Source organism: Candoia aspera, chromosome 5 (genome assembly GCF_035149785.1).
Source record: "Candoia aspera isolate rCanAsp1 chromosome 5, rCanAsp1.hap2, whole genome shotgun sequence".
In the NCBI taxonomy this organism is placed as follows: Eukaryota; Metazoa; Chordata; class Lepidosauria; order Squamata; family Boidae; genus Candoia; species Candoia aspera.
The window spans coordinates 56,776,502-57,064,859 of NC_086157.1; the positions used below are offsets into that span (position 1 = coordinate 56,776,502).

Here is a 288,358-nt window from a genome sequence, read left to right on the forward strand (position 1 = left end):
TTTTGATGCATAGGTAAAATACTTTTAATGCTTTTAATTATTTGTTTAAAATCTGAAATCATTTATACAGAGATATAGATATGTCTTGAAAATTAACCCAGCTCATGAAATATGGCAAGCTAGGAATAAGGAACCAATTTAGCAATCAAAAAACTATCTTTCCACTACAGAAATATATTTTTAAAAGGTTTACAAGTTCAAGTTTCAGTAGGAGTATCCAGTTCTTTGGCTGATCACTTCTAAACCCCTAAGCAGGGTCAATTTTGAATGTGAGACCACCAAGACATCCCAGGACTGCAGGTTACATTGTTGTAAATAATATTGGCCAGAAAACATGTGCAAGAAAATGGGAACAGAACTCAAAGGAAAAACACACTATTTATGTAAGAAGTTCTATGTTCATTTACTAGTATTCTCCAGTTAAAAAATTTCAGAAGTTAGGGTGGGAAATGTGATTCAAGTCCAAGTGGGAAAAGTTAACATAGGCAGATCAGTTAATGCTTTGAAAATACACTGCTTTACAAATTCAGTGGAGTTTATAGGAGAAGCCAGCTCTTATTTTCTGCCACCCATGCATATTAGAAATCTCCTCTTGTCCCATGTCTTCTGTAATCAGCATCAGAATGGAGCAGTATTTGCAGGGTAGTATATAGAGGCACATGAGAATGTGAAAGCTAGAAAATTCCTGCGTGTCATTTTGATATGATAAAATTATTGTCTAACTATGAATGTATGACTTTTCATAAAGCACAATTATGTTTTTTTAGTGTGCTTTCACTATCCTATAAAACTCTTACACACACACACACATTTTCCCTCAAATTTTGGTTCCAAAACTGATTGCATTGGAAATATACCAAGAGCAGAATAAGGGACCAAGTGGATATATTCTTTATAGGAGGAGATTTTATGAAAAACACACTTAAGTTTAAAAGAGGTATATTGGATCAAATCAGCATGTGCTCAGAAAAGATTAAGGAACAGGAGTTGTTTGAAGTGTATCTTTCAACTGAATAGATTGCAAAACTGATCAAAAGGGAAGGTTTCTATAGATCATACAGTATATACAGTTGAATAATTTTCTCTGGAAATACATCAATGCAAAAATGGAAAACAAGAGAGAAAACAGTTCAGGGAGGAAAAAAAAATGTCTTCCAACATACTTGTAAGCATTTATACTTCAGCAATAGCATTCATTTCTACTCAGTTTTGATATAAACAAATATAGATGCTACATAAATTTCTATTATAGCCATATTCAAGTAAAATTGTTCTGTGTGGTTAAGAAATAAATTGTGATATGAATTACCTCATGCAAATGTTGCTATACTATGGAGAAGCAGAGAGGTCTCCTAATAAGCATTGTAACCAGCAGAATCTGTTATTTAATGTTAGAGTATGTTCTGTAAAGTATCACTCAATACTGAATACCCTTCTATAAGCTACAGATTAAATTATTCTCCTTAATCAATTATTGCACATGGAAATATAGATCCTCAAACCCATGTATTGCACTTTGATTTCTACAATTAAGATGGTTAACTAGGGTAATCTGACATATTTCTAAGAAATTATGCTGGACTGGGCAAATGTTGAAGATAAAATGTGCTTGCCTGTTCCTGGAAATCACTAGAGCACTTTCCATCCAATTGTAAATTCAGAACCTACATTTGCAGTTTGAAATGTTCCAGAAATAATATAATTTTTTGATGTTAACTTGTGATACTTGCTGGCTACCAAACTTTTCTATGCCCTGACTGCTAAAATCACCTAATACAGCATTCTTATGGGTCAGTCAAATGGTTACTACCCCTTAAATACAAACCATAATATTGACATCTTTTAGAGTTTCTTGTATCCCTGACATTCTTTTGGAAATTTTAAAAGAGAAATTCAAAATCTGTGACTTTTATGGGGTTGTAGCTTAACAAGCTGTTGTTTTTCATAACATTGAGATTCAGATGTTTGGATGTACTTGGCCTTAAGATACAACAGAAATTTGAATCTAGCTAATCAACAAAAGAAAAGTATAGGAAAAAAATGCTGAAACTGACAAAAAAAAATGCTTTAAGGAATACTAACCTGCTGCTCATCCAGGATTCAGTCCTCAGAATGGTTTACCAGCAATTATACTGAAATTTACACCTATCTGTAGCTTATTTCTATTTTTTGAGTCTATATTTTTGAATTTTCAAGTGTCATTTTATAGACCTAATTGACCAATCTGAGTTGCGATCAAATGTACATTTATGTCTGAGTAAACCCTACTAGAAGCACTGAGTTTTATTAATAACTAACCTGACAAAAGACTGCTCTAATAACCACTTAAAGTTCTATTACATTTGAAGACAATCCAAATGATGATCAAGTTTAATAGCACAATCCTATATATGCCTATTCAGATGTGAATGAATTTACTCTCAGGTTAATGAGTAACATGAGAGGAAAAAATGGTCTACATATTTTTGTTATAATGCAGTGGTCACTAATAGCTTTAAATTCTAAAAAAGTATACATTTTAAAATAAAAGCACAGATAATCTGTAAATGACTTTCTTATTTGAGAATAGAATTAATGTTTCCTAGGTTAACCAAGCTCCATTAATTCAACATACTTTTCAATAATTTCACTAATCAGATGAGCAATTTGGACAGAAAATTTCTGCCCAACTAAAATATATGAAATACTAGAAAACTATTACATAACTTTTAACTAAAAGAAGATTGTTAGCCCTATTTATGGTAAATAATACACAGATATTTAATCTATATTAATTATGCATATCCACTATATGCTATGGGTGCATTAAATGGATGTTTGAGAAAATATGCTATAAAACTTGCAAGCTTTGCTTTTTTCCTGAGAAAGCTGATTTTTTAAAATTGTTTCCTACTTTGCTTGCTGGAAGTGAAGAAGACTTGAAGTACTTGCTGATGAAGATCAAAGATTGTTGTCAGCAATACGGACGAGTGAATGTGAAGAAGACGAAGATATTCACAAATGGACCAATAAACAATGTCACAATAAATGGAGAAGAAATTGAAGTCATCAACAATTTCAGTCTACTCCGATCAACAATCAATGCCAAGGGAAGTAGTAATCAAGAAATCAAATGACATATCGCGCTGGGAAAATCTGCCATCAAAGACCTATCTAAAGTTTTCAGAAGTAAAGATGTCAGTTTAAAAACAAAGGTGCATCTGACTCACGCCATGGTCTTCTCAATTGACACATATGCCTGTGAAAGTTGGACATTAAAAAAGGAAGATAGAACAACTGATGCATTTGAATTGTGGTGTTGGCAAAGATTATTGAAAATGCCATGGACTGCCAGAAGACCAAACAAATCAGTTTTAGAAGACATACAACCAGAATGTTCCCTAGAGGCGAAGATAACTAGGCTTAGACTCTCATACTTTAGGCACATTGTCAGGAAAGACCGATCGCTTGAAAAGGACATCATGTTTGGTAAAGTCGAGGGCCAGTGGAAAAGAGGAAGACCTTCAATGTGATGGATTGATACAATTACCGCAACAATGGATGCAAATAATGGAACAGTCAGGCATATGGCGCAAGACCGAACAGCATTTTGTTCTGTTATACATAGGGTCGCCATGAGTCGTAAATGACTCGACAGCAACTAACAACAACAACTGCCTGTGTATTAAGCAGTTCTGATAGGGTGATAAAGTGGCCCTTAGTCTACCAAGCCCTGGAAGCAGTGCACTGTATATAGATATTCTAAATGTCAGTTAAGAGATCAGGAAGACAGCCTTCAACTGACAGGCAGATGATAAAGTCACTGCCTGGCAACCAGCCCTCAGGAGAATGTTCAAAAAGCATAGAACAATCACAGAAGGACCCAGATTCTATGCATATAACTTCTAAAGTTAGGGCAACAGGAGCAAGGCCTCTAAGATTTGATGGAATGGGTAAGTTGCTATGGGAACAAGTAGTTCTTAGATATTCTGGTCCTTGGCAGTTTTTGAGCTGTATAAGCAGACAAAACTAGAAGCCAGTGTAACAATTTCAGCACAAAACTATAGATATTATGGAGGATAGTAATTAACAACTTGGTTGTTATCTTCTTATTGAACAATGGTTCTCAAATGTTTTTTAAAAGCAGTCCGGTGTATAACCCCATCCCGAGCTTTTGGAAAAAAAGGTGGATTTGTAATAAATAAAACCTAACATAGATTTATATTAGAATGGATGACTATGGTAACCCCATCACTTTTAAGGAGAAATGAAGCTGACAGAGTAGCAAGAATTGATGGAAACTATTTCATATCACAAAACAATTTCATTTATTGAATCAGATACAGATGTACTCATAATCCAGCAACCAGTTGCATAAGAGATATCACAAGCCTACTAATTCAGTGAAACTTTTGAGAGCCAGCAGTCAACATCCATATCAGCACTGCAGTCGTATTTGAATTAAGATTCATCTTACTAGTAGGTGTAGCTTAACTCCTGATTTTATTTATTTGAGTTAAAAGTTAATGCAGTTTTCTTGGTTTACCATTGCTTTCTTCAAGGAGCCAATATCCCCTGGTAACCTCTCTCTCATCCAAAACCTAACCAGATCTAACCTTGTGTAGATTCTGAGCCCAGACATGAACAGTCATGTACTGCCAGCTGTTGAAGTTGCAGATGTTAAAACTATCCACATAAACTGCCTTAAGGAAATTTAGATTTTAAGGAAGAATTTGCTTGGCACAACCCTACCTGCTAAGAGACTTGTACTTTCCCGTATAGCTCTTGATAAAAGTGAACAAATCAACTTCAGTCCCACAGATAGACTGGAACTCAAATGGAAATAAAATATTTGGCTCATTCAGACATATGTGAAGTTAAACAACTTTTACCCTCTTCAGAATCTTACCCAAAATACCCACTGTTATGATTTGATACTTCTTTTCCCAATGACTGCCACTTTCAAGGAAACCAGAATAACTTTCTTAATCAATGAGGCATTTTATAACTACTTGGGCCAACACAACCACTCAACTGCTTATAAGCCAACAAAACATGCAGGTAGAATACCATATTGTCTCCAGCATCTTGTCTACATCCTTATTCTTAAATTATGCCTTCACTATGAATAAAACTGAAGGGTGCTTTCTCTTAAAACCACAAGGATTCTAATGGGAAAAAGCAAACCACATAAGGCTGAAGACATTGTATCCTTATAGAATAAAACTGTTTTCATATGAGTAAGAGCTTATGGGAAAAGCTGTTCATATCCCAGTTCTGATTTAAATTGCACCTTTAGGTTTGCATCAAATATGGAAAGCCAAAACTAAGAACTTGAGCCTTGTAGCACTGAAGGAGCTCTTGTTCCTTTTATGTCCTCCAAAAAGCTTGTGCCCACCAGTGAATTTCATGCACCAATTACTTCTGCTTATTTTGGCAGTCTCATGCTTTTTTCCCGCCAAATGGGTTAGGTTTTATGTTATTGATCAATGGTTGACATTACCTTTGTGAATTTATGTCCGATACAGTAATCTCAACAAGGATATTGCACCAATCAATTACATCTGCAGCAGGTAAAAACTTTTTGGATTCTAGATTTTAACACTAGTGGTGGGCAAAAAAAGGATCAAGAAAAGCCACGTCTCTTACCCTCTCCTGAGAAGTTCCACATTCAACAACCCATTGATTAGGAACAAGTTATAACTGATAGCCTGCATATTACAAATTAACAACAGTCTTTGCAAATCAACTTGGTTTAAGCTTACCAAGAGCAAGCTAATTAAAAAAAAATTGTTTACAGAAGCAGAACTTATTTTTTCCAAAGTCAACTAAACCTGAGAACAAAATACAATGTTCAATGTCAAACATAAGAAAAAAAATCACAATTGTTTCAGAGACTACTGCTTTAAAATATTAATATTTTTTTCAGTTTGCTTTCTGCAGTTATGACTGGGAAAGAATACAGCTGAAGTTTGAAAATGGAACACTGTGCTAAAGTTTGTTATCTTTAGGTAAATCAAACTGGCATTTTCTGGCATGCTGTTAATATGTATAAATAGACTTCCATCTGGTAAATAGGTAGGATGGGATTCTATGTACCTTAAGAACAATCACACTAGAAAATTCCAGTTCATTTCAGACTCAAAGATTACTATTTACAAAACTGGGTCCATACAGCAAGAACATGTCACACCTCAGCGCTAGCCTTTGTCCGTTCATTAAGTAAAGTCTTGGGGTTTCAGAGAGCTTATTACACATGGTAATTATGTAGCCCTTTATTACTTTAAAGCAGATGTGAAGTTTGGAAACCATGATAAAGAGCCCATAGCAGCATTTATAAATATAGTATATTCTGAATTGTGATACACTAGAATACAAAATTAGGAATATGGAAAACAACTAATACAGTGCACTAGAAAGTATTTCTTTTACATATTTTCTTTTATTGCTCCCTTCCAGCCATGCTCGTGGGAGAAACTGGAAAATCCGAAGACGTCTGTCTGTTTCATCTCTCGTTGAAGCCAAGAAACATTCAACTCCCGCTGTACTGTTTTTCAAGTCATTCGTACCGCTCTCCTCCCTAACACGTCCCGCATGTCTATTCGTAAGAATGGTAATCCGCACAGAAAGAGGGGACTCTCCAAAGAGGCCCTTGAGCCGTTACTCTTCTGGGATCAAAGGCATGAGCTCTAGGCCTTGCATTAAAAACGGACTTCTTGCACGGAATTAAGAAATGCCTTCAATTATTTCACAGTTATCTGCGGGGGAAGGGGGGGGAGGAAGAAAACCTTTTTTTCTAGCTCAAGCTCCTTGGAAAACGAAAAGGCCCCAACACGTTTACATTTAAGTTCGGCCCAGGCAGAGGATCGCTCGCCTCTCGCGAAGAACCAAGTCACAGCAGCCAGGAGCACCCCCTCCCCCCGCGACTGCCATTGCTGCAAGGCGGCAACTTCTCCGTTCAGACGCGCGGAGCTTAGCGAAGAGCGGCGAAATACCGCCCAGTTACTCCAGATCTGTTAACGGGAACAGGCGCCTCTCAGGCAGCCGCCCACTCCTTCGTAGCGTCCCGCTAGGCTCGGCTCCACGCCCGGACGGATTCCTCTCATCACGCGCACAGACGGCGCTCAAGGGAAGCCATTATTATTCGTTGGTGCCAGAAGAACCACGCCCCAGGCCCGTCCCAAGGGGGAGCAAGAAGGGCACACGCGTTGGCAAAGAGTAAAGCCCCCACCCTTCCTGGACACGGTGACAATATCAGCTGCGTACCCCCACGCGAGGGAGCCGCAGACAGATCGCCCTGGCATAACTACCATCCACACTCAACACCCTAAGCTCTTTCACAGAGAAGCAGCCACTCCACAACTAATTTAAAGGGCGCGTACGAACCTGCTGCCCATGGGTAACTGACAAAGCCGTTTGATTGACTCATTAACAGCCGAATGATAACCCAGAATATAATGAAATCCCGCCCTCTCTGCTAATATTGTGCATCCAGTGATGAGGATGGAAACCTAAGAAACTGAATACGGTTGAATGTTTCCGGTTTCTGATTGACCTTTTAAAGTATGTACCACATGCCGGAAAAGAGTGATGAAAATACATAGGAATAAATATTGTGGTAATAAATAATATAATAGAGGTCCCATTTCATCGTTATACTTAGCATTAATCATCCCTTCACTCCAAAATGGCTTTTGATTTCTAAGAAAGCCTGCGTCTTCATTTGCTTGTTGGAATAGACCCCTCCTCCATGTTTTTTAATTAAGGGGAAATAGTTTGGAATTCTAGTGCCCCTGCCTTTTCGCAGGTCAAATACTTCAATTCAACTGGCAAAATTTGAAAATACGTTTTGCCAGTTTGTAAGTGGCCGATTTAAAATTGTAAACTGCAAAGAGTGGATTTGTCTAGCGAGTGAAAAACATTATGAACTTTTCTTAACAAGATCAAAACACATGTTTGATACCCATCTTTTCAGAACTGAAAAAAACATTTTGGGTTGGGGAATGCATTCGTTAATTTCTGACTGTGATGGTACCTTTTCAAAGCATCAATATCCAAGCCATTTTAAATTCACGTACTGCAGCTTGTTAAGTACTAGATAAAATTCCCAGGCTGCGGGGTAGCTATTTTTCCTTTTTAGACTTAAAAACTGAAGACTACATGCCAACTTGGAAATTCTTTAAGAGATGCGAACCTCTGAAATTGCCCTGTTTAATTCCTCTTGCCCGGCCGCATATGAAGGTCTCCACGTACTGCAACTGGGATATCTGAAATACAGCCTCAAGTACATAATGGCTTTAGCCCCTTGGTCGAAGCAGCGCCGCTACCAGGCTCGAGCGTAGCGCTAGAAGAGCGCTATGACTGACGTAAGTCAACAAAGGTCACGTGGCACCGCCTAGGTGCGGTGATTGGCTGCGTGGGCACAGGGAAGCGGGGTGGGGAGGGGGGTCACGGTGGCGGCGTGGGGTTCGCTGTGTGACACAATTACAACAACTTTGTTCAGCTGCTGGGGAAGTTTGTACAGGCAACAAATACACCCCACGCGGGCGGGTGCGGGTCCCTGTCACCTCGACTCCACTAACTTTTCGCTGCTGGGGCTGGCGGCTCAGCATCGATGTAAACACTGCTCCGTCACCGCCAGCAGCAGCCGCAGCAGCAGCCTCCTCCTCCTTCTCCTCCCACTCCCCCCCCCCCCCCAGTCTTCAGCGCTGGGGCTCCCTTCCTGCTCCCTCCTCCTCCGATCAGCGGGGCTTCCCCCCGCCTTTCTCTCCCTCCCCCTCCCTGCCGGCTGTTGTTGTTGTAATAAAAGTTGTGGTGGTGCGTGTGTGTGTCGGGCACCCCGCCCCGCCCGGCACTGGGGGGGTGTTGGGGCGCGCGGGGAGGGGGGCTTGCGATCGTGAGTTAATTACGTTGCGTTTCCATGAAATCGTGTGGAGTGTCGCTCGCCGCTGCCGCCGCCGCCGCTGCCTCTACTGCTTTCGGTGATGAGGAAAAGAAAATGGCGGCGGGGAAAGCGAGCGGCCAGAGCGAGGAGGACTTCGCCAGCCTGACAGCGGAGGAAAGAGAAGTCCTCTCTGGCCTCGACAGGTACTCAGACGGCAGCCTCCCTGTTCCGGCTCGTCCGGTGATTTCTCTTGCCCGCCCGCCCGAGGTGTACGAGTGAGCGAGCGAGTGTGTGTGCGCGTGAGAGGAAGAAAAAGCGAGTGTGAGTGTGGCGGTGCTCTTGGGCCGGAGTGAGGGCTCTGCCCCTGCCAGGGAGTGTGAGGGAGCGCACGGAGCGATCTGTTTGGGGCGGGGTGGGCCGGGGGACTCCACGAACGTGTCTGTTTTGCTCAATCTCTCTCTGTCGCTTGATTCTCCCCTTCTGCAGCCGACTCTTCGGATTTCTGAGGCTTCATGAAGATGGCGCCAGAACGAAGGCCTTGCTGTTAAAGGTAAGGGGACTGGGGTGGGGGAGGAGGCAACCGACCAGGGAGCCACCCTCCCGGGTTTGTGTGTGTGTATTTGTGTAGGAGCCTGTGTGAGTGTGCTGGAGAGCAGCGGAATTAAACAGACACCTCGCGACCGTGAGGTTCGGCAACGTGCTGACTACCCCCTCTCGCCTGGCTCTCGGGCGAGAACCGTTCGGCTCTTCCCTTCTCCGGCCCGCTGTAGTAGAAAGCTCCCCTTGCCCACTTTCTGGGTTTTATCCAAAAGTAGGGTAGAAGGTGCCGGTCCGATTCTCTCCAATTAGGAGTAATCTATCTGAATAATCAGAAGATCGGGGGTTATTTAATAAGGACTGGTTCTCGTTTTTGTTGTTGAAGGGAAAAAAACTGGATCGAGTTGAATCGCTTAAAATGAATTGATATAAATAGGAAGAAGGGGGTATTGAAGAAACGTGGCGCCTCTTCCATGGTGTGTCACTCTCAGGAGTCTGTCGCAAACTGATTTGTTTACTCGTGCTGTATCCATCTTCCTTGAAACGTGCACCTTCATTGAACGAATTTGCTTTTTCTTAAGCTTTTCACTTCATAGGACGTTTTTGAAGAATGGGTGGTAGGTTGCTGCTGTTTTTTGTATACCTGACTAAGAGATAGCTTCTTTCAGTAAAAAAGTTCTTGGTCCTGTCATTTAGTTAAGTAATGGCTGCTCCTCTTGGCCCAAGATGGCCGGACAGGGAGGAGAAAGAGCTGGGTGGGAGGAGGTAAACAGAAATAAATAGTAGGAATGTATATGCAAATAATCTGAAATGTGTGACTTTTTTAGGAGCTGCATAGGCTAATGTGTCAAAAGAGTTTTTTCTACTTGAATTTCCTAAAAGGAGAATATTGTGTTTACAGAGCTGTTGATAAATGTTATCAACCTGTGGCATATCTATCTAAAATGCAGTTACATAGAGCTTGATATAACAGATTAATTTATGGGACAATCCTAATCATTATTATACAAGAAGAAATGGTTTATATTGCATGACTTGAGACCTTTATTTTCTTTTCAGTGCTAGTATCTCACAGCTTAATGTTTAGACTAGATGTAATGATTTCCTTATTTTAAGAACGTGATTGTACATTGAATTTATTGGTCTACTTTGGATGTAATGTAAGCTTCTCTGTGTTTCTTCATATAACCTTGTAACTTAGCTTTATAGATTCATGATTTGGGGAATTTTTTGACATAGTGAAGTTCTTGTTTCTGGTGACTTTAATTGTTTTTAAAAAGGCAAGCTTACAAACATTGAAACCCTTATTTTCTAGATATTTATTTACATATGTCAAATAGATATGTGGGGAACTATCTGAATTTGAAATCTTAAAGTATTTCACTTTATGGCACAAGGTGAAAATATTACAGTAAACCGAAACAATTGTTTTTGATTTTTGAAATGCTAGGCCACAGTATTAATGTTTGGTGTTACATGATTTTAAAGAGAAATGTGCTAATGAGTAATATGCTATTATTCATTCCACTATATGTAGTTTAGTTTATGTATTTATCTACTGGGTATAAATATAGGGTTGATTTTATTTTGTTTCATTGTTGTAAGTTTAATGCTTAGTATGTACTATGCAAATAGATAGTATGTTATCTTCTACTCAACATTTTAAAACGGGTTGTGGTTTCTTGTACATAAAACCTAGTATAAAAATATAATTGTAGGAATATCAGAAGGTACCTTCTGCTGAGTCAGATTATGGGTCCTACTCACACAGAATTGCCAAAACTGAATGGCAGGATTTCAGCCATAATTTTTCTCAATCCTATCTGGAAATTAAATTGGGATCTTCTGCATATAATTGTGTGCTTTGCTTTAGTACTTCAGCTCCTTCTGTACATATATTTCTACTCAGGAATAGGTCTTATGAAATTGGCAGGGGTTACTCCAGATAAGTGGATATAGTCTAAATGATATCAGAAATTACAGATCAGAAGAAAACATTTTAAACTGCCTGTGGGTCTGCAGAAAGAGTGAAGTGAAACAGTTCTCCTCAGCCTGGTGTCCCTTGAAAGTATTAGGACAGTAACTTCCAGAATTCCCAGCTATCATTTCCAAAACTGGTAGTTTCCAACATATCTTAGAGATGCCAGAAGGCTATCCTAAACATTAAAGTTTATTTTCCAGAATAAATCAACATCAGGCAAACAAAATAGTTGAATTACATGGGAAGTAAATTATAGGTTGGTTGCAGACAAATGTATAAATGTGAGGTTTCAGATTTGTAAGCATTGTGGGTAAAGTAGCCCAAATCAAAGAAAGTTGATCATAAGTACCTAATGCTTGGTGGTGGTAAAATTAGACTACGGATGGTTCAGCAAGAGAGCACTCAAGTCAGGCCTCCTTGTGCTGGTACACTCCAGGAGTTTTAGTCTACAACTCAGTTTGTTGTAGACGTACAGTGTAAGACATAACAGTAATTCAGAACATCTGTAAGCACTAGTTTGGGAAAGTTTGCTTTAAGAAATAATGAGAACAGTAGGAAACTGGGGTGATGAATTCTTCATTTTTGAATGCTAATACTGATGCTCACGATCAGCAAAAGAAACCAATCTAATATATTCTCCAAAGTATTTTTCCTTTTTAAAGACAAAATTTAAACTGCAAGTTAAGTGTTTCAAAGTCTATGTGGGTTTCAGCCTGAGGTCAACATTGTTCACCAATAGTTACGTGGAAGGTTGTGTGGTGTCTTCAGATGCTTAAAACAAGAGCTTTCATATTGTAGGAAAAGTTGTGAAAACTATCGCTTATATGCAGAGTCAGGATTCTGAATCAACAGATAGGGGTATTTCTAAAGATGTGGATGCTAAATGAGGTACCTGTGTGAGATCAGGGAAATGTCAAGTATTTTCCTTTTGAGTAGTGATTAAATCAATGATGGCCATGAAACTTGTCTCTCAAGCTTGGCATTTCTGTCCCTTTTCATAGGTGCTGCTTCAGTTGAGTTTGTGATTGACTTATCAGTAGAAAAAATGAGTTTAATGTTCTCAAAAGTAATAGCCATGTTATAAATCAGCTCCCATCAGTACATAGCTATCACTTTTGAGAACATTAAACTCAATTTTTCTACTGATGTTAATTTATATTATTATTATTATTATTATTATTATTATTATTATTATTATTATTATTATTTTGTAAATACAGTATTGCTTTTAGTTTTATTCCAGGAGATTCATGGCTTTGGTTTACAGTATTGTACTGATATGGATATGATAATCTCATCTAACTGCCTTTTAAGTCTTTGGGATAAGTTGCACTGTTTTAATTGAAATTGGAAATAATGTATTTTTGATCTGAGGAGTAGAGACCAATACTCAATTTATGATGTCAGTGCCTGTTTTCTATGTATATGCTGCTTTTAGGCTCTGTCAGAGCAAAAAGCCACAGAATTTGCTAATGATTTCTGTAATTCTGTCAAGTAAAATGCTAGTGCGAATGTGCCCATACAGTCTGCTCTAATATTTACATAAACATCTTCATTTGAAGCATGGAATTGAGAAGAAAATTGGAATGGTGGCAAACACTGTTTCCTGATTCCAAGTTTAGGATTAAAATAGAGTATTTTTTGGTGGTTAAAATAGGGATGATATAGTAAAGTCACTTCATGATTCTTGAAGCAGGCCAGTAAACAGCAATTAGTAATTATGAATTGGTAGCTGATTACAAGCAGATAAATGGTAGAACAGCAGCTTTGAGTGTACAGTATTCTCAGCCAGTGATTTTGCTATTTGCGTATTTGCTATATACATTTTTCTGAAAAGTGCAAGGTATTGGGACTTGGAATGTGAAGGCTTAAGAAAATGAAAAGCATGCACAGAGACCTCCTTTCCCTCCCTTTTCTCATGTTTTTCTGGCATTTCATTTTCTAATTAGAAAAAAGCCTAAAAGGTATAGTTGAGTGATGTGGATATTATATAGGTCCAACATGTCTCATACGTAGTTCACTACAGTATAGGAACTACTAATATAAAATCATTTACACTGCTTATTAATATATCAACTTAAGTAATGTGTCAAAAAGCTATGATAGAATATGTCTTTAAAATGACAGAATGATAGAATATTTCTTTAATAGTACAGTTGAAATTAATGATCAGTTAACACTAAAATGGAATTGGACAGACATGATCAAACCTTCAGTTTGTGGTGTTTTTTTGTGGAAGAAGGGCAACTTCTTCCTCAATAGCATCCAGTGGTTTATATGGAGATCCACATGTTAATGATGCTGTATCAGTAAAGAAGCGTTTAATGAAGTTTTATTGCTCTGCAGTTAAATGAATACCTGCATACCTAGAAATCACCACCCGTAGACACATTAAGAACACTTTAAATCCACCCTTAATCATTATTATCTGTCCTCTTTGTCATTGTTATGGTATATTATGGTCTGTTTAAATGGGATGTCTTATTTAATATTAGAGCATTCTGTTTTCAAAGAAAGTGTGAAAGGTTCGGTATGATTGATGTCTTCGTTTTCTGTTTTCTATGCAACTCCGTGTTAATACATTTACCTAGCAGATAATATAATACTGATGAAGTTGATTTGCATGATAAATCCACAGCTAATAGGTGTGTTAAAGGTTTGATTTTATTTTTAAGAACACTATAACTTATGTAATAACATACTGAGTTGCATTCTTTATTTTTGTACTGCTTCAACATAATTGTTCTGTAATCTTGAAAACATATATGTCAGTTGGATCATAGAGGCTGTGCACCTTGTGTTCTAGTATAACCATTTTTGCATTGAAATATCAAATGGATTTCAGTGAAATTTTAGAGCAGTTGAACCATAATTGGAGTTATGCACCTTATCAAGATAATTTTGAAGTTATGCACCTTATCAAGATAATTTTGAAGTTTCCCAATGAAAGATAAAATGATTATTTCCAAATTGGGATATATTGTTTGGAATGAATAAATAGTTCAGTTTTAAATAATATAGCAATTCCTGAAAGAGTTAAATATAATTAATGAGCATTTGTAGATATTACACTTCTTTTTTTTTTAAATACATTTTTGCAGAAATAGCCTGGTAAGGAAGTATACCGTTACACTGTTATATATTAGGTATACTGTATAGACATTTTGGAAGAGGATGGCACTTCAAATTTATTTAAATAATGTTTTGTCTTGTTCTTTAATGAATCAAGGCTTACCACTTTTGATATGTATTCTCTGATTTACCAGACATATATGGAATAGCCCAGAGTTGTTCTCTGAGTGAGATGGGTAGTGAATAAATTATATATATATGTATGTATGTATGTGTGTATGTATTTAAATTTTGTGGTATAATGATAAAGCAATAACATGTTGAAATATATTTTACTAATTTATGAATACGTTTTATTGCAATGTTGGTAATATGGTGAGTTGAGATTTTTATATAGTGAGTCACAATAATATTTTTTTTGAAATTATCTATTCTAATCTCTAGATATATTGAATTGCAGCCTTACAAATATATGAAGTTTGCATACATCTTGATTTTTCTCAGCATCACAGAGCCATATCTGATATTTTTAATGTTTTTTATGTGTGCGTTGCTATTTATTAGATTTATATCCTGCCTTTTATTCAGGAGCTCAAGGCTGTGCATGTAGTGTTCCCCCCTCCTATTTTCCATCATGACAATAACTGTATGACATAGGTTGAACTTTATATCATTGTTACCCAACCAGGACTTGTTCCTGATGCATAGACTTCAACTCCCCAGATTCCTCAGCCAGCAGAAAAACTCTGAGGTTCAAGTCCACATATCTGGAAGTTGTGAAGGTTGGGAGTGTGGAGTGTACTATGTATGAATGTTTATTGAGTTTTGTTAAAAGTATATTGTATAGGCCCATATTTTTGGAATCTGGACTATTTGAGAAGAGTTCATTTTGTTAAATTTAACTAGTGAAATTATCAGCTTCCATCGCCTTGTGTGGTGCAGAGTGGTAGGTGGCAGTACTGCAACCGAAACTCTCCCCACGACTTGAGTTCGACTCAGGTCGACTCAGCCGGCTCAGGTCGACTCAGCCTTCCATCCTTCTGAGGTCAGTAAAATGAGTACCCAGCTTGCTGGGGAAGGTGACGACTGGGGAAGGCAATGGCAAACCACCCTGCTATAGTCTGCCAAGAAAACGTCATGAAAGCGGCGTCCCCCCAAAGGGTCAGACATGACTTGGTGCTTGCACAGGGGACCTTTCACCTTCACTGAGCTACCATATATTGCTTCAGATATGCACTAAAGCATGGATGTCCAACCTTTTAGTTCCCCTGGGCCACATGGAGTGAAGAAGAATTGTCTTGGGCCAAACACAAAATATATAATATAGTTAATATATGTAAGTAATAAAACTTCATTTATTTTTTTATATTTTTATTATAAATTAAAAAAGAGGGCAACATAAAACTAATGGGATATTTGACCTTGTTTTTGTGAAACTAGTGCATCAGTATCTGGTTTGATGAAAGTGGTTGCAATTCTCAGTGTGTTCTCAAGGTGCTTGTCAGAAATTTTAATTCTAATTTTACTCTTTGTGTGCTTTTTTGGGGCCGCATTACTAGCTGTTCAGGGCCACATGCGGCCCATGGGCCGCAGCTTGGACACGCCTGCACTAAAGCATAGCTCTTGGAAGATATTAATAAAGTAGTGGCATTATCTGGTACATGGCCATAAGATATCAATATACTGTAGTTAGTAGGCAACTTGAAATTGCTTTTTTCTGTAGATAGTTTGAATGTATGTTTGATATGTAGTCTACCTACTTAAATATTATGAACATAATTAGTGTTCTTGTTGCCTAGGAAATACTAAGAATCAGTTTCTTAATTTGTATTTGCATGCAATTCATAGATAATTGTTTATATTACCTGCTTACTAACAGTTTAGCAAAATTCTGATTGGCTGTTTTATTAAAAATGAAAGTGGAATTGCAGAGCACTTAAGCCTTATATCATACTGTAAGTATATTTTTATAGCAGATGTTAAGTGAGGTACTGAATCTTGGTAGATTAAAAAGATAACGTAATATATTGTTCAATGAACATATTGGTTTAGTTGCATAATCCTTAATAATACAGGATTGTTCATAGATCTCTTTTTAAAAAATAAAAATGAAGGGAACCCTTGAACTTTTTACTGTTTGTCCATTCATTGTGTTCCTGTGTGGCCTAAGGGTGTCCTTATACTTTCATGAATTTTGTGGCTTTCATTTTCCAAGATGGCTAATTAATGGTTATGTATGCATGCGTGAGTTGATATATGAAGAAAGGTATTTGTGGCAAAATAATTCTTCCCCAACCAAGGTAGTTAAAAGTACATTTATTAACTGCTATTAACCCTAGCATAATCTAGTAAATGTGCTGGCAACCTGTCGGCCACATAATCTCCAAGCTCCTTTCTTAACAACCTGCTCTGCTTTCTTGCTTTAGTTGGTAGACTGCTGAATGGTAATAAAAAATAGAAGGTCAGTTTCTGCTCAGCCCTCAGCTATAGAACTCATCAGATACCTTTTTGCATAATTGTCATTTCTTGGGTTAATATACTTAAATGAGATATACACCATCCCTTTTTGGAAGAAGGGTAAGGAAAAATGAATTAATTGTGTGTGTGTGTATCAGAAACTTGCAAGTAGCATACATTTGCAGTGATAAATGCAAGCACTTACTCATCCTTAGGTTTGTTTCAAGGTGCATTAATATAGTCTTTCATGATTATAAAAATATAGTGAATAATTGAGAACTTTTTCTATTTCACATTGTTATGTAGCACTTTTTGTACTCTCTGGACATCAGTTCTGAAGAGGCACCTAAGTGGTCACAAAGCACCATCTACTTCCATACAGTATATTCAACATTATATGATTATGACAGATTGGCCACAACATACCCCTAATTTGAAACTCCAGAGGTAACTTGATCTAGTTCAGATTGATCCAAGGTGGTATAACAAGACTCTGTGCATGAATCTAAAATGACATTTAGGAACATGGAGTTCCATTCTTTCTTTAGTCTAGCATGAGAAAATGTCAGATTCCAAAATGTAGATGAGGCCAAGAACGCAACTCCACATTAAGACTAACGTTACTTTTATTAAGATTGACCGTAGTAACAGAACCTTGCAAGTGTGATTATGGTTTACCTCCTCCCCCTCTTATACTAATGTGAATTAGGGAGCTATATGTCTGAGATGTTTTTGCATTCATCATTTATTGTTTGGGCTCAAGCAGTGTTTCCCTCCTTGTTGCTTTGGTAATGGATCTCCCCTCTCTCTGTCAAGGGCATTCTCTTTACTCCCTTCAGAAAACCAAATAGTATGAGAGCACTGTGGTATACTATTAATATGCTGGACTTGGCGTGGGGTTTGTTTTATTTGCTTATTTATTTATGAAACTTATCTGATCACCTGAAACCAACTGGACTTTAGTCAGCTCACAGAATTTACATAATAAAAAGAAGTGCCTTTGAGTCTTGACCCCTGGGGCAATTGCCTGGATAAGTCCATGCAGTTTCTTCGCAGCAGTTTCAGAAGTGGTTTGCCATTGCCTTCTTCCTAGGGCTGAGAAGAAGTGACTGACCCAAAATCACCCAGCTGGTTTCATGCCCAAGGCAGGACTAGAACTCACAGTTTCCTGGTTTCTAGCCTGGTGCCTTTAATTACTATACCAAGCTAGCTCTCAAATATTAATTAAAAAGCTAAAATTATAGAAAATAATAGAATTATAGAAAATGGTGCTGCTGTATAAGTAAATGCCCAAAGACCCTCTGAAAGAACCCTTATTTCTTTTGCTTTCAGAATGCCATAAGGCTGGGGGCCATCCATGCTTCACAGGGCAAACTATTGTAATGCACAGGAGGAGAGTTGCTACAGAAAACACCCATTGTTGGGCCACCTCATGCCATGCCTCCTAGTAGATGGAGACTGTTAGCAAATGATCCCTAGTTGTCTGGGTAGGAAGATACCTAGGCCCCAAACCATGTAGGGCTTTATACATAGTGACCTGCACCTTGAATTTCACCCAAAACATACTTGAAATCAGTACAGTTTGAACAGCAGAGGTATGACATGGCAGCACTGTCACTGGCCACTGAACACATGCACCACTGTGTTCTGGACCAGTTGAAGTTTCTGGGTATCTTCAAGGCCACCCTTGTGAACACCAAATTACAGTAAACTAATTGAAATATAACAAGGGCTTGAGTGTCTTCAGTGCATCCTGTTTTAGGTAAGGTTGCAGTTGGCATGCCAGCTGAAGCTATGCAAAAGCTTGCATTTCCATGGTTTCCACTTATTCTTTGAGCAGGAGCTGTGAGTCCAGGAGAACCCCCAGATTACAAGTCTGTTCTTTCTGGGGGAGCACAGCCCCATTAGGAGCCAGAGATGATACAATCCTGGAATCAGGCAGCTTTTGAATCAACAGCTACTCCATCTTGTTTGAGTTGAGCCTGAGCCTGTTTTTCCCCATTCAGATCCTGACAGTTTCCATGTACCAGGTCATGACTTCCATTGCATCTCCCAAGAAGTCCTGGTTGGAGACTTATAGTTGGTATCATCTCATATAGGCGATACTTCACCTTGAACTGATGGGTGACCCAGCAGTTTCATGTAGATGTTGAATAAGATAGAGGAAAGGACTCTAACCCTGAGGTCTGTGGGTATGACCTTTTCTCTCCATAGCCACCCGTTGGACCCACCTAATCAGGTAGATGGTAGGGCTAAGATTACAGACTGTGATGACTGGAACACTTGAGCATTCACTCAATTATGACTCATAAGCTTTTGCTTATAAATCTATTTAATGAAGTGAAGCATTCAGTACAGAGAAAAGTTGCAAATGGAATTTCCCATGTGTTTCTACATTTTAAAATCACAGTAACTTCAAATTCCCCCCCACTGCCCTCCTAGGTATGTGCCCCTCCTCGTGCCAGCATCTGGCTGTAACGATCCTTCCTAGATGACCTTGGTGCAAGGAGCAGCTAGCCCAAAAAGGTGATTCCCACTCCAACCATGCTCCCTTTCCCTGCTAGTTGACTCGCAAGTTGCCATGGGTTGCTGGAAGATGGATGCGAGTCCAATAAGATGTTCAGTGAACATTTAATTGGGGAGGCTGACACAGAGGTCTCTGCCTACTTCCTTGGGATCCACAGGTTCAAAAGTCTTCCACATAATACTATGAGACATCACCTCAATCATCTCAGTAGATTCTGTCCATCTGGCTTCCAAACTGGAGTAGTTGAGCCTGATTTTATGCACAAAATGCTTGGCTAAGTGTACAGTTTATACAGACTGGATCTTCTGCCCCATCCTTCCTTAAAAGGATCTGGGACTCTTTAAACAGTGTTGTTGGCCAGCATTCTGCAGACACACTAAGGCGGAGAAGTAGTTCTGTTTCACCATTTTTTTGCCACAGAGTAGGCACACACCTGGGCTCTTAATTGTGTCTGGATGCATTCGCTTCTTTTTTCCTCCCAATGTTGCTCCAGATATCTCTTAGTCTGCTGCATTTCATGGAGCTCCTCAGTAAACGGAGGAGATGCATAGGATTGGCAGGCATGGAGAGTCTGCTCAAGGGTGAACCCTAATTGCCTCTGTATTTCAGGGGTCAATGAAGTGCCGAACACAAATGCTGGGAAACTTCCCAAGTGCCATCAGGAAACCTGTTGGATCTGCCAGACCTCTGGGGTGGATTATCTTACTAGACCCCTCCTCTCTGCAGAGGCGTTAAACAGTAGGTTTAACTGGAGCCAGTAATCTCTCCTGAGCTGACCTCAAACTAACTCACCCTCAACCATGAAAACTCACTGGGTGACTTTGGATCACTCACTATCTCTCAGCCCAACCTTTCTCACAGGATGTTTGTTGTGGGGAAAAGGAGGAGGAAACACTTACCAAAGGTGGAATCTATGTAATAAATTAGAAATGTTTGTGACTGAGATGGGATGATTTGGAATGCCAGAATTCTGTGAGGGAATGTATCAACAGTGCAGGTTTTTTGTACTCTTTTAAAATATTTTTAATGACTGTTAAATATGTGATGAAAGTTGCAATGATCACTAGATCTGGGTTGGAGAATATCTTGGTTAAATATCAAGCAGATTGAGAAGATATGTGCAAGGAGGAGGTGTATTTGTCAGAGTGATGCTTATTCCTGATGAAGCTCCTTGTCAAGAATTAAAAATTAAGGCATTTCTTATAAGAATATGTTGGTAGGCTAGGTCAGCTAGCTAATGCAGGCCATAGAACGTTCTATCATACAATTGCTTAGAAGGAAAGAGCAGGCATCCAGGGAGATAAGAGACTGGTAAAACTAGGAAGCTCTCCTGATTCACCAAAATATACTACGATTGGGGTAACCAGTGGATGGACTAATTTTAGGATTACTTTGACTAAAGGGCGAACCTGGCCATAATTGAAAATGATATTTTCTATCCTTTCCTACCATGGTTTTATACATAAACAAACAAAAGACTGGTTGTTTCTCCTTTTGGCACAGTTGTCAGATTGCTGACTTGTAGCATGATGGCGTTTTGGAGAATTATCAGGACTGGAGCTTTCAGGAAGCCCAGGAATAGAAAAGGTGACAATTATTATCTTGTGTCTCTTAAAAGAAAGTTTGATTTACCCTGCTGCATTTTAAAATCTGAGATTTGGCCAAATGTGGTGCATTACCTTAATAATCTAAGGTTAATATTTCTTATAGCAAAAAATATAGTTTGGTTGTGTACTGTGATGCATCTGAAGGTTGGTAGCAATTTAACAACAGATGTATTCAGCTTTCTGAACTATCAATTTGCAGCTCACCCAAGTTTGTTTGTTTGTTTATTTCTAAATCGAATGTGTAAGGTTGCCGGTATACAAGTTAAAAATGCATCTAGTACAGTAAAAACAAAAAGGAAATGATAATCCAGGGACTAATCTACGCAGCATATTAATTTATTTTCCACCAAAGCCCATACTTCCTAAGCCGGTGCCTGGGGAAAGAGTCAAGTCTTCAAGGCCCACTTAAAGGATGGCAAAATTGAGCCTACTTGAACGTCAAGTCAGGGGGAGGGGAGTGTACTATTCCAGAGGGCAGGTGCTGCAACTGAGAAGTCACGTTGCCTGGATCCCATCAGATGACACTGATTCAAGGATGAGACCTAGAACATGCTTTTGTTTGCTTTTCTAGATATAGCTATACTTTTATCACATAGTTTCAGTGTTTTACCTTTTAATACTTTAATCATGGTTTTGATAATGTATCTGCAAATGGTGGAATCTATGTAATAAATTAGAAATAAATGTTTGTGACTGAGATGGGATGTTTTGGAAGGCTAGAATGTATCAATAGTGCAGGTGTGATGCCATGAAGTTTTCAAGCAGTATTTTAGTTTTTAAAAATTTTATCCCACCTTTATTATTTTTATAAATAACTCAAGGTGGCAAACATACCTAATACTCCTTCCTCCTCCTATGTTCCCCACAACAGCAACCCTGTGAGGTGAGTTGGACTGAGAGAGAGTGACTGGCCTAAAGTCACCCAGCCGGCTTTCATGCCTAAGGCGGAACTAGAACTCACAGACTCCTGGTTTCTAGCCCAGCATCTTAACCACTAGACCAAACTGGCTCTCAGTATGTTAGTATATATATATTAGCAAAATATTGTCTTTGGTCAAAATAAAGTGTTTGTTGAAATGCTGTACTAGGGTATGGAGCTAAATGTTATATGCATGTTACTCCTTTGCATTCCTGGCAGTGGGGTAGATTGGTGGCTGTTGGAATTCAACCACATCTTGAAGATCATAGGTTGCTTATTCATATACTCAGTTTAGGTGTATGCTTGATCAGTATGTGATACAAAAGAATGAAACATTTAAAAAAAAATTCTTACCAAACCTATAGCTCAATTAAATTATTCCTTTATTAAGCATTGTTTTGCAGCAGTGCAACAATAATAGATCTCTACAATTTGAAAGCATGTAGTATAGTGATTACCTCACTGAGAATTCCAGGTCTGATAGGGATAATTTCTTGATCAGCCTCCTCAATGTTGTTACTGAGTTCTCAATATTTTTATACAGACAACTTCATTATTGATGACCTTACCATGGCAAATCAATCAAAAGTGTTCTCAAGCTTAATTGGCTATAGTAGTTATTGAAAGTTCACTTTGTTCTTTTTTCCAGTGTTATATTGCTTTAAACAAGTCTGAGTGCGACAAACTTACAGGACATGAATTAGAATTATCCACATGAGCTTCAAGAACAAATCCTTTTAGTAAAGAAGGTAACTTCAATGATCACCTAAACAGAGGCACATATTCTTTGAAAGAACTTTCAATCAAGGAGTAAAAAAAACTTCATAGAACAGATGGCTTTGTTGAGTTAAGTTACATTGAACAGCATCTTGAAAAATATTAGCTACAACAGTCTTTCTCAAACTGGATGCCCTTGAGATGTGTGACCTTCCGTTTCCGCAGTTCCCAGCCAGTATTGCTTTAAGAATTCTGGGAATTAAAGTCCGTATACCTGGACAGGGCTGCTATATCTAAGCTGCAAAAATCTGGATGACCACTAGATGACAGCTAAGAGGTACAGAAGAGAGGAATCGTATATCAGAAGGTATACTTATTTCCATTAAATATGTTCCTTCAAAGCAGTGAACTTAACCTACAAATGTAAAGATTCTCTGTTCATGTATTCTCTACATAAATCTTGGACTTACAGAGGTTTTGGAATGTTTCTAATAGGATTGGGCCAGATAAATGCTATCACTTGGAAGAGACTTTTATGTGGTTGTAAGGATGAATGGAGTTTTTTCTGTTCTTGCAATTGCAGTTCCATAGGTCTTATTTTTAAGGATAATGTTTGTCCTTGTTTATGGCATAAGCTGCAGTTAGTTAAAGAGAATTTCAGTGTAACCCTTCATAAATATTTTATTTGCATTTTATGCATCACTAGCTGACAGCTACCAAAAATGACAAGCCATTTAGAATTAGAATGGGGACCAAGCTTCACTCTTATATTTCTGACCAATTTAGTTCTTTCTTAGTAAGTGAAATGAAAAGAGTAAGAAAGCACAATTTCTAGAAAACGAGATTAAGAAAACATTCTGCTTCTTGCTTTTTCTTTTGACTACCCTTTGTTGCCCTTTCTCTGTATTATATCTATACATGGAGGATGTATAGATAAGATTATTAATATGTTCGCCTCTATCAATGAAGAAAGGAAAGGGAGGTAGAAAGATTCTAATACCTCTTTTTTTTTAAACCAATCAGTGACATGGTTTGAAAAGACATTTATTTTAAAGCAGGAGTAGGCGGATCCTTTTATATGGAGGGTAGAATTCTCCTGGATTACTCTGTTGGGGGCTAGATGTCAGTTGGCATGCAGGGCTTGTTAAACAGTTTTGTTTATTATTTTGTTTAATAGTATTTTTACTATTAATAGTATTTGTTTTACTATTAATAGTATAGTATTTATTAGTATTTTTAGAACTAATTATATCAGTACATATAATTCAAAACCATTTAGTTACATAATTCTGAGACATAAAATAGTTGGACATTTTGTTCAGGTTCTGTAAAGGCTTGTATATGCTTATCAGAAAAGATGAGGAGCTTTAAACGTATTAAGATAAAGCACTCTCATTTCAACTTTATTGGGTTATATATGACATCAGCTTCTTTGGGGTATGTGGCAATTTTTGAGGTACTATATAATATACATAGAAATGGGGGAACTTCTGTAATTCAGCTGAGACTAGTCCATCAGTTCTGAATTCTATATACAAGTAGTCCCTTGTTTAGTGACTGCCAGGGCTGCAGTGGGGGGGGGGAGGAAAGCAGGGTGTGTGCCCCGGGCGCTGCGTTGCGGGGGGCGCAGAATCCATGTTTGACCTGGGTGACACAGACCCTAGTTGCGGGCCTGGTGACTGCCTTGGACAGCAGCTGTTCGCAGTTCAGTGATGAACAAGTAACTTTGCAACTAATGCCCGCATTTAAAAGCTTTGCAGTCTCTCTCTCTCTCTCTCTCTCTCTCTCTCTGTCACTTGTTCACCATTACAGTCAGTATGCATTCTCCTGTGCCTGGCCTGGTTGTTCCCTTTTTTTCCCTCTTGCAGAGTGGAGAGATTGCCTAAACAAGCTGGCTCTTCCTGAGCTGCCTTTCTCCCCAGCTCAGCAGGTTTCTAAAAAGTACTAACACAAGTTAACAAGCTCAGCCCTGTGACCTTAATTAGTTGATTAGAACCTGGGGCTGGCTGGCTTCTGCTGCCTGAAATTGACAAGACCCTAAACAGTTTCACACTAAAGTCTTTTGTTTGCCTCCTAAGCAGCTCTTGACTTGCAGCCACAAGGGCACTGGGCAAACAGCCTGAACTAGTGCGTTCCTTTCGATGTGTATTCCCCATTGTGTGCCTACTTACTCTCTTGTAATCCCTTCCTCTCCAGTGAATGAAGATACGAACATAATTCTTTTCCTGCTAATTATCCCAGCACTGGGGTGAGTGTTCCAAAGGGTGGAGAAGTGGAGAAAAGGGCTACGTGATTTGCCCTTTTGCCTGGCTTCCAGTTCTGGAAACCTGTCCCGCCATTTGGGCTCACCCGGCTGTTTAGGGTCATATCATTGTGATGCTATAAAGCAAAGGAAAGCTGAAATAAAATCATAAGTACAGTCATGGTCTTTTGTAGTTTCTTTGAATAAGTAGTTATGTATAACTCTTAAATGAAAATTATGTAGAACAGTAGTTTAAGGGTTTGTGAAAAAGTATATAGATGCTGTTCTGTATAATACGTTGTACATAACAAAGCTTACATGCATGGTGATGAATGTATCCATTAAACTAGATAACTTCTGGTTAAATACTGTATGTACCAGTACACATTTCTCTTTCTCTTTCAGTCATTTAAGTGATTTTAGATAGCACCTTAATTAAATTAAATATGATTGCGGTTCCTAAACAAATGGTTGCAGATCTATTTTTGAATATTAGGTAGTTATTTCCTCCACTTTTTCAGTGTTCAGCTGTCTGAGGATAAAATTTACTTGGGGAAGGGTGCAAAGTATTTTACAGATAGATTGGTTGGCTAGTTTGGGAGATTTGTGGCTCTTAACAAAACATACTGATTACATTTAATCTATTATATTATGATCTTTAAGAATATATATAATTTGATTATATGTGTGCAAATTTAAATAGTATGGATCAATATTTTTCTCTGGCTGAAGCGAAACTTTGCCTAAAATGAATTTTAAAGTGGTTATGTGATGCTTCTCATTAGGAGAAACTTCAGAAATTGTAAATGAAACAAAGATAAGGTTTTACCAATAAAAATTTTGGGGGATATCACACAGTCTTTTTGAAATCTTAATGGAAATGTTGCACTCTGAGGAGGAGTTGTATCATTGTGATTCTTGGCTACTTTATTTGCATAACTTTGGAGTGGGGAGGGCAAATTTTTTTGTTTCCCTGTATTTTTCAGAATTTTAACAGTTTTTTGTGTATATTTATGCAGTAGTAAATAAATGCATTTAATGCTAATTGTTTCTGTTTGTAATTCATATCTTAAAATCTTTTTCATCTCTTAGAAGTATTCCATAGGTCAATGGAGAATTTGAAAGAATAATTAAAAAAATAATTGCAGCATTATTATCAGCATGAGCTAGAAATTGGGAACAAAGCTTACTTTATTAGACTAATTTGGGTTGATTATATATACTTATTCAGAAATTTAATTATTTTCATTGGAAAGAGTGGGGTATGTATGTATACAGACATTCACAGAGAAAGGGTTTTTTGTTTTTTTTTGGCTTTTCTGGAATAAATCCTAATTTGACTTGTGTCAAATGTAGTTGTGACTTGTTCATCTCGTTCATGTAATACATTCAGTAGTGTAATTAGAATATTATCCAAATTAAGGTCAGTATAGATTTATCTTCTGATACTTCCTGTCAGACAGTATAGTCACATCTAAGAGACTTTATAGATCAGTTCTCTCCATTCTTTCTGATGTTTTATAACTTTGTTTGATGTTCCTTTGTTTAAATCATTATCTTGCTTGATGTTTTCAATACAGTGGATTCTTTACTGGCCTCATTTTCTAGCACCTCCAACTATTCCTAGTGTAATTGATTTTTCTATGGAATTTAAATGCATGACATCACCAAAATAAGACAACTTTAGCATGGTAATCTTAACTTCCATTGAGATTTCTGATTTGAAACAGTCTACAATCTCTTTGTTATTTTTGCTGTCTAAGGTATGTGGCGCTGCGGGTTAAACCGCTGAGCTGTCGATCGGAAGGTCGGCGGTTCGAAACCGCGCGGCGGGGTGAGCTCCCGTTGCTCGTCCCAGCTTCTGCACACCAAGCAGTTCGAAAACATGCAAATGTGAGTAGATTAATTGGTACCGCTTCGGCGGGAAGGTAACGGCGTTCCGTGAGTCATACTGGCCACATGACCCGGAAGTGTCTATGACAACGCCGGCTCCAAGGCTTTGAAACGGAGATGAGCACCGCCCCCTAGAGTCGGACACGACTGGACTTTACGTCAAGGGAAACCTTTACCTTTACTAAGGTATGTGTAGTAGTTAACTCCAAATTTGTAACTTGAAGTAGTCTAGTTTTCTTCTATGTGCTTTTTTATTATCTAGTTTTCACAAGTGTGGGTAGGTACAGGGAAAACAGTAGCATTCACTCTTCTGCACTTGGTATTAAGACTTGGTATGTCCTTGTTTTTCCAGACCTTTTCCATGCTAGTCATTGCAGCACACCCAAATGATATTGTGCATTTAATGGAGGGCAAGTGTTTTTTGTTTGCTCAGTTTTGGAGCTGAGAAAAATAAAGTTATGGATTTATTTAATTTTTTAGTTGTTGTTTTATTTTGATGTTGCCACTTCCAGCTGTTCTTGATGATAGGTGCAGTCCAGCCTTTTTATTTTCTGTCTTGACTTTTAGGATATGGTGTCTCATATCTTCATTTTCTGCCAAGAGTGGTATTGTCTGCATATCTTAGATCAGGCCTGCACAACTCATAGAGGGGAAAAGGCCACATTGATACCTTAAAAATAATCACTAGCACATCAGTCAGTGAGGCCTGGAAGTGTAAGAGGCACTTAGTAACATGTCTTTTGTAGCAGAAGTGGCTACAAAAAACTAAGGGGCAGATCCTTCCGGGCAGTGGATTCCAGAAAACACCAGCAGGCTGCACAAGACTGCTTGACGGGCCACATGTTGTGCAGGCCTGTCATAGTTTGTTAATGTCTTTGCCACAATTTTTTAAATTCTAATTTCCAATTAGTCTAAGTTGAGGTTCCTCAAACTTGCCTCTGAATATAAATTGAATGGAAGTGGCAATGGAATACAACCCTATTGTACACCTTTTGAACGAGTTTGTGTCTCTATAAATTGTTCTGATGGTGGTTTCTGATTGTATAGTGATTTTATTAATTGAATCAAGACTTCTGAAACACCGATTTCTTTCAGGTATTTCCGTAGTTTTTCATGTTCAATGCAATCAAAGGCTTTGCTTTAGTCAATGAAGCATAAGTGTACATCTTTTTGAAATTCTCATGCCTGTTTTATGATTCATCAGACATTTGCAGTGTGGTCTTTAATGCTTCTTTCTCAAGCCAATCTGCACCTAGGGCAGCTCTCTTTCCATGTTTGGTCTCAATGGTTGTATGATTCTCAACAAAATTTTGCTAGCATGTAATATCAGAGTTATAGTGTGCTAGTTGAGCAGACCTGTATGTCACCCTTCTTTGAGATTTGGATGAATACTGACTTCTCCAGTCTTTAAGTCATTCATTAGTGACCTATATTTTTGACATAGTTTTGTCATTCCCACTGTTGGCTCTAATTTAATCAGTTCTGATGGAATGCCATTGATTCCAGGGACTTTTCATTTGGGCAGCTGATGCCCATGTTCTTTGTCTTCCAATATAACTGTCCTGCACAGATTTCTATTCGTTGCATGCTTGAAAAACATTACCAGTCATATATAATACTTAAATGTATTTCTTCCATATATTTTTGATTTGCTTAAGATCATTCAGTTCTTTCCCATCTCTGCCCCTTGTGGTTCCTTTGAATGCAGTGAATGATGTCTGAGTTTTCTTTATTAAGGCAAAAAAGCTCAAGTGTGACCTTTTCAGTTTCTTTCCTCCATTGCTTTGCAGTGTTCATTCCAATAATTTGCATTGGCTTTTTTAGTTTTACATTTACATAAAATTCCACATTTAGCTGCCTTGCTTCATCTTTGTTACCCATGATTTTAGCTTCTTTTCTGCTTAGTAATTTCCTTGTCTTCACTGTTTTTTGTATGGGACATGTTTCTGAGTTGTTTCACTGATAATGTTTTTCATTTTTTCCCATAGTTCATGTGGTTGTTTTTCCATGAAGTTAAGTAAGATAAGTCTGTTCCTTAGTTCAACTGCATTTAGAGATGAAATTATGTGATATATTTCCTTTTGATGTTGCAGTACTTAAAATTGGAATGAACTTTGGCAGCAAATAGTTGATGATCTGAGCCACTGTCTGTACCAGCTACAGAAATTTGTTTTTCCATAAGTTGTGTAAGATGTAATTGGTTTGTTTTCAGTACAGTCCATCTGAAAATGTCCATGTGTACAAGCAGCATTTGGATTGAATAAACTATGTAGTGTTGATCCTGTTTTCTTGATAGAATTGCTACCAAACAATCAATTGCTTCATTTTTTTCTCCTAAGTCAAATCTACTAACAATTTTTAATTCGTTTTGTCACCAATTTTGGCAATGAAATCTTCCATGAAATATACTATATCTCTTTTCAGCATTTGTTTTAGTGCTTCTTGAATGTTAGTATAGAACTGTTCCTTTTCTTCTTCAGATGCATCGTTGGTGCATAAATTTGGAAAATTATGAGATTCAGAGGTTTAGCTTAGATTCAGATATTCTGTCACTTTCAGCTCGGAAGCTTTCAACTGACTGGTGATTTTCTTGTTTGTTTTCAGTGCTATTCCATTCTTTCTGATGTTGTCATTTCCAGAATTAATATACTGTAAACTCTTGATTGAAAGTAGCCATTTCCAGTCCAGTTGATCCTATTAATGCCTATTTGGGTCCTTCTCATTTCTTTCTTGAAGATAACTGGCTTCCCATGATTCATACTTTGTACAGTCTTGTTCATTTTTTTCTTTTGTCATAGCTTCATCAGCATTTTGGCACTCCAAGGAGGTCTCCCATTATATATTACAAGTTCTTAGACTACTTGTAGCATGGTTATTCTTTCCCGGTAGCATGTTTGATCCTTTCTAGCTTAGTGTCCCACTTCCTAGTACCATCCTTGAGCTTTTCTTTGTGAACGTTTTCATTAAATTTTGGTGATAATACTGGAGTAGGTCATCAGATCTTTGACCAGTCCTCTCCATTTACCCATTTATCTCAGTTTGGGACTGGCATCTATCTATCTACCTCCCTCGATCCCTCTATATGGCTGGATTATTCTGAAGCATTACTCTGGCTCAGAAGTCCTTGCCTAGGCCTGTGCAAACTGAAGATTCAAAACTCAAATAGGGTATATTTGCTTTAAAGTTAGAGGGCAAACTGAATTGATTTGAGCTGCTTTGAGATCTGAAAAAAAATCTATATATTATAAGGAGGAATAACCAAAATATCTTCAATGTCTTCATTTTTGGTACATAGCCTCTTCTTTTCTAGATAAATTTACTAGATATGTGTGAGTCAGATTTAATTTGAAGTAGAGATTTAGGTTTCAAAGAGGATTTGCTTTGATAGAAGTTGGAGATTTGAAATTTAAAGACGAACTTATTTGATTTGAGCTATTTCACATTCAGATTTTTAACAAAAATTTCCATAGGCTAAAATAAGGAAGAATCAAAATACCTGCAGCTGCTTAATTTTTTGGCAAAGTGAGATGAAAATAATAGGAATGATAGTGAATTTTAAGGTTATTAAACTTACCAGATTTCAGCTGGATACTTTAACAGTTTCATCGAACAATTCCTCCTACAACTACTTTAAGGTAGAAGTAGGAGGAACAAGAATAGAATAGCAAGGCTGCTTCCACAGTGTCTGACAAACAGCCTATACAGAAATTGTGCTAAACAATGCAGAAAGTACCCTATATCAATTCAATTAAAAAAAAAAAATCAGTTGGTTTAAAAAGTACATTCAGTTGAAGTGGCTAAGGAATGACACTAAAGAATCTTATTGACTTGAATTTGAGAGATGGTGAAGCTGTGTTCACTCTGATCATTAGGTTTTGTTGGGTGCCAGAAGGGTTGGCATAACTGGTGGCCCCTCCTAGGAAAGATCTCCTTACCATTGGCAGAATGTTCTAATAGGATACAGAAAGAGCTATGGCTTGCTGGTAGATTTCTGTCAGAGGTAGCAAGAGTGGACTGGCAAATGAGATCCAATGCCACAAAGAGGCTGAAAACAGGAAAGGTAGCAATCATTACCTTATCACTCCCTATTAAAAACAGTAAAACAACAACAACAACAACTTTGACCCAGCAGTTGTATTAACCTTTTAAGTCACTTGCTGGGACTTAAACTGCCTCATCATGCAGAATTTAAAAGGACATTTTGATCCAACAGTGCATAGCAGACTGGTCAGCTTTGAGCCCATAATCAGAATGCCAAGAGTTCAGCTTGAGTTGGCTGGACCAGCATAGAAGCATAATATTCCACTGAGTTAAATGAGAGCAAAGTTAAGTCTTGTAGCTGACTGTATTAAGTAAATTAAGAGCTAAGAAAATGAATGAAATCCAAAGCAAGGTTAACCATACCACTTCAAAAGAGCTTTGATAAAAAAACTTAATGAGAGGATAGAACTCATTGGTTGGCTACTGTTACTTTCAGAGAGACCATTCAGTCCTGGCATTCTCCATACATGGAAGTAAAGTTACAATATTGTATGTTTTCTATAACAACTCTAGAAGCAGCAGGAAAACTCTTGACACTACAGAGCACTTCAAAGATATCTCAGTTGATTTGGTGCTTCAAGGCAGGTCTTAGTTTGATACACAAATCAGGAAGAAATAGAATTCAGCTATTATTACTTGCTTAATTCTAATTAAACAACTAATATGATTTTAGGTTTCAATATAAAATTCATTTATAATGCAGCATATTCATCAGCAGATTATTATAATGCTTTATGATTTTTATTGCATATAACATTACCAAGAATATCAGAGTCATAGATTTGGAAGGGGCCATTTAGGCCATACCTGCTCAGAGCACAAATCAAAATTAAAACATCCCCACCAAATAGCTGTCTAGTAGGTATGTGTGGAATGTTCTACGCACAGGCCAGTCTATGTATGGAACAAGTAGTTTGGACTGGCCTGTGTCCATTATTTACGGTTTTACTTTTTAAAAGTACTCAGATATCCTGTATATATTCGTGTATAAGCCCATCCGTGGATAAGCAGACCCTCAAATTTTTTATCAAAATATCTGAAAAAAGGTGGGTTGGCCTATCCTCGTCTACATGAACAAGAATTTTATGCCAGATTCTTCAGAAGAAACCTAAGAAATCAAATGAAGAAATAGTGCATGCAATTGAAGAAATGCTAATTTAAATATAAAAAAGTGTTCTTTTCCTGAAGCATCTCTATACTGAGATTAATTTTGTCCAGTTTTCATTTGACAGTTTCATTTCATTTACTAGTAGTATTTGACTTGAATAGGTTATGTTCAGTGAAACTTACAAGCAAACACCTTTTAGCCAGCTTAAGCCTTTTGGTAGCAGTTAGTTTTTAGGAACTTATTTCTAGATAATACATTTTAGAAGTAGAACAAATTGTGGTCGAAAACAGCCTGTTGAAGTAAAGTGTTGTGCCAACAAATATTAACTAGATTTTTTGTTATAGCTGTATAGTGAAGACACTTTAGAGTCAAAAGCTGTGTTTTTGAAGTAGCCTCACTCACCTTATATCACCCCTGAAAGGTAGTCTGTTCTAACACATTACTGGTTGGAGCAGTAGTTACTGTTGATCTGGAAAAACACAGTTCAAAATTACAACAGTAATTCTACCTTTTAGGGTATGATTTCTCCCTCCTTTCTACCTCTATATTTTGTATGATAATGCAATGTAAGACCTAAAGAAGGCAGACATTGCCTTTGTCTATGATTGTGTAGTGTGTAGACATACTTTTGCAAAGTAAAAAAGAAGTTACTTAATGCATCATTTGGGAAATTAAATAAAACCAATGAATATATTGAAGCTATCCATGAAAATTTATATGTATTTGTATATTGTGAAAGGGAGGCAGTGTAAAAGATTTTAAAAATCATTAATTTGGAAATTAACAGAAGGAAATGAGCTAGATTTGAATGAGGAAAAGAAAAAACAACCAGTTGGTTACAACCATAGTTTTTAAGAGAAAATACTATTACATACAGCAACTCAGGATGAAAGTATGGGTAATAATGATATAGGTAAAGCAATTGCATGTCTATTTCTCCAGTCATCCCTTTCTCCATGACTTGTTACCCATTCAAAAGGCTACAGTTAGGCATCAAATAGTGGTGTGATCACAAGGCTCATTGTGATTTGAGGGACATACCTGTTCATTGAATCCACTGCTTTCTCTTTCCCATTAAAACATTTTACAAGTATATGTGTTGTTGTTTATTCGTTCAGTTGCTTCCGACTCTTCATGACTTCATGGATCAGCCCACCACAGAGCTTTCTGTCAGTTGTTGCCACCCCCCAGCTCCCCCAAGGTTGAATCTGTCACCTCTAGAATGTCATCCGTTCATCTTGTCTTTGGTTGGCCCCTCTTCCTTTTGCCTTCCACTCTCCCTAGCATCATCACCTTCTCCAGGGTATCCTGTCTTCTCATTATGTGGCCAAAGTACTTTAATATTATTCCCTCAAGTGAGCAGTCTGGCTTTATTTCCTGGAGTATAGACTCAAAAGGTTTTCAGTCTCCCCCTTCCTCTCCCTCATCAACAACAACATGGTTGTTGCAGTGCTGCATTTTGTGGCATGATGAAATTCCCAAATTACATATCAGAAGTGGAATTTTGTGGAGAATTTTGAAATGGAACAGGATAGGTTAGAGACATCATGATCCTCCTTTCCTGAGTGACTCCATTCTGCACTGTGTTAGGTTTTATTCTATAGTTGAAAAATTGTCATATTTTATTCCTGATAGATAGTTGGCTCTGTTGTCTATTTCTAGTAACCTTCATGCTTGACTACTGAAGTTTCTTTTAGTTAAGCAGTATTAAACATCAAGGTGTGCACCTTCTTTAAATAACTTGTATATGCTTCCTGATAGTGGTGCCTGATAGCCATAAAAGAAGGTAGACAACTTTTTCCTTGAGCTATTTAATAATTTATCTAAGGCTTTTTACACAATATTCTGAGGAATATTAAAAACAAATGAGCACTAACTTTATAATCAATATTGTGGCTCCTGTGCATGACAGATATGGGGTTTATGCATACTCTGATGATCATTCCAGAACATTCTAAAATAGCTATTACGCAGGACAACCCCTGTCTCCTTGCAGATAGCCTCATAAAGAGTAGTGTGGAGTACTTCAGCATTGTGAGGAATAGGAATGTCCCAAATGTTTTGAATTCAGTCTGGTTTGAATCTGAAATATCATGCTTTGCTTTCAAAACTGTTATTTTGATTTCAAGAACATCTGTTTTTTCCCCTTCCAATCATTTTAGGAATATTTAAAGAGCATACCTCAAAATATTTCCCAAATGAATGAAAGAACACATCTTGAATATGAAATAGCCTGTGTTGAATGAGAAACAGTTTCTGAACTTTAAATTAGGCTTTTTGAATTTTAAGATGTTCAGATTTAAAATGTTTTGCATGCTCCAAGTGACGTGTATTTTCTCTGCTGGCTTGAATTGAGTTTGAGAACTCAGATATTATTACTTGTTACAACTTATTACTCACTTGTTACTGGCTTTTATTAGCTTTTCTGAACACTATTAGAAATAGTTCACAACACAAAATAACCTTACAATTAACACTTCCAGTTATAAAACTATCTTACTACAGATCATGGAACAAAGTATTGTAAATATTACTGTTTTTAGGTGGGTTTAGTGAATTTCTAGAAAACCTTTTTGCATTTTAATAAGATTTTAATGCTGACAATATGGGATTAAGGTCTTTGTTAATTGATTTTTAATACAGTAGTTATAAGGTTGTGATTATTGCCCCTTGTATCACAAGGACCAAAATACCCAATTAAAAGAACCTGTGGGTAGGGAACATGAATACATGCTATGATACTAGGTCTGAGTATAGAAAGGTTTTAAGCTAGGGTATTCCCTGCACCATTCCCCAAGGTAATATTTTTTGAGACTGTTCTGCTACTCAGAGAACAAGTAAAATGGGACCTGACTAATGCTATTCCTTCCCTAACCTGGTGTTGAACTTCTAATAAGTCTCAGTCAACATGAACAGTAACTAGGACTGATGCAAATTGCAATTCAAAATATCTGGAAGGCACCAAATTGAGAAGTCAGAGCAGTTGAGTTCTAGTTTTCAAACCATAGATTATTTTGTTTAAACCAGGTGTTAACCTTACTCAGTGTGTTTAGAAGATAATAATTGACCTCCTGGGTATCAGAATAATCTTGTCTCTTGTCATTACTAAATACTCTGCAACTATAGATTTGACATTATATGGTACTTGTCTGACTGCCACCATCAGGCATATATTCTATTCAGTATGTTATAACTTCTGGTGAAGATCAAACATCTTTAGGAATGTTATTGAGAGGAGATGCATGTCCTACCCTTCCCAATATACTTTTTTATTTTGGCCTACCTAGTTGTTTCAAGCAAATTTAGAATCTAAAATTCCTGTGTATCAGTATAATCTGTGGTTAAATTGGATATGCAATCTATAAGCCTCAATATTATAAGTAAACTTTATGCAAGACATCTTCAGTGGAAGCTCAGAGATTGGATGGAACATGAAGGACTATTGGCAGAGGAACAAGCTGGTTTTAGAGAAGGTCATTCAACAATTGACTAATGTCTTATACTTCAACATCTTATCGAGAAATGCATCTCTCGGAATACTGCTTCACTTTATGCAGCCTTTGTTGATCTTAAGGCAGCATTTGACTCTATATCTCAGATTAATCTGTGGAATAAGTTGTATAATACCACCATTGATCTCTGACTGTTGTTTTTTATTTGTGTGTTACCTGAAGAAAAAGTGCTTAGAGTAAGATGCACTTCTCAAGGACACCTGACAGCATCCATTCCAACTATCAAGGGCATAAAACAAGGCTGCATACTGGCACCTCTCTTACTTAATTTTTATACAATTGATGTGGTAGTTTGGCTGAAGAATCCAAACTTTGAACCACCCAAATTAGCAGAGAGACATAGTACTATACTATTATATGCAGATTATGCAGTAATCCTCTTGAGGACACCCATTGGAATCAAGAGAGCTTTGAACACCTTTGCACATTATTGTAAAGAGAACCAGCTGGAAATCAACTATCCGAAAACTAAAATAATGGCATTCGCAAATCAGCCCAAAAGGCGCTCCTGGAATATTAACAACCATGCTGTTGAACAAGTGCAATGTTTTTGATACCTGGGGGGTAATCTCTGAGGCCAATAGAAATAAAAGGGCCCATGCTAACTATGCTTCACAAAATGCAGATAGGAGTGCAGCAGCTATTTTAAGTTCATCATTCAAGAGGAGGTCAGTAAAAATCTGCAGCCACTAAGCTCTTTGAGGCCAAGCTCCTAGCTCAATTATTATATGGCCCACAACTTGGACCACCCCCCAACCTCGCACCAATGGAACTTGTTCAATCTAAATTTTTAAGAGCAATTTTCCAAGTTCCTCACTGTATCTCCAATGCTTCACTATGCATGGAGGCTGGAATGGTGAGAGTAGAGACTAGAATATGGCAAGCTGTAGTTACACTACTGGTGGAAGCTGACACTTCTCCTTATGGGCTTAGCTCCACTGACATTAGAAGACAGATTTCAAGGTGGGTGGAAACAAGCAGTTTACAATAAACTCTCTGCTAGGACTTTCTCCCACTTACTTGCTATCTCCGAGCTATGAGCAAGCAAGGGCCACACTTAAGCAACATCTGTTTGACATAGACCGTCAAATGGATGCTGGTAATACCACTCAACTTCCCATGGCAGATAGCCAGAAATACACTCTGGCACCAGCTATGTATCTCACACAGCTTAACATCCCAAATCAGAGAAAGGCCTTTACCTTAGCCAGATGTAATGCTCTCCCTTCAACACTTTTGACTGGAAGATACACATAATGAATATGGTATCTTTTTGTATGTCCCTGCAACTCAAGACAGGTAGAAACTATTGAACATGTTCTTCTGTATTCCCAGTTTTATACAGAAATTCAAAACGCCTTAATTACCCCACTCCTGACCAGCAAAACAGGATACAACAATCAACAGTATAAGTAATTTCTACTTTCGGAGATCAACCCTGAAATAACACACCAGATTGCCAGGTTTTATGTGGCTGCATGAAGAATCAGGCAAAGAATAATTAAGAGCAGTTGAACCTGCCTGAGAATGAATAGCCAGAAATGGCTCAGGCTCAGCATTAACCATTGGCTACTTTTTAACTTTTTTATGCTTTAGTGTGTACATGCCATGTCAGCTATTATGCTATATCCTTCCCAGGTTTGACAGGAGTCTGTAAGAGAAGTTTATAATTTTTAAATCCCTTTTGGATAATTTTATTGTTTTATTTACAAACATGCATGCATGCACACATGCATATAGATGATGGATGGATGGATGGATGTGTTGTATTTGCATTTTATATTGCTGTTTTAAAGTTTATATTACCCAGGTTCCTAATTTCAGTCTCTTTTTTCTTGCTGTATATGTGTAGTGTGACCAATCCCCTTAGCATATTTTGATTTAATATTGTCTTTTAGCCAAAATTATGTATTTTTCCTAATTATCCTGATATTGTCAATTTAGTTTTGGATGTTTTGGATATTTGAATACCAGTTTCCTTGTGCTGGTTAATGTCTGCAATAAAGTTAATTATTTATAAATTGGATATGCATTCATGGAAAATGCTATATTTGGTTTCATGGCAAGTTGTAACTAGTATTGCTATGGTTTTATATTTTCAAACAGCTATAGATACTTTTATCAGTTGTGTGAAACAATTCAAATAAATAACTGTATTTTAATACATTATATAATATGCATTAATGTTAAATGCATTTATGCAGGTAGTTATAGAAGTATCCTGTTTATTTGTATTGTTTTGTATATCCAGTTAAGAAATACAAACTGAAATGAGTTTAATCAAGCAGCCACTCAAAGCTGCCCCATCAAGTCTAAAATAACCAAGATATTTCTAAATTTTAGTAAATTAATGTTCTAGATTAAAAAAAAACAGCTAAAACATAAAGCTGTATTTAATGCTACATTGATTTCAAATGAGTTTAATAAGCATGTATAATCATGAAAGATTTACAGGAGTGTCCAACTGTAGGATTTACAAGATTTGTCATATAATTCCAGTTTTAAGTACAGGTAGTCCTCGGCTTACGACCATTTGTTCAGCTACTGTTCAAAGTTACGATGGCACTGAGCAAGTTGTGGTTATGACTGGTTCTCTGAGTTCCTGCCATCCCAGCACCCCCACAGTCACATAATCACAATTTGGGTGCTTGGCAAGTGGCTCTCACTTAAATTCCATGCAGCACCCTACGATCACATGATCGCCATTGACCAAAGTCAATGGGGAAGCTGGCAGGGAAGGTCTCAAGTTGCTGGGTAAGTCTTCCTCACCCATGTACCCTCCCCCAGCCCCTCTGCACTTGTGCCACACCGGCCACTTGTGCACCCCTGCACACCCTCCCCCAAGAATCATTGTGCCTCCCTGACACTTGTGCACCCCCACACATCCTCCCTGAGCCAGACATGCCTTCCTTGCACCCTTGCCCACCCCCTGAGCCTCACTGCACCTCTCTCTCACCCTCATGCACCCTTATGCACCCTTGCTATGCCTCTCGCACATCCCCTCACACCCTCCCCGCACTTCCCTCATGAACCTTCCCCGGGGCTCCCTGCACACCCTCACACACCCTCCCTGAGCTTCCCTTACATCCTCGTGCATCCTCCACATCCCTCGCCATCCCCCCACACAACCCTGCTCACTCTCCCTGACCCTTGCCACACCTCCCTTTCACACCCTTGCACACCTTCCCCAACCTTTGCTTCACCTCGTTTGTACTTTTGCACACCTCCTTCCCCCCCCGAGCCTTGACATACCTCCTTCACACCCTCAAGCACCCCTTCGTGCCCTCCCCCACCTGGCAGCAGCCACTTGTGTGCAGGCCTGCTTGTAAGCCACCTGAGACTTGCAACTTCCTGCCAGCTTCCCCACTGACTTGGTTGTGAGAAGCTGGCAGGAAGTTGCCTCACTTAATGACCATGGGATTCAGTTAACGGCAGCAACTGGGACTGCAGAGATTGCCATTACTAAGTGATGCATTCATGCTTTACGACCACATCGCTTAGTGATGGTAATTCTGGTCCAATTGCTGTCCTAAGTCAAGGACTACCTGTACATAATCAATTTATGGTTCTCAGAAATTATGGTGTTGATTCAGCTGTATTCAAGAGTGTATTTTTGAACAGTTGCAAAAAAATTGTACTATTCTGGTTAAAATAATGAAATAGAAAGTCTCCAACTCATATTTACATTAGCCAGAAATGAATCCATTTTCTGTCTCTTTAAAATATATTCTGACATAGAGATAAGTTTGGGCAATTCCAGCCAGCAGGTAATTCATTGGGGTTCCTTTCTCTCAGCCCAAGGCATTAATAGGAGGAATTTACTTTGAAGATCTAAATTGTGAGAACAGTTCAGACATTAGCTGTCCAGAGTCACTAGTTTGAGATGGGTGGCAATATAAATAAATAAATAATGAATGAATGAATGAATTAGCCTGTACAGTGAAACTGCCTATGAAGGAAAATATTGAGTTACTGTACATAGTTCTCTCAGAAAAGTCCTCTGTTCCAATTCCTGTGCTCTTTGGCCTATTCAGAGCTGCTTGATTGAAAGACACAGGGGTATGGAAACTAAACAGTTAAGTTATTGTGGTGACAAGGTTCATGTACATGCTTTCTTCGTATGTAGTAGTGACCATATTTCTCCATAATAGTGTAATAGCAGTGAGTAAAATAGAATATCAGTTCAGACATTATCCAAACCATTATTAGAAAGATTAATTACAGTTTAATGTAGCATCTGAAATGACAAATTAATTATTATTAGCCAGCTACTGGAATCAGATATTTAAATGATTTTGCAAATCACAGTTTATGTTTATGTCAACTGTAATGTACTATGATGTACAAATTTGGGAACCATGAAGGTAGGAGAACTAAGAAGGTGGAAGGTAAGATTGCAGATGTACCTGTTGATCGTTCTTTAAATGTACTTTCTCCAGTACCATAATTCATTTACAGTTCAGCTCATGTGCTTGTTCTCTTTAGCAGAGCTCTGAGTGATTCACAGCATAAGATTAAAATGAGTCAATTACAATAATTTAGATATACTTTTAGGAGATTTTTATGATACTGTTCATTAAAGTTTTTTCCCCTTCAAATTCCCATTCATCTAATATGCATTTGTTCCGATTCATAATTTGCTAATGTGTTCTTAAACTATGACATTAAAAAGCAAATGACATTGATGAGAGCTTTCTTGGCTGAATAAATAATGCTATAATTGCTATTTTTTTCCTACAACAATCATAATAGCAAATAATGAAAAATTTCATTCTGTTGTAAATTTGGAGCAACATGTATTGTTCCAAATGTTCACTATGCTTCTCATGATTTGTACCTTATTTATAATTTCTATGAATGGGTTCAAGTGATGATTGAATCTGGTTTTAGTTAGAGGAATTTGATACCTGAGATTTTTTTGGTAAGTCACTTTTAAAATGCTTGCTGATGCTTGCTGCTTCTGGCTTGTTTTAATTAGTCAGAAATGGTTTGCTGTATAAACCAAGGGGCTTTAAATGTCTTCCTTTTAGAAATACCACAAGCTGCTTTTAAGATGTCATATTCTGGCCACTAGCATGAATGAGTTGTTTTAAAGTCAATTTTCAATATTTTTTCTAATTTTTTATTAAATAATTAACAGGCTGATAATAAATAACCTATATATGTATACTAAACTTAAAATTAATTTCTAAAATTAATCAGTGTCTTCTATCATCTAAAAGGTTTTTCTTTGTAGTGTAATATATCTTACACTGAACCTACCAAATGTTGATTTGCATATGATGAAAATTAACTGATACAGTCTGGCCAGTAATTTTATCTACTAGGATTGGGCTTTTCATTTTTTATTTGCTGTTGTTTTCTGAGGATCTGGCTTGGCTGTTGTAAAGTGAAACAAAAAGGATAAACAGTGGAAAGATGATGACAAAAGTGGATAGGCTCCTACAGGCCCATACTGAATCTTACATGCTGTCAAGGCTCTCAGTCATATGAAAAACTGTGGCAATATTTTAATGACATGGTAGTTTTTTTAAAAAGCAGACAAATATATACTACATGAAAAAAATGGGACGCATTGAAAGAATACAGGTGGTCCTTGGTTTATGACGGCAATCGGGATGGGAATTGCTGTGACTAAGTGACGTCATAAAGCATGATGTCATGTGACCACGCCACTTAGTGATGGCAGTTCCGGAAGTGAATCCCACACTGACTATAAGTAAGGATGTCACACGATACCATTTGCCCTCCCTCCAGCTTCCCCATTGACTTTGTTTATAGGAAGCTGGCAAAGAAGGCCATAAATTGGGACCACGTGACTGTGGGATGCTGAAATGTTGTAATTGCAAGCTGGGCACTGAGTGCCTGGATTGCAACCACATGACTGCGGGGACACTGCAACAGTCAGAACTTTGAGGACAGGTTGTAAGTGCCACTTGTTCAGCACTGTTGCAAGTTTGAACAGTCACTGAACAAGTGGTTGTTAGGCAAGGATCACCTGTATTCAGCTATGATTAAAGTGGTTCTTCCTATACATAAGTAACTCTCATCTAACAGGTAGAAGGCACTGATTCAGTTTAGAGGCTATGTCAACACTTGTTGAAATGTTATTTAATACTGACATGAGTTTTTACTTAACATTATTTAAAACAGAGGTGGCCAAGACCTATATGTGAGTTCTTTTTTCGGGCCAAAAATTGCAGAAGCAGTTAGACACAACTGTATGAAATGGGCAAATTAACTAAAAACAAATTTACAGTGCGGCCTGGATTTCGCAGAGGCTTCTCCCTCCAGTGGCCCTGTGTGGACTCTGCCAGGCCCCTGGATATTGTTTGGAGTGGTGCAAGAGCTTGGCCCTATTGTGACTAACTACTTGCCTGGTTCCTGACAGCATTTTCCAGCAGAGGTGAGAGGCTTGGTTGGTGCTGTTTTCACCTCAGAGAGCACCAGACTTGTGTTAGCCCAAGCAGATTATCAGCAGTGGATTCCTGTGATCAGTGTCATTCTGGTTCCATGCCCAAGCCTGAATCCTGACTGCATTCCTGACAGAGCATTCTGTAACAAATCTCACCACGTTCTCAATAATTTTCTCCAATTGGGTGTATGTGTATGTATGTGTGTGACATGGTTGGGTTCATGTGGTGGTGTCAGTTTCTTTGAGGGAGGTAGTGGTTCCTTGAGCCACTGTGTTGTGATGGTTCTCCTTTCTCTCTGGGTGGTACCAGTTGGTGTTGACAAGGGGGAGAGGTCAGTCCCACAGTCCCTCATCTGTGGGGTGCCTCAGGGCTTGACACTCTCACCCCTTCTGTTTAACATCTACATGAAACCACTGGATGAGTCATTTGTCAGTTTGGGGTCTGGTACCATCACTGTGCTGATGATACCCAATTGTATAACTTGACCTCAGGCTGCCCAAGCAATGCTGTCAGTGTTTGGAGGCTGTGAGGGTCTGGATGGGGAGGAGTAGACTTGGGATCAGCCCTGGCAGGACCAGACAGCTGTGGGTATTTGGGCCCACCAGCCTTGAAATTTTACCATCTTCAGTCCTCAATGGGGTGTCACTTCCCCATTTGGTGAGCAAACTAGGGGTTCTCTTGGACTCCTAGCTTCTGCTTGAAGAACAAATAGCAGCTATGGCCAAGAAGGCCTGTTTACTGCTCCATCTGGTGCACCCTTCAGATAATCACTCATGTGCAGTCACCTCACATTAAACTGTTGCAGTGTGCTCTGCGTGAGGCTGCTCTTTACTATTACTCAGAAGTTACAGCTGATTCAGAATGCAGCAGCACAGGCAGTAATACTAACCTCAGTATGCCCATATAACACCACTGGTTTTGCTTACCATTTGGCTTCTGGGTGCAATTCAGGATGCTTGTTGCCATCTATAAAGCCCTTTATGGCATTGGACCTAGTTATCTGAGTGACTGTCTCCAAAGGTTTCTGTCCGTCCTGTACAATAGGACAGAATGGATGCCCTCTGGCTCCTATTAATTAAACAATGCCATATGTTGGGACCCTTTTCCTTCAGTAGGAAAAGTGTTATTTTCCTGTTGCAGCACCTGCCCCCTGGAGCAGTACCCCCCTCTCCTGAGTTGTGTGGCTCCCACCATGACGATGTTTAGCAAATCCTTGAAATTTCTCTTAGGGTTTGGGTAGGTGTTGAGCCCCTTATGGGGTTCTGTTTGTTAACATGAATGGTTTTTTCTGGACATACATTGTTCTTTGTTTTTATTATTCTTACTATTTTTAATGTTGTATGTCACTCAGAAACTTTATGAAGTTGGCAGGCCTTCTAAATTTAATAGATTAATGCATTTCAAAATCTAAATAATTAATTCCTCTGTTACAGTTCATTAAAACCTCAATCAGTTCATCTGTGCTGCAGTATTTCAGCTGCAAGATGAAAAGCAGGTTTCAAAAACTGCTCAAGAATACTTTGGAGGCTGCAAATATCCTCCAGGCCATAGGGTTGTTTTCACCAGATTTAAGAAACAGAATTCACAATAGCAAAAAAAAAAAATCTGGCCAAGGTACACTTTTAACGTTAGGCATTAATAGGGGGACAGATCCCTCTTTTAACAGCTGGACAGAGCTGTAATTATTACAGGTAGTCTTCACTTAATGATGGTAATTGAGCTGGGAATTTCCATCACTAAATCATGTGGTTGTAAAGTAAGACGGCATCGCTTAGTGACAGCAATCCTAGCAATTCCCCTTGCCATCGTTAAGTGAATTTTATCTGTCATTAGCCTGAGCACCCACCTCAATCCAAGCCATTCCGGACTTGGTTCCTCCCAGCCCTGAACACTGCCTTCAACTCCCCCCACCTATCTCCCCCCATCTCTGCCCTTTTGGAAGCCCTGCGCCCTGCCTGGCAGAGCGGCAAGCCCAGCCGCTCGGTGGGAGGCCACCCGTCCTGTCCCAGCTGTGCGGTGGGAGGCTACCATAGCAAGCTCCAGCCTCCCCAGCCTGCAGTCCTTCACCTAGCTGCCTCCTCTCTCAGTTCCCCGCACCTGTCTCTTGCCTTTTTTGCCCAGCCGCCATGGGCAAAAAGCAGTAGCACCTGGCTGCCTTTGCCGAGTCCTTTTCGGACCCAGCTTCTCCGGCAGATGTTTCCGCCACGTGGCTCCCTTCAGAACGCTGTCTTCAGAAGCTTATGCTATCTTCTCAGAGCTTTTAAGCTGGGTCCAAAAAGGACTCGGCTAAGGCAGCCAGGCACTTCTGCTTTGCCTGTGGCGGCTGGGCAAAAAAGGCAAAAGGTAGGTGAGGGGAACTGGGAGAGGAGGCAGCTGTGTGAAGGAACTGCAGGCTGGGGAGGCTGTGGTGACCTCCTGCTGCATGGCTGGGATGGGACTGGTGGCCTCGCACCACACGGCTGGGCTTGCTACCCTGCAAGGCAGGGTGCAGGGCTTCCAAAAGGGCAGAGGTGGGAAATAGGTGGATGGGGGGAGTTGTAGCACCCCCGCAGTCGTAAATGCAGGCAGGCTGCCAAGTGCCTGCATTTTGATCATGTGACTGCAGGGGTGCTGCAACAGTCGTAACTTCGGGCACAGGTCATAAGGTCACTTTTTCAGCGCTGTCGTAATTTCAAAAGGTTGCTGAACAAATGGTCATTAAGTGAAGACTACCTGTATATATAGAGATGCCCTCAAGTCAAGCTTAATAACTGTACATATCAATGCAGCTTTCTTGGCAATCATACAGAAGTGGTTGCCATTACCTTTTAAAATAGAGAGTCAGTTTGGTCTAGTGGTTAAGGTGCTGGGCTGGAAACCAGGAGTCTGTGAGTTCTAGTCCCGCCTTAGGCATGAAAGCCGGCTGGATGACCTTGGGCCAGTCACTCTCAGCCCAACTCACCTCACAGGGTTGTTGTTGTGGGGAAAATAGGAGGAGGAAGGAGTATTAGGCATGTTTGCCGCCTTGAGTTATTTATGTATATATATATATATATAAAAATAATAAAGGCAGGATAAAAATAAAAATGTTTTTTAAGCTTTCCAGTCTAACTAGGTACAACCTGGGATTTTCTGGTGGTATCTCATCCAAATACTACCCAAGTCTGCATCTGTGCGGCTTCAGAACAAAGTTGGTCATATACTACTACCTGTTAAGATATACGCATGCACACAGAGACACATACTTCTTAGAAGAGGGAACTGTCCCCTTATCCATGCTCAATGTAAAAATCAAACAGTTACATCTCTACCTCTCCTTAGCCAAGGCAACAGACTTTGACAGTTTATTTTCAAGGGTGAGGTAATTGGTAATTATTGAATTAAATGTGAACATTTAAACTGTTACCTTCAGCTGTTGTGAGATGATTCAGAATAGCAAGACATAGTTTTGACTATAGTTTAGTGTCATTACAAATGTAAACTGGTAAATTTTTATCTTCATTAATTTAATCTGATGATTATATTAAACATACTTTTTTCAGCATTGAAGTATTTCTTGTTAAATGTGATGTTTGATTTCTCCTTTAAGATAAGCAGCATATTTTTCATATTGCAACTTTTGTCATAAGGCAACCAGTATTCAGTTTAGTGTTCATGAAGGAGCAAGCAGATGGCAGAGCAATACAAGTACTTTTATATATTTTAAACTGTAATGCTTTCTCTTCAGTCATTTGCTTCCTTGCTCTTCTCATCATGCAACTGCTGATTTTGCCAACTTACATTCTTCAAGCCTAGGTCCCCCTTTTTTTAAAAGAAAGGGAAGAAAAGGAGCTGTTATCTATAGCATTTTCCCCATGATTTCCATATGTTTATGGAAAAAGCAGTGTCATACATTTAATTGAATGTATCATATGATGCAGGTAAGAGGGAGGTATTCAGGGCATCATCATCATCATCATCATCATCATCATCATCATCATCTGTTAACAATGACTAGTGCTCAGAATAAATTTGGCCAAACAAGATATTTAGTTCCAACATATATGCATTCAAAACTTTTCTGTGGGAGGAGAGTTTGATACAAGAAAGGACAAAGACTAACAGCGCATTCTAACAAATGTGGGGAAAGACAGAGATAAAAAAACAGTCAAGAGAATGCCATTGTAAATTCTGTCCAATCCTCCATGTCCATTCCATAAAAGCATTTTTTATTCTTTGCAAACATTTTTATTAATTAATTAATACAATACAATATAATGTACCATGTTCTATTAGTAAATAGAAGTAGCAAATTTTAGGATGCAGGCATAGGAAAGCTACTGCACAAAAACATTGATGGATTTTTCCTCACTCCTTGGGTCTTCATTCTTCATCTAAATTCTTGCAAATTTGAGTGGCAAATTAACCTAACTATGGTATTTCACCAAGCTGTTTCTCTTGCAGTGTTACATATGGCTTGTGAAAAGATACTTCTCAGGTAGATGGATCTGAAGCTAATACATTTATAATTCAATTTTTCTAGTTTCATAAAACATGTTATGCCAGGACAGTGTGGTATTTAATACTAAAATACAATTTACTGCTTCATTTATAATTCCTTCTACAGCAAAATTGTTCTTACAGACAAATGACTAATATTTTATTGTATTAATCTAAACTGTTATCTTGATATTTAATAATTGTTGAAGTATATTAGGTCATTTTATTGCCAAGATGGAAAGGATGCATGCAGCAGAGCAGAAAAATAATTAGTTTCAAAATGGAAATTAAATATAATTGTATCATCATCATAGCAGTAAAATTAGGACATGTACATTTCCCTAAAATAAAAACTAATATAAGATTACAAAATACGGGATTGCCTCTTAGCTTTGAAACAAAAGTCAACCTTAAAGTATATGTTATAAGTAGAACATGTTTATAAAGAATGTCCTTTTTTTTCCAGGCTGTTGGCTGCTATGAATCGTTAATATTAAAAGCAGAAGGAAAAGTTGAATCAGATTTCTTTTGCCAGTTAGGTCACTTCAACCTTTTATTGGAGGATTATCCAAAAGGTAAGTCTGTTATAATTTATTTTAGTAATTTTTTCTCAGAAACTCAGTTCAATTCTACATATATACATAGCACTTACATTTTTTCCTTTTTTGGATAGGTAACATTATACAAAGTGCATAAAAAAGCAAAAATAAGAAAAAAATTAAAGACAGGAGATAAATAAAATCCAACTATATCCAGTTTAAACCAATACCATTCACTGTACTTCTCTCTTTCTATCCAGGCAAACCATTCTTGCTTCTGTCATGTCCATTCACTGATTCAAATACTGACTTTTGTTCTTCAAACTTCTCTGATGATCTTAATTCCATCCAACCACAACTTTCTCAGTCTTTCATTTTCTCTAAATCCATTTCTTCTTTCTTCATATATTTTTAGTGCTTAGTTATTCATTATCTCTGTATGATCAAATTACCTTATTTCTTTTATACTGGTCTCCCTCTGTTATTTTCAGTCTCCATTTGTTCATCCCCATTCACTGATATTCTTGACCTTATCTCTTCTTGTGTTACCACATGCACTTCTGAAGTAATCTGTTCCCATTATATTTAACCTTTGTGTTTCTCTTGACATATCCAAGTTCCTCTTAATAAAGTGGGCAGATGCATAATCCATTTTTGCTTCTTTCAACATTCATTCCTTGCCATAGATTATGTAGTATCCACAACATTTCTGCCAGCATTTGCATATCTTACTTTTTTCCATCCATTTTCTCATCTTTGGTAAACAGTCAATCATGGCAGACAAATGTATCTACTTCCTCTAATTTTTTGCCATTTATCTATAACTTGCAATTGTTAAGTCTGTTATCTCTTTCAAACACAGCTGTTTTTGTCTTCAGTACCTTTATTTTCAGATACATATTCCTCACTGTATCATACAATCTGATATTTGCTGCAAATCATATGGGTTCTGAGACAACAACATGTAATTGTCTCCATGCAAAGGTATTCATTCATTCGTTCATGCATGCATGCATGCATTCATTCATTCATTCAATTTTTATAGCTGCCCATCTGAGACCAGTGACTCTAGGCGGCTAACAATAATGAAAAACAGTCAAACAATTAAAACAATACAAAAAATTAAGTATAAATACAACCAAGAGATATTAAAATCCATCATTGTCAGCACAACCATGAAACAGGCCCTTTGCACACTTGGGGCCCTCGGCCTGGGCACAAAGTCAGGTCTTCAAGGCCTTCCAAAAAGCCAGCAGGGTCAGGGCCATCCTAATCTCAGGAGGAAGGATGTTCCAAGGGGCAGGCACCATGGCAGAAAAGGCACGTCTCCTGGTCCCTGCCAGCCAACATTCCTTGGCTGACGAGACCGGGAGCATGACCATCCTGCTGGACTGGATTGGACGAGTAGAAACAACTGGGAAAAGACGGTCCCTCAGGTCACCCGGTCCCAAGCCATGAAGGGCTTTAAAGGTGACAACCAGCACCTTGAATTACACCCAGAAACACACTGGCAACCAATGCAGCTCCCAAAGCAGTGGTGTTACCTGTGTCGAATAGCTGACACTATCTACAACCTGGGCAGCTACATTCTGTACCAGCTGAAGCTTCCAAATTCTCTTCAAGGGCAGCCCCATGTAGAGCATGTTGCAGTAGTCCAAGCGGGAGGTCATGAGGGCATGAGTGACATATACCCTTATGTCTCCAACAAGCACATTTCTAATACCACCATGGGCATTCTTTACACATAAATACATTGACCAGTTAAGGGCACATTGCTACCAGCACTCATTCATTCTCTTTCAGCAGTCAGTTCTCCTCTCATATTGCCTCTTCTCTTGTGTCTGTTTTTCCCCAAGATTTCCTTTTGACATTACCCAAATTTCTGTGTCCCATATTCAGAACCTCTCATCACTGTTTCTTTCACTAATTCTGTCTTTCACAATGAACAATCAGATCAGTCATGCTTATTGGTGTATTCCTTTGCCATGTGTCCGTGTGAGTAGGTTAATGCTTAAACTACATATTTGACACATACCTTTATAGAGCAGATACTCACCAAAGAATCACTATTCTCTTTCAGGCTTGAGTCTCTGAATGACCAATCACTTTTCCTGTACTCTTGCTCCCATCTATCCATTCATATCACTTAAGGAAAACAATCTTTCTTCCAAGATTGCACTCATTTAAAAAGTTCACCCAGTTTTTCTCCAAACCTATCCCAGGTTCTTTCGTTCTTTCTTATTCCTTGGAGAATAGCTAGCAACTATCACCAATATATGAATGTATAGAACAGCAAGCTAGATGGCACCAGTTCATACTTTCTGATGTGTATTTTAGTAGCTTCATACATAATCAAACCTATATCTTTTCCCCCCATGCATGTATTCATCAACTCTACAAGATAAGAGCACCTTCATTCAAATCTATTACATACTTCACCTTTCTCTTAGTTTCACCCATTACACAACATACCTCTTTTTTTCCTATTTTAATCATTAATTCATGCTCTTTTCTATATATTCCTCTTACATTCTAAATCAAAATTTTGCTTATGCCATAGTTGCCAACAGATGAGCCCTTGTATGGTGACATCCATGGCTTATCATAACTTTGCTCAACTCAGGCCCTTCACATAATTCAATTTACTGAGATAATGTGTAGCTTGTGTTATCATTTTAGTCATGCCCATGCCTCACACAGCATTCCTTGCTGACAGTATAAACACAGAAATGGTAATTTTTGGTACAATTTGGCCAGTAGGGTGAGAAATGTAACAACAATAACAGAAAGTTTTACCCAACTATGCTTATGCTATTTTATGTAAATTAGGATCTCTAATCTAAAGACTACCTCTGAAACCTCTCAATCTGCCATCAATTAGGAAATACTGGATTCTCATTTGGATAATGCTACCAATAATTCTGTCTTCTACTTACTGTTTTTAGAATGATATTGACAGGAGGGCCGTGAAAGACCAATTATATCTTCTATTATCTTTTGGATCTCTCTGTTAACTACTTAAAAAAAGATAATTTCTGAAAATACTCAAGTTAGAGAAAGAAGTCTATCTGGAGTATACTTTATAAATCGCTCTTAAGTCTTTGAAGATAGTAATTAAGGGATAGATTAAGGAGATTGATACTAAATACTTGTACTTGAAATAAAAAACAAACTGTGATAAGTAACATTTATTATGAAAAATGTCATCCCGAAGTACAATAGTGTAAGTGCATAAGCAATATTGTTCACAAATGATACTCATTTGGTTAAAGATTCAGAGTATATAGTATATAGAGATACTTGGTATGGTAATATAAATATTTCAGTAACATTTTTGTATACAAGGAAAGAGGAAAATCATGTCCCATTATTAAGAAAATCTGGGAATTATTCCACTGTAGCACAGATAAATGGAGTATGCATTTTTATATATTTACTGAATTACAACAATGTACTTAGCTACAGTAGTTTATTTAGTTTTGAAACCTACTATTGTTACTGTGCTAATATTTTATGGTAATGCAACGATACGTTTAGATCAGTTTTCTTCAATCTCTTATTAGTAGTTTGCTTACACACCTGCAATGCATTCAAATGTATGTATATCCATTACTAATAATAATTTTTTGTGGTGTTGAGCTTGAGTGATTTGATCCTCATTAGTCTGGCAGCAAAGCAACACTATACCCACATGTAGTATTTTTATCATTGGGGAACTCTCAACTATTGGGGAGGGAGTATATTACTAGAAAGCAAAATGTCCACGTAAGGTTTTATTTCCTTTTTAGATTACATGCTGTTTAGTTTCAATATTTAGGTTGTCTGAACACCAGGATTAGCTTACTTGAGTAAAACCTCTTGCTATCCCCTCTCCTATTTATATAGGAAGATTTTAGGGAAAAAAGAAAGATTCTTTTTCCTCCTCCTTCTCCTCCTCCTCCTCCTCCTTCTTCTGTATAGCAATTATTTACTCAGGTTTGGAGTTGGATGGCATCCTTGTTTATGATGTCCCACAATAAGTTTTAAGATTTCAAGGGAATGTCAGCTGGGGAGATGGATTCCTGCTAGAATTTCTAGCTTTTTTACATTACACATAGAAATCAGTGGGACTGTTTAAAATAATTAAGCCTTTTGTTTCAAACTCTTTTCCAGGATTATGTTTTTTATTCACAGTAGTGTTTGATGGCATGTCAGGAAAATCTGAAGAAAAAAATGACTTAAAATAAAAGGAAAATAAAAACAAAAGGAAGCTCGTGATTTTTAATTTTTTTCTACTAATATTTGCTGCTGCTTTTAATTTTTTTATAGGTCATTCTCATGTTTACTGTAAATTAAACAAAATACTGTTTTTATTTTCAGATTGCTTTAAATCTTTTGTTATTTAAAATTACTTTGTTAGAATACATACACATATGTATATGCACAGGCATTGGTTTCATTTTTTTCTTACTGTATTTCATTTTTAAGAAAACTTGATTTTTCTTGGATGTTCATTTTATTAAGTTTGGACATTTATTTTTTCGTCAATTATTGTTTGGAATATGGAACTTCATAATTCAGCCTCTCTTGGTTCTGAAAGTTATATATCCTGTGACAGCAATTACAAATGCAGTAAGTCAGACTTAGGTCAGAGTTCTATAAATCTCACCCCAGTACAGGAATGTGGGGGCCCCGGAAAAACAAGCAAGCTTACTTCAGAAGCTGAGGTTCCATGCAGATAAATCCAGGATCCAGCAATCAAAGCTGAGTGTAATACTTATCAGTCCAAAGGTCAGTCAAGGAATAAGAAGCAACATATGTTGAAGAAATTCTTCCTTGCCCAGAGTCATCGTAATATGAGATAGGTGGGGAAGAAATATGACAGACAGACAGACAGACAGACAGACAGAGTCTGAGGTTGGAAAGTTGATTGTCAACAAAAGTTTGATCCTCAGGTCCCTTTTTTCATAGTTCTGACTTGGCCATGCCTATTTTCCTGAATCATGCCTCTTTCTTTTGAGGAGCTTCCCTGAGCATATCTTTTCTACTTGCTAGATCTTTATGCATATGTGAGGGCTAAGAATCTTCCCTTGCTCAGACTTTAGGTCAAGTGACTCAGTCTAGTGCTGTGCTTCTGCAACAGGTGGCTGGTTACCTCACTGCTCCTGGCTCCCCCTCCAATGGGTCTTGCTCTTTCTAAGCCTTATTTGGAGATACCTAAGAGCCTGATGGCTCCTGAGTTAAAGCTCAGAACCTCTCAAGTTTTGCTCTTCCAATTCAGAGTCTAACTTATCATATAGGCTCATAACACCCAGTGAAAACCTGGCAAGTAATAGGATCCTTGCTTGCTTTGGGATTGGTTTCAGGGGCTGCACGGTTATATATTGAGAATACTGGGTCACAGCCATAAGATCCTTGACACATGAAAAGTTTATATTATGGAATAATTACAATTTTAAAAAATCAGTTAGTTAGTTGCTTATAGGACTTAAATGGCCCCCTATCTCATACAAGGACTCTGGGTGACTCACAGCAACCCATAAAACATAGTTAAAAACAAAGGTACCCTTCTTCCCAGGTACCAGACCAACTATCCTCACAGCTCAACCCCTATCCTAGCCCAGTGCTTAGGGGAAGAGCCAGGTCTTCACAGCCCTCTGGAAGGCTAAAAAGGTAGGGATCCTCCAAGGACCCATCAGGCAACATTTAAGGGAGGGGACCTGGAGCATGCCCACCCTATCTAACCTAGTAGGATGGGCAGATACCCTCAGAGATGGTCCCTCAAGAAACCTGGCCCTGTGCCATATAGGGCTTTAAAGATGATTGCCAGCACCTTGAACTGCACGTGGAAAGCAACTGGAAGCCAGTGTAGCTCACACAGCACTGATGTAATTGAGTGAACCATGGGGCACCCAAACTTCATGTGCAGCTGCATTCTGGATCAGTTGCTACTTCCAGGTGGTCTTCAAGGGCAGCCCCAAGTAGAGTGCATTGCAATAATCCAAAATAGCGGGTGAATTTTTTCAGAAGGGTAAATTGGACTTTGACCAAATAATTATACTGTGAGGCTGATTATATTTTTTCTGTGTTCAGTATATCAGCTTCACTTAAAACACTGTGTATATTTAGAAATACAGACATATGTGATTTTATTTAATGCAACTGCTTTAAAATAAAAATAGACCTGACTTGGTGGGGGTATGTGGGAAGAAATATGACAACAAATAAATAAAATTGCAAATTCTTCAGATTATCTTGTAAAGCAAAAGCTGTAAAACAAACTAGGATTAGATAACTTCATTATAATTTGTTCAGGGGATATCAGATATATCAAATTATAAAAGAGAATATAAAATTTCACAATCTCATAAGAAATTAACATCTAAATATTCTTACATAGTAACAAAATATATAGTAAAGGGTTTTGAACATAACATACAACAAATTCAAATCCTTAGAAGTGTCCTTACCATTATAAGAATATTAGCCAGATGTGCTTCAGTCTCTTTATCAGTTATCCATAGTTAGATAGAATTCCCAGACTTCAAACATACTATTTTCATCTTTGTATCAAATATCACTGCTTACTGAAAGTATTAAAATATCAAAATGAAACAATTCTAACAAAACTGACCATATATTAACTGTATTGCATAAAGCAAATGACAAACATCTCTGGCATGCTGCTGTTGCTGAATTATAATTCCCAGCAGTCCCAGTCAGGATAGCTGGCAGGCTATTTCATGAGAGATTCTCATCATGTAATAGACAATATGTTACTTAATGTTACTCAGTGAAACTGAGGTTGATAAAATGTTAGTTCAGAAGCAATATATCTTTTTAAAATCCTACATAGTAAGTAAACAAATGTATTAAATATAAAAGTACAAAAACTTTCATATGTACTCACATTCACACATACACTCATATAGGTGTATATCCCATTAATAGATAAAAGAGATTCTGGTTAGGCAGAGAACACACAAAATAGATATTTTGTCACGTTTTTATTGAACACGTGAAGCCAACTTTCATTGTACAAAGCATGTGAAGCTTTAGCTTTAGCGACCGGTGATACCTCTTTTAACAGCAGGAAACCAAATGTTTCCTGCACCTTTTGATCAATGCTCTGCATCAACTTTTCTTATTAGGCATAATCTCAGAAAAAAACAACAAGAAATACCATAATTTAATGAGATATATGCTTACAGCAGCAAGAAAAAACTTTGCTCAGCACTGGAAGAAAGACACAATGCCAACATTATCTGACTGGGAACTTAAACTTGGAGCATACACAGCAATAATAAAACTAACAGTATACCTACACAATAGAAATTTAACTAAATTTAAGGAAGAATGGTTCCCATACATGCAACACAGTACACAGCATGGTAAATACAACCATGTACAGTCTTGCTTTTAAGGGAGCCTGAATGTCCACAAATCTCACAAAGTAGCAAATGTATAAAAAGGGGGGAGTCAGAAACCAATTGTTTTGTTTTATTTATTATTACTATTTTCCCCTTCCTTCCTTCCTATTTTAACTTTTGTTAAATTGCTTCATCTATCTTCCCTTTTGCCAGTGGTTGTGTGTGTAGTAGCAATGTGGACTTTAATATTAAGTAATTAGCTTAAGATCGAAACCATTATCATATAACCAATACTTTGATGTGAGTTTCAGCAGTTCTTTTTTTAAAATGTTATATTGAACTTTGGATGAAAAAGCCAAATAATTTTATGCTTATAATATTGAAATCCTAAATGGTAATTAAAATTGATAATTTTTTTTCTTTCCTTTCTGTTTTTAATCCTCTAAGTTATCTAACTAATGAATGTTAATTATCTCTAATCATATCATATAAACATCACTGTATTGAAAAAATACAGTGTATCAAGATTTATAACAATAAAAGTGATAAATAAATAAATACCTGTTAGCATTTATTACTATCTGGGCAAAGCCCATACGTGGCATCCAAGGCAACTATATTATTGACATTTTTAACATGGGATGTTCTCAACTTAATTACTCAGTATTCCTTTAGCATTTGCTTGTGTTTAGGAGTGTATCCTCTCACAAGGGCTTCTGCTAAATTCAGATTTCCAACAATATGAGAAGATGCCATTATTTTCAATATAAAATAATAAAGAGGAATATTTATCAATATGATTATATTTAGGGTCTGACCTAAAGCCTTCCCATAACTCTTAGCTTGTCCCACAACTCTTCCACTCATCAATCCCTTCATGAAGTTTCAGGTTGTTCATTGACCCTCAAACATTTATTATATGAAAGTAATTTAATAAATACTACTTTAACTAGTAGTATTGTGAATAATTAAGATTAATTGACCCCAATCAACCTTCCATCATTTATCAACCATCTAATGACTCCCAGACATTTACTGACCCCCTTTTGACACCCAGCCATTTATCCATTGGATAGTCTAATCGACCCTTGGGGGTTGATAGTGACTGCTTTGGGGAACCCTGATCTTATCTATGCCTATATATACATGTTTTATATATAGGGTTTTATTTTGGATTCAATTTTTTAAAATAAAACGTTATTAATTTTTCAAAATATAATTAAAACACAAAATACAGAATATAGAACAGATAGAATACAAGACTAAAAAGAAACAAGGAAAACTAAAACAGTGCAAGAATAGATAGAAAAACATAAAAGACAAGTGACTTCCAACCTTCTCCAACAAGAGCATATGAAGGTTAATCTCTTGCTATTAATTAAACATTTAGTAACATTATTTCTCTAAAATCAAACCATTTAATCATCAAAACCCAAAATTAGAATTTTGGATTCAATTGTTAATCATCCTAATATATAATAGTACCTTGCAAGATTTTATTGATGGCCTATTTGCTCCAAAAATACACTGAGGACAGTCTAAAATATTTGGAAGTTTGGATTTCATATTTTTTATATTTTTTAAAAGGACATTTTGTAAAGTACTTCTGTTTCTTTTTTAACTTTTTGGGTGTCCTCTCAAAAGATTATGAACTACATGAATCTTAGTTTCTCAGTCCCTTTGTAGCAAATATTTTAATACTAATTAACACTCATGGTTTCTGTCAAAGGATATGGAAACTATAGTTTTGTAAAGAATTCAGCATTTTTTAGCTATATTCATGCTACTATATTTCTTGAATCTATCTTGACAGAGTGTTTCTTTATTACATTTGCTTGCAGTAAAGGTAGGCACTTAAGGTAGGCATTTTATAAATTATATAAGCAATGTGAGCAGTGCTATGAAAAACTTGAGTGAATTTCAGATATGACTTTTCCTAGTATCCTTCTTTAAAATAGTTATGTTGATGCCTTAATCAAAAAGCATTTTAATTTCCACATTATACCTGAGATATGTAAAGAAATATAAACTATATATTGTTCAAATTCTTACATTTCTATTAAGATTTTTGCTCATTTTCTTTATTCTCAAGCAAAAATTCTAAGCTATAGTTTTAGCACATACGATTTTTTAAAAATAAATTTCTATTATCTGATATAACATGTATTTTATATTGTTTTAATACATCAGAGCACTTTAAAGCAGTCATTTGGGCTTAATTTCATTAACTTTTAAAACATACTATGTTTAGATTGTTCTCTTAAATAAATTGTAGGGTTTTGAAAAGTACTCCATAATTTTTAAAAAGAAAAAAAGCAGATGTCTTTCCCATAATATAATTGCTAACTTTAAAAAAAACACACAAATACCCAAATGCCATGATGACCATGTTTTTGAAAAAAACCATCTAGTAGAAATAAAAGTACAGTTTTAATGAACCACCTAATTATCACACTATTATCACACTGATTAAGCAATTACAATTAATTGAGTACAGTATGTCTTTCAAATAGAACTAGTTTCATCAGATTTCTTACAGGGCAGAATACTGCATCCGTTTGATAAAAAAATATAAGTGATGGAAATGTTAGTAATAATTAAAAAAGAAATGTAAATAAAATAATAGCATCATTTACATTAAGCAGGATTTCTTCAGTCGGTATATAATCACCAGGACGCGCATATTATTTAAATCTGTAAATATAAATAAATGCATGCAAATATGAATGTAACTATTAATAAGTGCACATACATTTATATATAATGGTATTTCTGTATTAATGGGTATTAATGATTTTGTTTCTGTTTCTAACACCCATGCTGTGAGCAACTTTATTTATGTAGCCAGAATATTACTGTCCCTAACCCAGTAGATCAACTCTGGGAATTTTAAAGAGCAGAGGCGGGAAAAAAAAAACATTTAAAATAAGGGCAGATGGAATTTGGGAACTTATAACTAAGGGAAGGGGAGAAATAAAATTTATAATTTATTTAAATATATTTACCTTTAAGATGAGATATGGCACTGTACTTCCTATAGCTTGTTTTTTGTTTTCTAATGTTTTTTTTTCTGTTTCAGCATTATCTGCATACCAGAGGTACTACAGTTTACAATCTGACTACTGGAAGGTCTGTATAGATTTAAATTGTCAGCAATTAATACATTTTTCTACTATATACAGAAATATGAATGTAGCAAGATCACTACTGGATGCCAGTTTAGTCTAGCATCCTGTTTCTCATAGTGGCCAACTAGACACTTGAGTGTATTAGTCTTCTCCTGCAGTGTTCCCTAGTAACTGATATCACAGTGATACTGTCTTTGAAGCCAGAAGCAGTTACATGTTCATCGCTAGTTTACTCTTCCATGAATTTGTTGAAAAGTTCTAAGTCTCTTAAGTCAACTAAAGTAGTTGAAAGTATTATGGAAGAGAAAATAAGCAAATATATAGAAGAATAAGCTTTTAGAGAGTATCAGCAAGCATGTATAAAAAGCTGGCCAATAGATGCTGTACACGTGGACTTTCAAAAAGCCTTTGACAAAGTCCCTCACCAAAAAGTTCTGAACCAACTCAGCTGCTGTGAGATAAGAAGACAGGTAATTTTATAGATTAACAACTGGCCAAAATAGCAGGAAACAGTAGAAATAAGTAGGCAGTTCTCACCTTGGCTAAATGTGCAAAGAGATTATGTTGGGACCAGTGGTTTTTTAACTGGTACATAAATGATTGGCATTAGGGGTCGCTGAGCTCGCAGTAATTGTTCAGGAAAGAAATTTTGGGGTCACAGGGCAGTTTGATGAAAATGTCAACCCAGGGTACATCTGCTTTTTTTTTTTTAAGGCAAATTCCACACTCTAGAGTTACTACAAAGGGAATACTATTACACCAACTGTTATGCTAATCTTCTATTCAGGTTTTCTTATAAAATTGAGTATAATGTTGTTATTAAGCTGGCATATGTAGGCATTCATGATAGTTGCGATGAGCCATAGCACAATAGGAATTCTCCGTTTTTAACTATGTCAGTTGTTTAATTAAGTAATAATATATGAATGTTTAGCTTTGTGAGTAGGAATCTGGTTTAATCATTTGTTTAAAAGAAGATTTTTTGAAATATTAGTAGCCTGAAGATGATTGCTTTTTTTGGTTTTGGTGCAGGTTGAAACTCTCCATTCAATACATTATTAATACCTAGAATGTTTTAAGTGATTGCTTTAGTATTTTGGGATTAATTTTAGAATGGCCAAGAGCAATGAATAAGTATATATGCAATCCTAATTGTAGTTCAAAGTATAATGAGAAATCAGTTGATGAGGGTTATAATCATTCGTTAGATAGACATCCCATATCAACAGGCCATGTATGTTTGTGTATATGTTTAAGTTGAGGTGACTGTGACAATGTTCAAAATGAAAATCTGAACATAAGAGTTGCATCAAAACTCTTAAACCAAAAGTCAACTCAGAAAAAATAAACTTAACCCCCCTTACGTTATCCTTAAGGATAAGGCTTAGTGGGGGATGGGTAGGTGGGTGTTGCTTTCAAGTTACACTTGACTCCTGATGACTGTACAGACAAGTCCATGCAGTTTTCTTTGCTACGTTTTTGGAAGTGATTTGCAATTGCCACCTTCCTTTTTTTTTTTAAAAAATATTTTTATTAAACAGTTTTACAGTACTAAAAGATAATACAAACTGAAATCAGAAAGAAGAGAGTGAAAAGAAATACAAAGTGTGAAAGAAAAAAAAAAGGGATAGAAAAAAGAATATTTAAAGAAGTGACTCCCAGTCTTCCTTGCAATAAGTATAGGCAAATTCATCATCACATTTATTACGGCCTTAATGCCAGACACAATAAAACTATACAGTCGTAACAATCTTACATTAATACATATATATATATATATACATACATACATACATACACACACATATATATAAGCAAAAACAATTAATATACTACAATCCAAAATTAATTAAGAATGAAAATACTAAAATGAATTGAAATAAAATACTATGTTAAGTATAGGCAAATTAATATTTCCCCACCCCCATAAGATTACATACATAATTCACTTGTTCTCATAACCCCCCTTTATCCATTCACAAATCCAATAATCATTGTCGTTTCTGTCCAGGTGTCATAAAAAGTCCATAAAGGGTTTGCACAGTTTTACAGAAATCCAGGTTGTCCTCAAGTTATGGTGGTAATTGGGACTGGAATTTCTGTCACTAAGCAATGCAGTTATACAGCACAATGTCATGTGACCGCATTGCTTAGCAACAGCAATCCTGGCAATCCCTGCTGCTGTTGTTAACTGAATCCCACTGGTTGTTAGGCGAGGACCCACCCCAATCTAAGCCATTCCCACCTTGGTCCCTCCCAGCCTCGAGCCTCAGTAAGGTAAGGGGCTGTTGCCTCTTCAAATCCCCCCCCCCATCTCTCCCCTTTTTGCCACCCTGCACAGTGGTTCTTGGTGGTGGTGGTGGCAGCGCTGCTGGGGCTGAAGTAGAGGCCTGGGGCCTTCAGCAGTCTCAGCCAGCCTCTGCTGCCCCTGGGCCACCAGTGTAGCTGAGGTGTGCTGCCTCAAGCCTTGCAGCCAGCCATCCTAGCACCACAGTGCAAAGACCCTGCCACCCTGCACTCCACAGGCCCTTCCATACCCAGCTGACCTTCGACATCTTCCACTGCTGACAAGGCGTGCTCAGCCTGGCCCCATGCAAGGCAGCTGCTGGCTGCACCAGGCCTTCTTCCCAAGGCCACTCGTGCTGTTCTCCAAATAGTATGTGCCATTCTCGTGATGCTTCAGAAGGCTTCTGAGGCTTTCTGAAACCTTGTGGGAAGGCCACACCCACCATTCTTTAAATCGTGCGCGCCATTCTTACAATGCTTCGGAAAGCCATCAGAAAGCTTCTGAGGCCTTCTGAAGCATTGCAAGAAGGCCATGCCTGCTGTTCTCCAAATCACTTAGGACAGGGATCGTTTTAAAATTTAAAATTCTGATGGATTCCAATGGGCACTTTGGGATTTTCCCAGAGACCTGGCAGGCAGTTACATGGAGTACCTGGCTGAATGTTTAAGATGAGTGGGGACCAGGGGACCTGATTGGCCCCAAGTGGCCTTTCTTTGCTTGCCACTCCCAACATGCTGCTCACTTCTTTGTGGTGGTTCAGGAGAGGAAGCAAATGGGGAGATACTTAGACTGCCAGTGGATGAATCAAAAAGTGAAATTTACTGAACAAGGTAGCTACTTACCTTCCAGCCTATATCATGGTAATAAGGGCAGTGAAAATGTCAGGATTTTTTTGCCATTAGTGCACCGATGAGTTGTTATTTAGCAGTATTGTTTAAGGTAGCATCTTCCTGTTAGGGAGGATGGGCAGAATATTCTATCAGTGTGGAACTTTGACATTGCACATTGCACAATATTTTGTTGATTTAAGTCATCTGAGTCTTGAATCTTCACGGGTTGTTTCTGAGGTGGCATAATGTGGTTGGGTTCATTTTGGCCTGTGGACTCTGATGAAGCGGATAGGTGTCAGCTTCACTGGGTAGATCAGACCAAGAAATCAATTCCACGGAAAGGTTAAAACTATTTTTATTGAAATTGGCTATAATAACTGAATCTTGTAATTTTGATTGTGTTATACCTCCTCTTCCTTCTTACAGTTCAGTGAATTAAGGAGGCGTTTCTCAGGTGCTTGAAAAATGTTTTACCCTTTGTCACCTTGGCAATGGAGCTTGCATATCTCCATCAAGGTCATCTTCCTTATTCTGTACAATACAGTGCTATCTAGTGTGAGTTTTGTCGCTTGTGACTTGGATCCATGCATGTCTTCATTTCTTGGGAGGGCTATAAGGGAGAGCAACTGGATCTGGGAAGTAATCAGTGCCTCCTTATTGGAAGATGTTGTGTCTGCCTGAATCTTGCTTATATTAGAAATCACTGCCTCCAATGTTTCCTTCCTTCCTTTCCTCTACTCACCAGTTCTTTGGTCTTTGCTGTGGTTGTCATCTCCACTTGGAGACATGCTAGTTTGCCATGCCTCCCCTGGAAGTCCCAGAATGGGAGGTTTCTACTGCCGTCTTGAATTTCTGTTTCTTTAAATGTTCAGAATCCTGTTACACCTTTAAATGGTACATTAAGCTTTCTCAGTATGATGATCCTTATTAAAAACCTTGTTGACACTTTTTGTAATTATAATTCCTTATGTGAAAAAAATCTAATATAGTATTATTCAGCTTGGTTATTTCACTTCCTCGTACTAAGTCACAAGAAAGTAGAGTATTGATGGAAAAAAACTACAGAGTGCTCCACATTTGACTGATAAAGATTTTGGTCAAGATTATATGTGTTTTTCAACTTTGAAGAGACTCCCAAGTTATCTATAAAGCCTATCATGGCATAGGACCAGGTTATCTAAGGGACCACCTATTTTCCATGGTTTCTGCCCATCTGGTACAGTTGGCAGAGTTTGTATGCTTTGGGCCCTATTGATTACACAGTGCCATCTATCAGGATCTAGGAAGTGTGCTTTCCCTGTCATGGCATTTGCCCTCAACAATATCTGCCCCCCTCTCCCCATGGTTTTGTGTGTTCCCAAAGACTTTAAAAACTTGGCCATGGATTAGGGTGGTTGTGGAGCCCTTGTTTTGTTTTTCATGGTATATGTAGTATGGTTAGTCTTGATATACATGGTCTTCTGTTTGTTTGGTTTTTACCTAAAAGGTAAGCCACCCAGAGATATTTGGGAGTCAGGCAGCTTTTAAGTCTAACAGAATCTAATAAAATAATTTGGAACATAGAATCAAAGCTTTTACCCTGAGCTTCAGGAGGAAATCTATGCACAAGAAATAAAATAAGGAAGCAATACATTGAGAAACTTACTTAATTTTTTAAAAAGCAGCAAGTTTATTTCACATAAGCAAACCAGAAATCATGGGTAAAAGACTCAGTTTATCAAAGAGATAATCTAAGCAGTCTAACCAAAGGGTTCCTAACTCTTTTGAGCCAATAGAGATTTTTTTCTCTATTTTTTTTTTAGTCTGTCTAAGCACTCAGAATGGCTACCACTATGGCCTTCACAAAACAACTATTTATCAGAATGTAAACTGACGGCATTGCTTCCTGTCCCCCACCCCTGCCTTTAGCCTCTAGAAGACTGTAAATGCCCAGATAATCTTTTGTTGCTTTCTTAGGAAGGTAGGCATGCTTACAAATAAAGTAACCATTCGTATGTTCCAAGAATATCTTTGTGGCCTGTGTGCAATCCATAGGATTCCTGGATGTAAAGATAATGTTAAGGTATGATAGATTATTTTTTTAAAGAAACAGGGTCTTGGTGGTTGCCAAAGGAATATTGGTGTATTGATCCCCGTGTCTAACCTAAAAAAAGAAAAGTAATGTTTTTAAGACATCAGATGCTAATGTGGGGTTGCAATGGTTAGAAGAAAAATAAAAGGTATAAATAACAGTTTATAATTAAAAGTTTCAGAGAAGGAATATACAGAAAGACTTAATTTCTAATTTGCTTATGGACAACTGAAAAGAGCTGCTGTACAGAGGCAACACTTTTACAACTGTGTTACAGCCAAATATTATGCAAGACAAAATATCCCAAGCTTCTCTGGGTACTATCCAGAACACAGCTGTCTGGAAATAAACTGCCAAAACAATCTGGCAGTTCAGTGTGGAAGAATGAAATGTACCTAGAGCCCCACATTTGGCAAAAATTGAATGTGAAAATAATAATCAGAATCAGCCAGAGATCTTAGGGAGTAATGTTTCACTGTGGTAGATTCTTTACTGATTATTAAAAGAGTTGGATTCAGAATCAGGAATTAACATGGATTATGTGGCTATTGCTTGGCAACAAAGGAATTTTGAGAAAAACTGGCCAAAGCATAACTGCCCTTACAAACACTACAGGTGGAGCACCTACAGAGAGGGATCATATCATTTTCAACTGTTTCATGCCTTTTCTGAAGCAAGAAGTTGTACGGTAGCCAAAGGCAGAAGATCCTGAAGGGCAGCCACCCCTGGCTTCAGCTTTTCCACAATTTGCTCAAAGGGATGATGTGAGGCAGCTAAAGCAGCTGTTTTTTGCAAACTATCAAGGGTAGCTCTTATTACCAGTAACTGCAGGGGATCTAGCTTTGGAAGGAAGCTTTTCTGGAAGTTTCTTATATGATCTATAAATGATTTTATCATTATTTTTTCCTTGTAAGCTGGTCTTTGTTGGATTTTGTTGGACTTTTCTTGCATTATCTGTCGTCACTTTATCTGTTATTCCTTCTGTACAGAAATGGCATGATTGACATTACCACTTATTTTTCCCAGTAATGTTGAAGTGGTGTGAAAATAGGGAAAGAGAGGCTAGCTAAGTATTGGCAAAAGGAATAATGAAATGAATGCAACTAAAGGTTAGAGGTTGTTCCAAAGTATTTTTCTTATTTTGAAATCCTTTTCTGGAATTCTGACCATGCTTTCAGACATATATTAAATACCATATAAAACTAAATTTTACATGAAATTGCAATATAAATACTCTTGAGTAAAATGGAAAAGATTGAACATGCTCATTGTATTTATTTCATCATTATTAGAAATGGTCAAGACAGGTATGGTAACATTTGAAATTAATTGCTCAAATAGAACTTAGGTTCACAGAAAATATATGTAGTGCCTGTCCATCTTCCTTAACCTTCAAGTTGTGAATCTAACTGTGATTTAAAAGTTATTTTTAGAACATGCATCCTTATAACTCTAAAAACTTAGGAGATGTTTCAAACACCTGGTTTATAATGCTAAAAGGAAGCACATTCTAAAATACTTGTAGGAATTTCTGAAGAACACTCTACATTTGGAAAGCTAAATAATTCTTTTCATTTGTTTATCTGAAGATTATTGAAACCTACCAATACTGAACACTACTTTTCATTAGTCATTTTGCATGTACACAGTTCAGAGTGAAGTACATACAGGGATCTTAATGAAATGTCAATCTCTGATCTATGAAAAATGCAATACCTGTAAAATCATTAGAACAGCACAAAAAAGGTCTTTGCTGTTATTTTGTTCAATTTTATACATTGCTGCCCCGTCCATTCCTTCTGATAATTAGGCTTTTAAAAAACCTCATTACCATCTGAGAGAAATATTTGGAGGAAGAAGATTGTGTGCATTAGCCTATAAGACTGCTGTTGTGAGACAGATTGAAGATGTCTAGGTGCATACTTCCCAAGATTCAATAGGTTTTCCCAAACCTTAGGTAAAGGTAAAGGTTTCCCTTGACGTAAAGTCCAGTCGTGTCCGACTCTAGGGGGCGGTGCTCATCTCCGTTTCAAAGCCTTGGAGCCGGCGTTGTCCATAGGACACTTCCGGGTCATGTGGCCAGCATGACTCACGGAACGCCGTTACCTTCCCGCCGAAGCGGTACCAATTAATCTACTCACATTTGCATGTTTTCGAACTGCTTGGTGTGCAGAAGCTGGGACGAGCAACGGGAGCTCACCCCGCCGCGCGGTTTCGAACCGCCGACCTTCCGATCGACAGCTCAGCGGTTTAACCCGCAGCGCCACCGCGTCCCTAACCTTAAGCACAGTAATATTAGAGCTTTGTTCCAGAGAGACATGAAGATGTCTTTCCTGACATCTTGCCAGTTGTCTACCTTACCAACCATTTAAAAACCATGTCAGACTGTTCAGACATGGCAACACCCCATCTCTCAGATTCTTTTTCCTTGATGATTATGGATAATAATGGCAAACACTTTTATCTCAGATCAATCTACTTATGGGTTGTTGTGAGGAAAAATTGGAAAAGAGAATACAGTGTATGCTACATTGAGGATTATGGAGAAAAGGTGGGGTATAAATCAAATGAACAAGCCCACACCAGCTTTTTTAAAATCGGTAAATTGAGCTATTATCCATAGTTAAAGAGAGAGTTTCTTTGCTGGTAGGAGAAGAGAACAGTCCCACTGTGTTTTCTATTCTGAGGTGATTTATATTCACAAAGTAAAGAAAGTTGCCATAAACCTGAGTGGAAGGGGTTTCTCAAGACATGAAGGGTGGGCTCCAGAAAACTCCATGTTAGACTTCATTCAGACCAGTGCTCAAACTCAGGAGTTAGCAGGCACAGGTTCAAGGACATAGTTCCTTGATAAGCTATACGGATATTAAAAAGCCATGATTAGAGAAGAAAACCAGCAACTACCATCTGTAAATCTTAAATTGTGTTTGTGTGTTCTCACACACACACAGACCTCTCACATCCATTTCCCCAGGTCCAAATGTTAATGTCTCCACCCCACCCCACCCGCCGCCTATGCATCCTAATGGCTGCTTCTATAGGGGTGAGGAGAGGCATTGCTGTTATCTGTGCATTGTTCATATAGTTGACCCTTTTGGCCTTAAGTTCTTTGTGTCTGACCTTGGTCCTTCTATCCTTCACATTCCTCATTGGTAATCATTCAACTGGAACTGTGTGTTGTGACCACAAAAGTTGTTTGTAGTAGGAGCTTCTGACTTTTAGGGAACCTTGCTGAATATTGTTTTTAGGGACCCTGCTGACAGAATTTCATTGAAAAGGAAGGAAAGGTCTACTTTTGAGAAGGAGAAGTTTAAGTCTGAGCAAAGTAAATCCTTTAGAATGCCTGTGTAAGTGATGGATAAAGGGATTTATGCTTCACTGGTTTCCTCTGAAAGATATATCAAGATGATCTTGATCACTGTGGTCATCACTAAATATTTTCTGTTTTTCACAAAGTTCCAAAAGTGCTTCCATCTGATGTTAGGCAGAATCCCAGATAACATGGGAAGCTGTATTCATTCCAGTCAAAGCAGATATACAGTAGCTTTTCTTGAGATCTCCAGCTGAAAGTGTATCCGTCAGGGAAAGGGGCAGGGCCAACATACACACCTTATTCTTTACCCAAATTGAGCCTCACACATGATTTGAATGTGCGTTTTGCACCACTCAGCTTGATGAATTTTAGTTTTTTAAAAGTAGATTCTGTAACTGCCTAGCCCTGGAGTAGAACTCTTACCATTGTCTAATAGAGAATTCACACATCCTGCTGCATCATAATGTGTAAATCCAACCATTATGATTTGTAAAATTATGGCTTATACTGTATGAAGCTAATGGATTATTCAATAAGCCATAACATGATGTACAGCACAGTCAGTCTATTTCTGTTTTGTGGTAGCAGGTTCAAACATGGATCCTTTGCATTTGGAGTTGGATATTGCAAAATCATTTACAGTTGTAACTGAAATTATTCAACTCCCATTTCAAATCAGGTTGATTGTTAAAATGTACAGACTTTCAGCTGTTTGCAATGAACAAATCAAACAAAAGCAATTGAAATAGCGTGACACAATGAATGCTTCAAGTGGTGTCCCCAAAGTCAATTGAAAATGCAACTTATCATGACTTCCCCAATCTCAAAATTATTCAACCCCTTCATGGCAAGCATCTTCAGGACTTAGTAGAGCACCCTTTTGCTGTTATGACCTGCTGCAAATGAGATGCATAGCCAAACACCAGCTTCTGGCAGCGTTCCTGAGGAATCTTAGCCCATTCTTCATGAGCAATGGCCTCCAGTTCAGTAATATTCTTGGGTGTGCGTGCTGCAACCGCCTTCTTCAAATCCCACCAGAGATTTTCTATGGGGTTCAAGTCAGGTGACTTTGCTGGCCACTGTAGAATCTTCCAGGACTACTTCTGCATCAAAGCCTTAGTAGAATTTGAGGTATGCTTGGGATCATTGTCTTGTTGGAAGGTCCAATGACGCCCAAGCTTCAGCTTCCTTACAGACGGCATGACGTTTTCTCCTAGGATGTCCTGATACTTCAATGAATCCATCTTGCCATCCACACGCTGCAGGTTTCCAGTGCCAGAGGATGCAAAGCAGCCCCAGAGTGTCACCGAGCCACCACCATGCTTAACTGTAGGCAGAGTGTTCTCTTCAGTGTATGCTTCATTCTTCTTCCTCCAGACGTACCGCTGATCCATCAGGCCGAAAAGTTCCAGTTTTGTTTCATCGCTCCACAGAACAGAATCCCAAAACTTCTGTGGCTCATTTATATGATTTTGAGCATATTGGAGCCAACTTTTCGTGTGCTTTTGGGTCAGTAATGGTGTACGCCTTGGAGTTCTGGCATGGGAACCTTCTGTGTTTAGTACGCGCCTAACCGTGCTCCCTGAAACCTCAGTGGCTGTTGCCACCAAGTCCTGCTGCAGGTCTTTTGCAGTCACTTGAGGGTTTCTCTCCACCTGCCTTCTCAGAAATCTGGTTGCAGCCATTGACAGCTTCCTTTTTCTGCCCCATCCAGGTAGTGTAACCACTGTTCCTTTAACTTTGAACTTGTGAACTATGCTTCCAGCAGTGTCTCTAGGAACATTCAGTGCCTTTGCCATCTTTCTGTATCCTGTTCCTTGTTTGTGAAGGGCAATGATCTCTTCTCTTACCTTTTTGGACCATTATTTTGACTTAGCCATACTGTATTTGTAACATGCAGTCAACGTGACACTCAACAAACCCCTAGGCACTTCAGTTATTTCATGTGTTCCAGTTCAAGCACACCTGGTGCAACTAATGAAGCCCTTGTTTAGTTGCATCAGGTGTGCTTGAGACAACACCTGTTTCGCATGCTGTATGTGTGCTGTTGTGATGGATTCTATTCAGGGGGTTGAATAATTTTGAGACTGGAGAAGCCATGATAAGTTTCATTTTCAGTTGACTTTGGGGACACCACTTGAAGCATTCGTTGTGTTGAGCTATTTCAATTGTTTTTGTTTGATTTGTTCATTGCAAACAGCTGAAAGTCTGTACATTTTGACAATCAACCTGATTTGCAATGGGGGTTGAATAATTTCAATTACAACTGTATATTAAAGTTGTGTGATCTTTCAACGTCCCTCTTCCCCATTCCTAAAAACAAGCAAATGTAGCTAATGCACACCAGAAGAGAATGGGAGGGAAGAATGTAGAACGTACTACAGCACAGAAAACATTTAGCATGTTCAAGCAGGTAAGAAATCATAGTGTAACAAAGCCATGTACTCAGATTGCTAAATATTTTTTTATCTGGATTGCTTTATTTGTGGTGCCACGAATAAAGGTCCTTGACTCACTGACAGGCCAATAACTGGAAAATTGTTTGATTTCCTATGTAATAAACATTTTGCAGGCAGTATGATAGCCATGTTCAATAAATTTCTGGCATAGTATTATTTGTTGGAATGCTATTGCTACTTACAACATGGAAACTACAATGCTAACATGGTCAAAACTTCCTGAAATTCATAAACCAGTTTGATTTAAAAGTTTAGTCTAAATTTCAGTAAATCTGCTTGTTCCCTACTGTCATATCTGAATCAGTGTAAAATTGTGCTTAATCTTTTCACAAGTTCATTTTACCAAGTCCCCCATATCATTTTTCATGACCTCATCTCATAATTATCTGAGTCCAGGGATAGGAAACACAGAAGCCTTTGAAGGATTTATATCCTAAATATAAATCCTAAGTATATCCTAAATTAATTCCTTTCTATTTTGTTTTGCTTGGCTTGTTGTTGCTATCTTATTTTCATGGAAACAATGGCCAACATTGGCTGTTTCATTGTATTTCAGTTTGTCATTAGGTCCAAAGCCAAGGGCTGACAAAATAATATTGGTAAAGCTTGAGGTTTTTTGTTAGTGAGTGGTTTCAGAGTTTTTTTATGAACATTTCTTATCCAATGGGAAAGGACAGAAAACAGAGCAACTTGTTGCAGCTCATTGGTGCTGACTAAGTTTGAGGTGTGTCTTTGTCAGAGTTATTGGGTACTCTCTTCTGAGAATATTGAGACTTCAGGATTTATTTGGAATTAAGGGTATAGTTTGAAATATAAAGCTTCTTCTACCCCTACTGATTATATCTGATTATATCCTGACATAGCTAGTCCTCCTTTTTTCTTTTTCTCTTTTCATTATAGTCTGATTTCTTAATATTCTGCTGACCTGAATGGAGATTACCTGGAAAGTAAAAAAAAGAAAAAGCTGATCTGGGGAATAATTTTCCCTTATGTCCCAAAATTTAAAATCTGCATTATTGGTCTATTCTCTTATCTGCCTTTTTATTGTAATTAATAGCAATAATAAAAACATTAATAAGTTACGTTGCATTATTTTCACGGATATTCAATTTCAGAATTGTCTGTTTTAGGTTCCCCCCCCCCCCGGTACAATTAAATTTACTTGAGTAATAACATACCCTGAAATTTTTCTAAAAAATTGAGAACTCTAATCAGTTCCTAAAAAGTGTTTCTTTTCTTTTTACAGAATGCTGCCTTTTTGTACGGCCTTGGCTTGGTCTACTTCCATTACAACGCATTTCAATGGTATGTGGCGAAAAAAGCTGGGAGTGTTTTCATTTTGCTAATGTCTACAATTTAGTGAGCACTGAAATGAAATAGGGAAAAAAAGTAATACAGTTTTTAAGAATACTTTTTCAATAACTGTTTTAAACTACAGTGTAGATTGCTTAGCAGTAAGAGTAAGCTTGGCATGTTCTTTATGCCTTGTCCTTTGTAATATTAGTTCCATCATCCTTAGCTGGTACGGCCAGTGATCTGTTCAGCACAAAAAATATGGAATGGTAGTGTTCTCAGCTTTGGCCAAAACAAAATATGAAGGAATGTGAAGTATTCAGTGTTCCTTTTCTTCTTAATTTGCCTTCATTTTCTCAGCACCTTCCCTTCCTTATTCTCACATGCCCTGACATCCTAGTGAGGCATATTTCCCTTGCTCCCCTCTCCCCTCCCCTCCCCTTGTTATATTTTGGTCCATATTCAGAACAAAATGTCCATATTTCATTCCATGTATGGGCCTAAATATTCCTTTCATAAGAAGAATTACTGAGGGTAGTTATGATTCAGCTTCAGGTTTTCTAAATTATTTTTGAACCTATATTAATGCAGTTTTGAACTGCCTTTTGAGGCTTCAAAATTCATAATTATTTGTCCACATTTATGCACAAATGCCATTCTTTTAATTTTTTTTATGACTTGGCAGCAATTTTTCTGGATCACTGATTTTTTACATTTACTGGTCCATAAATATTGTTGGGATTTATTTATAAAGAGATTCCCTCAAGTAGGGAAAGACCTATAATCTTCTGCAGCAGGCCATGTACTGTAACTGTACTTCTCTCTGATAATTGAGATTGAATCATACATTTAGAAGAAAGTATGAAGCTTATTCATGGAAATAATAATCAATAGATTGTGTTTAGGGCTTTCGGTAAACAACTTTTTCTTTCCTGATCAAAATGTTTGTGCCTCTAGGAAGTAAATTTGTTAGCATTATTGCAGTATGAAAATGACTGTTGAATTAAGACTCCTATGTTAAAGCATTAATTTTGTTGTATTTGTCAATGAAATTATCTCAGAACTTGCCTTAATTCTGCATATTTTTCCCTGTTCAATAGTTTGGTCTCTGTCATTCACCCTTACAGGATACGTACCTGCATAGAATCCCATTTGGAACTTCCACATCTTAGGCAGGGCTCCTCTTAAGCACCTTTGGTTTGTTTTTGACTCCCCCCCCCCCCGATTAGCACCTTTGTCCTTGGGTTAAAATTATTTTGCTTTTCATTTTTCCTTTCCTGAAAGCTTTGTCCTCCCATTGCAGGCATCCAGTCTTTGGCCTTTTGGCCTAAGTTTTATAGAAGGGCATAAACTGTTTAAGGATTTTATTTTTGTCTTGATGAAGGTTGTTTAGTATACTCTTGGGTAAACTAAACAGCCTTATTGTATTTGTTCCTATTTGCAAAGCTACTATAGCCCACTTGACATCCTCCAAACTTTCTGTCATCATCTAAAAATTGTTTGGCGACTCTCTCCTCTCTCTGAGAAATTGAGTGAATTTTTACACCCCCCACAGTGGATCTTCAGGTCTTTCTTATGCCATTATTGGCATTGAAGAAATTCCCATTAACAGATGCAAAATCTTTTTTAAAAGTTTTGCCTTGCCTGATTCCAATCAAGATACAAAAGAACTATAAAGGGATCCATTGCCTCCCCATGCTAGCTCTAACAGCCTCAAGTTCTTCTCACCACTTCCTTTTCCAAGTCCCTTATTCTATCTTCATTAATGTCAAAACCCTTTGAGCCTGTGGCTACTGTTCCAACTTATTTCCTCTGCTGGAAGATAGGTTTTTTTGGTAGTTGTCACATTTTTTTATCAAACTGGAAAGTTGTGTGTCTTACAAAGAAATCCTCCCTCATTTTTCATTGGTTTGTTTCATTCCGTAGAATGTCAATCTCAGCTTACCACTAGAATCAAGACATTGTATGGGACTTACCATTTTTCCCAATACATCAACACAATTGGAAACAGCTTTGAGTGTCCATTATGATCTTACTATTTATATGGACCATACAGCACCATTTTGCCAGGACATTTATTATAAAAAAGAAACACTTAATAAACAGTTCTTTTTTTCCAGTCGCTCACATAACCCCAGAGCCAGAACAACTAAAGAAATCCCCCTGGAACTAGCAATAACAATAAAAAACAAAAAACAAATACATAATGAACAACAAATTATATGGTAAGGAGCCACTTCCCAAACAGCCTCTGGAAGAATTCGGCATGCGTTAACTTCTAGAAGGCCATTATTGAAGGGGTAATTGTACTATAAGAGGTATGCTGGATAGCCAAGTGAGTCTAGCCCTCTACCTTCCATATTTAACAAACCAGTTGGAAATGGCGTAACCATTATTCCCAAATGGTCAGTGGTTGCAACTTATGTCATTTGCAACAATTTTCATACTTTTGTAATTGTCTCATTATGTGAATTGTTTGAACCAGTTTATGTCATCTGCATATGTATGTCATTACTCGACATAAATCATTGTGAAGGATGTAGAATTGTCCTAACATCCAGGAACCACGCTGAGACAAGGAATAGGTCTCTAGTGCTTTATTACTGCTACATTAGACAGAAAATCCTAACAAACTGAAGAAGCGTGGGAAAAACCCAGACAGATAAACCTCAAAGGTTAAGGCGGGTCTGATCTGTGTCTCTTTGAATGGCTGCTTAACTCCTCAGTACTACGCATGTGTCTTCCCCCTGGATAGAGGCCCCCTCCTGCTCACCATCAGTACTCATGACATCAATTAATATAAAAGTAGTGTATGTTTAATTGCCCCATCCAGACCATTTAAAATGCAATAGATTTATTTGTTATTTGGGGGGGGATATCAAGACAGAAACTTGATCTGTTGCATTTGAAGTCAACTAAACGGGGTTGTTAAATTGAGATTTTACTGAGCTGTCAGTTATATTAGAGAAAATTACATGACTTTTGTTTTTCTTTTTAAAGAACTAATTATCTTCCAAACTGATTTCTCAACTTAGGGTTTCCAGAAATTATTTAATTAGTTTGCCTTATTTTCAGCCAGCATGACAAATGATCAGGAAAACTGAGAGGTATAATCTAAATAGCATCTGGAGATGGAGGATGGGAGTTGTAGTAGGAAGGCTCTGGCTACAATAAATTGTATAGCTAATGGTGAGAGATTGTAGAAATTGCAGATTTGCTTAGTGTCAAGAATCTTCTAGAAATGGACTACAAATATTATGAAATAAATAACTTCAATACTATTAAACTATATAAGGAGAAAAGCATGTATGATAATTAAAACACTTTCTTAAGGCTTTGGTTACTGAGTCTTTAAGAGTTCTTGTTTAATGTCTGTGCATGAATATAGATCAAATGAAGCAGAAATCTATTTCTAAGTTATCTGTGGTTTGTTGAAATGTCCTGTTGAAGTGAAGCAACTTGATCAGAGTTTACAAATTATGTTTCTGGTACTATAAAGGTTTTAATTTCTAAGTTAGTTGCAAATAAATATGCTTTAACTTTCTATAGTTACCAGTTTGTACATTCTTTGTGGAAATGTAGATGTAGTAAGTATTAATACTTATCTGCTTTTGATGGTGATAGTATATTTAATATGTACCAGACAACTGTCACCCGTTGGGACATCGCTTCAGAGATATTTCCGTACCAGATTCTTCAATGCCTTCAACATGGCAGAGCTTCTAATGTATTGGAAAATTTCTTAAAAATTCAGGGAGAGATGTATCTGCCTTGAAAGTAGCCAATGTTGAACTGTATAGTACAGTCAAACATCAGGAGTTGACCACAGGAAATGTTTTATGACATTCTGTATCATATCATATTTTTAAAAATTTTTATGTCATAAAATGTTTTATAAAATTAGCCAAATTTCTATTCTGTGGGAGTCATGGGCTCTGGATTTTGGATGCATTCTGTAAGTTAGCCCATTTGAGGTACCTTGGTTCAAAAATTGTTGGCCTATGGTGCACCATTTCACCCAGTTAAAGGTTACAAACAGACGTGAGAGCTTTAGTAGTATATGGATAGATTTATTCTGAGATTTAGTTATAAATATTAATGTAAAATGGTTTCAGAACTCAGCAAATTTTAAAACTATTTGAAACTTTACTATTTAGTTGCTTTCCTTATAGCATCTAAATGAAATATTATTTGTTTGTTTGTTTTTGGTGCCTTCGAGTTAGTGTTGATTCCTGGCAACTGCCTGGACTATTCCCTGCAGTTTTCCTGGCAAGGTTTTTCAGAAGTGGTTTGCCACTGCCTCCTTCCTAGGGCTGATAGAGAGTGACTGGCCTGAGGTCACCCAGCTGGCTTCGTGCCTCAGGCGGGACTAAACTCACAGTCTCCCAGTTTCTCTCCTGATGCCTTAACCACTACACTAAACTGGCTCTTTTTCATTTAATACTTGTGCATTTTTCCTGGATAATTTTCTTTTAAGAAATTTTCTGTTGTTCTTCACAGAACATTTCAGTGTGTGTTTTTTCCCCCAGGGCAATTAAAGCATTTCGGGAAGTGCTTTATGTTGATCCCAGTTTTTGTCGCGCCAAGGAAATTCATTTACGACTTGGGCTTATGTTCAAAGTGAAGACAGATTTTGAGTCTAGTTTTAAGGTAAGAGTTTACATTTTTAATAACAGTGGATTTGTTTCTTATTACACTTGCTCCTCAATACAGTATAATAGAAATATGGATTTCTTTTCTTTTGATTGATTAAATGAATGAATGAATGAATTTATAGGCCACCTGTCTCATATACAGTACCTGACTTTTTGGCCCTTAAAATTGTATCACAGATGAGGTTAGAAGCTGTTTATGAGATTATTGGACCATGCAGCTTCATGTAAACTCTGGATTGAAATAATTGAAACTTAAGTTCTTTTTTTTATTATTTCACTGTCCAGAGAGGATTCAGGAGTGTATGCATGAAGTCTAATCTCCATCACATGTAGAATGATAGGGACCAGGTAATGACTGAATTGAGCGAAGTAAATTATTTTGTTTTTGTTCTTTTTAACTTGATAAAAATAGTATAGAATATATTCATACTTAGGAAGATATAAATGGTCTGAATGTATAAAGAAGGATATCTGGAAAAAACATTTTTGATGAGCTAAAGAGAAGCCTTGATTAATTTTCAAGCACACTATCCAAAATTATATAGCATGGAGATAATGTTGAATGTATACAGTTAATGAAATCTTTTAAAAGTAGACGTGATTCTTTCCTACTTATTAAAACACAATCTTGGGATCTGATTGAACTCATCCTATCTGTGATATCTTTGCAGTTTTATATAGAGCAGAGTGCCTTCTCTAAGGGTTGTGAGTGCACTGTTCTGGCCTAGCCATTGTAGAGTAATAATCTTGCTGCTCTCCATGCCTCAACCATAAACATGCATCACAACTCCCCTCCCCTTTTTTTTCTCTCTTACCGTTCATAAATAGTTCAAAGTAAGATTGAGGAAGTCTGTTTATTGCTTAGTGGCACAAAGCTCTTTGGACTTGGTAGAATATTATTGTGGGTTAAAGACTATTTCACAAACTGCTATCAGAGTGAAGGTATAGTTATCCAGTTGGATAGTTACTATTAGCATGCAAACTGAGTGATTTATGACATTCTCAGTGTTCCTTCTATTGACAGCTGTATACAAAGTCAGAAGCCTTTATGCTCCGTAGTGCAGAGTGACATCTAGGGATTTGACTTACCATTAATCAGATTTTAGAAGGAAGGGACATTGTTCATAATGAGTTGGATTATAAAGTAAAAAAGCACTTTTGAAGGGAGGCTGAGAAAGAGAATTATGAAGGCAAGTGTGTGAATAAACAGTTGAAGAAAAGTACAGTCAAAGTTAGAGCAATCTAGGAACTTTTTTTCACCCAGAACCTTGCCCCAATAATTTTTACTGGAGTTTTCTGAAGAACTTTTAACAACCTGTGTTGAAATAAACTGATGTCTCAATGTTTTAATACAATATGATTATTTTAGGCATAGGATGTTGCCATGTGGGAAAAGAATTGGTCTAAGCATCTGACCTTAGACCAGACCTTCTGTATTCATTTTATGCAAATGAAGTGCTTTGTCTTTGTCCTGCTTATACTGTTGATTCCTCTGTTTTGATTGTGCAGCCTACAGCAAAAGAAATTGCTTACATCTTAACCTCCTTTCTTTAAAATAACAGATTCTGATTTTGAAGGGTTCTAGAGAACAAACAAATGAGTTGACTTAGCAGTGCATGTGTACATCCTCATTCTTAACCTTGCTTGTCAGATATATTTCTGCCTGTTTGACAGCACTTTGATTACGCAAGGCTTTCTGTGTCCTACTTATGTGAACAAAAGACAGCTCCCAGGATCAGGCTTCATTCATAGTTTATAAGAGTAATCATCTCAAAGAGTTGAACTCAGGTATGATTTTCTAGCTGTGGTAAACACATGTAAAAAATTAAGTTTTTAATATTGACTTTTTGATTGACCTGTTACATAATCAGTTTAGTAGTGAAGAATATAAACTTCCAATTCCAGAACATCATAGCATTCAATATCTAAAAAAACTGATATTTTCCTTTGATTTTTAAAAAATCTAATTCTAGTGTTAGGTGTTATTTTGACTTGGCAGTTGTGGGGCATCTTGAAATAACATTGTAAAAATATTGACAAAACTAAGAAATAGACAGTTCTACTTTTCAAATGTGTAGTGATGAAAACTATTGTTTGTGTATAATGCAGTTAATAATTTATAGTTACCAAGTATGATACTTTTAATTATTTACAAAGATTACAGCTGTTATTTTTATTGCAAACATTAACAATCTGATTAGTTACTTTTAGACAATCCTCTTACTTATTATTTGGATTTCTATAGATGGATTTCTGCCTTGAGATACTACATGGTATCATACAGCAGCACCCAGCTTCACTACTGCAATATTTGTATGAGATGCAGATATTCACTAGCTTTCATTTGCTGCAGAGATTTAGAGCTGGATATTTAATGTGATGTGTTTGTGGTTCGTAGTGGTGAAGCTAATAAATAGTTTATTTTGGGGTAAAGGAGCTTTGTTCTACATGTTTTTGATTTTTTAAAATACTTCTCAGAACGAACTTTGGTTAATTGTTAGATATACTGGATTGTTCTAAATTCATAGGTTTGTTCATGGATCTACTTTAAAAATTAGAAGTAGCTATATAATATATTGCTTTATTATTTTTGGTTATATATCTGCATGTTCTGGTGTTGGCATGGGGGGGAAGGTACTCTGTTATTTAAGTGCAAGTGAACATAATTCCTATTATAAAAAAATGCCTGGTGGTATTTTCTTTGCAGTAGAGTTTTCAAAAATGCATTTATGCTTCAATAGCTATAAGAGAAACATTTCAGAATATATTGCAGCTTTATGGTTCTTGAATTTTCGAAAAGGGCAAACGAGTAACTTGTGAATAACCAACATTATTTTTGTAAGATTTGTTTGTGTATCTATACACAGTTTGTTTATATATAAACATATATATTCGTTTAGATTGTTGTAACTACAGCATATTTTATGATCCATTTACTATAATACTATTTAGAATACCTACCGTAGTTTGAATTTTTATTTGATTACCTTGATCATTGACTATGTTACATGATTTATTTAAAGATACTTCTGTGATTATGCTTTGTGTGTTTGATGGGAGTGAAGGTTTACAATATTATGTATCATTCTTCTGTTAATATCAGTATCATATCAGTTTTTTGTCTAGAAATTAGAATTATTTGCAACATTGTTTATATTTTTAAAAATTTAATTGACTTTCAGTTCACAATTCTGTTATTAAACGTGTTAATGTTCATGTTATCAATGGATTTTCATTCTTTGAGCTATTAGAATGAAAATATGTTTCAAATATTTGAAAGTATTTTTCAAACTATTAACTTTCATTGGGAGAAATATTAATTATTTTGCTTCCTTTTGTAGCATTTTCAGTTAGCTTTGGTTGACTGCAATCCTTGCACTTTGTCCAATGCTGAAAGTAAGTATTTTAAGCATTTATTATGGTTGTATTTACCTTAATTATTTTATACCCTGTATAATATCCTCATAATTAATTTCCCTGGTTAGTGTAATGATTTATATCTCATTCTTTTACTGATCCATATTTTGTAAGCTTCCTACATTAGGAGTATTCAAGTTATTTTAAATAAACAGAGAAATGTTGTAATTAGCTTCCTGGTAAATGGCGGACCAATACCTTTCAAATACTTATCCTGAAGAATTTCTCATATATGGTTATTGTTAATTTTGCCTAGATAATCCTTCTGTTATAATACCTAATGGAAAGAAATGAGAGATTTGCAATAACTGTTTTTGGATTATATATTTATTTATGCAGGCTAGTATTCAGAGGTTAGGTATGCATTTGTAGGATTCTTAAATGTCATTCATGGAATAGTGTACTTTCAGTGCTACATCACAGACTGGATATTCTGCAGCCAAAAATTTGGCTATTCCTATTTCATAGGAATACATAACTCCTTGCCTCTGTGTATCTTGACTATAGGAAACACTTATCTACTCAACCCACTGCCTTCTTCTCTCCTCACCATACTGAATCCTTCTGCTTAAATGGTTTCTAAAAGATTATGGAGTTTTTCATATGTGATTCACTTTCTCAAGTTATTCTTCTACTGATCCATATTTTGTAAGCTTCTTATGTTAGGAGTCTTCAAGTACGCCCAAAATGGGAAATGCATTTTGTTCAGAGTTTAGAACAGAAGGGCACGCTCAGAACATTCCAGTGGAACAAAGTTGGTTTCATTCCAACAGAACAAAACACAAAACAGTCTGAGTTCTCCATCACAACAAAAATCAAGACATTTTAAGTATTCCAACCATATATACCAATGAAAACTCAAAACAAGTCCCTTGCTGCTTTGTTTTTTACCCTAGAGCAATGGAAGCCCTGACAGTGTAGTAGTCCATCCTGACTGCTTGTAGGAGCTGTAGCTCAGCTAACCAGCCAACTAAAACCAACATAAAGAATTTTTTTTTGTTTTTTGAAAATTGACTTCGTTTTTAAAGACAACCTGAAGCTCAACATCATGGCTAGGGTACATACACCAATATAACAGAACAGCTCAAACCGGCATGTACAAGCAGTCTTTGAATTCACAACTTCATAGCATTAACAGTACTTGTGTGCTTGCCCATACCTTTATGTTTTAGTGTCTAATGTGTTTTATTTTTGCAGACACACACACACACTCATACATACACATATATGCACCCACACAAACTCTAGTGTACTATTAGGGACATGTCAGTGGCACGAAGACCAGGTAGAACAGTCTCTGTTTACTCTATAGACCTCTGGTAACAGCATCACTTCTGTGAGCTGTGCATGGTGTACAGTTCCAGTGCATCCTGTTTGACCCCATTAGATCAATGACTGGGATCCAGCAGTACAGGTAGTCCTCGCTTAATGACCCTAATTGGGACTGCAAATCCACCTCTTAAGTGAAGCAGTCACTAAGTGTGAAATTACGTGACCACGACTGTGCTTTCCAGCTGGAAAGAGACGAGACTACTATACTTTGTTTCACACCTTCGGCTTTTGTTTGCCTCCTAACAACTTCCCTGCCCTTTGGAATGCTTGAATGCCTGCTTACTGTCTTGTACACATTGAAAGCAATGTGATAGCACTGGCAGCCTGGGGCTGGGGGATGTGGGCATGCTACGCAAACAGCTTACTCCCTTCCTCTGCAGAGGAGAGAGATTGGAGAGGAAGGGATTTCAAGAGTACTGTAAGCTGTTTGTGTAGCATGCCTGCGGTTCCCAGCCCCAGGCAGCTGGCGTGATTGCTTTGCTTTCAATATGTAGAAGAGCAAACCACTTAGAAGTAGTCCTCAACTTAAGATCACAATTGGGACCGAAATTTCCATCATAAGTTGTTGAGGTCCTGGGTCACCACGTGACCAGACCCAGTTTTACAATCTTTTTTATGGTGGCTGTTAAGTGAATCACCATGGTCATTAAGCTAATTGTGGGTTGTTAAGCTGTTAAGCGAATCACTGTGGTCATTAATCCAGCTTCCCCAATGGGTGTTTTTTGCCAGAAAATGGAAAAAAAGTTGCAAAAAACAATCACATGACTGCGGGACACTGCAACTGGTCATAAATGCAAGCCAAGCACCCACCCAAAATGCGATCATGTGACTGCGGGAGTGGTGCAACATTTTGCGATGCTTGGACATACTTTACAAGATGTAAAGCACCATTCTGAGGCCGCTGTAACTTCAGACAGTCGTTAAACAAACAGTTGTAAGTCAAGGACTACCTGTACTCTCTTGCCATACTTTCCTCTCCATTCTCTCTGTTCTGCAAGGGGGGAAGAAAAAAACCATAGGTCAGGCTCTGGACTACATATTGACCGTAATGGTGATCACATGAGAAGCGATGCTGCAAAGGTTGTAAATGGCTGTAAATTGACCATCAAGTTATTTTTTCAGCACCATCGTAACTTCAAATGGTTGCTGAACAAGTGGTTGGTAAACAAAGACTACCTGCAACCACATGAGCAGGTGGAGGGGCCATGGGTATAATGGTTAAACCTAAGTCAAAATGAAATGATGTAAAGACTGGTAAGGAAACAACTGGAGGTTTCCATCCAGTTGAATGTTATTCAGAGCTGCATTTGTCAGAGTACACCTTGTGGAGTGCCATCTAATCTGCATCTCTCATGCAACACAAGTCAAGAATTCATATCCCAGAGGAAGGTGATCTGAATGTTGGAGACCTAATGGCCACCCCCATGTCATTGTCATATCATTTCCTGGTGAAGTTTAGACTGTCAGCAGCTTTTCTCCTCTGTAAGTGTGGAGGATCTAATTAAGATGATTTGCCCCTGGAGACTAATGGATGCTTCTAGAATCCAGAGGGCTCTAGGAGAATTTTTTGCTGGTATGACTGGTGCTCCTGTCAGTGCCCTGGTGGAATACAAAGTTGTCCCAGACAGTTTACATGATAGCTCCCAATCTCTCTCTTCCTAGCTGCAAAACCTGTGCAGCACCTTGGTATATGCCTGAGATGCTATGAAGCAGGTAGGGTGACAGCTAGAACCCAAGTGGAAGAGAACTTCTGTTGAATATGTATGATCAAACAGAGCTTTTCCAAGTGGTGAGGGGTCTGTTGCAATCTGGCCCAAAGAAAGAGACTTTTGTACCCTTAGTAGTCCTCTGTGAGAAATTGACAAGACACTTTGACACTTTGAAGATTAAGTTGCTTGCATTTGCCACAATTCAGTGTCCTCAGTTAATGCATCTCCAGAAGTAAAAGTGTCCAGAGTATTGTCCTGTCTTGTTTTGTTGGATGTGTTTCAGTTGTTGAGGTCTAAAACTCAACCTTCTGGGCTTATCAAGTGTAGTAGGGAGGGGCTGTCCAGCTGGGTCCAGGAAGTTGTAAAAACCTTATTGAGAGATGGAGCTGTTCCAGTCTCTTTCAGAGAAGCAGTGCTCAGGCCATTTCTTCAGACACCAAATCTGGACCTAGAGGTTAAAGACAACTAGGTCAGTGACCAATATTCCCTGTCTAGGCAATGTTACTCATGCTCTGACAATTTGCCAATTGGATTATTGCAGTGAGTTCTACATGGGGCTGCTTTTGAAAATGGCCCAGAAACTTTGGTTATTTCAAAATAGAGCAGCTTGACTGCTCACTGGGACTGGCTGTTACAAACATATTATTCCAGTTCTTTGCCACTACGCTGGAGCACCTTCTCCTGTAGGTACCTATCTGGACTTCTAATGAGCCCTTCTTTCATGTCCCTTTATCTCAAAGGTGAGGTGAGTCTCTGCAAGGGGAAAAGCTTTTTCTGTGGTGGCATCCCATTTACTGGATGCCCTCCCCAGAGATGCTTGATTGATGCCTGCATTAGCATCATTTCAGCACCAGATGAAGACCTTCCCCTGCCCAGTTTATATGGCGTTTTTATGTTGTGTTTTTCATTTGATTTAATTGTATATGTTTTTATTTGGCTTGTATTATTTTAGTGTGTTTTATTGTACATTTTCTAGAGAACTTCAGTTATTGGATGGCCTAAAAATTAAAATTAATAAATAAAATTAATAACTCAGATAAAGCAATGACTGTAAGCATGGTGCAGACATTTCTAGATCAAGGCCATGCCACAGAGTCAGGTGCAGTTTGACAAACTGCACCTGACAGGCTGATTTTCATGCCTGATAAATAGTCCTTGATTATAAAGTCAAGGTTTGGCTACCCAGATAGCTAGCTTTCCCCATGCATGTCATGGCCACGATGGTGTTTTCTGTTGGGTGAGCCAAGTCCAGATGTCTCTGTGATACTAAGCCCTGCTACTTCTAGTGGCAGATATCCCCTTGGTTGTGTCCTTTCCTGTCCCTACACTCCAGTGTACAGTAAGGGATGATGCACACAAACTACTCAACTGGACCAAATATTTGAAAAGTTGTGGACATATGGATCAGAGTGTCCTGTTCCAAACCAGTTCTCAATAAAACTCTTTATTAAGAACTATTTACAATCAATAAGTCCTTAGAAAAAGGAGACTGGAATAATCAAGATTAAGTAATATAGCAAGGCCACTCTAGGTATTCATCGGAAAGAAGGGTGGAACCAATTGGAACATGAGTATTGGAGACAGCAGATCTCGAACTGGAATCAATCTGGAACAACATGACACCGGACGGCTGGCTCAAGGGATCTGGAGGCCAGGCTACAATCAACAAACAGGAATACACTGAATCTCAGGCACGAAATTCAAACTCAGAACCAGGTTGGATTCAGCTGGAATCACCAGACTAGACTGGATCTCTGCAGAAGACGAACTGGAGCAAGGCTTGGAACTTGACACTGGGCTGGACTTGGCTGGAAGCCCTGGACTGGACTGGATTCGCTGGACGGGAGACCTGGAACAAGGCTTGGAACTCTGACTTTTGCTTTACTTGGCTGGGAGCCCTGGACTGGACTGGATTTGCTGAGCAAGAGACTGGGAACAAGGCTTGGAACTCGGAATACTCCTTGACTCGGTTGGAGGCACCGTGTGTGGTATGAACTCAGATCCTGAGCAAGGCAAACACCAACCCCCGAAATTTGCAGGGGTTGACGAAGAGCGGTTACAGTAAGCTGCTGATGGGCAGTGGTGCGGAAAACACTTGGCTTGGTTGCGCTGCTGAGAGAAACGGGAGCTCTCAGTGCTGGATGCTAGGCACTGGCTACCGGGCTTGGGCGATGCCGATTCCTTGATTTCAGTGGGTGCGAAGATTCCTCTCTCAGAAGTCAAGCTGGGACACCACTTCTGAGGCTGGTAAGGAGACTTCTTCTGGCGCTGCAGGTCCTGAGGAGCAGTTGTCTCTGGCAGCATGCTTTCTGCACTGCTGCCTTTTATCCTGTTCCTTGGTGCACTTGGAGTCTCCTGCAGCCAAGTGGGCTGCCTTCTCCTTCATGTGCTTTTCAGTGCATCTCTGGCGTGTGCTGATTGGCATATTCAAATCCCCTTCCGGATCTCGCTCAATCAGCTTCGTGGAGTCTTCCCGCTTTGCTAGGTCGTGCTGGAGTTTCATTTCTCCAAATCCAGCCCAATAAGTTTGTAATTCCTCCTCTGACTCGGAAAGTGACACCGAATCCGAGTCAGAGGCAGGCCTGGTCCTGACACAGAGCATGATCCAGTATGTCCTCTCCTGTATCAGTAATAAAGGTGGTTCAATTGGCAGGCCTGCTGAAAGTTTGTTTGTTTGTTTATGTATTATTCAAATTTCTATTACTGCCCATCTCCCCCAAAAGAGTTGTTTGTGAAGAGATCTAGTAGTCAGGGTCAACCAGTTGAAGGAGGAACTAGAATCTACCATCCTCCAGTATACTGAGTTGCTGATCATCCAGAGTTGTTATAGGCACTATAATTCACATAAGATTTTGTGCTTTTGGACCACTATTGTGCTTGTCCTGTAATGGCTTCACTGTTCAAGCACAGTGCTTTTGTGGATAGGTCCCCAGGCAGTAATCAATGGCACTTTCCTCAGTGCTGCTAGTGGGAAGGATATTTGGATCCCAAGTCAAAAAGCATTTCCTCTGAAATCTGTGATCAGAAAGTTGGCAAGTAAAACTTAATTTAAACATGCGCAAAGGCCTATATTCCACTGCACATGTTTCTATTTTTGGACTATAAAAAGTGCTGAAAAAGCCTCATCCCCACCTAGATAAAGTAATGGGAACCCTCCTCTAGGTGAGCAGGAGAAGTGAAATAAAGCTTCCTTGCAACTATAAATAGATACTGAGGAAGAAACCTTAAAGGCACACCTCTGTTTAAAAAGGAGAGAGACAGCAAAAGTTCTTCATGGGTGTTTGCAGGAGGGGAGCAAGCAGGGCAAGAGATTAAAGATATATTGCAATATGTGTTCTGCCTCTTACTTGTGTATGGCATCATGATACAAGTAGAGAAGGGCAGAGCTTGTGCTATGATTTCACAATGCACATTTTGTCACTTTGGTTGAATTGTGGTTAGAAATGGAGTTTTATTTTGTTTGTAGGTGTGTGGCAAGAAGTGGAAAAGTTCTATTACAAAACCTAGTTGAAAAAAATCATCTAGTAAAAAGTTCTTATTTTGGGAGAGAGGTTCATATTCTTTGAAACTTTGAAAAGGCTAAATTGAAAAGTAGGCAAATGTGAGGGGGGAATCTCTCAGTTTTTGCCTGACTCTGCACCCCATAATGCTGGTGAAAAGCAAAGAATAGAACACAAAACCCAAAGAAACAAATGGAACTCACATGAGATACGGGGTTGTGAAAGTTTTAGAAGCAGACAGCCAGATATATATTTACTAGCTCCAACAGAACTACACAGTCAGTAGTTACTACAATCCAGTTTCAAGTTCCTCACAACAATCCTGATCCATTTTTCTCAGTCTTTCATCAGTGGCAGTTAAATCCAGATTGGTTCTTCACTCAGCCATATGCTGCCTGCTCGCTTTGCTCCAGCATTCTACCCACCCCTCACCACTTACCCTATCCAGCTGAAGACAACTGCAGTACAGAAATCTAACTACATACACACAGAGAACCAACTGGTACAACATTTCAGTCTGGTTACCATGATCAGTACTGATCACTCAGAGCGTCCCTCAAAATGGCTGCTCTCAAAATGAACTCTTGAAAGTGGTATTTTGTTCTGAGAATGAATGCTTGAAAAAATTGTTCCAAGCTTACAACTGTTTGCACTCAAATTGTTTTATGCATCACTCTTCTGTTTATAGAATGCAAATAGCTCAGTCAGGGAAATCTAGAGACTTTTATGTCCTATCCATTTAGCCATAACTCACAGAGCACTTAGTATAAGGGGCCATTGCTAGAGTCTTCATCACCAACACTAAATCCTTTCATGCCTTAGTAGCTTAATCCTTTCCATTTTGAAGATAGGGAAATTCCTTTCAGTTTCAGAAGTGAAGAGAAGTTGTTCAAAAGAATTCTCTGGTGTGTTTAAATTAGTGCATTTGCATAACCAATCTGTCTTCCCCTCCCTCTCCCCCACCTCATCCCAATTTAAATCCTACATTTTAGCCATTCTGTATGCATCTGATGAAGTAAGCTGTAGCTCAGGAAAACGTGCACCTTTTAATAGCATTGGTTAGAGGGAAAAGTTGCTCCAGAGTCCACTGGAGTTGGATGCCAAATAAATTTAAATAAATAAAATAAAAGATTCCTTCTGATTTTTGAGATTTCTTGGGATACTTTCCATTATATATTATTTTTAAAAGGAGTGTGCCCATGGCTAATTGTCCTTGTTCACAAATTAAAATTGCATTTAATTTTATACACAGAATAATGTATAAATATTTTGCTGTATTAATACATCTTTTTTCTAATTGTCAGACTCCTGTCACAATAATATATTACAAGCCATTTGGTCAACTAATCATAGAGTCTTGGCTTTGAGTTTTATTTTCTGTATTCACTATATTGCAAAGCATATTATTTCTTGTTATCAAATACTGCAAAATGTGGGTGTGTGGAGGTGTCCATGTCCCAGCTAGAAAGTTATTAATTGCTCTCCTAATCTTACCTTCTTGAGTTCTGAAATATCCTTTTCATGGTCTTACCTCATTTTAGATAATTTCCAAATTGTGTTATCTCTTGCTTATACCATGGAATGTCCTTTCTCAGTGTTTGATACCATTGATCATGGCATCCCTCTGCTCCAACCTGGAGGCACAGTTTTGCAGTGGTTCTCCTCCTTTCTCTGGAGGAGAACCTATTCCAGTTAGTGTTGGTAGTCAGGGAGAGATTTAGCCCAAGGCCCTTGCTGTGTTCAGTCCCATGGAGCTCAATACTCTCCCAACTCCTATTCAATATCTATATGAGGCTGCTGGGTAAGGTCACTGTGGACATGTGGGTCAGGTATCAGCAGTATAAGGATAATACCAAGCTTTATATCTCAGCCTTTGGCTAAGCAAGTGATGCTATGATATCATTTGCCAGGAGACTATAGGGGTCTGCAAAGGGAGGAACAGGCTTAAGTTCAACCTTGGGAAGGCTTCTTAACTTTGGTTTTGAAAGCTTTCTGGTCACATTGATTTACCATCTTTAATTCTTGATGGGTAGTCCTAGTGCATAACTTGAGGGTCCTCTGGGACTCCCAACTCCTGCTCAGTGAAGAGGTGGCAGCCATGGCCAGGAGAGCTTTTGCACAAATCCATTTATGTCCTTTTCTGGATCAGAGGCCCTTCTCACAATCACTCATGTCCTGGTTACTTCCCATTTGGATTACTGCAACACACTGTACACAAGTCTGCCCTTGAAGACCACTCAGAAGCTACAATTTGTTTAGAATTCAACTTTGTAAGTAACCAGTGCAAACTGAACTGGTTACCAGTAGTCTTCTGGGTGCAGTTAATCTATAAAACCCTTCATGGCTAGGCCCTAACCCTGCTGCACTTTTGTAAGGCTGTAAAAACCTGACTGACTCAGCCAGATGTGGAGTAGGGTATAATGTTCAAATTCCTGATGGTGTTTCATTGCTTAGAATGTTTGATTTTGTTCTTAGTTCATTCTTACTGTTTTTTATTTACTGTTCCTTAACCTTAATATTCAAGCCACCTAGAGTTTCTTAGGTGAGGCAGCATATAAACAAATAAATAAATTCATAACTGTGTTTTCATTTCATTCTATTACACTTTTACCTTGCAATTTTGCCAAGGAATTAATGATGGCATACGTTATTCTCTCACTGCTCATTTTATCCTTACAATCACTTGTGTACTGTAGTAGATTAGACTGAGAAAAATCTAAGTTTACTAAGTTAGCTTTGCTGCTGAATTGGGCTGTAAAGCTTTGTCTCATCTGCCCAATTCCGGCACTTAAGTTGCATTTCCCATTTATTTCCTGCATCCAGCACAAGTTCCCTATCTATTAACTTTTCTTTTTATAGCACTGACCCCCTACTATTCTTGTCCTTTTGTATGGTCTTGTATCCTCAGTTGCTCTAAACATTCCTGCTCCCCTAAATAACTCCACTCACCCCTTTTTAAACCTTTCCCAGAATTTTTATAATACAGTATGTAATCTTCTCCGGTCTGTCTTCAAAACTCATTTGTTTTGTCAATGCTTTGGCTTAATTTTGTAATACTGGTAGCCCTACTCTTCTGGGAGGTAAAGCCAGGAGGCACTGCTTTTTTGTGGCCATGTTGGTGCTTTGGAATATTTTCCTGAGGAATATCAGACTCCCTGAGGAATTTTAGAAGGATATTAAAAGCTGGGCTCTTTCAAAGACCATTCCAATTGAATTCACACATTTCTCATCTTTTTTTTCCTGCCTTTTTGTGATGTTGCTCATTTATTGAGTTATTATTTATTATGTGGGTTTAATTTTAAAAACCTGAATTGTATTGTGGATGTTTCAATTAATTTTTCATGTGGTGGAAGCTGCCAAAAGTCTTTTGATTGAGGTGGAATATAAATGTGATAAATAAATATAAATAAATAAATTCTTAGAACTCATCTTTGTTAATATTTTGAAAAATACTGCATGTCCTCACATCCATCCCTTGTTACTATTTTCTTTATCATTTGTTCCACATTTTTAAAATCTAACAATACCATCAGGACAAAAAGAGTTTCTGTCTGTAATGTATTCCCTGTTTTCTCTTCCTTCCCTCCTCTCATTGGTTGTTTTTTGTACTTTCAGAACTTAGACTATATGTCATGCTTTCAGCATAGCTGGATTTATTTATTTGTTCACTGATGCTCTTAAAAGCACCATATATTTGTTTTTGTCAGAAATTTCAAGTTGCAAGACAGATAGTTTGCCCATAAAAGGTTGTGTCTGGTTTTTTTTATTATCCATGCCTTTCTGAGTTTGAGGACTCATCTACAATTTTGAAGATGTTCTGGTATCACCAAAGAATAATTTTCATGGAAGGCATGTCCATTTCACAAAATACTGGAAATTATTTCTCTTTTTTCTTTCTCTGCCTTCTTTAGAGTCCATACTGCATTTTCCTGGTACAGGTAGTCCTCGCTTAACGTCCATTTGTTCAGTGACTGTTTGAAGTTTTGATGGCACTAAATAAAGGGACTTACAACCAGTCCTCAAAGTTCTGGCCGTTGCAATGCCCCCACATGAACAAAAATTGGCCCCTCTTGGGCCTACCCACATTTAGAACTGTCTTTGGCTGCCTGCCTACCTGCTGCCACTAGCTGCCATGCCGCCCAGTCCAGCTTGCTGCCTCCATGTCCACCACACCATGCACCACTACTGTACTGGCCAGGGCCTTCTGTTGTACCACCTTTTGCGGTGGTGCAGCCAGGGCTTTTCTCACTCCTCACGCAGGGCCTTTCATGAAAGAAACCTGGCGCCTGAAAGAAGGCACTGATGAGAAAGAAGGAGGGCCTTATTTCACACTGGCACAGCCAGGGCCTTCTTTCACATGCCAGGCTTCTTTCGCAAATGGAAGCCCAGGGGTGGGGTGTGTTAATGAAAACCCTGGGAGGTGAAGAGAAGCCCCCGCTGCAGTTGCGTGAAAGAAGGCAACACAAAAGAAGGCCCTGGCAGGTACAGTAGTTGCGCATGGTGTGGCAGACAGGGCTGCATGGTGGGGGCAGGTGACCAAAAGGGCAGAGATGGGAGGGAGATAGGCAGGTGGGGGGAGTTCAAGAGGATGTAGCCTTTTACCTTACCAAGGCTCAGGGCTGGGAGGGACCAAGCTGGGTATAGCTTGGATTGGGGTGGGTCTTCGCCTAAAGACTGGTGGGATTAACAATGGCAATGGGGACTGCTGAGATTGCTCTCCATAAGTGATGCAGTCACGTGACATTGCACTTTATGATCGCATCACTTAGCAACAGAAATTCCAACCCCAATTACCATAATTAACCAAGGACTACCTCTATGGGGCTCAGTTAACTGTATCCCCTGCCCACCAATGAATATTCCTTTTCTTTTTTTTACCCCCCCCCCTTATGGGCCTAACAAAGCTGCATCTTAAAATAAACCACTACTGTATGTTCCTTAAAACATTTATGAAAACATCAACTGGAGGATAATGTTTTGTTCTGAAGCAATTTGAACTGCATTCAGAGAATTTAAAAACATTATTGGAAGGGAAATTGTATGTCTTCAAGTGCTTTGGGATATGTTGGCTTATACCAGTGTCATCACATTGGCAACCTCATGCATATTCCATAATCTTTAACCCTAAAGTGCCACAAAACTCTTGCTTAAGATAAAAGTTGTAGTACCACCAGCAGTGTAGCAGGATTAAATTATGGAAGGGAGAAAGAAATTTCCTTCATTAAAAATCTTGAAAAGGTGAGGGATTTTTTAGGAGAAAAAACATTGTGATTTATAAATATGGGTGATACCTGAAATACAGAATATAATGCATATTTATGTTCTAAGTTAGAGATGGGTCCATATAGAAATAATTACATTTTTAGCCCTTTTAAAAATTATTTTGTATTTGAACAGCTTTAATATGTTATTGTTTGGGGAAAAAACTATTATAATGCTGGTTAGTATATGGATTTGTTTAAAGAACCCTTTCCAGACTCACCCTGATAATTTTTTCCAGCTATTATGGTTGTCTGTGGTCCGAATTAAATTAAGAATATTTGGGCCTTACATAATTAGGCAAAATTGTAACATGATTAAAAATGTATGCCAGAAAGCCAAAATGGAGACATTCATTTTACCTTGCTGAGCACCTTATTAAACGCTTCAAATAGCAAAAATATAGCCTCTTCCTACTTTTATAATAAGAGGATGTACAGACAAAAGTTGTTTGACTAATTAATTGTTTTTAGGATGAAGTTTGTGTCAAATTAAGTTTCTGTCAGGAAGAAAGAGTTGTTACTCAAATTAAGGGTCACTTGGGAAAATGATAAAACGGAGAACAAAGTCCCTTAAGGTCTTCCCAAAACTACGTTTAATTTCTTATGTCCCCTGCATATATTAGAACAAATAGCTGCGTTTAGCTGTTATTTATGGTTTATTGTAAATTGCCTTGAATATTCATTGAATGATCAGGCAATTCAAAAATACCTTGTTCCTGAAATCAGTATTTGTCATTCCATAAAATTGGTACTTTGGAGAATGGAAGAAAAGGATGTTTCCTTTGAAGCCCAGCAATTCACCAGTATATTTAAGTTGAATTGAGACAGAAGCAATTTGTAGGCTATTTGCTTTGCCCTAATCAAAACAATATTCTGGAAATCTTACTAAGAAAACTTCAGAGACGAGTCCAGGCAGTTGCCAAGAGGCTCAGTCAATCAATCAAGCCCCCAGATCTCTGTATTTTCTTTATATGCATGTGCAATTCCAATATGCTATGGCTTTTGAGGGTAAAGATGGTTCTTTTGATGTATCTTTGTCTGGAAGGATGGAACTATATTCTCTACTTCTGTACATGTCCTTTTCTTCCCTGATTATACAATATTCACACATAAAATTATACATATGTGCAATAGTTACTTTGAATCTGCTATTCCTAATATTTTTACTTCCATGCTTTTACAGTTCGGTTTCACATTGCCCATTTATATGAAACCCAGGTAAGTGTGTAATACCTTTTGAATATTAAACATAATAATTTGGGATATATCAATGGAGCAATATTTTCTAATCTCTTCCACCTTAATTCAAAAAATTACCTATAGTAGTCATAGGAGGCAACTAGTGAGATGATACAACATTTTTCTTTTTCAAAAATAGTTACAACTTGATTTGTATTTTTAATTGTGAAAGGTCAAACTATTTATTCTTTATATTTCTTTAAATCAGAAACAAATATATTAAAATTAGGTGTTCTTAAGAACTTATAAAAACTTTTGTGAATCATTTTAAGAATTTCTAGTTTTTTATGGTCCTTAATTGTTGTCATTTGTTGCTTGTTTATTGTATGTAGCGTTGTTACTGCTTTGCATTTCCCAAAGGAATTTGGTTATTGAGCAGTTGAAATGTGCTGTGAATATACTACATAACATACCAAGACATGAAATCTAGATCCATAAATTCCAATTTATTCAAATGTCAACATACTCATTTTCGGGGGGTATTCAAGTCACTTATATCTTCATCAATCTCATAAATAGATGAGATTAATATAATTAATATTTTTGAGCTCTAATTAATAGGATGCTAATGATTTATTGCAATGCTGGAAAATATTGTTATGTTAAAAAAAAACCTTGACAATACTACTGAGTTCCATTTCTGTTTTCTGTTAAACATGTATAGTGTCAGCACAGAAAGCACACCTTTTATATACCCTGGTATGTGAAATGATACCAGAAGTTCTAAGAATAATAATACTGTCCCAAATTGCTAATTTAAGAAAAGTGATGTTCTGTTTTTAAACACACAGACTTAGAAACCCTACATTAATTGAGACTTGAGATTATGGTTAAACATAATGATAATTATTCTCTCAAATGTTTGTCCATTTGTTCACTTCTTATTGATTAGTTACATAATATTGTCATACATAGCTGTCCCCGATTGTTTCTGCCCAGTTGGTACGTTCGGGCAGAGTGGGTGTGCTCCAGGTCCCCCCAATTAAGTGTTGCCATCTTGAGGGACTGAGGAAGCATGCCTTCTCTGTTGCTGCCCCTGCCCTCTGGAGCATCCTCCCAGATATATGTATGGCACCTACTCTTCTGGGGTTCTGGAAGGCCCTTAAGACCTGCTTTGTTCCCAGGCCTGGAGCTAGTGTGTTTGTGAAGCCCCCATGTGTTTTTTTAATTGTTACGATTGTTTTTTAGTTTGGGCTGTTCAATTATTTTTGTCCTTTAATTGTTTTAATTGTATACTCCATATTGTAAGCCACCCAGAGTCTTTTGGAATAGGCGGCCATAACAAATCTAAGTAAATAAATAAATACTACAAAATGATATTTCACAGATCCAAATGGCTGCAGTGATTGACCAACTTAGTTGGTCCTAGTATCAGTCACATATTAAATATAAAATTTGTTTATAGAGTTTAATGGGGCAGAACTGAGCAAGTCCCTCAGTTGAGGGGTGAGGGAAAGAAATTATTTTTGCTTATTTTCCCCTCCTTCTTCAGCCTGTATGCTCTCAAAAATCTGTTCCAGATGGTTGGGGGCCACTTGAACAGTGTTTGAGGTGGCAGTGAGGGCTGCAGGGGGAAGGGGAAATCAGTGAAAATTGCTTCCCCCTCTTCCACCTGCAGAAGCATCCAGTTGAGGAGGAGCATCCACTGGATCCAACTCACTTCTGGGAACGGAAGAGGCTCTTCCATTTGTGGAGCAGCAGCCCTGGATCCAACCCAGTATGTTTGAATTGAAAAGGCAGATGTTCTAGTTGCTTGACAGTATTTGCACTACTTTTAAACCCCGCTTTGATTAAGGATCTCCTCACTCGTTCCACGTCTTTTCCATTTATCTTTACATACCCTGTAGGAGATTTAATCCTAATGTGTAGTATAGAAATTGAGAATCAGAAAATGACAGTGCTGAACATTGAGGCATGTTGAATATAATTAGTTTTTGTTTAATTTAATGGATTGCATTAATTCACTTCCATCAATTTATGTTGGTTCTTCAGCAATCTCTCGTCTTCATTTTGGAGTTGCATATGGGCAATCTAAATTTTTTAGATGGACATTGTCATCATCAGCTGAGTAGAGCATCAGTAATATAGCAGAATTAGAATAGGTCCTATTTAATTAATAATAGTAAGTTGATCAGGATTCACTAGATTCAAATATTCATCATTTCTTATATTTGAATTTCCTTTTTTAAATAATTTATTTATCATAAACATAGTATTCTGTTGCAATGTGCTAGTTGCCATTAACATTCATATATATTTTGTTCTTAATTGTAATGTCAATCCAGTGGCCTGTTTTAAAAAGTTATCACTTCAGTAAACATGTCATTCTCCTTTTTAGAGAAAATATCATTTGGCAAAGAAGGAATATGAACAACTTTTGCAGTCTGAAAACCTTCCTGCACAAGTGAAAGCAACTGTGTTACAGCAGTTAGGTATGTATAAATGAAGAAATGCGAGTCATGTTGCATGTTTTTAACACTGTTTTGTTTACAGGACATTGTAATACATCTAGTTCTCCAACAGTTCAGTTTCAAATTTTAATTTTTCATTAGAAAAATACTTGACTCTTTTGCATCAGTCTTCTAAATTTAGAGGTGCAAGCATACAGCCTTAAATCATTTATTATCATCAATTACCTTTTTTTTTCAAATAGTTTATTTTTCAGAGAAACTTTCAGAATGATATTAATATCCAAAATAAGGAAATGGGAAACTTACTCTTTTACTTTCAATTAGTTCTTGCTGCAATTGCAGTTTAGTGTTTTTCCCTATTATTGTCAGGATTTGAGGCAAAGAAACAACACTGAGCCAGGAATTAGGCTCTAGTTCTTTATTGTTTCTATCATACACAGAATCTTGCCAAACTAGGCAAGGCCAAAAGGTGCTAGGGAGAAATACTCCAGGGAATCTAAGGTGGGTCCTGTCTCAGCTTCTTGGTCAGCTGCCCAAGGTCCTCCAAACTGGAAGATCATTTCTCCCCCTGGAATGCACCCCCTCCTTCCTCTCCTGCAACCTCTATAGCATCATCTCCTCCTCAGAGACACATTCCGTCATAATTATACAATTATGGGTTCAGACTGATTATATCAAAAATATAGAGAAAGAATTGGATAGAATTTTATAGAATATACTATTATCTGAAATACATTTTTTATCTAGAAGTAGCAATGAATTTGCATTCTATGGAATCAAGTATCAGTGCTGCTATAGAAACAACTACAGTTTGCTGCCTTGCTAATGGGAACTGAGTCTTAAATGTTTTCTGGGAGGAGCCAAGCCCTTTAAAAAAAAAAGGGTGTTACATAGGAATGGCTCCAGCTGTAGCAACTACCCCCAAAATAAAGCTTATTAGTAACCAAAAGCTCCACACCAGCCTCTTACAGAACTTAGCCTTATGTTAGTTTAATCCTAAATACAATAATGGATTTCCTTTATAGAAGATAAGTAGGCTGTTTTCTCTGTCTGATATAGATCATTGTAATGAATTCAGTGTGTGTGTGTATGCTACCTCTTAGGGGCTGGTTAAATCTTATAGTGATGTACTTGCTCTTTGTTTGAATGTTGTATTTGTTGTTATTAGTATTTCCCTAATTGTATATTGCCTTCCCCCCCCTTACTTATAGTGGTTCATTAGAGGGGAGTTTGTAAGCTGTATAGAATAAATTGTTATCATTTCCTTTTGATCTGATAAAGCAAATGAAAACAAGAGGGAATTGTAAGAAAAAACTGCAGTGGTTCACTGATAGAGATTTTCAGCTTTAAGCAGAATGTAATTTTGTCTGCTAATTAGATATCTTCTATAGTGCTAATTTTCTGTTGGATTGGTTGAAGGAAATAATAAAACAATAATAAATGAATAATACAGTAATCTGGTTCATTCTAAAACATACACAGACATTCTAAAATACATATATACATGTTTCTTTTCTCAGGCTGGATGCATCACACAGTGGATCAATTAGGAGATAAAGCCACCAAGGAAAACTATGCTATTCAATGTCTCCAGAAGTCTCTAGAGGCAGATCCAAACTCTGGCCAATCCTGGTATTTCCTTGGAAGGTAAGAATGAATTGTGATAACAAAGTTTATGGTTCAGCAAATACGTACATAGAAGAAGCAAATACCTGATTTATATGCTAGGGTGATGTCATGAGTAAGGATGGCGAGCAGGGGGCTCCCATCCAGACTGTAAAGCGCATGCGTAGTACTGAGGAATTAGGTAGCCATTCAAAGAGACACAGATCGGGACCGCCTTAGCCTTTGGGGTTTATATGTCTGGGTTTTTCCCACGCTTCTTCAGTTTGTTAGGATTTTCTGTTATGTAGCAGTAATAAAACACTAGAGACCTATTCCTTGTTTCAGCGTGGTTCCTGGCTGTTAGAACAGGTAATATGTATTCTATACAGGTACTCTTTGGTTAATGACAGTAATTGGGACCAGGAACTCTGTTGCAAAGCAATGTGGTTGTAAAGCACAACATCACATGCCTGCGCCAACTTATGATGGCAGTTCCAGTTGTGGTCGTTAGGCAAATCCCATGTGATTGCAGCGTCTTGCAGTCACATGGTCACCATTTGTGACCTCCTGCCAGCTTCCCCACTGACTTTGCTTGTTGGAAGTTGGCAGTGAAGATCACAAATGGTGATCACATCACCGTGGGACACTGTGACCATCATAATTGCAAGCCAGTTGGAAGCACCTGAATCATGATCATGTAGCCGCGGGGACACTGCAACAGCCACAGCTTCAAGGAGCAACTGTAAGTCTCCTCATTCAGGACCGTTGTAACTTAGAACAGTAACTGAGGACTACCTGTACTTTGTTTGAAGGTAATTATTTCTTAGGAAAATGTTCAGCATTGATAAGATTCCTTATAATGCACCTAGGATTGTTCAGGATAAGTATACATATAAAACCATTAGCAAAACTATGTGTGAATATTTAGAAAGAGGATTATGAGATCTTGTTTTTTAATCTGTCCCAAATGCTGTGCTTTTGCTGTTTGATCTACTGTAGTGCTTTAAGTTTGTGAAGCTTTCAAATTTCAAGCCAAATAATGGCAATTATACATGCTTGGCAATTCATACCCAGGACTTACTAAGTCTCTTGTTCTTTAAAGTTGTTAATGCTGCAAAAACAAGAAAGCACATACTATGTTTTTATTTTCTTTTTCCAGCTTGTTTGCCACTTTGAATAGTGTATGGTAAGACAGGTATTCTGGAATCCTCCAGATATTTTGAATTCATCTCCAAAGCATTTAGTATTGTAGCTTTTATGGCCAGTGGCAAGGGATGGTTAAACTATAGCTGAAAATATCTGGATGGTACCAGGATCCCTATTTCTAATATATTATGTCTATAAAATAATTATGTAAAGCTTCTGTCTTTCTCAGCCTTACATTACTAGTTTCTGACTGTCTTCCTGTGCCTATGAACTGCTGTATTAAAGGCAAATAAGTCTGAGATTTTATTAGGAAAGTATGCTGTTTGTAGTAACCATTTATTTAATATAGTGCAGGACCTAAAAAAAAATACTCCTGGTAGTTTACATTCTATTTCAATTTTAATGTTTAAATTTATTCTAAAATATCATCAGTGAACTCTTTATTTTAAATTCATTTTGTGTAGCCTTAGTTATGGGATCTGGAACTAATTCCTTCAATTTAGTTTGGGGGAAGAGAAATATAGTAAGACAGATTTTGCCTAAATTAAATATTGGTTGTTTTCAGTTTAGATTTTGTTCTGTTCATATTGGCTCTTCATTTATTATGTAATATTGGCAACTATTACCTATTTGTAGATGCCTATGAATGAGGCATGTGATTGCCACTTGTATTTCATAATGGTAGAATATATCGATGGTTGCAAGATTCTGCTGAAATTGCTTTTAACATGTAGGACATAAATTGACAGCAGATTGTAAGAATGCATGAATTGTAATTAATCCATGGAATATTAAAAGCAAACAATTGTAAAATCAGCCTCAATATTTGTTTTTATCCATCTTTTCTTTCAGGTGCTATTCAAGTATTGGGAAAGTTCAGGATGCCTTTATTTCTTATAGGCAATCTATTGATAAATCAGAAGCAAGTGCAGACACATGGTGTTCTATAGGGTAAGAGATTATAAGAGAAATAATGCATCAAAATATAATATATTTGAGAAAGATGGTTTTTAATAAATGTTTTATCATATAAGTATTCTTAGAACTGTTTTATAAAATATAAAGTTATTTGAATTTCTAATTGTGCTAGATATACTTCAGATTTAGGACATATATTTTTCTCAAAGTTAATTTTAAGGCTAACTTTTAGGCAAAATTAACTAAGTACTGTATTAAGCTTGTTTAAAAAGGTATTTAAAGCACTTCTAAACATTCCATTATAGTAACTTGAGATTCTATACTTACATTGCTTTGGAGAATTATTCTTATCACATGTTTAGGTACAAATTGAGACAAATGATGAAACTTTGGAGATGATTTTGTTACTTAGAATTGATTATTTGTCTTTTTAGTGTTCTATATCAACAGCAGAATCAGCCTATGGATGCATTACAGGCCTATATCTGTGCTGTACAATTGGACCATGGCCATGCTGCAGCCTGGATGGATCTTGGCACCCTCTATGAGTCCTGCAACCAGTCTCAGGATGCCATTAAATGCTACTTAAATGCAACCAGAAGCAAAAACTGTAGTAATACCTCTGCACTTGCAGCACGAATAAAGTATTTACAGGTAAAAACATGGTCTTAAAATAGGGACCTGTTTAGCAATAATATGGGGTTAGAAAAGAGGAGGAAAATAAGGACACAGACATTTTATATGTGATTGTTTCATGAGCTTCGCAATCTGTTTCCATATGCATTCAGGACATGCCATAGTTTGCAGTTTCATTTGATTTTTCATTTTAAGTGGGTCTCTATTCTTAAGTATTCTTTTTTGTATCTTGATATAATTTATGCATATTTTGTGTTGTCTACATTTTAAGTTATCATAGCATTTAGTAAGAGAATACACACACTATCTTCTGCTCTTGTTAGCAACTTCAGAATCAAAGGATTAATGAGACCACTGAAATCAGAGTTCAGTTTTGTTCCAATTCTCACAAAGGTTTATCTGGTTACCCTCTTTATCCTTAGCATTTCTCTGAAGTCCCAGATTTAAAATTGATCCTTTCTAAGACATAATAGAGTACAGAATTTAGGAAAATTTCATGGACTTGATCTTACTAAATTAGGCTTGTGTTAAATTCACTTTTTACATAATTTTTCCTAGGCTCAGTTGTGTAACCTTCCACAAGGTAGTCTACAGAATAAAACTAAATTACTTCCTAGTATTGAGGAGGCATGGAGCCTACCAATCCCCGCAGAGCTTACCTCCAGGCAGGGTGCCATGAACACAGCACAGCAGGTGAGAAGTTGGGTTATGTTCTGCAGGTGCCCAGCTTTTTAAGGGTTCTTTTCAATCAATCTGTAGTAGTCAAGAGTATTTTGCTGTAGCACAGAGTTAGTTTTCACTGGTAATAAGACTTAACAGCAGAGGGAGATTAAGAAACCTCCCTGTTATGGAAGAAATACGGGGGTACCAATTTAGAACCTTTGTGGATTTCATAATTGTCACAAAGATTTCATCCCACTTAGAATTTGCAGCAGTTTTTTGTCTGTTTGTTTTGAAAACAAACCCAAAACCCATGAAAGGTACACACTGCTCCTTTGAATCTATGAAAATTGATTTTCAGTAAATAAGCTCAGAATAAATTCACAGCCCTTTTAAAAATGTACAACTGGTAAAAGATATATAGTTCAAGGAACAGTTTAAAATGAATAGAACCATATTTTCTCTCCCTCTGATTCCTAGGCTTGTAAACCTCATCAAAATACTGAACCTGTACTAGGCCTCAGTCAAACACCTATTTCACAGCAATTGCCACTACACATGATTCCTTCTAGCCATGTAGATGACCTGTCCAGTCCAGCCAAGAGGAAAAGACCATCTAGTCCAACCAAGGTATATATACTCATGTAAGAGCCCCACTTAGTTTCAAGAATCAGGTCTTCAGAAGAATTAGTCCATTACCAAGATAGCTCTTTATAACAGTTATAATGTACACAACTGTGACATTGGTATAAGAATAGTTGAACATTACAATAGCTATAACAGTACCATAGCAGAGGGTACAAAGAGGGCCATGCCATTTTGTCTATCATCTTTGCTTATATTTAGAATGCTGAATCATCACATGTATAGTATTGCAGAAACTAAAATGAATTTTGGTGAACTTTGAAATATATATCATTTGATTTATTTAATTATTCATCATTGTTGTTTTTTGCATTATCCCACATTATTACTCTATTAACTAATATTTTATTGTATTTAGCAATATTTTTATGTTTTATTTTTTTAAAGAATTTGTCTTGATTTGTAGTGAGCACCATTAATACACTTTGGCTCTTAGATATTCTACTACTACTGTTATTGTTATTGTTTATTTTTAGAACACTTTAGAGGCTTGGAGCAGTGGCCACACAGTGTCACATCCTCCAGTACAGCAACAAATACATTCTTGGTGCTTGACACCACAGAAATTACAGGTAAAGTTTTTTTCTTAATAACATATAATTATAAAACCAAGATGATCACATCTTACCTCATGACTTAACTAAATTTTCTTCTGATGTATTTTTCTTTTAGCATATATTTATATAAACATTTTTGTATTTATATTTTTCCTCTTCTGAGATATTTAAATTAAATCAAAGAAATTGTTACTGTAGCCAAAACAAATTTTCTACATATTAATTCTGCATGTTACTTGAAAGCACTGCATTTGTATAAAAAGACATATTTTTAATGTTTAAATGGGTTGTTATGACATAGTTAAAGATATCACGGAATAATAGTCATTTCATGCAACAGTTTGCTGTGAGAATACTTTTTTATAGGCTATAATTTTGATACCCTACAATATTTGATTAATGACTGAAATATTCAAAAATTACTCTTGATAAACTGAATAAAAAAAGATGCAGCTTTGGTTTCTTAGTAGGCTAAATGCCTTTTTTAAACCAGAAGTAGAGTGTTTTTCTCTCAAAATAAGGGAATTGACAGAGGAAAATGGGTAGAGGAATTGTGCAATAGAGATAGATGTAAAGCCATCCACATTTATTGCTATGTATACTGTACAGTGTGCTATTCTCTACAAAACATCATGAGTTTTGCATGGACTTGTTCCCAGCATCTGTCGTCGTAGTTAATAATGTTTGTCTTGCTATACCACTCCATTTGGAATTATCTTGATTTTGAGTAGGTTTTAGTTTGTTATTAGCATTTTTTTTTTTAAAGATGGTTTTAAAAGGAAAATAAATAGATTATTGAAGGAGAATGATTGGTCATATTGTGATACCAGGACCTTAAGGAATGTGTTTTTATTTCTTTTTCAGCACTTGGAACAGCTGCGTGCAAATAGAAATAGTTTAAATCCAGCACAGAAACTTATGCTGGAACAGCTGGAGAGTCAGTTTGTCTTGATGCAGCAACACCAGCAGGTGCCAGCAAACACTTTTACTTTGCCGATTGTCTTATGAAATGAATTTGGTTGGACATTTAAATTCTAGGATTTTAAATATTTATGAATGTTTCAGTTATTCTTGGTCAGTGTTATAAGTATGGAAAAAAGGGATGGATGAATAAATAGATTAGAAGGAACACATATAGTAAATTAGCATAAGTTATTTCACATAGGCTTATTCTTTCCCAGAGGCAATGAGATAATATACTGCAGTGATTTATCCTTAAATTAGTGATATAGAAGTAGTACACATTTATAATGTGACACAGTAATTTCTGTCATTAATGCAATGTGTGAAATTAACTAGAGATGCTAGAGAATTTGGTGAAGTAAAGCCTCAACAGTGGTACTTCGCCATTCCATCTTTATTAGGTGGCAGGATATCTACTAGAAGCATAGTTTTGTATGTTTGTTGTTAAACGAAGATGCATACTTTTGCATAATATTTTTGTCAGAAAAATACACCTGGCTTTAACCCTGTATTCCTTCAGAAGATATTCCTGATTTCTGCTGGATTTCTATTATTATGTTTTTTATTTGCTGGTGCTGGTGCTGTATTTATTTTATTTTTGCCAGTATAGCATCATTATTTGAAAAGTCCATTGCTGCATGTTACAAGCACACATTGACTTAATAAGGATAAACATGTACGTAAATGCAACTTTTGCCTATAAAATACTCCAAAGGGATAACAGATCTTTTCATCATTATTGCTCAGTATGATCTTGTTCAGACAGAATCATTCATATGTTACACTACAGGGTTATATAATTTTTTGCTGCCTGTTATGTGACAGAGGCATAAACTTTAGAAGAGCATATCTGCACTAAGAGCTTTTATAAATGTATTGGTAGTTTGGGCTCTAATATCTGTTCCACCAAAAATGCTTGAGGAAATTATAACTTGAAATAATTTCCTAACTTTTTAATATTTTATTCCCTTTTTGTTAGATGAGGCAGATGGGAGTTGCACAGGTACGAGCTACTGGAATTGCTAATGGGCCAACAGCTGACTCATCACTGCCTACAAACTCTGTCTCTGGTCAGCAGCCACAGGTTGCTCTAACCAGAGTGCCTAACATCACACAGCACGGAATCCGTCCAACCTGCCCTGGGCAGCCTATGGCAAATGGACCCTTCCCAGCAGGCTCAGTTCCCTGCAGCACAGCAAGAACGCTGAGTAGTACAGACACTATTTTGATAGGCAATAATCACATAACAGGAAGTGGAAGTAATGGAAATGTGCCTTACCTGCAGCGAAACGCACTCTCTCTACCTCATAACCGCACAAACCTGACCAGCAGCGCAGAGGAGCCGTGGAAAAAACAACTATCTAACTCCACTCAGGTAACAGTGTATTGATTTAATTTTTAATAGAAAAATGCTGATGCAAGAGCATAACTTTCTTTGTCCAGATGACAGTTCCCATTCAGTAGAAATATAGTTCAAAAAATATGAACAGAATATCTGAAAATATTAAATACCTTCTGAAAATTAAGTTAATGCATGTTATTAACTACCTCCCAAAATGGAACAATTGTAGTATACATACAAACATGCTTAAAGACAGCATGCATCTGATTGCATCTCCACCAACATGACAGCTTACTCAAGGCCTTTCTATATAAACACAGTGGCATCCAAGAACATAACTTTTAGCATAACGTTTATCGATAATCAGAAAGAACATGAAATATTTCAATCCTTGGGTGGTGATATTTACAGTGCATTCGGAAAGTATTCAGACCCCCTTCTTTCAATTTTGTTATGTTGCAGCCTGATACTACAATCATTCAAATTCATTTTTTTAATCATTAATCTACACTCAGTACCCCATAATGACAAAGTGAAAACAGAATTTTAGAAATGTCTGTAAATTTATTAAAAAGGAAAAACTGAAATATCACATGCACGTAAGTATTCCGACCCTTTACTCAGTACTTTGTTGAAGCACCTTTGGCAGCAATTACAGCCTCGAGTCTTTTTTGGTATGATGCGACAAGCCTTGCACACCTGGATTGGGGGATTTTCTGCCATTCTTCTTTGCAAACCCTCCCAAGCTCAGGTTGGATGGGGATTGTCGGTGGACAGCCATTTTCAGGTCTCTCCAGAGATCTTCAATAGCGTTCAAGTCAGCGCTCTGGCTGGGCCACTCTAGGATGTCTAGGATGGTATTGGGCAGGTGATGAGCAGTGCCTGGTGTCCTCCAGATGTAACGTTTAGAATTGAGGCCAAACAGTTCGATCTTGGTTTCATCAGACCAGAGAATCTTGTTTCTCACAGTCTGAGGGTCCTTCAGGTGCTTTTTTGCAAACTCCAAGCGGGCTTTCATGTGTTTTGCACTGAGGAGAGGCTTCCGTCTAGCCACTCCACCATAAAGCCCAGATCGGTGGAAGGCTGCAGTGATGGTTGTCCTTCTGGAACTTTGTCCCATCTCCACGCAGGATCTCTGGAGCTCAGTCAGAGTGACCATCAGATTCTTGGTCACCTCTCTTACTAAGGCTCTTCTCCCCCGATTGCTCAGTTCGGCCGGGTGACCAGCTCTTGGAAGAGTCCTGGTTGTGCCAGACTTCTTCCATTTGAGAATTATGGAGGCCACTGTGCTCTTGGGAACCTTCAGCGCAGGAGAAATTTTTTTGTAGCCTTCTCCAGATCTGTGCCTCGCAATAATCCTGTCTCTGAGCTCTGCAGGCAGTTCCTCTGACCTCACGGCTTTTGCTCTGATACAGTATGCATTGAGCTGTGAGGCCTTCTATAGAGAGGTGTGTGCCTTTCCAAATCATGTCCAATCAATTTAATTTACCACAGGTGGACTCCAATTAAGGTGTAGAAACAGCTCAACAACTATCAAGAGAAATGGGAGGCACCTGAGCTAAATTTCAAGTGTTGTTGCAAAGGGTCTGAATACTTAGGTACATGTGATATTTCAGTTTTTCCTTTTTAATAAATTTATAGACATTTCTAAAATTCTGTTTTTACTTTGTCATTATGGGGTACTGAGTGTAGATTAATGAGAAAAAATGCATTTGAATGACTGTAGTATCAGGCTGCAACATAACAAAATTGACAAAAGTGAAGGGGGTCTGAATACTTTCCGAATGCACTGTATGTATACTAAGTAAACATAATGAAGTAGATTCATTATTTTAGAAGTTACTCCTCAATATTTTAATTCAAGTATTTATATGTTTTAAATAATAAAATTTTGATTTTGTAAAAGGAAAAAGAAAAACATTCACAAACTTAAGGAACTTTTGCCAAGGAAATACAATATTATTTTTTGAAAACTCGAAACAAGACATCAATATTTTTATTTACTCTATATAACTAATCAAAGAGAAGTATTTCTTACTTTGAAAAGTAATATGATGTTGTTATTCCACCAATACAAAATGGGTTCGCATACAGTATAGTACAAAACAAGTTCAAGCACAAAAGTCATTTATTTGCTTTACCAGTTTTCCTGGTAGCAACATATTAATGAAATTCTAAGCACGATGAAAGATTTAACAAGGAATTTAAGGGATTGATTTGGAAGAATGTCACTTTTAGCGTTGAACTTGACTCATCTATGTACTAAATGCTAAGCTTTGGATTTATTTCTCTTGGGAGAATTCATGACAATTCATCTGGTATTTAAATAACCATATGTCTCTACAGAGATGGTTCCAGTTGGATATCTGTATGTGAGCAACCAAGACATTCCACTTCTTCATTCAGTAGACATATCAGTTGTGTATTGGATATTGGTATAGTTCTGTCCTTGTAATCTTTCCTTTTTCAATTTTAAGGGAAAATAATGGTATGAAGTGAAAGCCATATGCATGCATTTCTACATGTTTCCTATTCAGGTATAATGTAAATTTTTGATATTTTAATGAGTAAATCAGACAGAAAATACAGTGATAGGAAGGTTGGTTCACCATGTATAGGCTTTAATAATAAAATTATTTTTGTCAAGGTTGACTGCTCTATAGTATGATAAAAGCAAGGAAAACGTTTTTGTTTTTAAGCCAATTAAATTGAATGGTAAATTGGAATTTTATTTGGCTCTTACAAGCTGAATGAATAACATTTTAAATGTAGTGAATTCACAAAGAAAAAGATGGATAAAAACTATATTTCCCAATTTTTTCTCTATCAGCTTTTACAGCTTGTGAAGTGCTTCAGTCCAATTCTCCTACTAAGTATACTGTATAAGTAAACTCATTTAACAGGAAGTCTCTGGAGGGAGAGAACATTTGGGCAGGAACCTCTAGGGGCGGGTAAGGAGAAGAAATGGCAAGAAAGTAGAGTAAATTTGAATGCAGATAATTACATTAAAATGAAAAATCTGACTTCTTTTTTAGATAATTGCATCATAATAAGATGTACAATTGAATAATACTGAAAATGGTTTTTCACTGGTACTAATACTTTCTCAAGAAATTCACGAGGATAGTTAAAATATGCTTTTGACCTGAGTAAATCTTTGCATTTCTCTTCTTCATAGATAAGAGTTCTCATCTTTTACTATCCATTTACTCTAGTGTATGGTATCTTATAAAAAGTATAATGAATTTAAAAATATGTTAGAAATCTATCAAATACTGTTGTTACCCATTTTATAATCTAAAAATGTCAGGAACATCATGAGAAAAGCACTTTTGACCTTTTAATTCTTAATAGCATAAGATAAAATGTCCAGAGACAAGTGCTTATTTACCACATTCACAACCAACCTACCACACTCAGTGCAACAGGAATTGGTGCATGATCTTCATTATTAGAGAGCCAGTTTGGTATAGTTGTTAAGATGCTGGCATAGAAACCAGGAAACTGTAAGTTCTAGGCCTCCCTTATACATGAAAGCTGGTTGGGGGACTTTGGGCCAGTCACTCAGTCTCAGCCCAACCCACCTCACAGGATTGTTGTTTGCCACCTTGAGTTGATATATACAGTATGTATGTATGTATGTATGTATGTATGTATGTATATGTACACACACACACAGTGTGTATGGGTGTGTGTGTGTATTTTCTATCCCGCCTTTATTATTTTTATAAATAAATCAAGGCGGCGAACATACCTAATACTCCTTCCTCCTCCTATTTTCCCCACAACAACAACCCTGTGAGGTGAGTTGGGCTGAATGAGAGTGACTGGTCCAAGGTCACCCAGTATTAGGTATGTTTGCTGCCTTGAGTTATTTATAAAAATAATAAAGGTGGGATATATATATGTCTATGTCTATGTGTATATATATATATACGCACACATATCTACACACACACGCAGACACCGACACAGGCAGATAGATCAACTCAAGGTGGCAAACATACTCCTGCCTCCTATTTTCCCCGTAACAACAATCCTGTGAGGTGGGTTTGGCTGAGACTGAGTGACTGGCCCAAAGTCCCCCAACCGGCTTTCATGTATAAGGGAGGCCTAGAATGTATAGTCCTATATATTTAGTGGTGGTAGATGTAGCGGTGCCAAGTGACAGCAACATCAGGAAGAAGGAGTATGAGAAGCTGGAGAAGTACCAGGGCCTGAAGGAGGAACTAGAGAGGATGTGGAAAGTGAAGGCCAAAGTGGTCCCTGTGGTGGTCTCATGGTTGTGATTCCCAAGCTGGGTGAGTGGCTTCAACAGATCCCAGGAACAACATCAGAGCTCTCTGTCCAGAAGAGTGCAGTGCTAGGAACAGCTAAGATACTGCGCAGAACCCTCAAACTCCCAGGTCCCTGGTAGAGGACTTGAGGTTGAGGAAGACACATACCACGCATAGGGGTGAGAAGGGATTTTTTTTTAAAGGAAGGATAAAAATTTCATAATAAAAATATGAACTAGAAAATTTTCCTCCAGACACTTTATACCTGGTTACAATATTTTACCAATAGTAGTCATTCCACAGTTTGTCTGTAGCCTCAAATTGCTAATGAATTAGGTTCCCTCTTATTTGCGGTTATCAGGCTCCCTAGCTCAACCTCAGCAGAAACTGCCTAAATACTCGACTTGCCACAGTTGGATAATCTTTAATGCATACTGGAATAAAGTCATTTTAGGCAGGTGACTGCTTTGTGTCTGTGTGAGCGTACAGTCCCCTCTTTTTACCCACTATAGTTTAAATCCAGTGCTGCTTTTTTCCTCCTTTCCCACTGTCAATGATCACCTTGCTTTGTGCTTCTCAGCCGTGGAGCTAGGTAGAAGTTGGTTGTTCATATAATCGTGTAAGTATTACACCATTGTCCTCTTTATTACACCTCCTCCTCCTCTGGGTGTCTGGAAAAATCAGAAACCACTTTCTGATGCAGAATAGTAGGAAGGACAGTTGTTTCCCCTTCTTCTGTCTCCATAGTGGAAAGTCCCGGGTCCTCCAGGTTCAGAGCAGCAGAAATGGGTGGTATGTACTCTTTCTTTCCCTTGGTCTTCATTGCTGGAAGCTTCTCTTTGGCTGCAGCAACAAAAGTATTGCTTTAACATGGCATTCCCCCATCTGATTGTGGGTAATTGTGCAAAGATAAATGGATTTTAACATCCAATAGTTAAATAGGGTCTGCTAGAAGCTTACCATGAATTGTAGCCTCCATCGCAAATCAGGAGTTTGGGCAACTTGTAGTTTCTGAGAACACATATAAACAGACTGTTTCCTCAGTAGAGGCGATGCCATGGCAAAAAATGAACTAGACCATCTTAGAAAAAAGATCAGCCATTACCAAGATAGCTTTAGAGCCTGGATATGATAGGTCAGTTGTAAAGCCCAAAGCTTTTGTCGGGTGGGTGGGGGCTGCAGTTTGCCAGTCTGAGGCTTGGCATGTTGCCTGGTCTGGCATTGTGGGTCATAATTCTTAGCATCTATTCTGTCATAGACAAGAAAATATATCTTTTAAATGCTCCAAAATGTCCATCTGGCAGCTGACATGACAGAGTTGCAGAACCTTCTCCATCAAGGAAAGAAGAACATATGATCACTGTGGTGCAATTCTCCATCAGGGTATGATGATTACAAGTGGTCCTCTGAAGGTCATCTCTCCTAGTCTGTACATAAACATCCTGGGGTCTTGGCATGGATTTGGTCAACTAAGGAAAAAGTCTTTCTTCCAACAAAAATGCAGGAGAACTGTTGGCGGGGTCCCCTCCATCCTCCCCAAAATTCACAGCATAAGGTGGAAGCTGGATGGATTCATAAGGCACAAGAAACTTGTTACAGGGTCTTCTTTGAGACCTCCTGGAGTACTAGGCACCTTGCTCTTGGTGTGATCTTGGTTGATCAGCCACTCCTGGGGAGGATAACAGTGGTGTTGAACTGTATTTATTTGTACATGATCTGCTTGGCAGTGGATTGGTGCAGTCCAAACTCTTTAGAAATAGTTTTGTGACCTTGTTTGAAATAGTTTTGTAACCTTGTTTTGTAACCTTGTTTGACAAGGTGCCACCATTCTTGTTCTTTGTGCTTGGAGTTCAAGAGATTTGAAAGTCAGAACCAGAAAGAGATTGTGCCTACCCAGCTTGATATTGAAAAAGCTTATAAGAAATCTGGATTCTTGGCCCTTTCCAACAAATGACACCAGCTCTGAAAGGCTTCCATGATGGCTAAAAACTCCTTGTAAGTAACAGTGGTGCTTAAAAGTTTGTGAACTCGTTTGAATTTTCAGTATTTTTACATAAATATGACCTAAAATGTGATCTGTTTTCCACACAGATCCTAAAACTAGATAAAGAGAACCCAATTAAATGAGTCAAAAACATTATACTTGTTCATTGATTTATTGAGGAAAATGATCCAAAGCTACATATTTATTTGCGGCAAAGGTACATGAACCTTTAGGATTATCGGTTCATTTGAAGGGGAAGTTAGAGTCAGGTGTTTCAATCAATGGGATGATAATCAGATGTGAGTGTGGGAGGTCCTGCCTTATTTAAAGAACAGAATTCTGAATATTCACTATCAAAGTCTGATCTTCACAAGACAGGTTTGTGGAAGTGTCCCACGGCTTAAAGAAAGGAGATTTCTGAGGACCTCCGAAAATCAGTTGGTGCTCACCAGACTGGAAAAGGTCACAAAACTATTTCCAAAGAGTTTGAATTCCACCAGTCCACTGCCAGGCAGATCATGTACAAATAAATGCAGTTCAACACCATTGTTACCCTCCTCAGGAGTGGTTGACTGCCAAGATCACACCAAGAGAAAGGTGTGTAATACTCCAGGAGGTCTCAAAGAAGCCCAGGGTAACATCTAAGGAACTAAAGGCCTCTCTTGCATTGACAAATGTCAGTGTTCATGAGACCATAATCAGGAGAACAGTGAACAACAATGGTGTGTATGGCAGGGTAGCAAGAGGAAAATCACTACTCTCCAGAAAGAACATTGTTGCCCAGCTACAGCAAGTTTGCAAAAGACCATGTGGATAAGCCAGAAGGCTGTTGGAATAATGTTTTGGAGACAGAAGAGACCAAAATAGAACTTTTTGGCTTGAATGAAAAGTGTTATGTTGCCTTCCAGCTTAAGACCCATATCCCATTTGTGAAACATGGTAGTGGCAGTATCATGGCTTGGGCCTGCTTTGCTGCCTCTGGACCAGGACAGCTTGTCATCATTCTGAATTGTACCGGCAAATTCTACAGGAAAATGACAGGGTATCTGTCTGTGAACTGAAGCTCAAGAGAAAGTGAGTCATGCAGCAAGACAGTAACCAAAACACACAAGTTGTATGACCAAAGAATGGTGAAAGCAGAAGAAAGTTAATGTTTTGGAATGGCCCAGTCAAAGACCTGACAATCTTACAGAAATGTTGTGGAAGGACCTGAAGCAGGCAGTTCACGTGAAGAAGCTCACCAACATCCCTGAACTGAAGCTGTTCTGTAAAAAGGAATGGGCTAAAATTTCTCCAAGCCAATGTGCAGGACTGATCAACAGTTCCTGGAAATGTTTAGCTGCAATTATTGCTGCCCAAGGGGGGCACACCAGTTACTGAAAGCAAAGGTTCACATACTTTCGCCACACACAGATATGTAGGTTTTGATCATTTCCCCCCATAAATCAATGAACAAGTATAATGTTTTTGACTCATTTGTTTAATTGGGTCCTCTTTATCTAGTTTTAGAACCTGTGTGGAAAATAAATCATGTTTTAGTTCATATCCACAAATGTTTAAGCTCCACTGTATATAATGGTATCACTTGGCTGGCAAATGCTGACAGGAAGAATGCTGCCTAGACCTTTCAGAGTGGATCCAAACTATGGTTCCAAGGTGAAATTGGAAGTACTAGCCTGTACAACAAAGGAGGAGGGAGGGTTGGAATAATGAAGGATTGTCTGAAAAGTGAAGACTTGGCTGATAAAGGCTTGTTGGGCCTTGGAATCCCACTGAAAGGGTACATCCCTTTCAGTAAGCCAAGTCAGTTGGGTGACCAGAGCTACAAAGTCAGGAATAAATTTACAGTGAAAACTAGGAAAGCCCAAGAATTGCTATACATCCCTGACACTGGGAGCCTCCCAAGACAAAATAGATTATTTTAGCTGGAAATATCAGAATTCCTTTGAAGATCAAAAAAGCAGAGGCACAATAGAAATTGTCATGAAGACATTGAAGAAACACACAAACATGATTGCCATAAAGAGCAGGATCCTCTAGGTAAATAAATATATCATCCAAATAAATGATAAAAAAACTTTTATCAGGAAATCATGGAAATGTGGTTCATGAATCTTTGGCAAATCTGTGGTACTGCAGAGCATTACTGTATCTTCAGACTTCTGAAGCAAAGCTTATGCCCTCATACCCATTGGATTGTCAGCCTCTCCAGTGTCCAACTTTTTAAAAACTTCCATCTTATGAGCTCTGGAAAACAAGGAAAATGGTGGTTAAGCTGAGAAGCCAGAAGTTATGTATTAGCTACTGAGTGCTGGCTGTCTTCTTGATAAGAAAATTAGGCGTAGTTCAGGGGCAGATAAATCCCTTTTGTAGATTCTTACTGATGAATTATTTCAGACCGGTCTAACATAGATAAGGGTGATAAGCAGGAGCTGGAATAAAGCTAATTGTGCAGTCACACGATTGGTGGTGGTGGTAGGTGTATTGCTCTGTCTCCAGTCCAGCAAGGTTGGGTCACAGGTTCTTTTGGATTTGGAAGCAGTGACCACAGCAGAATGCGTATTTAAGGCTTTATTTTCTTACTATTTAAGTATAAGAAAATAGTAACGTAATATGAGACAGTAATCAAAGGACTTTCAGGAATACTAAAGAATATAACATAAGACACCAATCACAGAATATTCAAGAATAGAGACCAGGAAAAAAAAAGACCTTATGAAGCTTCTACTAGTCAGGGAACCCCAAAGAGAGGATGGGGGTGGATGTCTTCAAAGCCAGAAAATACGCAGCACCCTCCTGTTTAGATCTATATGGAGGTTCCATTCCATGGGGCTTTCAAATTAGCTTATATAGATTCTGAACCATGATTTCTCACCTATTTTGGGTGGTTTAATCTCACTGGACCTTGCCAAGGACAAGCCTATGTTATTTTGTGCTTGCAATGCTTTGCTCAGTCTTGCCAAGAATGAGACCATTAAGGTTAAGGAGTATTTGTTTATACCAGGTGGCAATGAGACCATCTCAAAGTTAAGGAGTGCCTGTTTTCAAGGTTTTTGGATTGATGATGAAAAAGATCATCCTACCTTGCACATGTGTCCTACCAAGGCAGGGCAAAACAAGTATAGCAATCGAAGCGAATATTTGTAGCTCAGGGTTGAACTGTGGAGTCCTTGGTGCTCTCTGAGCCTTGTTTTCTTGCAGACGTTTCATTGCCAGACTAGGCAACATCTTCAGTGCAAAGAGGGAGTTATCAAGGAACTGTTAACTCAGGCAGTCAACCAAGCAGCAAACAACAGCCCTACCAAAGAACTCCCAAGGAGAGAACAACACCCCACCAACACAAGCAGGGCAAGCCACAGTATATAAACTGAGAGCAAGGCCCACTCCCTCTTTGCACTGAAGATGTTGCCTAGTCTGGCAATGAAACGTCTGCAAGAAAACAACAAGGCTCAGAGAGAACCAAGGACTCCACAAAACAAGTATAACCCATAGTGACTAAAATAAATGCTTGCTTAATTCTGTATTGCATACTCAACCATTACATGGGAATATAAACTTCTGTGTACCTGTCCTGATTACCAGGAAACACACTGAGACAATGACTTGGTCTCTAATATTTATTAGTAGTACTTAACAAGAATCCTAACAAACTGAGGAAGCGTGGGAAAAACCCAGCCATATAAACCCCAAAGGTTAAGGCGGTCCCGATCTGTGTCTCTTTGAATGGCTGAACAGTTCCTCAGTGCTACGCATGCGCTTGACAGTCTGGGTGGGAGCCCCCTGCTCGCCATCCTTACTCATGACAGTACCATACACCTAAGGTTAAGAAGTATGTACCACTATCCAATCCTCCTTGCCAATCTTCTGGTAAAACTGCCAGCACTACAGGGAGCAAAGTTTAAATATTTAAGAGAGCGAAGTTGGAGACCTCCCTCATATGACACGGTGATTGATGGGGTCTGAGCCCTTGCAGGCTATGAGGCTTGTATCTAAAGGAGCTGAAGGAAATGTTACCTTGGTCCCACTAAATATGTTGATAGTCAAGAGTCAATCCATTCCCAGGACTCATGGAAAATTCAAGGAGGCGGCCAAATAGAGTTAAAGAGATTTATGATGTTTGTCAATAGTGAGTTGTAATGGTTCACCGAGCTCAGAGCATAGAATTTGCCCATCCGTTGTTTCAACCTTAATAGGGTAAGCTAAGTGGCTACTAGACCAGAGCATATTTAAACTCACTGGATGGTTGTGTGAACTTGCCAGTAACTCCAGAGTCTGTTACAACTTATAGCTGGATTTTGGTATTAGTTTGGGGTTGCAAGGCAACTGGAATGACTACATGCCTATGCTAATCTGGTAAATAATATTTTCAGTAAAACAAAGTTGTTCTACAAATGAAAGCAGGGAAGTGATATTTGTAAACCCCCCAGAGTTGCTGGGAGTTGAGTGGCATAGAATATAAATAAATAGTGGTGTATGCTAGAGTTTCCTATACTAATACAATAGAAATGTTGCTCTAGGACTTACTTCATAAGCCGTTTAATTTATAATGATTCATAAGCCATTTAATTTTAAAGCTTATGGTTTCTAGCTTCTCATTTTTCTTGTATCTGATTTTTTTTTATTTTCTATGATAAACTACATGTTATATAATTAAAGTATTATACATAAGAGTTTTGATTTAGTTACTTTGTTTTTCCTCTTATATTCTCTTAAATTGGTAGCATTCCTGCTGATTATACAGAGTTGATTGGTAAAGGAGTTGGGAATTATAAGTAATGGTATGAATTGATCTGGGAATTGTACTGAAACTGGTAGTTCCTGGATCTCATTTAAAATAAAGCTGCAACTATATTTTAAAAAGAAAATCAAATACATTGTTACATATCGAGTGGGACTTAGATGAAGTAATAGCCATGTGATTGCAGCTGACAGTTTGTTTAGCAGTGAGCTATCTTGTTATTTGACAGTGCAAGGTAACAGAAGAAAAATCTTCAGTGGCAGAAGTGAACTGCTAATATTCGTATTAAGGTGCTTAATCTCAGAATGAAGTGACATATTTACATTTTTTTTTTGGTGAGATTTCCTTTTTCTATACATTGAAAAGTCTCTCCTTGTCATCTTCTGGTTAAAGAAAGCATTATTCTAGAAATGAAGCCTCTGACTCTTCCTGAATATATTTATTTATACCTTACACCTGTAAATTAACACACAAAATATTTTTGCCTTTGGTCAAGGCTTGGCTTTCTTTTCCATGAATTCCAGAGACACCTGAGAAGAAGTAGAGGAGATGCCTTGCCTTCAGTATATTTGGAGACAACTATGGAAAGATGCTGTATTCAATTTTCAACAAATAATGAGGAAAAGAGTTTGCACTAGAAAGTAATATAAGAGGAATGTTAATTTTTTGCTTACTTCACACCCAGTTGCTGAAACACCTTAACTGCAGTGTGTGTAAGAGCTGTGCTGGATCAAAAGACAAAGAACCTGTTTACTTTACCATTCTGTTCTCATAGTGGCCAACCAGATGTTTATGGGAAGGCCATAACAAGACTTGAACACAATATCATATCCTCTTGCTTATGTTCCCTAGCAGTTACTAGAGACATACTTCATGAATTTTTCTAATCCCACTTTAAATTTGTCCAGCTTTACATCTTGTGGTACTGAATTCCTTAGTTTGTCCAGTGTGAAGTTCTTTTTATTTGTCCTGAACGTCCCTCCTCTACCACTATTCAGCTCATTTGGATGATTCCAGTATTGTAACAAATGGATATAAACTGTTATTCTGCAATATTCATAATTTTATACATGTGTATCATATTACCCCATCCTCTCAAATTCTCTCTTTTTTTTTAAGTTAAAGAGCCTGAAATACAGTTTTGCTGAATATTACTCCATCCCATTTTTGTTCTGGTGCAATGCTTCAATTAATTAAGACATTTTTATTTTCAATTCTTTTCCTAATCATCTCCAATACTGAGATAGTTTTCATAGTAGCAGTACATTGTGTTAATATTCTTATTGAACTATCTTCCCCAACCATGAACTCTCCCTGATCTGCTACCCTGCACATGTCGTCCTATTATGAGATGAAATCACTGAATAGGGAAGGTGGGGGAACTTAACCCCAGTATTTTATGCTTGCTTACCTACTTCCATTAGCTGCATCCTCGTCCCCAACAGTTCGTTTTGGACACTTAACTCTTATTTATTTGTTTTTAATGTCCCTAAATAATCAGGCCATCTCCAATGACTCCTTACTCCACCCCCCGAACTATTTATGAACAAATTAAAGGGACATTGCTATCAATTTCTCTTATATGTTTTAGTAATTTATTTTTGTTCTTTTGTTCTGTAACCATAGATTGAACTATAAAAGGACTTCTCTTAACTGAGACGTGTATGTGAGGACATTCTTAAGGTCTTTTCAGAGGAGAGTCACTATTGCTAAAATAATTGATACTTGTTATAAATTAGAAATTTGCCAGTGGAGTTGTTCTCTTTTGGTTGCCAAGGGTATTTACAGTTATATTTTGCTTTTCTACTGGGAATTGCTTTTGGAGGTGAAATACAAAGCAATAGCTTCCAGCAGAATGTTGAGTACACAGTAGCTAGGAGGAATGAATCATAAAAGCCTATAACCAACTCTCTAGGTATGTTTTATGAATCTTGATACCGTGAAAACTTAAGTTTATTTTTAACTCCTCACCTATAAATTATTTCAGGCATAATTCATTGTGGTTTATGTGCATCATACATATGGGTTTTCTTGGCATCCTCCAAGCATTGTAGAAATAAGCTGCTATTTTTATCAGTATCAGAGAGTACCCTCCCTACTGTACTGTTATTTTCCTTATTTGGGGGGTGGGTGGGGTGGGAACAAGCACAGAACTAGCATCTTTGGAACTGTTCTCTCTCTCCATCAAGATGCCATCTGTGCAAAATGTATATTTCCTCTTTTCTTTTATTATCCTGTTTCATTTTGTTACTGGAATTTGTCCAAAGAAATAAAATGCTCAAATAAATAAATAAATAAATGATGCTCTTATCCAGTGACTTCCATTGCTGCACCTTTGATATACCTCTGTACTTTATGAACCAGAAAGCCCCCTTTTGGAAATGTGTTAAATTTAGGAGTAAGCTTCCCTTCAGATTAACATTTATTGTATCATTTGTGTTTGGAAAAAAGAACATTTGTTGGACTCTTGTCTCCCCTGTCAGAGTTCATTTATTCAATTAGACAATGCCTGACTCCAACTGACTCTGTGTGCCTCACAATATATTACCATAAAAACCCAATACAAACCAAAATAAGATGGGACTTGGTCACCATATACAGACAGAAACAAAAATAACAAAAACACATCTAACAAAACTAGGTCATCGCAGCCATTCCTTCATACTCATTGCTGTGCTGTGAAAACAAACATTTTAAGCATCTCATATTTCAGTATTGATACAGATCTAGACAGCTGTTAAAAAGCTTTCAGCTATAACAAAAGTGTACAGATAGTAAGCAGTGTAGATGTCTCCCATTATACCTGGTTCAGCTACAGTACCATAATAGTCTAGGGCAGCCTTTCTCAACTTTTTGACCCTGGAGGAACCCTTGAAATATTTTTCAGGCCTTGGGGAACCCCTACACATTCAGGCTCAAATATATGTAGGCCAGAATTTACAAAATTATTATATTCTTTTTCTTTTCATAGGTAGGCCTTATTACAGGCATTAACAGTGTTCTTAAACTAAAAGAATGAAACTTACTTCTTTAATGTCAAGTTGCCCAAATTTGAAATAATTTTTAAATAAATTGTGATCTCCCAGGGAACCCCTAGTGACCTCTTGCAGAACCCTAGGGTTCCACAGAACTCTTGAGAAACCCTGGTCTAGGGACACATTGGTTCTGTGCTCAATGTTAGTATCATTGACCTTGATGTCTGGAAATAATTGAGCTACCTTATTAGTAAATGTCACAATGAGGCTCTCACATTGGGGCCAGCTACTGTGTTCCCAATGTGAGAGCCTCATTGTGACATTTACTAATAAGCTACTCTATTCTTTACCTTTTTCCAGATTTTTCAAATAGTTCAGCTTCTGAAGGAGCTGTCAAGGAAAAATAAATCAGTTTCCCTGTCTCTGCCAAGTAAAACCTTTACTGTTTGAATTCTCAATCAGAGCAACTTAGCCTGCCTACCCTTCTTTTGATATGCTGTTTCTCCAAGTTCCTAGTATACGTGATACATTCTTCACACGGGGAGGGGATCATGCTATTTTGGCTGGAATTGTTCAAGAGCATATCATAATATTTCAGTGGCAGGCTCTCTGTTAGCACCTGACAAAGACTTCTTGTTTGAGAGATTATGTGTTCTTAAAAGCCTCAGGTTACATTATATTGGCTGCCTCTCTTCAGGTTTATTTTGTGATTGAGTGGAATACTTAAAGGAATCTTCTTACAGTGAACCAATGGTGCCTTCATCCAAGACACTCAGTGATCTAGCAGCATACTGTACCATGCCTTCAGATGATGTGGCGTCCTCTCATCAACTTTGTTGCCCCTTGTTTAGTTCCGACAGTAGTCCTATGCACCCTTGCCATTTTCCTTACCATTCCTGAGACTGTTCACTCACACTGATTTGACTTCAGATAAAAATTATGAATCTAGCTTAGTGTTGAAAGTATCAATAATTTTATCCCTTTCGTTTTCTTAATGGGATGTTGTTGAAATAAATAGTGGAATGTTTCCACTGGAGGGCACTGGTTACTATACTGAGCAAATCTTGAAGATGATGAGAACATTGTATTTTGAGGTACAATAAGTTCCACACCATGATCTGATTTTTCTGATGGTATAGTCAGTTTTGCCAGTATGTACATCTATGTTCCTTGTATTACTACATGTGCCAAAGAATTATTGCAGAAACCAGCTTCATTATCACCTATTCACAAAGGTTGGATTATTTTTATAGACTCCACAAAGAAGAAAATCTTACCTTCTTCACGCAGCATCACAGACTTAATTATTGTAGAGGCAGGACATCACTGAGAGGTCAATCCCAAATGGTCAGTTCCAGTTGACCAAGATGTGAGAAACCTCATCACATGGGACAAAAGCAATAACTTGCTTTGGATTCTCTCTCTCTGATTACCCAGTTAATATAGGCTCTAATCAGTTATTTTTGTGGGATAAATATGTTCCAAAGTTAAATCATTTATTAAATAATGCTTTTAAAAAAGGCTACTAAGCTTTTCAGGAGGGGAAAAAACTTTCTGCTTATTGCATTAGCAAATCAAGTTCTCCTAAAAATCATACAAACTGTTCTTCCAAAGTAATTGTAGGCTCCATGCCATTATGACAGAATGTCAGACTCTGGCCCTCAAATCTCATTTAGGAGGGGTTCCACAGGATTGAAATTCTTGACTTCGAGGTTGACAGGATGTTTCATATCAAGATCATTAATGAAATGAACTAAGTCCAGAAATAGAGGAAAACTGTCCATCAAATGTTTTTGGAGCTCCGTGCCAGCTTTAGCCCAGTTTCCAATCTTGGAGGCAGGACATTATTTTACTCACAGTTTCAATCTTTTTCCAGCTTGTTTCAGTCTTGAAAGAAGCAAATTTTGACATCAGATACCAGCTTCTTTGGCATTCCCTCTGTAAGTGGGCAACGATACTTCTTTTAGAGCAATAGATAATCAAAAGGAGGGCAAACAACAGTTTACCACACAGCTTTCCTAGTCAGCCTGAAATTAACTTCATTGACGAACCATTCTTTTAGTTTGGATGACTTTATATTATATTGTTTGGTCATAGCTGTCTTCCACAGGGACAATGCATTGAAATTTTGGGCTCCCCCACTTTCAGCGTACTTTTAACAGACACCGCACTCTTCTTCCCTTGCATCTGAAGTCCAGAAATTCTTGAGAAAATGGATGTTCTTCTTCCTCCTACGCAAAATACTACTGGATTTTACTCCTGTTGTTTCACAGTATTGAAGAGGATGGAGGACTATACTCAGTTTTTGCCCTTCAGATGTCAATATAGTTTAAAGTAGCAAACCAATCAGACCACTATCATTTCCTGCATTTTATTATAAGAAACCTTCTGTTTCAAGGATTTCTTTTGGCTGTTCTTACAAGTTGCAGACTTTAAGGGCTGTAGATATTTCCATAACTCATTACAGCATCACAGATCAACTACTCTCCAATGGGCAGCTTACAGTATATTGGCTTTTTTACATCTGTCTTTGTGACTTCAAAAGCCATATTTGATTCCACTATAGTCTCTTCTAAAGATTACTCTGGATTATTTTTGCACTCATGTTTTTGCCTTGCTATGGTAGGCATTGATGAACAGTCATGGTTTCTTGCATGTTCACTGTCCTGTTGCCCTATATTTGTGAGGATCAGGTAGCTAGTGGGCTAGATTATGGTTATATTAGTGGTTGCATATTATGCTTGACTTTTGCATGTGATTATGGCAATATAGATTCCTGGAACATTTTCCACTATTTCTTTACATGAAAGCTGCTTGTACAAGTGTAAAATCATGGGTCCTTCAATTATTTTGATGGTAGAATTTTCTGGACAATCTCAGATTGGAAATCCCATTCCCTTCCCAGTTTTTAATAGAGATGGGGAACCCATTGCCATGTTACGACAGCTTGAAGGAAATGATCTACTTGGAAATTAAACACCTAGGCATATATAAATAGAAAAGAGCTTCTTGCCATCTGGAAAGCTTTAATGATCTTCCAGACTTGCTGAAAGAAACTGTTGCAGACTTTTACTTACTGACAATACCATGATGATTTTTATCTCAACAAAAAGATTGGAATGCAATTTTGACTCTTTGATTCTACTTCATGGACAGGGCATCTTATTAGTAGCTATTCCATTTTGCTGGAACTGAGAATCCACCCATTGATCTGAATATTCCATGCTCTTAATTCTTCACCAGAGCAGGAAAAGGTTATGGTTTACTGGTGAATGAATTCCTGTTCTCTTGGCCATAACTTCCACTTTCCCGTTGCTAAGAACAGCTAAGTAAAGTTCCAGTAGGACTGATTAATATCATGCTCATTATATCATGCTTGCTGTGTTAGCCATAGTCCTCCTTATTTAGAGTCTTTGACTTAATTGGCTTAGTACCAGCTGCTTGATTTCATTTGTGTAAGAGTCATAACAATCTATATCAGCCACACCTTTACCTAGCATTTACTCAAAGCATGGAGATCAACATTGTACAACACTCATAGCCAAGGTTATTTCAGTTTGGAAAGTGACCTCTAGATCGTAACAGGCAAAGTGACACTTTGTCAACCCCTTGATTTGTGATTCTTGTAGATGTTTTCCCCTCCCTCATTTTTATTTTTTGTCTCTCCATGCTCAAGGTTTGAGTCTGTTAAAAGTTTACTTCTAGAAAAGTATACTTTTTGCCTTCACTGTTTTTCATGCTCCTGTGAACCAAAATTCTGTGTATTCACATCACCCTATGAAACATTCTTTAAAAGGACTAAGAATCCCCTCTTGAGTCAAAGGAATACTGTAGGTCTGATGGGCATATGTGACACTAAACGCAAGAGACCAAAAAAAAAATATATTGTGCTGCTGAAACTCAAGAATGTATGTCAGGCCCTTATAAAAGAAACAGGCCATGACTGCTTCCAAAGGAAAAATATTTCAGGAATGAAGATAGTATATTCCTGAAAGGCATAGGAAATGGATTCATTATATTTAATTGTCTAAATACTAATACTCAGAGTATGAGAAATAAGACAAGTTTGAACTTGTAGTGCAAAAAAGCATTTGAGTTAGAATGAGTAGAAAAACAAAAGAATGATATTGTTGATGTTTACTATTGCCTAACAAAGATGTGGATGCAAAAAACAATATGTAGGTGATGCTTTTCAAAAACATCATCTACATCATTTTTGCATCTACATCTTTTTTGTTAGACGGGCAATAGTAAACATCAACATCATTCCTTTGTTTTTGGTTTTCAAAAACAGTTAATGCACATTAGGCCAGTAAAAGATTTTTCAGATTTTTTTAGGGCACATTGATTTTTTTTAAGCAAAAATCAATGTGCCCTAATTTGCAGATTATAAATTGGGAAAGTTAAGCAGAGAAAGTTACCACATGGGCCAATAGTTTTATGTATTTAAACTTAAGGATGGATTAATGAATATCTTTAAGCTTATGGATTTCTTCATAAAGATGACAAAAATTGTGAATTTTAATAACTCAACTGTGGGAGAAAATAAAATGATTTTTTTTCCATCACAGGGCATAGCTCTTTAAAGAATGGTTTAAATCTCATTTAACTTTGTTTCTGAATTATATCATTTTCCAGGTTCACTCAGCATACTGTATCATAAACTAATAAAGTAAACCCAATTCACGGAATATACAGTACAATACACAGAGAAAACAAGCCATGCTTATCTAATATGCATGCAAATGCTAAGTCTTTCAATGTCTTGGTTAAACATGTTGTATGAACAGATGCAATGATTCAGCCATGTTTCTTATGTGCAAGTAGGGATGCCTTTTTTTTTGGTCCTGAGAATTAAGAGTTCTCCAGAAACAGCTATAACAACAATCTCAATAGATTACAGAGAAGTAACAGTGATATAAGGCTTCATAGTACCACCTATTGCAATTTGAGATGGGTGAGAATATCATTCAGTTCATTTTGATAAGAGCCTGCCAAATACTGGAAGGAACTTAAAAGAAGTGAATGAAGAAGTTAAAGGATAGCTTCAAATATTCCCATTTGGTTTTTCCCTAGCAGTTAACACCCATTTCAAACCACAGTAATAGTAGTAATGAAAATAGCAATTGTGTATAACTAAAAGTAATAAATTTAAAATGACAAAAATTTGGGGGAAGATTAATTCAGGTATACATTTGATAGAAAAGTAGATCTCATAAGCTCAGTAAAAATATAACACTTTTAAGCTGCTAGAGATAGTTTTGGGGTCATTACTGAGAAAATTGATGATAGGCTGTTCCCTTTGTGGCAAAGTCCATTGTAGATAGGTGGGGAGCTGACTTGTAAGTAATAGAAAACAAACACTGGACTCTCCAAAGATGTAGAAAACCTGCTGTAGTTTGTTCTCCCCAGACCCTTAAAAATTCAGGGGCAGGAGTTGAAAACAAAAACAGACTAATTGGCTTATCACCAGTCCAAACCAAGAACTCAAGAGTAATTTCTTCAAAAAAAGTGCCAAACCAAGGAAGAAAATAGGTCAGCTGCAGTAGTTTGAAGCTTGTTATCCTCCTTTTGCACCAACAGGCTCAATGGGCATTCCAAACTCAGCCTATAGGCAATTCTCTACTTCAGAAGTCTCCGGCCCCTTCCTTTTTTCTAAGTAAGGTTTTTCAATATGAGGACCAGGCTCTGTTCTACACCTGAAAAATAAGCTGGACCCCATCCACACATCATAGAAGGGTGGGGGAGTCTATTTATACAGGCCTTGACAAAGACAATTCCAACTGGTACTTCCTCCACAGGCTTCTCTTTTTTATCATCTACAACCCTCACACCTGCCCTTTCGACAGAGCAGTCTTTAAGCTTAGCTAGCCCTGAGTCTGCAGACACTTACAGTCAGGAGCTGTGGCTTACTTATGAGGAGGCTGGTGTTCACCACACCCTTTCAAGTGTCCATACAGCCAGCCCTTTCCAGGATGTTCTAGTCTATTTCCATTCTCTCCTTTTCCCTTCTTAATTTTATCTCCTCTTTGAGTGGAGGTATGCCCTCTTAAGAGATGTAAGACAAATCAGTCACTTTCTAGTCACGCGATATCCCAGTTTGGTGGGATCAATGGATTTTCTGAACAATATTCAAATTTAAACCGCTTTGGAGCTGTTGATTTCAAGTTTCTGATGAGTAAATTGTACTAATTCACTTTTGGAGTGTATATATTTCATTATACACAATTGATGACCTCCCTATATTGATGTTGGCGGTGGGGGACAGGAGAGAATTCCAAAGAATTAAAAAGCCAAACTTGGGACTGTAAGGTGTGAATATATTTTAAAGTGATTAATTTTAAAGAATAAGGCTCAATATTGCTAGTTGTTGAGATCCATTGCTTTCAGCTGAAAAGTAAAATGTTGGAGCATTTATCTGTGGGGCTTATAGGCAGCTTCGTGTAAGGAATTATCTCTAAGAGGATATAGCCAACAAATATGTCATAATATCATAACATATAATGTATACTAATAATGTATAAATTATTATAAAGTATAAATTCTAATAAGATAGCACAATCATATATTAATCACAATTAACCATCCCAATATAATCTAATCATTCATGGTGTCAAAATGTAGCATGTACTAGTTATCAACCTTCAAAGGCCTTCCAAATATTTCAGTCTTGACAATTTTTTGGAAGTCATAGGGAAAGGAAACACTCTTCCCTTTGAAGACAAGCTATTCTTAGGAGGAAGCTCCCACAGAAAATACCAACTTCTGCCAAAATCTTGATGTGCTGTATATTTGGGGCAAGCAGATTTTACTCAAAAAAGGCATTCGCAACAATTTCAAGTTATATACGGCTTCTTAGTACCACCCAGCAATTGAATTGCACTTGGACACAAGCCAGTTCAGCTCCCATAGCAGCAATGTAATGTAACAAAAATAGGCCCAACCCATAGGCACATATATAGCTGCATTTTGCATAGCTGAAGTTTCTAGGTGGTCTTCAAGGGCAACCCCATGTAGCATGAATTATAGTTGTCCAAGTAGCAGGTGACAAGGATATGACTATCCTCAGTGTCTCCCATTCCAAGAAAGGCTGCAATTGGCAACCAGCTGAAGCTGGGCAAAGAGCTGGAATGAATCTACAATGTTTCTAGTTCTCTACCTTTAGAACATGTCTGAATTCACTCAACATGCAGAGGGAGACTGGTTTGGTCCTACATTTAGTAGGAATGCGGCTGAAGTTTAGCAGAAATTTTATGCCCTCAGATCAAGGCAAAGGGTGTTTTCTCACTGAGGCTGGCTGCCACACTTGCCCATAGCTAACTCCTGCCCTGTGCTTCATGCTGCTGCATCCTTCATGCTATCTTAGATAAATCCCTCAGTTCTTCCTACGGGCACACAAGTTTGGTGGCGGGGGCACATGACTTATATCAGGTAGCTGGGTGACTGCAACAACTGCAACTGGGAAAATTTGTACCAAATCTATTACATGTCTCTGCCAAAAGAGAAACACAGGTATTCTCCCATCCCCATTCTTTATTGTATGTAAAACAGTTAATAAAGCATTGATGTTTAACCAAGTTTAGTTCCTTATTTATTTTTAGAATTATTTAAACATTCTGTAAATAGACATAGGGTGGGCTATACCTTCTTAAGTTTATTGCAAACTAAGGATACTAATTAGAATAAATTATTAGGACTTAGAGTGCCTGTTAAGTATAGCAGGTTTAGGTACTCCCATTAAGGCTTTCATTATGCTTTCTGGCATTAAATCTTTGTCTTCCCCTTCAGGCAGGAAAGGGAATTAACTGGAAGCATGGTTTGAAGCTTCCCTCACTTTTAAAAAATAACTTTTACAACAAATCAAAGTAAAAGCTGTCAGTAAAAGCCATGAAATTGTGCCATCTCTTATCCAAAGGCCACAAAATAATGGATATAATATCCATAGTTACAAAGCTTTCTAAACCATGAGATCAGTTTGTTTGTTTGTTTGTCAGATTTAAATAGCCACCCATTTCACAAATGTGACTCTGGGCAGTGTACAATAACAGGTAAAAACAGTTAAAACAACAGTTAAAACCAATTAACACAATTACAAATAAAAGAATAAAAATAAAACTGGGAGAACGGTCCAGTGTCCTAAATACAAAATAACCATCCCGCAGGTTCCCCATTTTTCTGGAATCCCCAAGTCTGCTGGAAAAATAAGTTTTCAAGGATTTCCTGAATGCCAGTAGGGTCAGGGCTAATCTCACCTCAGGGGGAATGATGTTCCAAAGGACAGGGGTCATGGCAGAAAAGGCTCGCCTCCTGAGTCACCTCAGATGAAGCTCTTTAGCAGATAGGACCCATAACATGTCCCTGCTCCTGGACCTGATGGGACAGGTAGATGTAACCGGGGAGAGGCTGTCCCTCAGGTAACTTGGTCCCATGCCACATAGGCCTTTAAAGGTAAAAACCAGCACCTTGAATTGGAAGCAAACCGTCAACCAATGCAGTTTGCGGAACAGAGGTGAAACACGTGCTGTTCTAAGAGCGCACACAACTGCTGGCACTCTGGCATTTTGCACCAGTTGAAGCTTCCAGATGCTCTTCAATGGCAGCCCCATGTACTGTATAATGCATTACAGTAGTTCATTCAGGAGGTGACCAGGGCATGAGTAACTCTGAACAGAGCCTCATGATGGGCACAATTTTCACACAACATGAGGCCATGCAAAGGCCCTCTTAGAAATGACTGCCACCTGCTCATCGATCAGGAGTTGTGAGTCCAGAAGGACCCCCAGATTGTGCACCAGGTCTGTTTCGGTCAGTGCAACCCCATCCAGTACCAAAGATGGTAAGGTCCCTGATCAAGAAGGCCCTAAAACCAAAGCTATTCAGTCTTGCCAAGGTTCAGTTGAAGCTTGTTGTTCCCCATCCAGACATCCACAGCCTCCTTAGTATTTAAAGCGTTTTATTATTTGTTTGTCCTTTAGGAGATGAGATATGCTTCTTGTACTCATCCACCTTGGACAGGAAAACATTTGCCTAGTTAATTGCTAATCATTTCTTTTGTATTGTTTTGCAAGTTGCCACTTGTGGCTAATAAATATTGTCTTTAACATAGGTAGATGAATTTCCATTATAAATTCAGATAGCTAAGCCTTCTAATGCTCTTTACGGTTCTCAAATTTGAGCTATAAGCACTAGAATTTGTCACATGTTGTTTCTCAGAGTGGACCTCCTATGTTATAGTTGGGTTTGTGATTCTGACCCAGCTCTTTTGCAGGCATTTGGAAGCTCGAGAGATGAGGAGGCATTTTCTGGTACTTCCTTTTCAAAATTGGCTTTTGTGAATAAATACATTCATGTTTTAAATTATAAGCTAAAACTGTTAAGAAAATATTGCAGTTACATCTGATTCTTAAGCCATAAAATAGACATTTGGGTATTTAAATAAAACCATGTTTCTTCTCTCTAGGGGCTTCAAAAAAGTCAGAGTTCACATTTGGCAGGTCCTAATAGTGAACGACCTCTCTCTTCCACTGGGCCTTCCCAGCATCTCCAGGCAGCTGGCACTGGTATTCAAAATCAAAATGGACATCCTACCATGCCTAGCAATTCAGTAACACAGGGGGCTGCTCTCAATCACCTCCCCTCTCACACTGCTACCTCAGGTGGACAACAAGGCATTACCTTAACCAAAGAGAGCAAGCCTTCAGGAAACACATCAGCAGTGCCTGACATAAACAGGCATTCTGGAGAGACACCTAACAGCACTGCCAGTGTAGAAGGACTTCCTAATCATGTCCATCAGGTGACGGCAGATGCTGTTTCTAGCCCTAGCCATGGAGATTCAAAGTCACCAGGTTTACTTAGTTCAGACAATCCTCAGCTCTCTGCCTTGTTGATGGGAAAAGCCAATAACAATGTGGGTACTGGAACCTGTGACAAAGTCAATAACATCCATCCAACTGTTCATACAAAGACTGAGAATTCTGTTGCCTCCTCACCATCTTCAGCCATTTCCACAGCAACACCTTCTCCAAAGTCAACTGAACAGACTACCACAAACAGTGTTACCAGCCTTAACAGCCCTCACAGTGGACATGCAGTTAATGGAGAGGCATTGGAGGACTCTCAGAGCCCCATAAAAATCAATCCTCCTCTTACTGGACACAAACCTAATCCCCCACTCATACCATCTATGTCGGTATCTATATATCCAAGTTCTGCAGAGGTTCTAAAAGCATGCAGGTAAGTGCTCAAACTCCTTTAATTAAAACAAGCACAATTTTATGTTGTATGTATGTCCCTCAAATATTTTAAATTTTATTTAAAGAAATAAAAAGCATTAAATTCTACAGTAATAAATAAATAATTACTTTTCTTGTTTTTAATTACTCTATATCCCATTAAAAAATGAACATATGTGTTCTGATTTTTGAGCTCTTTTAAAAATGAAACTTATGAAGACATATGCAGCAGTTACTTGTCTGAAGATGTGTTGAAAATGTAGTTAAAAAGCAATCCTACCCAACACTGTAGAATGTTACAGCAAACTCTGTCAGAAGAGATGGAGTAGCCACCATGACTCAGAATGAAATTGGCAGTATATAAATGTGATAAATGTTCATATTCTCCCCATTAATAGTTTTTAAATTATTATTAAGATACTCTATGCCATTGAAATCATTGGGAGAGGATTGATTTATTCAAGCTGAAGTAGTCTCCTCTCCCAACATGCCTTCCCTGCATAGAAGTATAAAGACTTGCAGGCACAGAGAAAAACTTTGGTTGCTGAATGAATGGTCATAACCCAAGGACTACCTGTAGAGAATTGTTTTGGGATTGTGCTCTGATCTTTTATTTTCCCAGGGTTTTTACTTCTGTATTTAAAAAGAACTGTCAGTGTTTTATAGATTCTTCACACTTGGATTTGATTTTATTTCATTTTTCTTCTGTAGCTATTTAAGTTTATTTTAGATTTTACTATACAATTTGTTCTTTATTAAACTTCTGTTGTATAAATGTCAGTCTGTGAAATATAGAAATGTAGCAAATATAGAAATGTTTGATGTTTATATGAATATATCTCTTCGGAAGGGTTACATTTAAGAGCACAGTTCAGTAGGGTACTTAATTCCTTAGTGCTGTACATTAAGAGAATTTACCGTAAACAAATAGTGCAAGTGACAAAACAGTGTAAGAGTGAGAAAGAGGACAGAAAATTAGGGATTGATAAATTATGAAGCATATTAAATATGAAATTGTTGAAACTGGGATCCAGTTCTTGGAGAGTAAATACAAATGTATTACATTGCTGAGTTCTGCAACTATATAGATCAGGGTTTTTCAACCAGGGTTCCACAAAAGGTCACTAGGAGTTCCCTAGGAGATCACAATTTATTTAAAAACTTATTTCAAATTCAGGCAACTTCACATTAAAGAGGTAAGTTTCATTCTTTATTTTTAGTTTAAGAACACTGTTAATGCATATACGTAGGCCTACACATGAAACAACTATAATAATTTTGTAACTTCTGGCCTATATTTGAGCCTGAATGTGCAGGGGTTCCCCGAGGCCTGAAAAATATTTCAAGGTTCCTCCAGGGTCAAAAGGTTGAGAAAGGCTGATACAGATCTCACACACAGACACAAACACACAGTGTAGGAAGTTGTATTTTAAATCTCAGCAAAGAAAGATTTTTCTCCCTGCAGGTAGTCCTTACTTAACAACCTTAATTGGGACCAGGATTTCCATTGCTAAGTGAGTTGTTAGGCGAAACATTACATGACCACACCGTTTAGTGACGTCAGTTCTGATAGTCCCAGTTGCAGTAATTAGGTAAGGACTGCACCATCATTAGGTGAGGACCACATGCTTCTGCCCTGAGCAAACTGCCCACTCCATCCTGCTGCCTTCTCCCTGGCCAAGCCTGGTGAGCTCCCTTCGGCAGATGAAGCTCCGCTGCACTCGCCTCTGCTTCAGCTCCCCGCAGCTGCCTATCTCCCCCATCTCTGCCCTTTGGGCCACCCTGCACTCTGCCACCTACCTGCTGAAGGGCCAGTGGCTGCCTCATCCAGGCACACCTTAGCAGCAGCAGGAGGAAGAAGGCAAAGGCCAGCTGGGGGGCAGCAGGTTTAGGCAGCGGCGGTAGCAGAGTGCAGGGAAGCCGAAAGGGCAGAGATGGGGGGAGATAGGTGGGTGGGGGGAGTTGAAGTGCAGGCTGCAGTCAAAAATGTGGGCGGGCTGCCAAGCTCCCAAATTTTGATCATGTGACTGCGGGGGCACTATAACAGCCATAACTTTGAGGACCAGTTGTTACTACCATTCGTTCAGTACTGTCATAACTTGGAAGTGAGGACTACCTGTAAATGTTTTTTCTTCTATTTTGCCTTAGCCCTTTTTAAAAATAAACTTTTAAAAAATAAAGTCAAGTAAGGATCAACTGGTTGATACATAAACTACATAGACACATCCAAGTTGTTTTCTTGGCAGCAATATGGAAGTAGTTTATTGCTGCCATTTTCCAGGATGGTTTTTCTGACTTACTGATCTAGCCCAAGGATTTCCTAACCATGAGATCAGCCACGATCAGTTACAATATTGATACCTAGCTGTCTTCATTTAGAATATATTCTATTGCATAGTAATGTTTGTTGATGCCATACTATATCCTTAAATTGTTAAGATACCTAGCTCTGCATGTTGCTGCTTTAGTAGTCTATACATAGACAGATTGTTTTACCCTTTTAAAGACTACAAAACAATAAGATGATTTTGAGGCATTCACAGTGACTATGGAATTTTTCTTGAGTAGTAGAGACATAAAGGCCAATGTGTTATATACCTAATATATTAATGAATGTACACCTTTAGCATTTAACAACATCTATTCTTGATCAGTTTATTACGGAATTGTTTCCAAGTAATTTTGCATGTAATCTCAAAAGCGAATAATAGGCTTTTTAGTATATATATGTCTGCTATAATATGTTTTAAATTTATAATGCTTTGGAAGATATACTTCATTTTCATAATTAATGAAATATCAGATTATTGGAAAAGTATCAAAAGTATTATTGGTTCAAAGAAGAAATAACCTAACAAGACAAGATTGCAGATGAAGCTGGTTCTTCCTCTGTACTTTCTTCTAAACATGCTATTGTTCATATTAAAAGATGGTTTCCTTCTTCAGAAGTTAAAGTATCTGTAGAAGAAGAAAAAATAAAAACATTTTAACTGTTACTTGTAATATTACTAATATTTAAATTATTTTTGAACCTTACTATTAAAAATGGTAATATTGCATATCAAGAAGTCTAGAATGGAGCAGGTTTTTTGTTTTAAGAAAATAAACTAGCACTATAAACTTAGGATACTGGTCAGATATTGTTAATCGACTCTGTATTACTAGACTGTGTTAAGCATTCAAGATTAGACAAGAAAGCCCCAATATATTAGACAACTTTTAAAATATTCTACGATGGAAATATAAATGAGCATTACAAAAATCATACTACATTAGCCATCTTGTAACACAGGTGATCACTAGGTTTTCTGTATCTCTTTGCTAGCAGCTCAGGTGTGGTAACCCTACGTTACCCTATATTACAGTATGCTGAATCTCATTTAGGCATCTCCTGCCCTTTGTCTAGAAAAAAATCTGCCTTTTTCACAAATTAATTATATGTGGTTTAGTTATTACTACTGGGTATTGAGAACTTCATATGAGATATGTATGAGATACATAGTATCATACTATGTATGAGACCCAGTTTGGTGTAGCGGTTAAGGCATCAAGCTAGAAACCAGGAGACCGTGAGTTCTAGTCCTGCCTTAGGCAAAGCCAGCTGGGTGACCTTGGGCCAGTCACTTTCTCTCAGAAGGAGGCAATGGCAAACCAATTCTGAAAAGCCTTGTCTAGGCAGCGTCCGAGAATAGGACACAATTGAACAGATTTTTTTTAAAAAACTATTTATTTTATCAAATTTATTATGACCATCACTCCAGAAGACTCTGGGTGGCTAACAATATCAAACAGCTTAAAAATACACGAAAAAGACATGGCAGTCGAGACTAAAAACAACCATACCCACAAAACCACAATAAGAGCTGCACAGCTCACTATCCTGAAACCTGGGAACAGAGCCAGGTCTTGAGGGCTTCCAGAACCCCAGGAGAGTAGGTGTCACATGTGTCTCTGAGGTGAACCTGTATGCCAGAGGGTAGGAGTAGTGACAGGGAAGGCATGCTTCCTCAGTCCAACAAGATGATAAAGTTTAATTGAGGGGACCTGGAGCACACCCAATCTGCCTGAACATGCCAGGTGGACAGAAATGAGTAGAGATAGGTGGTCCCTCAGATAACTAGGCCCTATGCCATGAAGGGCTTTATAGGTAACAACCAGCATGTTGAATTGCACCCAAAAGTGAATTAGCAGCCAGTGCAGCTCATGAAGCAGCGATGACATATGAATATAATGAGAAGTGCCCATTACTGCTTATGCTGCTGCATTTTGAACCAGCTGTAGCTTCCAGATGGTCTTCAAGGCCAGTCCCATGTAGAACACATCGCAGTAGTCGAGATGAACTTGTGGAAAGGCTCTCCTGGTCACTGTTGCCACCTGCTCATCAAGCAGTAGCTGCAAGTCCAGGAGAACCCCCAAGTTGCATACTAGATGCAAATAGGGAAGTGCCATCCCATGAAAGACCAGTGATGGAATCGTCCCCAACCCGGGGTGGGGGATTACATCAGCCATAGCTACTCTGTCTTGTCAGGATTGAGCTAAAGTCTGTTCCACCCCATCCAGACCTGAACAGCCTCCAGATCCTGGGTTAGTATATTGACAGCTTTACTTGCACAGACCAGGGTTGAGATGTAGGACTCTGAACTGATGGACATCCTCACCCAATGGTTTCATGTAGATGTTAAAGAGGAGGGAGGAAAGCATTAGGTCCTGAGGCCTCCCCACAAGTGAGGACCACAGATGCGATTTCTCCTCTCCCATCAACGCCAACTGGAAACAACTACTGAGGAAGGATATGAACCAATCCAGCACAATGCCTCCCACTCCCAGCCCTCACAGTTGGTCCAGAAGGACACACTAGTCAACGTCATCGAAAGCTGCTGACAGATCAAGGAGCACAAGGATAGATGCACCATCCCCACCTCAGCTTGGCCAAAGATAATTCACAAGCATGACCAACGCTGTCTCCTACTCCCAGTCTGAAACCCAACAGAAACGGTTTGGCATAATCCATTTCCTCCAAGATCTTCTGTAACTCCATCCTAGCACCTTCTCCACAGCCTTCCCAACAAAGGGAAGATTTGAAACTGGATGATAGTCCAGAATGGAGAAATATAATTATTCAGCTTCTAGCATCCCATAATGAAACAGTTCAGAGGGAAGTAATTTTGATACTCTGTGTGTGAACAAGCTATGAGGATGGTGTCTACATTTTGTAAAGGAGTGCATATATGCTGTTAAGTTCCTTTAAAAGGGGGGAATAAGCTTAGTATATCCTTTACAGTTTGACTCCCCAACAAGGAAGGTAGGTTTCTTTCAAGGGACATTATAATTAATGCTACAGCCCTCAGCAGCTTAAAATTAAAAAGGAGCTGCCCCTGGCTGGAAAATATTGCCTGTCCCTTTCCTATGCCCTCCTTAATTTTCATTTTCCTCCCAGTTTTTCGCACCTGATTCTCTGTAGCATTTAGAAATTTGAAAAGGATTGCTACCTTCTAAAATGTTCAGTTTTATTGATTCTCAGATACACTTTATATAGTGATTTGTTTTTAAATACTAAATTAAGCTTAGCAGTATTCATCTTGCATTTCCATAAATTTTGCTCATTTATTGCTTTGGCAATGCTTCTTATAGAGAGAATATAAAATATTTCAGATTCACTTTTCAGAGCAAAAGCAAAAGAGAACCAGTTTGGTCTAGTGGTTAAGGCACCAGGCTAGAAACCAGGAGATTATGAGTTCTAGTCCCACTTTAGGCATGAAAGCCGTCTGGGTGACCTTGGGCCAGTCACTCACTCTCAGCCCAACTCACCTCACAGGGTGCTTGTGGGGAAAATAGGAGGAGGAAGGAGTAGTAGGTATGTTCCTTACCTTGAGTTATTTATAAAAATAATAAAGGTGGGATAAAAAATCTAAAAAATAAAAATAAATAAAAGTAGCTATAACATCCTGTCTGATAACACCAAAGTGAACAGAGAGATCATGTTTTATGTTTGTTTATTTATTATGCCACTTTAATCACATGACTGACCAGGATAAAACAAAACATACAATCCATTTCAATAATTCAAAAATTATAAAAATTATCAAATAATAGTACTCTATAAATTATTAGCTGTTTTTATTGTGGCTTTGACTTGACTCCTAGTGACTATGTGGACAAGTCTCTGCAGTTTTCTTGGCAACGTTCTCAGAAGTGGTTTTCTATTGCCTGTTTCCTAGGGCTGAGGGTGACTGACCCAAAGTCACCCAGCTGCCTTCATGTCCAAGGCAGGACCCAGTTTCTAACCTGGTGCCTCACCCACTATAGGTAGTGCTTGTTTAGTGACTGACTCATTTAGTCACTGTTTGCAGTTACAACAATGATAATAAAGTAACTTTACAACCAATCCTTGCATTTACAAACCTTCACGGGTCTGAAAAGCAAAGGAAAACTGAAGTAAGATTGTAAGGAAAGCCGTGGTTTCACTTAGCGACCACTTCAATTAATGACCAAGTTGCCAATCCCAGTTATGGTTGCTAAACGAGGACTACTGTATACCAAACTGGCTCCCAGTAATAAATACAGTCAACATAAACTCAACATAGTAACACTGTCATAAAACCACAGGACTTTACAACACCAAAACAGCTAGATGCATCCAAACTCAGGTACATCTCCTATTCTCGCCTCACTACCCAACCACATATTTTAAAAGTCACGTTTTTAAAAAGCTTCCTAAATTCCAGAGGGTGAAGTTTTAATACCTAGTAGGAAAGAATGCCACAGGAAGGGAGCTTCTGCAGAGAATGCTCCCTTCTGAATCCCTCTCATCACACCTTATTAGGATTTGGGATTCTTCAGCAAGCCCTCTCCACAGTACAGGCAATAAAGTTGTGGACTTTGTTTTGCTTTGGTGTGTTAAGCCTAAAATAATACACTTTTTAAATATATCTACTGTCAAAATATAGTTTCTTAATGGTTTGCCACTAAAGCAATGCTGTTTCTAGAGCTGCTCAAAAAAGGTTTAAACTTGTGTGTACATGTGGTTTGTGGGTCTCTCCCTATGAACTAGGGTAAATAATAATAGTAGTGTTTTTCTATTATACCCGTATTTGCCACAGGTATACAATAAAACTTCAGGCTACTAAAATGGTGGGGGAGGGGTGATGAGCCATTACAATGTGCTGTAATTTTTCTTGTTAGAATATTTTATTGTAAAGGATTAAAAAGAGAAAAATATAGTTGGGGAGTGGTTGGTATACTTGCTAGTCCATTATCCCTTGCCCAGATTTCCACAGCTTAATATAATATTGCATTATTAGCTATGCAGATCTCTAGAGTTGTGCAGGAATAATAGACACAGTACAAAAAATGAGTAATCCCAAATCTTTGACTCCTAATTTTGCTTCTGAAAAACCAATTGGCTATTGATTGCTACACTCCCATAATCCAACTGAATTTGAAGTTGTTGACTTTTTTTTTTAGTAAAAAGTTGAATTTGATTAGTTTATATACTACACAAACTACATCTGTTTCCCTCAGTGGAAGGAGAAACTGAACATTATCCATGAGTTCTTCCAGTGTACTCCAAAGCTAGTTCTATTGGAAAATGTTGGAGTAAAGAAATAAATTGGTTCTGTTAGAGCAGTGTTTCCCAACTTTGGCAATTTTCAGATGTATAGACTAGTAAGTATAAAATGGAGAACCTCTTCCGAAGATAATTCTAAGAAGTAAGTACTTGGTTTTAATACTGAATCTGGTAGGCATTTTTTAAATTATATGTAACATGGAAACTAAATTAACTTGGAATCAAATTACTCACATTGCATATGAGAATAGAATATTCCTTAAAATATTTCAAAATATTCAGAGTATTTTAAAAGTTAAAATTGAATAATTTGTATTTGAGTTTGACAGTTGTTTCTATTTCATTGAGAAAGCCTTATTCATGTGTTCTTGTGTAATCAGTAAAACATTATTTTATTTCTTTAATTATAATAATAGTGCTTCTTAGGATGAGAGTATTGACTTGGGCATGATACCCTTTATTCACGAGTGTAAATTTGTGCCTATCTAAGTACTATGCATGGTGTTTGCACTTTTTCACACATATGGATAAAAAGGATGTTCTCTGTAAACTATCACACAACAGTTTATTTTCTTGGTCTTTTTTCTGCTTTGGAGCTCTCAGCCTGTGTGTGTTAATTATCTCGATGCTGCAAACTGAGGAAAGATAAGGAGTGCCTTTCTAACTAAATAAATATTGAAAATCCTTCATTAAATATATGGATATATTTTTTAAGCTTAATAATGATTTCTTAAATTTGTGTGCAGAGTAATACATGTTTTAACTATTTTGTTCCTTAGGAATTTGGGGAAAAACGGCCTATCAAACAGTAGCATTTTGTTGGATAAATGTCCTCCTCCAAAACCACCACCACCTCCATATCCTCCCTTGCCAAAGGATAAGCTGAATCCACCTACACCTAGTATTTATGTACGTATCGTCTAGCGATGGTTGTAAGAAGTTTGTCAGTCCCTATTAAAAGAAAAGTCTAGTTTGAGGTATTGGACATATTTTCAGTTATCTGTGATCCATACAGCTTCTTATTATATACAGAGAGCTTCAGATAGGCTTTCCAAAGCAGTAAGACTTCCATTGTCATCCCAGTGTTTCATTTCAAAACAGATTTTGAAAGTGGTTTATTCAGTAGCCAGGCTGCTATTAAAAAGGAGAAATGTTCTATACACAGATTACCATGCTTCTTTCAGGAATGCTTAAACATGTCAACTGAGAAAATAGATTTATAGTAACATATGCGTAAAAAGTAATACTATATCTGTAAATATCCTAGCTTATGCATAGATATTTCAGTATAAAAGTTACCATATACTGTAGATATACAGTGTTTATTTTTGTAAGCTTCCAAGTACGATGATGCTTATTATTTCTTAGGCACTTTATAAAATCCAGCTATGTATATTGAATTATTACAGAATTTTTATAGGACCTCTGAGCATCTAATTGAATTATACTTTTCTTTGAAGATTATTGTTGCACTTTTCTTTTATATGCATTAAATGAAGGTTTTATGATGATGAATATTAATATCATGAAGTCATCTTTGTAATATAATCAAAGGACTAATCCAGGTCTATATTTTATAATAACAATGTTTAAATTACAGTGTTGGTTTCTATTTTTGTAGCTGGAAAATAAACGTGATGCTTTCTTCCCACCTTTACACCAATTTTGTACAAATCCGAACAATCCTGTTACTGTAATACGTGGCCTTGCTGGAGCTCTTAAATTAGGTATGTTTGATATATAAAAAACTACATTTGGAGAGGAGAAAGGAAGAATTTGATTTTGCTTTTATTAATATTTGCTAAAAAAAAAATCTGAATGTTATTATATTTTAAAACAGCATTTACTTGAGTAGGAAAAATTAATATTTTTTGTAATCTCTGTCTGTAATGTCTGTAATCTTAGTTTCTTTATTCACTCGTCTTCTGCTATATCAGCAGTGTATTAGGAGAGCTTTTTATTTTTATTAAGTATATTCCTGTTTCCTAGATCTAGGACTCTTCTCTACCAAAACTTTGGTAGAAGCTAATAATGAACACTTAGTTGAAGTAAGGACACAGTTATTACAACCATCAGATGAAAACTGGGATCCTACTGGAACAAAAAAAACATGGCATTGTGAAAGCAGTAAATCTCAGTCTACAATTGCTAAATATGCACAATACCAGGCCGCCTCATTCCAGGAATCCTTAAGGGTAGGTACACCATTATCATTTCTGTATTGACTGAAGCTTATAATTTTTTGTGGTTGAAGATTTTATATAATTTAACCTAAAGGCCTAAAATTTAGAAAAATAATAGGATATAGGATACATCAACCCATCCCACCCAGTCATGCAGAGAGGGCATGCTACAGACCCCGTCTGTAAGAGAATTCTCTCTGGCAGGGTCCTTCTCTGCAACAGCTCCTGCCCTTTGGAATAGCCTTTCCCTGGAAGTGAGGTTGGCCCCCTCCCTCCAGGACTTCAGGAAACAAAGACCTTGTTTTGTCACCATGCCTGGGGTGGGAGAGAGAATAGTCACTTCTGGAGATAGCTATGGCCCTGTTTGGCTTGTGGGTTATAGAGAACCTTTAGCCATTGGATTCCCACCATATTTATATTTTATTATGTATTATATTTATTCTATAGTTTTATATGGTTTTTATCTAGGTTTTATTGTAAACCACCCAGAGTCCCTTCTCTGGGGAAATGGGTGGTGATAAATTTGATATAATTTATTTATTTTCTATCCCACCTTTGATTGATTGATTGTGTGTGTGTGTGTGTATAAAATTTTGAGCTTAAAATAAAAATGAACTTACTCTAAATAATGATAAAATGTACCTATTTTTAAGTAATAAATTTATTGGTACATTTCTTGCTTTTGTGGTTTATTAACATCTAATAAAGAATTTTGAAAATACTTTTTCTGTATTTTCATGCTTTTTTTTTAATTTAAAATACAGATTTACACATTTTGTATTGATATATTTTTTTAAATTTGTAACTGAATTCTATTTGCTTTAATGCATTTACAGTAATACTTGAAACCTTTCAAAAATGTTTAGCATATTTGAAGAAGGTGCCTCATATTTAAAACATTTCCTTTAAAATAATTTGCCAGCAAATTTGATGGCTTATTTGGCTCCAAGGACTTGTAATCTGGATTTTCTTTGGGGGTCTGAAAATGTATTTAAATTTAAAAAAAAACTAGAAAAATAATACCGTATAATATTTTGAAAGAAAGAAGGAATAAGTAACTCCAATATAAATGCAGCTGAAATTGATTTGTGCAAAATATTATTACAAGCAAAAGAACAAATTAATGTTTGTATTAGAAGAAAAGAAAAAGATGTATAAAGCAGGAAAATACAGTCTGTTGCAATGTGAGAACTGATGTCGTGGGTAATGACATTCTTCAAGTACATAGTGGTAATGACTGTTTCAGATGGGGGAATGTGGATTAATGGCTACTGGTTAACTACTAAGTCACATTCAAGCATTTGTTTTTACTATGTGCAGCCCTAAACAGACCTGATAGATCACTGAGATCACCAGAGGAGTGATCTGCTGCATTTGCTGAGGTTGACTGCTGTATTTACTCTTAGGCAAGGCTTCCTGTAATGATATCTGCATTCTGGAAAGCTCGCCTCCCTGAAATAAACTTATTGTTGACAACTTTTGAAGGTCTTTTTCTTCACTTGGGACTTCAGTATATTAATTGTGAATTAGTATTTTGTTTCCTTTTTGTTTTCCTTTCCCCTGTCTTTCTAATGAGTATGTTTTTATATGTTTTAATTTATGCATTTGTTTGGGAAGTGATACAGAAATATAAGAAATAAAATAATAAAGAATGTGAAAAGACCTAGTATGTTGTGGTGTTAAAAAAATAACGGCATTGATAGTTTGTGGAGAGGTATGTCCAGGCGAACCTTCCATTTGTGCTGGGTGTGAGGACCTGGAGCTGGAATTGCAAAGGCCATTGCTAAGGAGGTCTGGAGCAATGCAGCACCCTCAGGATAGCCTTCAAGATGATCAGGGAAGCAGAGCTGTCTGGCAAGTTGGAGGAGATTGGGAGCTGGCTGGATTTGTAGGCTGAGCTGCTGTTTCTGCCTGGAGTCAGTAAAGCAGTAGTAGAGGTCTCAGGTGAGCTGGGTCCACCAGCACTCTGCTTATTAGCTTTTGGCAGTGGCTGTGGCTCTGCTACTCAGCTGTTGATGATTTTTAGAGAATGCTGCAAACTCCAGCTTGCTTCTTCCAGGCAGCAGTGGCAGCAAGGACTGATCTGTGATTGGACTTTGGGCTGTTGGACTATGTTGGCAGCCAGATGAGGCTTGCTTGTGTTTTTTGGTAGTTGCTGATCTCTGGATTTGGCATGGAGCAGGAGCAGGGAGGAGGCTTTTGAGTGGGACTGGTCTATGTTTTGCAGCTGCCATCAGACCGGCCAGATAAAACAGCGGCCATTTTGTTAACTTCATCTTTTCTGCCAGTTGCATGCATCTTGCCAGCTTGTTGCAGCAGTTACATAATTGGAGTCCTATTACATCTAATGTTCGTATCCCTCTCTCCTTTGACATTTGGAGAGTTTGTAACTTTGTTTGACAGTGTTTTAGTTGAGCGTTATGGGGGATGCTGTTCTCTGGGCTACTGTTAATTGTTTTCCCGTGTGAGAGAGTGGTTGCAGAGATGGATCCTGTGGTACCCTTGTCTTGTAGGTTGTGGCTCTTCTATCCTAGGTGAGAGTGGGGCAGATTGTGTGGAATGATTTATTGCTTCATGTGTGGCTGAAGGAAAGAGAGGTATGACTTATTGTTTCATGTGTGGCTGAAGGAAAGAGAGGGGAGATAGCCTAAGCTATGGTATGCTCAGTGCAAGGCAGAAGGCTCCCCAAAGCTGGTGCCAGCCTTTTGAGGATGTGTTTAGTAGTTGGGTTAGAATGTTGGGATCCTCTGCTTGGGGCAGGGGGAAGCAGCTTGGGCTGGGAGAATCTGGCGTGATCAGAGGGGAAGTTGCAGGCAAGGGTGATGACAGGCAGAGGGAGATATGGTAGGAGATGGAGGGCGGGCAAGTATCAGGGAAGGTGGCCTCAGTGTTTAGTATTGATGTACTGTAGGTTGAGTCATGGCAACTGGATTTCTTTATTTTTAGTTGAAATGTTTCGCTGCTTGTCCAAGCAGCTTCTTCAGTCTGAAGACAAGCAGCGAAATGTTTCAACCAAAAAGAAAGAAATCCAGTTGCTGTGACTCAACCTACAGACAATTCCACCTGGATGACTGAGAATCTTCATCGACATTTAGTATTGATGTTGCTTTCCAGTCCACCATGCTCTGCCCCAAAGCCTGGTAATCACCCTGGCTTCCAGTTGCTGATGCTTAATACAGGGTCAGCCTGTAATAAGGCTTGCTTTATTTACATTTAATCCTACCAGTCAGCCACTGGTAGTTTTTCCCAACGTCAGCCACCTCAGCTATCTGTTGATGGTACATCCCATGCAGGGTCTTGTTTTGCCATGGCATTTCCTCTGTTTGATCTTCCTTCCATCTCTGCTGCTGCCTCAGGCATTCTCTCAGCAGCTCATCTTTGGGTACCATCTCACTAATGTACTCCTGGATGCTCTGGGTTTCATCCAGGACAGTGGCTTTGACACTCACCAGACCCCGCCTGCCCTCTTTCCAGCTGGTGTACAGTCTCTGGGTGTTAGACTTGGGGTGGAAAACCCCTGTACATTGTGAGGAGCTTCTGGGTCTTCACATCGGCAGCCTCCATGTCCTCCTTTGGCCAGCTCACTATACCAGCAGGTTATCTGATGACTGGTAGGGTGTACGTGTTGATGGCATGGATCTTGTTCTTCCCATTGAGCTGGCTCGTCAGGACCTGCCTTATCCTTTGGTGGTACTTGGATGTTGCTGTCTTCCTTGCCACCTCATCGTGGTTCCCATGGAACTGTGGGATACCAAGGTACTTGTAGCTGGTCTGTATGTCTGCTATGTGGCCTGTTGCTAGTTCCACCCCATCAGTCTTCCTTTAATAAAGCTTTATTAAGTTTTTCAACAAATACATAAAACTACAAGAAATGAAATAAAGGAATACTACAAGAGAAAAAAGGAACTAAAAAGCATGAAAATACAAAAAAAAGACTACTACATACTACATAATTCATACATACTAACTTCTGACTTTCTACAACAAAGATATAAATAAGTCAATATCAATCTCCACTCTAGTTCAAACTGGAATGAGCATTACTTCTATAAAACATTTCCATCCTCAATATAACATTTTCTCTAAAACACTATTTTCCCTTGAAATGGATATATATTAAGAAAACATTTTTATAACATAAAAAAGCCCCCCCTTAATAGACAGATAAATATCCTTCTTCATTACAATTTTACTCCTAACCAAAGTATTTATATAGTTAAACATTATATCTCCACCATTACGTATTGTAACAAACCTATTAATATCCCTTTACCCAAGGTAAATTCATTATCCCAAAAGCAAAAACATCTGTCTAAATCTTTAAAAGGCCATCCTAATAAACACAATTAAACAGTTAACCCACTTAAACTAAGTGGGGTTAACTAAGGGATTTATAAGTATATAAATGCTTATAAGTAAACTAAGGGATTTATATATCTTACTGTTATACACAAGGCTTTCTCCTTGCAATCCTCGACTTGCCTTGTAAAGTCCAACTCATCTTCAAGGACCTTCTGTCCCTTGAGACTTAAATCTTGTCTTTGATCTCAATATTCCAAGAATGCAGTTATTTCTGTTCCTTTTACACTCAAAGCTTTTCCTTCTTCAAAATTAACATTCCAGAGGTAAATCTTCTTCCCTTCATTTTGTGGCTTTGGGATGTTACTCCTCATTTTTTTTCTTTGAGACTGGGACCTTATTTTCCAAATAACTTTCTAAGAAATCGTCCAAAGCATAAGTAACCTTGAGGTACAGCTCCTTATCTTTAAAATCTTCCATATCCATGTTATGGAACCCTCTAGGGCCTCAGGATATTAGACAAAAGGCTGTCATTCAGAAAGAAAGTGTTAATCAGCGGGGGTGGAATAATAAAGGTAAACAAAGCCGTTTCTCACAGGAAAGCATATAGATCAAAGCTCAGCTCCACAAATTCAGTGAAGTGGGTAATTCTTTTGTAACCCTTCAGACTTTGAAAAAAGTAACAGTAAACAGGTGAACATCTTTAAATCCAGCAATACAATTTATAAAAAGAGAGAAAAAAATACATATTTAGAAAAAAAAGCCAAATTAACCCATTAATAACTTCCAAAAGTAATGAAAACCACCAAGAGATTCTGCATTTCTTTGTTGCAAAGAGCCTCTCGTTAATAATAATTTAAAAAGAAAAAAAATGGTGTTTTTGAAATGGAGTAGGCAACTTTTGAGTCCATTTAAGGCTTCAGTACGGCTTAGGAAATGATGGCAATCCCTGCCTCCCAGCTGCTAGCTTACCAGTCGATTGCGAAATGCTGTTTTGCGGTCTTCTGACCGCTTCCAGCTATCCGGAGGACAAATGGGGTAATTCCTGGGGTTCTCCTTAATCTGGAGAATACTTCTGGGCTCTAAGAAATCCTGCCTGAGCCCAAAAAAGTCTGTATTGCCAGGTCAACCACAGAGCTCGCAGAGACACGTCTCAAGTTGCCAATCCTCCACTGGAAGTGTCCCCATCAGTCTTAACTACCTTCCCTCTCTTTACTACCATCTGGCCACACTTCTCCGAATGGCATCCAAATGTCCTCATTGTAGATCCATATCAGGTGAATCAACAAGTCGTTCACTCTTAGCATACAGCTTGATGTCATCCATGTAGAGGAGGTAGCTGATGGTAGTTCCACTCCCGAACTTGTTTCGATATCCAGTCCTTGTGATAATCTGGCTGAGGGGGTTCAAGCCTATGCAGAACAGCAGTGGGGACAGTGCATCACTTTGGTATATTCTGCACTTGATGGCCACTTGGAGCTGTCTTGAGTTGACTTCCAGTATTGTATTCCACAGTCGCATTGAGTTCTTGAGGAAGGTCCTTAGTGTCCTGTTGATTTTGTATAGTGCCAAGCATTCTCAGATCCATGTGTGTGGCATTGAGTCGTAGGCTTTCCTGTAGTTAATCCAGGCTGGATTCATATGGGTTCTCTACCATACCATTTTTAAATACCTACAGACTATGATCAAGCCAAGCAATTAATTATCCAAAGAATAAGGGATGTAGAATTCTAGACTGAATGTCTGTAGGTTGAGTCTTGGCAACTGGATTTCTTTCTTTTTGGTAGAAACGTTTTGCTCCTTATTCAAGCAGCTTCTTCAGTCTGGGCAAAGGTTGGTAAGGGGACCCCATATATGTCTTTCAGGGTGGCTGCATTGTCCCTCCACCTGAATGGCTGTTAATTGTGCCATGGAGGTGTGGATTGTCTTTGGGACGTCTTACTCCTAAATCCTTTGTTCATCCCCAAATGGGTCATTAAGAGTGGCCTTCCTGATGGTCTTAATCTTCCTGGGGACTGATGAAAGAGCAGCATGAAAAATGGGGGTCAAGTTGTGTCTGAGGCCTCCACCTCTATTCAGGGAAGGATTTTCCGCTTTGCATGAATGGATTCCTTAACCCTCTCTCAAACCACCTGTCTTCTCTGTCCAAAATGTGAACATTGTTGTCCTCAAATGAGTGTCCTTTTTCTTTTAGATGAAGGTAAACTGATTCTGGTCCTGTGGTGTTGCTCCTCCTGTGTTGGGCCATCCTCTTGTGTAAAGGCTGCTTGGTTTCCCCAATGTAGAGCTCAGAACACTCCTCACTGCACTAGATTGCATATACTACATTGCTCCTCTTACGTTTCGGTGTTGGATCTTTAGGGCGTACAAGCCTCTGTCTCAGTGGGTTTGAAATATACCGGTATGTGGTGTTTTCCAAATATCCGTTCTATCCTTTCCAACATGCCGGCCATGTAAGGAATGACCAGGTTCTTCCGTTGACTCTGAGTCTCAGCCCTGTCTGCTGTTGTTTTAGGTCTAGGGGTAGACTTAGATTTAAGGAAGGCCCAATTTGGATACCCACAGGCCTTCAGGGCTGTCCTCAGGTGCTGGTTTTCTTTATTTTTTGGCATCCATGGAGGTGGGGATGGTTTCTGCCCTGTGAAGTAATGTTCTGATGACTCCTAGTTAGTGTGGCAGTGGATGGTGGGAGTCAAACATCAGGTATTGGTCTGTGTGTGCATTTCCTGTAAATCTCTGTTTCTAGCTTGCCCCCGGTCCCAGTAAGAACCTCACAGTCTAGGAATGCCAGCCTGTTGTCCTTGGTGTCTTCCCTGATGATCCTAATGTTTGCGTCTATGGTGTTTATATGGTCTGTGAAAGCCTGTACCTTCTGAGCCTTAATTTTAACCCAGATGTCGTCCACATACCTGAACCAGTGGGTGGGCGCTATTCCCTGGAACATGCTGAGTGCTTTCTTCTCTACTTCTTCCATGTATAGGTTGGCAACAATGGGTGACACGGGGGAACCCATGGCACAGCCATATTTCTGTCTGTAGAAGTCACCTCTGTTAGAGAAGTAAGTGGTGTTGAGACACAGGTCCAGAAGACAGCAGATCTGGTTTGGGTTGAGGTTGTTTCTCCTGTTGAGGGTGCTGTCCTCTTCTAGTCTCTTCCTAACTGCAGTTAGGGCATCAGTGGTGGGGATAATGGTGAAAAGAGAGGAAACATCAAAGGAGACCATGGTTTCATCTGTATCCAGTTTCAGGACCCTAGCTTTAACAAGAAATTCTTCAGTTATGAATGTGTTGGTCAGTGTATCCAACCATAGGTGCTAGTATGGTGACAAGGTGTTTGGCAATCTTATATGTTACTGAATTAATGCTGCTGATAATGGGTCTGAGAGGTCCCCTTTCCTTGTGGATCTTAGGGAGTCTGTAGATGCAGGGGATGGCTTCTCCAGGATACAGACGGTGGTAGGTTATCCTATCGATGGAGCCCTCTTGTTCCAATTGTTTCAAGCTGTCTATCACCTTTTTCTTATAATTGCTGGTGGGGTCTCTTTTCAGCTTTTCGTATGTGTGGTGGTCATCTCACCACAGTGAGGTAATTTTGTCATGGTAGTCTGCAGAGTTTAGGACAACTTTGCATCTTCCTTTGTCTGCAGGCAGGATCATAATGGTTTCATCTTTGCTGAGGGCTGTCAGGCTCTCCTCTCTTGGATGGTGAGGTTGCGGGGGGGGGGGGTGTTGAGCACTGGACAGCACTGCAGAGATTTTTAGCCGGAGTTGTTCTGCTGCTTCAAAGGGTAGGTTGTTGTTACGGATGGCAGATTCTGTGGCCTTAGTGAGCACCTGCTTGGGGGTGATGGCAAATTAAGACCTTTGGCTAGGACATCTCTCTCTGGCTGGGTGAGTTCCCTGTCAGAGGACAAAAAGAACACGTGAGTGAAGAACCTTTCACTCACGTGTTCTTTTTGTCCTCTGTTGTCGTGTCATTGTTGTTCCTCCCAGCGGGTTCTTCAGTTCTTTGTTTCTGCTTAGTGCAGGAGAGAAGGATGTCAAATTTCTTAGTTTGTGTCTCCTTCACCTTGTGGTGTTGGGCCAGTTGTGTTTTGTTACCAAACTGGACTACTCTATCCAGGACTGGGTTAGGAAGGGTGGCTGTGAGTTTCTGGTGAAGGTGTTCAACGTTGTGTTGCAAGGCTTCAATGGTGAAGTGGACCTGTCTTACTCTTTCATTAAGAAGATATCTTTGTGCCTTCTGCAGGATCTTGTCTGCTCTGTGGCCCTTAACCATGGATGTCTGCTCTGTGGCCCTTAACCATGGATCGCAGGCGTAGGCTTGTCGGGATGGGATTCTGTTGTCTGCATCTGAGGTTGAAGCATAGGTGGTTTCTGTAGTCTGCCACTTTTCTCATTACCTTTTCAAATTCCCACACAAACTTCAGGGTGTCTTCCCCAAAGTGTATGGCAATATGTCGATGAAGATTCTCAGTCATCCAGGTGAAATTGTCTGTAGGTTGAGTCATGGCAACTGGATTTCTTTTTGGTAGAAATGTTTCGCTGCTTGTCCAAGCAGCTTCTTCAGTCTGGGCAAAGGTTGGTAAGGGGACCCCAAATATGTCTTTCAGGGTAGTTGCATTGTCCCTCCACCTGAATGGCTGTTAATTGTGCCATGGAGGTGTGGATTGTCTTTGGGATGTCTTCTAAATCCTTTGTTCATCCCCAAGTGGCCTTCCTAGCAGTTTGTAAAGTCAGATACATCATCCTACCATCAACACTACTTCAAGGCAGGTATAATAAAATCCTAATAGCAGAGCACATCTATATCTTTTAGCATACTGCTGTATTAATTTGTTTTACTCAATTTGTAAATAACAATTTGTTATTGTTCTCTTTTTAAATATGCTTGTCATTGATCAAATAAATACTTTACTTACTTACTAGTCAATCCAGGCTGTACTCAGATTGGTCCGTCTAGACCATGAGTCTTGGTTGACTGCTCTGTGTATGAGCAACTGGTGTTTTGAGCCTCCAGTGTTACTCCCAATGCCCTGAGCTGTGCTCATTTACTGGCCCATATGGTCCTGCAGGTTGGTGCTATGATGCTTGATAGGACTTTCCACGTTGTGGAGAGGCAGGTTATTAGCTGGTAGTTGGACAGTAATGCTCCCTTGTTGGGATCTTTCATGATCAGCACTGTCCTTCTTTGTGTTAGCCAGACAGGGTGGAGCCTTCTGCTGGCAGCTGGTTCATCTGTGTTGCTAGGCGTTCATGTACTGCTGTTTAGCCAGTAGGTGTGGATCATGTCCGGGCCAGGTGCTGTCCAGCTCTTCAACTTCTTGACCCACTGTTGGATATCTGCTACTATGATGGTGACTGGTTCCTGTTCTGGGAAATTCCTGTGGTCTGCCATCAGGTCCTGCAGCCACTTTGCACTGGTGTTATGTGTCTTCCCTTTCTCCCATATGTTCTTCCAGTCATCTTCCTAGTGTTATTCCCACACTATGGCAGGGTCCGCTTGTTGGCATATCTGTCTCCATTTGACTCAGTCCAAGGCATCTTCAGGGGTGACGTTCACTCATTCCATGTCCTCCTTAATGTGGTCCATCCACTGTTTCTTGGGTCTACCATGGGGTCTCTGGCCACCAGGGTCCAGATGCATGGCTGTTCTCGCCACCGAGTCTTCTTTGCCGCATACAACATGTCCGTACCATCTAAGCCTTCCTTCCTGCAGTTTTTCCACATTTTCCCATATGTTCTTCCAGTACTGTTCAGTTTCTGCTGTTGGTGGCTCTGCTGTTACTGTGTTGTTGCACTGCAGCTGGGAGTACACCTTGGATGGTTCTTTGGCGAACAGGGCATTTACCTTCTTGGCCTCTACTTCTTTAGTGTATCTCCTTAGCCTGGTAGCTAACTTCTCTCTGAGTTGCTTTGATTTTAGCCAGTGCTGTGAGCCTTTGTTTAGCAGTTTCTAGGGCTTCAGATGGAGTCAGGCCCTTGTATTTTTTCAGTAGCCGGGTCTTGCCTTTAATTTCTACACCAGCTGGATAACTTCTCTCCGAGTTGCCTTGATCTTAGCCTCCAACCTCATATTCCAGGGGGGGTATGTACTGTTGTTTTTCTTGATTGTGTAGCCAAGCATCTCCAGGATTACAGCAGCTGTAGCTTATACCATTTTATTGTACCATTATAGTGGTAGTAGGGATTGTCATGAGGGCTCTGTTGGCATCTTCTAGCATACTATCTGATGGTACTTCTCCACTGAGCCTTGGTAATCTGTCTTGAGGGTTGACTGTAGCGAGTTTAGTAATGGAGGGGATGGCAGTGATGCTCCAGCTTCAGGTGTTGGCTGCACCTCCAGTTGTTCTTCCAGGTCTTCTTGAGAATGGGATGTAATGCGTAGCTGGTCTCTCAAGTTGTGAGAGCAGTGTCCTCTTCACTATGTTGAAGTGCTGGGTAACTAGCTGTTTCTCAGTTAGTGTGGATGCAGGTCTTCTGTCCATCCGTAGTCCTCCATATGTTTCATATATCCCCCCTCATTAGGTCTACTGTTGTAGTAGCATTCCATCAATTCCAGGTTCTCTTGTCTCGTCCATGTATGGTTTGTTCCAGTAGCCCAATTATCGTCAGATTGTCCTGGTTCCCCAACATCTGGCGTGGACCTTGTTAATCCGGGCAACGTCCAAGCTGGCACAACTCTCTTAGTTTGTGTCACTCTCATATTCGAGGTAGGCAGGTGAAGCGTTGGGGGGGTCTTTGCCCAAGGACCCCTACTGGTAAGATAGGTACCAGCTGGGATTCAAAGCCCAGTCTCCCACATCAAAAGGTGGTGCTCTAACCACTACACTATCCAGCAGCTCTGAAAATACAGTATATGCACACACAATTATATATAATTGTAATATATCTCTTTATAACCTTTATAACATCACTGTTGATGTTTTAAAGAACAAACATCAACAGTGAGGTCATAAAGAGGTATAATTTTGTGGAGTCCTTGGTGCTCCCTGAGCCTTGTTGTTTTCTTGCAGACGTTTCATTGCCAGGCTAGGCAACATCTTCAGTGCAAAGAGGGAGTGGGCCTTGCTCTCAGTTTATATACCGTGGTTTGCCCTGCTTGTGTTGGTAGGGGGTTAGAGGGTTTGCACTCCTTCTTTGCACTGAAGATGTTGCCTAGCCTGGCAATGAAATGTCTGCAAGAAAACAAGAAGGCTCAAAGAGCACCAAGGACTCCACAGTTCAACCCTGAGCTACAAATATTCACTTCGATAGGTATAATTTTATTATCTTAAAGGATAATTATAGTGAAAGCTAATCCTTCATGAACAGAGCTAATGGCCAGAAGATAAAGTATTGATTTTGGCACTAGAAGTCAGTTCAATATGTTTATCTTAGAAATATTTGTAGGCATTTCACACTGTACATATACTGTATAATTGTGGTCGGCTATAAAAACTATATTTGACATTTGCAGGAGGAAAATGAGAAAAAGAGTCATCATAAGGACCATTCAGATAGTGAATCAACATCTTCTGATAAGTGAGTATATAGAATGTTTTACTCTGTTTAATACTGTTTCTACTGTCATACTAATTTCCTTCACACATTCTGTTTTCTTCTGTATGTGATTAATGTTGCTAAAACTTATGCAAGTGCATTCAAGCATATAAAATAGTTTTCATGTTGCTGGAGTCATATAGAAGGAAGTTGTGAGTGAAATAGCTTGGACAAGCAGTGCCTCATAAATGTTTTAAAGATGGTTAAAGGGAGGAAAAACCATTTTTGAGCCTTAAAAAATAAACTCTGGAATTTCACAATTAATAAACTTCCAAAGTTAAATTACAGGAGTTGTAATAAATTTATTAAAAAAGAGAATAATTAGATCAGAATTATAAAAATCTTCATCTGTTGTTAATTAATATTCTACAGTCATCTGTTATGAATTAATTTTCCACATTTTTTAACTTGAAGAGTTTAGAGTTCAGCTTCTTGCTCAATGTTGTATGAAGAGAAAGGCAGGATATAAAATAAATACATTTTACATAGCCCTATAATTGCACCCACTATTGTATTAAATATAAAAGATATGTTTATGGTCAAGTTTGAGTTAAACATGTATTTCTGTTTAAATGGTAATTGTATGTATTTTAATATATGATTTATTTATATGTGGAAGAATTTTAGAATTTCATATGCATACTGTTTAAATTCAAAACCAATTACTTGTCAGCTGCATCAATGAACATACTGTACCTGAGCAGTTGGAATTAAATCTCTGAAGATAACTGATTTTAAGGTATTGATTACAGGAAACAGTTAATTGATTACAGGAAACAGTCAATTTTGTTTCAAATTATAACACTAGCATTTTGAAAGAAAGCAAACTTTGTATCCCATACTACAAGCTGTTAAATTTTTTAAAAATCTGTAAAATGTGAAGATCACATGTTGTGGAGGTGCTGTGACAGGTGGAACTTCCAGGACCAGTTGTAAGTACCACTCATTCAGCGCCACTGTAAATTTGAACGGTCGTTGAACGAATGGTCATTACACAAGGACCACCTGTATTGTATCTCCTCTCAAATTTCTCCTTTGTAGGCTAAATATTCCCAATAGCATGAATCTCTCTTGGCCAGATTTAATTTCTATTCTCATTGCCATTTGGGAGATCCTGCCTTATTTAAAGAACAGAATTCTGGGTATTCACTGTCAAAGTCTGATCTTCACAAGACAGGTATGTGGAAGTGTGTCATGGTTCAAAGAAAAGAGATTTCTGAGTACCTCCGAGAAGTAGTTGTTGATGCTCACCAGGCTGGAAAATGTTAGAAAACTATTTCCAAAGAATTTGGACTCTACCAGTCTACTGTCAGGCATATCATGTACAAATGGAGGCTGTTGAACACCACTGTTACCCTCCCTGGAAGTGATTGATCAAGATCACGCCAAGAGCAGGACGTATAATACTCTGGTCTAGGAGGTCTCAAAGAACCCCAGGGTAATTAATGTCTAAGGAGCTAAAGGCCTCACTTGCATTGTTCATGAGATTACCATCAGGAGAACACTGAACAACAATGGTGTGCATGGCAGCATTGGATCATATGTTTTAGGTCATATTTATGTAGAGATACTGAAAATTCAAGAGGGTTCACAAACTTTTAAACGCTACTGTATCTGTTGATACAACCTAAAATTGTTTTTTTAGTTGTCATGTTACACTGTTGACTCATATTCATTTTGTAATCAACTATTATTCCAAAATCTGTTTCCCTAGTACTGTCATGCCAGATATTCCCCGTTCTGTACTCTATTTAATTTCTGTGTAAAGTGAACTTTGCATTTGAATATACTAATCTCATTTTTATTTCCCAGCCATTTCTGTTACACAATTGTTTCACGTTTTAGTTCTGTCTTCCAGGTTAGCTATCCAATCCAGTTTGCATCATCTGCAAATTTGATATTCATCCCTTCCACCTTTTCATCCAGCTCATTATCTGATGTCTGTAGCCCCCTTGGGTCCTCCTTTCTCCCTTTTCCAAAATGTAGAACACCCTTTGCTCTCCATTCTTCAAAGTTTCTCAAGTATAATATGCTTTGGCTAGACTATTAGCAAATTCCTTCTCTATCTGGGATGCAGTTCATCTTGCTTTGGAGATTTAAACTGGAAGTAAATAGATAAACCTTAATTGTTCTTAATCTTAAGTTTCAATCTTTCCTCTTCATGCTGCTATTCACAATTGTCTGATGGAACACATAACCTCCTTTTGGAAAAGACTAAGCCAAAATAGTTAAATATTTCTGCTTTGTCTTTGTTTTCTGTTAGCATTTTGCCATCTTGACTGCTTAGCTGGTATACAGATTCTTTTCCTCTTAGATCTTAAAGAAGCCCTTTTTGTTGTTTTTAGCAGCTCTTGGTAACCTGACCCTCATTCTGAGGTTCAGCCTTACTATTTATAGTGTTCCAGATCTCTCTCTCTCTCTCTCTCTCTTTGTCTCTCTCTCTCTATACACACACACACACTTTCTTTATAGCCTGTCCTTTCCTTTTTTCTTATCTTTACTAAGCTTTTTGTGCAGCTACATTGGAAGACAATGTGTCTTTCAGTTAGTATAGTCCAGTCATAGAACTCCTACCATCAGCTCTCTGTTATACTTATCAAATCTTATTTATTTGATCATTCAAAGAATTCAAGTTTAATCTTGTTTATTTCCCATAACTTGAACATTTACTCCATAAACTTTATGAGCATTTTTTCTGAATTTTCATTGGACATTTTATTTCATAGGATACAAATTTTTAAGTTCTTCAGAGTGATTGTCTAGAATTCCCACACTCTTCAATTTTTTTCAAGCATTGATATATACCTGAACTTTCTGGAAGTGTATGCCAGATTGTGCTTGAACAGGAACTCAAACCAGCCATAAGCATGAAAGATTAGGACTCTCTGTTTAGCTTCATTTTTATTTCTAAAAGCACAACCAGTTAGACTGTTAATAGTTCTTTTTCTCTTAAGCTTTCAAACTAGCCAAGTACACAGTTTATATAAAGGGAGAATTTAAGGACTTTCCTCAGCTACCTCAATGTTCAGACTCCTGTTAGCTCTCTAATTTCCATTGCAAATTGGCTTCCTGGAAATTTTGTGTCTTATATTTTATTTAACATGTCTATGCCACCAAGTCTTTTAGACTCAAAAGTTTACAACAATAGACAGTATTTTTTCTTCAGACTCTCCATACTCAGGAGAAAGCAGACACTGTAACCCAGAATTGGCAGTCTACATCTCTTAACAGACCTCTTGTAAGTAGCAGTTATTTAGGAAAAGCCTGTTTTACACACACACACACACACACACATCTCTTGAGATTCACAGCTTCTTTGGTCACAATCCTCTCTTCCTTATGTTAAATTGTACTGGCAAACTCCTTTTATTTCTCCCAGCTTGCTGATTCAGTTGCTCTGAATATGAAATAATATGTAGGAGGAATCCAGTGGTATTTTTGCATGAGTGATACATGCAGTTTTTAAGCATGCAATTAATTGGAGCATGAATAAATGCTTTATAACAATGTAGCTTCTGATCTGGTAGAGGTATGAGTGTATGTTTATTTCACTTAACAGAACCAGACCTGTTAATTACCAATAGCTAGGTAGACATTTAAGCCAGTTTAAATTTATTTGTGTTTTTGTCAGGTTTTTTGGGGGGTAGAAATATATAATCTGTGCTTTAATTCATTCCCTCATCACATTCTTTGTCTGATTGTATTGAATGCCCTACATAAATCATTGAAAACTGTCTGACTTTTCAAATATATGCATGTCATGAGTTAGTACTAAAAGATTTTAAAATAATTTGTTTAAAATCTTTTTAAATAAAAAAACTGTAATATATATTGTAAAAAATATATTTATTGGTGTCTTGTTATTTTGTCCTTTAATTTACAGTTCTGGGAAGAGGAAAAGGGGACCTTTTAAAACTATCAAATTTGGGACCAACGTTGATTTATCAGATGACAAGAAGTAAGTAAAGCCACATATACAATGTCAAACTTTTTCCTTTTCCAACAATTTTTTCTTAGATTATATTGTCAAGTATATTTGGCTATATTATTTCAGGTAGTATGATTACAGTGGTGGCTATTAGCATACTTTAAAAAAAGTAAAAAGACATTTAATTAAACCACAGCCTGTTTAGTTCATCATCTTGTTTCTAACACTGTGTTGCAAATTCTGCTACAATTACAGTTATTCAGTATCAGACTAAGACAGTTAAGTTACAAAAAGTTAGATGCTTTTGCTTGTACATCCATGGAATATAGAACAAAAGAGATCTTTTCTTCAGAGAAATTCAATTCAAATATTTTTTCTCCATCAATGTGTAGATGATATTATTTATTTTCCTTTAAAATAATGCCTTAATTCAGTTCAAATCATTTTTCTCAATAGATGAAAATTATTTTATTTATTTAAAATTATATTCCATCTAAAATAACTGGAGTAAGGTCTCCAAAGGCATTCAGGAAGCAAATTCTTCAGAGCACACCAAGGTACCAGCCAGATTCATTAGTATCACAAAAAAACACTATTCTCATCTGATTATGTCTGAAGAAATTCTGTATCAATCCGTGAGTCTAAAGGGCCCTAGAATGGCCCTTTAGACTCATGGATTGATACAGAATTTCTCAGTCCACCTGGATTTTATCATATTTTATATTTTTATTGTTTATTTATATTTATTGTTTTTATAATAGTATTGAATTTTAACTTTGTTTTATTGTAAACCACCCAGAGTCCCTCCTTTGGGGGGAAATGGGCAGTGATAAAAATTTAATAAATAAATAATCTATTGTGGGTAATACTTATTAAATACATCAGATAGTTTACATAACCCCATCAGTACCCTGACCAGTCTGAAGAATAAATATTTCACCTATGGAATAGCCTATGGTTATTATGGAAGTCATGCATTTTTGCAATTTAACTATTAAAAGGTGGAAGGTGGAAGTTCTAAATATTTATACCGCAATTGACAGGCCTGGAGGGATATTTATGGTCATATTTGTAGGGCTGATATGGGTGGCTGGTAATATGTCATAACTCTATGGTTTTTGCTCATTTTGAACACCTGCTCTGGACAAGTTGCTTTGATACATTGTGACAACAATTTTCTCTTTTACTCACCTATGTCATTCTTTCTTCCAAATGTCATTATTCCACTTGGTTGTCATTAGTCTCCTCATGGGCTGCAACTGGTATACTCAAGAATGTCCACTTTGATTTTTACTGTGATTATATACTGTTATTAAAAGCTTTTGGGGGAATGAAAATGCTTTATGCTTCCCAAAATATTGTATAATCAATTCATTTGCTGCTTTGTAACAGATGGAAGCTACAGCTACATGAACTTACAAAGCTTCCTGCTTTTGTGCGAGTGGTATCAGCAGGAAACCTTCTTAGTCATGTTGGTCATACAGTCTTGGGAATGAATACAGTTCAATTGTACATGAAAGTCCCAGGCAGCAGAACCCCAGGTAGGTAATACGAAATACATGCTGACCAAACTTGATTAAATTCCTTAATTCTGTTTTTTTTCTTCTTTGAATTATATATCTTACTAGCTTATTTGAGAGATTTTATGCTTATAGTTTTTAGACTGCAAACATTATTCATAAATCAACAGCAGAAAATCATTTTGGGTTTTGAGATATTTGGAATTATGAGGCTTTGTTGAAACTATGACCAATTAATGACTTCCATGGGAGCATAGTCGTTCATATGTTTCTTTGGCATCTCCACTGAATTTCTTATTCTGACAACAATAATAGTAGTAATAAATTGATAGTCTCCTCCTGTTATGTAAAGTAAATTTATTTCCATTTCCTCTCCTATAAACCAAGTTGTTTTCCCACATCTGTAATAAATGAAATTAATAGAAACATTAACATACACATTTATTTTCCCAATCTCTCTGGGAGGGCTAGAAAGACCAAGGTCATATGCAAAAGCCTGAACCTTCTAGCTCAGCAGGTGAACCAGAACAGGTCCCACCTGTCATGCAGTTCCTCTTCTTGTTCAAGACCCTAATGATGTAGCAAGAACAATGGCAGCAGCATCTGCTGTGCTCTGATCTTCTGGCTTCTTGCCTTATGAATATGATGGAAACACAGGGATATCTATGATCTTTATCATTCAACATGAATTGTACATCTGCTCCTGGGTAGGATTTATAATTGCCTTTTGACTGGAGGAACTGCAAAATGGGTAACCAAGTGCAACAGAACAGCATAGATATCAACAACTATACTAATTTTATAACCACACTGGCTGCCTTTGATAATTCTGTCAAAAAGGTGCAGCCCACCATGAGATGCAACTCTTACAGTAGGTAAGCAGTGCGTGTGTGCTGATTTTCAACTATTTACTCTGGATGTGGGCTGAAAAGAGCATTCCTTAGTTAAAATGAGTTTCATGAAATCTGGAATGAACTAATTCAACAGGATGCAAGAGATATTAGAAGCATTAATCCAGCTCTGCATGCATATAGATGGAAGATTTGAGGAACTGTGACAAAGTATGGATTTAAAGGAGAGGCGTCATTATTCTCTTTCATTTCCTCCTCTTACCCCTGCTTATCAAAATACTTTGGATGTCAAACTGATGCAATTGGATTCAACTGAACTCCACTGTTGGCTAAAGACAAGCAGTACCAAAACATAAATTCCGTTTACATTGTGAAGGGTTGGGCCATTTTGAACCAGTTTGCCATGCTAAAATCCCCATCTGATTCTGTATTATGCAAGCCTGAATATTTCCTCTCCTATAATTCTCCTCCCAATCTCTATCCTATGACCCAAAAATTCCCCTGTCCCCCTTACCAGCCTCATGTTGTATAGGAAAGGAGCTGGAAGGAGGAACTTCCTCCCTTACTGAACAAGTTTGCACACAGCAAGAATTACCAACATGTACAAGCTCAAGAGATGACCTTGAAGAAAACTAATTTTGCTCTTCCCCCTTTTCTTGGGATGCAGAAAACTGCATTACGCAGCTAATTATATATTCTTCTTTTCCTGAGGATGGACTTCTAGCAGGCTTTTTATGATATTTATATATGGGCATTATTTTCTTGGTATCTCTATTTTCAGTACCATTTCGTATCCTTAACATGCTTTTGGCCTTTTCCACAGCAGATGCACACTGTGTCGGCACCTTCGTTGAACAATTCACTATTACTCCACGATCTCTTTCCTCATCAATCACTGCTAGCTCTGATCCCATTAGTTTGTATGAGCAGTTTTGGCACCAAACAGAGGGGTACTGTTTCCTATCCACCACCACCCAAAAAAAAAAAGCTGTGGGGGAGAGTTCAAGGTTTGTGGGGGGGGGGGACTTATTGATAAAAAGATGTGGGATAGAAACTTTTCCCCCTCTGGCTGGCTGTTCTTGAGAAGACATGGACATTAGAAACTACCTTACCCAACATGATTCTCCTTGTTTTCTGAGAATGCATACAGAGGGCCAACTTAAGATTTTGCCTCCATAAAAAGTGAGGAGGCGTGGACCAAATGGCTGGCCTTCTCTGTGATTCCCCTACACTATAGAATACATGTCCCACCTCCCCACTTCCTTTGTGGCATCCTGGAAGGCATTAAAAGCTTTCTTTTTAAGCAGCTTTTTGACAGTTTATTATTGGATAACCAGTTATTCAGTTTTTGTTGCTAGTTTTTGTTTGGAAGCATGGTCACCTTACGTAAATTTTTTGTGTTGGTGTTTTATTACACACTGTCAAGAATCTTTTAAGTATTTGTATTTTTATTACTGGCAGGATGTATCTTTATTGGAGCTTCTCCATCTCCTGCGTACTGTCTGGAGATTTCTTTTCCTCCAATTCCATTGGGCTGGAGGAGGGAAGGGGTGAGACTTCATTGACTCTAGGCTCTTTCCATTTGCCAAACCCAGGGAAGGGAGGAACTAGTGCCTCCACACCCAGGGAAAAAAGGAGAAAAGCAGTGGAGAAGGAGGTAGCATGATGGTTAGAAGGACGGTGATCAGAGGTGAAGAGCCAGAATCCATGTAGGTCAATTGAATAGCACAGATGTCAGCCACCCATCCCACAGACAGACAACCATCTCTCAGTTGGGGTGCACAGATGGGAAACCAGATGCAAGATCTGAACCCAAGGATATAAGGCTTGAAGCTGATAGTTAGCAGTTGCTCATTTTCTGCTCTAATTACAGCTTTTGTAGTATCTCTGATAAAACTAGCTTACCAAAGAACTGTGTTCTTGAATATCTGCTGCTAGCCTTAAAATGGAAATAATGATCAGGATGAATTCCTTCCTTCCCACTCATGCCAGTGCACAAGCCAAGAATCTACCACCTCAACAAAAGCAGGAAGCTGCCATAAAAGGGTTTGAGTAGTGGTGAAGTGATTGGCTAAAGGAGGGAAGATGCCTTCAGACGGCAGGAGCCTGTTAGAGCTAGTAGTGGAGTGGAAAGTAGCAAATTCCTTGAATGGTGGAATGGACACACTCTGCCTGCTACATGAAAGGTCAGGAAGGGAAGGTCGAAATGCTTAGACTTTAGCACAAGAACGTATAGCCAGATGGATTGTGAGAAATTAGAAAAGTTGCCAAAATGCATATGGAAGTCTGCTTTTTTCCTTGCCTATTTTTAATTCATGAAACTGCCTTCAAAGATACTATTCGATGCCACTTTTCTCACTTTTTCTAATCCCACCTCAAAGCCTAATATTGTAGAAAAATCTGGTTCAATCCCTAGATCCCCCAATCTGCTATAGCAGCCAAAGTATGGCTAATACAGTATAATACTTGTATAAACTTACATTTTTTACCCCATCTTTGTTTCTCTTCTTGTTTCATTTGGGAAGGGCTTTGCTTCTGCCTCATTCTTTATAAAGTGCTTTGGATAAACAAGTTTATCATCTCAAAAAAGAAGTCTGCTGCTATGAAATCTTATGCTGTAATATATTTCTTAATTTTTAAGATTCTGTTGTTGTTTTTGTACAGTGTGTGTGAGTGTGTGTGTTGCTCCAAATTGTTACAGTATATTGTAAACATAATTAATCACTTATTTTGTTTTAATTTTAGGTCATCAGGAAAATAACAACTTTTGCTCAGTCAATATCAATATAGGTCCAGGTGATTGTGAATGGTTTGTTGTTCCAGAAAATTACTGGGGTGTCATGAATGATTTCTGTGAAAAGTAAGTGTTTCTCTCTCTCTTTCCAAACCAGAGATGGGAAAGTGGTAGTACTCCAGGTGCAGCTAGGCTATAATTCTCAGCAACCCCAAATAGCATGGCTATGTGAGATATTTTGAATTGAAAAGCTATAGATTCCTCTCCTCTAAAACAATCCTAAAAGCCTTGCAATTTGTTAATTCTTAGAAAGGAGCTTGTCATACCATACTGCAAGCATTTAGATTAGAGGGGTCACATGTGATGAAAGAACGTGATCTGCTGTTCATAGTTTTTTAGAAAAAGACAAGTATTTATTGAGCATAAGCAAGCACTTGTGTGTAACTAAGCTTTTCCATTGGAATCCTTAGCTGCAGTAGTAAATGGCTTGAACTATCCTGAAAAGCAGTTGGTAGCAAGCAGCAAACAAGTTACATCCCAGAACTACAGTATAGCAGTATAACACTACATGGCAGTCTCTTACACCAGAAAATATAAGTAATGAAACCAGTGCATTACCCAGACATACTTGATTCTAACATTTATGTAACAGTAGCTGCTGTTCTTCCATCTAGTTGAACCGCTTGCAACTGCCCCTTAACAGGTAATAGTGTTTCATGAGTCTGTGACAGTTTGTAAATGATTGTTTCAATTTCTCCCTATCAGTGATACAGCTGTGCACAGGATTATAAGCCTAGATAGACCTGGGATTTTCTGAGGATAAGTGGTTTTAGAAAACATCAGCACAATTACTTGCAGCACTACAGCATACAACAGAGCTATGGATAACCAAAGTAATACCACAAGTTATGGCTATTTCTGAAACCATGCTCCTGGCAAACATAATTTGTTTTCAAAAATATTCTTGCCTTCTAATTTTTTGTGCAAGTATTGGGATATAGCTATTTGTTTTTAGAGTAAAGTTTACTAAAAAAACATTTATTGTCTTGGGAAACAAGCATATTATGTGTATGTATATTGTAGTATTCATTTTGTCAGTTGTGTAGAATATTTAGATTATTAAGATTTTGAACTATAGAATATTTCTACTGACAAATGTTTAAACCTTGTTCTTTTACAGAAACAATATGAATTTTCTAATGGGTTCTTGGTGGCCTAATCTGGAAGATTTGTATGAAGCCAATGTTCCAGTTTATAGATTTATTCAACGACCTGGAGATCTAGTGTGGATAAATGCTGGGACTGTTCATTGGGTTCAGGCTGTTGGCTGGTGTAATAATATTGCCTGGAATGTTGGCCCTCTTACAGGTATGAGATTGATAAATCTTACAATTGGAAAATAATTCAGAAATATTTTTGAAATTTCAACTTCTAATAGATTAGGTATATAACATATTTACAAGACACAAAACTAGATTCATCTGAAGCAGTGGAAATTATGGTAATAGATAAGATAATTTGATACTTTAGCAGCCATTTTGAAAAATGTCCACGATGAGACACAACTTGTTTTAAGACAGTCATAAAAATGGTTTTAAAATGTTTTCAAAATAATACGTTGCAATAGGGCAGATCTGGAAATGTTATAGACAGATTGAACAAATGTTGAATAGAGTGTCATAAACTATATTCAGCACTGTGTTTTTCTAAACCATGATTTTGATGATCAGAAATAAGCTGTTCCCTCCTTCATTTGTACATATTTTTTCCCTTGACCCAGGTGAACATTTTCTGGTTTGTCAGACCCTGATTTGCCCTTGACATCAGGTTTGAGCAACTCTTACGAACTTTGATTGAATAATAATTTGCAATCCTAATTTGAAGGAAAACTTAGTCAGCTTGTCAAGTCAGGAAGTCTTGTTAAACAAGTGCAAGAGGACTGGAGGAGGTACATTATGACTGGGTTCACATATCTTGCTAAGGCATGGTTGGTTAATTGTGGTTTAAATAAGTGATGCTTGGGATACACAAAACATATTAACTCCTGTGCCATAATTTGTGTACAGCAATAATTGAATTCACAAAACGTGCTAAGCCAAAACCAAACCAAACATCTTACACTTAGCATGATATGTGAACTCACCAGATACCTTTTCTGATCCTCAAAATCATGGTTTTTGTTGTCTGTCATTTGAAAGCAGCTGTATGTCTTAGGTTTTTGGTATTTAAACCCAAAATTTTGTTTTGTCATTATGGTTTCATCACAAAAGGCCCTGCTTAGAATTTTTTTTTAAAAATGACAATTCGTTTTTTGAAATCCCATTCATTTTTATTTGCCTTTAATACAAAAAAAATGTGCTTAACATAAAATGCCTCACTATAAATGTTCTCTTATGTCTCTTATGTTTTCCCTTGGCATATTCAATAAATAATTATGGCAAAGTTATTTCACAGAGTGCTTAAAGTCTTTAATGACTAGATAATTTTCTTGATGGAGGGGGAGATCATCATAGCAAGGTGGTCTCCATATTTTTTTCCTTCATTTTCTTGTAGCTTGTCAATATAAATTAGCTGTGGAACGGTACGAGTGGAATAAATTGCAAAGTGTGAAGTCAGTAGTACCTATGGTTCATCTTTCTTGGAACATAGCACGAAATATCAAAGTACCAGATCCAAAGCTTTTTGAAATGATCAAGTAAGTCCATTTTAAATGAATATATATTTACATACTGGGTTATTATTTGTAGAAAGAACAAATCTCTAAGTGAAACAAATTAGGGGTTCCTGGTATAGAAATATAGTGGCTTAAATACTGAAGAAAGCTCACCGCTACTCTTGAATGTGGCTGATTTGTAAAAGACAATATTCATCTTGGCAATACATGGAAAAAATAGTCTCCTGTTGCCTTATAATTAATTAAAACAAGGGTAATATACTGTATCTAGTTTTCTGACAAAGAGTAGTAAACTTCCTGCTCTTGATTAATGGCTCTGCAGTATCATTTGATGAATATTTCTCTTTATATAAAAGATCAGAAACCCCTTCAATAATACCTAATATTTTTGCTCTTTTGGATTAAGTATTGTTTGTGAGTAATTGTAACTAACATATTGTGTAGGGGTATGCAGCATACAGATCCAAAGCGGGAATGGTGCTGTGAATCCAGCATAGGTACACTTAAGGAGCTGTCAGCAGATCCAGTGAGCATACCCATGACAAATCTGGAGGACCTTTTCATGCTCCAAATCCGAATACTGCACATTTCTAATACTGTGCTATGGATCAAACTTTTGGGGGCCTGATAGGTACATATAATTTTGTACTGATGAGGAAGTGAATGTGATAATTTAAGGCATCAAAGCTACATTCCTAATAGATTGCACTCCTTTTCACTCCTTTCAAAAGTATAGATTGTGAAAAGTGATTAAGAAGTTTTTGCTGAATCTCTTCAAGGAGTAACTGTCTGTGCTAATATACTGCACACTTTTCTAAATTTTCTCTCCCTCTTTATTATTGCATGATTCTTCTTAGTTTCCAGGTCTATAGAGGAGATAGAAGAAGTAAATCTATCTGATCACTATTGCTATATAGTAAATTATTACATTGTTTTCCAGATTGCTACGTAAATGTAGCAATATACACACTCAAATCTTTTATCAAGCTGATTGTTGATAGAAATGAAGGAATAGGAAAGGAATGAATTCATTGACCAAATTGTTTATTATGATTATGCATATATTTTTAACATTAAAGGTACCGTATAATCCAGCAACTCTGGAGGAGCATGATAGGGTGCACCCCGTGTTTACATTATCAGAATATTACTGAACAAATTATATATGAATCCAAACATGTTTTCAAATTAGGCCAAACTAAAGTGACATTAATACATTAAAACAAAAATTAAAATGTAGGCCAGCAATATTTTTAAAGAAATATAAAGAACAGATAAAATAGTATTAAAAAGGGGGAGAATTTAGTGTTGTAATAACCAAGTGAAATACAAAAGACATTGGAAACCCAAGCTACACATCAATGTCAAGAAAAAAAGATATTTTCTGTTAATGCAGAATAGCAAAAGCTAGATTTAGGAACTTGTAGATCATGCTTATAAAAATACATTCTACCAGGAGGTCCCTACAGCTAGTGCATTACAAGTATAATAGAAGAATATCTATGATCAGTTGAAGCATAAGGTATCAATTAAATAGGTATTATTTCTAAATTTAGTAGTCAAAGCAAAAAAACAGAGGAAATCATGTCAGGTATTTAGAGATGTTCAGTCTGAAGCACCAGAGTTCCTATGTTACTTTTATAATTTTCTGACAAAAGGATAAGATGGACAAACTGAGTTTTTGAGGCCAAGATTTGCTATTTCTCATGATTAGTCACAATCTTTCAGCTCATACATCAGAAATTATTGTTATGGAGATACAGTGACGACTGATCCTAATCTTGAATTCCCATAGGAAAGGCAGGATAGAAGGGTAAAAAGAAAATGAAATGAATGTAAATATTTAGTCTAAAAGAAAATCTTCTGAAGAATTATTCTAGGTAGCTTTTTTTGACCCAAACCCAGTTTTTCCACAGCTGTAAGATTGATGCTGTAATTTTACAGCAATCAGGACCACATTTTTTTTGGTGATAATGACTGAAAAGGACGATCTTTTAGAAAGTCTTTGTATGTGTACAGTTTCCTCTAAAAGACATAAATTGCTCTCTTAATGGATTGTAATACTTTTTTTATTAGTCTGATCAGGTTTTTTTTTAATTTAATATGTATTTCTAATACTTTCACAAAGCTGCTGCTTTGAGAAAAATTGCATTTTAATGAAGATGTGAGTACTAGTACTCCTTTTCCAAAGTTAAAGTTAAATAAAGTTACTGACTGTTGATAGCTGTATTTTCCAAGTAGGATCATCTAGTCCCCCACATTATACAACCAAGATAATGTCTGCTATCATTTTTACAATTTAATTAACTAGAATAAAACTGGCTCTTGATTACTTGCAAAGAAACAAAACAGGTGGAATGCTTCTATTAAACCTAATTTAAAATATTGCAGTGATTGATTGATGGATTGATTGATTTAATTTCTGTAGCTGCCCATCTCAACAAGTGACTCTGGGTGGCTTACAATCATAAAACTATAAAACAGTTAAAACAATTCAAAGTACAAATAAATATATATGGTCACCAAGGAAACAATACATGGATGTTAATATAGCCAAGAAATGGGGCCCTTAATACACTTGGGGCCCCAGGCCCTGGCACATAACCAGGTCTTCGTGGCCTTATGGAAGACCAACAGTGTCAGGGACATCCTGATCTCTGAAGGGAGAATATTCCAGAGGGCAGGTACTATGGCAGAGAAGGCACACCTTCCAGTCCCCGCCGACCAACATTCCTTGGCTGACAGGACTGGTAGCATGCCCAACCTACCAGAATGAATTGGACAGGTAGAAACAACTGGGAGAAAACGGTCCCTTAGGTAGCCCGATCCCAAGCCATGAAGGGCTTTAAAGGTGACAACCAGCACCTTGAATTACACCCGGAAGCACACCAGCAATCAATGTAGCTCACGTAGTAGTGATGTTACATGTGTCGAATATCTGACACCATTTACTACCCGTTCAGCTGCATTGGGGGAGAGGGGCGGTAATATAAATCTAAATGAATAAATAAATAAATTCTGTACCAGTTGAAGTTTCCGAATGCTCTTCAAGGGCAACCCCATGTAGAGCGCATTGCAGTCATGCAGATGGGAGGTCACAATCAATATATTTTTATTGTGTTTATATTCTGCTTTTTAATCCTTGTCAGCCACCCACAGTTGCATTTGTGAGGTGGGCAGCCATATAAATCGATATAAACAAACATATAAACATTACAACCTTTAATTAAAAACTTGAAGAAATATTGAATTTTGTTATGTCATTGGTTAATATCAAGGAAAGATGTGGATATATTTATATCAGAAATCAAATTTGTATTCTGTATTATCTACCATACAATTTTATATCATATTTCAGTACTGATCTGGAATAGGATCACTTGGAAAAAATTATATGAGCACTTTTGAACTATACTATTGATTGGAGGCATGGTACCACATCAAAATTATGTCATTGGGAGATCTATTTGCTTACCTACCTACCTGTCTGTCTGTCTATGGAGATGAGATCAAAGTTTAATGCTATCAGTATGAATCTGTCTTTACACATATACACACACTTCTACCAAGTCTTCCTTGTTTATCACTACCCTATTACATTTTTCTAGCCAGGGAAGATGTGGATAAGGCAGCAGAAAGTGTTCTTCTTTCCTCTGTTAGAACACCATCAAACTTAGAAGGCAGGAACTTCTTAGTTCTTATAAATATCTTGAAAGCTCTAGAGAACCATGTTTTCCAGGGCTGGCTACAACTGGAATGGTGCTACTTCAGCTTATTTCTAGGAATCCTGATAGAGGAGTTTGGACAGAGGAGTTCTTGTAGAGTTTTTGTGAATGCTCAAAATCAAATTCATATAATATAATCACATTTCATATTTTTTTAAAAATATTTAAATAAATTAATATTTAAGGTATTGCCTGTTGAGAACTCTCAAGCAATGTCAGACTTTGAGGGAAGCTCTAATTGCTGCAAGAAAAGAGATTGTATGGCATGGAAGAACAAAAGAAGAACCAGCTCATTATTGTAGCATATGTGAGGTTAGTAAAGAAATGTGTGTGCTGTGGTTTAATATTCTTTGAAATTTTTTGAATACATATTCTTAATGATTTTACTAAATTTCTGCTGTATTCTCTGTACATGGTGGTGATTTCAAACTCTCCCTTAGCACACCCCTTCTCATGTATTAGATTATTCTGTTGGACCTAGCTGTAGCAAATTACTTTTCTAGGAGTGACATTTAACTATCAAAAATTTCTGTTTAACGCAAGGTGTAAAACCAGATAAACACTTAGAAGGACATGTTTAAACAGTCAGCAATAATACATGTCTACTAATTCTGTCATATAGCTTTTCAATTTTATGAGCTCACAAACAAATTTTCTTAGCATATAAAGCAAAATTACAGATCATACATTTTATTTATATAAACCAATTTTCATTTTAGTCTTTATCCAGTAAGTTCTAAGACATTTATCAGAAAATGTATGAAAAGGAGCCTAACAATAATAGAATTGAACTAACAATATGTAACATTAAAATAAGTGGGATAATGAAATGCCTTAGCTTGTGACTACAAAGAAGTAATATAGGAGATAAGTCCATGTGCGTGTGTGTTTCCTACATGTAAGGTAAGATGTAGCCAACAACAAAGAACAAAACCTTTCTTCACTGTTGAATTACAATTCCTATAGAGCAAAAGTAACAACCCATTTTGGAGGTCAAGCGCGGAGCACTGCTAAAATGTATTGTTGAAATTTGACCACAAAAATAACAGATTTTGGGTGGTGCACTTGTTCAGTTTCTTTGCTAAATAAAAAAAAAGTTGGGGGTGGGGGAGAATCAATACAGCTACTCTGTGGAGCCTTTGGATACCCATTTTGTTCTTTAATTTCTCCCTGTCACTAAATCTGGCTTCAAGTTTAATTAAAAACTTTAATTAAAAATATAGTACCTGATCATCTCTGCTATAAGCAAACATTCCACTATTTTATGTTGTTTTCACTACTCACTGGAAAGACCCAGTGAGTGAAATGCTTCACTCATTTAGTGAAGTATAGGAAATTATTGCCATTAAATCTCATGTCGTAATTCATCATGAGACTAATCTCAGATCTGGGTTCTTTGAACTATGAAGATCATGCTTTGATGAACAAATACAGAAACTCATCAGGTAAATCTAAAATGGAGTTCAGAAAATTGTTCAGGTGGGTCCTTTTGCACAATTACACAAAATGCCATGAGCACCACAAAAATGTTAACAAAAGTTTTTTTAAAAAATTACATGGCCAAGATCTCATAGAAATCTTGTGTGTTTTGGAATGTCGCATGACATTCTGACTATTTTTAGTTTTAGTTTTTTAATTTGGGGGGGGGGGAGAAAAATGATATGGTGCAGTGGACTCTACCTAGTGGCATTTTGGGTGCTGTATTGCTGAACCCTAAAGTATAAAAATAAAATTTCCAGGATTTTTAATATTAGAAAAAAAGTTATTTTCTCCTTCTAAAAACAAAAGGAATTTTTAATAAAATGCCAGGTTCTCTAATCTACAAATCACAGTGTTTAATATATTGCAGTAGCTGATTCATAAATATAAGCATGGTGATAACCTGTTAAGTGCATTACTAATATTATATTTCCGCAAAATACCAGATTAGTAAGGCTTCTTCCTTCATTTGTGAAAATGGCAGTACCTCCTAGACGCCCAAATATATCTTGTTCTGCAGGTACTTCTAGACTTCAGCATAGAAATTTTAATTACTCTGCATGGAGAAATCTTTTCCTTTGTTAAGATTTTGGAGAACATTTGGGAGGAGTAAATGATTTTTCAGTATAATAATATCATAAATACTTTACTTATTGTTCTAAAAAAATTCATAATTTTTATTTCAGTTCTCCAGTTTATTTTTTTCAAGGCCTCTGGCGATGGCAGAACAAAAGTCTTATAACTAAAACTATAAACTTACTATAGTTTAAAAACATAGTGTTTTCAAAAAAATAGAATGTTCTTTATGGGCACTGATTAGAAGTTCAGTTTTGGAGGAATTGGATCACCAGAGACTAAAAGAGGATTGCTATTAATTCAGAGCATAGGTTTCTATTTTTATTTTTCCCCCTTCCATGCCCCCAAAGCTCCTGTTCTTCTCACTTACATGGTAATATGAGTATCTGAAATTAATTTCTGTGAAAGTGATGCCATGTCTAGGATTAGGCTTTTCATGTATATCCTAAATTGCTGTGATTTTCCTCTCTAACTTTGTCTACTATTTTAACATTAGTTTTATCATCTTTTTGTGATCAACAGGTAGAAGTCTTCAATTTGCTTTATGTCACAAATGAAAGTAATTTTCAAAAAACCTATGTTGTAAATTGCCTAGACTGTGCACGAAAGATAAGTGGGAACCTGGAAAACTTTGTGGTGCTAGAACAATACAGAATGGAGGATCTAATGCAAATCTATGACCAATTTACATTAGTAAGTGATGAAGATACAAAATACTTTGAATGCATTATTGTAAATAAAACAATAATTGAGTAATGCTACTAATTATTAACTTCGGAAAGCTAATGCATATTAGTTATGCCAAATTAACTTGTGTCCATCTGTATTCTTTCTGTACACCGTGTGCACAATTATTAGGCAAGTGAGTATTTTGACCATATCATTTTTATGCATATTTTCCACCTCCAAGCTGTATAAACCTGAATGCTTATTGGATATAAGCATATAGGTGATGTGTATTTGTGTAATGAGGGAGGGTGTGGCCTGAGATCAACACCGTATATCAAGGTGTGCATAATTATTAGGCAGCTTCTTTTCCTCAGGCAAAATGGGCCAAAAAAGAGATTTAACTGACTGAAAAGTCAAAAATTGTAAAAAGTCTTTCAGAGGGATGCAGCACTCTTGAAATTGCTAAGATATTGGGGCGTGATCACAGAACCATCAAACGTTTTGTTGCAAATAGTCAACAGGGTCGCAAGAAACATGTTGAGAAAAAAAGACGCAAATTAACTGCCAAAGATTTGAGAAGAATTAAATGTGAAGCTACCAGGAACCCATTATCCTCCAGTGCTGTCATATTCCAGAACTGCAACCTACCTGGAGTGCCCAGAAGTACAAGGTATTCAGTGCTCAGAGACATGGCCAAGGTAAGGAAGGCTGAAACTCGACCACCACTGAACAAGACACATAAGTTGAAACGGCAAGACTGGGCCAAGGAATATCTGAAGACAGATTTTTCAAAGGTTTTATGGACTGATGAGATGAGATAGACTCTTGACGGACCAGATGGATGGGCCCGTGACCGGATCAGTAACGGGCACAGAGCTCCACTTGGAGGTGGAGGTGGGGTACTGGTATGGGCTGGTATGATTAAAGATGAGCTAGTTGGACCTTTTCAGGTTGAAGATGGACTCAAAATCAACTCCCAAACCTACTGCCAGTTTTTAGAAGACACTTTCTTCAAGCAGTGGTACAGGAAAAAGTCTGCATCTTTCAAGAAGACCATGATGTTTATGCAGGACAATGCTCCATCGCATGCATCCAAGTACTCCACTGCGTGGCTAGCCCGGAAAGGCCTCAAACATGAAAGAATAATGACATGGCCCCCTTCCTCACCTGACCTAAACCCTATTGAGAACTTGTGGGCCCTTCTCAAACGGGAGATTTACGGTGAAGGAAAACAGTACACCTCTCTGAACAGTGTCTGGGAGACTGTGGTTGCTGCTGCACAAAACGTTGATCGTCAGCAGATCAAGAAACTGACAGACTCCATGAGTGGAAGGCTTATGACTTATTGCTAAGAAGGATGGCTATACTGGTCACTGATTTTTTGTTTGAAATGTCAGAAATGTTTATTTGTAAATTTTGAGTTGTTTGTTTATTATTCTCACTTTAACAGATGAAAATAAACGAGTGAGGTGGGGGAATTTTTGTTTTTCATTTAGTTGCATAATAATTCTGCACACTAATAGTTGCCCAATAATTGTGCACACATAGATATGCTTCTAAGAAGTCAAAACTCACTTTTACTTTCTTAAATATTCAGGTTTGAGGTTTATTAACATTTTGGATTGACCGGGAGCACTGTAGTTGTTCAATAATGAAATTCACCCTCAAAAATACAACTTGCCTAATAATTGTGCACGCAGTGTAAAGCAAATTCATTCACTGAGTGCTGAATGATGACACTTAAGATCAACTAAGCCATTGACAGCCATACAGTCCATGACATCTCTGTCTTTTCATTCATCAGGAAATGGCACAGAGAGAGGCAAGGCAGCTGGGCATGTCAGGAAGAGATTGCAGGGGTGTATAGAGCTCAGAATATAAGTTACTTAGTTGCAGCTGCAAATAATACCATGGCTTTTACCAAGTGGTTGAAGGGAGTTGAACTCTCCTCAAAGAGTCATCCTCTAGTTATTTTTTTCTCTAAATTCCACGCATACCAGAATTGCCTTTATTTGCGTTTTAGACAGCTTGGTACCTGCAATATACTCAATAAATACATAATACACATTTCATATTGTTCATTTAAAAGGTAAACAGAAAGATGCTTCCCTGTTGGGGCTTATAATCACAGGTAGTCCTCACTTACCAACCACTCAGTCAACGACCATTGAAAGTTAGTTTTATGGCCAGTTATGACCTTCATAGCTCCCTCAGTCACGTGATAGCCATTAAAGTCAGTACACGTCCTGTGGCTTTTTCTTTTTCTCTCCCCTTGCAGGACAGAGATTGGAGATGAAGGGATTGCAAGAGAGTAAGCTGCTTGCTCTTCTACACATCAAAAGCAGTGTGATCGTGCCAGCAGCGTGGAGCTGGGCGCTGCAGGCGCACTACACAAACAGCTTACTCTCTTGAAACCCTTTCCTCTCCAAGCTCTCTGCAAGGGGGTTCAGGCAAAGGAGAGATTGCCTATAGAAATTGCTTGCTTTTTTCCTCCCCTCCCTGCCCTCACAGAGCAGAGAGATTGAATAGGAAGGGATTGCAAAACAGTAAACAGTTTGCATAACACACCTGCGGCTCCCAGTCCTGGGCTGCTGGCGCATCATACTGCTTTTGATGCGCATAAGACAGTAAGCAGGCACGTGAGCATTCCAAAAGGCGGGGGAGTGGTTGGGAGGCAAACAAAAGTTGAAGGTGCAAAACTGAGTACAGTAGTGTCTCTTTCCAGCCGGAAAGTTGCAGTCGTAGGATTTCCCACTTAGTGACTGCTTCGCTTAGCAGCAGAGTTGCCAGTCGTAATTAGGGTTGTTAAGCAAGGACTACCTGCAATCTCATTCAGCAGTCTTAGACAACAGTTGACAAGAAATTTGTTCTCTTTTTTCTCTTCACACATCATGAAACTGGCCTGACTCAATCAGCTGAATATTGGCTGTGTTCCCCTTGCTCCATAGAAAAATATTTGCCAAAGTATTTTTAGATTCTGAATGTTCCCCATGTCCTGACTCAACCAGTAGCCTTTTTCCCATGGAAGTAACATAGCAGAAAATTAGAGAATTTGTAGATGTAAGCACTGCAGGTATCTTGGAGATCATCTAGCCCAACTTTCTACCCATTGCAAGAATCCACTACTACAGCATCCCCAACAAATGGCTATACAAATCCTTTTAACACGGCCCCCCAAGAGTGAAGAAAGGATCCTGTTCATTGTTGAAAAACATTTCCTGTTAGGGTCTTTTTTATGTGTCCAACCAAAAACTACTTTATCATTTAAACCCATTGTTTCTTATCTGTCTTCTGGAACAACTCTGAACAATTCTGTTCCATGTCTCCTTTCAGTCTTCTCATCTCCAGACTAAGCATACCCAGTTTCTTCCAACTATTCCTTACAATTTTTTCCTTTCAGTCATCTGATCATCTTAGTAACTTTCTTCTGAACAATTTTTAGTTTTCAGTGTTCTTCCTTTATGCAATGTCCAGAGCCATTTGTAGTGTTCTGCATGAGGTCTGTCTGATGCAGAATACAGAGGAAAGTTGACTTCTCTTGATCTTGCCAGTAAAATAAAACATTGTGGTGCACAACTTGACACTTTCCTCCAACTTGACTCACAGCAGTCAGTTACAACTGTTCAGCCAGGTGTATATCCAGCCGGATACACATGGTAAACTAGTTCAGCTCACATTTTATCATTTTCTCTGCTGGAATCTTATGAAATGCTTTGCTAAAGTAGTAATATACCATGTCCACTACACCATGTCCACTACATCCCATAGTCATCTAAACTTGTCACCCTATGAAAAGGAAATCAGATTGATTTGGTACAATTTATTAATAAACCCATGGCAGCTCCTACTATGCAGTGCATTCTTTTCTAAATGTTGATAGACCAACTGCTAAATAATCCATTCCAAAGTTTTGCTTAGTTTTGACATTAAGTTGATTGGTCCATAGTTACCAAGCTCTTTTGTTTTCCTTTGTTGAAAGTATGAACAATATTTGTCTTCTCCAGTCATTTGGCACTATGCCTCACCTCCATTATTTCTCAAAAATCATAGAAAGTGGCTCCAAGATGAAATCTTGTAACTTCCTGTAATGTAATTGGTTTGATCCTGGAGACTTAAACTCATTCATGTTAGCCATGTGCTCCCTATCCATCTCTTTTCTTACCTTGGGTTATCACTCCCTCTTTTTGGCAGTAGTTTAGCTTAAGTTTATTTCAACACAGTTCCCCTTCGGGGAGAAGATCCAAAATTAAGAGAGCTCTGTCTTCTCCCTGTCATCTATTACAGTCCTACCATCTTCTTCTAGTAGTAGTCCCACCCCTTTCTTTTTCTACTGACATTACAAAAAAAGCTCTTTCTGTTGCTCTTAGGTGATATCAGTGACTTGCTGATAAACTCCTTGGTGATTATGCCACCTTCCATTTCCTATAGATGTCCATTTCAACTTTTGGCTTAGTCAGAAGCTCCCTTTGCTGCCCTCCATTTTTCTTCCTCATTCAGATGGTGTGCAGTTGTACTTCCAATATTTTATTTTGGGAAGTCCCCAACTTTCCAATGCTCCCTTTGACCCAAAGGATTCTGTCCATGAGATTCCATCTAATGAAATTAACTGTTTTGAAATCTAATGTGCATATATGCTGCAATTTCTCTTTTAGTAGTATCTTAAATCCCAAGATGTAGTCATTTCTGCCCAGAGTTCCTAGTGCTTTTACTTATTCAACCAGCTCTTTCCTATTGCTTAGGACAGGTTCTAGGAAAGCAGATCCTTTTATCTTCAACATTCTGGAAAATTAAATAGCAACATTACTTAGGAATTTTGGGGACCTTGCAGTCTTGACAAAGTTCCTTGTCTGGGTAATTAAACTCTCCTATTTATTACTCCTATTTATTTATTATGCCTCTTCTCTCTGAAAATTCTTGAAATTTTTTGTAATTTTGAAATTACCCAAATCTTCTGCTTGACAGTCAATAGCATATGTCCACAATAATATATTTGGGTTTTTTTTCCCCCTTTCCTTGTAGTTGTATACAAATGCTTTCAAAGGGACCCCATTCTCAGATTTCTGGATCTCAATGCATGTGTGCACTTCTTTCACAAGTAGTACCATTTCTTCTCCCATGTTTGTCTGTCTACTCCTTTTGAATAAGTCATAACTTTCAATTCTTTCAATGCACTCATGAGTTTCATCCAACTAGTTTCAGTAATGCCTACTAAATTATATTGGCTTCCCTTCATTATGATTTTTGTTTGTTCTCCATACTCTGCATTTGTATCACTGGAATTCTTGGGTCATGTGACTTGGCCTATTCTTTCCTATATTTATGTGTTCATTATTGGGTGCTTCCATATTCTACATACCGTTCAGTCCTGTTCTCAGTACTTTATTATTTCCCCTCGTCTCCTTTCCCCATACAGTTCAGATTATAGAACTCTGGATTAGGTTTGCAAGGCATCTTCCCAGTGTATTTTCCCCAGTTTTCATTACATGGCAGTCCATCTCTTACCAGGAGTTCTTCACCTTGAAAATATTCCATTATCACCACCTGTAATTCCAGCATCCTTATCCTCCTGTCAAGTGCTCCATAATACTTTGTAGGTGTCTTTAAGGCAATGTGTGGCTATATCATTTTTCCCCACATGAATATGTAGGAAGGGATGAGCCTTGGAATTCTTATTTTCCATTAGGAAAGCAGCAGACTTCTGTTTATAGCCTGTCCAACAAGTAAACTTCAGTCCCTCTCAGTGGGGAGTCTCCAATACTATCGCCCATCACTGTCCCCTCTTCAGGGCAGAGGCAAGAGCTTCAATGCCTCTAGAGTCCAATTTCTTAGTCCTTGAATCTTGAGGCAGTTGCTCTTCATCTTGGGGCCAGAAAACTTTTTCCGCTGAGACCCTGGAATATATTGTGAAACTTCAGAGCACAGAAGCTCTTCTTGACTGACTTGGGCCTTTTCTCCATCTCTCAGTCCTATCAATTGGTTTTCTTTATTATCTTCTGGGAAGTAATTTTATGCTATTGCCCTTCTGCAAGTACTCTTTGTGTCTAGTTTAAGATGTTGCTATCTTCCTGGGGATGGGCAATTTTGTCAATTGAAAATGAAAAACAAGTTCTGTATTCCCTCTGCTTCAAGCACTTGGCTTTAAATCTGAACTTTTTCTAATTTGCTTAAGTGTAAGTTTCAGTGATTTCCACCATCCCCTTTACTTATATGGATCTTTCAAAATAATTTCTTGCAGTAATTCAAGTCATTTCTGAACTCTTAAGAATAAAATTTCAAGCAGGCAGGGAACCAGAGAGGAGAGAGGCAAAAAAGCTGAGAGCTCTGTTTGCTTACATGTGAAAAGTTAGGAAGATTATGTAAGTTTGAAGGATATGTGTCTCTAAATGAACTGAAGCAAATGAATAAAAAGTTAATGATTATGGGGATGAGAGAAACTGTGAACTCTTTAGAATCCTGCATTAACACATAATCCCGCAATACGCTGACCTACAGTGTGAACTGAGCTTCATCAAAGTCCTATTAATACATAAAGAGATTCTGGTTAGAAAAACAACACATTAAGCCAATATTCACTGCTTGTTTTGGGAAAAGTAGATGAAACTTTTTAGAAGTGATGGTACCCTATGTAGCAGATTTCAGCCTAATGTTTCATTACCTGTTGATCAACCCCACATTTTGGCTTGGAGGCATTTTGTTCCATTATTCTTTCCAAAACTGCTTGAACTCATTTATATATTTGGGCTGTCTTCCATAAACTGCTCATTTCAGGTCCTGCCCAAATCTTGAATTAAAATTAAGGCTTGGACTCAGTCATTCCAAAATGCAAAATTTCTTTTGCTTTGTGTGTCAAGATTTTTGTCATGCTGTGTGATCCACATTAGTTTAAGCTTTAGCTCATGGATAGATACCGTTCTGGTACAATTCAGAATCAATTTTCTCAATGATGGTAAGCTATTCAAGTCCTGAGGCTACAAAGTAGCCTCAAACCATAGTTTTCCCACTGTCGTGCCTCACAGTTGGGATGAGGTTCTTATTTTCTCCAAACACTATGTTTCTCATTCATGTCAGAAAGTATCATTTTCATCTCCTGTGTCCACAGAACATGGTTCCAATAGCCTGCTGGATCATTCAGCAGTGATTTCCCGCCTGGTATCATCCCATGTACATCAATCTGGTAGCTTTCAGAACTTTTTGGCATTACCCTGGAGTTTTCTTTGGCCTCCTGGAGTATTGTACACCTTGCTCACCTTGTGATTTTTGTTGAAGTACTGGTCCTGGGAAGAGTAATAGTGGGGTTACATTTTCTCCATTTGTACACTGTCAGACAGACTGGACTGATGGAGACCATAGTCATTGACTATGGTTTTGTATCTCTTTCCAGTCGTATGGGTATTGACAATATGTTTTTTTGAGCTCTGTGGAGATCTCATTTAATTGGAGCACAGTTCACTTCCATAAGTCTATCAAGAAGAGCATACTTTGATGGTGACAACCAAAATATGCATGTGTCTCATGGAGTAGGGCTCCTCAGACTTGCATCTGATGGCCATCTCATAAATTAGAACACCTGACCCAACTTACCCTTTAGGAGCTGATTATCCTTTTTCCAGCAAAGATAATGTGTTCAGTAAAAACATGTCACAGTACGATACACTGTTTTGTGTGTTCTTTGTTTAACCAGATTCTGTTAATAGGTTTTAGATGAAGGTCTAATTGCATTATGGGTTATAAAAGTGCAGGACTGCAGATAGTTCCAAGAGGTTCATAAACTTTTTCACCACTGAAATTGCAAAGTGTTTTGAAAAGCTGCAGTGGAACAGCATCCAGAATAGATTTTCAAAAAATACTATAGGTCAGGTCAGTATCATCTGTATGGACTGGACACTTGCCATATATCAGGGTTTGTTTTTTAAGGTAAATGCGATGTATTTTCTCTTTTCAGGCACCTCCATTGCCATCATCTTCATCTTGACATATTTCCAAGGACATTTACATAAAACCTTTTCTGATATTCAGGAAGTGACCCAGTTCTGCACCATGGATTTTTGTAGCGATCCCATAAGGCTCCTGGCTGAAAGCTGTGTCTATGCAACCTTCCAAGTGTGGAGTGTCAACCAACTGGACAGGAGAGAGCACAGCTCCTACTCCAGAATTTTAAAAAACAGAAAGCTCATTCAGCTGAATTGAAAAAAAAAATCCCATGTTTTGTATATATCTGACAAAACTGGCAACATTATACAGACTGCTGACTTGAAGACCACCTTTTTTCTATTTCTCTGTTTCTGGGCTGATGAATTGGTTTCATCAATTTCCTTACCCTACTCCCCTTCAAAGATTTTTTTCCTTCTTCTTGGAAAAGTACTGGCTTAGCTGGTCCTTTCTATGTAAGGTAGTTAGAATTTTACATCTTTCTTTGGGCTACTTTTTTTTTTAATGTGAAACTTAGGTGATACTTTTTTTTCTACTGCTTTTATGTTATTCTGTCTTGTTTTGAAACCATGATGGTTACTTTTTGTTTCCTAAATAAAATTTTAAAAAATTAACAGCCAAGTCACAAAGATAAATGGGTTGCACATAGACTAAAGAATAAACTTCAGATTTGTGATTTTGTTTCTAATCTTGATGTAAATTTACACTATTTATAAATACATATTTATTGCTTGAAAATATTTGTGAATGGAATGCTGTTATTTTTTCCAGATTACCTGCCATTGAAATTTTAAGGAGTTCTGTAATTTCAAACACTACTCCTATTACATTTTCTATATGTAAATAAAACTGCTTAGCATTGTACAGAAACTTTTATTAAAATTGTTTAATGTTTAAAGTTTTGTATTGTTTGAGTTTTAAAAAGATTATGTACATGGCCCAATTATTGTTGATTTTTTAAAAATCTGGTTATATATATTTTATATATACTCTTTTGCGTGTGTGTATATATATTATATATATATATAAATATAAATATATATAAAACTGAATATAAATATATGTATAAAGATTAGAGCCTAAAATTTTCTTGTTTTTAAGTTTTACATATATATGGTAGAATTGAGGTGTCTACTGTAAATATTGCTTACAAAAGTATGATTATTTTTAAATATATATATGGTATGTATCCTCAAGATATATGTCCTTCAGACTGATTTATTGTTAAATTGCACTTCCTGCAATGACAGACTAATAGCTGATGCCAAATTGTAGAAGTAATAAATGAAATAACCTAGTTAGCTCCAATGAAATATAACTTTAATGGGATTTTGAAGATTCAATTTAGGCACCTTGAAATTTAGTAAGTTATACAGGAACTAGTTTGAGAATGATATCTTTACCTAACCAAAATAAGAAATGTACATTCCAGTTGGGTTTTTTAGCAAGCATATGGCTACATTGTCTTAAGTACAAATCATGCTATATTTTTGCTTATTATGTAATTCAAATCACTGATAAATTTTTAAAGCATTAGTGTCCTTTAGGGCATGTTCTTTGTTTAAAATTACTGATAGTATTTCTTTTTATCCAGTTGCTCCCATACTGCTTCAGCTGTCACATGAAAACCCATTAAATTGAAATCCAAATTCTTTATTCATCCCAGTGGATTAGTTTACTGATTCATAAACTTCTGCATTGAACTGATAATTGTTAAGTTCCATAAATGTATTACATTTGATGTTGTTGAAAGAAATAATCAGATTTGTTGAAATAATGGTTCTTACATTGTTTTCAGCAGATCGTGCCTCCAGAAGGATAAGAGGAAAATCAGAAATTATCCTAAGACCAGAAACAGGTTCAAAACAGAGTTACCTTATGATAGTACTTCAGATAATAATAATTTCAGAATCCACCTAATACAGAGCAAACACTTTCGAGTAAGGTGCTTGAATGGAACTGGTACTTACCTTAGCCCTACAGATATGGTTTGTACTATTCAATAAGTAAACTGAAATTTGCATTATCTGCTAATGGAAACAAAGATGGTTTTTATCAAATGCCCCAGAGCAGAACTGTTTACTTGGCAAGGGAGAATTCTTACTGCCTTAGTACTTCCTGTGTTTTTCATTTGATGTGATAACAGAATCAGTTTACAAAGTGAGCAGAGGACTAACGTAGTGTTTATTCTGCATACCTCCAATGAAGACGCTATTGTGCTTCAGTGATAAAATCCTATAGGTGAAATACCCCTTCAGGTAGAAAGTGTCCCTTTGTTCACATAGAATTATAGCACAACCTTACAGACATTTGACCCAAGCAATAGTAGGTATATTCCATAGTCACAGACGATACCAAATAACTACTGTGTTGCAGATTCACCATTGCTTTTTTTACCCATTCCACACACTCCACTTATTTTTAGGATTGAAATAAAAACAAAACTAATATAAACATAAAATAATAGATTTTGTGAGGTAACAGAATGGAGCAATCTAAAACCTGTGCTTTTTCAGGAAAAAAAATAATGTATATTTGTTCTGAGATAAAACTATAGATCCCTCACTATTGAATATAACACAGTGTTTAACTTCCATAACCTGCATGAAATGATATACCCAAAATAAAAAACCTTATGCATAATATGAATCTAACTAAAATTTCCTGTGAATATCTGATTTCTAATAGGTAGCTCTTAAGATGAGTTTGCAAGGCCTGTCTTTTTTAAAGACAAGATCCAGGAAAAGAAATTTGAGGATCTGATCATTTGTGCTGTTTTAGCAGCGGAAGGCATGCATAACATTAAATACCAACATTCTGCAATCAGGTCAATGTGTATCTTCATAAAATAATTTGCAAATAAACATGACATTTACTTTGGCAGTGTATAGAGCCAGGGAGGTAGCCTTGAAATAAATATTCAGAAACTGTTACGTAAGCAAAAAGGACAAAATAATTCCCTAAGTCCTGCGAACAGAGATAAATTAAAAGACTCAGGTTGGCCCCTCCCTGATTCACTGGGGTATAAGAGGGAGGACAGAAAAAGCACAGCCCAACTTGCAAGCTTTGTTATTACAACCTGCCAATAAACTAGTTCTAATCTTCCTGTGGAGTTGATTTTCAAGCCTGGTCTACCTTGTGGGGTTGACAGGCATTCTGCCAAGAATGCAAATAAATTGGTGTTGCTGGATTTCTCCACTGCTTTAAATTGTTCTAGGAAATTACCCTACTTCACTCTAGAAAGGAGCAGTTTGTTTCCATGTTCTTAATATCTTATCTAGGTTTTGTCCACAGGCCATGCTTCTACTAGCTTCTCATCTGCTGTCACATATGTTCTTTGCAGGTATCTCCATCATCTCCTGTTTGTGAAGTAGGCCTGTGAGGTCCATCCTCACTTAGGCCTAAGAAGTTCAGTGCGCCATAAATTGAATCCTGTAAGGGATAGAGATTACTCAGGTTTGAGGAGTTGCCTTGTATATGAAAAATATCCATCTTTGTTCACAAATTCAAATGAAAGAACTTGATTTTACTGTAGAGAGTACCTGGGTTAATGTAAATTCAGAAGCACATAAAACTATTTGATTTTACTATCACCCAATAAATAATATATGGGTGATGCCTTTCTAAAAGCAAATTGCAGATCTTTCAAAGTCTAAAGTAATGACTTTAATTACTGCAACATTGGTTGGCAGACTAGAAAGTCAAACATGGCCCTTCCAGGAAATTCCTGACTTAGCTTAATGACAACTTCATCCTTCAAAGAGTAGTGGTATGTCAGGAGGATCAGCTGTCTTTGATCTATTACTATTTAATAGTTTTAGTTGAGAAAATTGAATATAAGAACTTTGGGGAGAAATGACTTTAATACTGAGGTTCTTGATGTAAGAGAAAGTAAAAGAGTGGTTAAGCCTTTTTATTTATTTAAATTAATTTATATGGCCACCCATCTCACAAATGTGACTGTTAGTTTGGACTTAAAAGCCACACATTTTAATGAATTCAAAGTAGTGATAAGGTAAGGGGAAAATGAGCACGAAATGATAGGGGTTCTTAAAGAGAGATTAACAACGATCAATCCCATTGAGGAAAAAATGGAGGATAGAAGAAAATGATGATGGGGCTGCACAAGATCAAAGACATACAGAAGAAGTTGACTAGCCCAGAACTGAAGAGTTGGTTTCAAGAAAGGAAAAGCTCAAAATAAGCTGAAATTAAAAAAAGGATACCAAGTGTATCAAAACAAAATCAGTATTGCAGCTAACTGATGAAGAAGGCAAATGTATGCCTTGCCATTAAAGCCATGCTAACACTCAAATCACTCAACTAATTTTTGGGCTGCCTAATGAACACTTAGGTCAATTTATTATGATGTGCTTTGCAAAGCATAATCCACAAAGAGCATTCCCAGCTTATGATGTTCAACTAACCATGTGTCTCATTGCAGATAATCTGCCACCAAGAAAACCAGAGTATTTGATTAGTTTCACTTTTCTTATAATCAGTTGAATCAATTCTGAGTAGAAACTTCTTGGACGTTTGCACTCATACAGGTGCAGACATGGAAAAGTTTTCTAACCACTACCTCCTTTTATGGCATAGTTGCAACCAAAGATATTAATAGAAACCAGGGAGTTGGACTATTCAAACTTTACTGAAATTGCAAGCAAGCAGTTAAATATGGAATTAATTGTTGTAAATGACAAGTGCAGAGGTGAGAAAGAAAAGCCCTTCATAGTTAAAGCAAAAGTAAATTACCAAGATACAGGCTCAGGCTGGGTGGTCATCCTTTGTTAATTCCCAGCAAAGCAAGTTGCAGGTACAGAAAACAAGTAGGGTGCAAGTTGCACATGTGACTAGAGTACAAGCAAGGACGGAGTGCCCTGCAGACTAGCTAAAACACAGTGCCTTTTATTTTTTTGTATCCAGGCTGCTGATTCCACCTTTCCTCCTCCTGATTTTCTGATAAACTCTTTATTTTGCCTGCTGCTTTTCTCCCAGAATGATTTCTTTGGCAGCCCTCACCTCAGGATTGGTTATTTGCTGTGTAACATGTCCACTTCAGGCAACTCAGTAATTTTCAGAGAGTAGGGGTAAATTTTATCCTGCTGAGCTGTAGTTTTCACCCCATTTCCTGTACCCATCCTTGAAATTCTGTAGACTTTTAGCTGTTAGTGGTTTCCTGTTTCTCATCAGCTAGCGCAGAGAGAATTGCAATTTCTAGCTTTGCAGGTTTAGAGAGGTATGCAGTAGTTTCAGTTCCAAGATGGGCTGAACCAACAGTATAAAACAGCACAGCAAACCAATGCAACTTACAAACGTTCAAATCCAATATCAAAGTTTTCCAACTTCTTCGAGAAATCCTGGAGAATTGGTGAAGTGCCAGATAACTGGAAGAGAACAAATGTCCCTAACTTTGAAAAGGAGCAAAAGGAGGATCCAGCAAATAGAAGAGCTAACAGTCTGGTATCAATAGCTGGGAGGATCCTAGAGCAGGTAATTAAAGAGCTTGGTCTGTAAACACCTTGAAGACACTGCAGTCTTCACTAGATATCAGTATCAATTTACCACGAACAAACCTTGCCTAATCTCATCTTTATTAGGATATTCCCTAATAGATTATGGAAATGCTGTAGACATAATACATCTTGATCTTATTTCACAAAATCCCTCCATGACATGCTGATAAGCAAACTAGTTAAGTATGGCTGGATGGCATGGTTATTAAGCAAATAGGTAGCTGGCTTGAAAATTGTATTCAAAGAGTTTGCTAATGGTTCTCATCAAATTGGAGAAGAGTATTAAAAAGGATCCTACACGATCAGTTCTGAGTCATATTTTCATTAATGATTTGGATGAAGAGGTCTAAGAGGATGCTAGTCAGACTTTGCAGATGAAACAAACTTCTGTAAGTTTGCTAATAGCCTGGAAGACTGATTTTTAAAAAAATTAATACAGTGAAAATTGGGCTGAAAATAGCAATGTAACTTAATGGAGAGAACTGCAAAGTTTTCACATAGAAACAAAAAACAACAAAAACAGGTATAGAATGGTGGATACCTGGCTTGGTTAGTATCTGCAAAAAAGTTTTTCGAATAGTAGTCAATTGTAAACAATATGAGCCAGCAGTACAATGGGGTGGGGGGGAGCAGATGCAATTTTAGGCTGCAGAAGTATTTCCAAATCACTGGAAGTAATCACTGTACTGTATTCTTTCATTACTCAACCTCTGCCTTGATCACTATGTCCAGATCTGGGTGCAACACTTAAAATATAGAAAAATCAGAACAGAGGATCAGACAAGGGCAACGGAGGTGATCGGAGAGCTAGAAACTCTTCAGATGCCTGAAAGAACATAAAATAGGAATTCTATCTCATTCTAGAGTACAGGACATGGAATAATAGTTTTCAGTTACAGGAAAGCAGATTCCAATTGAAGTTTAAAAACAAAAAACACCAAAATTGTTTAACACTGGAACCAATGAGCCAGATAAATTATGATTTCTCCTTCATTGGATGTTTTTGCATAGGGGCTGGACAGCTGTCTGTCAGGGATGCTTTATTTTGAATTCCTGCACTGAGAAGGATTGGACCCAGTGGCTTAAATGGTCTCTTCCAGCTGTATAATTCTGTGTCTGGCGTTAGCATGGTGGCTTTGGGATGGAATTTAGCTCATTGACCTGAATCTCATTGCTTCACCATGATATTCATGAATTATAAAAGTCTAATTATTTTGTACTTTGATTTCTTGTATTCCATAGTACCTTGTGCAATTACTTGATTTTTTTTTTATTTCAAAACTTCTCTTCCATCTTTTTGCTGCTGAGTTTTTTAAGAGTTCACAAATTAAGGTTAAATCAGGAATACAAAACCACTGAAGTGTGATATAATGGGTAAGGGGCATGGATGGGAGGGGGGAGACCCAGGTTCAGCCACAGAAGGTCACTGGGTGGCTATGGGCTAGTCATTCTCAGCCATGTAGGGCTGTTGTTTGGAGGAGAGAACACTATGACCACCGCCTTGAACCCCTGAATAAAAGGCAGGGTTTGTACAGTATGTATGTATGTGTATGTTATGTATGCATAAATGTATGTATGAATGAATAAATAAGCTTTTCTTAGATGGGATGTAAATCAGTTGAAAGCATTTTGAAATAAAACCTATCTACTACTTACCAAAAAGGGTCAACTTGTCCTCCATTACACTTGGGGATCAAAGATTTGATATATCCCATAACTACTCAGACTGACTTGCTTAGCAATACTGTGTTTTGTGTCAAGATCATTTATGAACTAGTGAACAGACTATCCTTTTAAAAATGGTGCTACATGGGATCCTCCTTCGCTCTAAAGATCCCTCAAGGCCACTGGAACCTTGAATTAGGTTGCCACATGCTCATGGTTCAAAATCCATCTCAAGACAGCACTTGCATTATATCAACATGTTTATTATAAAACTGCAAACGTTCAAGTTTTAATGAATTCTTTTTCAGGCAAGAAAATTATTTTTAAAAAATAGAAGAGAGGAAAGAAACTTGGTGAGTGCTCAAATCCTGTGTGCACTTGTCCTAATCTTAGATAGGATGTGGGAGTAGTTGGCAGATACACTGGGTCCTATAAGATCCAGACGTTGGCTTGCGTTTGTTATTTAACAATAATTATGACCCATTGTGTTATTGTGTTAGAGTCTGGATGGCAACCAAGCATAGAAATAATAATATATTTATTGTATATAATATTATTGTATATTTATTATATACATACAGTACACACACACACACACAGATCTATCTACCAGTATACCAGACAGCTGAAAAAAGGGCATTGGAAGAATATCTGAAGGACAGCGAAGAAGATGCACTGAAGCTAGTATACCATGAAGGCTTACTGAATACCAAAGAGACCGAAGTGGCCTATAAGAAAGATCAAATGAAGAATAGAAATAGAAAATAGAAAAGAGACATGGCAAGGCAAATTATTACATGGCCACTACATAAAAAAAAAACTAGCAGGCAAAGCAGATATCAACAAGACCTGGCAATGGCTGAGAGCAGGAAAATTGAAAGAAACGGCTAATTCTGGCTGCACAAGACCAAGCCTTAAGAACAAATTCACATAAAGCCAGGTTGAGAAGACAGCAACAGACAGCAAATACCGTCTCTGCAAAGAAGCTATAGAAACTGGGCCACCTATTTAGCTGCTGCAAGAAGATCACACAGACTGATTACAAACAATGGCATGACAAAAGAGCAATGGTGCATTGGAATATCTGCAAGAAATACCATTTGCCTGCAAGCAAGAGCTGGTGGGAGCACAAAATAGACAAAGTAATAAAAAATGAAGAAGCTAAAGTGCTTCAGGACTTTAGAATTCAAATAGACAAGTTTCTGCCACACAGCACCCCAGACTTAACAATTGTTGATAAGAAAGACAAAAAAAGTCTGGCTAGTGGACATTGAAATACTTGGAGACAATAGAAGAGAACTGGAGAAAATCACAAAATATAAAAACCTGCAAATAGAAGTAGGACAACTATGGCAAAAGAAAGCAAAGATAGTACCAACAGTGATAGGCATCTTGCATGCAATTCCAAAACATCTGGAGCACCACTTGAACACCATCGGCATTGACAAAATCACCATCAGTCAATTGCAAAAGGCAGCTTTACTTGGAACAGCTTACATCCTGCGACTGATACCTTTAATATTATTAAACAACATCTGCCTGTCCCAGGTCCCTGGCAAGGACTCCATAGGTGGACAAAAATGCCAAATCCAGTCTAAACATCTGGCTGGCTATGCGACCAACCATAATAATATTAAAAGTCAGTGAACAGTATTCAAAATTCCTATGATGACCCCTTAGAAACAATCAGGGTCAAAGATACATAGGAAAATACTGATTTTAGGTGCTTGTGGAATGCGAGGACTAGAGCCAATTGGACTCTGGGAGAAAGCTGTTCCAAAGAGTAGGGGGACCACTGAGAAGGGCTGTCATCTGGTTCACACCCAAATTACCTCTCGAGGGGAAACTCTCAACAGGCCCACTCTATATTATCATACCGGACAGATTCAGTTCAATTGTTGCATCCTGGTACTGTGCTAAACAGGGCTTTTAAGGAAATGGCCAGCACTTCGACCCGGAAGCCTACTGGTAGTCAGTGCAGCAGCCTGAAAATTGGTGTTATTCTATGCTAGTGTGATTGAGCTACCAGCGATCTATCCACCATGTTTTGTACCAGCTGCAGCTTCTGAGTCATCTGCAAAGGTACCCCCAGTTGAGCACATTGCAATAGTCCAACTAAGTGGCAATCAAGTGTGACTGACCATCATCAGTAAGACTTACAAATCCTGTTCAGATGAAGGAAGACCCCCCCCCCCCAAAGTTGTTCTGCTCTATTGGAAAAAGAATGATTCCATTCTACAGTGACATACGGGTTCCTCTGTAGACCAAACCCTCAAGAGACACGAACCAAACAATCTACATTAATGGGATTGGAGAAAAGTTTAGATATTATGGTCCATAAAAAGAACCAGCAGAAACCAAATTGGATAGAATTTGGTTGAGACGGTATCAAGGAAGTTTGAGTGGTATACAAACCTCTTTTTTCCAGTATAGAAACTCTCAGGGTCTACATGAAATAGAAATGTGCTGTGTTTTGACCCTGCCCCCCGAAATGCACTAGGTCTCAGAAGATCTGTCAAATCCTTCGTGGTAGGTTGTAATTTAGCAGAACCAAAACCTAAGACATTTTGCATCTTCCAATTTCCACTGAGAGAAAATCCAGCAGGGTCTTAGGGGCGAATGCCACAAGGCTGGCACACCTCAACTCTCCTCATGGCTTGTGTGCCACTCTTTCCAGCACCTTGCTTCCCCTGCCTCCCCTTATGCCACACCTGAAGCTGAAGTCATAGGTGTTGGCTATCCAACTGGCCCTTGCCTGCCAATATTGCTAGTGTCCTCCTTTCCCTGCCTTCCCGTAGCTGCTGCCATGCGCTGACACCAACGTCCTTGACTTTTTCTCACTCCCAAAATGAAAGCTCTCTGTTTCTGCCCTCATTCTCCGGAATAACATTCCCTACAGATTCAGACAAGTCCCACTCCTGATAAGGTTTCACAAATATCTGGCTGTTTCAGGGGGCTCTGGGAGCTGCTTGTGATTTCTTATTCTTTGTGGAGTGAGAGGGTGGGTAATCATTACTTTGTACTCTTGATGCTATTAGAGATAATGTGACTGTTTCCTTTTCTTTGTTTTAATCTTGTCAGTGTATAAGAGTGTAAGATGCTCAGTGCTGGATGTGATTGAGCAGTATATAACCCTTATTAATGTATGTTTTGGTCTGGACACTGACCACCACAAACTAGCTATTCCATCCATAGAACAGGCACAAAATGCCTTGCACATCCCTAAGAAACCATTGCTGAACAAGCTATATTTTGTTGTTTTGCAGCTGGAAAATCGATAGTTGTGCTGACTATGAGAGAAAAAGAAAACCAATCATATTAGTCTGATATTACTATTACTAATTACTGATATTGGATTCATAATTCTGAATGTACAGTATTTTTTGAACTCTTACTTTTTTCATTATCTACCAGATGTTAGCTATATGCTCTCAGATGCCTCTGCCTATTCTGAATCCAATACCAGTAATTAGTAATAGTAATATCAGAATCCTGATTACTATTAGTCTCATATCACTATTGATTCAAATTTAAAAAAAAACACACAACGGAGTGCTACTTTTCAAAAGCTTCAATGGGCAAAGTGGTTTTAAGTGAGAGGCAGCAGCATCCACAGGGGGGTTCAGAATCTGCAAGATGGCAGACACAGTATTATGACTAAAGCCTTCCCCTTTGATGTGTGTAGTGATGTTGCAAGCAAGTAGAAAAGGGCAGCCCTTGGATCACCACACTGCACTCCACCAGCTTGCCAGTTTTGACACATGCCCCTGTGGACATCTCTGGGGACAGGATCTTCCAGGGAAGATTATATTGTACAGCCTGGAAAGGAATTTTACATTTTCAGTGCTCAACCTTAATCCCTAGCTAGTGGTATAACATTCGGGAAATTTATTTTTATCTAGTATACTTCCTGACTTTGAAATGTATTTGGCTGGCATTAAATAAAACAGCTTCAGTTTTACAGAGCTATTTTTTCAAGACTGCATTATTATTATGCTTTTAGGGGATAGCAGTCAGACTTTTTATTTTTTTAAGATGGTGCCAAGGCTGGGTGTGTTGAAGAGCAGGTCCCATTGATAGTTTGTTTTTAGTATGTTGCAGCAGGATGGGAGTTTGGAGAGTTTGGAGAGTTGGATGAAGAGGTGGTTGAGTTTTTGTGGATTTGGACTTTTCCCCCACTGGACCTGGTGGGTGCTGTTTTTTATCAACCCCATGCGATTTGTTTCCCTCATTAAGCTGAGTTGTGATTTGGGACAGAATTACATGTGGCACCGGGGACTCACCAGTCAAGATTCAGGCTGGGATATGGGACTAAAGACTTGGGGGTTCAACAGGACCAGTCTGCTCTACCCAAGAATGTTTTTCTGAGAAGTCAAGCCCCCTTTTCAAACCAGCGAGATATTTACATCATATAATTGTCTCCGAATTCTGAAGAGCACTAATTTTAGCATGCTTCATGCTTTCCCCACAGCAGTTTTGGAGGGCTGATATATAAAAGTTCCCTATCAGCTAAGAGGCCCTGTGCCCCTGTGGACAATGGGCTATTGAAACTATAGCTCACTTTCTGCTATATTGTACCCTGTATAAGGAACCCAAGGCCTAGAACTTTGGGCCAGTCACTCTCTCTCGGCCCCTGATGCCCGCCTCGGGCGATAAGCCAGTCAGGCAATTTCTGTTGCAACCAATGGATCAACATTCGGTTGATCCCCCCAAAAAAGGACCCTGCACATGTGGGGAAAACACTAGGAAGGGGGAAAAAAGTATCCTAGGACCCGCTTTATAACTCCTTACCTGGTAAAACACCTAGGAAATTCTGAGCTTTTTTATGTACAGTTGTTGTCATCAGATCAGTATGATTTAGCTTCCTTGAACATAGCCAAATTCTGTTATACTCCATGTAAAATGAGACATACCTTGACTGCCCACTGATGAATCCACCACCAATTGCAACACTCTTATCCTGTTTTGTTTTTATTTTATTTTTAATGTGTTTTATTTGTAACTGTGACCTGAGACCATAATAAAAAGAGCTCTCTCTCTCTTGCTCTCTTCAATACTTAAGCTAATATTGAAGTGTTTCCATGTGTGTGCTGTCTCTTTCCCATCTTCCAGAAGAGCAGGACTCAGAAATTTCCTTTCCATACTTTTTATGATGGGAAGAAATTATTTCTTATCAGAACTTGAAACCACATTTGATACATTTCAAATGTTAATAGATAAACAACACATGTATTATCTAATATTTTAAAAAGGAAGAAAAGAATAAGAAGAGCCCTGGAAATATGTAATAATAGAAGAACTGAAGGACATCTAGACAGATTGCTAAAATTCCTCTTCCCTGCTCCCCACTGCCTTTGAAAAAGAACTATTTCAAATATGAAGATTATGGCACTGCTGCAGATCAAGTGTAGTTTTATCCTTCTGATGTGGGGTTTTGTGGGTTTTTTTTACTATTTTTATAGATAGAATGGGGAGGCTGCTATCCTGAGTGGAATAAATGATCTTGCATAAATCATTTGGAATATAATCTACAGTTGTTTTGAATGGTTGAATAGAATGGATAGGAAGCAGGAAATGCTTTAAGAAAGGATCAATGTATCTTTGAAAAGATGTTGGCTCTCCAAACCACCTTGAGAGAAATACATCTTCTTGAAGTAATTCAGTAAGTAGAAATAAATACGAAATGATAGAATAAGACCAATAATACGTAGCTTTGACATATATAATCACATGGATACTACAGTTCTAACTTTGTGAGCCAAATAGCCATAGAGTTTTAATCCGGAAGACAGTGAATGTCCAGTACAAATGCAGTGCTCATATTCTGAAGAATTTGCTGGGTGAGTCCATTCTTCTAACTTCCATTGCAGAAGAAACATATAGTTTATAGCACCAACATTTCAAGAAAATATTATTTTAGACTTTTGTGCTATATTTGCAGTCAGGATATCGGTAAACAAAGCGGGAATCACAAATCTGCAGAGGTTTCAAAATATCTACAAGCAGTTGAGTGGCTGTGATAATCTCTTGGTCAGTAAGAAAACTGTCTGCACAGATATTCAGAGCACTGTCAATCTTCTCCTGCAGAGGTGATTGGAATTTTTCTTTTAAGAGGTTAGGCAAAAGCTTTTCACATACCATGATGAGGCTCTGGCTTTCCTTGATGGAACTACAGGAGGGGAGCACAGATTCACAATCCGCAGCCAAACAGCTAAATATATCCTTGTATTTTTGTTGTTTGTTCATCAAGTCTCTGCCTATTAAAAAGCAATGAAAAAATTTGCTTGCAAACATAATTATATTGTTGTTATATTTACTAGGTTAGCCAATACTCAACTTTCTATGGGTAAAGCATAGAGAAATTTAAAATACAAAAATAATAGTAACATTATGATAATACAAGTGCATTGAATAAAACTGAAATAAATCAGAAACAAAGAGTAAAAGCAATGCAGTACAAAATAACACTAAAAGCAACAAATACATAAAGCAATACAAAGATCTAAAGGCACTCAAAAGTTCTTAAACCGACTTTGGCTTCCGGTGAGAACATAGTAGTCTGAACAGCTGTGCTTGTGGGCTGACAATGCGGCAACTTTTTGGGCTCAGGCAGGTTTTTCCTGAAGCTCAGGAGTGTTTTGCCGGAGAAAGGAAAACACTTGGAATTACCCCATCTGTCCTCAGAAAGGCTGCTTGCAGCCAGAAAATCGCAGCAGCATTCATGATCGACTGGTAACAGCAGCCAGGAGGCTGGGGTGTCATCATTTCCAAACCGAGCTGTAGCCTTAAAGGGACATTAAGACCAGCCACCCCATTTCTAAATCACCCAATTTATTTTTCTTTTAAGTATATGTACCCTAAGAGAGGCTTTTTACAGCAAGGAGAAACACATTCTCTTGGTGCTTATCGTTATTTTTGTGATTAATTTCTTTTTAAAAAACATTCTTTTTAAATTTTGGATTTTGCTTCCCATCCAAATATTAAGGAAGGTTGAGTGTATGTAATTGTCTCCCTGTTATTTTTGTACAGAATTTGAAGATTTTCGTATTTTCCTATATGTTGAATCTGCTGTTTTGAACTTTCAGCTTTCTGTTGCTCTTTCCCTGGGGAACTGCCTGTTATCATACTTTCACTTCTGTAAACACATTTTGGAATTTTTCTATTATCTCCCACTTTTGCTAGTTAAGTACCTAGGGGGCACCATAACTTACTGCGTGAGACATGGACGATTTCAACCAGATTTTCTTGGATTTTCGTCAAGACCTTAAACAGATTCTTTTTGATTCCTGTCAAGTTTTATGCAAAGTATTCTGGACATTGCGAAAAACATGAGGTCTAAAATGTGTCATCTGGCTGGGGATGTCATGGAAGAAATTGAAGAGCTTAACAATGATAGAAATGTTTCTTCTAATAGCGAGATTGGGGCTTCTGTTGAAATGCTAGATGAAGATTGCATGGTCAAGTTGAAGAAATTAAAGGGACAGATCGAGTTGCAGGCCATAAGTGAAATTGATTTTCTGATGGAATGTTATGGAAAAGAAGGGGTTATTATGTATGGGAGACTTTCGGTTGAGAAGTCGGTGTTTTTAAGGGGAGCAGCTGGGCTGTCTTGATTTCTTTATGAAAAAAGCTCTGTGTATTGTGGGGATATGTAAATGTTGTGGTTTATTTTGAAGTAGGGTAAGGGTTTAAGAATATTTATTTGGATTGCTTCTAGGGCTTTGACTTCATCTTTAATGATTTGGATTAAAATTAATAAGGTATAATAATAAATGTTTGGTTTTAGGCTTAATATGATTAAAATTATTATAATTGTTGTATTATTAATTATAATGCCTCCTAACCTGTTGTGACATATTATTCAAAGATACATCTGAGTACCTTCTTGTTTGTCAATGACTCCTAGCATGCTGGCATCCTGGATAAAGAGTTGTCCATTGTTGAAAACACCAAATGTGTCAGCATCAACATGAGTAAAGTAGAAGAAATAGTTCAGGTCATTATTCATCATGAAATCAATAATAGTGAGGAGCTGAAGAGCTAGATCTGCTGTCACAACAGAAGATGAGCCATAAAATTCCTTCAGAGGTCTAGTACTTGTTGTTACTATTAAACGGCCACAGGATCCCAAGTATTTTGGAAAGGGCCATCCTTCTGCTCCAGGAAAAATCTGCCAAAGAAAGGAAATGTGAAATGTATCCATAGTGACATTGGGAGGTGGGGGTGGGGGTGGGGGGAGAGATACTAAGATCTAATAATGAAGATCAGCTACTGCAGAATCAAGCAGTCAAGCCCTCTGCTTATAACAGCCCCAGGGTTTAAACCTTACATCTCTTACTTCAGTTAAGACTTCCTGACACTTGCTTAGCTAATAGCTTGCCTGGTTCCACTCTTTCTCCTTCTGACTTCCCAACTTCAGCCCTCACATAAAAATGCCTTTGGTGGTTGCCAACTACTCTAGAGTGATGAGAAATTTAAAGAACAAAAATCAATGCGTAATAATTCTGTAAAAAAAAGTATCTGTTCCCTTTCAGATTTTTCCCCCATTTCTTTGATACAGAATGTTATCAGAGCTTCAGAGGTAGGAAGGAAGAGAGTGAACAAATAGCATCAAAGTTTAGTACTTGTTTCATATTTCGTAAACAAAGTCATCCAACATATGATGTGACACAGTGAAAAAGTAATTGCTCCCTTAGATTCAGTGGCTGGTTATACTACCTTCAGCTGTATTAATGCTTCCCATAGTTGATGATCAATATCTTGACATCATTGTGACCCATTCCTGCAAGCAAACTGCTTCAAGTGATGTTGAAGATTTTTCTAGCATGAGTTATTCAATCAAAGCAAATATTTGTAGCTCAGGGTTGAACTGTGGAGTCCTTGGTGCTCTCTGAGCCTTGTTGTTTTCTTGCAGATGTTTCGCACTGAAGATGTTGCCTAGTCTGGCAATGAAATGTCTGCAAGAAAACAACAAGGCTCAGAGAGCACCAAGGACTCCACATGAGTTGTTCATTTTTGTTCCTGCCACAATATTTCTATTGGTTTTAATTCTGGACTTTGATTCATCCAACCAAAATGTTGAATTTGTTCATTTTCATCCATTCTCTTGTAGTCTTACTTGCATATCTGGGATCACTGTCTTGCTACATGACTCATTTGCAGCTGTCAGTCAGCTGAAGGACAGATGAGCTGATATTGTTTTGTAGAATTCTCTGATAGAAAGCAGAACTCTTTTTCTTTAAAAGTTGGCAAGTTGTCCAGGTCCTGAGGCAGCAAAATGATCCTCAAGCAACAACACTACCATGTCCGTGCTTGACAAATTATATACGATTCTTATTGTAGAATGCAGTGTTTGGCTTTGTCAGACATAAAACACCCATACAGCCTAAAAAGTTCCACTTGCGTCTCATCTACCCATAAATGTTCAGAAGACTAGATAGTCATCCAGATGCTTCCTGGCAAACGAGGTAAGCATCTATCTTCTTAGTCAGCCATGGCTTCCAGTTTGCTATTCTCTCAAGAATCCTGTTTTTACCTAGCATTTTTATGATTATGGAATTACAAATACTCTAGTCATCTGTAGATTCCTGAATGTTCAGGGTGGTTTTTATTTGTTTGTTTCTTTATGGGGTTGACTTTCTGGGCAATTTTATGCTGTGCATTTGAGCTGATTTTGATAGGACAATTTTGGGAAGATCCACTATTGTCCCAAATCTTTCCCACTTCAGGACCATGTCTCTTATTATGGATCAATGAAGCCTTAGAGTTTTGGAAATGGTTTTGTAACCTTTTACAGACTGATAGGCCTCAATTAAATTCTATAGAGGTCTTCAGATATTTCTTCTGTAGTAGTATGGTATTTCTCTAGTACCTATGAGGGAAGCCAAAATTTGTGAGATTCATGTAGGGCAAGGCTGACCCATATTTGTCCTGATTATTAATGAATACTTGTCTAAGGTAGGTATCTTTTAAACTGAATTGACTGACCTAGGGGGCAACTGCATGTTGATTAACTTGGTTTATGAAATAAAGCAAGCAATTGCCAAGTGTTGCTGTTATTTTTTCACTCAGACTCCCTTTATATATCAGTAGGACCCACATGAAACTCTCATAACACTGAGTGGCAAAGATCTCCAAAATTCCAAAATTGTAAAAGGGAACAAATAGAATTTCACAAAATTGTATGAATCAGTGTACCATAAGGACATGGTAGAAAAGAATGACTTCCAAGGATTAAAAAGGTATGGAGTGGTATAGTGAATGGTATTGATGTAGACAGATTTAGTTTTCCTTTTGTTTTCTCTTATATCCTGCTTTTAATTTCTTTTGATTATTACTTAAACTTTTTCTGAGCATAACACTGTTTAGCCCAGAAAGGACTAGTGTGATGGCTATGCATGGACGGATGTATAAGAACCTGTCTCCCTCTGCAAATAGAAGTTCCAGAAAAAAGATTTCATCCAGGCCACAGCAGAAAAATAAAACCCTTCCCTTATTCCAAGGATCCCTGGTGACTGAAACAGTTGTTCATCAGTGTACGTATTGAATAAAAATGCTTCTGCTGCTTTTCATAGTGTTAAATGTGTTTTTTTATATATGGAAATAATTTAACAACTTCCATTTCCAGGCAAGAGCCAGGTAACCATATATGGTTGGCTCCGCCCTTTACAATATGACTTGTACATTAGCTAATACAGATTTAAGCACAGATCCAGCCATTTAAGTTAAAAAGAGCATTTGTGTCAGTTTAACTCAGTGCATGGACATGATTTAACACAGATTCCCCAGTTTGGGGCCCAAATGTTGCTGAACTACAGCATTGATTGCCTCCACTCATTGGCCATACTGGCTGCATACTGAAAATTGTATATCTGATATCTAAGAACTCAAACTTGGTTGAGGAAGCCTGAACGTTTCAAGGGCCAAAGTAAGTGGGGCTTAATCACACAAATGATTAGCACAAAACACAAAAAGTGGCCACTTTTAAGTGCTACAAAAAGCCTAGAATCTCATGTCCTATAGGAATTCTCTGGATCCAGCAGAAGGGTTATCCAACCTATCCATAATTTTTCTCATCCCTCAAAGTGAGCTGAAATGCGGCTTCAGAAGGATGATTTATATTATATGAAGGCAGATGCCATTATACCTGTAACATAATGGGATGTGTGTTAACAGACAGCATGTAGAGGAGACGCAGTTTATCCCTGTCTGTGAAATGGTCCATATAGACACTACCAGCATCTGGCACTTCAGCATATCGCCGCACTATTCGGTCCAACAGTCTCTGTGATGGACAGTGAAGCATTGGTGTACGGAGGCCCTAAAAAAAAATGTGGACAAGCATAGTCTTTTCTCTGCTTTTATCACAAGGACTTGGATAAAATCAGATTGTTTGTTACTTATTTCCCTTTTGAACGTTCTGGAATAGATTTTGAAAATGACCACCTCTGCATTAATTCAATACCAGGTGGTCCTCGTTTAATGACCACTTGTTCAGTGACTGTTTGAACTTATGACAGCACTGAACTAGTGGTAGCTATGGCCAGACCTCATATTTATGGCCGTTGCAGTGTCTCCATGATCGTGTGATCATGATTTGTGACCTTCCTTGCAGGCTTCCCACAAGAAAAGTTAATGGGGAAGCCAGCAGGAAGTCAGAATTTGTGGTCACATGAGATCCTCACTTAACAACAGCAACCAGGACTGCCAGAACTGCCATCACTAAGGGGCATGGTCACATGGTTTTTTTGACTTAGGACCGCATCACTTAATGACAATGTTTCTGGTCCCAATTAGCATAATTAAATGAGGACCACCTGTAAAACATTGAAAGGATGACTATAGGATGGTGCTTGTGTTATCCTACTAATTATAGTAAAAAGAGCAAGTGTGCCATACTAACATGTCTATAAAAAAAGTATGAATATGAGAAACAGGCATAACATTTACAAGGATGAGATTTTTCCAACTGATAGCTCACCAGATCATTTGCCTCAGACCCCAAACTTTTACCAGTTGAATGATTTCATCCCTCTCAACCAAATTCAATTGTTGAGTCTATAGGGATTGGAAATTATGTGAATTTAATTTTTATTCATTTTCTCATGTTATTGGCAACATGTCTTGTTCAGTTTCTTATCAGTTCACATGTACAGTACAGCCTTTCAAAAAGTCAGCATAAATATTCATATAAGTTTGTCTGCATTTAATACATTTTCCTAATGTAAAGTTAATTAATGTTCCACAATAAAAGACATTTTTATCATGTTCTACCAATATATACATTTTTGTGTGCAGTTTTTTCTTACTATACACATTCATAAATTATGCAAAAGTACACAAAAATTATCTATGTAAAAGAATGCAAGTTGCCATATTTTTTCTCCCAGAAATCATTACAGAAAACTTTTTTTTTCTTTTCCTTTAAGAAACTTAAGTGGAAAGTCTGAAACTCAGTTCCACAATATGTTACAAGTAGGAAGTAGAATCAGCTTCCCATGGAAAAGGATCATCCACAATTCAATGGTTTTTATATACAGAGGCAACAACAGATTAATCAGTTAGCTAAATGGCACCAACTTGTTCAAAGGCAGTTTGTTGCTGAGTAACTGTTTTTGGATAATCACATGACAGGTGTATTACTATCACACCTGTCTGAATTTCCTAGATATCCAATTAATTCCTGTAAGAAATGGGATTGGAAGGATTTTAGTTAATAGTCAGGATACTCAACAGGACAGGGATCAGAAAAACCTGCTTTCTCTTTCTTGGGATCACAGATTGCTGGTAGTTAGCAGAAGCCAATGATTGGCAGGACCAAAACCCAAAGCATTTGGCCATTCTCTTTTCTTCCTTCTGTCACCCTGTTGTCTTTTTTCTTTACTACCACCTCCTTCTCTGTCTTTTATTTCTTCTCACCTAACAAATTTCTGGGAGTGGGCAGATGGCTTTCATCTGGGGCTTTGAACTTAAACAGTATGGCTTGTGTATATTAATGAAGAGAAATGTGGGTTATGGTTGATATATGTGGAATCCTGATACAAGTTCATCACTCCCCAACATTTCACAAATGAAAACTTTCTAACATTCTCTTGTTTTTACATCAAAGACCATTGCATGAGATAACTTATCTCAATTCCATTACCATTTCCTTAGACCTGAATCAAGTATAGGGCGAGCAGTGATCAGTAAACATTGGCTGGTGGGAACAACTATTAAAGATCAAATTATTTTGCTAGCTGGACTGAGGTTATCAGCTTTTTCATTATTTACTTAATTTTAATTAAATGTTTAGAGTTGTAGGTGGTATCTGACACTGTTGGAGGGGGATGGGGAGAGAGATACCCTAATCTCTGGAGCTGTGGGGCTGACCATGATATAGGTGGAAAGTCTTGCTGAGAAACATGGCACCTGAAAACATGGCTTGTGCCAAAGTAAGTCCTGTCTCAGTAGTCTTTTAAGGTTCATGGAGAGTATCAATAGGTATGCTGATGTACAACAGTGATGGAGTAGACTTTGTGAAGTTGGACTTTCAAAAAGATTTTAATAAATGTTTTCAGTAAAGGTTCTTTGGAGAGTCAGTGGTAAATGACTCCCAAAAAATGTTGCTAAGAAAACTACATGAACTTGATGGATTTGCCTATGCTACCATCAGGAGCCAAGATTGACAGAGGGCACAAAAATAAAGGCTTTTGAGTAAACCTGCATTGCCTGCATAGTTTGTAAATGTTTTGGTATTAGAAACAAGTGATAATGGGACAAAATTTGCAGATTGGCAGAAATGCCCTCATGAAATGTTTGGTTCAGCTACAGAAGGGCAAAATCATCAGCCAAACACAAGCTTAGATGGAAAAAAGTTGTTGCTAGTAAGGTGATGATAATAAAAATTTATAACAATTATGGACTGTTACCACATTGGATATGGTAAACTGCACTGATATCTTGTGGGTAGCTAAATTACTGTATAAAGGAATGAGGAACCAATTTCTCTATTTCTGGTTATTTTTATTTGCAGTATTAACTGTCAAACTATTATTCTAAACTGTACACTTTAACTTCCCAGTTGCTGTTATTATTCTGTGGCTTAGAACTGAGTTGCCTATAAAGTAACAATTGAAGTAACCAGCGTCATGAAAAACCAGAGAAACATTTCAACTGGCTAAGTATAAATCTGAAAACAAGATTAGCATAACCTTCCTTGACCAAAGAAGAAGTCTGATTTACCTTCTTTGGGTTAAATTAGACCATCTTTCTATTTGACTTTAAGTTTGCTGAATTATTTTCATACTGTTGTTATTATACTTTATTGTTCTTGAGTTATAAGAAAAAATTATAAGCTAAACCTTTGCAGCTTTCCCTTTCAACACAGCTCCATAAGACCCACATAGGCAGAGGTTACACGTACATCTTTATAACTCTGAAAACTGGATCCTGAATATGACTAATTGCTGTTACAATATGTGGTATACTTAGTATCTCTTGTCTGTTATTAGTATTAAACCTTTTTCACTGCATGAGAATATTTGTAATGCTAAATATAGACACTTTAAACAATAGTTCAGAGAGAAGTGCCAGCTACTGCAAATGTAGGTAGCCTGGATGGCATGGATGAAGAGCAACATTCCTCTGCCAGTGACAGTTTCATCAAGAGATGCATATAAGCACAAATCTTTTGAGCAGGCAAGGTTTTCAGCCCGGGACCATTTGTAATTTTCAGTAAAGATTTCCACTGTGACACACAAAGTAATCATTGTGGCAGCTGCTGAGTTGGTAGCTGGGTCAGGTAGGACCATCCACATAAAATGAAAAACTTTATTTCACAGTCTGTCATTTTGATTCAAGTATATGAAGACATGTCATAATTCCCTGCACTATATAGAACAATTACTTGAGCCTAATAACAAATCAAGTCTCTTATATATCCAAAAACTAGAGGAGAAGAAGCAGTTATTGGAGATTCTTGGATGCAGAAATGGGAGTTTGCATTCTAAAAATGCCACTCTTTGCTGCAATTGCTTAACTTGTAAGTACAAATGATTGATTGCTAGGTGAAGCAAAGGGATCAATGATTATTTTACACTGTGATAACAAACCAAGGAAATAGCCACTTATGTCATCGGGAGCCTAATAAGTCTAAACCTTTGCATGCCCTCATGATCCTTAGTTTTGAAAGGAGTATTAGGCTTTTCTTGAGATTTTGAATGGAAGGAAAAGGGGAGGGGGGGAGAGAGAAAAAGAGAGAGAGAGAGAGAGAGAGAAAAGAACCATGGCATTCTTAAATGAATTGATGTTGTATCTGTATCCCACAGCAGCCTTCAGTTTCCGGGGGGGGGGGCAGGGGACCCAACGCTGTAACAGTGTGAAGGGTCACAGACCTGTTGGAGGTTGGATGTGTGTCTGAGGAGAATTTGGAAAATGGTAGCCTTAGGAGATGTGCCAGTTGTCAGAATCAAAGAAAAGTCAGGATTGAAGAAAAAGCCATAGCACAATTTTCATTACATCTCTCTCCATACTTTGGCAGTACTTTTACAAATTATATAGCAGATGTGTAATAAAAGGTAGTGTGATACTTATCTACTGTGTAACATGAACATAACGCACACAACTACCGTCAAAGAAGTTGCATTGTGGGTTCCAGCTGTGCACTGATTTTTCTAGTGGAATATCCTGACTGCAAATGTGTACGATTCAAAGAAGCATTTGGAAAATAAACTGGAGTAAGCATAAACTGTTCTCAGAGTGAAGCAGTCAACTTAATAACTAGATAAAAACCTACAGGACACAAACCAGGAATCAGTACCAAAAAACAAGCCAAGAATCAAGACAAAGAGTCTATCAACAAATACAGAAATGAAGAGATCTCATTGCTCAAGCAAATTTGAACGGGACTCTTACATTCCTTCCTGTCTACATAGGCAATGGGCAGCCTGAGTGGGAAACATCCTTCCAGATCCAGGAAACAAAAACTGCCAAGACATTTCATTGGAAGGTATCTGCAGCCCCAGGGCTATCAGTTCAAGCCCTTCTAGCTTCTAATAATGTGGCACCAATGCTACATTATTGGAAATGCTGGAAATGCTAGTGGTTTAAATGCACTTATCTTGCATCACCACAATTATAAGCAGTGGTTAGGGATTCCACATCTGCACTGTTAGACTTATTTAGTCAGGGAAATATCTATAAGACAGTAGGAGTCAACCTATCTGAGAGATTACATTTTATGGTGCCCTGTATCATGCAACCTATTCCTGAACAGGATTGCCCAGTCTTAAAATTATAGGCTGCTTCATAAGGCCTCAGGTTCATTTCTTAACTGGAAGTGGGAACTGGAAAGAACCACTTAAAACTTTCTTCAATATTCAAAAAAACTGAGCTGTAGTCTTACCCAGAATCAGGATGGAGTTCAGCAGAACAAATAAACAGTATCTTCTTAAGGGAAAGTTCCACTGAACTCAGTGGAACTTATATTTGAATAGACATGTACAAAGTATACTTTAAAGGTAATAAAGCATCCTGACAATGAAAATGTGTTAAATGAACATTATTTCTGTTCTCAGTCTCGAGAACTGCATAACAAATAAAAATAAAGAACACAATAAATCATTTGGAAGTTAGAGCTTCAAAATATACATTTCCTTTGGCCAGAAAGTAACTGTATATTCTTAATGTGACATCTCTATTTTCTGGTATTAAATTTTAATTAAAATATGACAGTTCTGTATAATAATAGTAGCAAACAAGAAAATATAGCTGTAGTGATACAATAGCACTTCTAACTTAGTATATCCCTTTACCTACTGACACATCATAATGGACCATGTGAAGAAAAAGAAGATGTACTAATTCTTTTAACAAATGGCCAAACTCCCCTTATCAATGATTCCATCTGATTTTCTTCTAGTTAAGCTTAGGAAGAAGAACTATGGCTTTTTCTTTCAGCAAATGTTGAGCCAAACAGGAATTTAGCTTCTATGAAGTGCTCCAACAGGAAAAGTATTGACACTTTTGAACTTTGGTGTTGGAGAAGACTCCTGAAACTACCATGGGCAGCCAAGAAAACAAACCAATGAATCATTGAAATCAACCCTAGCTCTCTGGACAAGGCTCTAATGCTGGAAAAAGTGGAAGGCAAGAGGGCAACTGGCAGCAAAGTGGATGGACTCAGTTACAGTGGTGATGAGTGCACTGTTGGAAGAGCTAAAGGATCAGATTAGGGACAGAACATCATGATGAAAATCTATCTTTGTGGTCACTAAGAGTCGACCACAACTTGACAGCACATAATCAAAGTGTTCCAATGGAGGGGACTGTGTATATGAAAGGTTTTGGCTTCTGAAAAGCTTTGTGTGGCACAAGACAGCCTGCAGAGAGAGGGTTTCTTCCAAGCTCAAGAGGGACAGAAGGAAGTGGACAGATGGGAAGCACATAGATATCTTATAAAGACCTCTCCAAGCTGCCAAATGAAACTTAGAACAAAAGAGAAATGACAAGGCAAGTAAAAAGTTTATACATTTTTTAGAAAGCTGTGTGTAGTCCTTGATTTAAAATAATGGAACTCTACTGCTGAGGAAGTTTATCAGAGGAACTCTTGTGTTTCCAGATGGAACCTCTTGTTTTTCTTACAGCTAAAGCTGAAAATGTTCCATGCTGCCATCTTGTGGTGATTAGAGAGAAATCTATGGAAAGCATGGGTGGTGGGTCGAAATCATATTCTACGGTTTGACATGTTAAAATAGGGTTTGGGGGGCAAGGAGACAACACTAGATAAAACTGCTTATAGTATTTATTCTTTTCTTTCAAATTAAAAAATACACAATTGTGAATCTAATACTTTTGCTCACAATAATATTCTCTTTTGAGAATGGTTCTTGACTTAACATTATCCAAAAGCCATTGATTTACAAATTGACTATCCGTTCGTTTAGTTTTTGCTTTTTGTACAGAATAATTTAAAGTTAGGGTTCTAAAATATTCCAGCAAATATAATCTACAATTATATTACGTATTGAACTTACCATAAATACACAATAAATTCACTCATAAGAAACTATTATATAATCCAACTAACTATATTTAAAATTTATAAAACATATAATCAATTCTGTTGGTAATTAATTTTTTATTTGTTGTTATCTACCCTTGTTTTATCTTGCATATATGATGGACACTTTCCTGTACAAAATTAGTTTATATTATATTGATTTATTATGTTGGTTTATTTTTGTCATTTTTTCTATAGTTTTCATTATTTTGCAGGCAACATGAATTGAGTATGATTCCATAGATGATTTGGACCAAAGGTGCTCTGGAGGCATCAAAGAGGTATTGAATGCCACATGGATTCTAAAGCCACCTATGATTAATTAACCCCAGCCAATTGGGGGTTATTCAGTATACTGTGGATATGCAACCAATCACAAAACTTCTTAAAAGCCCAAACCTTTAGAAAGACTGAGATACTTATAAATCTAGTGAGTTTCAATTTAAAAGCAAGAATCTTTTTAATCCAGTGATCCACTAGGATGAAATTGGGTCAATCAATGAGGAGAATATATTTACAAAGATGAGCTAAAATAATAACATAGCTAACATTGATGTGCCATTTCTGAGCACTTAAAAGTAATTCTTAAAAGGTATTGCATGCTTATTCTTCAGCAACCCTGTAAGGCAGCTTGGAATTACTGTATTTCCTTTGCGGGGATGAGGGGAATGAGACAAGATGGTGTCTGTGATGGCTTAGCTCACGGCAAAGTCAAGTCTTGAATCAAAGGTTTTCTCATACATAGGCCTGTCTCCTCACTGTGCACTAGCAAAGAGGTTATGTTGATATTAAAATTACACTGCAAATAATGGTTTAAAACATGAGTCACAATAAAGAAAAGTTCAAATTAATAACAGGATTTGACTATAATGATTCATAATTCAGAAACCAATTGGGGGGCAATTTAAATTCTGTGTAATGTTACTCATAAACCCAGTTTGGTGTAGTAGTTAAAGCTAGACAAGTGGAGACTGCGGGTTCTAGTCTTACCTTAGGCATGAAGCCAGCTGGGTGGCCTTGGGCCAGTCATTTTCTCTCTCAAGAAGAAGGCAACAGCAAACCACTTCTGAAAATCTTGCCAAGAAAACTGCAGGAACTAGTCAAAGGCACTCAAAGGCGCGCGCACACACACAAGCTCCCTCAATTCTCAATTCATATCCAAGTGCAGAATATTCATAGCTAATGTTGATGCCTCCTTGGATCACTGATTTGATTCACTTAATAGTTCACTTCTTGACTCTTTACCCCACCCACTTTTTTTCCAGGGGCCATTGTTGACTTGTATTAGCACTGCTAATTATAAGAATGCACAATTATGTAGTTTTTGTTCTCAAATATCTACCCAGTCCTTTAGCCTTTGGCATTACTAATGGCCAAATGAATCACTGTACTTTGTTTTGGTGCAAATGGTAGCTGGCATCTAAAGCCTTCTCATAGGCTGGGGAAGTAGGAGAAGCAGTTCTATATTTTCTGATGCAGTAAGAGGAGTATCTTCCTTTGCTATTTATTCGGATGAAGCAACACTCCCATGATTGTTATTTGTATTCCCACATAGTTCTCTTCCCCTTAGACTTTTGCTACTGTTCCTTGAAGACCAGCAATTACCCAGCAGCTGTTATGAAGTAACTGATGTGAGGACCAAAGGCAAGATTCATCTCTCCTATCAACCTCTATGGCTCTGAAGGAATTCAGTAAAAAGGCCAACAGACTTTCTTTTGCATGAGAGACATTCCTATAGATGGGCGAGAGATTAAAAAACTTGAGAGCACTGGGCACCGGGCCACTGGAATGTGTCTGATTAGGACTAGGCCTTAGGACTAGGCAAGGTTTTCCCTTACTGTGCTTGACTCTCAAAAGAATCCTGCATAATCCCCTGCTTCCACAGAATATATTCTCAGAGTTTCATTGGCATCAGCTGAAGCAGCAGATGATGCTTTGCTGTTCTTGAAAGCTCCTGGCACCAACTCACAGGAGGTGGTTCTAACAGATTAATATTGCTACTTCTGTGCATAGTTGGAGAGTTCCTACAGATGTAAAAGGGACCTGCATGTCAGCTCCAAAGTTATAGCCATCATCAACTAGCCTCCCACTTTATTCCATGAAAGCTTATGCAGTTTAGGCAATCAAATTCAAAGTGGTGGATGGACTTCCTGTTGGAGGTCCTGGCAAATCAGCATGCCTCATTAGCATGTGGCTGAGTTTACTCTAGGATGTAAATTCTCTATGTGCTTCTGGAGGAAGCTGTTTGTTGTCCCTCCCAGATCCCTAACTCCCTGCTTCCTTCTTCCACCATCTGGGAAGAAGCACCATGCGACAGCTGCTCCTTTTCCATCTCTGGGGGCCATGCATGGGCCTAGAGTCAGGACTTTCCCCCTTTCTGCATGCAGCTCTTAGCAGCAATGAGGGCTAAGAGTTAATTCAGTTTAGGGAAAGAAACAAGAATAAGAATAATTTTTCTGGATGGATGTAACTGGACCAAATAAATGACTAAGACTTTCTTCTTACTTACTTTTGAACCTACTTTGTCTAAGTGTGTAATTCTTTATGCTTGGGTGGGCTAAGTGTGTAAGATCAATAACCTATATTTCTCTAACATGCTCATTAATGCTATTTTAAATAATATTCTTTTTCTGTGCACGTCTTTTGCTGTATTAAGCTCTGCTCTGTTCAGTGGTCTTAGCAGTCCACTACTGGCTTCACTTCCAAGATAATAATCAGCTACCACTTAAGAGGGAGGCTGTTGTTTTGGGGATTGTTCCAAGGACTAAACTTAATTTTGCATCAGAGTTTTAAACTATAATCTTTGGGATTACACACCTACTTAGCTGTTCTACTTACAAGTCTGTTTGTTTGTTTGTAAAATTTATAAGGCTACTCATCTCACCTGAAATGACTCTGGGAGGCTTACAATAAAATCAAGAATTAAAACTTTTTGCAAACCCATTAAAACAATAAACATGGATAGAACAAGACCATGAGAGGGAAGATGTTTACATACAGTATAACCAGTGTGTAGGCTCCCTATTACCAGAGGATCCCCAGGCTGGCTGAAAAAACCATGTTTTGAGAGTTTTATGGACAGCCATAAGGGCGTGGGCTAACCTCACCTCAGGAGGGATGATGTTCCAGAGGGTGGATGCCACAGCAGAAAAGGCTCACCTCCTAGGTCCCATCAGCTGGAACTCTTTCACGGATGGGACCTGCAGCATGCCTCTCCTGCAGGACCTGATGGGACAAGTAGCTGTAATAGGGAAGAGGTAGTCCCTAAGATAACTTGGCCCCATGCCATATAGGGCTTTAAAGGTCAAAACCAGCACCTTGAACTGGACCCAGAAGCAAACTGGCAACCAATGCAGCTCATGCAGCAGAGGTGTAATGTGTGTCCATCTAGGGATACACATAATGTCCATGCCACCACATTTTGCCCCAGCTGAAGCTTTCAGATACTCTTCAAGGGCAGCCCCATGTAGAGAGTGTTACAGTAGTCCATTTGGGAGGTGACCAAGGTATGAATGACTGAGCAGAGCCTCACAATCCAGGAATGGGCACAACTGCTGCATAACACAAAGTTGCACAAAGACCCTCCTTGCCATGACTGGCACCTGCTCTTTGAGCAGGAGTTGTGAGTCAGGAAGGATCCCCAGATTGTGCATGGGTCCATTTGGGGCAGTGCCACCCCATCCAGAACCAAAGATGGTAAAGTCCCAGATTCATTAGGCCCTAAAACCCAAAGCCACTCAGTCTTGCCAGGGTTCAGATGAAGCCTGTTGTTCCCCATCCAGACCCCTACAGCCTCCAGGCACCAGGACAGGACATCCACAGCATCACTTAATTTGCCAGGGGTGGAAAGATATAATTGAGTATCATCAGCATATTGATGATACCTCACCCTGTGGTGATGGATGATCTCCCTCAGTGGTTTCATGTCGATGTTAAACAGGAGTGGAGAGAGCACCAAACCCTGAAGCACGCCACATAGTAGAGGCTGAGGGCGGGATCTTTCACTCCCGATCAACACCGACTGGTATTGGCCCCTTAGGAAGGAAGAGAACCATCATAGTACTGTGCCGCCCACTCCCAGTCCCTAGGTCTGATCCAGAAGGATACCATGGTTGATGGTATTGAAAGCTGCTGAGAAGTCAAGTAGAGCCGGAATGGATGCATTACCCCCATCCCACTCCTGCCAGAGAACATCCCGAAGTTTGACCAATGCTGTTTCCATCCCATGTCCAGGCCTACAGCCTGACTAAAAAGGGTCCAGACAATCTATTTCATCTAGGGATTGCTGAAGCTGCTATGCAACCACCTTCTCCACAACCTTCCCTAAAAAGGGGAAGTTGGACACTTGATGGAAATTGTGTGGAGTGTGCTGATACAGTCTGTGTAAATATTACTATCCTGATGCACTTTTTGTGTGAAAACTGTTGCTTTTGATTTATTCAGTTTACTTTGCTCCAAAGCATGTTAAATTTGCCAGATTCTTAAATTATTATATTCAGTTCATTGTGAGACACTCTGCTAACACAATAAGTATCCACAATCAAGTTTGCCATGAATGAGTTTAATAATTTTGTAGCTTACATTGACCGAGATTGGCCTGACAGGCAGAGTGAGGCAGCTGATTTGAAGTATCATCAAAGTGCACAAAAGTGCACAAAACTGCTAGCAACACAATTGCTACATTTTTTTTACTACCGGATGGAGAAATTTGGAGAATTAGTGCACATCTCATGTTAAGCTGACCAATACTGTGTGTCTTGCCTTGGGGAGAGGGCAAGTAGTTATAGTGTATGCTAACTTATAATGGGAGCTTATCAGGAGTTTTAATCAGTGACATTATCAAAATAAATGAACAAGAGCCCTGTGGTGTTGATGTCACCAAGTCATGAATCCTACTGAATAGGATGTATGATAAATCCCACCAGGAAAGTCTGTTTGCCAGTCCTAAAGTTAAAACCCTAATTTACAACAAGGACATCTAATAACCCTAAGGCTTGACTGTACTGAAAACCTATATTTTGAAGGAAACCCAATTTTGAAATAAGCAAAGCCCTAATAAAGTTTTATTTTTGTTGAATCTATATAATCAGTACTTTCAGTGCAGGAACAGGACTTTTAAAACTACACCTGCTTTTTGCTTTTTCTGAAACTTAAATACAGCCTTATATTTTTGCAAAGTTTACTGGAAACACATATGTACACACGTACCCTGAACGCCTCAGCAAGCAATGAAAGAATGAACATAGTGAACAAACCCTCGCTTTAAGCCTTGCTGAAGGAAAATAAGAGCTAGTAAAAAATATGAAAAGTTTAACTACAGTTCTGCAACTGAGCAGACAGACACCCTCACAATATGCAAAGGACCTTCTGCAAAAAAAAAAAAAAAAGTTATGTGTACAGGTGCGCCCAGAGTAACAACTCTAGACATGCCCAGGGCATACTTTCCAATGGTAAACTCTGTTACTTAGTAAAGGAGATGTTGATTACATGTCTTGGCATAGTTGGGCAGAAGCAGGGGCCTTTTCAAGCAGCATGGAAGCTGATTTGTTTAATATAAAATTGACCCCTGACCCCTAGTCCTCCAAAGCAAAGGACTAGGAGAAGAAGAGACTCCATAATCCTGAATCATGCAGTTTCTAAACGAGAACGCACAGAAGGGAATTATACTACCATGTTAGGGGAGGTTCTGCAACGCAGCAAGTGGTAAGCATAATGATTAAGAAAAATAGTACTACAAGTTAGTTCTGAACCGAGCACCCTAATTTTATTTTATTCTGTGCCAGTTTTAGAAACTGTGAGGTCTGAGACTGTGAGCATGATGCAGATTCTGAAAGCCTGTTCATTGTCTAATGGGTTGTTTACATGACCAGGATGAACACATTGATGGCTGCACTGAAACAGAGCTCATCAAAAGCTTTTGTTGTAGACTTTCCAAACTTAGGCCCTTTGGCTCATATTTCGGTTAAGCTGCGTAAATTACATTTCTCATAGAACATTTTTGTTGAAATAGCAGCCTTCATATGATGCATTGAGAATAACCCTAATCCACTTCCACAAACGTTGGGGTCAAATTGCTTGTGAGTCTTAAAAGGCTAGCATGTCACATTGTTACTCCTGTCAAGGACAGAAGATATTAATATTCTCCTGCTGAATGTTATAATAAAATATATTTATTTGTTTTATTTCTTTGGCTAACCCTGTTTAAATGAGTCAGACTACAAAACAAACAGATAGAATTTAAGCACATCAAAGAAAGGTATTATCCAAATCAGTCTTGGGTCTAAATGGTTTTGCAAAAGTGTTAAAAATTTGGGTCTGATGTGATTAGTTTGTGATGTCAAGTTGACGTATGAAAGAAGGAACATACTTGACTATATCAGCATGAGGTCTTCTGCCTTATCCAGCTGTTTGTACCATTTCACAGCTAAGAACTTTTTTGAGAATGGATGCAACTAATTTAAGATTTTATGCTACTTTTTTTGAGAAGTAACCTTGTTTGAGGCAAAACAATATTTGTGAACTTTCTCTTTTTTCCTTTAACAGAATGAAATCAGTGGACATCTGAAAGCTTATGAAGTTAATCTATTTTCACAGAATTAAGTATCTGTAGAATTTCAGTTCCTTTCAAGCACTTCTGAAGCAATTCTGACTTCTGTTTCAGGTTTTGTTTAGTTTTTTTAACGCTGGTTACATTGTGAAATCTTTGCAGCATTGCCAATACCCACTGATGTGCAAAGGTATTGTGGGAAGAAATTAAGATCTCTCTCTGCCAGCCATGTTGTCTCCCCCCAAAGCACTGTCTTCCTGCCATATCACTCCTCTTTGACCAAGGTAAAAGATTAAAGATTACAAAACAGAAGGGGTTCACACAAAGAAGATGCAAGAGATTAAAATGTGACAGGAAAGCCCAACAGTTTAGACAAAAGATTTCCTTCAGGCTTAATCAGAGACCTTGTATGACAAAATGTTGCTCCTTCACAGAAATTAGCAGAGCCCATTCAGGTGAACAGCCAAACAGAGCTCCATAATCCAATCACAAAAGATCCCTTCCAAGGTGAACATTCCAAGCTAGTAGACAAAGCCACAGCCCAGCAGGGAACCCAGACTATCAGAACAGGAAAGCACAAACAGCAGGGAGCCTGACCACAGAGCTCCTTCTTTCTGAACTCCGGTAAACTACACTTTCCTAGAATTCCTAGAGAGTGCCCCCTGCCAAGAAACCAGCTAAGTGCACCACCTCAGAAGTTCCTAGAGGGCAGGAACACTTTTACATAACAATAGCCAAGCAACCCTGTATAAAGAGCTTGTGGGGAGAATACAAATGTGGCCACCTCCAACCAGCTTACTATGCTCTTGGAAAAATAAAGATCACCTCTGTCCAAGCAACCACCTGAGTACTTTTATTCCTGGCTTGGAACGGACCGGGTAAGATTTCTTTGCAACAGTATCAATATATGTTGGGAGATCCCCAGCCTTCTACATCCAGTGCAGCCCATGGAAGATTAGAAGGTAAAATATCTACTGTATTTTATCCAACTGTAAACAGGTTTAAGGAATCAGGTATTTATTTATTTATCTATCTAATTTGTCCCCGCCTATCTCCTCCCGTTGGGGGACTCTGGGCGGTTTACAACAATCAATTAAAAACAATAACCAGGTATGTAGATCTGTTGTGATTTTGCTAAAGTTCTATTTGTTTCTACTGTTTTATTCAGAGCATCATGCAAAACAGCAAAAATGTGAATCAGATTTCCTGGGGGTTCCTCAGGAGCTGTAAGCAGCCCAAAAGAGTCTATTTCAGAAGCTGTGCTACTGAAGAATATAAACAATTCATGCAACTATCAGGGACCCGAAGTCAATGAACACACAGACTCTGGTGGAGACATACCTGGAAAGGACACAGGTATGAATGAAACCTACTAGGAATTAAGGTGCTATGAAATACTACCAATTCTATAGATTCATAAATTGTGACTGTATTCACTCAGTCACACTCAGAAAAATAGTTGACTTTTCACAGCTACATGCTTTTGAAAGCCATCTTCATGTAACCATCAACATTTTGTTTTATAGATGGGAGGATGGAGTGTTTTTGTCACAGGTAGGCCTCATTAAGAACAACTGTTGTCTGTATTGTTACACCAGTGGTCCCCAACCTTTTTGGCACCAGGGACTGATTTCGTGGAAGACAATTTTTCCACAGATGGGCGGGGAGATGGTTTCAGGATGATTCAAGCGCATTACATTTATTGTGCACTTTATTTCTATTATTATTACATTATAATATATAATGAAATAATTATACAACTCACCATCATGCAGAATCAGTGAGAGCCTGAGCTTGTTTTCCTGCAACTAGACGGTCCCATCTGGGGTGATGGGAGACAGTGACACCCGATGTGTGTTGCTTATGTCCAGTCTACTCCACAACCTCGTTTTGGTTGCTGTCACTGCAGAAAACCCTGCTTAACAAAGATAGGATGTTAGAAATGGAAGCAGGCTTTTCAATGCTTTTGTGGCAATCTCAGGATATTCCACCTTGACTTTAATCCAGAACATATGGAGATTTGAAGTTGTCTCAAACATACTTTTAAGGCCACCGTCATTTGCGATCTCAAGCAGTTGATCCTCTTCTAGCATGGACAAAGTTGATTCACCTGGCTTATTCACAAATGGGTCGCAGATCTATTCCTTCCAAGTTCAGGGGTCTTTTGTGGTTGGGAAGTGTCACTCAAACTCTTTTGAAAGCTGAGATAGGTGGTCATGCGCCAGCTGGGAGAAAGAAGGCCCTGGCTCAGTCTCTTTCAAAATCTCTGCTAATGTTTGAAACATGTCAGAAATCCCAATGTTCACTCATCGCCCCCATAATTCCAGTTTGGCTTTGAATGCAGCCACTTTATCTGCCGTCTTGAACACAGTTGTCGTTCTCCCCTGAAGTGACAGATTGAGTTCATTGAGCAGGTTGAATATGTCACACAAGTAAGCAAGTTTTGCGACCCATTCTGTGTCACTGAAATGTGCTGCCAGTGGTGACTGTTTTTCTAAAAGAAATCTCTGGTGCGGCTCTCGTAACTCAAAAACTCTGGCCAGTGATCTACCTTTAGAAAGCCTTGTACACTTCTGTGTATAAGAGAAGACGTGTGTGCTCTGCGTCCATCTCCTCACAGAGCTGTGTGAACAGATGTGAGTTAAAGGCATGTACTTTAATGTGGTTGATAATTTTAATCACATCCTGCAAAACATTGTGAAGTTCAGGTGACATTTTTTGGTTAGCCAGCATTTCTCTATGGATGACACAGTGCGTAGACTCACATTCAGAAGTGACCTCCCTGACCCAAGTAGTGAAACCAGAAATGGCAGCCGCTCCGTCCGTGCATATACCGACACAAAATGACTAGTTCAGTTTTCCTGATATGTAATCATTCAAAGACTTGAATAGTTCTGCAGCTGTGGTGTTGGTTGGCAACAAAAGTGCATATAACATATCCTCATGCACATCCTGCTGAAAAATATATTGCACAAAAACAAGCATTGTTGCCTTGTTGTCAACATCGGTAGACGCTTCAATCTGGATTGCTTACCACGGTGACTCATTAATCCTCTCTAACAATTGTCCCTCAATATCCTCTGCTATTTCATCAATTCATCTAGTTATGGTGCTAGCCGAAAGAGGAACATGTGCCACCTTTTGAACTGCAGCCTCTCCTAAAAGTTCATGGCAAATGTCCTTAGCAGCAGGCAGGATCAACTCTTCACCAGTAGTAAAGGGCTTCTTAGCTTTAGCAATGTGGTTAGCCACTAAGAATGATGCTCTCAGTGCAGACACATTTGATGAAGTGGTAGCCTTCAATAATTGCTTCTGTTCTTTGTGTTCACGTTTTTTTCTTTTGAAAAACTCCCAAGTCTTGTCTTTTAATGCAGGGTGCTTGGTCTCCATGTGGCAAAGCAGTTTTGAAGGTTTCAAGGCTTCGCTGGATAGCTGGTTGCCATGTATTATACAAAGCAGGCTTGGAGAATGTGAATCACCTGTTGCAATGAACCCATAATTTAAGTAGGACTGTTGGTATTTTCTTTTAAATGCAGCTTTCTTTTTGTTGGCAGTCTTAGAGTCTTCTGCTGTCTCATCATTGGGTCTTTCCCCCTTTTCAAAGAAGCTCTCCAGCGACATTTGTTTTTTAATCATTTTGGCTAGGGGTAGTTTGTGGGCTTACCAAAACTGTGACTGAGACAAGTGCACAGTGCGGGAAAGAGGCACGGACAGAAGTGATAAATAAAACGATGGGCGGGCCACATGCAGACTAAAGTAAGTGTCGGATTCTGACTTCTCATAAGGCGCACACAACCTAGATCCCTCACATGCGCAGTTTACAGTAGGGTTCACGCTCCTATGAGAATGTCCTGAACTGTGACTCGACACGGAAGGTGAAGTAATAACCTTTATTAATACAGTAAGTGTGATACAAGTTCAGTGGTTAGTTGCTGGTTGGCACACGGCAGGCTTGGCACGAAACTCAGGATGGTGGTAAGCAGAGTAATGGCTTGGCTTGGCAAGGTCATGGTGGCAAAGGCAAGACTTGGTAGATTTCGCACTGGATCCAAGCAAGGCTTGGCAAGATTTACTCTGGCAAAAACAAGACTTGGCAGGATTTGCACTGGGTACAACAAGGCTCGACACAGAGTACTTGCGTGCTTGCCAGCAGGGTTGAGCAGCAGAGTCGTTTCCAGAAAGCCAGCAAAGTCAAAGCAGACCCAGCCACCGAATTCCTTGGATTCATGAGGCACACATCAGGCACTAGGACCAGCATGGAAACCAGCAGGTTCAGGCAAGGAGCTCCAGCCTGGCAACCCTTGGAGGCTTCAGCAGCAGCACGGCAGCAATGGAGGCAGCGGTGGAGCGTGGAAGAGGCGTAGGAAGGTAGGACTTGGTGGAGGATGGGTCGGCAGGGCAGGGCAGGGCTGGAAGCGGCTGAGGGCAGCGAAGGTGCAGGCAGGCAGGCTTGTCTGGGGGTCCGGCTGTGCAAGGCTTGGAAGGTCTTCCCAGTTCTGGATCCTAAGAGGCGAGGTCTGGAAGCTGAGCCTGAAGAACGGTTCTCCATGACAACATGTTCCTCTTTTTTCCCAAACTTTTATTCTGTTTTCTTTGCGCCCTTTGGAGATAGCAGCCAATGGGCTTTCTTTCTTTTTGGTGCTCTTTCTAACTGTGAAGCTGGGCTCTGTTGCAACTTTTCTGCCATTGCTGCAGAGCTCAGCACTTTTCCTGCTGTTGCTGCAAAACTCAGACTGCATTCTAACAGAGAATCTACTGCTGCCGCTGATCTAACAGGAGGTGGAGCTCAGGCGGTAATGTGAGCGATGAGGAGCAGCTGTAAATACTCAGGCTGTAAATTCGCTCGCTCGCCCACTGCTTACCTCCAGCTGTGCGGCCCAGTTCCTAACAGGCCACGGACCGGTACCGGTCCGCGGCCCGGGGGTTGGGGACCCCTGTGTTACACAATAATCATTACTATGGGATCAAAAACAACAAGGGCATCCTGCACGAACGCTACTTATGTGAATTTGTCATCCCTCCTACTACCATAAATTTACCTATAGCTACCAATACCCCTGTTGTGCACATCTGAAGCAAGGTGTCACCAGGTGGATATGGAGAGGACAAATTGTTTTCTCCTCTGAGTCCTGCCTCCAAAGACACACACTGCTTGCTGAAGAGATTGAGATTCATGCATTGACCCCTTCCAGTATGTTACAGGGGTATCTGTCTGCATGGCACAGTACTGTATCATGTATTTGGAGAAAAACACAGTTGCATTAGCACTTTTAGATGGCAACTACCAAGCACAGCAAAGGTATTCCACACCTTCCATGCAATGGCTGATGTATATAACATATAGCAAGAATCTGAATATTTAGCACGCATTGCAGCGGGGTGAAAAGCAAGTTGGCAATTATTTTTGGATGGCTTTGCTAGCTGCAAATGGCATCCCCATGGCCTTTGAATTTAATAATTGCTTTTGTTGTGGTTGCCCCATTGTGCAAAGGACTAAAATAGCATGCTCAATTCAACCTATGAGCTTCTGTACAAATGCACTCCGGTTAAAGAATAGTACCTTAAGGGTCAGGATTATGATGTACACAGCCTTTGGGAACACAAATGGGATGCCAAGTTAGCAACTGATGCTTCCTTGAAGTTGTTTGTGGTCAAGAAGAAGCTCCCAACCCCCTTGAATCGATGAGATGCTCTTTTTGAAGGTAGAATGAATGACACATATCTATACTACAAGCCAAACCCAGTGAACAAATCTTAAATTATAATTCCAACAGTTTGTGTCCATTTGTGATCAACAAAAGGGCATACCCCATTGATCACCCACAGATAATCTATCAGCATTTGGGAGATATGCACCAGTTTTTTGGACTCTCTAAAGTTAAAGTATACCCACCCTGAAGCCTCTGTTTCCCAGTCTTACCCTACAAGGTGGGGCATAAGTTAATTACTTGTGTGCAAGCTGTACAGAAACACAACCTGACCATTTTGAGTAGACAAAAAGAGAGGGTCCTGACTGGAGTATGGTGTACCATAGAATTGAATGTTGCTTTAGAGAAAGGGTGCAGAATTACTGAAGTTCTGGCATTCTGAAAGAAAGCCAAAGACTCTATATCCAACTAGATCAAGATGCATCTCAGATAAAAGGAGGAGGCCAGTGGATATTCTGACTGGAATAAGACAGAAAAAAATAAAGACTGGTACATTCAGGAGGAGGGAGGAAGAGGAGGAAGGAATCTGCTTATGACATGACCATATCAAAGTGAACCCTACCAAATGACAGACGGCCAAGCTCTTTTTAAACTCACTTTAGGGTAAGTTTGGGTACAGCACCAATAATGTAATCACATACATAGGGAAAACCCAAAGATCAAATAGCTTATTGTATTCTATTATGAACTTTCTTAGTATGAGTTTATTGACAGAGAGACAAACTGATGCTTGAGAGGGTTTGGGGTTGTTGGGCTGGGTTTTTTTTAATTGTCCCACTTTGCTTTTACTATTATGTCTTTTCTACTGATCAGCAAGACAACAGTCAGAAGTATGCTTTTCTGCTGCTTACTTTACAGTAACTTCTAGTAAGTCTTCTTCTTTTAGTAAGAATGATGCACAGGTAGCCCAAGGTAATCATGTATCAATACAAGATCAAAGGCATGCATAATCATCAATAATAACAACAACACAATCCGCTATACTCCATAGTTTCTTTCTTTATGAAAGTAATTACATGCTAGAGAAACTGGGCCACTCAGTAGCTTATCCATTTTATTGCTTTGTGATTTTTGCGGTTTGTGTGTATCTACACACATAGGGAAGGTGGAGAAAGAAGTTAGGATCGTCCAAAGTCCATAATACAATAGTTGTTTCTAACAACAGGCAGCTTTTAAACAAGATTGTATGTTACATATCAGTTGGGCATTGCAGAAGACTTTGTACAAACCTGGACCAAGAGAGGGGTCAGGCGCTTTGCTTTCAGCCATTTCTGGAATCTCTCTGTCTTCCATAGAACTCGCTCAATGCTACAGCTTTTAGTCTGGGTAAGGGAGGTGCAAATTCTCTCGTCAGACTGGTCATGTTGGTATTTTGTGGTTAATCGGGAGATCTCAACTGGCCGCCAACTTTTGCTGTCATCTGAATAGTTTCCAGGGTAACGGGAGAGGGAGCTTGGAGGGAGGGTTAGATGTGAAGAGAGCCAACTGTCAAACCTGTCAGCAAAACGCAAACATACAACAGTGTTAATCCACCTTTACCCAGTTTAGCACAGGAATGTTTTTGCCAAATTTATACCATTTTAGGTAGGCTGCCAAAAAGAGATCTATAAAATGGTTAAATAATGGCCACTTTTTGAAGAATGTTAATCTTGCGGAAGCACTCTGTGTCACTGTAACTGGAAGAGTCTAACACAGTTTCCCCATTCCTTACAATATTGGCAAGGAAAGAAATTATATAAATTGTAGAATTAACCACAATCAGCCTGAGGGTAGTTGTAGTTCAGTGCATCTGACTACACCAACATTGCACATATTTATGCTCACTTAGCAGAACTCCCATTGCTCTTTTGCATCCCCATTAGCACCATCTTTGATATTTATGCTGCAGATCTGATTGGAAGTTTCTTCTAGCTTTCTCAATCAGATTCTTGGGTGGGTTGAGAGTATGCAGACTCCATTCTTTTGACAGAACAGCATCAGTCAGAGAATAAAACCATTGGACCTGACCCCTGGCAGGGAATGGCTGATGTAGACAATTGACAGTGACTACATATTCTGCAGATACGTATGTTTTGCTAATAGTTGCTTAGTTTGATAAATTTCATTATGGGAGACTTTTGGGTTTATAGTGGTTGATCTTCTCCATTGACCTTCATTATTAGCTTTCTTTTCATCCCATTCTGGAAATATAAAAAGGTATGTAAGATGTTCGCTGTGTGCATCCATTTTGGATTAAAGCTGAATATCATAGCCTGCTTTCAAGATTCTTAGACTGCAAGAATTGCTCTTCTGTGAAGTTTGTCTAAAGCAAAAAGTGTAGTTCCCAGATTTTGTTATGGAGGGTCAGCTTTCTGTAAGCCCTAAACTTGAACCCCCATAGGAAAACTCTCCATAAGAGGAAAAGTCCTCTTAGAATTAAAAGAAAGTGTATGTTTTAAAATGTATGGTTTTCCCCACAGCTGGCTGGGGAATTCTGGGAGTTGAAGTCCACACATCTTAAAGTTGCCAAGGTTGAGAAACACTGCTCTATATTTTAATCAGTGAATGATTTTTACAGACTTTTTCTATGGCAGTGCTTTTGTGAGGAACGTTGGAAATAATTTAACAGTTGAACAATCACATTTATTCTTCTGTTGTTTGACAGTTTTCTTATCTAGGGACACCACAGGCAAATTGCCCATGTGAAGGGAATTTGAGAGAAGGGAAGACAGAGGGAGGACACTTATAGCTCTACCAATGTGGCTAAATATAACTCCCAGTGCTAGCTGGTGCTGTTGGGAACAAGTTCCCCATCCCTGAAGTAAGGTATAATTCTTAAAATACAAATTTAAAACATTCTTCAACAAACTTTCCTCATCCTGCAGCTACTTATCTGCCATCTGACTGGCTTTGTTAATTCAGGAGGAGCTGTTTATAGAGATGTCATCAAATTCTGTCCAAAAAATTATAAAAGGGCTGCCAGTATCAATATCAATGGAGAAGGCACCTGGAGCTTTAAAAAATCAGTGGCTATATAAATCTAAGAGTCAACACCAACTTGATGGCACTTAATCAATCATTGATCAAAATAAATTGAAGAAGCAAAGCAAAGCTCCATTTTGAAACCAAATTTAAGCAACAGGCAGACCAAAATTATTTTATGGAGTATATTCTCAGTTTTTTGAGGTTTTCATAAACCTCCATGCTATGGAAATGTTGTAAACTTGAGCTTTTTATATTTTGTTTCTCTCTCTTGAAGACTGATTGTTATGTTTGTAAATCTATAAAATATTCAAATAATGTTGCCTGAACAGCACTGTCAGAGCCTCCATACACTTACAACACACACACATATACACACAAAGTGGCAGATGTTCACAAAAATGTCCTAAAAGTTGTAATGCTTCCAATAAATCAAGGGAAACTATTATAATTTTCTCTTATCATAAGAACTTATTTTTAACATTCAGACATGAAGTCTTGGCAAGATGATCTAGGGTACACAATAAAACCACTTTAAAATTGATATAACTTATCACTCATTTGACTTAATTGACTGTTTTTAAGGAGTACTGAAAGAGGCATATGATTCTGAAGGCTGCCTTAATAATTCCAAGCAATGTATTTCAAAACTGATTTAAGAACTTTCAAGCCTTGGGCTACAATATTCACTGAGAAAGCAATTCCAGTAGAATCTCTTCATAGTGGGTAATGTGATAAAACTGTATTAATGCTAACTTTATTTAAAATTTGGGGGGGGGGGTTGCCCTCTGGCTCCAAAAGAAAATGGGATCTATGCAAAGTCTTTGAATTTGGAAAAGTGCTGAATTCTTAAGTGATGTTTATGAATGACAATCTTGACAGTACAGTCCTGTGTATATTTACTCTGAGATAAGCTTACTCAGGTAGTGTGTGTAATTATATGACAGCAAGACCAAAAGCCCATCTCCCCAAGGCAGCTGCAACCAGACATTATTTTACATGGTAAAGAATTTTAAAGCTCAGTTCCGATACTGAAAATGTTCTGATCTATGTAGTTAGGGGCTTTGGGATACAGCAAAGAGAATAATCCGATATAACAGAAAAGAAAGTCATGCTTCTGACTTTAAGGAATGGATCCAGGAAATGAGTCTGTTATCTATCTTTGACAAGTCTTTGCTCTAAAAAATGGGAAAGATGCCTCATTGAGCTGCTATATGGTCCAGATTTAATGATTAGCTTAATGGTTGAATTAATCCTGTATAAGTATTTATTATACGGATTGCTGTTGTTACTACAATTAATTCATTTAATCATCTTCATAAATTTAGCTCTTTTTTCTTCACTGTATTATCACAGTTCAATTGAGACTTTCTTACTTTGTATTTCACTATTTTAACAATAAAACTTTATATATATTCCTAAATTCAGAAAAGCATACTCTGGCATATTTGAAGTTATTTTCACCGTTCAACCTTTAATTTGAGAATTCCTGGAACTTGAAATAGCACCTAACTAAAAGCCAGTGTGATCTTATGAAGATCATGTTGGACTTGGGTTTGAAAATCCCTGGCTTACTCACGAACTCAATGATCTCTCATTTACTGAATCCTCCTCGGCCTCATTTCAACATACTTAACAGAGGAATTCCGAAGTTATGTGTAATAGAGTTCCTCTGAGGATAAACTCAATAAAGGTTGTAAGGAAGCTTACCTGCAAGTATTTTTTAAATCAGAAATATTCACTGCAATCTGTTAAAATTGCTGCATCCTATCATTTAGTACTCAGTGCAAATGTCTAAACAGGTTAAGCCCAAATAGATGCTTTCACCTGGAAACCTTTAGGGCAAACTGAAAATGCTATGAGAACCTGACCTTACCTGCATGGAATTGGATTCCAGTATCATGTTGTATAAGTTTTCTGATACCTTGAGATGCTTTGTGAAGACTCAGCACAGGTAGATTTAGAAAACAGTTCACTATTCTATCACATTCTTTCATCTGAAGCTTTCTCCCTATTGAAGCAAGGCATTATAGATTTCTACTTGGAATGCTCTTGCAAAAAAGAGAGCAAGTCATCGCCATGAGGACATTACATACATGAAGTATTTACCTAAGAAAGAGGTTATATATTTTGAGTGGGGATAAGCAAATCTGTCATTTCTAAGTGGTGTCATTTTGCTATCAAGTTTCATCCATGAATCTGTTTCATTCTTATTAATTTGCATTTTTTACAACCAACCCCCTCCTAAATCCTTTTAAAACAAGATTTTAAATGTTTTTAAGAGTAAAACGTACATGATTTTTCATTCCAATCTGCCCCATGTCCTTTCCTTAGCCAACATGTTTTAAATGTAAAGCAATCAGCAAACAACAGTCAAGACATATTAAGGCATATTGTAGTGGTAATTTTACCTATATTTTATAGTATAGCTGTTAATGCCAAATCTTGCTTATCTAAATCACAAGGACTTTTTTTATAAGCAACTAAGCAACTAAGCCTTTGAAACAATATTGATGTAAAGTCTTTCTAGGGCAAAGATGGATGCCTGAATTTTTAAATGATTTAGGGATTTATTAATGATTTTAATAAAGTCATATTGTCGCTAACACATAGATGCATACCAGGATGCATGATGACAAATTTACATATTTGAGGTTTTTCCTTTCCTCCAAAGTAGTCCCATTTTCCCTTCATCCCACCCCAAATATGGTATGGAGATTCTGACCTTATTTCTTCTTTAAAGAATTTCTTGCAAATTGATGTTCCAATGCAGGCATTGCATTTATCAAGTCCCAAAAAGGTCCGACCAAAAGCGTAGCTGGATTTGACTCGGGGCCCTGAAGAGGGGGAAACTGTTGCTTCTAAGAACAGGCTGAAATTCAGAGTGAAACCCAGAAGAGAGAGCAGCAATTTGGAGCCAAGGTGATACATCTCTAGCATCTCTTAGGTTCTACCTAAGTTCTAATATTTTCAGTTTTAACTGAACAGCATTTATAAAAGAAGAGAATTTGGTCCAAGAGATCAAGAATGTTTTTCTCTTACCAACTAGTTGGTAGCTTTAGTGGTTTGGTGGAAGGAACATGGATTAGGGTGGGCACAAGGAAATACATGAGGATGCAGATAACATTTGTTGCTATAGTTACCTTTCCTCTTCTAGGAGCAGCTGTTGACCCACCCATCACTAAACACAGCATACAAAAAAGGCTTTGCTCATCATAATGTTCATGAAGACAAATAAAGGATATCCTGTTGAAGGATCAGAAGTCATCCAAAGTGAAAACCCCAAAGGCACTGCTTCAAATATAGGCCACATTTATAGGCAAGGCATGTAAAATAATGAAAAGTGCACTACAATTTTGTCCTGTTTTGTCCTGTTTTGTAAAATCCATATTATAACTGAAGTCAAATTTCAATTTGTGTTTGCAACAATTTAATCTCAGAAAGCCTTTCTTTCAAAACATTTTGTATACTTGTGCAGTTTAATAGATATATTTTCCCATAGTGCTAAAAGGATGTGATTTATTCTAAAAAAATTGCTTCCCCATTTCTCTCACTGTTGTTCCAGGATATAAGTACTAGAAGCAGTGGATAAAAACCATTGGAAAAACCCCAGATTACATAAGAAGTAAAAAAGAAAGAAATATATTTAAATAGAACTTCAAGGAGAAAAAACTTAGGTAGTTAGGTGACTTGTTATTTAATTCTTTTGGATGAAAAATTAACTCATAATAATGTGACTGTAATGAATTTAGATGTCAGTGATTCTGTAACAATATTTGCTGCTACTTTTTAGCTCATCTAAGAAAATACCTACTGTATGAGAGGAAGATACTTTTTTAAAAGTATTCTTCTGGTATAGGTAAGCAGGGCTTAGAAAGTGGCAGTTCCTCTGCTGCAGATTACTTTCTAATGTAAATTAAAGATCTGATTTAATGTTTTTAAATTATATGCTCAGAGTTGTCCTGTTGCTCTTAAATTTGTTCATAATCAATTTATGATTTTATAAACTTACTATAACGACACTGAATGGTATGCTTTGTTGCTGTTGCTTTATTTAAAGCTACCTTGAGAAATCTGGCATTTGGATAAATGAAAATAATGTAAGTAAGTGACATACTCCCTGAAATAGATAGTTGCAGTTTTGAAATGTAGATTGCTGAAGGGAAGTGATTGGTGGCTACAACACAAACAGCCAACTGGTTTGGAAGAATGCCAGCAACTGGAATTGTGTCCTGACTTGTTGGAAGATCTGGTGGGATGTCTGATTGCTACCTCATCCCGTTATCAGTTGTGTAGCTGTATTCTGAACTAGCAAAAGTCTCTAAACAAACTTTAAAGCACACATAAAGCATACAATGCTAATTTTAACCTGGAGGTAACAAATGCAGAAATAAATTCAGCTAGATCATTTTTTCCAAAAAATATTTTATTGCTATACTAATCAGTGTTAGTTTAATGGCACTATGAAGCAGAAAGAATAGATGAGATATGGCAGATCGACTTTTAGTATCTCCAGTGCAACCTCCTACCTATGGATGAATTGTTATGATGGTTTGTATAGCATTCTTTATAGAAAACCACAGAGTAGTTTACAGAACAGAAATACATAATAAAGTGCTAAAAATAACGTTAAGTTCTCCCATGCTTCAATCAACCACCAACCATATTCAAGAAACAAAAGCCTCTTATCAATGAGTTAATGAAATTGAGGAGTCCTTGGTGCTCTCTGAGCTTGGTTGTTTGCTTGCAGACGTTTCATTACCCGACTAGGTAACATCATCAGTATGAGCGAATGCGGCCTTTGCTCCCTGTTTTTATACAGTAGCTTGCCGGCCAGTGTTGGTGGGGGTGTGGTTTTCTCTTTGGTAGTTTCTTGATTAGGATATTGTTTTCTGCTTGTCTGCTTGATTGTCTGCTTGTCTGTCTGTCTCCTTGGTAGTTCCTTGATAAGGGTATTGTTTTCTGCTTGATTGTTTGTGCCCTAACAGTCAGAAATCACGCTGAGACGAGGAGTAGGTCTCTAGTGTTTATTACTGCTACATAAACCAGAATCCTAACAAACTGAAGAAGTGTGGGAAAAACCCAGCCAGATAAACCCCAAAAGTTAAGGTGGGTCTGATCTGTGTCTCTTTGAATGGCTGCTTAATTCCTCAGTACTACGCATGCGGTTTCCCCCCTGGATAGGCGCCCCCTCCTGCTCGCCATCAGTACTCATGACATCACCCTCCCCTCCAGATTCACATTCCATTTCAGCCCCCTCCCTTCCAGAGGTCTCATGAGAGTCCATCTCCCCCTCCAAGCTCCCATGGGAACTGGGCAACGATGGAAAGTCTTCAAAGGAAAACTCCTCCAAGGACGAATCCGTGCTGCTCTCCAGGTCTGATAACTCTTCTGGCCCAGGTGGCTGCTGCTGGAAAATAGCTAGATAATTAGAAGATTCTTCCCCCCTCCCCCTTGGGAAATGCAAGCCGGAGGTGGAGGGCTGCGGCTCCCCCTCCTCCTCTTACTCTGGCCTCAGAGCCTCTGGCGGGGGTGGAGGTTGCCAACTTACGAACTCCTCTGCTTGGGATTCCTCTGCTTGCCCAGTCAAGTGAGGAATCTCTGGTAGAGTGCGAGGCTTGGGTTTGTGAGCAAAAAGCTGATGAAATCGTTGAACCAGCATTGGTGCATACACATCTCTGGCATTCTCTCACATGCGCTCTTCCTCAGGGTACCCTTTCCAGTGTATTAAATATTGGATGCCCCTTCCCCTCCTCCTAGAGTCCAGAATTTCCTCAACTTTGTATTCCTCCTCTCCCTCCACAATTACTGGAGGTGGGGGGGCAGTTGCGATCGTAAGGCACTTGGGGGAGGGTCCTTGGCTAGCAAGACTCTGTGAAAGACTGGATGGATTTTCATGGATGCTGGCAGCTTTAAGTGATAAGCCACTGGATTTATCTGCTGTACTACAGTGAAAGGGCCCACAAACGTAGAGTCCAACTTCTTGGAGGGCCTGGTAGAGGTCAAAAACTTGGTAGAGAGCCACACTTTGTCTCCTACCGCAGTTGCTGGCCCCTCTTGTCTGTGAGCATCTGCAGCTCTCTTGTAAGCACTCTTTGCCCTGTTCAGCTGCTCCTTTAACAACTCCTGTGCGGCTTGTTGCTCTTTAAGAAAATCAGCCGCGGCTGGAACAGCTCCCTGCTGGGAGGAGGTGGGCAACACCTGAGGGTTAACCCCGTAGTGTGCTTGGAAAGGAGACATCTTGGTAGAGGATTGCACAGAGTTGTCATAAGTAAATTCTGCCATGGGGAGCAGGGCTGGCCAATTGTCTTGCTGATAAGTGGTGTAACACCTGAGATACTGCTGTAACCATTGGTTAATTTTCTCAGCTTGCCCATTACTAGCCGGATGATGCGATGATGATAGGTGGATCTGGACCCCTAATGACTGGAAAAGCGCCCTCCAGAACCTGGAAGTGAACTGAGGGCCTCTGTCACTCACCAAGTGATTTATCATGCCTCTATACCTAAAAACATGGTCCATGAACAACTGCGTTGTGGCTTGCGCAGATGGGAGGCCCTTGCAAGGAATGAAATGCGCCATTTTAGTGCAAAGGTCCACCACCACTAGTATGGAAGTCAGCCCCTGGACCGGGAGTAAATCAGTGATGAAATCCATGGAGATTGTATCCCAAGGCTGACTGGGAGTGGGTAGGGGTTGCAAGAGTCCTGTGGGCTTCCCTGGGAGAGGTTTGGCTCATCTACAGGTATGACAAGAAGCCACATAGCCCTTTATGTCTGCAGTCATCTTAGGCCACTAGTAGTCTCTCAGAGCTCTATGGAGAGTTTTGAAAACACCTCCGTGGCCTGCCGTTTGATGGTCATGGCAAAGTCTCAGTACTTCTTCCCTCAATGAGGGGGGAATGTATAATCGCCCGCTATGCCAGAGGATTCCTGCCTCCACATTAAATGGCGAGCGGGTCCCTCTGGAGGTCATCCATCCTGGCCCTGGCATATGGGTCCTGTTGCTGCTGAGCTCTGACTCTTGAAAATAGGTCCTCTGCTTGTCTGCCTGCTGCTAAAATCTCTGTCTGGTTCCCCCTCATAGACTGATCAAAGTTGTGAGGTTGTAATATAGTAGCCTGTACCTCCTGGTGAGTGGCAGCGGTTGCCTGAATGGATCGAGAGAGGGCATCTGACAAGCAGTTTTGCGCCCCGGGAACATAAGAAATAACAAAATTGAAACGGGAGAAAAACTGGCTCCATCTGATTTGGCGTGGGGTGAGGGATCTGGTGTTTTGTAGAAGCTGTAAATTCTTGTGATCGGTGCAAACTTTCACAGGAAAGGTCGCCCCTTCTAGCCAGTGCCTCCACTCTTGGAATGCTGCTTTAATTGCTAGCAACTCCTTGTTAAAAACATCATAGTTTCTCTTTGCTGGTGAGAGTAGGCGTGAAAAAAAAGCACAAGGAAGCAATGTATTCTCTGCCTTGTTTGTATATTGCAATAACACCGCCCCAATGGCAATATTGGAAGCATCTGAATGCATTATGAATTGCTTCGTGGGATCAGGGTGCTTTAAAAGCGGCTGGGATGCAAAGAGTTGCTTGAATTCTTGGAAGGCTGCTTGCTCTCTCTCCCCCCAAATGAATTTTGATCGTTTCTTCAAAAGTTGTGTGAGGGGTTTAGCCCTGTCACTAAACTTATTTATGAATCTCCTGTAGAAATTGCAAAACCCTAGAAACTTTGTACATCTTTCACATTTTGGGGGGGTTGCCAAGAGAGAATTGCCTGGACCTTAGAAGGATCCATGCATATGCCTTCTGTTGATACCTTATAGCCCAGGAAATATAATTCAGTTAAATCGAAGGCACACTTCTCTAGCTTGGCGAACAGCTTGTTCTCTCTCAGTCTTTGTAAGACATTACGTACATGAGTTACATGAGTTGTAGCATCCTCAGAGAAAATTAATATGTCATCTAGATAAATGACCAGATACTTATCTAGTAAATCAGAGAAAATTTGATTCATAAATCGGGAAAATATGGCTCCTGCATTAGACAAGCCAAAGGGCAAAACAAGGTACTCAAATTTACCAAACCTGGTGTCGAAGGCAGTCAGATATTCATGCCCCTCTTTCATCCGGATCAGATTGTACGCATTCCTGAGGTCCAACCTAGTAAAAATGCGTGCTTTCTGTAAGTGATCCAGCAGATCAGATATTAAGGGCAGGGGGTAATTTTCTTTTATTGTGAGTTTATTTAAAAAACTGAAATCGTGGACCACTCACATGGGTGCCTCCTGGTTTGCCAGTGCCAACGGGTCAGGCTTCTTTGGTACGAAGAAGGTAGGAGCAGACGCTGGGGAAGTAGATGGTCGGATGAACCCCTTTTGGAGATTAGAATCCAAGTAATCCTTTAAGGTGGCTAGTTCTTTGGGGGACATAGGATATTGTTTCCTTGCTGGAATCTTGGCTCCTGGTATCAACTCAATGGAGCAATCACAGTCCCTATGGGGGGGGGGTAGTGCTGTGGCCTCTTGTTCGCTGAAAACGTCTGCGAAATCTGCATACTTGGCTGGCAACTGGACCCCCCCTGCTTCCGTGAGTGCGTTGGTTGCTGGAGAGAGGAGAGTGGCTTGAATCTTGTGGTGTTGGGATTCCTTAGCTGGGAAGGAGATTGCTCCCGTAGTCCAGTTCAACAATGGGTTGTGGATCTTCAGCCAAGGTGTGCCCAGGACTACAGGCACATTAAGTGATGCAGTAACATAAAGTTGGATCCACTCAGTGTGGTCTCCTGTTGTTAGTTGCAAAGGTTCTGTGAGACTTCTAATTGGCCCTGCCTTGAGGGGCTGGCCGTCAATGGTCTCCACTTCTATGGGACGTGGCAATTCTATGGTCGGGATGTTGAAGTCTTGTACAGTCTGTACATCAATAAAATTGGTTGAAGCTCTGGAATCCATGAGGGCCTCTAGCTTCACCTGGTGCTCTGGGTTTACGCGCATTATTACTGGTAAGTAGTAAAAGGAGTGCCTGGAATTCTCGGAATGAGCCCTTCTTAATTGATTGATGGTCTCCCTGCTGAGCTCTGTGGAGGGAGACGGACGGAGTTTCCCTGGTTGGAAGTAGAGGCGGAGTGGCTCTTGTTTCAGCTGCTTGCCCTGGGGCTCTTACGGAATTTGCTTGGCTTCTCGCTGGACAAGCTCTCACCATGTGCCCCTGGACTCTGCAGTAGAAACAGAGGGCTCTCTCTCTCCTTCTCTGTCTCTCAGCCTCGGAAGTAAGCCTCCTGCTCGCCCCGATCTGCATTGGCTCCTCTGGTCTTGAGTAAGGAAGTGCTGTGGAGAGAGCTGGAAATCCTGGAAGCATCCTGATGCCCCTGCCTCTCCCCGGTTGCATCTGCCTGAGCTCTTCTAGCCTGGCATCTATGACCACAGACAACTGATATAAGGCTTCCAGGGTAGCTGGTGTTCCCTGGCGCACTAATTCATTCTTAATTTCTTCATCCAGCCCCTATTTGAATTGGTCTTTCAAGGCACTCTCATTCCAGTCCAGATCTCCTGCTAACAGCTTGAAATCAGCAATGTAGATTCTCACTCTCTTGTTGCCTTGCTTGAGCTTCTGAATTTCCCGGCTGGCAGTGACCTCTCTGATCGGGTCGTCAAAGTGTGCTCGGAACCCTGCCAGAAAATTCTGGTAGTCGTTGAGAATTGGGTCATTGTCTCCACCATGGGAATAGCCCATTTGGCTGCTGGTCCCTTTAGCAGACTTAGAATGAAGGTGACTCTGGTTCTGTCTGTGGGAACCTCTGCTGGTCTGCTGTCGAAAAACATTGTGCACTGTGTGAGAAAGGTTCTCAACTGTCCTGTTTCTCCTCCAAACTTCTCTGGTAGACTGCCCTGGAATCTCAAGACTATTGGTGGAGCTGCTGCTGCTGCTGCTGCTGCTGCTGGCACCAGTTGTGGGTTAATCGGAGCTGGCTGTTGTAACTGCTGTAGAATGGCAGCTTGTAATGTGTTGATCTGGAGATCTACTTGTTGTTGGTGTTGTTGCAGGGCTGCTGCCAATTATTGGATGGCTTGCCGAACTTCCTGGTTTTCCGAAGACATTTTCCAAATGACTCTTCTTTATTTTTCTTTGTTCCTCCCTCTTTCGATGGGAGTAGGAGTTTGTTAGGATTGATGTCCTAACAGTCAGAAATCACGCTGAGATGAGGAGTAGGTCTTTAGTGTTTATTACTGCTACATAAACCAGAATCCTAACAAACTGAAGAAGCATGGGAAAAACCCAGCCAGATAAACCCCAAAGGTTAAGGCGGGCCCGATCTGTGTCTCTTGGAATGGCTACCTAATTCCTCAGTGCTACGCATGCGCTTTACAGCCTGGATGGGAGCCCCCTGCTCGCCATCCTTACTCATGACAATTGATGTCCTAACAGTCAGAAATCACGCTGAGACGAGGAGTAGGTCTCTAGTGTTTATTACTGCTACATAAACCAGAATCCTAACAAACTGAAGAAGCGTGGGAAAAACCCAGCCAGATAAACCCCAAAAGTTAAGGTGGGTCTGATCTGTGTCTCTTTGAATGGCTGCTTAATTCCTCAGTACTACGCATGAGTCTTCCACCCTGGATAGAGGTCCCCTCCTGCTCGCCATCAGTACTCATGACAGTTTGTCTGGTGTTAATCTCTGCTTATCTGGATGTTGGCTGCTGGAGAAGATGTGTTCTGGTCTTTTTGTTTCCAACTTAGATTTTTTATTGTCTCTTTTGAATGGTCTGTAAATGTGGTTTATCTCTATGTGTCAACCAATGGCTGATTTGTCTGAATGCCAAGCTTCCAGGAATTTTTTTTTAGATTTTTATATCCCACCTTTATTATTTTTATAAATAACTGAAGGGGGGCATACTAATACTCCTTTCCTCCTTCTATTTTCTCCACAACAACAACCCTGTGAGGTGAGTTGGGCTGAGAGAGAAGGACTGGCCCAAATTCCCTAGCATTTTTGTATTTAGATTGATCTAGAATGCTCACAGTTTCCCAATTGTGTTTCCCAGTTGCATAATGAAATTGAGCTCTTGAAGATGCCTTGATTATCTACAAAGGTAGAAAGTTCCACAGTGAGGGAGCTATATTTGAAAAGTCCTTGGTTTCAGACAAAGGCTTTATTCAATCATCTCAAAAATATTCAAAAAAAAAAACTTGGATCCCAAATCATTTAGGCCTTATAGCATCACCTCATCATTGCATTGATTTGTTTAGTCAGACTGCCATGACTCTCACTTTCATTGACATACCAATTTGAAGATGAAGATGAAATGACAACATTAGAAAATCAGTTGCATATTTTAAAACACATGATAAGGTAGTGGGGAAATCATCACTTTCACTTTATTGTTGTATTCATTGGGACAGTATTGGCATATAAAGGAACTGGAGAATCAAGTAAGACAAAGCAATAATGAGTTGTACAGGAATTATCTCTTGAAGTTAGATAAATAAAAGCAGGAGAAACCAGATGTAATATAAAGTATAATATAAGAAAGTTATCTCTTTATATTTGTGTAAGATATTCTTTCATAGGATCTGCAGACTGAGGAAGAAGTTGAAAAGATTCAGTATGCAGACTTGTATCATGTTCTTCTGAGCTAGATAAACATCCAATTAAATGTGACAATTACTTAAAGAAGTTAAGTAGCTTGTTATCTTTTCTTTTTCTTCCCTTCTTTTTTTTTCCAATTGCTCATTGCTACTTAAATATTTTGTACTATGGTTTGATCATCTGCGATTATTGCTCATTTTTATTTGGATTGTTTAAATTATTTATTAAACAGTTTTTCTTTTTTCAAAAACAATATTCTAAGTTTCTTAGCTTGCCTTGCCATATAACATGTTGTATATAAGGGAACCATTCCTGCTTGATTTGGTTAGCCTTCTGCTGTGAATTTTCCCATTGCCATGTATTCTCCAATTTTAGTCTACCAATCTTGCATTGTATGCAAAGTTTCTCTTTTCCATTGTTGTGCTATATTGATTCTCGCTGCTGTCATTGTGATGCTTTTCATTTATATTCTCTGCGATCATATCTAATAAAACTATTTGTGATTCTAATTTTATTTTCAGGATTTTCTGGATGTTTTCATGTGAAAAAAAAAGATTGCTTTTTAGATGTTACTTATAATCTTAAAATGATGTGTATACACAAATGGCTTCAGAGAATGTTTAATAAGGATTTGTTGCCTTTAAAATATAACATTGTAATTCAGAAGTTAGAACTTTAACTCATATGGTTAAAGTTGCATTATTGCTGTATTTTGGGCTGACACAAATAGGAACATGTGCTGTACACTATGGATCCATCTGTTTTCCTTGCCTATATGTCTAGTATTTGGAATATATCATACATCAAAATTGTGGCTAAAAAATTATTAAAAACACTAGAAGGAGAAATCGTTTGATTTGTAGCAATCAATTGTTGATATGTATGGCTTGTGAACATTTAAATTGTTCTTTTCTTACAAAAAGGCAAAGAAAAAATTGTATAGTCAAAGTTTTGGGAGTTGTTCTATTTACAGTGTAATTTGCAGTCCCTTCCCCCATCCTTTTTTATTGCTTTACTTATTAATTGATCAACTTTTCATAGGCAAAATGGTATAGAATGTTTTAGAAAGCAATTACACCTGAAACATATGGAGCAATTCAGTCAGCAAATTGTGAGTCAGCCCAAGAGTTAGACAGAAAACATTGGTTGCCTTGAACAGATGTTGAAAGTAGGCAGTAACAGTGAAATCTTGCACGACAGAAGAGTGTGTGGCATGTACTGTGGCGTGCCCTAATCCTCTAACCAGGATGCTGGGCTTTGTACATGGAACATGATGGAAGGGTATTGTTTTGATATTTGTTTCAGGTAGGAAAAAATGGACTGGGCCATAGAAAATTCTCCACCGCATCATTGCAAGCCCTGCCACACATAATGTGTAGCACAGAATAAGAACATCCATGGTACAAATAAAAGCAGCCTTTCCCCCTCCAGTAGTGTGCCTACTATATAAACAGGATCTCTGACCCTCTGCATTTATCAGAAAAGCATATATGAAGGAATACCCAATCCATACATACAGTCAAATTCAGTTAGCCCATAGTGATGAAGAATGACATGGCCTTCCTCTCAAACATATCCTCCAGTATACAGTAAATCTGCTTCTGCATGATTCCTCTTTCTAGGAAATCAGCTTCCCACAGAGGACCCAGTCTACTTCCTCAGATATAATAGGCTCAAAAGAAACCCAAATGACCTCACAAAATATTACCTCTTTCATTTCTTGAGGCCCTGCCCATCCAACACTCAGCAGATACAAGTGCTTTTGTAACGTCTGGCAAACAGGTCACAGCAGCCTACTGGAGAGTCATCCAGCCCAGCAATTTCCCCAGAGTAGTGGGTTACATTAAGTAAGGCTGCTAGGTAGAATTTCTTTAAATAGCAAGTGTCAAGAACCTTAATCTCCTGTATGGTTCCCCATCCCACATTCTTCCTCTGTAGTTCCCCAACCCCACTTGGCTTTCACACAGGGGGGAGAACGCTCACCCATGCTGCAAGCCACCCTCTAAAAGATGTTCTCTTGGGTTTCTCTTGAAGCCTTATTTATTTATTTACTCAATCTCACTTTTCCAAGCGACTCTAGGCAGTGTACAACAGGGTTAAAAAACAATCAGTAAATACATTAAACAGTATAAGAAATATATAAAACGCAACTAAACAGAGAATAAGACTCAAAGGGATGTTAAAAATAATGGAGCCACCTTGCTAGATATTTATTTATTTATTTACTCAATTTATTAGCCGCCCATCTCACTTTTCCAAGCAACTCTACGTGGTGTACAACAGAGTTAAAAAAAATTAATAAATATATTAAAGAGTGTAACTATATAAAACCCAACCAAACAGATGCCAGATATGCTCAGATGCCAAAATACTATAAGCTTATAGTTTTCAATTCATGATTTAACCATCAGTGAGTAGCAAATTCACATGCATTTTAGATGCTACAAGAAAAGCCTAAAAGCTGATTTTCGATACTTCTTACATTTTCATATTTCTAATTACTGTTTTAATTTTCTATTTTAAAAATGAAAAAATAGCATTGCAGCCATGGAAAAGGAACTCATTAAAATGATTGGTATGAAAGAATGGAAGGATAGGTTTTAAAAATAATGAAAATTAAAAAATAGGAAGGAGGGGATCTGAAGTTAATTATTTTACTAACAGTTTTTATATTCTATTTTGTACCCTTGGAAGCTTATTAATAGGAAATGAAACAATTCAGGATGTAACACAATATAATCCAGCATAACAGTGCAAACTATTGGAAAAGTCTTTCTGTAAAAGCGGTTTAATATTTTAAGACTGTTTTAAAAGGTAACTAGTTCTTAATATTTCAGCACATTATTATTACAACTACATATTTATGAAAGCTTCCTCCAAGCAATGCATGTGGATTTCATCTTTTATTGTCATAACTATCCTGGATAGTAGAATAGACTGAAAAAAACCCAGCATCATGGCTGATTTCATTGACTACTTAGCACTATCAGTAATAATAAAATTAATCAAAGGGCAATTGCATGAATTAATATCTAGAAAAATGCACAGGTAAATAGTGGAGTCATCATTTATGCCAATTATCTGCTGTTAGTCTGTAGTGTCTTCTAGCAAAGAGGACTGGAAAGGTAAAAAAACAGAAAATTGTATTCTTACAGTGTTGTCTTCAGGAACCTTAACTTTTTTTTTCACTCGGCTTCTATCACCTGCCATGAAAATGGAAGCTGAACAAGCCACTAGCAGTGCAGATGGTGTCACCTGCTGGTTCCATTTGTTTTTCACTTTCCATGGGAAAGAGAATTCAACATTAAAACAAAAAAACCTAAAAACTAAATCATTTCAAGAATTCAGTCCATTTTAAGAGAGTACAAAAGAAGAACAATGCAGCATAAAACTGTTGGGTGGATCCCAGATGTTAATTGTCAATCACAAGTTCCAGCAAAGATAGCATGCATTGAATAATTATTAGAATTCCATAAGTGGCTCTGAAACAAACATTGCAGCGTATCACCCTCCTTTAATAAATACTCCTGCTCAGGGTTCCAGCCAGCCATTCTTTTCAAGGGACATATTCGTTTCTCTGAACCAATATTACAGTATATTGATTTTCATTTTCTGAATGTCATTCTATATTCTGTGGCTATTAAACTCAGTTCTCATAAGTCTGCTTATATTAATTTTAGTTTCTAAATAATTTTGTATTTGTACAACTTCTGGAGCTCCTCTGAATCCTTTAATATCTTTTTTATTGCAACCTTCTTATCTTATTGCATTTTAAACTGCCCAAGGTCCCCGAATCCAGGAGGGAGTCTACCACCATAAAACCTCTCTTCACCATTGCAACATGCTGGTAATTCACCCCTTGCTCTGATCCAGACTATGGTGATGACATAAATAAGGCACAGCTCATTTTTCAGCTCTTGGTCTGGCAAATAAACTAATTGGTAGAAGTGATGAAGAAGAATAGAAGAAAGCAAAGGAGCTGAGAGGATTGTTGAGAATAGTTTCAGTGAGGAAACTATCGAGCATGTCTTGCCCCAAAGTCCTCTGAAATATGGACGAGCTCAATACCTAAAGTTCTCTGGGAAGTTTGCAAACTGAGAACAGAAAATAAAAACCCAAAACTAGACAATATTATTACTGGGTTCAATTGAAATATAATAAAAATGTACACATGGTGGTCAAGAATTTTTTATCAGACAAAAGGGAATAAACATTAGAAAGGGGTAGGGGGAGAGAAACCAATCAACCCCCAAATTAGACAAGTTAATATGATCATGAAGTCTGCATTTTAAAACAAATTCCAAAATGGATAATGCATACTGAATGAATCAATCACTGTTAGATGCTGCTGGCATCAGATCAGAGCAGGAAGGATATAATGGTACCATTTTGTGAACAAGTGATTTAGCCTATTTCTGGGTTCAAATTCAAATTTTATTTACAGTCATAGACCAAAATTCCATGCGAAACATCAAATAACGAAAGTGTAATAAACTAAAATACTACAAGAGAAAAAGCATAGTGAATTGCCTTCTAACATGGAAAAATCTATAGAACTTGTTATTCCCAGAGTTTCCTTTCAGCCATCATGATTGAACAGTATTTTTATTACCATTTTGAGATTTCTAAGGATTCATCAGCTACATTCTTTTCCATGGTACAGTTGGAGCAAATTACAAGGAGTCTTCTGTTTTTCTTTAGATCCAGGATAGACTGCTTGATCTCCTGTAAGGCCCTCTCTAGGGATTGATTTCATACCAAGTCAAGTCTGAAACTATGCCTTGTTTCCATGAGGATGCAAACTTGCTGGCAGTGATTAACTAGGACAGAGATTGTTCCCCAAAATTAATTTCACAATACATTGTTCTTAAGACCTTGGACTGAATCACCCCCAATTTTTTTTAGAACTTTATAGGGATAAATTTTTATGCCATGAAATGTTAGACTCAGCACTTCAGCCCTGAAAAACATGATTACAGTGTCTGCCCAGCCTATGAGCTCTGACAGAGTGGTCTTGCTTTGGATCCCCTTCATTAAGCAATGTCACCTAACAATGTCTCCAGTATGTGCCTTCTCTTTCCCTGCATCTGCCCTTTAGGACACCACCTTGTCCACCTGTAAGCAGTCTGTAAAAAACTGACTTTTCCCCCAGGCCTTGGGTTAGAATGGCTGGGTAGGCCCCTTAGAGCTGGGAGGGATAAAGAAGAATGTTTTGTTCTTTCCTTGGGTGGTGGTTGTTATATGTATGGTTGTTTTTATGTAATGTTACTCTTTTACATTGTGAAGCTACCTAGAGTTGTTTGGGAGTTGGGTGGGCCAGATATTTAATAAATAGATGTAATTATTGCATTGGAAGACTTTTGTACATGAACTGAAATAGTTTTTTCTTGCTCTTTCCAGATATAAGAGGATTCAAACATAGTTCATTTGCATTTAAAGGTCTTTGCTCAATCTAATTGTTGATTTTCCATTTATGGAGGACATTAGTGCATTGGTTTGTAAGCATGACCACTTTTGCTTTACCTCAATTAATTTCTAACTTTTTTTCTGTACAATAAGCATGTAAAGTTCATAAATCAGTTAACTATACTGATAAAGTCATCAGATGCTTGTGCAGCATTTTATTTTTCCTCATGCACAAGGCTTAATTACTGATAGAGCAATAGAGAGGGTTTTAATAAAACAGCTTTTAATAAAACAACGTACTGTCTATGGAAGACAGTAAGGAATATTCTGACAGATATTATGTACCCAAAAAATCTAAAAGCAAAACCTAGTACCATGACATAACTGGCGGGATTTTGAGTTCCAACAATGTACGTAACTCTTAATTTTTCTGACAATATATAGTCTATGTGGCTAAATTACAAATCCCCCATTGTTTCCAATAAACAACCTAAATGCTTTGCTTCATCAAACTAGTCACTGAAATTGTTGTTATTACTGTTCTGTTCTGGAGTCATTCTGCTGTATATACTTTAGTATGGAAAGAAGCCATGCAAAATCATTATGTGACAGCAGGTCTGATCAATTCCAGATTTTGAGTGCAAAATAAATAAGGCAGTACATGAAAACAAAGTAAAGCACACAAACACTCACACACAAAAAGACACAAAAGGCATATCCAAACTTACCCTTTAAACTGCTTTGGTCCTGTATTGATAACTCTAAACTGGTTTAAGAATTTGTTTTTTAGATTTGCTGGACATAATTTTATACATCTCTGTGTCTACAAATACACTCACACAAAGTTAAATTGAATTTATATATACAAAGTTAAAGCATCAAAATGCATATACGACAGGCACAACAAGCAGAAAAACTTTTCTTACTGCCATGTTGTTGTTTTTTAATCATTTGTACCATGAGTGTTTGTGAGGTTTCAGCCCACGTCTGACTCCGAAAATGAAACTTATCCGGAGTCAGAGGGGGAAACCGAAACTGCTCAGGAGAGGCTTGAAAAAGCAGAACCAGGAAGTGACTCAGCAGAGTAGGAGAAATGGCAAACGGGGATTGGACAAGCTCCAGTGGGGGATTTGAACTCTCCAACCAGCGCGCGAGACAGGAGAGCTGAGAAGCACACGAACCAGAAAGCAGCTCAATTGGCTGCTGGAGAGAAAAGGCGCAGAAGGGATTGGCATAAAAGGCAGACACGCGAAGAGCAAGCTGCTGGAGACAACCAATCCTTCGAGCTCACAGACTTTTCCAAAGAGTCCTTACCTGTGACGGAAGCCGCGTCTGTAGCCAGATTGGAATCAGCACCACTATCTTCTACCTCCGAAGATTTGCCTTCTGCACAAGCCACTTCAGAGGATCCTCCTCCTGCCATCCTGGCTGAGCACAGTCTCGCATCTAGCTCAGGACCTCGCCATCGCGTTTCAGCACGAATCAGGTGTGCATCCAGCCCTGCTCCTAGCCCTCAGCCATGCCTGAGATCTCCGGTCCAGTCTTGCTTCCAAGTCCCAGTCTTGCCTAGGATCTCCAGTCCAGCCCAGTCTTGTTTCAAGCCTACAGCCTTGCCTAGGATCTTCAGTCCAGTCCAGTCCTGCTTCCAAGCTCCAGCCTTGCCCAGGATCTCCAGTCCAGCCTCGTCCCAAGCTCACAGTCGTGTCTAGAATCTTCAGTCCAGTCTAGTTTGGCTCCAAGCTCTCAGCCTTGCCTAGGAACTCCACTCCAGTCCAGCCTTGTTTCAAGCCTGCAGTCTTACCTTGAGTCTCCAGTCCAGTCCAGTCCAGTCCAGCCTTGCTTCCAGTTTTCAGCCTTGCCTAGAATATCCAGCCAAGCCCAGCCTAGCCTCCAGAGTCAAGCTTTGTCCAGTGGTTCCAGTTCAGTCTCGCCAGGCCTCCACGTGTCTGTCCGGTCCTATCTGCTTGCCAGCTCACAGATTCTTGCCTCCAGCTTCTGCTTTGCCACGCATTCTAGCTTCACTAAGTCTGATAGCTTCAATCAGAGAGTTAGCTGAATTCTGCCTTGCTGTTCTGCCAGTCTGACCCTGTAGCCGTGCCTGTTCATTTGTCATTGCCTGGGTGATCTTGATTAGAACTACCTTGCCTTATTACTCACCAGGACTCTATTAGTGTAAACAGTTGTTTTAAATAAAGAGTTTTGATAATAATTCTGTCTGGCCCCCTCATCGTCTGAACAAGACAGTGTTATTGTAACACAATGGCTATAACTCTTGGTTTGTAAATAAAAGGTTGCTGGTTCAAAATCCAACAGAAACATTTTTCTTCTTTTCCCAAGCTTCCTATTTTCCCCTGATTTTTTGGTTTATGAAAGAATTCCAGTGGTGCGCCATAAAATATGTAAAGCATTGGAGAAGAATTCAGGAAATGTATCTGAAATCCCTGCTCAACCATAAAACTAACCAGGTGACCCAGAGGTTGGCCAGATACCCTCATCCTGGTAAACCTCAATGGGTAGATATGAGCCCAAACTGGGAAGTCATCATGTATTTCCCCCTCCACTCATCCACTTTGGTGGAAGAGTGATAGTAGTGAATGGCAATAGTTGTCTACCTGTAATTTGGCTATAAAGGCCTATTGTGCAAGGGCTATTCTACTAGATATGGAACTGAACTATTTCTTCTACCACCAAGCACCCAGCAGTACCCAGTCTCTATTTTCATTGTTGCTTTACTACATTTCCTTTTACAGTCATGTATAAACTCATTCAGTCACTCAGGTTTGAAGGCACAATACAATGATGGCAAAGCAAAAGAGTAGCTGAGACAATGCAAGAGTTTTATCCTCTGAGAAATCACCTTCTTGAGGTTTCGGCCTTAATGCTGTGGAATACCTCTGCAGCACTTTCTCTGTGCTACAGCTTAGCTGGAGGTTTGGCTGGTAGCCACAGAAGAAGTCTGATCATACGAAAACAACAATCCTGGATCAGTGCAAAGACTTCATGAAGAAGAGCCATCAAATCCATAGATTTGGGTAGCTGAAATGACAAATCCAGGGCTAATTTGAACTGTGTGAATTGCTAACATAGTCAATCGTTAATCTTAAGTACATGTCTGTTTTATTTTCTGCTTGCCTCACTTGTGTCATAGTCTGTGGGCATTCTATGACAGGACAATGGCAATGAATCAATGTGAATTTTAACCATATGTGGTCAGACTTGATTATGTGAAAAGAATATACAATTTTGGGAGGTACTGTAATTACTTTGAACATGAAATAGTGTTCTTTAAGGAAGTGTGGACAGTTGATGGCTTCTCTAGTTGTTAAAATCCATAGTAATAATTAACTCCTTTTTCACTTTAAAATTCCCACAAATGTCTTTGGCCACAATTGCTGAAAATCAATTAAACAATTCTGAAGTGGGAAACACAGGAAAACTATAGTGGAAGCCCTAAAATAGGCTTTATATGTATAAAAAAAGATCTCTGAAATCTTTCTGTCCCTCTACCACAAGTCCAGAAAAAAACAGAAAGTCCTGGCTTTGTCTGCATGCAAGATATGCCTACAGGAAGTCTTCACCATTAGCAAATTTAACATATTAAATATTAATTGCCTCTAGATTCTTGCAGAATTTCTATTCTAGCCATCTTTGTCTGATGGAAGTATTCAGAAGACTCCTCGGTATTTTAAAGTTAGCTGCTGTGCTGAATTTCTGTAGGTTTTAATACTTCAGTGTACTATTTATTACAGTATTAATTCCTTTTCATTGTTGTTACAATTTCCTGGATGTACATTTAGACCTATTCATGTTATGATAAGAATTGTCACTTTTTAACAAAATATATTGATTTTTATGTAGGAACTTAGCATTTTCAATTATGTGGAAAATACAATGAAGTGTTTATAAATGATTTATTTCAAAATTTGTCATCTTTACCAGTGCTTAAGTATCAATAGACAAAGCAGCACAGGAAAAGGACATTCTTTAAAAATGGTAAGTCAACAGCAGTCTAGAACTGAGGTTTTGTGCCCCTGCTTTAAAAGAAGTCTGATTCTCAGACCAACTGTAATTGATGTTTTAAACAACGTTTAAGGCAATGTTTCTCAATCTTCTTGGTAAGCCTAGAGAAATGAAACATCTGCAGACTTTTCAAGATGAACAAGCACATAATGCCACATAAATATCTGCAGCTCAGTAGCAGAGGAATACACATACAATGTCTGTGAAGTTGTAAACTTGGGTTGACAAAAATTTAGTGCCCATATCTGGAACTCTGAAGGTTTGTCATGTTTGTTCATCATAATCAGAATGACAATGAGATCTACCCCAACAACCTCAAATGGGTTTTGCCTACGGCTTCAAGAGTTCAGGAATATCCAGCTCTTCCTAGATTCGGAACGATACTTGGCTTTTGACTTGTGCTCTGGAAATAACCCTCTTGGAACTAGTTAATCCCAAGGCAAAAATAATTTCTAATTTAAATTATGTTAATTTACCTGTGCTGCTTTGTCTATTGACACTTAAGCACAACAAGGCCCCACTCATATGTGATTTAATCGTAGAGGAGGGGGCAGACCTGGCGTGTATCACCAAGACCTGGCTGGGCTCAGAAGGGGGAATAGCCCTCTCTGAGATGTGCCTGGCTGGGTTTCAAGTGTGGCACCAGCTGAGACACCAGGGCAGGGGAGGAGGGGTGGCAGTTGTCATTAGAGAATCTTTAGTGGCCTTCAGGGGCCCTGCTCCGCAAGTGGCCAGTTGTGAGACCCTGTTTTTCAATCTGGGATCCCGAGAACAGTTGGGGGTGTTGCTACCGTACCAGCCTCCCTGCTGTGTAGCAACCTCCCTGCCCGAGCTGCTGGAGGCCATCTCAGGGTTGGCAGTGGAGTTCCCCACGCTTATGGTTCTGGGGGACTTCAATCTGCCATCCCTGGGATGTGCCTCAGAGATGGCTTGGGAGTTCATGGCTACCATGGCAGCTATGGGCCTGTCCCAGATTATTTGGGACCCGACTCAAGACAGTGGTCACACCCCAGACCTGGTTTTCTTGTTGGAGCAGTGGCAATGTGATCTGAGGGGAGACTTAGATCTGTCCCCATTGTCATGGTCAGATCATGCCCTGGTGACCATGAGATTCTATTGTGCCACCCCGCTCCAAAGGGAGGCAGGACCCATTCAATTGGTCTGCCCCCAGTAACTGATGGACCCAGTAGGGTTTCAGAGGGAGCTGGGGGTTATTCCTGAGGGCCTGCTGCACGGTCCAGCAGAGGTCCTAGCCATGGCCTGGAATAGGGCTGTGGCCAGGTCCTTGGACAGGATCGCGCCTGTGCGACCTCTTTTCCCTCGTTTGACCCATCACTCCCTGTGGTTTATGGAGGAGCTGTGGGTTTTGAAGAGGGTCAAGAAATGTCTGGAGTGTTGCTGGAGGAAGATGAAGACTGAATCTGACCGAACACAAGCTAGAGCAGCTATTAAGGCCTACTTTGTGGTGGTAAGAGCGGTGAAGTATTTCTCTGCTCTTATTGCATCCGCAGAATGCTGCCCGACGGCCCTGTTTAAGATCGCTCGATCTCTTCTGGGTCAGGTAGATCTAGGGACCCACTTACAGGGCCGTTCGGAAGAGTTTTCACAGCATCTGCAGGATAAAATCGCTCAGATCCATTCTAAGTTGGACTCTAAGTGTGAAGCAGACTCTGGGGAGAAGCCAGGGGAATGTACTTACCCTGTTACCTGGGAACAGTGTGATCCTGTTGGGCTTGAGGAAGTGGACAGGATCCTCTGGACTGTGAATGCAACCACATGTCAGCTTGACCCATGCCCTTCCTGGCTGATAAAATCAGCCTGGGAAGTGACTTGTGGTTGGGTCCAGGTGATGGTTAATGCATCTCTGAGGGAGGGGGTATTTCCAGCTGCCTTTAAGGAGGCCCTGGTATACCCTCTCCTTAAGAAGCCATCCCTGGTCCCTACTATACTGGGCAATTTTCGCCCTATCTCCCACCTTCCCTTTTTGGGGAAGGTGGTTGAGAAAGTGGTTGTGTTGCAGCTCCAGGGGATTCTGGAGGAAACGGATTATCTGGACCCCTTTCAGTCAGGTTTCAGGCCAGGATATGGGATGGAGACTGCATTGGTCGCACTTATGGATGATCTCTGGTGGGAGTGGGATGGAGGGAGTGCATCCATCCTGGCTCTTCTTGACCTCTCAGTGGCTTTCGATACCATCGACCATGGTATCCTTTTGGGGCGGCTCAGGTGGTTGGGGGTGGGCGGTGTAGTTTTGTGCTGGTTCACCTCCTTCCTCCAGGGCCATTCCCAATCGGTGGTGATAGGAGAGGAGCGATCTGGCCCTCGACCCCTCCACTGTGGGGTGCTGCAGGGTTCGGTACTCTCTCCTCTCCTATTTAACATCTACATGAAACTGCTGGGTGAGATCATCCATCACCATGGGATGAGGTATCATCAATATGCCGATGACACTCAGTTATATATCTCCATCCTGGGTGAAGTAAGTGATGCAGTCTCCACCCTTTCCAAGTGCCTGGGGGCTCTGGGGGTCTGGATGGGGAACAACAGGCTTCAACTGAACCCTGGTAAGACAGAGTGGCTGTGGATTGATGGCCCCTCGGGTTCCAGGAAGTTGTCATCTTTGGTTCTGGATGGGTGGCACTGCCCCATTCGGAACCAGTGTGGAACCTGGGAGTCCTCCTGGACTCGCAACTCCTGCTTGAAGAGCAGGTGGCAGTTGTGGCCAGGAGGGCCTTTGCACATCTTTGGGTGGTGCACCAGCTACACCCATTCCTGGACCGAGATGCCCTCCAAACAGTCACTTATGCCTTTGTCATCTCTCATATAGACTATTGCAATGCGCTGTACATGGGGCTACCCTTGAAGAGTATTTGGAAGCTTCAGCTGGTCCAGAATGTGGCTGTGCTGACAGTTACTGGTGCTGTAAAATCAGCCCATGTGACATCACTGTTACGTGAGCTGCATCGGGTACCAGTTTGCTTCCAGGTCCAATAAAGGTGTTGGTTATCACCTTTAAAGTCCTACATGGCATGGGACCAGGCTACCTGAGGGACTGTCTCATCCCCATAACATCGACCTGCCCCACCAGGTCAGGCAGGGAGGGCATGCTATGGACCCCATCAGTAAAGGAATTTCATCTAGCGGGGGCCAGGAGGCGAGCCTTCTCTGCAGTGGCGCCCGCCCTTTGGAATATCTTGCCCCTGGAGTTGAGACGGGTTTCCTCGCTCTCGGACTTCCGGAAGAAACTGAAGACCTGGTTCTGCCACCTTGCTTGGGAGGCGGAGAGCGATAGTTCCACCTGGGAATGGCTAGCACCATAGCACCTCTTACTGATTGTGTTCCATCTCCACTTGGATTTTTCATTTATTTTATTTATATCTTAATGGTAATTTAGATGGCTATGTTTTTAGTGTTATTTTATTGTAAACTGCCCAGAGTACCCCATTGAGGGAGATGGGCGGTGACATAAATTTAATAAATACATAAATAAATAATAAATAAATAGCTGCAATTCATATGATTACTCCTCTACTGCCACATTATGAATTATTACACAGCAGCAGCTTTTGAAACCATTCTCCATACCCAAGATTTGGGGTGGGGAAGGGGGAATTTGTAATTACGTAATTATTAAAAAAACAACGAAGCTCAAAGCAAGCCCCAAACAATTAGAAAGCCCAGCCGGAAGCAGACTGAGTGGAAGGCAGCATTGACAGAGGCAGGCCTGTAACAGGCAAGCAGTGGGAGACTGGCTGTCATGGCCCCTCCAGCCCATCTCTCTACCTCCAGGGGTCCCTTTCTCATTTCCACCCAGTGCACTAGACCGGCTGTGCTGGCCCCAAAATCTGGCTTTCCCAAAAGGGGCACCAAAACTGGCCTTCTCAAATGCAGAATCACTCCATGCCTTTTGGACATGAATGACTGCATCCTACCTAGTCTTCATGATAACCATCTATGGCCTGATTGAAGAATAATGAAATTCCCACAGTGCAGGAAGGGATTGTGAAAATGTCAGAATTTGTAGAAATGGCAAAACTGACCTGTTTGGTCAGAGGACAAATGTGGACTTTTTGCTGAAAGAAGAAAAAAAAAGAATCAGTGATGTATGGAGTTGAAGATTAAGAAAGATGCGGATTAAATGAGGGAGTGAGGGGTTTTGCAAAGTATTTAAGAGTGAGGCGGGACAATAAGTTTGTAATTATCTGTTGAAAAGAAGATTAGAAATCATGTTCGTAAATTTAGTTTTCCTTTTCTTGCACTTTTTTGTTTTTCTTTCTTTTCTTTCCTTTGATTTGTCTTTTATGAAAATCCTTTATAAAATATAAAAAAAATAATAACCTATGGCTTGAAATGAAAAGAAAGAGCAAAGAACAAAGAAGCAGTCTATAATACAACCCCCCCCCCAACTTAACATCAAACATTAATGAAATCTCTACTTACTACATAGTCACTTCAACGGTAATTCATAACTAATGGTGAGCTTTTAGATAGACCAGTGGCAATGCAGTTGTTCTCTATATGGGCATTTTTGACCTTAAAGGATCTGCACTTTAGCCTCAAGCACAAGATGTAGCAAGGTAGCCTTTAGGAAAAGTTTGGACTATCCCATCCTCTGCTTTTGAGGACATGGGAAGGAGTGTGTTCATGAATTCAGGTGTAAAGGGATGCTAAGTAGTTGAGGATCAAGTGATCCTTAGTTTGCATTACTCTAAATTCTGCTTCACAAAGCTCCATTCTTTATCTTGGTACATGGAAGGGCTGATCTTACTTTCTAATAATAACTAAATATAGAAAGATAACTGAAATGGTAGAGGCTCCCTCCCTATAACTGCATGATAAAATGGAAATATAGCTCTGATTTGTAGTCTGGCATCTCTGATGTGATTCACTAAAATGGTACTTGACACCATTTCCATCAAGCATAGAAAAGGTAGTCAACATAGCCTCAACCATGATATGGTCTAATTGATACACAATTAACATTTTGAATTTATTAATCTCCATTAAGGAAGCCTGGCCCGATATTTTACAAGCAGAATTTCACACCATTTTAATCACACCAACCTCCAGAGGGAGAGAGGGAGGGACGGAGAAAGAGGTCTGCATCTGATTTTGCTTAAAATAAAGATTAACAATTTCAGCCTGAGAGACACTGTTGGATGTAAAGGAAGGAGTGCTTGTAAAGAATGATTATGGCCTTCCTGAAACTGATACAGCTGATTGTTGAGGATTGAAGAAGTCATCTAAGGGTTGAACTTAATATTCTTTGCTATCAAATAAAGCAATTGAAAGCAGTTCAGGTCAGCAAACTAATGTGACTCAGAAAATGTTCAGAATGAAAGGCTGAGTGATGATGAAGCAATCTGAATGGATAATCCACTGTCTGTCCTGTGGCTGTGCCACCGTCATCAGTCCAAGATGCTATAATTAGGAATGGCTCAGAAATTTGTTTAGTTTGTATTAAACTTTTCTAATTTCACGTTCTTGAACCAATATACAGACAGAAACTTATCATTAGAAATCTAGAGTTCTCCCAAATTTTACAATAAAGTTTACCAACGAGGGGAGAGAGGAGTATATATAAAAAAGCATATATAGATGAAAATAATATACAAAAATGACTTAGACTGGGGAATTTATTTGCAGAAGAAATTAATTTTATACACACACACACACACACACATACAGACATACACACATGCACACACACACATAAATGCATACATTTGGAGAAATGTGGACTAAATTCAGGATCAGGATTTTAGGGAATTCAAAACCCAGAAAACTATGATGTCATATCTATTCCATCCCAGATATACATGAAAACCAATGCTGAATTATCCCACTTTGCCTCGGAATTCAGGCTTTTGCAAAATCCCAAACTCCTGCCTATCTGATATATCACCAACACGGTATTGTTTTATTTTCACAGTTTATGCGGTCATTTTCTGTAACATGCGAACATATTGTAATCTAGCTCTTGCAAGATGTTTAAAACTCTGTAGTTACCATACCTGAAAGCTTCAATCAGGTGTAAATAAAAACAGTTAAGATAAAGGGTCTGTTAACACAAGAGGTCTAACATTAATTTCCAAAGAGATAATTTCTCTATAATACTTGCATATAACTCTACAAGGTTGTCACAATCACTTGGCAGGAAATCAAACTGGAATAAAACCGTTTCCAAAGAAATCTGATGGAGGGGGGGGGGGTGTCAGAGCTATTCCTTCTTTCCTTCCTTCCGCTGTATTTTTAACAATTAAAATAGAAGAGATGATACGTAGCTCAGGGTTGACCTGTGGAGCCCTTGGTGCTCCCTGAGCTTGGTTCTTTGCTTGCAGACATTTCATTACCCAACTAGGTAACATCATCACTGCTGTTAAAAAACAAGTAAAAAACAGTTCTTCCTACCTCTTCATGTCAGGACAGCTTTTATCAGGGCTGCAACTAGCGTCTGTGTCACCCGGGCCAAACATGGATTCCACGCCCATTTTGGCGCACCCCCCAGCATGGCGCCCAGGGCACATGCTCCGCTTGCTCCCCCCCCCCCCCACAGTTGGGGCCCTAGCTTTTATGTCTGTGAGCATACTGATTGTTTTCACATGTCTGTGTGTGTCATGAGTGCCGTTGAGCTGAAGTCATCAGCGCAATGGCACACATGACAATAGCAAGGAAACGGGGGAAGGGGCTCAAGATAAGTAGCCATCAACTCACAACGACTAAAGGTCAAGAAACAATAGCTAAACGGATCACGGAGCACACCCAAGCCATTAGCGCTAATACAATGGAGATCGCCCAGCTGACAGCAATCACCGGAGGAATAGAGAAACCGATGATGGGCGATCCCGGAACGCCAGCGGGGCCTCGCAACCCCTCACCCACCAGCAGGTCAACGTGTTGGACAAAGGGGGGTGACGTGACCGCGAGTGAGGGGGCGCTGACCGGCGCGGGGTATTTAAACCCCGCACCGGCGCGCTCCTGTCACTCTCAGCTTTTTTCCCGATGCTGTACCTGCGCTGTGAATAAACCAGAGCCTGATCCACCGAACCAGTGTCTGAGCATTATTCAGAGGTAGGCAGCGCATGACAGTGTGCCTTTAAAAACAACAAGAACAACAAAACCTTCACTACAATAACATGTTCTCTGATGACTGTTGACTGATGCTTCTGTACCAGCCTTTGGGAGAACAGCTGTTGCTAATAAGAGTTGGTAGATAAAAAACATCTTTTCTTTAGGAAACATTTTGTACGAATGCTAACAGTGTTTGTTTTCCTCCACAAACATTTCAGAAAGTGTTATCTACTGTATGTTATTATGGGGATTGTTTATGAGTGATTAGCTCAATGGGGAGGGGGAGGGTGGGGGGATGGAAGGATTTTCCTGTGATTTATATTTTGCTGAGGTTTAGTTCAGAGCTCATTGCTTGGTATAAAACAAATCCTGTAAAGGCTGCTTTTTACATAATGTCAAGAATATTAATACCAATATGTTTGTTGTACTCTGTACTGGGAAGAGTCAGTCGTGGGGGTGGGGGTGGGGGTACAGGCTTCCATGGGAAGAGGAGGGCCAGTGCAGGAGAAAGAGACGATCCTTTCACATCCTTAGCAACTGGGAGGAGGGGAGGAGAACGGCAAGGATGGCTGTGCATCAGAAGTTACTGGTCAGATCACTGGCTGCGAGGGAAGCTGTAATAAAAAAAAACATGCTTATTAAAGTGTCGGTAAGACTGAGGTGGTTGTCTTAAAACCCAGCAGCAAGTTTCCCAACTCTTCTTCCATCTACCCCTTGATCAGGGTGGGGAGTGTAAAGCCCTGCTAAAAGAGCTCTTCTTTTTGGTTGGGGTCAATTCTCCTTTCTCCTCCCTCAGGCCCTTCCATTTGGGCATCCTGTTCAGCAGCACCCCACCTCAGGGCTGCAACTAGGGGGTGCAAGCAGGGCATGTGCCCTGGGGCCGCGCTGGGGGGGACACCAAAATGACAACATAGTATTTGTATACTGAATGGGGGGGGGCGCAGAATCCATGTTTGCCCAGGTGACACAGACCCTAGTAGCCGGCCTGCCCCACCCCCCACCCCCAGCTTTTTGAAGGATGCAGATAAAAGGCTTTTCCTCATAACCATGTTGACATGTATCCCTCAGCAGAAAAGACTGTCAGCATACTTTGTATTGCCCTGAGGCTGAGTTCTCAGCACTCCAGGGCTTGCAAATGGTCTTGTTCTTACAGCTTTACTCTGGGACAATTTAAGAGCAGCACTTAGTGGATTCCCCTAGCTTTGCTCTTCCCCTACCCAGCATCACCAGCCATTGTGGAAAACCACCCAATCACCCTCCCTTGCACATGTGGGTGGGCTGCTACGAGTGTGGATAGAGGCTTAGCTACTCTTCCGGAAGATTGTAAACCCATGTCCAAAAATAGCCTGGCTGACAGGTAAGTAGGATGGAGGTGGGGTGCAAGGTAAAGAAAGAGGAGGCTTACATAGTGTATCAAGAGAGCTCCCTTCTGCTTCATTCTAGGCCTGCCCAACTCCACTAATGTGCCAGACTGGTCGCTTTGGGACACAGTTTGGGACCAATCTTCCAGAGGACAATCACAACTGTGTTCAGGAGGAGTCAAGAATGACAGGTTGCAGGCTGGGGGAGGGGCCACTTCTGTCCATCTCATCCCTGCCACTGGGCTGTGCCTGGGGGTAACACTGCAACTCCCATTCAAAGACAATTGAACAATATCCATCCTGAGGCTAAGACTGAGGAGCCTTACTGCATAAGGAAAGGAGAATTACCTATGTCAACCTTCTTTCTCTCATTTTTATAACAGTGATATAGTATGTGGTCAGGTGGTAGCACACATGAATGGGGTCCTTAAGAAACCTACACCTTGACCTTCCAAAGGAATCTCTAGAGTTATATCTCCCTCTTTCACCATTTGGTGTTTTAGTCAGCTATTGTGGGCTGTCCTGTGGTTGGAATAGATATTGCTCTGCCATTAAGCCTCTAACATTTCCTAACTCTTAGGGACTGAACTTCTCTAAGTTAATCAACATGTGTATTTGTGAAAACACAATAGACTAGATGGTGACCAGGAGACACAAAACATTTGTATTTGCATGGCTCATAAGACAGTGCCCCATAAATCAGCAAGTGGCGTCTTAACATTCCTTGTCAGTGTACAACCAAATCTGTTTACTAGAAAGTTATTTCCAATGGTATTTGTACAGGATGATGTCTTGTATAACAAATTCCTCCTATAGAAGTGAGTCCTCTCTCCCTGATACCTAAGTTAAGCTATCACCTATATGAGGGTCTCCTATCCTCTGCAAAGACCAGTTTTTATGTAAAAGGCAGTACTTTCAGTTGAATCATTACTAGAAATCAGCTTTAATAGAAAACTCTTGTTTATAATAATAACAGCAATGAAAGACCAAGATCTCTAGGTCTTAGAAAAGTCAAGTTAAAACTGAACATTGATCCACTGATTCCAGATTTAAGGAAATGGCAAACCATGTCACAACCCTCTCCCTTAGAAAAATCAAAATCACTGTTCATTCAATGAAATACTTCTCTTCAGTAGATTGTACCTCAAGATGGCAGTCTTGAACTATAATCTTTTCCATGGATGTTGATTAAGAATTACTCATAGCAGGAAATCTTCAGAAAACAGGATATCTTGGGGAGGTCTAACTTAAGCAGGAACAACTGCAGCAATGTTCAAACAGAACAACCACATCAGACGCCAACAGCATGACTTACTGATATTTATATGCTGAGGATTAGACTTCTTCCAAATTCTAGCTGAAACCATTCATTACTATTGAAATTACTGTTCTTCTAAACTGAACACAGTTTAACTCACCACTGTAAAAAGTGGTAAAGCTTTCATCTTGCCTCTGAACTTTGTAGCCCTCAAATTTTAATTATACAAGACCTCATATGATATGAAAGAAGCCCATCTTTATTATTATTTTTCTTCCCAACCTCTGTTGTAATTTCATTTTTCTGGATTCACATTACAGTAAGCTGTGGTTGCTTCCATTGCTAAGTTATGCACACCAAATGAGGGAATTGCACAGCAATACATTGTAATTTCTTTCTAAGTTTCATGAGTGTGTATTAGAATATTATTTATTCTAAATCTGATTTTTCTCCCTTATGGCAATATGCCTTTCCTATTTTCATGGAAGAATGAAGAAATTTCCAAATTCCAAGTATTTTCTCTACGAGGTTTGTGGAGAAGAGGGAGACAGACAGACAGTCAGCAACTGTGGTCCTTGGAAGAGGAGACAAAAGTCCCTTTAAATCTGAATATTCTTTCTTCTTTCTTCCAACCTCCATCCTCTCTTTTCTCTTGCTACTATTTCAGTATAGGAATCATCTCAAAACATGGAACACAGAAGGAACCAGATCACCCAACAATTTGATCTGAGCTCAGATTCAGTGCCCCAACCCCCCACCCCTGCCATCATGGCTTTTTCATGACACGTATGCAGGTAAATGTAAATGGTATATCCAGCCTTTCCAACAGTGAAGCAAGGATTCATAATAAAGGGGCTGTTCCTACCATTTACATAGGTGGGCAGGATCCTCCCAAATACAGCCAGAACTCTACAAATGGACAGCGCCTAGCCCTTCTCCTACAAGACAATGGTCTATACCAGTGTTTCTCAACCTGGGCAACTTTAAGATGTGTGGATTTCAACATAGCTGGCTGGGGAATTCTGGGAGTTGAAGTCCACACATCTTAAAGGCGCCAAGATTGAGAAACACTGGTCTATAAAGTACCTTTCCAAAAACCTCCTTAGATAGGAGAGTCTTGCAAAGATGCTCTTGTCTCTTTAAGATTCCTAGTTAATGGGATTTTTGTTTCCTGTCTTTTGGGACTGCCCATCAGAGTGACCTCCTCCATTGCAAAAAAACTGGAACATTGATTTTGCTTCCCCTGAATATTGCCATCCCTCCCTTGTAAACTTTACCTTTTGCTACCAGTGGATCATCTTCACATTTTTCTTTTGTGCTTTCATTTATGGAGTTCACTGTGTTTACTTATTAATCTGAAGACTAGAAGGGATTATACTTTCTTCCAGACAAGCTGGGCTACCAGATCTGGGCTTGCTCTCTGGAACACCAGACTGCCTGATATTTGGTTGGCTCCAACTTGGCTCATCTTTCAGAAATCCTTGAAGACCTGGCTGTTTCCCTAGACTTAGGGACCGGGAGAGTAATTTAGCCCAAGTGTTGGTGTACGGCAGTGTTCTCAACCCTGGCAACTTCAAGCTGTGTGGACTTCAACTTCCAGAATTCCCCAGCCAGCATGGGAGATAGAAGTCTAGGAGTTGAAGTCCACACAGCTTGAAGTTGCCAAGGTTGAGAAACGCTGGTGTATGGCGTCTTGGGTTATAGTTGGCTTTGGAATGTACTTTTTATATTGCATTGCATTGTATTGTACTGTATTTTTTAAAATTTGTCAGATGCCCAGATTCACATTTGTGAGACGGGTGCCATAAAAATTAACTTAAATAAATCTGGACTTCCAAAATCAGGACAGCATCTAGATAGCAGCAAATAGTTTTATTTTTCTATATTTTTTTGCTTCCACTTAGTGGTGAGTTTTGCAACAAATCCAGTAGCACTGCATGAAAGGTACAGGGTAAATGTTTTGGAGCTCTGCATCTTAGGTAATCTCTGCTGTTTATAACAGTTGGCTAACATACTGAAATCTTACTGTTTCCCCCACTTATTTTAGTGGGTTTAAAATGATTAATTTGCCCTACACTCTATCAAGTGAAGGGCTTGATTTCTGCATATGTGCGAGAAATGTGTTCAAAGGAAACTTGCTTGCCTCTATGTATAATTTATATGAAACTTTTCTGAATACAGTCTCAAAATCTGAGCTCAGTCATCAACTTCATAGACAAATTTATTTTGTTTAGTTTTTTTCCCAGGAAAAAAATCAATCCTTCCATGTACTGTACATGATTCTGTCTCTCTCTCAGTTTTTCAGTTAACAATATAATTAGTGGAAGACATGAGAAAATTAAAACATTTGTGTGTGGCCAATGTCTGTATGTATTATTATGGGTTTTCATAACATTGTTGCTTGCTGTACTCTTCAGCAAGGTCATATTGCATAATGGATAAAGTCACACAACGTTTGCGGTGGGTTCTCCCAACGTGACTTGTAATATGCATTGGCTCATGAATATTTCCACATGTATTGCAGTGAATAGTGGTCTCCAGTTGCACGAATACAAGTGTGGTGGCACCCTGGTTGTGGTTTCCAATGATAGTCCTGGTCATGGAATGCCTTCCCTAGATTGTCTGGTCTGACATGTCATCAGGTCACCAACTACTGTATTTAATACGACATTAAAAAAATGGTTTGACATTTGTGTTTCAGTTTGTTTAAGCCAAATGGGAACCTTTTAATATCTTTTAGATTAGGGAGTGCCAACTTTGTAAATGCATTTGGGGGCTTCAATAATCACATCTAATCTTGAAGTGGCATTAATAATTGGGTGGTCATTTTTGGAGAGGTTCTATGAATTGTACCCAAGGCTTTCAGGAGCCACATTTATAACCCAGGCACCATGGTTAACAGATTTTATCTTGCACCTAAATTTATTTCTGTTGTTGTTTGTTACCTTAGATTTGCACAGGAAAAAAAACTGTTACTGGTAGCATACAAATGAATTTTTGAAATTCTGCTGGAGAAAAAACATTCCCACCTGGCAATTTGCCTATGGAGCAAAACGTGCACGCTTGGAAGATACTGTCTTACGGCTCTTTTAGAAGGTTTTGGTAGGGAGGCCTTTCATACCAAAATCAGTTGCCTGATCAGAATGGAGTGGAGCAGGACAGTTGGTGATTCACTAAAGTCTGTCCTTATCTCTGAATACAAACTGTGGTACTGTATTATTGAAGTTATTCTATTATGATGGCAAGGTATCTCAGCTTCACTCTTCCTGGGTTAGGATTTGAAGCTGTTACATTTTCAAGTGTATAACATGTGTGTGCTTGGATGGCGTCACATTGATTGTACAGTAGTTAATGTGACTGATGAGGCCAGGGAAATCCATTTCAAAGTCTTCAGATCAGCCACAATTTTCGCTGGATGATCAGGGAACTCTCAGCATCTGCCAGCCTAATTTACTTTGCATGAGAATGGTAAGCTATTGTATGTGCATGTGCACGTGCATGTTTGTGCATTTGCATGCTTGTGCCTGTGAGAGACAGGCAGAGAGAGTGGGAGAATGAAAACAGTGGAGTGACTTAAAAATTTAGGAAGCCAACAAGTCAGAGTCCGCTCAGAGTCCCTCTTGGGGGGAGACAGGCGATAGCAAAAAAATTGAGAAATAAATAAATAAAGTCATACCATCCTTTCATCAGCCACAGTGGCACCTAATAATTAATAAATAACATAAAGGCAGTGAACTCTTATTCTCAGTGAGAACAAATGAGAAGCCGAAAGTATGAAAAATTAATGCAAGCTGGTGGAATGGGCATTTTATCTCTCTCCACATTCATCTTCAACCATATCAATAAAATGGAATCTTCCTTTTATTTGGTTGGTTGTCATAGCTTAAAATATCGAATTGATGAACCAGATGGAGCCGTCAAGAGAAGATTGGAATATAGAGATTCTTTTTACATCTTGTAGATTTCCTGAGCACCACTAAAACATTATGTTAGTAGCTGCTTTTTGCCGCTTTCATTGGAAATACGGCTGGCACTCATGGTCTAAATAAGCATACCAAGGACAGACTCATTTGAAGCCTGAAATTTATTTATTTATTTATTTATGAAGGAAAGGAAAGGAAAGGAAAGGAAAGGAAAAACCTTGACATTCCTCCCCTTGTTATGCACAGAGAGGTTCATTCAGGGCCTGCAGCTCTTACAAGATTTTTATGTAACGAATCACATAAATGTTGGCCCTCCTTTGACTTAAAAATCTTATTTCCTTAATCAACATATGCTAGATGAATTTCATTTTAGTGAAAAGAAAATATCAGAAATATATGAACTTAGCTAAATTTGTCTCTTTCTTTTTGGCCCGTATGAAACCATCATAGGGATCTTTAGCCACAATCTCATTAAAGACCAAATAAATATTAAGGAGTCTGATCCAAGTACGTGCTTGAAATGAGATCCAGAAACCACAGGACTTTAGAAAATAAATGTTGTTCTTCATCTGGAATTTTTTATTGCACCCTTGAATCTATTTTCTTGCTTTCTTCCTTAATTATGGAGGAGAGATGATTATTTTTTAAATACAGTTTGAGTTCTTTGACAATAGCAGAATTTGAAAGAATTTCAGCTGAAAGCTGCTTTAACAAAGGTAAGTTCACTCATGTGTAAATCAGTTACTATTTAATATCTTGGATATGCAGTCACAACTAAACCTTAGGTCAGCATTCACAGCTGGTCCAATATCTAAACAGGGAAAGAAATTCTGGCCCTCCTTATGTTTCTACACTGTATCTCCCAGCATCCTGGACCATTGACTGGGGCAGCTATGAACTGTGGTTCAGCAACGAAGGGAGAATCACAGGTTGACCTCTTCTTGCATAATGGTTATTGATCTTTACAATAACTTCTAGCTAAAGCCTTCCTCCTGTGAGCGGGGAAAAATGAGGGGTTCACAGAACCCCTGGATGTGCCTTAAACTCATCTAGAAGAAAAAAGGACTGCCTGAAAGGAGGGGAGGGGGAAGGAAAATGGGTGCTAAAACAGTCATTAGGTTTAGAATTTGTAGCTGAGATAGTGGGTAATAGCCGGCGCCAGCAAGGTCACGCAAGGGGGAGGGATTATTAGGATTGTGTAAACTTTTGTGTGAAGGGGGAAATGCAGGCCCTGATATATATATACAAACATTAGAATTAGGATGAAGTTAAATACATTCCTGAGGATGTGATTGATATCCATAAGTGTCTCAAGGATGTGTTAATTACTTTCATCACATGTCTGTTCTTCCTCTTCCTGACAAAAAGGCAATCACGGTTATCTTGACCTTATGTAAATTAAACTAGGATCTGGTGAGCCATCAGAATCAAAAACAACGATAAGGATTGTAAGAACATCCTGACATCCTGCTGGCATTGTGAATTTGTAAATCAAAGTGGGTACTTCAAGGTAACAGGAAGAATGTGAGCTGAACCCTCAAAGGAGGGGGATGACAGGCGAGGAGGGTATAAAGGTATAGTGTTAACTTCGTCCAGGGTTCCTTCTTGCACGGAGGGACCCGCCTTTGCAAACGCGTTACCAAATAAACTCCTTTCTTTGTATCATCGAACCTGGGTGATTGGAATTCTTCAGGGACATTTTTCCCACTGACACTCCCCAATTCCATGTACATAAACAAAATATTAATATCTCTGTCCAAAACTTCTCATTTCCTCACAAGTTGAGATGTGGCAGTGGAAGTCTGCATCCTTTGATCTTAATTTAAGGATACAGGCAATGAATTTCTGATCCATGAGCAGAAATTTCAAGATGATGAAATGAATCTCTCCTGAGCAAAGAAAATTAGCAAATTAAGGCCACTGCAATACAGTGTATTGTTTGCCTGCAATCAGCAGCATCGGATTGAGTGTGTTGCTATATACACTGTAAGCAAACAACTGCTGGTAGCAGAAATGTTCCTGAAGCTCATCTAAGTCTCTATAACCCCAAGCCATTATACATTGCTAGACAAGATCCAAAGCCCCCCTTCAACCATGAAAGATGAGCACACCTCTTTGGGATGTCAGCCAAGAAGAATTTCAGTACAGTCTCTCTATGGAAAAGCTTAGCAAGTGCCTATTTGGGGCTTTTACCATGCAATTAGTTTAATTTTTGTGGTAAAGATTACACTTCTTTCGAGTCAAGCTCTTGTTGACCACATGGACACATACATATTTTTTTCTTGAAACCACATGGAAGTGCTGCTGATTGCAGGAAAATGATATATTGCAATGCTCTTCATTTGCCATTGTCTTCTTCCATTTTTTAACTTCCCAATTTAGCCTAAAGCCCTCGGATTTACCCCTATCTCCCATACAAATAATAACCAGACTTTGTAAAAAATATATCTAATAGTTTCATAGAGGGAGAAAATGAGTTCCAAGGTCCATTTCTTATTATGACCAGATCTGTACTTCTTGTTGCCCAACTTTCACCCAGCATCTAGGGATTTTTGCTTAATGTTATATCCCAACATCTACAGAGTAGCTTACAACATGTTCCACCCTACAGGCCAAAAGACTCTTTCCTTAAATTAAAAGTGCATGCCTTAATTTATATACTTTTCTCTACAGCTGCATCTATGAGAGCATACTTTCATTAAGCACAAACCATTGGAGGATAATGAGTGCCCAGTAAACTGAGTTTCACCTGTCCTGCTGCAGGATTGCCATAACGCTGTAGAGAAATCAACTAGAAAATCTCAGGACAAAAGCTATAGGTTTCATAGGAGCACCAACAAATCATACAACAAAATAATATAATCATAGTCCAAAAAGGTTCAGGGAAAGTGAAAATACCTAGTCCAGGTCTCTAGGAAAGTCAAGAGCACAAGCAAAATCAAGAGCTACTTCAAGATCTTGTTCCAGTATTGCATATTACTCCTTGGTTTTCATGGCAGGGCAGGCCAAACGAAGCAATGGTATTATTCCCAACTTCTGGACAAACATATATTTTTATTTATTTATAAACTATCATAATTTCAGTACATAGCACACACCTCCAAAGCAGTCACAAATCTATACTCTAAAGATACATTTTGTGGAACAATAATTTCCTACGGAGTTCCAAAAATCCAGTTCAAGTGAGAAGATCTCTTTCATCTTTACATAATGTGTAACCCCAAAGACATGGTCAGTGATTTCTTCTACACCACAGATGTCACAAAGCCTCGAGGCAGGGCTTTTAAGTTTAAATAGCTAATCCCAAAGGTACAGTGGCTTGTCAGAACTTCTCAAATAGCTAGCTTGTTTTATTATTCCCCGTGGATTAAAGATCTAAAATCCCTCAAGTGAAGAAGGGAAAAAATCATTCTCACAGTCACTTTTACTCCTTCCAAATCTTTGACTTACTCCGCTACATAATTTCTGAAAATAAAGGCAAAAATACATCAGTACAGATGTGTCTCAAAAGTTTTTTGACTAATCAAAGGGAAAATTTGTAGCTCAGGATCGAACTGAGGAGTCCTTGGTGCTCCCTAAGCCTTGTTGTTTTCTTGCAGACGTTTCATTGCCAGGCTAGGCAACATCTTCAGTGTGAATAGGGAGTTGCTCTCATTTATATACTGTCAAGCTTGTGTTGGTGGACAGTATATAAACAGAGAGCAAGGCCCACTCCCTGTTCACACTGAAGATGTTGCCTAGCCTGGCAATGAAACGTCTGCAAGAAAACAACAAGGCTCAGGGAGCACCAAGGACTCCACAGTTTTTTGACTGCTTAATCCACTATCACATTATACATAATTCCCACATGAGCTGGAGGTCTCTTTCTCCCTTCTAACTGTGGCATGAACATGCCCTAGGGATTACATTTTTTCTTCCATGTGTACTGTGATGATGTTGACTTCATCTCCTCGTAGCCTATAATTGAGGCAGGTTAAAGATGTCCTTAGTTGCTTCAGTTTTAAACTACTGTTTTCTCTCTTATCCCAACCCAATTTTTGTCATCAACAGTGGTTACTGCGCCAAGTTGGGGGTTGCTATCTAACTCTTACTGGCCACTTTAGGCTACTGCTGACACATCTCTGGTCCCTGGGAAATGCTCTCCATGGTCATTTGGACTTACACATCTGGAGAGACCACTCTGGAGAGGCATCTGTCGCATAATGCCTGTCTTCTGCTTTCCAACACTCTTGACAGATCTTAAATAGGCTAAACTCACTGTTGCCCAACTCACATGCCTAACTTGCCAAACTCAGTTCCACTCCACCTTAAATAGAATGCTTGATGTTGTAGGGTTGTTTTTTTCCAGGCAGCAAGTAGGAGGGGACCTGAAGCAGGGGAATCCACCAATCCTATCCTCTACTTGGCCCACCCACCATAAATGAGGATACCATTTGCCAGCTTTGTTACTGTGGCAGAATAGGGATCTGCAACAGCTTACCCTGGGAAGCTTTTCTGCCAGCTCACAGGCTGGTGGGTAGCACTTTAACATGGGTGTCTGGCAGATGCTACAATCTAATTGAACTTGAAGACCTATGGTTATAATTCTGTATTCAGAGGCCATATTTCATTTACTAAATCATATTTACAATCCATATTTCTGTTTCAAATGGCCATTGATCCTGATAATGGATCAGATAAAATACCATCCTTTCAAGTTTTTCTGCTTAATTACTTAGGTCTTCCTGCATAGTTCTTTACCTCAGTACGAGTAAGACTTCTCTAGTTTTGGGGAGACAACTGTTCCCTTTTCTTTTCCCACATTAGCATCAATCCAGATTGTTCTCTGTGCTTAAAACTGAAATCCCCCAAAGGATCCATTGAAACAAATAGTAAGTCTGTTTTTTAAACTTTTCTTTTAACCATCATTTCTTTTGAATAGGTATCACTTTACTTCTACTGTCTGTGACAAACCTACAGGGTCCTAACTTATTTCCTGACTACCTAGGAAAAGAAAGGTGTGTTGTGTTTCGCCTCTCTTCTTTCTCACTTTCTTTGTGACAATGTGCTTGTCATTCCCAGTATCGGGAATCTTGTTGGCTGCCATTATTTTTTTTAATAAACATTTCTGAGAGAGAAAATGAATGAGTACATGTTCCAGGGTCAATTCTAGCAATCTATCCGGTTCCCTGGGATTAAAAATATTGCCCATCCATGGCTATGCCCTGTGTTCTATCTCACTAGGGATAGGCCCACAAGAAAGATGTAGGGCTGCTATGATTTCCATTAAGCCCTGAACTCCAGTGACCTTCCTCCTCAGCTTTATGAAACTCTAATATGAAACTGAAGATTGGGAGGACCAGAAACCAACTGTTATCTAGCTGGAAATGATGAAAGCCAAGCACAGATACCAGTTCAGTAAGGAAGAATCAGCTCAGATATATCCACCTCTAAGTGGAGGTGGGGCATATCTGAATAATTCAAGCAGGGGTACCAGCATCTTCAGGAACCCTCACATTTGAATGTTCATCCATCCCTGTTTGGCACGTGGACCTTTCAACTGTCAGGCAGAGTAGTAATCAGTTGATTAGCAAACTCATTTACTGTATCTAATGGCTTTCCTCATGTATAGTTCTCTAAAGAAAAAGAAATTGATATATAATACATTCTTAGTGATAGATTATCATTGTGATAGTTACATATTGTTTTTTGTTTTTCTCTGTTCTTCCCCAAAACTTTCCCATGAGAGGCATAAAGATATTGCACAAATAAATGTTATGCTTAAAACAGAAGTATGGATATTTTTTCTTTCAAATTATTCCAGTACAAAATCATAACAGTCATCCCAAATGTTTTTGATAATTTAAAGCTAAGAGGAAAAAAAAAGAATTTAGATAGTAATTAGCTACACACTGTAATTAACATATTACTAAGTAGCAATCCATCTGCCAAAATATAGAAATTTTGGATTGCTATTTTTATTCTCAGTATAGCACCTACTGTAATCCCAAAAGTCTTCATTTTAGTATCAATATGTGAATATGAAAACAGAACTACTCGTTTCATAAACATGTCCTAGGACCTTTCCCCATAAGCACAGGTATGCTCCAGCAACTTTTTTTTAAACATTGCCTTCATCTTCCCCTCAATCCATCTCTGAGGGCAATTCAAGGTGTCCTTAGCTATTCTAGAATTAAAATAGTTAACAAATGGTTTTACCGAGGCTACAATCTAGGGCACTTTACTGATTGTTTTGTTAACAATACTGTCAGTGAACCTTAGGTGTTGGGATCAGCTTGTCAATGAATCCCCATTTTAAGTTGATTCAGATACCACCACCACCACCACCACCACCACTACCCCATTGCTGGTCCCAGGACTACTTTGCTTTGGGCCGTGGAAGAGGTTAATTCTTCCTCCTGCTGTACCCTGCAATACCCCCAGTGCCTGTTAGTTGGCTGATATCTCTTTCAGAGTCAGGTCTCCAAGATGGGGATTATCTCAGAGAGCTGGCAGGTACAGAGAGAAAGACCAGTTTGAAAGATATGGCTAATGCTCACTGCTCAGACTGGAAATGTCTTTGGAGGACTCTGCCCAGGGACTGGGATCCACAGGGATCAACTGATTATGCCACTGATAATTGGTCAGTGAAGCATGTCGGTTTGAAATCTATAGCAAAAAATAGGTTGGAATAAGAAGGAAGAGTATTTTAACATCAGAATAATTAAGGATGGCTTAAGTCTACCTCAACCATGGGCTGGAGATCATGAAGACAAGGCAGAAACAAGAGGCATGTTTGCACTGAAGCTTGAGCAAAGGCTGCTGTATAAAATTCCATTGTATTGCCAGAAGCCAAGAAAGCTTTTAGAAATTAAAAAAACCTTTGGAAATATCCAGGATGTCTAGATAAAGCCAGGAGAAAGCTGGAATATACAGATTTGGGAGAAACAGTTTTTTAGTAGCTCAAAACCTTTCTTATTTTTTAAAAAGAGGGATCTAAACCAGATTATACAGCAAAAGATCAGAGATAAGGAGGAAGACCCTACAGTGAAAACTTTGTAGGCCATATGAGGCTTGACCTAAAAGCTGCACCTCTCTGCTGTAAGTAAGTAAGTAAGTTCCATTGTGATTTTCTTCTCTAGGTTTCCTGTCCAGCAGGTCACAATTCAACAGTATTTATGCTATTCAACTAGTATTTATACTAGGAATTCATTCACTGCCTGACCTGCTGTCTCACAGCTTCCTAGACAGGTTGAGAGAAGCAACTTTTGACTAGGGGTTAAAGACCTCACCTGGGTGTTGTGAGCTTATGGGTACCATGACGATGACTTAAAAAAATAACAGAAAGAATGGAGAGTCTAAACTCTGGGTCTGGGGTTCTAATTTCACATATGAAAAATATTGAGGGGGTGGATGGTATCTTCTGAAAAGCAGAAAATCGGTAAGACTGGACAATCAACAGGTAAAGCTTGGAACACTGATCAGGCCTGGTGAGTATTATGCAGCATAGGACTTGTGGATCTATGCACCATATTTTCTCTTCCATTTTTTCCATACTGATATGACTCATGCCATGGCAAACTAAATATTATACTATTTATTTTGTGACTTACAGACCTAACATTAAAATTTTAAGTATCAGATTTATTTATTTATTTTCTAACCCACCTTTGTTATTTTTTATAAAGAACTCAAGGCAGTGAACATACCTAATACTCCTTCCTCTCCTATTTTCCCCACAACAAAAATGCTGTGAGGTGGGTTGGGCTGAGAGAGGGTGACTGGCCCAAGGTCACCCAGCCGGCTTTCATGCCTAAGGCAGGACTAGAACTCACAGTCTCCTGGTTTCTAGCCTGTTGCCTTAACCACTAGACCAAATTGATGGAAAACACATTTAATGTAACAGAAAACTTTTAAAATCTCCGTGCTCATACAGAAACAGAAACAATTATAAGAAATGTTTGGCATAAACATTTCAAAAGCATGAAAAATGTTTCCCCCATTAAACCTGAAGTTTGTGTTGAACATACATATGAGAAGCATATTACAGTATTTTATTTCTTGATCTCTTAGAAGGACACAATTGTGATCCTTTTTCCACTAGTCACTTCTATGGGATCCAGCCACCATTCTACCAGAAAGCCCTTGATTTAACAGATCCTGATTTTCATTATAGGTTCTACACACAATCCTGTTCACCACTGCATGCATGTGTAAAATTCTATTTGTCATTTTATGCATGCATAAATTGAATAAAATTGAATACATTTTGATATTCTATCATTCATTTTGTAAAAATGGTATTGTTCATGAAATAGTCTTCTAGATTAATATTTTCTCGCTAAATCAGGAACTGTACGTGCAGATTATATATATACTGATACGGGCACTTCAGCATAACACAAATCTGGATCAGAAACACTTAATACACCTGGGATGGCATCAAGGAGGCAAAACTTTGCGTTTGGAAATGCATACCTCCAGCTACAGGGCCTGCACGTAGATCTGTACTGTACTGTATATCTATGTAGGGTCAAAACATCCACCAAATTCAAGTTTCAGTTTGAACAGTAGTGCTTGCCTGGAACTATGAAGTATTTAGAGGCACCTATTGGTTAAAGCAAGTATTACATGAACTTCTCATAGCAAGAGATAAAAATAGACATGTTATCTTTTTTGATGGGGAAAACTGCAAAAAGAAGAACACAGGGAACATCATCATGTAAAATTGAAGGCTGCTAACATGGCCTGTGATTCTGATATCTTTGCAGATTGAACTCCAATAGCCTGACAAGTTCCATCAAGGCTTTAATAAGAGACATTAATGTTCTCCACCTTGAGTTATTTATAAAAATAATAAAGGCGGGATAAAAATAAAATAATAAAATAAAATAAATTTACATAAATGATAATGAGAAAGGTTCCTGATGAAAAGTAGCCTCACTTCTCAAGTCTACAGAATTACATATAATTTCATCTCTTAATTTCATCATTTTGTAATGACAATATTTCTATTTTCAGAGCATTACCTGAAAGTTTACTGCAGTTAGGCTGAATAGTTTACCACCTCTTTGGAATGGCTTCTTGTCACTGGAGTTAAAAATGATATTAAGTTGCATGTTGAAAGGCAATGTCTCCATATTACTTTACAGCAGGCATATTGATAAATAGCTGTTGCCGAATTTGATGGGAACAATGTGTTTATGAGTATTACTTTAAATAATGTAGTTGAAGACAGAATGGCATTATAACAGGTTACATATAAATAAAGCTACTTCAAAAATTCAGTCTTTTAAAAGCTAGATTGTTATATTGATCATTCCCAGAATACAGTAAAAATAGTGACTTAAATCCTGGAGCAAACCCAGTTTGTTCATCACATTCTGTGCTCAGCCTTCTTAACTGTTGTCTCAATTTAAATAATTATCTTGTTAAAATTTTCTAATCTTTGGTGTTGCTGGTTTTTTCCTACATCTCTAATGACCACTCGATGGCCAACCAAAATACTGAATTTGTTCTTCATCTATTCTCTTGTCAGTTTCTTGTATGTTTGGGATCACTGTCTTGCTGCATGACCCACTTGTCCTCCAGCTTCATCTGAGGGACAGATACAGTCTCATTTAGGCCATGAGTAGACAGGGCAGCCATATTACATGCATACGACTGAAAAATGCTGGAGACTATGTGTCATGTTCCCCATTTCAATGTTCTGTTAACATCGTAACGTTTCACATGTCAAACCGTTTTCAGTGTATACCCCTCTTGCTCATGGCTGGGTTTTTCCATTCCTGCGCTCTGTTTTGTTTTGGAACTTTGGAATGTATGTTTGGGTTTGCACTCCTGTTCAAGGTTACTTTCCCAGGCGCGTGTAACGGTTCCTAGCACCTGGGAGGGGGTGCGTGCTGACAGGTGCTTGGGGCGGGACTGGATTGAAGGCAAGGCTTTTAAGTTTGTATTTGGCGCGCTTTTGCTCATTCTCAGCTTTCTCTGTATTTGCATACTATTCCTTTAATAAATCAGTTATCTTTAAGCCCGAGCTTGTGAGACTGAGTATTTGGGATTAGGCAACCATTACATAAAGCTGAGAATCATTTATATCATTTCCGCTAGCCCCATCCAAAGTTTGGGTAAATAGGAGCGCTAGCGATGATCGAACCTCCGCTTCGCGAGAGTGAAGGGAGCGAAGAAGAGCCGGACTTGACGAAGACTCTGATAGCTCCAACTTCGAGAGCGCAAAGGGCAGCACATCGGGAGAGGCAAGATGTCCAATTGGATGATCTATTGTTAGCAGTGCAGGGTGCCACAGGGGGTGTACTCCAGCCCCAACCCGAGGTGGAAGCAGCACCGGGGAGGGGATCTCCACAGCCATCCTGGGCACCCGAAATCCCCTTATCGCCAAGGGTGGTGGTAACCAATAGACCCTTAGAAGAGCCTGTAACCCCTGCCCGCATGAAAGCAATAGAGGACAAAATGGATATGATAGTGACCCTCATAAAAGATGTCACCAGAGGCTCGGGGTCCCTACAGGAAGACTGGGAAGAGGACCCCTCTCAGCTGGTTTTCCCAAGACGGAGTTCCCTGTCATTCAGGGGAAGAAGTAAGACTCGAGCTCCCCTGCAATTGGGGGGAAGGGAGTCAAGGGCGTCCAGAGATCGGCCACCACTGGCGGCTCGACGCACGTTGTTGTTTGCAGAGCCACCACAGCCGGTGGAGCCGGTAAGGACCTTCCCACCCTTTGGGGTGAAGTTTGATGGGGACCCTACCACGCTTTCCTTCTTCATTACAAATGCTAGACATTATATGGAGGATTGGGGTCGAAGTTTTCGCTCTGAACAAGGCAAGATTAATTTTATTGCCAACAAGCTGAAGGGGAGGGCAGCTAATTGGTATGTACAGCTGTGCCAAGCTGAGGCCACGGAGTTAGAGGACTTTGATGAGTTTCTGTGGGCGCTAAAACAGCACTTTGAAGACCCATTGGCCCAAGAGAGAGCGAAGAACTCCTTGAGAAAACTTTACCAAGGAACCCGCTCTGTCGCAGACTTAGAATTTAAAGCCCTGGCGGGGAAGGTGGAGGACTGGTCCCAGTCGACTTTGGTGGAGATGTTCAAGCAAGGGCTGGAGACGGAAATCTTCCGTTGGGCTTTGTGTAGGGACGATCCTAAAACGTTATACGGCTGGATTCAGTTGGCAGGCAGTGCGGAAAGCGCTCTACAAATGTATGCCCATAGCAAGGAACTGAGACAAACCCGAGCCGCTAAGGGGGCTCGTGCTGCTGGATATTCGAGTCGCCCTAAACCAAAAACCTGGGAGGAAGAAAGGGAACGACGATTTGCGAAAGGGCAGTGCTTAAGATGCGGGAAAGATGGGCATCGTGCTACTTCGTGCCCAAGACGCCGACCAGAGGAACGGCCCGGGAAAGCGCCGGGAAAATCGCCATCCCTGCCGCGCAAGATGAAGGCTGCCTGTGCTGAACTCGACCCTCCAGATCTCCCATTCGGGGAAGAGGAAGAGGAATTACAATTTGACCAGCCGGCGGGAAACGCCTTCCACCTGCCCTGAAGGGCGCCATTGGGCAGGTGGAAGAAACCGGGTGCGACCACGATTCAGTGAGTGGGAACTTCCCTACAATGACTGTCAAAGTAAAATTGGGCTCTAGAACCAAAACTGTCGAAGTCTGGGCCATGCTGGACTCGGGTTGTTCTCGTTCGCTGATGCATCCTGATGTCGTAGCTGCCCTAGAACTGCCCACGTTCCCTTTGCCACGGCCCATGATCTTCACGCAATTGGATGGGACCATGGCGGGAGGGAAAGCAGTCACTCACTCTACAGGACTGGTGGCTTTACAGATGGGCACCCATTGGGAGAAATTGCCTTTTGTCATAGCTCCAGTGGGGGGCCCTTTGGTGATTTTGGGAATGCCTTGGTTTGTGCAACAAAACCCTTTCATCAATTGGCTGCATAGAACTGTAACGTTTGCTGATGGATTTTATAAAGTACCTGAAAAGGACTTGTTAGAGGACATGGAGGAAGGACGGATGGTTAACACTACAGTACAAACCCTTCCGCCACTAGAAGGGCTGCCTAGCCAATACCAGGATCTGGCTGATGTGTTTGGGGAGAAGGAAGCAGATCGCTTGCCACCTCACCGGAAAACAGACTGTGCCATTGAATTTTTACCTAATGTAAAGTTACCTCATCCAAAAATCTATCCCATGTCTCCCAAAGAGCTAACTACGCTGAGGGAATTCATTGACAAAAACCTGGCTAGGGGTTTCATTGAGCCGGCAAACTCCCCGGTGGGGGCCCCTGTTCTCTTTAGACCAAAAAAGGATGGCTCATTGAGGCTCTGTACCGATTTCCGCGGGCTCAATGCAGTCTCAATATTAAATAAATATCCTTTGCCCCTTATCAAAGATATGTTATCACATCTGGCCAGAGGCAAAATCTTCTCAAAATTGGATCTCAGAGAAGCCTATTTTCGCATTCGCATAAGGGAAGGGGATGAGTGGAAAACAGCGTTTAACTGTCCTCTTGGGGCTTTCCAATACAAAGTCCTGCCCTTTGGTTTATCGGGGGCACCTGGGGTTTTTATGCAACATATCAATGAGGTCTTGCACGACCACCTGTTTAAGGGAGTACTGGTGTATTTGGATGATGTAATGATTTATACTGAAACCATGTCAGAACATATTCACTTGGTGCGTCAAGTGCTTACTAAATTGAGAAAAGCTGAGTTGTATGCTAAACTGTCCAAGTGTGCCTTCCATCAATCACGGGGGGGGGGGGGCGATATGTCATGTTCCCCATTTCAATGTTCTGTTAACATCGTAACGTTTCACATGTCAAACCGTTTTCAGTGTATACCCCTCTTGCTCATGGCTGGGTTTTTCCATTCCTGCGCTCTGTTTTGTTTTGGAACTTTGGAATGTATGTTTGGGTTTGCATTCCTGTTCAAGGTTACTTTCCCAGGTGCGTGTAACGGTTCCTAGCACCTGGGAGGGGGTGTGTTCTGACGGGTGCTTGGGGCGGGACTGGATTGAAGGCAAGGCTTTTAAGTTTGTATTTGGCGCGCTTTTGCTCATTCTCAGCTTTCTCTGTATTTGCATACTATTCCTTTAATAAATCAGTTATCTTTAAGCCCGAGCTTGTGAGACTGAGTATTTGAGATTAGGCAACCATTACACTATGAATAAATGATGTTCCAGCAATATAAGATTGCAATCCAAAGTTCCTTAGCTGGGTGATTCCAAGAAAAACCAAAATTACACAAAAAGGTCTACAAGCTTTTGATGAATTCTTCAAAACTCTTAATCAGGCAAGAATTTATGAAAATCGGGGCTGGGGATGAGGCAAGAAAATACAAAATATGAGCAGAACTTTTGTGCTATTTTCCCTTTTCCTTTTGCTAATTGAAAAAAATACAGTAACAAGACAATTTGAAAATAAAAACAACTCACAACAAAAACAAAAGCAAACTAAAAAAAGAAGAAAGGTAATTGAAATTAGCATATATTAACTTATATGAATACATATCTAACCTTGAAGCAAGTTACAAACATTTTAAACATCCATAATCATTATTTCTATCCAAAACAGCATTTGTATAAAGGTCATAAATGGTGGCCAAATTGGACTGAATGTGTTCTTTACTGTAGTCGTGAAAGCTTTGTGGTTGTGTTAATTTTTCAGCCAAAGCAGTTTCCTATCCTTTTAAATAGCACTGATCCATTAAAAAATGTGCTTCACTTTTTTAGTGGTTTGCAATACCAAACCTTACTATTAAATGAAGTATTTTATACTGTTCTTCAGGTATCATTCAGAACTTTGATCAATACACTCTCTACATTTTACAACTGATGACTAGATTTGACTAATTTGCAGTTGTGCTGGCACTTGTGTCAGTTTTGCAATCTATATTTAAAAATCACAGGATATGTATCATTTTAATTGGTCATAATAAAGGCATCACTCACGGTTTTTGGACTCTCTCCCCTCACCCCCCATGGACCAACATGGTTAAGATTGGTTTTTATAAGATTATAATGGCACCTTCCATTGAATTATATGTATAACAGTTATTTTATATATTAAAAAAGATTAAAAGGAACGTTGGATGCTATTAATGGCAAAGTCTGCTTAAAATTATGCCAAACGTTCCTTGATGGTTAAAAGAAAAATGTTTTCTGGCATATATCATTTCTTCTCCTGTTGTGTGCTTGCTGACAAATGAGCCCAATAAATGTCAGTCGAAGGGGTACTCTTTCTCAGAGAAAGCCTTTATCTTCTCATGCAAGGTTAAAGGAAATGAAAAAGCCATACCTATTTTCTTTTATGTTTTCCTTTTAACTTTTGACCTTCTTTGTGAACCATTTTTTTCTTACTATGTTGAAAAAGCATTTGAACATTTGACATTTGCAGGGGAGAACTGGAGAGTGAAGGTGGCGAAAAATGCCTCAGCTTTCTTCTGCTCACTTATTCTCCCTCCCAGTTGTCTTTTTCCCTATTTTCTTCCCACACAGAATCCAAGACTAGAAGAATACAGGAAGTAGTATGTTTAAAAGATGGACTAACAGCTTAGTCCAGTGTTTCTCAACTCTGGCAATCGGATGATGTGTGGACTTCAACTCCCAGAATTCCCCAACTAGTGTGCTGGCTGGGGAATTCTGGGAGTTGAAGTCCACACATCTTCAAGATGAGAAACACTGGACTAGGCAGTATCGATGTTCTCACATTGATTTGCTGTTAATATGGCAAGACTCACACTGTTTTTGATGAAAACAGGCTTGGCACATTTAATATATTTAATACCATGTTGGAAATAGTGTACCTGAGTGCCTATTTTGCTGCTAAGCATACAGGATCTTGCTGGAGGGGCAGGGAGTTGACAGTCATCGCTGAACATCTCCCATAATAACAACAACAACATACAACTGCAGTCGAAGATGCTGTCATTCAACTTTGGAGTCATCTATGATTCCTTGCTGTCCTTGTTTTATTCTCAAATAGCTTGTCTCTGTCTCAGTCTCTCCCTGTACACAAACCACTTGATTTGCCCTGCTTGCTTCTCCTTTAACATATTGCAGTTTTCTCCTTTCACCTCTCCAGCTGTTTCAAATGCCTTTGGTAGGCATCTCTTTCAGAATATGACTAGATTTAAATGCTTTTGATGTGATCAGGAACAAAAGAATAAAAGCTCCACTCTTGATTTAAAGTCTATATATCACTGAACCTCCTCATAAGCACTTTTATTACTCCTTTCTCAAGTTTCAGGAAGGATGCTGTTATATGCCTGGGTCCAGACTAAAATTAGCCACCGTTCGTTACACAGATGGAAAACACGAAACCGTGTTGTATGGGATACAGTGGTCAAAATGTTGACAAGGCCACACCCTAATAGCTGCAAAACTGCAAGCGTCTGTATGAGAAGGATATGGACAATGTAACTGTGTACTTCAGGAATAATCACTGCACATGCAGACTTAGGACAGTATCATTTACCTGTGAGTTAGAGCAAACTTCACAACATGATTGTTTCCTCTGATAAAAGGATATAAATATAAATTATTTTAATTCAGCAGTAGGAAAAGGCAACACCATATTAGTCAGCAAATGCTGAATGAACAGGAAATGGTGGTAAGGAAACATCTTTGCCCTCTCTCAATAAACTTGCTGGCCTGCAGTGGCACATACTCTTTTTCACTGCTGCTTCGACTTCAAATATTATCAGAGGGAGCTGGAGCCACCATTTTCTCCTTTGCCTCACACAGCAGAATGCTTTGACCAGCCCAGGCCAATAAAATGTGTTGCCGTTCAAAGTCTGTCCTTGAGGTGTTTCATTATCTTTGCTGGGGTGTGCACACATGGTCATGTACTTACGTGTGTGTAGGGGTATTTATTGGTATTAAAACTTGATTTTGCAATTAATTAATATTTTGTCATTTTAGTGAAATTCACAGTGGAATCTGAAACACTGTGGAATTAGTAGTTGTTTACTATGAAATAAATGTGTAAAATAGTTGAAATGTTGTCACTGAATGTATGAATTACAATTATGCTCATTGCACAATCACAATCTTCTGGTTTCTAGCTCATTGCCTTAACCACTAGACTAAACTGGCTCTTGAACATACAGTAATGTAACATAATTGACAGAGATTAGGGCTCCATGTGCACTGAGATTTAAGGAGTTCCTTCTTCCTCTCTACCTACAGCAAATAGTTCTAGATTTTCAAGAGGGTTGTGGGTTTTTTTTTTACCATGTATTGCAGAAAGTGGAAATGCACACACACAAAGTTGTAAATCAGTTTCATCAAAGGGGAAAGGAATTCTTTCTTGCTGTATGATCAGTTAAACTTTATGCATGTAACTTAATCTACCAATATTTTCCCCCAAGAAATGATATTTTAGCACAATCACAATCAATTAAAATCTTCCTATAATCATTTAATAATAACAATAATCTTTTATAATGTCATATCCTCTCTTACATGAGATGATTATGCACTTGGTTTAAAGGGAAATAGTATGGGCAAAAACAAAGAAAGAGCAAGCTAAATGAATGTATTGGTCATTCACTAAGGCAAATAGAAAGATGCTTCCTGGGAAAGTACAGTAACTGAGGAAAGGAAGGGTGATTTATGTGGGAATCTAAGAAAAACCAACCAACAGCCTGGAAGTATGTCTGTAATTGCTTGGCTGCAGCCTTTATTAAAACAGGGACTAAAGGCCACTTAGGAAACTCATAGTTACTGCTGTTATTTTGCACTTTAAGTGTGTGATATTTTGCTAGCAGCCTGTCTTCATGGTCCTCAGAATGTGATTTCTCTAGACTTGCTGTGGGCTGCAACAGAGTTCAGGGAAATGAAGGTTGTGTTGACACCCACAGGCTGGTAATGCATTCTGAGGAAAGAACATGATTCTCCTGAAAGGAGATTAGCAGCATTATTGCAGTCTTCGTAAAAACAATCAGGTTCTTCCTCCCCTTCCTTCCTGCCTTCCCAGCTTTTTTATTTTTCCTTATGAGCCTAATGTTGAGCAGCTAAATGTTAGTGGGTGACTTGGTTTACAAAATCATCCCATGGAGCTAGGAATAAGGCTGAAATAGTGATGGAGAAGCCAACAGACAGGAACCACAGTGTCTTCTGATACATATTTTCTAATACTGTAAAGTTGGGGTATAGTCCATAATTTGCCTGCAGAAGATGTCAAATTCAGTCCCAGGACCAAGAAAGGCCACATTTAAAGTTCTGGAAAACTACTTTCAGTCAGTAAATCACACTAAATAGACCAATATGCTGAGATGACATAGTAATAAGGCAAGCTTCTATGTCCAAAAAGGTACTGAAGAACTCAAGATAGCACTTGATTGGTTTTTTTAATTAAAAAAGATTATGTCCAATCTCTGCACAATTATGCACACAGCCTCATGTCTTCCAGTTTTCATTCTATATTTTCCAAGTAATAATGCTAATTGATGCAAATGCAGCGGTTGTATCACATGCAAGTAAAAATGTCTGTAATGAAATGTAAAATGGATGGCTTTATGTAATAATTTTTAGACAGAAAATTAATGATACTTCATAACTAAATTTGTAAAGGGAGGGCTTGACATCTGACTCATAAGCAGGAAGTGACTCATTGTCTCAGCAGGGAAGTATTTCATCAAGGTGGGGCTGGAAATACTGCAGAACTTCTCACTGCAGTGTAACCCAGTGAAGGCTGCCATGGGGAATATTTAACCCTCAATCTCTGGGTGGTTTTATGATATCAGACCATATCGGATACAGCCGCTGAGTTACTGGATATAATTTCTCAATGATATCCAGCAATTAGGGTCAGCTGATCCATTGCAAGGGCTGGGGACTTCAATGGAAAATATAGGTAGTCCAAGAAGAAAGCAGAACAAATGATTCAGAAAGTGATCTCAGTGAGTCAGAAATGAACTTCTAGATCATGAGCACTATGATCATAGCAGTGGACTCTGCTTGCACTTGTTTGGAGCAAGCAGAAGTGAAACAGAATTTAAAAACCCTTGGTGATACTGCTTTTGGCATGGCAATTGTCAAGTCAGAATGCTTGTGAAGGTAAGTTCCTGCAATAGTTACCCTGAAAGGAATGGAAGAGAAACTTTCTGCACCAGCCAGAGGCTAGCATACACAAGCAAAAGAAAGGACCTTTAGATTCACACTGTGAATCCAAAACCTTTCCCACACTGTTGGAATATTCTGTCCATTTCTAGTGCAGACCTTTCCTCCTGTTACTTGGAGGTCCTGAGTGGTGGTGTCTAAGATCCATCAGCATATGGACCCTGCTGATACTTGCCTTCCTTCATTGTGATGAAGGGGAGTAAATGAATGTTTTCACAGCAGCTAAGAGTAAAGTGTTTGTATGGGAACAGCAGCTGTTTCTGGTGTCAGAAGAACTGTAACCAAAAATACTCCCTTCCAGTTCTCTGCCCCTGCTTCTCCTTATTCATGTCAAAACTCTGAATTAAAAACAAAATAATATGAACAAAACTCTCAGGAAAATCAAAATGAAAGGAATTAGTAGAATAAATGCCCCAAAGAGGGAGATGAAAGAAAAAATGTAAGAAAAAAAATTAATTAAAAATATCTTTTCATTTCCTACAATCTACAGTGAACTGGTTTTTTCATAAATGCAGTTATCATGACACTGAAATTCATTTGTACCAATGCTTTCATCCTTTGCATCAGTAAGATAAGTAATTTCTTACCAAGGAAAATCCTTTTTTAATCCTAGTCCAAAAGTGTACACTTGGCCAAGTGATGGCAGGTAATTTGCACCAATGTGTCCCCCCGCCCTAAGTGACGGGGGTCAGGAAGGATAATCCGGATGGGTTTCATTCTTTGGGTGCCAGTTCTCTGATTTCCAGGGCACCCCTCCTTCCCTTCTCCCAACTGTTTGTCTTTCTATGGGTGCCAGTTCTTGGGCACCGGTTCTTTGATTCTCCTGAAGTCATTGTTTCAGGCAATCTTAGCAGAAGTCACAAGGTGGCATCCTATTTCCCAAGGCACAACAAGAGTCAGAAATACAGGCAATAAATTGTAAGCCAGAATACTTTCTTGCTGGCTCACCAATTGTAGAAAGGCGCTGCAGTCTGAATGTGATCTTCGTTAAAAACAAAGACACCCTGCCTAAACCAAGAGGGGGAACGGCATTTGTAGAGTTGGTCGAAAGATGGAACATGTTCTGTAGTTGTATATTTCTATAGGGGCCAAGGTGAGAATGTCACTGAGGAGAATCATTATGGAAATACTGTAAGAATAACCATATAAAATGGTTAACATTATGATGTTCTTGGGTACCTCTGTTGGCTTATAGAGCATTATACATATACTGGGTCACAACGTTCATTAATAAATCTCTCATTTTCATTTATTTACAAAGGGTGATGGCAAGACTATAAAGAATGCCAGCGGGAGCCTTTCATGTTTCTTTTTCTTGAGTGCTGTCTCATTTTCTTCCTCCTGTGATCTAACCTACTATTGCAGGTGCTGCCTATTTGTAAGGAAATAAAGAAGAGAACACTCTTAATCTCAATTATTAGATGCATGCTCATTAATTTGTTATAAAAGAAATACTGGAAGAATGACAGGTTTGTTGTGTAAGGCAGTACAAGTGGATACAAGGGCAGATTTCTTCTCTTGCCTCAGAAATAAAAGGTAAGCCTCCAGGCTCTTGGTTGTGCCCTAAGATGTGGGTCCTCCGGTATTGTGCATTCTTTCCAACCAGCCTGCCAAGCTCAGGGTGCCTCAGGGTGATTCTGAAACTGAATTCAAGTTATATTCTAAGGTTATTACAAGTCTTCTACAAGATTGCTTCTCTTGCCTCCACTTCTTTGTTGTTGTAAAACATCTTGGAAAGTCCTATAAATATACCACAACATAACAGAAAGTGGAAACACATCAAGGCACTTCTGTATTTACCTCCAAGTATTATGCAAGGCGGGGTGTAAAATGCCACGTGGAGTGAAATAATGTATGGAGGCTCTTGTAGGTGCAAATTGGCAGACGATGCACTGTAATGCAAGATCCAAATGTGGAGGGTGATATAACTCCTGGGTCATATTTGAATTTTGTTTTCCTTACGTTCAGTTTTAGTTAAACAAAGTAAAGCTTAAATCAGATATTTAGGAAGCTCCCCCCCCCTTCCTCTTCAACTTCATACTCTTTACGGGGCAAAAAACTATGTTATTAAAATTTTAGAAGAAAGGGGTATCAGAAAGAGATTACATAGCTAAAACTGCAAAAATATCAATAATTTCCAAAATTTCACACTTCCTACCAGTGGAAATCTATAAACTTTGATCTTACCATTAATTCAAGAAAATAGTACATGAATGGGCATCCTTTGTAATGTTTGCAAGATGCAGAAATTTAAGGACATTGGGTCTAGCAAGGAACTTGCAAGGGACATTGAAGAATTAAATGTGTGCAATATATCCAATAATAATCATCTGCAAATTAGATCTGCTGCAATGTAGATTTCAACCAGTAGGTTGGCAGCCAGAAACCTCCTGGAGCTCCTTTTTAGCAGTGCCAGGGCAGCATAAATTATGAGGCCAGATCCAAGCTGCTAGCAGAGTTCAAAAACTCCTAGTTGAGATTTCAGCCGAGAAGGATGATCATACTGTTTGAAATTTCAACCACCAAGACAGAATTTAGCAATTCAAGCATTCAGAGCAACCTTCCAGCAACTGGTCAACTCTTTAAGGCTTGATCAATAAGGTAAATAAGTGGTTCCCAATTTCAGCTTTTTTTAATAGTAATTTTATTGGACATTGTAATTATAACAGTAAAAACTAATACAAACTGAAAAAAGAAGAAGAATAAAAAGAAAGAATAGAAAGTACAGAAAAGAAAGAAAAAAAGGAAAATAGAAAGACATAGAGAAGAAAGAAAAATAAGAATATAGTAAAGAAAAAGAAAAGAAATTCATAAATAAATGACTTCCCACCTTCATCACAACAAGTATAAGTCACTCTTGGTGAGATGAGTGGTGACGAAATGAGAAGTATAAATAAATAAATAAACAATTTTAGTAACTTATCACCTTCTCTTAAAATACAACAAATGATCTCTCCTTTCCATATCCCATCTCTCACTTATAAACAAATCCATAAAGCATTGTCATTTCAATCCTGGTGTCAGCAAAAGTCTGTTAAGTGTTACCAGAGATAACAACATATCTATTTTAAACTTGATCAAATAAAACAACTTAATATTCCTTCCAATTTCAGCTTCTTCTTGTGATCAGGTCTGCATATACATACACACACAATTCCCTTCCTGTCAGGGTGATACATCTTTTATTTATTTATTTATTTATCAATCAAATTTGTCACCACCCATCTCCTCCCACCAGAGGGACTTCCAAATGGTTTATTTCTGAATATTATTGGTGAGATGGCACAAAACTTCCATTTATTCCACAGTAAATTTGGGGTCTCTGTTACAGCACTTCCACATAGCCAGCCCTCAGGAACATGTCTGTACTGCTGCCCAGATGTGGACATCTTCCAATACACTGTACTGATTATGAGCCAACTGATGTTCCCTTCAGCTGCCAAACTAGGTGCACAGACATCACCTTCCACTTAGCATCCCACCCACTGTTCTCATTGTTGCCTCACTGCACTTGTTTTCTCAGCAAGGATAGAAAAAAAAAATCCAAAGACCTGGGAGGCAGGACAATGCAGCTGTAGCATTAAAACTGCAGAACTAGTCTTACACTCTTTCCTTCTGTGCCACACCTAAGCTGGAAGCAAAAGAAGACCTATAGAGACCCTATGATACAATTGAACACAGTGGGACAAGTGCTAATCTCAGAAGGTCCAAATGCTGGATATACAGTAGAAGGGCCCCACTAATATCTGGTCTAAATGTGCTGCTTGATATCCCCTTTTCAGTACAGTATTATCGTTCCCTTCCTTCCTTCCTTCCTTCCTTCCTTCCTTCCTTCCTTCCTTCCTTCCTTCCTTCCTCCCTTCCCTTCCCTTCCCTTCCCTTCCCTTCCCTTCCCTTCCCTTCCCTTCCCTACACTGTTGCCTTCAAGTCAGTGCTGACTTCTGGTGACTTCCTGCACTAGTTTCATTGCAGTGTGAAAAATAATGTGACAAAACGTAGATTCAGGTGGTCCCCCAATTTATTCAGGCTTCCCTGGATATTCCTGGAATCCTTTTCTTCTACTTCCCTCCCTCTGTATTAGTTCTCTGTCATTCATCCCTTCTAGAGCTCCAGCCACAGTTAAAGTGGACTGATTATTTCTGTTTGATCTGCTAATGCTGCTTCTACTGGGTGGCCTTAGAAGGTTATTGATCAGTTTTTGCCCCTGAATCTGTTTTTACAGTTCATTTTAAGATAAGAACAATGCCCTGCCAATATAGATGAAGCAGTTTCACATGTATAAGTATTAAACATTATTTTCTTCCTCTTTAAATCAGCTGGTGAGCTGGCATGGGATTGTCTGTGTATGAATTTCCTGGTGGCAAAGTTCCCTTGTTTGAGTCATCTGGATTTGATTGAATACACATGTTCTTTTCTCCACTGGCATCTTGCCTCCGGACTGGCAGTCCTTGTTGTGGAGCCTTCTCAATAATATAAGGATATTGAATGAAGGAATTGGGCAAATAGGCCTTGGTGAAAGGACTCTGTTGCAATGCCGAGAATTGGACTTGTTGATGCCCAATACTATAGCTCTGTGGATGAAATTGAGCTTATTCCCTGTAAGAGTGCCTTTAAAGCTAAAGCCAGCAGAGGGCAGACCTATACTATAAAACATTCAGTTCAAAACTACTGGAATGCAAGAACCTTGGAAGAAGGAACAGCTTATAGGAAGCGATGAACCACATTCCTTCCAGAAGGAGGAGGACTGTTTGCACAAGCTAGCATTCTGCAGATATGTTGGGACTGCAACTCCCAGAATTCCCCAACACCATGGCCCATAAGAATTCTGGGTGTTCAGTCCCAAGAGGGAAGGTTGTTCATGCATAACAGCTATATTTTCTCAGTCATGGAGGCTGAAGAAAATGAAATCACTACGTAGCAGATTGCTGTTTGCAATCTTGGCTGTCAAAACTGAATCAGTGCTTTTAAAGCTACATTTCAGGAAAGATGTTTTTCATTGTTTTGCATAAATTTAAACTTTTCCATTAGTGGGAAAAATTGTTATCTGCAAGGTTACAAAATGTGTTTACTTACAAATTTGGAAATAACAGCAGTGTCGATGCATCAAATTTGTCATCTGCTCATGATTAGCAGATGGTCCTCCTTCTTTGCAAATAAACGGCATGAGTCATATCCAGACTGCAAATCAATGCTTGCCCTCCCTTGGAATGACAAGGTGGGCACTTGATGCTGCCAGGGCCCATATTTTCTAGAGGGCTATACTCTGTTTTTACCCTGAATAATCTCTTGAACAACCTAGATAAAAGATGCTATCTGATGGAAAATATGTCTCATTACTTACTGAATTTACTATATTGTCTTGTTTATTGGATTTCAGTTTTGGCAATAAAGTTGATGCTGGTGGTCTCAGCAGATCTTCATAGTAATTGCAATTTGGCCTATAAAACCACTTTAGTAACTAGATTTGGCACATGAGTTCTAAACATGCATGTTGCCTATATATGACAGTGCGATAATATCTATTCCCTCTGGATAGATAGATTATTTAGGTCTTAGGTTCTTTGTCTGCTACAGCTGCTTTACATACAAATCTAATCACTTAAAATCTGATTCAGTTTGTTGCTTGGATCCAGAGCAAATTAGGTGTATTTGGACCCTGTGAAGTTAAGCAGAACTTAAGTCACAACTAACCATTCACACTGATATCAAGGCATTCAATTACATTCAGCTAAATTTGTCAGAATCAAACCCAATATTATTGTTACCAGAGAAGCTGTTGTTTTTTCTTCATGCCTGAAGCTTTACAAGCATAATTTAAAAATAGCAATCTTCAAACTAAACAACTCCCCAATCTTTTAAAAATATCAGTCATGATTTTAATTACACACCCTAATAATTCCCAAATTCCTTCTGGATATACATATATAGCAACATCAAAGACAATCACACTTTGCCAAAATTACAATGTTTGATCTGTGTCATATCTTTCAAATTCTCATATGAGGTATTGTTTTTCACACTCGCAGTTAATGAATTTGCTTTTAAAAAGACTTGTTTCCCACATTGTATAAGTTTATTCTATATCAAGTTAAAAGTTTATGTATTCATTTGGCTGTGATCCATTATCACCATGGAGAGGATACTTACTCTGTTATAATCTATGGCAGGAAAAAAAGAAGATATATTTCTAGTTATGGTAGGTGACACAAGTTATTTCTTTGTTGTATTGTATCTCTCTGTGTACATGCTTTTGTATGATTGTGTTAGTGAAATGGAACAAACCTGGCAGTATAAATTATTTACCAACACGTCCCATTTCTTCTATCTTGCGTGAGCAGTGGAGCTACAGGGCAGTGAAAAAAATAGTGAAATGGGTTTATTTAAGTGTTGCTTTCTTTAATGGTAAAGTAGTGTTTCCAGGATCAAAACATGTTTAATGCTAAGTTACTGCCCAGAGTCCCTCTTTTGGGGGAGATGGGCGGCAACACATTTGAATAATCAATCAATCAATCAATCAATATTTTTGTTTCTTAGGGAATATTAATGCATGAAATTGCCCTTACCAAACCTCATAGTCTTCAGATATTTGGGAGTTATATTATTTTAATTGACATTTTTGATTTTCTAACAATTTAAAGCCATAGAGTCATTTGGTTTATATATATACTTGAACAATTTATACATACACACACACACAAACACACACGCACACACACAGACTTGAACAACATTTATGCCATTAGTTGTGCAGCACTAATTCAAAAAAGTAGATCTCATATGTGTCATAGCTTAAACAAATATTATGGATTCCAAAAGTAAATCTAAATAATAGATGTGAAATGACTGTTGGATGCCACTGGCTGCAAGATTTCCATGTTTCCCTGACTAACTCCTTCTCTCCATTTCTGCTGTTCTGAAGTTGGAGAGAACAACTTAAATAGCCTTAAAGGCTATTAGTAGGCTGACCCTATTTTCTTGAGACAAAAATGAGACATTGGGATGACAAAAATGGGACTGGGTTAAACTTATGTAATATTCCGTATCACGTCACCGAAACCTGTCCAATCACCAGTGACAGTGTTCTTTTCCAACTAAAGGCTCAACACGGAAGCGGTGCTTTTAGACAAACTTTGTTTACAATCCCAGGTAGACAGGCAAACAGACCGGTGCCTGCTTGCACATGGATCAGTCCCTGTGGTGTTGTTCCCCAATGTGAGGGGCAGTCAGGCACGGAAGGCAGGCACATGATTGCAAGACAGGGTATGACAGCCAGACAAGGCTCAGACTCAGAGTCTCATGTGGTGGCAAGGCAAGGCCAGGAGGCAAGATCAGGTGTGGTGACAAGGCAAGGCCCAGCAGCAAGTTTGGGTGTGGCAGCAAGGCAGGGTAAGCATCTGGTGTATGGTGCGACGAGGTTCTGCAGTCCACGATTGGGCTCCATCGTAGCAGCAGGGCAGGGCTCCGAGAGAGGTTCCAGCGTGGAGTCTCGGGTTGTTGGTGTGGACTCGCTAGAATGGTTGTCTCTGACAACCTGTTCCAGCGTCGGCTTCCTTTTATTGGCACGATTCTCCTGCCATTTTCACGCAGGAGCCAATAGCACCTCCCATAGTTCAGCCCGCCTCTCAGCTCACCTAACGCACGCGCTGATAGGCAGTGGAGGTCCTGGCCCCTGACTTTCTCCAATCAGAGGCTCTGGCTCTGATTTGAATTTTGCGCCTTCGCTGTTCGTCATCAGCAGCTCTTCCTCTTCCGACTCGGCCTCCATCCTGACAGACAGGTTCGCAGGAACTTTCAAATTTTTAAGTAACAGTTTTTTAAACAATGGGACAAACTTGACATTTATATTAAAACAACAGGACGGTAGGGAAATGTGAAAAAATAGTATTGTCCCATTCAAAACAGTACGTATGGTCGGCCTCCTAATATTCTATATTAGGAGAGTTTCCAGCCTTAATTTTCTTCAACCAAGACGGGACTCCTCTCTCTGACCAGAGACGCAGGAAAACCAGTTTAGTACTATAACCCTAAAAATTAGAATTTTCTGTTATGGGCAAGAGGTAGACTCCACTCTTAGATTTTCCTTTACCCTTCTTTTCAGTTTCACTTTCAGTTTTAGTAGTGTTCTCCATTCAGCTGGTAAGAAGAAAGTATGTTTGGTTGCAATTGTTATTAAGTAGAGCAAGACTGGATACAGCACAGAGATTACAAACTGTTTTGTTTGTTTGTTTCATGAATTCATAGCCCACCCACATGTGAAAGATTCTGGGTGGTTCACAATCCTATAAAACACATAAATAAAACAAACAACCACAAAAAAATTCCAAACAAATAAGAATAAAAAATAGAATGGAAAGTTAAAAATCAGCTAAATGCCCTAACACTTAAAATGACCCAAGAAATAAGTAACCCAAGCTCAAAATGACAGGCAGAAGAGAACAACGTGGAAGCCACCCAGATTTCAGGGGGGACAGTATTCCATAGGGATGGGGCAGCTACTGAGAAAGGCTGCCTCTGCCATCCACAATGCCCCACTATTTCCCAAGAAGGCAATAATGATTATCTGAAATATCTACCTTAAGCTATCCTCTCTGTGTTAAAGTACCAGCATTATCATAATTATAGCGCCCCCCCCCCAAATTCTTTTCAAATACTCTGTAAAGGTAAAGAATAAAAAGAGTCCTAGAGGGAAAAAAAAGTGAATGTACATATCACTGTTAGATAACTGGCCACTAGGATGTACTAAAATCATATTTCTGTTTTTTTCCATCAATATATACTTCAATCTATTCCTTCAATATATTCATGAGGCCTTCTCAAGGTCTCTTGGGCTGAAAAAAAAATCTACTTGCACCCAATAAAAAATCCAATTTCTTTGAACAATTAGAGCATTTCAGCCCTAGCAATGTATGGCTTCACTGAGCCATCACCCTGGCCATATATTACTAAGGCATACCTGCTTTATCTCACCACAGGGGTGGCTGGTAATGTCCTAAATTGTTCATCCAGAAGTTCTTAGTGTTTCAAACTGCTAAGTGAGTATTTTACAGGGCAAGCAATGGAAAGGTTTTCCTTGGTTGTTGATAATATAAGCAAAATCAGGCATAAGCAGCAACCTTTACCTTTATTTTCCCTCCCGTGCTTCATATTGTTTGGGAGTTCAGGTACGGACAAAATCCAGCATTTTGAATTATCACTTTTAACAATCTTTTAAAAACACATTTTGGCATCTCTACCTAATTGTATTCATGATCTTAGCATTTATATAGCTTATGAACAAACAGGAAAAAAAATCATTCATTTATTAATGTTTGTAATGAACTTACTCAAATGATATATAGCTCATTATATAAGCAAATGGTGTCTCAGAGAAGAGAGGAGGTCAATGTCTCCTCTTCACCCAGCCTTCAGATGGGGGAATTCAGTCTGTTCTTTGTGTTGGAAAAAGAAAGATAAAAACTCCACCCAGAAACAAGAACTATGCTACCTATGTGAAGGTAATTCTCCAGTGTTGGATGGGGACTATTGGAAATTGAAGTCCAATTCAGACGGAGGGCATCAGGCTCAGGAAAATGTGTCATAAGGATATCAAGAAGAAAGTTTACCAATAGTCATCTATGATAAAATGTTGCTATCATTACATATCAACGGAAGCACAGAATTTAATTTGCCACAACTTTACAACTTTATTTACAACTTGCTGTAAGTCTTATTCTACAGGACACTAAAAGCTTTTATAAGGTAAATATGTGTCCTTTCTTAATGCAAGTCAGCACAGCATGTGAAATGTTTGATCAAGTATTTTCTAAAGGAATATAGTATGAAACCCAAACTGTTCTATATATGAGATCATATAAATAAACTTTTATCTTGTTAGATATTCATGGGATGGAAAAATATAAACTTGGCTATACTTGATGGCTCTACCTATATATTTAACATCCACCACTTTGACTACAGAGGAGGAAAATAAGTTCACATACCTGTGAATCTGTGGTTGATGTCTTTTGGAAAAAATTATTGTTTATTTGTTTTTGTTTTTGTTTTGCTTTAAAAGATGTCACCAACTATCTCTATAAAGTCTCTGCAGTAATAATAATGTTAGTGAAAATGGAATGAAAAACTTGCCAGGGATTTATTCCCTTTTCATCATAGCACGAATTTAGTTTAACTACTTTTTATAAAGAATTTGTATTGTAGTTAGAGCTATAGATTATGCAAGATTTAAAATATCATTAATATATGTTTCCAATTTTGAAAATTATATATTTGGAGTTGGTATCTTCTGAAATCTGATAAATAGTTTCACTCAATGTGTACATCCAACATCACTGATGATTAATCCATAAATCTTCAATTCTTACTGCTTTTCCTGTAGTCATTAATGTTGATCAGATACTATGAAATATTTAGGAAGATGGAAATATAAACATCTCTTGTTGATCAATCCAAAAGAGATTCAAAGCAGTATAAACATTTTACATTTAATTTGCACTCTCATTCACTATTTGTCTGCGTTCACCATTACCTACCAACAAATTTTTGTAAAGCCATTATGTCTTTCCTTCTTTAATGGCTTTTTGTGCACATGCTAAGAGGAAACATGAAAAAAATGGTGGGAACGGAACATTAAAAATGAAGATATTGTTAGCTGGACTTCTAATAAAATTATGCAGGGTGGTTGAATTATCTCTCCTTTTTCTGGATACATACACACCCTTTTTGTGCTTCACCTTGACTCAGAAATTATCAAACAAAAAACAAAGCAAATTGACTTTAGTCTGCCAGCTCTGCTGAGAAAGGTGGTTGATATTGGTGCCAATGGGAACTTCCCTTGAAATGAAAATAGCAACTTTAGAGAGGCATCTTGTAATGATTGCCTAAACCCAAATACTCAGTCTCACAAGCTCGGGCTTAAAGATAACTGATTTATTAAAGGAATAGTATGCAAATACAAAGAAAGCTGAGAATGAGCAAAAGCGCGCCAAATACAAACTTAAAAGCCTTGCTTGCGGGCAGGTCCCGCCCCGTCGCCCGTCAGGACGCTCCCCCTCCCAGGTGCTGAATGCCGTTAGACGCGCCTGGGAAAGTAACCTTGAACAGGAGCGCAAACCCAAACATGCATTCCAAGCCCTCAAAACAAGGGAGGGCAACAGAATGGAAAAACCCCGGGTGAAGGGATAGGGAACAGAGAATGACATGTGAAACGTTACAATGTTAACCAGACATTAGAATGAGAACATGACATATTGCCCCCCCAAAAGAAATCAGGGAGCCGGTTTGTCAGGATAGGCAGAGTGAAATTGGGCTACGAGACGAGGAGAATGCACGTCTGGAGCAGCAACCCATTCAGGATGAGGGAAATGTTTCCAGCGAACGAGGTATTGAAGAGTAGAGCGCTGGCGTCTGGAATCGAGAATAGATGCCACCTCGAAGTGCTGCTGGTTGTCAATCATGAGGGGAGGTGGAGGGGTGGGTTGCGGATGCCAACGGTCCGATGACAGGCAGGGTTTGAGTAAGCTACAATGGAAAACAGGATGTAAACGTTTAAGGTTGTGAGGTAAATCAAGTTTAAACGTAACAGGGTTGAGCTGAGCAACAATTGAAAAAGGACCGACAAATTTAGGACCAAGTTTTTTAGAGGGTTGGGGGGACTTGATAAACTTAGTTGATAAGTAGACTTTATCCCCAACTGCAAAAGATGGTTCTGGGGAACGCTTCGCATCAGCATGGCGTTTATAGGTAGCTTGGGCATGGTGGAGAGCGAGTAGAATATTAGACCATGAGTCTTTGAGAGAGTCTGCCCAGCCAGCGAGGGTGGCTGGGAGTGGTTGAGGATGAGGAAGTTCAGGAATCGGAACGAATTCACGTCCAAAAACTGTTTTAAAGGGAACTTGACCAGTGGTTTGATGAATGGAATTGTTGTAAGCGACCTCAGCAAATGGGAGTAGGTCGACCCAGTTGTCTTGCTGGTAGTTAACAAAAGCTCTGAGGTATTGTTCTAATGTAGAATTAACCGCCTCCGTAGATCCGTCCGTCTCCGGATGCCAAGCAGTAGAAAGTGATTGTTTCGTACCCAAAAGCTTCAAAAATGCCCGCCAAAATTGTGACGTAAATTGTGTGCCTCTGTCACTCACCAAACGGGCGGGGATACCGTGGAGGCGGTACACGTGGATGAGGAAGAGGCGTGCCAGCTGTTGTGCGGTGGGGATAGATGCGCATGGGATAAAGTGGGCTTGTTTGGAGAAAAAGTCTTTGACGACCCAAATGACAGTTTTGCGTTGACTAGGGGGTAGATCAACGATAAAATCCATGGAGATATCCTGCCAAGGGACAGACGGCGTGGCCACGGGTTGAAGGAGACCCTGGGGCTTGCCTGGTTTGCGCTTTATCGCCGCACATACAGGGCACGCAGTGACATATTCCTTTAAGTCTTTGAGTAAAGTTGGCCACCAGAATTGGCGGCGAACGAGGTGCAAAGTTTTTACGTAGCCGAAATGCCCCGCTAGCTTGTCATCGTGGCAGCGCTGGAGGATGGTTTTTCGCATTGCTTCGGGTACATAGAGACGATCGTTGCGCCAGGCAAGATCACCGGTGAAAGTTAACATGTGTCTGTTGGCTTGCAACCAAGTATCTGTTTTAAGGTGGGAGAGCAACTGTTGTTGCAAATCGGAGGGAATTGACAAGGGAGGCGGGCTGCTGGAAGGCTGAGCAGCTGGAGGCGGAGTCGATTGTGCTTGGGTCTGGCTGCGAGTCACTGCTGCCAGACTTAATTGTTTGTCGGTCCAGACGGTGCCTTGGACCGTTGGCCCTGGGCCAGCATCTTGGGGTCTGCGCGAGAGTGCATCAGCCAAAAAGTTTTTCTTTCCTGGTATAAATTTAAGAGTGAAGTCAAAGCGGCTGAAGAACTCAGCCCAGCGCAGCTGTTTGGGACTGAGTTTTCGGCTGGTGCTTAGAGCTTCCAGGTTTTTATGATCAGTCCAGACCTCAAAAGGGTTGGAAGTACCTTCCAATAGGTGTCGCCATGTCTCTAAAGCCGTTTTTACAGCAAAAGCCTCCTTTTCCCAAACGTGCCATCGTCTCTCTGTTTCAGTGAATTTGCGAGAGAGGTAGGCACAGGGTTTTAACGCGGCAGATTGGTCAGATTGTAACAAAATTGCGCCTATGGAAAAATCAGAAGCATCGACTTGTACAACGAAGGGTTTAGAGGGGTTTGGATGCTGTAAAATCGGTTCTGTGGTAAAAAGTTGTTTAAGCGTTTCGAATGCTTGCTGACAGGCTGGAGTCCATTTAAGGAGCGCGCCTGGGTTCTTAGAACGTCGCGTATCCCCCTGTCCTTTGGTTTTTAACAGTTCAGTAAGGGGGAGGGCGATTTCTGCAAAATTTTGGGCGAATGCCCGATAGAAATTAGAGAATCCAAGGAAACTTTGTAATTGTCTCCTGGTACGGGGAGGCTCCCATGCCACAATAGCTTCTACTTTTGCAGGGTCCATTTCAATGCCCTGAGCTGAAATTCGGTAGCCTAGGTAATCAATTTGTGACTGATGAAACGCACATTTTGACAGTTTTGCGTACAACTTTGCTTTTTTCAATTTAGTCAATACCTGACGCACCAAGTGGATATGTTCTGACATGGTTTCAGTATAAATCAATACATCATCCAAATATACCAGTACCCCCTTAAATAGGTGGTCATGCAAGACCTCATTGATTAACTGCATAAAAACCCCGGGTGCCCCAGATAAACCGAATGGTAAGACTTTATATTGGAAAGCCCCAAGAGGACAGTTGAACGCCGTTTTCCATTCATCCCCCTCTCTTATGCGAATGCGAAAGTAAGCTTCTCTCAAATCCAGTTTTGAGAAAATTTTGCCTCTGGCCAGATGTGATAACATATCTTTGATCAGGGGCAAAGGATATTTATTTAATATTGAGACCGCATTGAGCCCGCGGAAATCGGTACAAAGCCTTAATGACCCATCCTTTTTTGGCCTGAATAGGACAGGAGCTCCTACCGGGGAATTAGCCGGCTCAATGAAACCCCTAGCCAGATTTTTGTCAATGAACTCCCTTAGCGTGGTAAGCTCTTTGGGAGACATGGGGTATATTTTTGGGTGAGGCAATTTTACATTTGGTAAAAACTCAATGGCACAGTCCGTTTTTCGGTGGGGTGGCAAGCGATCTGCTTCCTTTTCCCCAAATACTTCAGCAAAATCTTGGTACTGATTGGGTAGCCCCTCAAGAGGTTGAAGCGTTTGCACAGTGGTATACGCTACCCCTCCACCCTCCATGTCCTCCAATAGGTCCTTTTCGGGTACTTTGTAAAATCCATCTGCAAACGTCACAGTTCTATGCAGCCAGTTGATGAAAGGGTTTTGTTGCACAAACCAAGGCATCCCCAAGATTACCAGAGGACCCCCCACTGGAGCTACCACAAATGGCAGCTTTTCCTGATGGGAGCCCATCTGCAAGGCGACCAGTCCCGTGGAAAGATTGACTGCTTTCCCTCCCGCCATAGTTCCATCCAACTGGGTGAAAATCATGGGTCTTGGCAAAGGGAACGTGGGCAGTTCTAGAGCCGCTACGACATCAGGGTGCATTAGGGAACGGGAGCAACCCGAGTCTAGCATGGCCCACACTTCCACCGTTTTGGTTTGTGAGCCCAGTTTAACTTTAACAGTCAGTGTGGGAAAGTTTCCACTCACCGAATCATGGTTACGCCCGGTTTCTTCCACCTGCCCTAGGGCGCCCTTCAGGGCAGGTGGTAGGCTTTTCCCGCCGGTTGCTCGAATTGCAACTCTTCCTCCTCTTCTCCGAAGGGTAGGTCTGGGGGGTCCAGTTCCGCGAGGGCTGCCTTCAGTTTTCGCGGTGGAGCAGGAGCAGGCGTCTTTGTCGCGGGTTTCGTCTGTCGTTCCTCTGGACGGCGTCTCGGGCACGACGTGGCTCGATGCCCTTCTTTCCCACATCGGAGGCACTGACCCTTGGAGAACCGTTGCTCCCTCTCTTCTTCCCAGGGTTTCGGTTTGGGGCGGCTGGCAAGTCCAGATGTGCGCGCTCCTCTAGCGAGACGGGTTTGTCTAAGCTCTTTGGTATGGGCATAGGTTCGTAGGGCATTTTCTGCGCTTCCCGCCAACTGAATCCACCCATATAGCGTTTTGGGATCATCTCTGCCCAGAGCCCATCGAAGGATTTCGGGTTCAAGCCCCTGCTTGAACAATTCGATGATTGTTGGCTCAGACCAGTCTTCCACTTTTCCTGCCAAAGCTTTAAACTCCAACGCATATTTGGCAACTGAGAGGGACCCTTGGTAAAGTTTCCGCAGGTCATTTTTGGCCGTTTCTTGAGCTAGGGGGTCTTCGAAATGCTCTTTAAGTGCCCACAAGAATTCATCGAAGTCCTCTAACTCAGTGGCCTCAGCTTGGCATAGTTGCACATACCAATCCGCTGCCTTTCCTCTCAGCTTGTTGGCAATGAAATTGACCTTGCCATGTTCAGACCGAAAATTTCGACCCCAATCTTCTATGTAGTGCTTGGCATTAGTAATAAAGAAGGAGAGCGTGGTGGGATCCCCATCGAACTTCACTCCAAATGGTGGGAAGGATCTTGCCGGCTCAGCTGGCTGTGGCGGTGCCGCTAATGTCAGCGTGCGCCGAGCCCCCATGGGTGGTCGATCCCTAGGAGGTCTTGCCTCTCGCTCCCCCCCTTGACGGGCTGATCGAGTCTTGCTTCTCCCCCGGGTCACCATGGTACTATGCCTGGGGTACCGTGACGGCTCTTCCTCCCAATCCTCCAGGGTGGGCTCTGCCTCTTCGGGTAGATCCTCTTTGGGTAGATCCTTGAGGATCGTCACTATTAAATCCATTTTATCTTCTAATGCCCTCATACGGGCCGGAGTGACCGGCTCCTCCGAGGGTTGGTTGGTTACCACCACCTTCGGTGACAAGGGGACTTCGTGCTCCCAGGTCAATTGTGGAGACCCCCTCCCCTGTGCTCTTTCCATGACAGTTCTATGTTCACTCCTGAGACTCTCCTGCATGGATATCAGCAGCTCGTCCAATTGGATATCTCGCAACTGCCGACGGGCTGCTCTTTGCGCTCTCGAAGTTAGCACTGGCCGGCTTTTGACCGCCTCCCGCTCTTCTTCGCTTCCCTCACTCGCGCGAAGTTGAGGTTCTGTCATCGCTAGCGTTCCCTCTTATCCAATGATTGGATGGGGCTAGCGGAAAATGGATAAAATGATTCTCAGCTTTATGTAATGATTGCCTAAACCCAAATACTCAGTCTCACAAGCTCGGGCTTAAAGATAACTGATTTATTAAAGGAATAGTATGCAAATACAAAGAAAGCTGAGAATGAGCAAAAGCGCGCCAAATACAAACTTAAAAGCCTTGCTTGCGGGCAGGTCCCGCCCCGTCGCCCGTCAGGACGCTCCCCCTCCCAGGTGCTGAATGCCGTTAGACGCGCCTGGGAAAGTAACCTTGAACAGGAGCGCAAACCCAAACATGCATTCCAAGCCCTCAAAACAAGGGAGGGCAACAGAATGGAAAAACCCCGGGTGAAGGGATAGGGAACAGAGAATGACATGTGAAACGTTACAATGTTAACCAGACATTAGAATGAGAACATGACACATCTTGAGTACTGTGATTCTCATCACTCATCTCAAAATGACAGCACAGAGGTATTTGATACTTTTCCTAATTGGGACATCTGAAGTATTTAAGGGTTTTTTTTAAACTGGAGGGAAAAACAAAACAAAAGACAAGAAGGGGGAAATATAAGTGAAGTTTATGAAAGGAAGCAGAGTATTTACTCACAAAATTCAGAATTACCCAGTGATAGGAGACTGGTGCCAAGACGTATCACTGGGGGTTCCTAACCTGGAGAAATCTATGGATAGATTTAGTGGGTCCCTGAACCTGGGTGGGAAAAACAGTATTTTCACCAACCTCTAACTGAAATTTAGCTTGTTCTGATTTAATGGATTATTGAAGGACATATTTGTTGCATATTTGTTATTTTTAAATATTTTGATAATTGTATACACACACACCCATTTTGTGCCTCACTTTGACTCAGAATTGAACTTTGAGAAAATATATTTATATTTCTTTTAAATCTATTATTTCACCACCCAGATGTGTTGGATTACAACTGCATGATCCCTCTCAAGCAGCTGTGTTGGCTGGGAAAATGGAAGTCATAATTCAACACATTTGAAGGATCCCAGACTGGGGGAAGATTATTGACAACCTAATGTCAAAGTCCCACTTACACTATTCCAGCATATCTTAATTCCATACCTACGCAATGGGATAATACCAATTTTCTCTTCCTGTTTACTGTCATGGGGGTGGGTGCACATTGCTTAAGTTTATTTTTTAATGCTGATAGGTCAAGAGCAAAAGGCTTAAACCCTGTCATTCCTACAGATGTTAATACCTACTGTGAAATTATTAAAACAAAATAAAACAAAACAAAAAACAGGAACAACCAATCTTGATAATCAAGCTTCAATTAGATGGTTGATATTTGGCCTCTACATACCTGGGGTAAAACAGAACCCCAAAGTGACCTTAAGCATGTTTCCTCCATCCCTGAAATGATGTATTTGGTTTCAGCAGAGCATGGAATATGAAGTACGATGTTTTACAAAGTATTACAAGGCCATCTGTGGCAGAGACTGAATTTAGGAAATTTATGGTTCGAAAGTACAGAAAAGCACTGAAAATACCATATATACCTAAAGTCTTGACAAATACAAGAAATCAAGTTAAAAGATGATGATGATGATGATGATGATGATGATGATGATGATGATGGTGATGATGATGATGATGATTGCCAATACAGGGCTGAGCTTGGTAGATTCAATTTCCCATGGGATGTTCTTAAATTTATCCTCAACAAATATTTTGAAAGAGAACATCAGTGATGCAAAAATGCACTTGCTGGATCACCAACAATACTTACATATTTTTATTCTGTTGAGAGCAATGGTCCAGGTGAGTCTGGGTCAAGAGGCTTTACCGTCTAACTACACTGGATGGGGTTATCAGCATGACTGTGTGAGGAGGAGAAAAAGTTGCTAGAGTCCTAGAAAATGGTGCTGTTCTTCGTACATGCACTTAGAGCTCCCATCATCCCTATATGCCTACCCAAATGCATGTGTGCACTGTCTCAGGTTTCTCAGGAGACAGGCAAGGTGGTTCAGTACTCCCATCTCTTTAAGAATTTGCCACAGTTTGTTGTGATTGACACAATCAAAGGCTTTAGTGTAGACAATGAAGCAGAAGCAGATGTTTTTCTGGAACTCTCTTGCTTTCTCCATGATCCAGCGAGTGTTGGCAATTTGATTTCTAGTTCCTGCCTCTTCGAAAACCAGCTTGTACTTCTGGCAGTTCTCCGTTCATATATTGCTGAAGCCTAGCTTGTAGGATTTTGAGCATAACCTTGCTAGCATGTGAAATGAGCACAATTGTGCAGTAGTTTGAACATTCTTTGGCATTGCCCTTCTTTGGAATTGGAACATAAACTGACCTTCTCCAATCCTGTAGCCACTGTTGAGTTTTCCAAATTTGTTGGCATATTGAGTGCAGCACTTCAACAGCATCATCTGTCAGGATTTTAAATAGCTCAGCTGGAATACTGTCATCTCTGCTGGCTTTGTTGTTAGTAATGCTTCCTAACTTCACTCTCTAGGATGTCCAGCTCAAGGTCAGTGACCACACCATCGTGGTTATCAGGGACATTAAGATCTTTTTTGTATAGTTCTTCTGTATATTCTTGCCACCTCTTCTTAATCTCTTCTGCTTCTGTTAGGTCTCTGCCTTTTTTGTCCTTTCTCATGCACAGAATGTTCCCTTGATATCTCCAGTTTTCTTGAAGAGATCTCTAGTCTTCCCCATTCTTTTGTTTTCCTTGATTTCTTTGCATTGTTCATTTAAGAAGGCATTGTTCATTATCTCTCCTTGCTATTCTCTGGAAATCTGCATTCAGTTGGTTATATCTTTCCCTTTCTCTCTTGCTTTTCGCTTCTCTTCAATTTTCCTCAGCTATTTGTAAAGCCTCATCAGACAGCCACTTTGCTTTCTTGCATTTCTTTTTCTTTGGAATGGTTTTTGTTACCGCCTCCTGTACAATGTTACGAACCTCTGTCCATAGTCCTTCAGGCACTCAGGTCTACCAGATCTAGTCCCTTAAATCTATTCATCACCTCCACTGTATATTCATAAGGGATATGATTTAAGTCATACCTGGATAGTTTAGTGGTTAAATTGACGTTCGTCAATTTAAGCCTACATTTTGCAATAAGAAGCTCATGATCTGAGCCACAGTCAGTTCCAGGTCTTGTTTTTACTGACTGTATAGAGCTTCTCCATCTTTGGCTGCAAAGTACATAATCAGTCTGATTCGGTATTGACCATTGAGTGTTTGCTATGACCAATTTTCCATTACGCCCGCTTACTTAATTTATAAAACCCTTTATCATCAAGCTATTTTTCTCTACTTTGGTAATATAATCCATAAATGGACTCCAGTCTTTAATAAAAGCCTCTGTAGACTTCTCTCTAACTAGACAGGTCAGTTTTGCCAACTCCACCAAGCCCATAACTTGAAATTAAGCTTCAACATTTGAAGCTTCTTTATTTTTCCATTTCTGTGCATACAATAATCTTGCTGCAGTGATCATATACAACAATAAGACTCCCTGCTTTTTACTCAGTTCTTCCATAAATCCTGATAAATACAGTTCTGGTTTCATCTGAAAATGGATTTCTATTATTTTTACCAATGTCCTGTGGATCACCGACCAAAATTTTTTGGCCACTTCACAAGTCTACCACATATGATAATAGCTGCCATCCTCTTTTCCACTTTTCCAACACTGAAACATTCTTATACATTTTTTATGGTTTCATAGGTGTCAAATGCCATCTACACATCATTTTATAAAAATTTTCTCTTCAGTTATTGCACAGAGTAATAGAGTCACAAAAAAGTGAGATGGGCAGCTATATAAACCAAGCAAGCAAGCAAATAAATAAATAAATAAAAATGAATATTTTTAGTCCACATTTTTCCCCAAATGTCCATGCCAATACTTTGCCATATTCCTAAAATCAGTAAGTTCTTGCTGGCCTTGCAGGGTAAACCAGATAGGAATCACAACCAGATGAGCTAATTCTACTTTATTGTAAAGCTACAATGACAGAATCTTGCAAGTCTGAAAGTGTCTCTCCCCATCTCCTTTACAAACTAGGGAGGGTCTCTTCTGAGCTTCTTACCCTACCCACTCTGCAGCTATGGGTTATGCTGTCTCTTATCTGACCATTCCCTAGGCAGCGTCGCTTTGCCCAGTCTCCAAAGGTCCTTCCCACATACCATTACACATCTGTTCTTAACTTCTTATGCTATCCTCCCTCACAAAGTGCCTTGATGGAAAAATTGATAGCAGTCAGTTTGGTATAGTGGTTAAGATGCTGGATTAGAGACCAGGAGACTGAGTTCTATTTCTCCCATAGATAGAAAAGCTGGCTGGGTGACTTGAGTCCAGTCACCCTCTCTTAGCCCAACCCACCTCACAGGGCTATTGTAAAGTAGGAATAGGGAGCATTATATGCACTGCCTTCAGTTGTATAAAATAAAGGCAAAATATAAATCTAATAAATAAATACCAGTCAATAAACTGTTCAGTCATTCTGCTCATACATCTTCCCAGTTGCATAAAAGCTGCTGTGGATTGGAGGCACTGAGTTACAGGTATTTACCTACTGAAAAAGCACATGAGTTAAACAGAGAGAAAATTACATTTTCTCTATAATAGCTGTATCTCTAACTATGCTAGCACACATAGAGCAGAATAATAGTCAAATGGATTTTTTTTAAAAAATGTAAAGAATCTTGAACCACAATAGTATAATTTGTACTATTAAAGTTAGAATATACATTGCAGCATCAGCTATTTGCATGCCAGAAGAGCAGCCCAGAAAACACTGAAATTATCAGTCAGAAAACAAAGCAAATTGAGTTTAGTCTGCCAGTTCTGCTGAGAAAGTTGGATGATATTAGTGCCAATGGGAACTTCCCTTGAAATGAAAATAGCAACAACAGAGATGCATCTCTTTCTGCTTCTCATCACTCATCTCAAAATGATAGCACAGAGGTATTTGGTACTTTTCCTAAATGGCACATCTGAAGTATTTAAGCTTTTTTTTTTAAGTGGAAAAAAAAAGACAAGGGAAATACAAGAGAATTTTACGAAAGGAAGCAGAGTCCCTATTTATCGAATTCAGAACTACCCAGTGTTAGGAGTTGGGTGGCCAGGTTGTATCACCTCAGGTTGGAGTCCCTCGGAAATCTATGGATTGATTTCAGGAGGTCCATGAACTTGGATAGGAAAAAAAATTAAAACTTCAATTTCACCAACCTCTAACTGAAATTTAGCTTGTTATTGATTTAATGGATTATGAAGGACTAAATTACATTACATATTTGTAATCCTTTTTAGTATTTTGATAACTGTATTGGACATAAATGATTTCCTTTGTAATACAATCTATATCTATGTATTTTATTTCATGCATTTAAGTACATTTTTCTATGAAGAGGTCCATAGGTTTCATGAGATTCTCAGACAGGGGCATGGTCCCAAAAGGTTAAGGTTACCCTGCTTTGATGTCTTCTG

General features: G+C 38.8%; 2 protein-coding genes across 9 annotated transcripts; one reads left to right on the forward strand and one right to left on the reverse strand.

Annotated features, from left to right (window-relative positions):
• The first annotated feature begins 8,483 nt into the window (after positions 1-8,483).
• On the forward strand, positions 8,484-175,209 carry KDM6A (lysine demethylase 6A). Of its 8 annotated transcripts, XM_063305265.1 has the most exons (31): positions 8,484-9,066; positions 9,350-9,413; positions 46,817-46,925; positions 57,318-57,367; positions 69,573-69,631; positions 74,149-74,269; positions 77,616-77,670; positions 90,677-90,711; positions 92,351-92,449; positions 93,071-93,164; positions 94,664-94,790; positions 96,747-96,845; positions 97,247-97,466; positions 98,007-98,141; positions 98,589-98,738; positions 99,230-99,325; positions 100,175-100,279; positions 101,253-101,648; positions 125,050-125,825; positions 134,171-134,300; positions 135,013-135,118; positions 135,381-135,586; positions 147,332-147,396; positions 151,298-151,372; positions 152,735-152,883; positions 156,459-156,573; positions 157,628-157,815; positions 159,001-159,142; positions 163,032-163,158; positions 165,424-165,594; positions 173,513-175,209. In XM_063305265.1, exons 1-31 carry the CDS (start codon positions 8,900-8,902, stop codon positions 173,540-173,542), a joined length of 4,461 nt encoding a protein of 1,486 aa, XP_063161335.1. In that variant the 5' UTR covers positions 8,484-8,899; the 3' UTR covers positions 173,543-175,209. The 8 variants fall into 8 exon arrangements, with proteins under 8 accessions (XP_063161335.1, XP_063161338.1, XP_063161337.1 ...); XM_063305268.1 differs by lacking the exon at positions 98,589-98,738 and having other exon boundaries at positions 8,485-9,066; XM_063305267.1 differs by lacking the exon at positions 98,007-98,141 and having other exon boundaries at positions 8,486-9,066.
• A 10,869-nt stretch (positions 175,210-186,078) lies between these two features.
• Positions 186,079-216,983, reverse strand: DIPK2B (divergent protein kinase domain 2B). Its single transcript, XM_063304399.1, has 5 exons — positions 216,662-216,983; positions 212,205-212,469; positions 191,827-192,000; positions 188,562-188,850; positions 186,079-186,937 (listed from the first exon to the last, which is right to left on the reverse strand). Exons 1-5 carry the CDS (start codon positions 216,874-216,876, stop codon positions 186,597-186,599), a joined length of 1,284 nt encoding a protein of 427 aa, XP_063160469.1. The 5' UTR covers positions 216,877-216,983; the 3' UTR covers positions 186,079-186,596.
• Between the last annotated feature and the right edge of the window lie 71,375 nt (positions 216,984-288,358).

Coding starts and splice junctions, on each gene's coding strand:
- KDM6A (XM_063305265.1), top strand. CDS start 8,900: ATGAAATCGTGTGGAGTGTCGCTCGCCGCTGCCGCCGCCGCCGCTGCC. Junction 99,326..100,174: donor TGACACCACAGAAATTACAG/GTAAAGTTTTTT, acceptor TTTCTTTTTCAG/CACTTGGAACAGCTGCGTGC. Junction 147,397..151,297: donor GAATCAACATCTTCTGATAA/GTGAGTATATAG, acceptor TTTAATTTACAG/TTCTGGGAAGAGGAAAAGGG.
- DIPK2B (XM_063304399.1), bottom strand. CDS start 216,876: ATGCTAGAGATGTATCACCTTGGCTCCAAATTGCTGCTCTCTCTTCTG. Junction 212,470..216,661: donor TTCTTTAAAGAAGAAATAAG/GTCAGAATCTCC, acceptor TTTTGCTGACAG/GTTTGACAGTTGGCTCTCTT. Junction 188,851..191,826: donor CACATCCCATTATGTTACAG/GTATAATGGCAT, acceptor TTTCTTTGGCAG/ATTTTTCCTGGAGCAGAAGG.